Genomic DNA, 288,358 nt, shown 5'->3' with positions numbered 1-288,358 from the left:
AAGGCTTGATTTTTTTTATCCTTTACCTGTTTCTTCACACCAAATTTTCCCCATAAAATATACATTTTTTCAAATACCAGCTGAACTTCAGAGTCAATCAGCAAACCATCAGGCTAATGAAGTATGTTCAATTAATCAGCATAATCATACAAAGTAACTAACTAATCACTGCCATTTGCTTTCCAGCCAACTGCATCATGTACGAACTGTGACAAGGTCTGCATTACTGTCATATTTCTAATATGGTCTGCCTATGAAAAGCAAAAAATCTGCAAAGGTGACATCCAGTAAAAATTATCAAACAACAAAAAATTCTTTTAATTTTCCTCATTTTAAAAAGTGAAAATGTATCAGCTTTATTATCCTCCAAACAATCCGGTAAGGTAAATTTGTAGAACACCTTCCCTGTTAAACTTTTCTTTTCTTTTCATTGTTTGATATTTTTCCCTGGGGTATCCCCCTTACAGATGTTTAGCAGAAACATTTTTTGCTCCTTCAGGCATGACATGTGATGATTCTACAACTTTGTTCCTTTATTTTGGGCCAGGTTTATAGACTACTCTAGTCTATCTGGTGTGGGCAGAAACAGGGAGAAAGCTGTTATCACTGCGGCTCCAGACACAGAAAAAAACTTAAACTCAGCGCCTGTTTGAAATTATGCTGCCTCCTTATTTTATTACCTACCATTAAGGACACAGCACCAGGTGTTTAACTGGTTTCATCCCACCCTACTAGCATCTCAGCAGTCTGCATGTTTTCTCCACTGCTCATATTTGTTACGATCTATTTTTCTGCTGCCATTTTTTTTATCATGCTGGTTTTATTGATTGGCATGGGGAGGAGATTGTTGCTGCTGCTGTTGTATTTCATAGTTTTAGGCCCTTTCTGCACAGGCAATATACAGCGGCCCAGGGATGGCAAAAACGTTGTCCCTGGGCTGCTGTTCGCACAGGAGGCACTGCTGCATTGCATCCTGGCCACCTGAAAGTGGCGTGAAGCCGCCGCTTTTAACCTCGCTAAACAAGTGAGGTTTTTGCAAAGCAGAGTCTTCCCATCGGCGTGGTGCGAACTGCATCACTGGGAAGACACTGCTTCCCCCATTGCCTTCACTCACTGTCATGTCCAGCATCGCCCTGGAGGGCTGCAGGGACCCGCCCACGCTGCCCTCCGACGTCTGGAGGTCGAAGGGCAGCGTGGCTGGGTCCCTGCAGCCCTCCAGGGTGACGCTGGACATGACGGTGAGTGGAGGGGGCTGACCGAGAGGCGGCTCTGTGCAGAGCCGCCTCTCCGGCTGGGGGGGAAATGGGGGGCACTTGCATGCTAGCGTGTGAATGGTCCCCGAGCCTCCAGCGGCATAAATTAACTAACAGTAGCTTGACAAGCCAATTTGAAGGTGAAAACTGTGTCAGACAGTTAAGGGTTAAGATACCTGTGCGGCCCCCCCCTCCCATGCCCATTAAAGATTTTAGCTTGGGCGGCTACTTTACATACAAAAATAAAATGTCAGGGGAAAACACCATGCGGTTAATGTCATGTGTAGTTTGAGCCTGAGGTGGGCAGAAAATTCCAGCGATCTAAGTCATACATCTGACTATAGGCAAAAAGCATTCAAAGTGACTCACACACTGAATATGCCCAGACAGGAAACTGGCATAGATCATTTGTCTAATATGATAGGCACTGCTGGTTCTCATCCATAAAGAACTGTGCCCTCTCTTCGAGCATGCCCTTGGATAATGCAGCCTCTAGGCCCAGCTCATAGAAATTCACTGAAGCAAAAATGTCCACAGAAGGGCCATTTGCAGAAATAAAGAAATGCAAGTGATAATTTAGAAACTGTTCTTTGAGTAATGAAATGGAAGCATAAGCAGCCCACGTAATCCAACTGTTTAAAAACCTTTCAATCATAAATATTGCCCCCCGTTCGCTTACACTAGTGTGGTTTTTCCACACTCCTGCAAATGTGGACATTTAAAATTTGCCTCTGGCCATCTTAATGTTTGCTCTTCAAAAAAGAATCAGGGAAGAGCTGTGGCTCAGTAGTAGAACATTTGTTTTGCCTGCAAAAAAACGCAATTCCTGGCATCTCCAGGGTAAGAGATCAGATCAAGAGTAACACATATGCAGTGGTGTACGGCTCTAGGGACATGGGGTACCCATGTCCCCGGGAGCATGCCTTTTGGTCACATGGGGGGAGCCGGATGGCCCCCCCCCACATGACCAAACTGAGCCACTGACGGAGCTCCCAGTCCTGCCTTTCCCAGCTGCGGAGGGAAGGACTAGGAGCTTCAGCAGTCAGCTCATCTTCTTGCCTTCGGCCAGAGCATAAAGCTGAGCAGGCCACCAGGTCTCCCAGTTCTGCCTTCCCTCCCCTGCTGGGGAGGGCAGGACTGGGAGCCCCTGCCACAGCTTCTCCTCCCTGCCCAGAAACCAGGGCACAAGGGAAACTTGCACCCCGGCTTCTAGGCAGAGAAGAGGGGCTGGAGTCCCACTCGTGAGTAAGCGTAGCTCACTTGCGAGTAAGTGGGGTTTACTTGCAAGCAAGCCATGCTTACTCATGAGTAAGCAGGGACCCGCATGGGGGGGGGGTGCCTGGAGGGGTTTTTGCCTCTGGGCATCATTTGGCTGTGCATATGACCTAGACTTGTCTTGCAGCCCGACAGAGCCACTGCCAATTAGAGTAGACAGTAATGGTTCTGATAGACCAAAGGTCTGACTCAGTATAAGGCAGTTTCATAATGTGAACTGAACTGCAAGAAGAAAAAGCAAGGCAAGTGAAAGATGCTGATTAGGGCATTCGAGATGTGCTGTTGATCAGCGGAACAACTTCATTATTATCCACACACTGAAACTCTATCCATCCATCCATAGGCCTTTACTGGCATAAGAAATATATGACATAAAACATAGTGAAAATTTAAGATGTAAATTAACAAGCAAAGCAAAAATGGCCCATTTTTACAGAAACAAATTTTAAAATACCACAATTTATCTCCTAAGCATGATGCAACTTGATGGGCTTCTTGCAAAAATCTGGCTATTCTCTCGCTTGGTAATTCAAGATTTGAGTTATTAAAAAGAAAATATCAGCTTAATAGAATTGGGAAGTCCTGTCCTGTGTACTAGAATAGGGCTTATATACTTCACTTGAACTCAATAGACTGAACTTGAATGGACTGTCAGTGTCCTTTGGAAACTTTCCAGTTTAAGCAAATACAGAAACAGTCATGGTTTGCCTTAACCATTTCTAAAAATGTTTGCAAGATCAACGTAGAGGTTTACATGTTGTAAAGATCCTTTGATTTCACTGGGGGAAAGCATAAGCATGTTTAAGAGTTACAGTGCCCCTATTGGCATTGGTGGGATTTTAAATTATTTGATACTGGTTAAGTTATAGAATTGTATTATTATTTTTTACCTTTTTTGTCACAGGACTGCAGACTACCCCTGTACTATTCACAAGGCTTCTAGAATGTACTAGGGGCAATAAAAGAAATCACTTCACGTATTCAGTGTTTCTTGAACAAGTTCAGACAGCAATATTTTAGAGGCTGGCTTGAAAAGGAAAAACAGTCCAAGATGTAATATAATTACAGGATAATAAAACTATAAACACTGTTAATACTGTAATTTTTAAATTTGGCTTTCCCCATATTTGGCACAGCTGTTTGCAAATCCAGTATTGTCATTATTTGCGACTGAATTTTTCTTTCTTTTTGAACAGTATAACTGTTGACGTACAACCTTCTGCAGAAGTCTACAAGTCTAGCTTTCTTACCAGGAAGTCTATTTATTTCAAACGGGACTCTGGAGCATTCTTTTGTGTAACCCCTTTAAAACAAATGGATCTTAAATCCCTATTTTTTAAGTGTTTTACTGCAATGGAACTTGCATATGAGAAAGGTTTTTTAGAACTGGCTGACAGTGAAAGTGATTAGTAAAATCAAGTAGTGAAGAGCATATCCACAGCCAGAACATCTATCAAATTACACCAGAGTTCATCATCAGTAAAATACAGAAGGAGACAGTTCCTGTTGCTTGATTTAAATGACAGTTTTATTTGGGGTAGCAATAGTAGAAAAAAGAGCACTAGGTATAAATCTTGTCAGTTCACATTTCCAACACAAGGGTACTTAGCAAGGACATTATAAGGGTACAGTGTTTCTTGTCCTTTCTCAACATCTACATGAAACTTGGAATGATTGTTTGGTGATTGGGAGTGAAATGTCATCAACATGCCAATGGCACTCACTTTGCTCTTCCTTTCATCTACATCAGGAATGTCAATTGGGGCCAGTTCTCTGGCCATGCATCCAAGCAGCAGCCAATGAATTTACCCACAGGAGTTAAGAACATAAGAACATAAGAACATAAGAACAAGCCAGCTGGATCAGACCAAAGTCCATCTAGTCCAGCTCTCTGCTACTCGCAGTGGCCCACCAGGTGCCTTTGGGAGCTCACATGTAGGATGTGAACGCAATGGCCTTCTGCGGCTGTTGCTCCCGATCACCTGGTCTGTTAAGGCATTTGCAATCTCAGATCAAGGAGGATCAAGATTGGTAGCCATAAATCAACTTCTCCTCCATAAATCTGTCCAAGCCCCTTTTAAAGCTATCCAGGTTAGTGGCCATCACCACCTCCTGTGGCAGCATATTCCAAACACCAATCACACGTTGCGTGAAGAAGTGTTTCCTTTTATTAGTCCTAATTCTTCCCCCCAGCATTTTCAATGAATGCCCCCTGGTTCTAGTATTGTGAGAAAGAGAGAAAAATTTCTCTCTGTCAACATTTTCTACCCCATGCATAATTTTGTAGACTTCAATCATATCCCCCCTCAGCCGCCTCCTCTCCAAACTAAAGAGTCCCAAACGCTGCAGCCTCTCCTCATAGGGAAGGTGCTCCAGTCCCTCAATCATCCTTGTTGCCCTTCTCTGCACTTTTTCTATCTCCTCAATATCCTTTTTTTGAGATGTGGCGACCAGAACTGAACACCGTCCTCCAAGTCGAGGCGCACCACTGCTTTATATAAGGGCATGACAATCTTTGCAGTTTTATTATCACTTCCTTTCCTAATTATCCCCAGCATAGAGTTTGCCTTTTTTACAGCTGCCATGCATTGAGTTGACATTCCCATGGAACTATCAACTAAGACGCCTAAATCCCTTTCCTGGTCTGTGACTGATAGCACTGACCCCTGTAGCGTGTATGTGAAGTTTGGATTTTTTGCCCCTATGTGCATCACTTTACATTTTGCTACATTGAACTGCATTTGCCATTTCTGAGCCCACTCACCTAATTTATCAAGGTCCGCTTGGAGCTCTTCGCAATCCTTTGTGGTTCTCACCACCCTACATAATTTGGTATCATCTGCAAACTTGGCCACCACGCTACCCACCCCTACTTCCAGGTCATTTATGAATAGGTTAAAGAGCACTGGTCCCAAAACGGATCCTTGGGGGACACCACTCCCGATATCTCTCCATTGTGAGAACTTCCCATTTACACCCACTCTTTGTTTCCTGTTTCTCAACCAGTTTTTAATCCATAGGAGGACTTCCCCTCTTATTCCTTCATTCCCAGCTGTAAACAAGATGGGAGGTGACTGGCATATCCTTCTGGCCTGGGCCACAACTGGACAGTCCTGGGGAAATGCACAGCATCTTGAATTAGATGTGGCCATTAGTGGTTCAGGCCCAAGAGAGGATGGCATAGCCTGCTTGGGGTAATCAAAGCCCCAACAGAATGCGGGTGAATGGACTGAAGCTTAGTCTGGAAAGAATTGTGGTGTTTATTGGTCATCAATATAGTTAACTAGACAACTGAGCTACTGGGGGGCAGCCATTTGGCCTCAAGCTCAAAGTGGGCCTCACTGATACATTTTGAAGCAATATTTTTATGAACATCTGACAGGGTTGGCAACCCACAAGGGCAACATGGAAATGGAGACTTCAAAAACTAGCATCAAGCAGCAGCAATATATCAATTCAGGTTTGGAATCCTCAAACTATAGGAAACTGGGGGATTCCTAGGCCCCTTCCGCGCATGCAGAATAATGCACTTTCAATGCACTCTGCAGCTGGATTTTACTGTGCGAAATAGCAAAATCCACTTGCAAACAATTGTGAAAGTGGACTGAAAGTGCATTATTCTGCATGTGTGGAAGAGGTCCTAGAATGCCACTCTACACTTCCAGGCCTGAAACCAGAACTGAACCCACATTGCACAATACTGATTCTTCCCACCGTTTGCTTCTACTGGTCCACAAATCAGCAGGAGGAACATAGACCTAAAGAACAGGAAGTTGTCTGCCATAGTAGGAAATCTGTCAGTCCTGCTATCTGACCAAAGTGTTCAGATTGTATATATTCTTTTATCTTGCCTTACTTTGTTTTCATGTGCTTTTTTTAGTTTTTAAAATGTATACATTATAGTGTACATTCACTACTATATGATAGGACACTGATTGTCCTATCATATCTAAAAAGAGCTTACCCATCAAACTGTCAGCAGCCTGGGACCAGGATATTCAGACGACTGCCTTCTCCATGGGCGTTTTCGCACACACTTTTTATTCTAGAATAAAAGCAAACCGCATTGATTCCTGACCTTTTTGATGCAGTTTCGTTGCTCGATGGCATTCACACATGGCCAGGTAGTCACACATCTTCTGCCTGCTTCGCAACTCCCGGGTTTCTGCAACGCCCAGGAATGCGGTGCAAACAACCGCTCTGATTGGCTGTCGCACCATCATGGGGCCGTCCGGGGGCGGGCTTCCAAATTGCTTCCCATCCCGTTTCCGTGGACGGGCTGTTGAGCTACCATGTTAACAGAGGCGAAACGACTGAATGAGTCACCATGCTGCAAATGTATCAAAGCAACTGTGCCATGGGGACTTGGTAGCTCGAGCTATCAGGCGCACACAACCGAACGTGAGGAGGGGAGGGAGTCGAGTGAGGCTCAAGCGGAACAATGGGATGTGCGCGCGCAACCGGCAAGCCCAATCGCGTTCCCATTGGCTGGATCAAATTGCGTCACACTGTGGGCGTCACCCCTGACTGTCGCTTACTCCAGATTTGTTTCGCACCTAGCCACCAGATTGTGGGGGGAAACCGGTTTTTCCAAGAAAGTTGCAGAAGTATCGAGCGACAGGAAAAATGTGGAACAACGGCTGGAATGTGGCACAGAAGGGGGGTCGGGACACATTTCGGCTTAAGTGTGTGCAAACAAATGTGGGAAACAGCAACAAACTCACATGCTGGATCTGCAACAAACAGTGTGTGCGAAAACACCCTAAGTTGCCTTAGATTTGTTGTGCATTTTTGAAGTTGCTGAAATGAGCCAGCTGAGCAGAGTGAAAGAGATCTGCTCTGTGATGGCCTCTCAAGTTTGAAACTCATCAGCTATCTGGTATTGAGCTTACTGTGTTCTTGACACCAAGCAAACATTTTCCCCTACCCACCCCAGGCCTTTATTAGTCCTGATTGTTTTCCTCTTTCTTTCCTTTTGCTTTTTGCTAAGTATTAGCAAAAAACTAAAGAAAAGAATGCTTACTTGAAAGTCACAACAAAGTAAGGACTCCCAAATCTTCAGTGTGCATACAACTTCAAGTTGTCTTTCTCTGGAGCATGTGAGGTCTTTAAGATGGAAACATCTACTTTAACACCCCCATCATACACCCTTGCACTGACTCCATTATGACAAAAAGGCTGATGCCTCTCACAGCTCATATCCCAATAAATCATCCCAATAAATCACTTTGATTTTTTTTATTTTTCATTTTTCTCCACCGCTACCACCCTTGATTTAAAATATTATTATCCCTAAGCCAAAAGGTTCCCGAGGCAACTCCAGGAACATTAAAATATAATAAAATCTAATTGAAAGAAATGTTTGAATTCTGTCCAGCCTTCAAGAAGAGTTGAGCAGCATACACGAAGTTCCTGAGCAGCCTCCTAGAAGGCCACTAGCCAAACCTTGTACTGGTGAGTGCCTTGGAGACTCTTCAGATTACCTAAAGGGCCTCAGTCCTTATAGTACAAGCTAATGCATATTTACTTGGAAGTAAGACCCACTGAGTCCCATGCAGCTTATTCCCAAGTGTGTGTAGAAGTGCAGTCTTTTAAAAAGTCCAAGAAGACTCTTCTACATTTGTCTCTGCCTTAAATATACCTCCAGCAAAACTCATAACTCTGCATATTGAACTAGAGAGCAGAAGACAAAGGAAACTATCTCACAACTGAAAAAACAACGCTCATTTGCACAAGATGAAAAAAAGCCCACAACAATTCCACATGAGATTACCTGAATTTCTCACAAAAGGGTCTCTTATTTGCTTGTTGTAACAAAAAAGCAAGAAATCCAAACTACCCTATTATTATTGAATTCCATTGACTCCAGAATAAGACAAATGTCTAAACAGTAAAACAGTCATGCCACCTACAAAAGGCTATATTTCCAAGTCAGTTTTGAGATCAGCATTCAGCTACAGCAAAATCCTACAATTAAGTCATTGCTAAATTAAATGCTGCACAGAGAAAATGTGTTTTGAGCTGAAAGAGAACAGCATTTCCTTGCCCGTGCTCTGGTTCGTTTCACTAAATCAGAGATTAACAAGAAAAAGAATAAATTCAATTAATTTTAAAAAGATTTTTGTAATAAGGTAATAAGGTGAAAAGTAGCTTTAATGAGTGACAGTGAGAGTCAATACTGGGTCATGAGACACAGAACAGAGAAACCGAGTTCCAGCATTTCAACAGGATAAAATTGGGGCATTCCTGGGTCTGCAGCCCTTCTATTCCACACCATCTGAGCCCCAACCCACATTCCTATGATTGCTGAAGGCTCTTTCTCTGAATGCTTGATAGTTAATTACTTTCCTTTTTTATTAACCTGATTAACCTGATCTTTAACCAGTCTGGTTAAAGATATTCTTTTTTAAAAAAAATCTAATAACTGGTCTATAGTGTATTATAATTAACAGTTCAGTTCAGATTTCTCCAGGGGCAACAGACTCCAGGGGCAACAGAAAAGCAATGTGCTATCAAATACCTTAGTGATCATTTCATGGGCATTTTACATATTGTCATGCTAAAATCAAGATGTATCCACTGCCAGCCTTCAGAAGTTTAACTTCCAGAATCTCTAGGAGAGGGCAACACCATGAAGAATGGCAAGTATTCAGATCACCCTTCTAAAAGTCCTGTTATAAATTCTCTATTTCTAAGAGAAATCCTAAACAGAAGTATACACAATCCCACTCAAGTATATTCAAGGTGGCTTATTTTCAGGACTGCACTGCAATGAAACAGCTACATTGTCATGGTGAAGGTTGTCATATCCTTCCTTGGTCCTCAGTGTGACTTATCCCCAAGTAAACATGCACAGACAGGGCTACAAGTCCCACAGGAAGCAACAGGACTTAATTTAATGTCCCTTTGGGTTTCAGTTGTAACTAATGTAACTGAGGACACTGTGCCAGACACACACCCACAGCAAAAGAACAGATGGTGAAAAGTCCAGACCTAGAGAGTAACCTTTCCAATGCTTCACCATGGCAGGAGCATGCCAGTTACAAGAGAATAAAATGCAGCAGATCTATTTTGTTCAGTAATACACTGAAAAATGTTTCCTTCCTTGTTTTAAAAGCAGATATATTACACAAGGACACTGCAAGTACCTCAGACTTTTCTGCTATTGTTTTTTTTAAAAAAAACTAACCTGCTTACTTATTCTCCAGATTAAGAAAATAACCTTTAGTTTTTCCAGAGACCAAACATAGGCAAGCAATTAAGCTAGCTTCTCAATTTAAAGAGCAAATAGGAGGAAGTTCTCAAAATCGTAAAACATTAACTGTCAAAGAAAGCTCAGTCTTACCGCCAGTGAAAAATCCTGGAGCCGTGGAAAGACGAGATGAACTGTGAGAGCCAAAAGAGACCACACTCATTTCAAGAATTCTGCTTAAAAGAAAATGTAGACATAGCCCAGGAACCGGTTCTAAATTGTGTGTGTGCACGGGGATGGGGGTGAGGTGGAAGGAATAACTGATAAAGAGTTAGGAAGTTGGTAGCTGATCTTATGAGTATGATTCAGCCTGATTTGCAAAGATAATTAGGAACCAGGATATTAACACATTTGGAAGCGTTTCTAGATATAAAAAAAAGAATGTGATCCACCCAGTGGGTTTTATTTTAAAAAGCATTTTGTCAAACACAGTAAATACTGAATGGTATCAGACTTCAGGATCGCAGGATGGTGTGCAGGATCGCAGCGGTGGTGAAAAAAGACCTGTAGTTTGTTATAGGGAACAAAATGTGTCCCACACAAGCTGTACGTCAATGTCTGATGACAAGAAAATAAAGGAAAATGAAAAACAGCTGCGTTGTTCATCAAGTTAGGAAATGTCAATTCAGGGACTGAAATTTCTTTTCATGTTTTCTCAAAAAAACCCGCCCTAAAAATATTTCACGTAAACTATACACCTGCCTTCTGTATGGGAAGTGCTAGCAGCACAAATCAGTATCATTCAGTATTACATTTTTTGCAAACAGATCAAAGTCAAATAAATTCTTTCTAACACATATTTCTTTTCTTGTATGTTTACCAATACCTGTATATATAATTCAAGCCAAATAGCTGCTTGCTATAACTATATGAATGCCACCTAACTCACTGACATAGAATTAGACTGATGCATTTCAAACAGGAATTCATTTGCAATTTAAAATCTTTAGCTTCCTGAAATAACATATTACTACAGCAACAGTATAATGAATAGGGAGGTTATGGAAACCTCACAAAAGAAAGCCAGTGTGATGCAATGCTCATTAGGAACTAGAGTCCCCATATGGCCATAAAGGCTATTGTGGGAATGACTTGAGGAAGGGAAATCTATGTATGCCATATTAAGTTCCTTGGAGGAACTAGAAAGCGAGTGTCCATCTGGTATACCTATGAAGTAGACACATAGGTGTCAAACTTGTGGCCCTCCAGGTGTTATGGACTATAGTTCCCATCATGCCCTGCCAGTATCATGTTGGCAGGGGATGATGGGAACTGTAGTCCATAACATCTGGAGGGCCACCAGTTTGACACCTGTGAAGTAGAAGCACTTACAAGACTCTGGCCCTTTGCTGCCAGAGGAGAGGAGAATGAACTTAAGGGTGCAGAAAGACAACACAGACAACCGTGTGTGGAATAAAATTTGGCCACAGCCAAATGGTTTGCTTTTGGTATGCTTTTGCAGAGTAAAAGACAAACTGATGCCCATAAAAAGTTCACAGTCTAAAATCAAGAATGTGTCAGGCTATGAGGTTAGAAAGAGGAGGGGGAATGTTTTGGAGAGCTTTGAAGGAAAGGACCAAAAGTCTGTGCTGTAGCCAAGGACGGGGCATGATGTGGTGACTGTGATGAGTGAAGCAAATGGGTTGGGCTGCAGAGTACTGGGCAAAGGTGAAGGGTGGCAGTGGAAGACCTGAAAGACAAGGATGAATTTTCAATGAAGAGATGGATTTTTGGAATGGTTTGCAACCAGTAGTCCTAACTTGGCCTCTGATGCACTTACAAGCATAATAGGCATACTCTAATCCACAGAAAGTCATGTTACATTCCTGTTAAAATGGAGTAATTTAGTTGCAATTAATTTAGTGGCGTTTATGCAAGACAGCCATTTTGTACGCTTGGGCAGCAGGATGGACACAAAATAATGAAAATAGTCATAGAATAGTTTCCACTGCTACCTAAATCTGAAAGAGGCTTCCAAAATATTTTAATTGAAAACTGAGATTTCTGAAAGTGACCTGCAGCAGGGACATCCTGTACTTTGCTAATGATAGCAGAAAAGATTGTGCTACAATAGAAGTTCACCTGCAGAGAGGGCATGCAGAGAACTTGATGGTATTCAGGTTTGCCAGGCAGACCTCGAATGAACTTCTTCAGTTACAGATGAGATGAGGCCTTGATTCAATCACCTTGATGTTCCTTGGCAAAGTTCATGATGAACACAGTCCTGTGCCCATCTGCTCTATGCTGCATGTCGATGTTGGAGCCAGGGGTTGTTTTTGTCCAGTGTAAGAGCCAAATCATTTCATGTACCAGAGAAGAGCCAGCATCCACCCAAGGTCTTTCACTTTTTGTAAGCCAAATGCCATTCTCCCCGCCCTTCCCCCCCCAACTTTATATCCACACAAATGATTGATTGCCTTTTTGTGCCTGCTCAGTCAGTGGCATCCATCTGAGCACAAGATTAGCTGAGTTCATGAGCAGCCGGGGACATACTTAGGAGTAAATCACCAATCAAAACTCTCAAACTGATTCCCCACCACCCCATTTAATTATATATCTTTTTTAAAGTCGGAGGTGGTAGCAAGCAGCAGCAGATGGGTGGCAAGGTGGAGGCAACAGCAAGGAAGTCTATTTGTGTGAGAAAAAGAGCATTATCATGCAAATGGAGCATCCATATGCATTCAAATTCATCCCAAAGCTTCCTGACTGCTTGTGACCTGCAAAGAGGGCATGAGCCAAACTGGCATGCCTACTGTAGAAACATCAGATGCGCAAAAGGCCTGGACCATTAATAGTTTGGTATAAAAAGGCACTGGAGGGGTGCCATGCTTTGTGTTTTCGTGCTCCCACCATGCCACATTGGGTGATGTCTCCTCTTTTATGCAATGTTTAAAACTATGAGAGCCCTGGCTTGTATCCTATCTGGATCTCTCTAACTAGGCATGCACAAAGATTTGAGTCACAACAGCATTTGAGCAGATGTATATTCCAGTCATGCAGGACTGCAAGCACATAGGTGGTCCTCTGCAGCTGCCCTAAAACCCACACAGATAAACCATCGCTTTTATCAAGAACAAGAAATGTATTAGCAATCCTAAAGGAATATCTTTACTGTCTCAATTCGAGTGACCTGTCACCTAGAAATTCCTGTCGAGTGACCTGTCACCTAAAAAAGTTTCAAAATATCCTTTCAGCCAGAACTTAAATCTCTCCAGTGAATCACAAATCCCACTCCCATATTTTTAGGTGCGCTAGTGCCAGACGAGGAATTCAAGCTGTCCTCTCCTCAAAAGTCTCCTACAAAAAGGTCTGGAATCTACCAACTCATTTGGCTGAGAGGGATGTGCCAGGCTTTAGAGCACAGGTGTCAATCTCGTAGCCCTCCAGATGTTATGGACTACAGTTCCCATCATCCCCTGCCAGCATGATAACATCTGGAGGGCCACATGTTTGACACCTATGCTCTAGAGAAAGAAAGAAAACACTAGGCAATTATTGAACACAGTATCAAATAGGTTAGATTTTTTTTCAGAAAAAAACCCTCCAAATAAAGTTAAAGTCTCTGCGCAAAAATTTAAAGTCCTGCAATATTAAGAAGGTTTATTTATTGGATTTTTACACTGCCCTTCTCTCCCAGGCTCAGGGCTATTTCCCATATCCCAAAAACAATATATAAAACATTATAGAGTAGACAATCTAAAACTTACACATTTAAATGCAATTTAAAATCAGAGATATAGTGACATGGAACTACCGGAGGCTAACAGTCAATCTACACACAGTCCCTCTTTGCAATGTACATTTAATATTTAGATTGGGTGATACTCCAACAGAGAGGTTGTAAAAGGGATAGGAAAAGGAAGGGAAAAGAGAAGAGGAATAAGGGAGGAAAGCTGGGGAAAGGGGTGAAAGAAGGGGAGATGGAATGTAGCTGAAGGGGTGGTTCTATAGATAGGTGGGACCCAGCCCATTTAGGACTTTAAAAGTTAGCAGTTAGCACCAAAATCTTAAATCTGACCTGGAATCAGTGGAGTTGACATGGCACTGGTTGGATATGTGTGCACCAGGGGCTCCCCATAAGGATCTACGCTGCTGTGTTTTGCACCAGCTGGAGCCTCCAGATCAGGTCTAAGGGTAGTCCTGTGTAGAGCAAATTGCAGTAATCTAACTGAGAGGTGATCACTGCATGGATCACGATGGATAGATCAGCCCAAGTCAGGCGTCAACTGCTTTGCATGGCATAGATAGTAAAAGGCCTTGCAAGCAGCATGCATTACCTGAGGCCGTTTCCGCACGAAGGCGGAAACGGCCGGGTCGGCGTTTCTGATGCCGAGCCGACAACGCTGGGACCGTCCACACGGACGGTCCTGGAAACAGCCGGGCAGCCGGCGCCGCGGAGCGCCGGCGCCCGGCCGACCCGGCATGTCCCCAGGCCTCCGGCGCGTCGCCGAGGCCTGGGGACATGCCCCCCTGGCCCTGCGCGCCTGCTCCAGTGGCTTCACGGCGGCGTGGCTTCACGGCGGCGTTTCCCCAAAAAGAGCGCTTCCAAGCGCTCTGGGGAAACGCCGGCTTCGTGGTGGTCGGGCGGCACGAGGGCAGCTGCGCCCCCTGTGCGAATGGCGGCCTGGAGACGGCGTTTTTGCCGTCTCCGGGCCGCCATTAATTGCCCGTGCAGAAACGGCCTGAGTCTCCATTGATAAGGAGGCATCAAGGTACACAACCAGGCTCTTCATGGTTTGTGCAATGTTAAGTCGTGCACTGTCCAGAGCTGGCAGCCAACATCCCTGCCCTGGCCCCTGCTGACCAAGCCACAGGACTTCTGTCTTGAGCAGCACCCTAAAATGTGATCCATTTAATACAGAATTTGATCAGTTCAATGACAAATTTGAGTCTCACGCCCTTTCTTTGCTTGAAGAGTTCAGGATACAAACGAAAATTGGTCATAAGTTTATCAGCAGATTTTTATAGCTAAAGTGTAAACAACAGAAGTTGTTATTTGTTTTTGTGCTTGTGTACTTTGTGAAAAGGAAATACATCTTTAGTAAAGCAATGCAGGTTTTGCAAAATAGTTTAGAGATGAGGGTCTCAAAAACATGCTGCAGAGAGTTGTTTAAACTTTGTTTGACATAATTTTTATTCCCTTGACAGACTAAAATTTCTTCATAATATGCCATGGAAATGTAATTTTATCTATCCTTGTAATTTAAACGCATATCTGTATTTTATAATTATCCATTTACTTCTAAATTAATTCTGTGACTCATCCCATTTAAATTTCATGCCTGGGATTTCCCCTATTTAGTCCCATTTCAAAAGTTCATTCATTGTTTGGGGGGGGGGGTGTTTTTTGTTTGTGTTTTTTGGAAAGCTGTAAAGGAAGTTTAATGCATTTGAATGTAATACTCAAAAGCAAAAATAATCAGGTGAGTACTTGCATGTCTTGGGCATGAAGAATATGTGTGCTTGTGTTAAGAAATCTACAAAAAATTCTTTAAACTGTTACAGTTCCTTTCAGAGTTCGTAAATATCGCAGAGCTGAATGTTGTCCAATAAAGGATAATAACCTAAGCATTATAGCACTACTCGGTATAGTGGATAGGTTTTAGATCAGTGGTTCTCAACCTGTGGGTCATGGGCCCTTTGGGGGTCGAACGACCCTTTCGCAGAGGTCGCCTAAGACAATAGGAAAACACATATTTCTGATAGTCTTAGGAACCAAGACACAAATAATTTTATGTTTGGGGGTCACCACAACATGAGGAACTGTATTAAAGGGTCGCGGCATTAGGAAGGTTGAGAACCACTGTTTTAGATCATTGTTCCTAATGTGGTAGCTGTGGGCACTGTAGCGCCTGCTGATGTGTTTACTTGCACTCCTTGCTTCTTCCTCAAAGCATAGAATCAACATGGCTTTATTCTATTTCTTTAGAGTAGGAGACACTTCAGGAAAACCTAGAAGGTATAATCTTTGTATTGGCAGGGAATCAGCAGACACATGTTAGACCTCCCAATGTTTTATGATTGGACCCAGCCCTCATGGCAGCCATTTTATTGTGATGCCTGCTGAGGAAAAGTGCTGTCAAGTCACAGACAACTTTTGGTGACCCCGTAGGGTTTTCAAGGCAAGAGAAGAACAGAGGTGGTTTGCCATTGCCTGCCTCTGAAAATCAACTCAGAGAAAGAAAGGAAACTTTTTTCTTACAGATTGGATTTACAAATTGTGAAGACGCACAGGGGATTCTCAGCACATCAAGCATAAGTGTTAAGATCAGGAAGCTAAAGTTTGTGTCTAAGTTTATATGATTTTGTCTAAGTGGAAGTTTTTCTTCAGTATGTTGATTATTGCAGATCCATGTAATTTTTCCTTTTTCTTTCTTTTTAAAAACCTTTTTTTCTTATCATTGTATTTGTGGAAAAATAAAATTAAAATTAAAAAAACACCTGGTGGTCTCCCATCCAAGTACTAACCAGAGCAACCTTGGTTATCTTCCAAAATCTGGTGAGATAGGGCCAGTTTCAGCCATCCCACTACTTATTCTCAAAATTCCCAAAGTGCCTACAGGTTCAACAGTGTTCAGCCCCCTATTTTAGAGATATTCCCACCTTGTATTGGCTGGGATCAATTTTCTATCTTTTCACTTAGCTGTGGTAGTTAGTATAGATGTTGTGGGAAACCAAAAGGCCAAGAATACCATCACTTACCTATGAGCTTCCAGAAGCATCCACTGTTGTATAGATCCCGGTTCATTGCTACAAAGGGATATGCAACTCTGTACTATACAACCACACAAACACTAAGTGGAATAGTAATTTTAGAAGATACGCTAGGTACTGTCTCAATAGAAATCAGATTTGTTAGCATTATCTATTTGTTGAAGGACATGTAACTCCTACAAACAGAGTTCCTTTATGTTGGAACATCTTCTTCCTATGGTTGTAGAATTCCTAAATTACCTGTTTCCCAAAACAAATAACACAGGTAGCTTAGCTGTTTTATTCCATGGAAACAAAATCAGTAAACGGTAGTGTAATACAGTAAAAGCTTTGTTAACAGGCATCTGTGGGGAATTGGGACTGCTGGTCAAACCAAATATACTGGTTAACAAAGCTTTACAAGAAGGGCTAAAAGTGAAGAAAATGCTGATACTAACCATAAGCACAAAGCTAGATTTGCATTCAGATCCATAATGAAGTAGCTGGAAGTCACCAGATATGTATGTAGGGATGTCTATGAAATGCATTTTTTATTATTATAGTGGGGGGGGGGGGATTAGATTTTGGATGTTTTTCTATTTTTTCCTTTATGTCATGTTTATATGTGCAAAATAAATTTAAAAAACTTGATTGAACAAAGCTTTTTTTCAGCATATGGCTGAGTAAATCAGGCAGCATCAATTTAAATCATTTGCACAACTCTCACTCAAGTTATTCAACTGCCATGAATTGAGTCACTTGGATGATATCCAAAAAAGTTACTCAGCCATCATGCCAGTTAACCAAGCTGTCCAGTTAACCTGGTGCCAGTTAACAAAGCTTTACTATACTTTTTTTTTTTAAGGAGTAGCCATCAAATCCCAAAACAATGAGCAGAAGCTATCATGTTCTGCAGAATTCTTTATCAGGCTGGATGCGAAGTAGGGGGGAAAAGTGGAGAGAGAGAAGTAGCAATGCTGGTTTGAGAAAATATGTTCATAAAATATTAACAGACATAGAAGTTTTTCTTATCTCTTACTTTTTTTCATCTCTGCATGGCTGACTGCCAGCATTATAAGAGACCAGAATGTGGAGCAATGAGAAGTTAATTATTGAATGCAAACCTAATTTTCCATTGTGACTCATTTGCTCTGGGTGAGATATTCCTCAAGTCTTCCTAACAACTGCTCAAGACGTGCAGTGCTCAAAATAAATGACAACACCCATCCACATTTTATTTCAAATGCTGATATATCTTGATTGATTATATAGCAGCTATAGGAGAAAAGGGAGAATAGTCAGAGATTCCCTCTGACGTGTTAATCAAATCTGCCTGTGGGGACAAAATATGTGGAGAAGCCTTGCCAGGACTGTACTACCTCAAACTGTGGAGGAGGGCATATTTTGAATATTTCTTTTTTTAAAAAAAATCTTCCCACAGATGGAAAATATTGATACGTACTTCCCGGTTCCCTGAGAAAAATGGGGATCCAAAAAAACTAGTGGGTAGATTGGCACATCATTATAGAATTAGAACAATTAGTGATTTTTTTTTTAAAAGAGCCCTTATTAAGGTCTCCTGTGGCATGGGGTAAGGGAGGGAAGTTAAAGCCTTCGGGCAAATAAAATGGAAAAAGTTATGTTGTGATCAGAACTTGCAAAAAAAAATATGCATCCTTCCGGCTACACAGCATGAAAAGGTATTCTGAATGTGTTCTTTCTAGGCATGTACATTTTGGGAAGTCCAACCGAAACAATAGCTGAAAAATACCTTATTGTATTTTCCAGCTATTTCTTTGACTGGGGAAAAAAGCCAAAGCAGTTTTATGCTGTAGCCAGAAATCCCAATCCCAAATAAGCCAGAGAGAAAAAGGGGATGGGGTTTTTTGGGGATAATTTCAAGGTTGCTGGCTACAACAGTGGAAAGGGAAGAGAACCCTTTAAACAAGAAAAAAAACCCTGCTATGGCACATTTGCACTGGGTTTCACAGGGCCTTAAAGTTTCATCACAACTCTCTTTTCCTCCATTACAGTCTATGGGGAATCTTTCTGTGGCTATGGCGGGGGTGGGACTGTTTTTAAGGACTGTACGAAATTTGCATCATGGCTTCAGGTGACTCTCCTTAGAAGAACCCCCAAGTTAACTACAATGTTATCAGAGGGCTCCCATTTTTCCTCCATTGGAAATAACGGAAGATGGGGGGCATCAAGAATTGGACCCCCTGACCCAATCTTTACCAAACTTTTGAGAGATATGTGTATGCATGTGTAAAAATGTATAATGCTGCATACCACCAGGTATCCATGAAAAAATATTTACTGACAACTGTAGTTCTGTCTCGTTAATCGTGTAAGTTATATTTTTCTCCAAAGACGTCTGGAGGCATTGAACTGGAGGAAACATGGGGGATTTAAATACCAAACACTAAAATGAGACATGTCAACATTCTACCTGCCTGCAGCCCTTCAGTCTAGAAATTCATAGGTGTGTGTGTTGCATCTTTAGACAGGAAGGTTAACTAATTTAGTACTGGAGTTGTCTCCAAAGATGAATCGCAGTACCTCTCACCAACATGGTAGAGCAAGCTGTCTGCCCTTTTCTGCACTTATAAAGGCAGATGCTTAAAAATGACTCTGGAAATTTAGACAGAAGCAATGACATATTGCCATTTTTAAAATGTATGCGCTTGAGGTATGAGAATCTATTTGTTTTGGTAAGCCAGTGAGTTACCGTATATACTCGCATATATGTCGAATTTTTCAGCACATTGTTTGTGCTGAAAAAGCCCCCCTTGACTTATATGTGAGTGAGGTGTATTTTAAAAAATATTTTAGGGTTTTTATTTTGTTGGCTGCCAGGGGGCACAGCTTTTAGGATAGTGGCACCAAAATTTCAGGGATTTTTCAAGAGACTCTCCTGATGATACCAGCCATGTTTGGTAAAGTTTGGTTCGGTAGGTCCAAAGTTATGGACCCCCAAAGGGGGTGCCCCCATCCCCATTGTTTCCAATAGAAGCTAATTGTAGATGGGGCTACATTTTGAGAATCCATAACTTTGGACCCCTTGAACCAAACTTCACTAAACCTGGGTGGTATCACCAGGATAATCTCTTGCTGATACTAGCCATGTTTGGTGATGTTTGGTTTAGGGGGTCCAAAGTTATGCATCCCCAAAGTGAGTGCTCCCATCTCCCATTGTTTCTAATGGAAGCTAATAGTAGATGGGGCTACCCTTTTGAGGGTCCATAACTTTGGACCCCCTGAACCAAACTTCACCAAACCTGGGTGGTATCATCAGGAGGGTCTCCTAAAGATACTCTGAAATGTCGGTACTGCTAACATAAACATTCCTCCCCTGACCAAAAACCCAGTTTTGAAGGATTTTAACTCTTGTGTTTTAGCTTGGTTGTTGATTGAGCTAAGGTTTTTGTACTTTTAAAGTTATTGTTGAGACCATATTGTTTTTGTTGACGCTCTTTTCCACTTACAGAGCTAGTTTACTGTTTTTCTTTGAAATAAATATTCAAAAACATTTAACCTACTGATGCCTCAATTAATGTAATTTTATTGCTATCTATTTTTATTTTTGAAATTTACCAAAAATTTATTTTTGAAATTTACTGCATTTCCCACCCTCGACTTACATGCGAGTCAATAAGTTTTCCCAGCTTTTTGTGGTAAAATTAGGTGCCTCGACTTATATGCGGGTCAACTTATACACGAGTATATACGGGTAATTGCTTAATGTGATATAACAGCACAGCTAGTGGACAAAATACTTATCTGGTACGTTGTGTGCATGCGATATACCTTTTCTTCAGAGTAGGGCACTGGTTTACTTGAGAAGATTTTCATTGCTGTTTTGCTTGCCCAACCTGTAAGAAACATTTTTAGAGGAGCAGACATTTCCAAAAAAACAAGAAACAGATATGAAATGAGCTGAACATGACATGCCTTTCTTGTTTATGTAAGATAAGGTGATCATCAGGGGTGGAGCGAGGGAGAACTGCACCTGAGGCATGCATGCGCCATGTGCCCACACTATGCCCCTGTCCACCCCACCCCAGAACGCCCCCACCATGCCCATGCAGAGGCACATGCCCCACCCCCATCCCCTTGACGCTACGCTACTGGTGACCATCACATTATGTTACTAACTATAACATTAAATCCCACAGTCTTAAACTATCAGATAGTATAACTTAACCAAAATTGCCATCTAGAAACTATTTTCTATCCAAAGAAGGGGTAAAGGGAGTGATTACCAGCTGAGATCTTATACTTATGCAATCTTCTTCAACTACAGATAGTTTTGGCAGTCTAGACCAAAGCTTGTACAGATTGCGCCTACACCATCTTTTTAGAGTAAGAATGAACTGAATAGCTACAGCTGAAAACAGCAGCATAGAAATAATGGTTGAACTTATGCAGAAACTCCTATACTTGGCTGGCATTCGACAGAAATCACCAGTTGTTTGCACTGCTCTTTATTCTTTGGGATAGACTGTAAGAGATTGCAATCCTGTCGAGAGATGCACCCTTTTAAATCCAGTCATTTCACTGGAGTAAGATAGGTGTTCCTTGGCTTTGAATGGCATTGTAGCTGCGTTGCCCTCATTTCTGTTGCCTTCTGTCACCACACCATTTTGCTTTTCCCACATCCTATTCTCCATGCCTTTGAACGGATCATACAGGCCATCTAGTCCAACTTCCTGCTCAGTGAAGGATCAGCCTAGAGTATCTCTGAAAGTGTTTGTCCAACCCCTGCTTAAATACTGCCAGTGAGGGGGAGTTTGCCACCTCCCTGGGGCACTGATTCTACCATTGAACAACTCTTACAGTGCAATCCATTGGTGGCAGGAGTGAAAGTGCTTTGGAGCCAGTGTGACCCTGCTAGCAGCATCATTGCCAGTCCAAACAGCATCAGTGGCACTTATGCCACCGAGAGGGGCATTAATACTGCTGGGGGGGCACCCCATTGTTCCATGTCACCTAGGCACAAATGCCCAGCACTCCTCTGTTGCAGGAGCCCACACCAGCACTGATGGGGCATTCCACAGGCATTCCTGGGGTACAGCTGACTTGTAGTCTGCTTCCTGAGGACTTTCGGCCCAGGAATGCCTTCTTTTGCTGCCAGCAACTTATGCCTGTGAAAATGCAGGCATTGCCCATTGACATACAACAGCGAGTTTCAGTCATGATTAAGACCCCCCCCCCCCCCCCCGGCCCATTTCCATGCCTTACCATTCCTCTTTGGAGGCAGTGTGGCTATGCCATCCCTGGCTGACACAAAACTAAAAAAAATCCTAATATCCAACTGGAACCTTTCCCCCTATAATTTAAGCCCATTATTGCAAGCCCTCTGCTGCCAACAGGAACACTTGCCTGTTCTCTTCTAAGTGAGTTCCCTTCAAATGCTTGAAGAGAGTAACTATGACCCCCACCTCCTTTTCTCCTGACTAAACATTTCTAAGTCCCTCAGCCTTTCCTCATAGGGCTTGATCTCCACGTCTCTTGAACACTTGCTTTCACTTTACCTGTCAAGCCATCTTCTTGTCTTATGTAAAAGAAGTCTTTATGAAGATCAGGCATCTGATTTTTTTTAAGCATACAATTTTTTCTCAAGAAAAAAATTGGGGGAAGAACTTCTTCTATGTAATTTGAAAAAGAAAGTCAATCAGGTGAAAATGTCTGAGTATTTTCCAGAAAAGGTGACCTGTATACACATTGCCTTCATTTTCCTCCCAAATCTAAAGCACTTGGAACCTGTCTGAGGATTTGACATTGTTAATGAGGACATGTTTAGTTGTGGGTGTAAAGAATACAAAAGTGAGGTGTGCCCGGCAAACCCAGGTTATGACTCATTTTAGGCGATATTTTGCATTGTTTCTTCCTACATAGTAATTTATAATGAAAGTTGGGGAGAAAAAGGGGGAAAGTAAATGGATTCCCGTAAGCTTAGGGTTTCCCCCTGCCCTTTATGTACTCCACATCAATTAGTTTAGAATAGCTATAAAATGGGATTAGTAAGAAATAAGGTCCTAAATCAACTTCAGATCGTGAGAGTAATGACAATGACTCTGGCTGAGTAAGAACTGCCTGGCTTCCAGGGAAAAACATTTTTGGGGGAGGATCCAGTTTCTTAAATGTTAAATTCATTCAAGTCACCTGGCATTTTGTTTGTTTGTTTCATAGCTAGGAAATAAGCATGGTATGCACAGTTGGGTATTAAGAAAACGCACTTTCAGTAAAGAGATGAGAAAGATAAGTATCCTAGGGAGCAAGAAGGTAAGGTCATAGTTTCCAATGCTTTTTAATACTCATTTTTGTGTGCTTTGTTTGGTGTATATTTTAGTGGATGTGTGTGTTTGGAAAAAACTCAGAGCAATTATTCAGAGGTAATATAGATATTAATGCAGGTTATATTTTGTTGTGGTTCTGTCTCTGTCTGGCAGATATTTTATTGCCAGCAGACATCTGCTGTCCTGTATAACTACCGTAGGATGTTTAACATAGCAAAACCTGTTACATGAGCAGGTACCTTTTTTGCACCTTAGTTGCCACACTGAAGGGAAACTGTTGCATTCCTATTATTTCTATCTAATGAAAGTAACATACTAAAGTTACAATCCTAGGCTGATTTACTAGAGTGAAAGTTCCATTGAACGGAGTGCAATTTAATTCTGAGGAAGCATACAGTAGGCTTTGACCCTATTTATTTAATTTTATAGGTTTAGCCGTTTGGGTACCTATCCCTGATAATCTTACTTTGTCTTTGGGGATTTCTTAGTAAAACATTGCGGTGTGCACTCACATGCATGAGTAGTGAGAGAATTCAAGCTATAATTATATCATTATATAATAATATCATTGAAAATTGTACACCAGTAAAGGTATCTGTATGTATAATATACTATACTATATATCAAATACTATTCTAAACTAGACTATAAATATTTGTTATTGGAAAATGCATATTGGATTGTGCTTTCCTAAAGATAATGAACAATATTAATGTTAATTTTTACCAATAAATATATGTTTAATTTTATTTACCAGTTATTTTTTATTCCTGTGAGTGGTTGTGTAGGTAGGGGTCCCAATGCATGCTTTTCCTGGGGATCTTAATAGCAGTTAAGGCGGCCCTAATGTATGTTCTTGACTCTAGTGCTTGTGCATGCTCCAACACACAGTCTAATGCAAAGGCTGCTATATTATATTATATATAGCTAATTACATTCATTTTGAATTGTGTCTGCATAAAGACATATTCCTAATTTTATAGTATATATTTAATCCATGGGCAAGCATGTTTTTTATTTGTCTGCTTCTAAATCACATGAGTGCATATATCCAGATAATAAATAATGCTGCATAAATTTGAATTGCAGATACTCTATGATAAGTACAATTAGATTCACTATAAAATCAAACATTTTCTTTAAAAATAAAAAAAAAGAATGCTCTTCTTGTCAGTTTGCTATATTAGCAGAAAACACTACAGAAAGGTTTTCCATAATATGTATCAATGTGCTTTGTGAAGGGATTTTCCCTGGCAGCGAGTGATCCTTGATCTGAGAACACTGCATGTGTGAAATGATGTGTTCAAACACATGTTCTTTAATCAATTTTCTGAGAGACTGTGTTTCTATATGTGAGAGTTGCACAGTTCTTCTACCTTTCCTGCTCTTCCAATATAAATATGACACCTACTTGTACTGGTTTGATGTACATTCAATTTCAGGTTTCTATTTTGCTTTAACAACATTCAGCAATAGTGACAGAGCAGCTTGGAATGATATAAAATCATGTGTTTGAACAGCTAGTTGAAGTATAACATTGAAGTATAACATTGCCATTATTAAATTTGCAGTACAATTTAATAGCTATTTACCAGAAAGGAAGAGTTGTTGTTTCCAAGAAAAATAAAACGCTGTCTTAAATTTGTACACAGGTTACAGGTATTTGCTGTAATTAAAAAAATGAGTTCAGCTGGGTGGAAAGGGATCATCTAACTTTCAAGATAATCTTCCTTTGGGGTAACAATGGGTTTTTTAAAATTAATTTCATTAAACCAGCAAAACAATTATATTTCAAAATGCTGATATTAAAGTTCCGTTTCAGCATTAGAATCTCAACTTTGTTAATTAAATTTGCAGCAAAATATGAATTGTGAAAATCCAATATCCATCAGATGATGGTAAGTCCAACTCTGTCCTTACATAACAAGGATAAGTCAGAATGGGGACAATTTTTCTCACTGTTTTGATTGTGCATACTTGCTTTGACCTCACTGAATGCAGTGGGATTTACTGCCAAGTAACTTTGCATAAGGCTGGTCTGCACAACCCATTCATTTCTTTTAAAAAGTGACTAGTATCTGTATTTAGTCCATATCTGGAGTAAGTCCATCTAAAACTTTTTTCAGCTTTCATGGAAAAAAAATTACATTTTGTGTGCTGTAGTGCAATCAATGTTACTTGGGTCTAACTGCTTGCAGTCAGAGTAGATCTTTCAAATAAGAAATCACTCATATCAAACTAATTCAATGAAGAACAGGATTGCAGGGGTAGGAAAGGCCCCAAATTCCAGAAGTCATAGTCATACAGCTTGGATTTGGGTGGCAGGAGAGGACACAGATAAAACCTTACTTTGTGGGTCCATGGGGGTTCTTTGCTAAGGCAAAAACATGCTTGGGGAACTTTGTATACTGTCAGGTGCTCAGAGAATCTGCCCACAACATGCTGGGTGGCCTGCACAGAGTGACAGGCGGGTGGGTTCTCTCTGACAGTGGACAGCACAAAACCAGGACTCATTCTAGAGTGTAGAAACAGATCCTGATGTTTAAAAGAAATTAGGACATGCACAAACACTTAAGCATATCTGAATGAATATTCAGACCTGGCCCTGAGTTATTTTATAGCCCCTATCTCTCTGGAAGTTCTCACCCTTGATTATGCTGCTTTCTTTTGTTGCTGGCATTTTATAGAAGCCATTGCATATATGTCCTCTGCTATGTGTTATCTCCATTTAAACTAGATTGAAGCACTACAACAAACTGCATCGTTTCTTTGATCAATGGCACTGCTCAGATAGAAAGAAATGAGCATGCACACCAGGGGGAACAATGGTTCTTTTACACCTTGTTCAAGTCTCTGTGGGGAAGGGGATATCATTCTCTGACTCCAACAGAGTGCACATTTTAACACAGTTGGAAACAAGTTTGAATCTGTAGGGCAAGCATGGCCTGAATTATGATTCACTTACCTATCCCTACTTAGGAACCATAAATATCTCCCAAAATACCAGTTAGAGATTGCTCAGTGGCCATCTTACTCACCTCTTGAGCTGAAGCTCATTTAATTATGATGCTGAGCTACAGTAGCACTGTGTTTTTCGTTGAATTTCAGGGCACTATCAAGTTTCTCTCTCAAAACTAAGCTTGTACAATTGCTCACACAGAGTTTGCACAAAAGGCTTCACTACATAAAAAAGCTCGTCTGTATTTTTTTTTGTCATGGAGCTGTAAAAGAGAGACACCTGATCTTTTCCCCTCAGGATTTAATGTGGATGTAATGGCTGAACAGCCCTGCCTCTTTCTTTTCTAGCTAGAGCTAATGAGCGATATCATGCTGATCCAGTCTTTCCCCAGAATAAAGATGGTTAGTTCTCCAAAGCCCTTTATATCCTAAAGACTACGAGATAGCTATTTGCAAAGTCCTTTTAAGATCTGGGCATTTGGGGCAATGTTTTAGGGCACTTACTGTGGTTTCAGAGAAATGAATGAGGTACCAAATTAAATTATCTTCTCATCAGACCAAGACAAGCCCTTATGGTATGTATTCTTGCCTGGGAACCTGAAAAACCCATGTTCCTGATCAAGCTGGAGGTCCTGGTCACATACTAACTGAACATAGGCAGAACAAGAGAGCCAGTGTGGCCCACTGGTTACAGAACTAGACTAGGAGTTAGGATACCCATGTTTGAATCCCTGCTATGCTGTGGAAGCCTGCTGGGTGATCTTGAGCTAGTTGCATTCTCTCTCTCAGCCTAACAAATTAGTTGTAAGGAATTCCAGATCGCCTTCAAGGTGTTGGTGTTGACTTTTAAGGGTTAGGCCTGGGACCCTCATACCTTCGAGACTGCCTTACTCCATATGTCCTGGTTTGACCCCTGCGTTCAACAGAGGTGGCTTTGGTGGTTCCCCGGCCCTCCATGATGCGGCTAGCCTCTACCCGAGCCAGGGCATTTACAGCCCTGGCCCCTGCCTGTTGGAACGCTCTTTCTCCAACTGTTAGGGCCCTCCAGAACCTTGATGAGTTCCACAGGGCCTGCTAAACTGAGCTGTTCCACAGGGCCTTTGGGGAGGCTGGCCGTGGATTGTCCACACCCTCTTGATTCCCCCCGTCTGATTATGCCATCTTTGACAACTTGTTGGTTCCCTCCCAGGAATAGGACCAGACGCGGTCACATAAATATATATGGGGTATTGTTGCTACTGGGTTTTTATTGAATTTTAATGGATTTTAATGTATTATTTGATTATGTTACTTGTTTTATGCTTGCTCAGAGCACTTTGGGGGTAGAGTGGTATACCAAATCAATCAAACAAACAAACAAACTAATAATGATGATAATAATGATGATAATAATGATGACAACAACAACAACAACAATAACAACAATAACAACAACAACAACAACAACAACAACAACAACCAGCTGAGGTCATCCCAGTGGTAATCGGCATGCTGGGTGCCATCCCGAACACACTAGGGCAGCACTTGAAACATCTTCGAATTGACAAAATTAACATCTGTCAAATTCAGAAGGCAGCCCTGCCGGGATCCACATGAATACTATGCCAATACATTACAACTTCCTAGGCCTCTGGGTGAGGCTTGAATTGTAATGCAGGCCAACAACCAGCTAAAGATCTGGCAGCTGTGAAATCTACAACAACAGCAGCAGCAGCAGCAACAACAACAACAACAATAATAAATGATAATAATATTAAACAACCAGCTGAGGTCATCCCAGTGGTAATCGGCATGCTGGCCGCCATCCCCAAAACACTAGGGCAGCACTTGAAACATCTTCGAATTGACAAAATTAACATCTGTCAAATGCAGAAGGCAGCCCTGCTGGGATCCGCACGAATACTACGCCGATACATTACAACTTCCTAGGCTTCTGGGTGAGGCTCGAATTGTAATGAAGGTCAACAACCAGCTAAAGATCTGGCAGCTGTGAAATCTACAATAATAATAATAATAATAATAATAATAATAATAATAATAATAATAATAATAATAATAATAATAATAATAATAATAATGGAGGACATTTCATGTTCCTGTTTGTGAGAAAGGCTGGCTATAAAAGAAGTAAATAAATAAGGATGGATCCTCACATAAATTTGTTGGCGAAGAAGATTTTAAATGATCAGCTTATGGAAAGGTTTGTTTACAATATCTAACCCTAAAGACATTGTTGCCTGAATAGTTAGATATTGATGATGATAGCCTTTATTGGCATTCCAAAATACAATAAATACAATAAATACAATAAAACAATAAAACCATAAAACAATTGTCCATGAAAGACAAATAGTTACAGCAGCCATTCAGAGTCTCATCAAAAGTTTAGTCCAAATGGACTCATCAAAAGTGCCATTCCTATACACCTCTCCACAGACCTGACTAAAAACCCACCAACAGAGCCCAGGCATCACAACAGCATACAGTGTCAACACTCCACTATAAAACACAGAGTTTGTTAGAGTGGCACCTAATCCTAACACAGAACAAGGGATAGGGGGCGAGGAAATGGGCAAACAATTGATTTGGCTCCCATAGGTTGCCACAGCCTTCAGTTGTCACTCACTCCATCTAGCAATCAATAACAAAACTACGACATCCCTCAATGAATCAATAGTTAGATATTGAATTGCCAATACTTGGTCAGCTAATTCCTGGAGATTTGGTGGAAGAACCTGGGGAGATGGGATTTGGGAGAGGAGGGACCACCTCAGCAGGTGATAATGTCATTAAGCTCCCTTGCAAAGCAGTCACTTTCTCCATGGGAAGTGTTGTCTGTCATCAGGAGATGAACTTATGGGAGATCTGCAGGACCCTGCCTGAAGGTTGAAAACCTGAAGCAGCTCTCTTACCTAACTGGCCAATCAGAGGAGTTCCATACAGGTAGGAGTTCCATACAACCTTAAGCATGGAGATCAAAAATAATTAGAAAATATGTGTGTGTGTGCAAGCTCACACTTTATTTTGGTTTTATGTTGTAATTTTTAAAAAATATTATTCTGAGGGCTGGGGTCTCAAAGCCTGGACTGACCTGGGCCTTTCTGGATCTCTGAGATGGTGTGCACACAGATACTGCTATGTGTGGTACAAATCTCTATTCATTATTTTGAAAAGTTTAAGCTTCAGTGCAGCAGAGGACTGCAGTAGTTCTGATAACGAGAAATTTTTTGTAATGGACATTTGAGGGGTGGAGCCTGGGGAGGGGGGGGGTTGAGAAGGAGTGGGACCTCAAGGGTTTATAATGTCCTTGACTCCACCCTCCAAAGAACCTTGAATTGCAAGAGTCGTTCCTTTTATTCTTCTGTGGGCTTTACAACAAGAAACATTTTCAAGGACCTTGTGCATTTTCATGCGATTAAAGCTAGTATTTATATCAAAGCTTTTGCCCGAGCACACAAAGAAACTATTCTTGATTAGTATCACTTCAGTTCCCAGTAACACTGGGTAGATATTAAAACAAGTCTGGGCAGCTCAACCTCAATTAAAATTACAGCCCCTTTCTAACTGTATCAAATCCAAGCATTCATTTACTACGCAACAGTTTACCCAAAATATTTCAGAAGAAGTTTGTAAGACACGAAATTTGCTCCGCTTAATCAGAAATCCTTGCCTGGGCTTTTGCTATATAAATGTATAACAAAATGTAGAAACTTTTAAGAGGATTCAAAAATCAAGGCAGTTTAGTGTATAAGGTCCCTTATAAGCTTCCAAGAATTTTATGAAAAGCTAGGTGAGCCTTCCAGGACTGCAGGAGAATTATCACCATTTCATTTATCAAATTTTGACCAGTCAGCAAGTCACGTGTCAATGGGGCCATAGAAATAGGACATCAAGATGTTTATTGCAACCACAATGCAACCATGCTCATCATTTTAATTAATTAATTAATCAATCAATCAATTGAAAACAACTCATTGACATTTTGTGTGCATTAGAATGCATTTTCATGTAGAAGCCTGTCTGTGAGGGACAGTGGAGCCGAATTCTGTTTTCAAATCTGCTAATGCCCTTTGGACCCTGATTGTCTGGGGGGAAAGCCAGCAACTGTCAATCAAGGCCTTCAGAACCTTGGGAGAGGAGTGGAAGAAAAAAAGAAACGTTTAAATAATGTTTGAGTCAGATAGGGTTTACAATTACAATCTAGAGCTCCAGAGTACAGAGATCAGTTCCCCTGGAGTAAATAATAGTTTTAGAGAATGGATTTTCTGATGTCTTCCCTTTTACCCCATATACTACCTAGCTCAGGCTTCACCCCAAATCTTTAGGTATTCCCCAATCCAAAGTTTGCAACCCTGAGTGATACACGTGTAGCCTTTCAGACTATTCAGTTATTTTGAAAGTAGAGCATGGGCTTGTTACCGCTGCTGCTCGGGTAACAATAAGTGATTTCAGCTCAGCAACGTAATGAGGCGCAGGAAGCCAGCGTTCTTCAAAGCAAAGGATTTTATTTGGAAGTGATGGTCACAGCTCAGGCAGGAGAATCGCGCCCTTGCAACCCAGTGCAAGAACCTTTATTCCCAAATTTCAAAGGGGCAAAGGGGCAGGGAAAAGGGGAGGTGAGGGGGCAAGTCCCTCACCAAACACCAATAAGAAAACAAACAACGCAAAAGCAAGATACAGTTACAACTTCTGAATGGTATTACAAAATCCCGCTGTCAAACGTCTTCTTGCGGGATCTCGCAATGGTGCTGAAGGGAGAGCACATAAGGTCCATTCAGAAAATCCAGGTGGGCTCGCTACCGCACCCAGTTATCTCCTTTATCAGATGGCTGTTTCCTTTAGTAATACCCTGAGGCTCCTGCCTCACATTGTTGCAACAAAGAAAAGTTCAAACTGTCCAATGGTGCTGCACGTCTTCCAACGGCTGAAGACCTCTGGGTGCTGGCAACAGATTTGATTTGCAAGTCCAAAGAAGGTCTTTGTCTTTGTTAAGGAGTCGGCTGGGTGTTGGTCTAAGCTGCATTCCAGAGCCAACTTTCCTGTCCTTTAATATCAGATTTTACAGGTTAATGTTTTTGCTATCAGACACAAATTTCAAAAATAACATTTCTAAGTTTAAACATTATTTATTTATTTATTTATTTATTTATTTATTTATTTATTTATTTATTTATTTATTTATTTATTTATTTATTTATTGTTTCGATTTCTATACCGCCCGATCCCCGAAGGGCTCCTTCGGGAGCCCTTAGGGAAACCTTGAGGGATAAACACATATACTTATAGGCAAGACTTTCCTAAACCTAACAATAACAGAACCTTAAACTAACTGGAGAACCTAGTCAAACTAAAATCCTAAACAGCGGGCACATCATAAATTCAACTCTGAAGGGGCTTTTATTACATCCTAGAATGGCATAAACAAGAGGGAAACCATATATCATTGGCACAATTCATATGTTTGCAACCTTTGCAAGTCTTATGAAGGCTTCTGAGACACACAAGTCTCTGCGTCCTGGCATGGAGCCAGTGTAGCCAGGCAACCTGACTCAGGAAAATATTTTGTTTATTTTCCTGGCGGTAATAGGCAGAGGTCTGTGGAATAAAGGGAAACCTCTGGAAGAAATAACAGCTTTTTTTCACTGTCAGGAAATGCATAAATGATCATAATGTCCAACCTTCACTGAGGATTTTCTCTGCACCAATGACCACCGTGTCCCTATATATTGTGTAAAGAAACTGTATCTCCATATCTCTGTCTCTCAATATGCTGACAAGTCACATCTGAGTTATTGTAACCCCAGATGGGGTTTTCAAGGCAAGAGGTGGTTTGCCATTGCCTTCCTTAGCATAGCAACCCCTATATTCCTTGAAAGTCTCCCATCCAAATACTTTCCAGGACTAATCAAGATTAGCTTCTGAGATCTGATGGGATCAGGCTAGCCAGGTCAGGATTACATTTGTATAAGTTGCTGCTAAACACCCCCAATTTACTGATCCCTCATATTAAAATAAACTTTTTTCTTGTTATGTTAAATCTCTGTTTCACCCTTTGATATCAAAAGTAGACAAAGTTATAACTGGATTTTACCAAAGCAGGGGAGAGGTACCTTAGAAGCTCCATCACAGATTATCTCAGGGTGCTTAGTGGCAAAGCACTGACAGGATTTGGTCATTTTCACCAGTAGGTAGACCTTTTTGTTTCATCTGGCTCATTGATCTTCCCTTCCTGACTTGTTTTTAATTATGTTTTATGCATGTATGCTGTCTCATATTTATTTTATTTTGTATGTATATTTTAGAGTGATTTTAATCATTTGAGTGATGTGTTTTTATTATGCATGTTTTAACCCATTAGCTGACTTGGTGGCCCTGATGAGTGCAGAAAGGTGGGGTATAAAGTTTGTAAATACATAAAAGAAGTTAAAAATTTATAATATTAAAAGGAAAAGTCATGAGAAAAGCTAAAGAAACATGATGATATACCAATAAAGCTTTGCAAACTAAACTATATTGTATTTATTGATTAAAATATTTAAATCCCGTCTTTTAAAAGCATCACAATTTAAAAACAACAAAATGAAATCCCAAACATACTCCTCCCTCAATAGACTGTGCTATTTAGTGTGTAATTCAAGTTTTTTTTCCTTTTCTTTTTTAAAAAAGCAAGTGTCCAGCCATTATGGTTATGAGAAAGATTTGAAGCTTGATGATGTATGCAATTCCTGCTGAACATTTCAAGACCAGAGGAGAGGCTAAACCAGATTTCTAGCACCTGTGGAAAGGACTTCAGTACCTTGCATGCCTCCTTACCCCTTGTCCTGATAGCAAAACCATTCTTCTGCAAAATGAGATAACTGGGGAACATACTGAAGAACTTTCCTCCAGTTTCAGTGGTCCTCCACTGGAGGCTACCTTCAAACTTTGCTTAGCAGAGGTTGGACACACACCACAAAATACATTTTCATAATTTGCATAATTTGTTCAAGTTGCATATTTTAGAGATAGATTATCTTTTTTTAAAGTGCAGAATGGATACAACTCTGATGACAATTTATTTGAAGGTAACTTGGTTGGTATACCAGTGACTGAGACACCTAGTTTTGCTGTAGGCAGATGTCTGTACTGCTTTTCCCCCTAATTATTTTAAACAACCTGATTTTAGTACAGGTTAACAACTGCTACTATCTCCAGATAAGGGAGTGGCTACGATCATGAAGACATAATCGCTGTGTTTGACAATATGAGCCCCAAGAGTGTTTATTTTGGCTTTTATCTGTGGAAACTTCAGTAATTGTGGTAACATGAAACTTGTTTATATGGCTGGGTGGGGACAATTTGCAATCAATAGTCTCCATATCTATTGAATGATTGCACGCCAGGATAAAGGTTTTAGAGCAAAACATTGTTTTCATTAGGAATCTAATAAAAATCATGGATTTGTGAAAAACTATATACAAAAGGATCTTTTAAATCATTAGAAACTAAATGTTTCTAATGCTACTTAGCATTTATTGTGTGCCGTAGAACACATTCATCATCTCATTGATCCTTATTATAAAAGTCTATTAGCGAGATCAGTTTTATCCCTGTATTGCATGGGATAAGTCAATAGTAAGAGAACAGTGCCTTTTCTCAGACAACCTACTGAGTTGACAGTTGAGGAAACCAAGGTTTTCTGTGGTCACTATGCTACTACAACTAGTTTTGCATATAATTATTTCCCCTTGCCAATATGAACTGATTCTAATATTTAAGTGAATCTGTGGCCTACATCTCGGGCAGAGTTAATGTTGGTTTAATTTTGTCTGGCTCACTAAGGCCCCTTCTGCACAGCAAATGTATAATAGGTTGTAGTCCGGATAAAGGAGCCCATTTTTGTATTCACATGCATCTGTACAGGTGATTGGAGCCCACAGAAACAATCTGAGTTGCTGTCCTGTCTTCGCCCTCAAAGAATCTGGCCACAACCTGCTGGGTGACCTGAATGGAATGACAGACAGGAAGATTCTCCCTGGCGGTAGACAGTGTGGTGGAAGGGAGGGAAATAAAGTGCCTGGCCGTTAGCTCACCTCTAACCCAGGATTTTGCAAAAGCATTGCTGGTTTAGCAATTTCCAAAAATCCCAGGATGAAGGAAATAAAATGAGGCAAACTCGTTTTTAGAAATAAAATGAGGCAAACTAGTTTTTGGAATAGGGCCCGTGCAAAACTGTTTGTATCGTGCCCTATACCCATTATATTTGCCCTGTGCAGAATCAGCCTATACTGCAGTCATAGTAACATAATAGAAACACAACAATCTGCTTTTATAGTAAAGCCATCCAAATGAAGGCACCTGCTCACAAATCAAGGTTTTTGCTGCTCAAACCTTCACCCTAGTGACTGATAAAAGCAGATGCCCAGCAGGCTAACAGAAGGCAAACATGTTTAAAAATGCTTTAAATCATTGAGTTATATTTCACCAACTGATATTGATGCTGTTCATTCAAAATATTTCAATTTTCTTGCTTTATGTTTTATAATCAGTCACTTCATTTCTCACAACCTTTTTTGCCTGGTGGAATCAATGTCTGGATTCTAGTGCAAATGTTCTATTTGCCTGCATAAAAACAGCATTCAACGAATGTGTTTTTAAAATGTATGTATTATATGCAGCCTCAAACCAGAGAGCTGTGATTGGCCACAGAGCTTTGCTGAATCTGAGAATAGTAGCAACTAGGAATTAGCTGTTAATGGCTCTCATCCATGAAACTTGCATGGGCAACCATGGGAAAACTGCTGCTTTTCACCCTAATTTGTCATACGTAGCTGTTGTGATGTGAATTTTAAATAAAGAAGAAGAGTTGGATTTATATCCCCCTTTTCTCTCCTGTAGGAGATTCAAAGGGGCTTACAAACTCCTTTTTCTTCCCCCCTCACAACAAACACCCTGTGAGGTAGGTGGGGCTGAGAGAGCTCAGAAGAACTGTGACTAGCCCAAGGCCACCCAGCTGGCGTGTGTGGGAGTGTACAGGCTAATCTGAATTCCCCAGATGAGCCTCTGCAGCTCAAGCAGTATTATACAGAAACAATGGAGAGCAATGTTCACATATATAAATAACAATAAACAAAATACACAATAAACAAAATAAACAACAAAAACAGTACATAACAACATTTAACATGACTACCACACTTATGTCTAGAGATATCAGGTGGTTAAAAAAAAATCCATGGCTTCATCCTGACTCCTCTCAGAAGCGGATTCAGCATGGGCCCAAAACAGTGGTGTGAAAATGGTGTGAAAACGGTGTAAATCCTTTTACACCATTTTAAACCCTTTTACACTGTTATCACACTGCTTTTATGCCACTGTTTTTGGCCCGTGCGGAATCTGTCATGGAGTCTGAAAAAGACTTGAATGATGCTTCATTTTAGGAATAACTAGTACAAGATAGCATAAAGGGCTACTTTAAAAATAGGAAACAAATGATGTTCTAACACGAATGAACTTGCTTACAATAAGCACATGTAGTCTTTACCATAGAGATCTTGTGTAATCCTGAGGGATTTCAGAGATAACTAATAAATCTCATTATTTGAAAGATACCAACTTCACTTTGGACAGGGTTTGACAGACACTGAAATTACAAGCAACACGCACATGTGGGAAACATATTATTCCTTGAGGCTGGATTTTGCCTGCCTTGCCTTTCTCTTCCCATAATCTAGCTAGTGTTGTGTCAAATAATTTTTCTTAGTTCACAGAAGATGACGGTATGGAATAACTTTTTATAATCATGAAATGTGACCAGGTGTTTAGATATGTATGACACACTCTGGAAAGGAAAGGAGTACAGGTGTAGTTACTGTGGGGGGCATGAAAATAAAGAGTAAAAGTTTCTGCAATATAGTTGAGGCTCACGTCTCCATCTAAAACAGAACAATCTTATTTCTGATATAAAGGCAAAAAAGAAACCACAAAACATCTTTTCGCACAATTTTCTTTAAAAGATAAACAGCTAAATGAGCCTCTGATCTGAGAACTGTAGCAACAAGGTATAGCAAGGAACACACATGAAACATGGGTTGTAGAAACCTTATTCTTTAAAAGGAATTTTTGGCTGGGAAAATGTTTTCAGTTGTCTCAAATGAAAGTAGTGTTGTGTATTTAGCAACCAGGTGACTCTTCCCCCCCCCCCCGCCCACTTCCGCTTTTAAAGTATATCTGTGCCTTACTTCTTCTTCGTACCCAGACTTCAAAGAGTTACCCCATAATTAAAATGTCTGATCATAGGAATCATAATGTTTTCATTGTTATAGATGTCAGAAAACAAAAACAGAAGGATGTTTCCTTCTGTCACTATGATCGTCAGTTTCCTAGAGCTAATCCTAGAGGTGCTGTCTGGTCTTTCATTTCCCTTTCTTTTTTAAACTGCAATTTCTGTGAAGGTTTATGCCTTCAGAAACTGAACTTTGCAAGTTCAGTTACATTCTACTTCTGCATTTAAAAGATCAAGCATAGTGCAGGCAAAAGAGATTAAAAAACAAAGAAGAGGGAAAGGAAGGAAGGGAAATAAGCCATCCCATAGCACAGATTTTTCTACTTTATAGAGTAAATGCTGAGTGGAAGTTGCTAGATTAAGATGTTCCTCCAGAGAGCTCAGGGGAAGAATATGCAGAGCTCCCCCACACTGCGGCTGATTTTTCACGGTAAAAATGCCCCATTGTTAGCATGGAGAATAGTCTAGTGCAGCTGGGAGTTCTTCACGGCTCGTGGTGCTACAGCATGTCTGCCACATTGTTGCCCCAGTGCCGCCCCACAGCATTGCCTTTGCTCCATGAATTTCAAAAACCGCCAATTTTGAGGTTCTTTTGAAATGCCCCTTTGTTGCTCCAATGGATTCTGCTGCCTTGAAAAACTCCACGGCAGCAGAACCGGGGCCATTTTTCCTGCCTCACCTCAGCACTCTGGCCCGCCCCACCAATGAACAAGCACTGAGAATCGCCCCCCCCCCCTTGCAGTGGAAAAAAACACGGAGGGAGAAAACTTGGTTTTTAGACAGAAATGTTGCGTGTGCAGGCGCCACAATCGGGAGCGTGGCAATTCTCACATATGCAAGGGCGCAGATTCTCAGCCCCTGTTTTGTGTTCAGAGTCATTTAAAACTAAAATAGTGAAAGTGAGTGGGGGGAACAAGGGGAGATTCAGCCAATCAGAACACAGGAATGGGGGTTATCCACGCATGCGTGGAAGACATTGCGGAGGAGCTTGCGGTGCAAATGGAGAAGCTTGCGGTGCAAATGGAGGAGCTTGTGGTGCAAATGGAGAAGCACCAGGCTCATGAAGAAACAGTTGGAGCATAAAGTGCCAGCACTGCCACGAATCCCAGAAAGAACCAGGGAGCAGTGAAGAGTCAAAAAGCAGGGCAAAAAGGACTGTGGCAGGTACGCTTCCAGATCTACTACGAGGCATTTTGACCATGAAAAATCAGCCTGGGTTGCTCATTCCCCTTTAACATCAACTTGATCTGCAGCAATTATTAGCTGATGTTTTCCATGCCATGAAAAGATTCAACTGCAAAATTTTGCATATTAAACCAGTAAACCACACTTTTTTCCTGAGCAGTTTTTAACTTTACCCCCATACCATTTTACACTCACAACAATCCTATGAGGTACAATGCCTATAAACTTCCTGAGTGTGATCATGATCTTAGACTTCCTTAGTCAAAAGTCCAACACTCTGGTATCTTTATCACATTTAACTCCAGATCAGATGGTTAGTATAAGGTTAGCATTGTGCAAAAGGCAGACTACAAATAGCATAAATAATGAAATAAAATATTATGAATCAGCAAGTTCTCTAATAGTGCAACCCCCACTAAAGCAGAGATTCATCCTTCTAGTACACTGCAGTCAATGGACTCAAAGGGTGTAGCCTGCTAAGGACTGAACTGTACATCAAAGTCTGAGAAAATTAGAAGGCCAGGATAACCAAGGCAGAGAAATCCACTTACAATCCAGCCTTGTACAGAAGAAAAATGCTGTATTTCCTTCTCAGTTTGTTTGGGGTATTAGTGAAAAATGTGTTACGTCACAGAAAGAAATTAGAAAGCTTTGAATCTCTCTTGTTCAGTTATAGAACCTTTACAAGGTTTTACTCATACATGTGCACTTTTATCCCTTTGGGGGAGGGCAGCCAATAAGTCGCAAATATAAATAAATAAATAAATAAATAAATAATGATTTAAGTGAATATATAACTTAAAAGAACCGCCTCTGCTTATTTTGAACAAGAACACTTCTTTCATGTTCAATTCAATATATTTGTGAACTAGGACAAAAAAAGATAGTGCTAATAAAGTGGTCATTAAGACATTGTTGAAATGCTTTTATGATGTAGTCCTAAGTCTTCTATAATAGTGGAACATCTACTGGTGGGACATAGAAGTAATCCAGGTGGGATACAGGGATTTCATATCAATTAGAATTTGTTCTCCCTCAAGTGTGATATGCTGTTTCTTGCTGATGCTGCCTGCCAACCATGTGACCTTTCAGCATATTAGTAGTAACTTTGGATACTCAGTGTTTCTCCCAAATCCCCAAGCCCACATGCAAGGGTATTTTATTATTACCATTATGATTATATAAATACAATAACAGAATGCCTGTAAAAATATAAACATCTCTCTCAGAAAAAGAGGTATTTTTGTTTCTGTCATGGTGAGAATCTGAAATGTGAAGAGCCACTGTTCCAGACAATGCATCAGCTACTCTGCAGCAGCCTGCAAATTACCAGCCATTTATGAGCGATCTGTTGGGGACTCTTTTTCTAAACCTAAAACATCCTGAATACAGATTAATGTTTGAGGTTTAATTAAATGTGTGTGGCATTAGATACTGCAGTTGACTGAAGGATTCATGGAGAACCCAACAAAAACATGGAAGTTCTAAAACACAAATACTAACATTTGACTATAGACATCCTAATTTGCAGGATTCCTTTGTCTTCTGTTACCAAGCACTCCCCCCACCCCCCATCTCTGCTCACTCCAGCTTAGATAGATGAGCAGTTATTCCAAGGAGGAAGTCTGGTCCTTTTATGTTCTGCCTTCTTTTGGCATTCTATGTGTTTATTAACCAACAGACAAAGGCACAATATCATCCCACTCTTGGTCCATAATTCTATCACCAGTTTCATTCTAGGGCTGGATTGAAATGTTACATAAAGTTAACCTATTATGAAGATTCAGATTTGCTTTTCTGATTTTCCAGCATTTAAAGATTTAGCTTTAGATATTCCACATAGAAGGATACTATGCTTTAAAAATCCTAGTCCTGAATTCTATCTTAATCTGCATTCTTGCCAACAGCTTCTAAGATGGCAGTGCCAGAGATCAACTTGCCAAAATACATACTTAAAATAAAAAATATGCATTGCTTTTAGTGGTCACTCTGGAATACTGAGCATTGTGTTTTCTAAAGCTGTGTGCAGAATCACCCAAGCGAAATCAGGACAGCAAGTTACACTGTGTATTATAAATATGAGTTTGCTCCAATTCCTGGAGTGCAGTCCAGTACACAAGAGATGGATCCTCAATCGACAGATATCCATAGTAAGTAAGTATGTACATGTACCAGAGTGTGTGCCACAATGCCAGTGAAGGATCCATCTTATGCCCCAGACGAAGCACACTTTATTCAGTCTACAAAAGTTGATGGCAGAATAAAAAGTCGTCTTTCAAGTGTCACAAGGCTCCTGATCGTTTTCAGCAGAGTAACACGGCAACCCTTGAAGACTTTCCCGGTTGTTCTTCGTGGTGGCCAGTTCTTTGACTGATTCCCCCAAAACCCGCCCAGGTTCGCAATCCGAATTCAATTCCCTGCAAGATCGATCCTAGACTGGGCGGGCAGGTAACTGCACAGAGCAATCGTAAATCGGAATCCCGGGAATCCTACGCAGAACTACCGAATGGGGCTTTCACCCAGGAAAGCCTGCCTAGAATTGCACAGGCAGCCAACTTTCAGGGCTGCTCTCTCTCAGCTGGCGGGGGGTCCCCTCTTTGCTGGGGGCGCTCCCCGCTTCTGAGTCAGAACGGTGGACGCGCTTAGATCCATCATCACCCACCCACCCCACCCCACCCCCGGTCGAAGATTATCCGCAGGAGGTCTCACAGCCACACCTCAGCCCTACCCTGCTGATGTTGTAAAAAAGCAGCGCGGGCCCAGAGATGTCTGTATGGGGGGGCGGGGGGAGGAAGCATTGGGAATCCTCCCGCCCACGCCTGGACGGAGTTTCTGGCTTTCCCGGGACACAAAAAAAGCGTCTCCCTCCCCGCTCCTGGCACGTTCCGTCGGCCGCAGGGCTGATTGCTGCGTGCGTCGCGCCCTCCCGTCTGCCTGGCGCGGGGCGTGGCCGCTGCGGGGGGCGGGCGGGCAGAGCAGGAGCCGATGCCCGGGGATTGGTCGGCTTCTTCTTAACAGCCACCCCCTCCGCCGGCCTGCTGCAGTAGCAGCAGGTGTTGGAGGGCGGCGCGGCTGGAGGAGTCCCGGCGCTGCCAGGTCTGTCTTGCAGGGCAGCTGCCGGGTACTCAGACTGGCGGGCGGATTCTGGCTCCGGCGGCTGCCGCAGTTACTGTCTGGGTGTAGCCGCGGCTCAGGCAGGACGGGCGGGCAGAAGTCGGGAGCTCGGGGTGGGGTGGGTGGGGGGCAACGCTCTTCTCTCCTTTAAGAGGCGATTTCGTCGAAGGGCTGCAGCAGGTAAGGGAGACCAGCTGACTCCAGGGCGCCCCCCCTTCAGGTAGACCAGCCTCTGCACCGCTTATGTAAAAGCGTCGGGTGCCCCAGATCTGTTCGGCCAGGGGGAGTCGAACTGGGGGACTTTTCGGAGGGGGGCTGTTTAGGAGCCGGACCCATTTGCAACCTGGGGGCTGGTGCTCGGCTCGTGCTGGAACAGCAACTGTTGTGACTCGCGTCTCGTGCGAACCCGAGTCTCACGGTCAGATATTACGCGCCGCCGCCCCCGGACCGCTCTTGCAACTTGGTTGGGGGTGGTCGGGCCGGCAGCTGCTTTGCTTTTTTCCCACCTGGCCGGGTTGGAAGCGTCCAACTTGGCTTATCTCGTGCGCGGGTCAGCCGGAGGGAGGGGGGTCTTGCGGATTTGATCGGCTCTGGCCAACTTTCCTCCGGAGCAGAGGGCGGGCGGGGCGTCTGCAGGTGTTCCCCCAACCCGTCCTCATTTTTGCGCATACTGCCGGCACCCCCTCGGGGGTCCATGAAAAGTTGGGGAACTGGAGGAGGAAAGGGCCGCCGCTTTGGGAAAGGCAAGGCTGGAGGGTCCGACTGAGATGAGGAAACCCGCTGGGCCTGGCAGGGATTCCGGACGTTGCGCACCTTTGCTGGCTTCCCTTAACTTTTCAAAAAAGGACCCATTTCAGTCCGCGGCCTTTTCGGCAGGAGGGCTTCCCATCCTTTCATGGTGTCATGCCTCCTGTTTTTTTTTTTTAATTGTTAATTATGATTAATCTTTCCTCCGTGTTTTCCTGTTTGGTTTCAAAGCATTTTCTCTTCTTGTTCTCTCTCCGTGTTTTCTCCGTTTCACAGCAGGTTGTCAGTACGGGAGCGTTGTTGGGTTTTTTTTTTGTTTTTTTTTTGCTCCACCTCACCAAATGGTCGCCAACTTTTTTATGCCACCATTTTGGTTTTGCTCTGTGAGGTAGCAAGAATGATTCAGGCAGGTTTCCCCCTTTTCCCTCTCCTCTCTCTTTTCCCTCCCTTTTATCCCTTTTCCATCCTGGTAGCATCTCACCAACCCCAAGCAGAGGCTGTGACTCCAGAGAAGGAACAAGTACTCATTTGCTGCCCCACTGTTCAGTTCCTCCTCTCCCTCATTTGCTTTGCTGATTCTCTTTCCTCCATCCCCTCCTTAGTCTGTCAGTGGTCTGGTGGGGTGGATTAAGAGAGTGGCAATGGCAAGGCAAAAAGAAGGGGAAGCAAACTTGAGGGATTTGCATTGGCAGCTCATTCCAAACACACACACACACACACACTCTTGCTATACTGAGGAGATAGAAGTTAAGCCAGCCCAGAATATTGTTGTTGCCCTGCCACCTTCCACCCATTTACCATGCCATTTTTTAATTTTTTTAATGATAGAATTAGTGAAAAAACAATGGAATAAGTTAGCACTAGGACACATAAGTCATCCAGCGTGTATTGCCTGGGCTAGTGTTATTGAGCACTGGAAAATGAGAGAAGTACTTGTGTTTTTTTATGGGTAATGAAGCAAACATCTGCTTAAAACTTCGAATCAATACATTTATCCAAAGAAAAACAACACTGTCACAAGTTCTGTAAACACAGATGAACACATTATGGTTTATTGCAGGACATCAATCTGGGCAGGCTGAATACGGGATGCTCAGTTAGCCAGTTTTGCCAACCCCCTCAACGCATCCACTCACATTCCCCCGGAAATCAAAATGTTACTTGAAAAAAATGAGAACATTGGACTGTATTGGCAAAGGTTCCATAGTTCACTGTTGATATCTCTCGCTGCTTTTAAAGTGTTAAGGCAAGGGAAAGCAGATTTGGAATGACAATGTGAATCAAATTTTTACGTTGAATATGCGTTGGCAGCTGGTGCTTTGGATCTGAGCATCCATTTTCAGTTGCAAGTTTAAGAGCACCTGTACAAAAATAAATGAAAGGGGTCTGTCCTCCACTGTCAGGACACCAGCACGTCGCAGGTGATATCTGATTCCCATTAGAAATGCTCCCCCCCCCAGTACCATGCATGATAAATTCAACTGAAATGACAAAGGGGGGGGGGACACCTAAATTATGGGAGGATAGGAGAATTATTTCCAAGGAAGTATTGCAGCCCTGTGATTCGACCACTGGGAACATCTGTGGTAAACTGTGTGTGTGGAAAGGCCAGCAACTGGGGATTTTTAGTTGCCATACTTGACCATTGTTCTTCTCAGTAAACTTACAACCTAAAAAAAAACTGCTAAAAGTTTTTAAGTATGTTTTCAGGGGGGCCCAACATCTTTGGGAAGTCTTGAATTGGGGAATGCTGCACAGACCTGCCCCTACAATAAAAACACGGAATTTTTATGCCCATTTGAAAGTTTTTTTTAAGTGCCGTGAGGTTTTCCTTCCTTTGAAGCAGCTCTGACTAATTTCTGCTCTGAAAGAAAATTGAGGGTTATTTATTAATGATATTATGCCATAGAAAGGGAGGAGGAAAACCAAAGTTCCTGTCTAGGCTTCTTCATTCATAAATATATTATAAACTGAAAGCAACCACAGTGATCCACTTGGAATGAGAGTGCAGTGAACTGGAGAATTAAATTGAGTTTTCACAGCAATAAAATAGTGAACCAGCAGTGTTAAGTTTCAGGATGAAAATGTGTCACAGAGGCATTCTGAAATTCTGGCTTTATGCATGTTGATCTAAGTCTTTTTGGTTTGTTCAGGACCAAACTAATTTAATTCACCTCCAGATAGACCCCATTATTCAGCTTCAAGTAAAGAAACTACCAGGCACTTTAAAAATGCAAGAGAAGGGGTGTGTGGCATTTTTTTTCCTGTGCAGAAATAAAACCAACCATTTACTTTCTGGAGTATGCTCTGGGTTGTAGCCTGCTAACAAAACTTTTATTGCTGTCCTTCAGAATTAGTTATGAAGGCGCTTGTTCTCATTTTCTGCGCTGATAACGTTATGAGTTCATTGCGGTAGATTTCTGCTGACACAGACAGATTACAAATCACTTTAGATACAAAGTTCAGACAAATTACTATTTCCAAGTGGAATAGTAGGCTTATCAAAGCTCCACAGCCACCTTAAATCTTCATTTAATTACTTCCTCTGTGATCCACAAAAGGTCAACTTAAACTTCGAACTTGCTAATATTATTTTTAAACTTTTAATGCCACCATTGGGGTTTTAGTGTTGGGGTTTTTGTTGAGACCTTAGCAACTTCAGATACTGGTTGCAGAGGCATACATAGAATTGGTTTAGTTGACGTAAGTGAACTCCAAAATTCAGTTGAAAATGAGAAATTGTGGTATGCAAATCTGGTAAAAGTTTAAGTTGTTTCTCCAGAACATATCTGAGCAAACGTTTTGTTTGCCTCTTGAGTTCTGTAGGACTCAAGCCAAACGAACCTCACTTTCCTGTTAAAGATTTGAAGTTTTCGGTGGGGCATATTCTATGTGGTATTTCGGAGAAACTGATGGTAAATACAATCTTAAGAGAGTAATACAAGAATATTTTTGGCTTTTAAGTCTAAACATGATTTTTAAAAAGCTAGTGGATCTGCTCAGTTTTTTAAAAAAGGTATTTCTGGAGCAGATTCAAGTGGTAAAAAAGCTGAGAATTTCAATATTTGAAAATATAACTAATAGTATTTTTTAACATTCTTTTCTATAGAGCCTTCTAATAAGACTTCACAGGGAAAGTTACATCTTATCTCAACTGTAGTGTTTATTACAAAGTAATGCAGTATTTTGAAACAATGTAGGCAAACACAGCTACCTTTCTGCAACTTAGTGGTATCTGGCACAACAAAGATTCTTGTGTTACATTAAAGGCTACCAAATGGAGGTAGAAGCTTTTCTGAACTGGAGCCCATTTTTGTCTGAGCTGATATCACAGCAAATGTGTCAGCCTTTAAGGCTGATACAGTTCACTGTACAAATACACAAGGAATTATGAGGTGATTTTACTATAAAGCTTCATTTGTCCATTTGATATAATGATTACAATAAAATTGGCAATTAAGCTCCAGAAGTTACATTTTGGTTGTAATATTTGGTCAGTTTTCAGCATCTTTTTTTAACGTTAAATGCCTCTTGTCCTTAAACTTAGGGGGCTAAGGATATCTAACACTAACAACCTTTTGTGAAATGAGCATTTGAATCCTGAAATACGGACTGAATATATAACTGGCTTTTTTTCTGAGAGGTTCTTTAGTTATCAGTCTTGAAAATACTTGTAGATTTAATGTGTGTGGGTTGTTGTGATAACAGGAAATACCTTGATTGCATTAATCGGAGATAAAAACTTAGTATAATAGTATAATAAAGGGGTATGGTATAATAAAGGTTTTTTTGGTAAAGTGTGTACATGCTTTATGTGTTTAGTGTGTGTGTGTGTATACACACACATATTTATCTTGTTTCAATTGCTTAGGGAGATAACTTATTGAAAGGCTGTTTACCTCTAAAGATTGAATGTCTGTCAGTATGACAGATGAGGCAGAGAGTTATGTATACTCCCCAGGTATGCAAAAAGCTATAAAGTTAAAAATAACTTTTCCGCAGCCAGATGAGGATATTCCATGAACTGCAGAATGAAGAGGGAAATATTAAAACAACTAATTTAAAATATGTATATGCCTTCAAATCTCCTGAACATCTCAGGTGAACAGCAATAAAAAAAACCCCCATTTTATTAAAAAAAACCCTTTAGAACCCAATCTAAAAACAGTTTATGCTTCAATCAGTAGGCTCTGGCTATGTCAGATCTCTTTGGAATGTTATATTACAATTGAAAAATTATTCTGCCTGGGAGTGGGTGCACAGTAATTTATTATTCCTTCCAAGTGTTGCTGTTCACTACTTGTAAATGTTATAACAGTGGTGGCAAACCTATGGCACGGGTGCCAGAGCCCTCTCTGTGGGCACGCACAAACAGAGTCCCCCCCCCCCCTCACATCTAGGCTGGCCTGGGCCACTGGGTTCGATTATTAGCATTAAACCTAAGACCTAGTTTTGGGGGAGCAGTGAAGGTAACCCTGTTAAGTGCTGTTAAACCCCACTGATTTTCATGCAAAGAACTAAAGTGTGATCCTTTACCTGGGAGTAAGCTTGGTTGCTGGCAATGGGGCTTGCTTCTGAGTAAACCCTCCTAGGATCGTGATTCACCCGTTGGAAGAGTTGCACAGTTGCTTCAAAGCAAAGCCACTGACTACCACCAAGCTTACTCCTGAGTAACGCACACCTCGGAGCCAACCGGTTTTTCTAAACTAAAACCTCAGTATTCAGGTTAAATTGCCGTGTTGGCACTTTGTGATAAATAAGTGGGTTTTGGGTTGCAATTTGGGCACTCGGTCTCAAAAAGGTTCGCTATCACTGTGTTATAATGATGATTATGTTGTACACTGCCCAAAGCCCTTTGGGGATGGGGTGGTATACCAACATTGAATAAATAATAATAATAAAAAAAATAAAATGTAAATGTAAAATTGACTAAATCATAGACTTTTGCCACTATTTTTAGGGCTCATTTTAGATAAGTATGCAGAATTTGATTTCTAATTTCTGATTAAAATCCACACACACAGACACACACACACACCGGGCCTCTGCCTGTATCATAATTCTCCATGAAAGAGTTCAGAGTGATGTTTTGGCTTTTCAGTTGTTTAAGATAGTTAGGTTGTGAGGGAATGATTTACCTAAAGTAGCTGAGTTCAGCTGAATCCAAACTGTCCATATCCAAATAACATTACAGTGTGTCTACTACACTGGCTCTTCATAAAATAAAATAAAAACTTAAAATAAGCTGGTGACAATTAAAGTGTTCCAGAGGAGAATCAAAAGTTATTGATATTTGGCAAAGATGAAAAGTTGCAAACTGCCTACAAAAGTTAAATGGAGTCTGACATTACAATATTTACCCAAATTTCTTTTTATTTTGTTATAAAGTGTTGTAAGCTAGCCCATGCTGGGTGCATGGCTATAAGTGATCACATATGGATGGAGTTATGGAGAAAAACTTACTTTACTCATGGCCCCATCCAGGGGAAGGGGGCGAATCTGCCCAAGGGAGTGGCGTGCAGTTGCTTCAGCAGATTTGCCGTCCCTGTGCCTCTGCCACCACAGCGGGGTGGCCCAAGGGCATGGCTGGGAGACTAGCTGAATTTAGTCTGCTCTATCCTGCCTGTTCATCACCTTATGCTGGCAAAGATTTGTTTAGACTTAAGCCTCTTAAAAGGCAGCATAAGTCTATACAGCCCCATAGAGGCTTTTTGGCAAAAGGGCAGCTTTTTATCTTTGCAAGACTCCCCATGTCACCAGGAAGCCTCTCTGAGAATGGTGGTGTGGCTGAGGCACTGTAGCTGATCGCCTGGCCACTAGAATTGGGCTGCCCATCTTATATTACATACATCTTCTGAGAGAAGCCCTACAACTGGTGCAGTTAATTCTGCCAATTCCTTTTGGGAAATTCCTAGAATTGGCGGGGGGTGGGGAATACCTCGAAAGGGCAGAGTTTGGGGAGGAGCTCAGTTGGGATGTGAAGCTGTAGAGTCTGGCCTTCAAAACTGCCATTCCCTCCAGGAGAAATAATTTTCTGACTTCTGGAGGTCAGTTGTAATCCCAGGAGAACTTCAGGCCCCATCATAGTGGTCTCCGGTCCACAAAATCTTATGTTAGAATAATGTTTGAAGATGACACTGCTACTTTTTATGTTTTGCTGTAATGAATTAATATAGTTGTCCTTACTGTTATGTATTGGGGCCTGTGAACATAAACCTCTAGCACATACATGGTAGTGCTTTAATCAAGTTCACATAATCCACTTCACAGTGGATTATGTGAAGCATAGCTGGGACCAGCCTTTGTGATCTGCAAGGGGGACGTTAGTACCCACAGGACAGTTTGATGTTCATTAAGACCATAGTCATGGGACACTTCCAATTTCTCTTCTAAGTTAGGTTTAACTTATTTCAATATGATTGATCAGCAAGAAGGGAGTCCACTAGTTAGCAGCACTACCATCAGTCAAAGCCAGTCAATCAGTAAAACCCACAGTTGAAATAATGCCACTGCAGACTAAAAGCAGTGATAGTTTTAAAAGGCAGTTGAACATATAAAATATCCAGCTTAGCAGCGGAATCCAAAGGTAGCTGATTAACTGCCAGCCAACACGGCAAGAAAAAAATATACTTGCGAATGCAACTCTTTTATATGCTTATGTACAAAAAAAAATTCTCCCAGCCTAGCATTAATGTCAGTTATTTTCAAAGTAACAGTTGCTTAACTGTTGCTAACATAGAATAAAAAAAATATAGTCCACTGTCAGGTTAAAAACTTAATATTTATTTCAGTCACAGCTCACTTATTTGGATATAAGGGAAAATCACGCTGGGAAATCTTCTTTTGGGGAAGATTATAAGGGAGGGAGGAAGAGCTGAGGCAGAGAGGTTTGGTGTGAATTCTGTCTTGAATCTTTTAAGCGTTATATCTGTTATTGGATAAATTCTCTTGTCCCCTGTGATAATATTTATGGAAATCATTCATTTTTCAGAGCTGACTAAGTGCATTAGATTTGGGACAAAAAATAGAAGGCTAGCAAAAATGAGAGTAAGTACTTTGCACTGCTAAATTCTTCCAGTCTCTCAGCTATGTGAAATCCTTTTCAGCCTGTCAAAAAAAGTAGTGTGAACCTAGTTATATCTGCGGCAGACTGCCTAGCAAATTCCTAATCATAACCATTTACACTAGTGGCAGCTAGTACATTGTGTGTTTACAGTCCTCCCATCTCTGTTAGATACCTGCTTATTCAATTGCATGGAGCCCTTAACTACTGCTAATAATAACTAAGCTAACTATTTAGGCACTGTAGAAGCTCTGTGGCAACCCTAATGCGCTGTTATACAGACTGAAGGGCTTTAATGGTGAAGTGGATGCAGAAAGACATGGCAATGCAGTGTGGTCTTCTTTGCTTCCCTGTCTGAGAATAAGTAAGAGATTGGCATTATTTCACACAATGAGCCCTTACAGTATACTGGCCCTCATACTTTACAGTTGGAACAGCCAATGGATATATCTATAAAAGCCTGCAAGGTTACCATAATGGTGTTATTTTTATGATACAAAGGCGGATTCCGCATGGGCCAAAAACAGCGGTGTGAAAACGGTGTGAAAACAGTGTAAAATGGTTTAAAACATGTAAAAGGGTTTACACCGTTTTCACACCGCTGTTTTTGATCCATGTGGAATTCGCTTAAGACAAGCAACCTAGCACCTCTTTTTCAAAAGTAAGCGGTGTGCTTTATTCATTCAGTTCAGCAATCTGTGTGTGTGGTGGTGGTGGGTGTTAAGTGACAAATTCTAGTCTCCCCTTGCATGTTGCTGTAAAAAAAAAAGTGGGGAATTCAGTCCACTGACCCATTTGAATATGATGCCTCCATTAGAGCTTGTGCTTATATGGTTATTAGAAAAGGAATATCCAGTAGCTTCATGTTGAGAAGGTTTATGATAAGAGAAAGCATTGTGCTGGGTGCCACAGTTGTTATTCTGAAATAAGTTTTTGTAGGGACTTACTTCCAAATAAATATGCTTACTGTTACAACTGTTACATTTTAATGAAGTGATAAAATTAGTGGTAAAATGATAAATATTTTAGTAGGTAGTTAAACAGTAAGCTTTTCAAAAACTCAGGGGGTTACAAAATGTGGTGGACACTCTTCTTTTAAGTATATTATCAATAGGAAAGATTTTAGATGAGCACAATTCAGTTTCTTATTACAGCTTTCATTGTGTTTAATCAGCCCATTGGTTTTCATCAAATATTTTAAGCCTATCTACCTGACTTCGAAACAAATGGCAAAAGGTCATTCAGTTGTTAATTGATGGCTTTCAGTTTTAGCACAGTGAGTTCCATTCTGTGTGTCTTTGTAGAAAAATAAATCTCATTTTCAGCAGGACAAAGAGCTGGTACCAGGTGTGCTCTCGTATCATTAGAGGTTTTGAACTCCTGTAGACTTCCTTACAACTCTTGCCCTTTGGTCGTGAAGTATGTGACTTCACAAAGTAGAGATCATAGGAAATCATTGTTAAGAACTGGTTTGAAATAACTCATATGAGCTGACTGTCAGGGAAGTCAAAGTAATTTGATTTCAAGCCTTATTTAACGGTTGAAATCCAGCATGATACTACAGTTTACCTGCAATATACAAGAGGCTGTTTCATGCAGTTCAGTCTTTAACCCTGTAATTGTTAACAGATTTTTTTCTTTAGAGAAGTATTTATTTCTATCAAAAGGATAGCATTTAATAATATTCTGGCCTGAAATCATACTTTGTTTTTTAACGAGGGAATTGCTCAGATGCAGGTTGATTCCTGAGTATTCTTCTATGAGCAGGGCAGTTGAAGGAATTGTTTTTTAATGGAAAAGCATTTTCATTTATGGGGGGGGGAGGGTTGCCCATCTCTGTAGTCCCCTACCTCTCACCCCCTCCTCATTCCAGTGATGAGAAATTAAATAAACAAATAAATAAATAATATCTCAGAGACTTGAGAGATCCTCAAATGGAAGGATTAGATAGACTGGACTGCAATCAGTCTGTGGTGTGCAACTCTGTATGTTCTATTTCCTGTTCCGCATGCTTCCATTAAACTAAGCCACATATTTTATTTGGGGAGCTCTTTCATGTATTTTTCATACTAGGTGTTGGGTATACTTATATGTCAATTATATTCACTGCATCATTTTACCAATTGCTTGGCTGATAGTAGCATATCTGGTGAACCAGGTGTGTTTCTGCACTCCTACATTTCTTAACCTTGGACACTCCTATATCCCTTGACCTTGGGCTAGTCACAGTTCTTTGGAACTCTCTCAGTCCCACCTACCTCACTAGGTGTCTGCTGTGGGAGAGAGGAAGGGAAAGGAGCTTGTAAGCAACCTTGAGTCTCCCATCAGGAGAGAAAGACTGAGTACTCCTCTCCCTCCTCCTCCTCCTACACTACTACTACTTCTTCATATTGATGTTCATAAATACTTTGGTAATGAAGATGCTGTTATTGGACCTGCCTTTGTACAGAGGCACATCCTTTGAGCACAGCTCCGTTTATGCATACCTATGGAACCCTGACTTGTCTTAAAGAGAGGGGAAGATGGTACAGCAGGGATGTAGTTGCCTGTGGTGTATATAGTCACATATCTTATCCCATAGTTGTCTCTGGTCAATGAGTTGTGGAGATTTACAAGTGAGCAAAGACCATAGGATAAGTGTGTGCATCAATGTCTGCTGTGCCATTTTCAACTTTCTGAGAACAAAAGTGTCTCTTCCTTCTGGTTGTCACACCAAAGTCCCAGTTTATCCATGATCTAACTTGCATGCCACGCAGACTTTCTAATTATGCAGGCACAGTAAAATTGTCATGCTAGCTGCCAATTGCTTTACATCTCTTCCTATTATCTAACACAAAACAGGTTTAGGAAGGATCATGGAAAACATATTTTCACCTGATCCTATGCTCATGCCAGGATTTGCTCCGTCTCTGCTCTGAGACTACAGCTAAGATTGTCCAGGTCAGAGAAAAGGCAGTGCATGACAGTGTGCCCAGTGGTCCCCGATTATGAATCTCCAGCAGTACGCAGCTCAGCTTTTGTACAATTCAGGTGCAAGCATAAGTTCCTGTGGAAGAAATTTTTATTTTTCTCCTGGCTCTTGAACTTTTGACAGTTAAATGCTGAAGCAGCAACTTTGATGAGTAGCATCTGGTCTTGCTAAGTAGATACAGAGGCCCTTAAGGACAGCCAAAATAAGATTTGGGTTGCTGTTCAATGACATCTTCATATTAACGTTAGTGGGGAGTTCATTGGTTTCCATGAGTCTTGCTCCCAATGAAGGCTGAATAGGCTGTGACCTTAAAGCCTAATGAATTCTTACACAAAAGTAGATCTTACCCATTTAAACAGGAGCTGCTTTCAAACAAGTATTGCAGCCGTAACTTGTAACAACATGCAGAAGTATTGAGTCAGACACTCTCTGCACAGTTTCCCTTAAGAAACTCACCATAAAAGTCAGCATTAATATTGGCCCATAACTTCTGCTAATTAACTGGACCCCAGCAAGTGCTGTCGCTCACTCCTTGCTAGCAGCAGGCTTGTAATGCTTTTTTGTTCCTCCCCCAAGTTTGCAGGCTCTAAGAAGCTTTTGTTGGCATACCTAACTGAACCATATGCTGAAGATGAGTTTATGGAAAGTTATCTAGTAGTAGGAATAGCACTCTAAAGTAGTGATCCCCAACATGATGCCTGCCAGTGTGTCCTCTGGTGCCCGCTTCCTTTCTTCAAAGGAAAGAGACAGCCCTTCATTTCACAACAGCAGGAGGTGCTTCAGGAGAGCCAAGGAGGCATCACTTTTGGGTCTGCAGGGAGCACCTATCTGGAAACAACTGCCTCCATCATTGTAAAATGGTTGGATCACAACTTTCCAACACTTTGAGTCTGGGCCCTGGCCCATGTTGCAACCCCTCCCGCCCCTATAGGGTCACATTGTGAAGAAACCCACTGTATGGTTTCAAATTTCAGGTTCAATAAAGGAATTCTACTTTAGAGATAGGCCTTTTCCGTACACCACACTTAATCCCATTTCGGTGATGTTTTTGATCCTATTGTTCATGTCGAAGTCTGTTCTTGCTCCCCAAATTGGAGTGTTGTTTCCTGGCTGGCATTTTCTTCTTCTTCTTTTTTTGCATTGCTTTGTAGTTTAGCTGATTCAACAATTCCCCACCACCACCAAAAACACCCAGCTAAAAAGAAAAATTGTTTAAAAAGGGCAGAGAAAACACTGAAGGGGAGGTAGGGTGGCATGAAAGAAAAATAGGGAGCATGGAAACAAAACTGGACTGTTCGGAGGGGAAGCATTTCAAATCTGTTCGCACTGTGAGGTAAGACAGCTCAGAAATGCTCCAGCAAAGCACAAAAAGGTAAAAGTGTTTTCAGAAACAACAAGGCAAAATGTGCTTGGAAAAGTTTTTTGAACCAAATGGGTGGGGATGGAACTCCACAGAGGAAACTTTTCATTAGTGCGATGGAAATGACATAAACAACTTGTGCAGAAAAGGCGAGAGTATTTAATATATTGTTAGAATGAAGAGTTTTACTGGTACAGAAAGGTTAGCATGGATCTCAAGGTTTTTGTGAGCATTCACAAAACAGTTATTGTATCCTGGCCAATAACAGCAACAAGTTTGAAACTAGGCTGTATAAAAAGAAAATAATTACAAACTAGTCTCACTTACTTAGGTTTATGGGCAAGCCATATCCTCTCCAAAGACAAAACCACCTGAAAGACTGGATTAATTACATGTCTCTCATCCACTAGGTAATGCTATACAGTTTGGGTTCTCTTGACTGGGTAACACCATCCAAATTATTTTTAAAACTCTTTTTTTCTATTATTCTTAACCTTAGTGTTGGAAGAGATCCCAAGGGCCATCAAGTCCAACCCCCTGCAGTTCAGGAATACACAATCAAAGCACCTTAGAAAAATGGGGAAAGTGCTGAGCCCTTTATATTTTTAAAGGGAGAAACTCAGTCTTATAGGAAGTTCACAAGGCAGCACAAGATTGATTCAAGACAGTGGAAGCCAAACCAAGTTTCCAGGCTTTCTAGATCTGGAGCGGGCCTACAGCAAAGTCTTGTTTTCTGTGTTTTGCTGTAGGCCCTCAACAAGCTCAGAAGCAGCAAAACATTCCCTCCGGCTTCCCATGCTTGTCAATCATTGGCTAAAGCAAAGGTGCATTGTTGATGCAGTCTGTGGGACAGTGATTCAAATCCTAGTACTTCAGGTTAAATTGTGAACCTGCCACACATTTGTTAAAGGGAGTGTACATTGCTGTTGGTTTTCCCATGCCAACTTTCACAACATTATGTGCTAGGAAAGCATCCACAGTTGCCTGCAGGTTGTACGTGAACAGATTAGTTCTTCACTGTTGAAAATATGCCTTATTTTGCATGGTAATAAAAAATAATTGTGGGCTGTCAAGTTGTAATTAACTCATGGTGACCACATGACCACAGGATTTTCAACACAATAGATGAGCAGACGTGGTTTGTCATGATGTTCCTCTACATAGCAACCCCAGTCTTCCTTGGTCTCTCTTCGTATAATAACTTTGGCCCACTCTGCTAAGCCTCCAAGAAGTGGTGGGATTCAAAAATTTTAGTAACAGGTTCTGATGGTGGTGGCATTCAAACAGTGGTGTAGCGCCAATGGGGCTGGTCGGGGCATGACGGGGACGGGGCATTCCTGGGCGGGGCTGTGGCAAGGACGCAGGGCGTGCACGCCCCAGGTGCAGTTCCCTTCGCCCTGCCTCTAGATTCAAATAATGACTGCTTAAAGTATTAAAAAGCAATATACCGAAAGGTAGTGTATTATTTCTTTTTTATATCATTATATTGATTGATTTTAAATAATAACGTAAGTAAGGAGAGAAACCAAAAACTGTTTACAATTGTTAACATATTACAAACATATCTAATTGTCTATCTCTCTCAAAAAAAACCCCACTAAAACATCCCATATTGCCTCCCTCCTTCCCATATTTCCCTCCCTCCCTACTTTCTACTTCCCCTTCAGATTCCTATAACTACTTTATCTATTCCACTTGAAAGAAAACTAGCAGAGGGAGAGATCCAAAATCCTTAATCTAAAAGAATAGTTTAAACTCCTCTTTTTCCAATATAAAATTCAAGGGGAAAAAAGAAAATGAAAAATCTTTACCTATAATTCCCAATGTTTATACCAATGAACAAAAAAATAGAATTACTATATATTGTATTATTTCATACACATGTGGGGGGTGCCATGGGGGGCAGGGGGGCTGCAGGGGGCCCTGGGAGGCTATTTTGCATCCCCCACTTGACGAGATTTGTTGTACCCAGGGACAGAGATTACCCCCTTGTTCCTAGTGGAGTTAGTCATTAATAACCGGTTATCTGAACTGAGAAAATTTTAGCAACCAGTTCTACCGAATAGGTGCGAATAGGCTGCATCCCACCTCTGCCTCCAAGCACTGATAAGATGAGCTTAGGCTGAACCACCATAGTGCTTTGCAAAGTAATATCTCTTTAGCATTAAATGCAGAAATATTCAAGGTAGAAAGAGAAAATGGCCTCTAGATTTCAGAAAGATCCGCTGGGCTAACCTAACACACTATACTCTTGCACGAGAAGCGGACATTCTGGAAATCCATTGATGCACATTAAAACGTAAATTATTAAACAAGGGTGACCCAACATGATTGACTAGTATAAAGGAAGTCACAGCCCTCAGTTTGCAAGACCTGAGCAAAGTTGTTAACAATGGGCCCCTCCGCACAGCAGAGGCAACTAGGGTTTGACTCGTGTCTTCGGAAATCGTTACCTGAGCTCGACTCCGCTGTTACTCCGCACAGCAGCTGGCTCGTGTCTCCGGAGCCGAGTTCAGAGAGGGAATACCTCCTTGTGTCATCCGCTCCTCATTCCCGATTGGCTGCCATTCTATGGTGGAAAATGTGCCCATCCTTTTTTTTCGTTTACTGACATAGGAGCTACGTAGGAGGATTTTTTTAAAGGCGCACTTCTTGCTGCCGCCACGAGTCTCCCGTTCTGCACATGGCCGAAATACTGCATTGTGATTGACTAGCTGGCAGAGTCGAGGCGAGGGAGATTCCGCATTCCTCTGGCTTCGGCTTGAATGCAACCTGATTTCGCCAGGAAGTTGTACCTCCCAGTCGAACTCGAAAATTTGATGGTGGGGGGGAGCAGAGACAGACACGAGTCGAATACTACGGCTGTGCGAAGTATCCGGGTCGGACCTATGTCGAACTAAGGTTGAATCCTACAGTGCGGAGGGGCCCAATAAGATATTGGGGGGGACATTGATTCACAGGGTCTCCATAAGTGGGAAGCAGTTTGATGGCACATAACACACACACATTAATTTAGAGCAGGGGTCTGCAACCTGCGGCTTTCCAGATGTTCATGGACTACAATTCTCATCAGCCCCTGCCAGCATGGTCAGTTGGCCATGCTGGCAGGGGCTGATGGGAATTGTAGTCCACAAACATCTGGAGTGCTGCAGGTTGCAGACACCTGATTTAGAATAGATTTACAGCCGTTATTATTACTGTCTCCTGTGACCATGTGAAGTATGTGAGTATAGCAAAATAGTCATGCTAAAAGAAATTTTGGTCTGTTCTGGAAATGGAATTTGGACTAGGAACAGCACCAAAAGCAAAGCTAAGAAGCATATATAAAATCTATTTAAATAAAAGCATATTTTTTCACAATCTTTTCCTAGGTCTTTTAGGGGATGCAGAAGCTACTCTGTAGCTGCCAAATAGCTGGCAATAGTCCATTAACTACCTATGCTATGTAATGGTGCTGTATCACACAATGTATGTGTACACTGGAATAGTATGCGCAAGAGGGACAGATCAAAATAAGGCTGACTGGTTCTAAAAGTGGTTTTTGAAGAACTGAAACAAGCAACGACACCCAAAGATAGTTTTTAAATAATTGTTTTGAAAATAATTAGGGCCCTCATGGTTACAAAAATAATTTTAAAACCAACTTTTAAAATAGTAGAGGAGTTCCAGATGAAACTGAAGAATCTTCTGCAGCTGACAGAAGGCAATGATTAAGGGGAGCAGGAGACATTTTAGCTACTTTCTAATATTAGGATACAGATGCTTGAATTTTGTCTGTGCTATAAATGAACATCTGTTGCTGCTTGTGAAGCAAGTCAATTACTGAAGCAACTGAGTGTTTGACTTGAGTGTAAAGAGAAGGTGAGGCTGAGAAGTTTTTGTTCCTTCTTTCTACCAGAACGTTGTGTCAACCTGCTCTAAGCAAGTTTTAACAGCCATATATGGCCAAGGTTTGAGAACGACTGAATGGATAACATAATCATCATCATATACATGTTGCCAGTGGCTATGCTCATACTCCCACCGCTGCCACCATTTTGGGATTTGCAACAGTGGGAAATTTCTTGAGGAGAGCAAGGATGGGTGTAGACACAGCCTCTGGGAGCTGGTTCACCACAATAATTATACAAGCTTTGCTAGGAGGTCTAAATACTGGAACTTTGCTTGCACAGTCTTGGGACACTCCCAGAAGGATTTTCACATTTAAGAAAAGAGGGGGAGGGTTTTGGCAGATGTTATCCATCTCCACACATTTCCATCAAGCTGGGGTGGACTCATACTTCGTTTTGTCAGAGCTACGCTAAACATTTAGGCAAGCCATAGTGCATTTTTCGTTTATTTACATTTTGTGTTGAATAGCATACGTATCTTCATGGAGTAATGCCTTTCCCATGATGCCTGTATTGAATTAGTATGTTGCTTGGAAAGTAGGCAGTTGGGAGACAGACAGGTAAAGGGAATTGGAAATTATTAGAATACTGAGTCCTTAAGTTCCTGTTGAAATTAGCACTTTTTTTCTTAGATGGCCAGTTCTAATAAAAATTAATAGTAAAATATAGTAAATTTTCCTTTTTGTGGGGAAAATTATAGACCTTTCTTCCCCATTTCTTGGGAAAAATAAGCCTCATAGTTTCAATGACCATGAACACATTGGTAACCTGTACGGTTTTTCGTGATTACAATGTATTTATGTAGCTGCTGTGTGTTCATGGGTGTGCTCCTCACCTGTCAGCCCTTCAGGTTTATTTCTAAAATTAGTTTCAGATGCATATTGACAAAGAAAACGGCTACGCAAGTCAAATGATCAAATATGGCATCTGTTTTTCCTTCAAGATAAGGAAACTACCCTAAACCCGCTTACTCGTTCAGGATGTGAATTTTCATCATGATGGCTTCCATAAGCAAAATTTCTGAAAGTCCAGAAGCCTGTAAAATATTGCTTAAACCATTTTCTTGATTAGGATATGAGGCACTGTTCTATTATAGCTGTTAATTAAAACTATGTTAAATGTTGATCAGTTTGAGGTTTTGAATCATAAGTGCTTTTAGCAAGGGATGGGGGAACAGCAGTGCTTTTTCAACCCCTTGGAAGTATGCCTTTAAAAAAAACCTGTTTTCCTTTTATCAGTTGCTGCTCTGGTCTCATTCTCTCCCTTCATAGAGAACTTCTTTTCTGTTTTCTAGCCTGGTCGCTTAAAGAATGTGAGGAACTGCCGAGCTGTATTCTGACATCACTGTGGGTAAACCAATCTCATTCAAAACGAGGACAATGATTCCTGGATCAGGTAGCAAATGTGATAATTTTGGTGAGTAGTCATGTTTGGCTATGAGCCAGTGAAGCTTATCCAATGACAGGGGAATGTTTCCTGAAAAAGCAAAGAAATAATTTATTATTATTTTTTAACATCACCTGAAGGGATGCTTTTTATGATTCTGATGGATAATGAAACTTCCTCCCCCCCTTTTTTACTTGGGTGTCGTATTAATAGAAATAAATACGCGTTGAGAATAGAAGTAAGGCAACCAGAAAGACTAGCATTATGTGCTGGTCTTGAAAACAACTTCAAACTGAATACTACTAGGCAGAAGAAATATATTTTTCAAAAGCACTTCACATTTGATCATCTCTACTAGTTATTATATCATGGAGACGTTTAGAAGCAAGCACAGTCTATAAGATGTTCACTGTTTTATTTCTATCCTCTAGTCAGACTTGCTCCTACAGCCCGATTGTAATTAAGAAATCCTGTAATTGGGTAATAATGATCTAGACTGTTGAAGAATGTTAAAAGATTGTTGGAATAGGATACCACCACCACATCCTCACATATCTCTTTTCCAATGTGGGATTATCCAGTGTTACTGTGTCAGGATTGAATCAGAAATTCATATTATGAAATCTGATGACAATCTGTGGGACAATGTTGTGAAATTGTGGGATTTGCATTCCATCCTGGAGGCAGCTGATACAGTTGGACTGTCTGATTGAAGGCAGGGTTCAGAAGTCATTTGCTGTATGTTGGGTTGCTAGGGAGAGGCCAACGTTTTTCAGCTGCAGTCAGAGGTGGGTTTGTTTGAACTGGCCTCAAGCCCAGCATCCCGGGATGGGCTGTCTTGAAACTGATGGGTGTAAAACAGCTGCCAGTCAGATGCCTCTTTGAATTTTGCCCAGTCGTGGTGACTGATTCAGTGCAGTTTGCGCTCCACAGTTCACCATGTGGATTTCCCCCCTGCTCCAGCCTCTGCAGTCTTCTGTTCCCACTTCCTAATTCAAAATTCTACAAATCCAGAGCACCATGGATGGATGTTGTGCATTAGTGTTCACTGTTGTAAAGAGCCACCTAAACAGCTTGATAGAGGAGACTAGTGATAACCAGCATGTTTGGCAACTGTCAAGGGCAAAGTATGAGAGAATACTACTACATCAGATAGGTGCCTTTGATATGCTTTTTTTCTTGGGTCTAGTAAGTCAGTAAATATGGAACAGTTAATAACAATAATAGTGCAATATTAAAGTCAAGTATGAACATACAGTCAAAGACTGTGGCTAGTTAGGATTGCTAATTCCAGGTTGGGAAATTCCTGGTGTTTGGAGAGGGGCTGCATCCTGGGTAGGTGGGGTTTAAGAAGGGGAAGGAGTTGAGGTAGTGTGAAAGAAAGGTAGCTAATTCCCACTCTGGATAGAGCAAATATGATATAGAATAGAAACATTTGAGCAGCAGAACATTATGCTTCAAGTGCACTAGATCCCGGTGTCAGGCTCTGGTTTCTCTGGTTTAAAAGATCATAGCAGCAGATATTAAAAGAGTTTGTGACTCCTTGAGAGCTGTTTACATTCAGGATAGACAACATCAGGCTGGATAGACTAGCTCCAGTGGGGCAAGGTAGCTGCAACAGAATTCCATCTAGACTGACTTTTTTTGCTCTCCTTTTCCTGCAAGTATTTCAGGCCTTTTTTGCATATGCAGCTTACCGCAGATTTTCCCAGTAATCAAACCTTGGAAACATTTTCTGTGAAATTATTCCGTACACCCCCCTTCCCCCCCCCCCCCCCCGCTTTGTCTCTTCAGTTTATTCTACATGATATTACTGAAAATCTGTTATTCCTAATGGTGATGCGATGTCATCCATGATGCAGAACAACCCTCCCTTTCAGCCATTTTCTCCTTCCTCTTGTCTTTTGTTTTCAAAAGGAAATTTTAAAAAAGTTCTCTACTGCAATGTAACATAATGATGTAACATAAAGGCGCAGACACAAACCAGATTGATTGTGTTAGCTTTGCCAATTTGCTTTTGAAAATGGAGGATGAGGGGGAGGGGAAAATGGCTGAAGGGGAGGTTGGGTAACTACATGCGGGCATGAATAAGGTCCAAGTGTTTGATGAGGTGGAGACCATTTATGTGTGATTGCATGCTCAAGGGAAGCTGGCTCGGAAACAGATAGAAAAATCATCATGGTAAAAGTGCCCAGGAAAGCAACAGTGGAAAAATTAAGGAAAAACCATTTCTGGAACCAAATGGATGAAAAATTGTATCTTTTTTTTTTGTAAGCCACTTTGCATCTCTCTGGGTAAAACCAAAACTAGCTTTAAACTCTGCATAGTTTCATATAATCATTCATTATATGAATATCACCCAAATAGTCACAACTATTTCAGCAATTTAAGCACAGATGATGTAATGACTGCATCAGTACCAGGTAGTTTGCTGATTTAAGTGGCCCAGTCTAGCAAAGGTACTATTCATAAGAATCTCAAAAACAAAACAGTACTTTGCTCCATTAATGGCTTAAAGACATTCAAGGACTGGGATTTCCTTTATTTTAAAATCTTTCCTTGGTTTTTTTGTTTGTCTTGGCTCACATAAATTCTTTTTTGGGGAATGGAGGGGGAGGTGCCTTTCAAAGGGAGAGGAAGGGGGATTTATTTCCCAAAGAAAGATAATAGCATGTGTATGCCACACTGTATATTCTTAACTACAGGGTTTGCTACCATAGTGTATTTACACAGTGGAATGTGTTTGCTTTTTAGTCTGACCTTAACGTTGTCATGTTTGTTTTTAGAAAAGAAATACAGCCTAATGGGGTTTTTTAAAGTCTCATACATTTGGAACGATAACTTATTATTTAACTGCAGAAGTTAGCTTTTGATACAGGCAAGAAGTTATTGTAGAACAAAATGGGCTTCCTGAAGTGCAACTGAAAAGAGCTTGTGTACAGTTGGCCCCGTTAACAGGGTTGCCATATTCAAGGTGGGGCCTGGAGGTCTTCTGCAATTATAACGGATATTGTGATAAGCTTCCCTGGTCAAAACGGCAGCTTTGGAGACAGGCTGTACATTAACTAGGAGAAACAAGTTTTGGAGTGATGTCACGTCTCCTCTGATCTCCCTCTCCAAACGGTGCCTTCCCTGGCACTGCCTCCAAATCTCTAGCAATTTACTAATCCAGAGCTCTGCCCATTAGACCCATTTTAATATGAATTCAACTTGTATTTTTAGAAATAGCATATAGTAACATTTCTCTTTCTTTCTGTCTTTTTTTTTCCAGGCCCAGCAACTCTTCAGGATAGAACTGTGCATTCAGTCTGTCAAAGTCTTGAAGATTCTTTTTAGTGAGAGTTGGTGGGGAGGCAAGATGTTGGCATAGCTGATGAACTAAGAACCTGCTATGCCAACATATTGCCCTCTTTCCTGTCTGTCTGCTGCAAACACCTCGTCATGTTGGATGCTCCTCAAACAAGCTTTCCTTTGTATTAACTAACATATGTTTCAGTATAGTGTAGCACTCTGGAACCATACAAGCAAAAGACAAGCAAGATTGTTGATATGATTTGAGTACAGGGGTGTTTGTTAATGGGGTCTCAATTGTGTTGGAAACTGTGTCAAACTCTCAAAGAGGTGGGATGAAATGTTTTTAAACAAATGCATCAACATAAATCATTTCTGGAATTACCTGCTTTGTTTCTATAACGAGAGATGCCCTTGGAGGTATAATGCACTTAATGCTCTTCTGTGGTGGTCTAAACTTTTGCCCCCCCCCCCAAAAAAAAACAACCCTGTGTGGGATTGTCAACTATCCAGAAAACAGAATATTTTTTTGAAAAGGGGTGGTGATTACAGGAGTTTTGCTTTCAGGCGATCACAAGTGAAACAAGGAGCAATGTATGTTTACATATTTGTGTTTTGTAAGTTGTACCCCTCTCTATTATAAAAATCGCTTAGTTACCACATACTTTCTGCCTCCTTTCCCAGATCTATTCTGTGCCCCACCTGTGCACCAACATGATACCAGAATGGTTGTTTTTAAGAGCTAGCTTTATTTCTAAACGTTTTCTTCGATGAATGCCTAAAGCCTTTTAAAAACACTTGATTAAAAGATTGACTGTTATTCAATATGCTTTAAGCCCGCTTGTCATGTAATAAGATTTCAGAATTGCCTGCAGCTAGAACTGTAGAAAGAGTGTAGGCGCCTTAAAACTTTAAAAAGAATAAAATTCTGAGATGCTTATAGAATATCACTATGGCGGATTCCACACGGGCCCAAAACAACAGTGTGAAAATGGTGTAAAATGGTTTTAAATGATGTAAAAGGATATACACCAATTTCACACCGCTGTTTTTGGTCCATGCAGAATCTGCCTGAGTGAAGAGAATCCAGAGATATGGAACTCCTGTGTTAAAGATCCACCAAGGTTCAGCATTCATCTTGATTGCTTTTTACTTATACCTAGCAAGTTTAAGGTTGCTTGGAGGCATTATTATGACTGACACATAACCAAGAATTCACCAGTTCTTTGTTTAAAAATGTGTTGAACTAGTATTGCTCCTAAGAATCCATTTTCTCCAGAGGAATCGATCTCTGTAGTCTGAAGATAAGCTGTAATTCTAGGGCAGGGGTCTGCAACCTGTGGCTCTCCAGATATTCATGGACTACAATTCCCTTCATCCCCTGCCAGCATGGCCAATTGGCCATGCTGGCAGGGGCTGATGGGAATTGTAGTCCATGAACATCTGGAGAGCCACAGGTTGCAAACCCCTGTTCTAGGGCATGCCAGATCCCACCTAGAGGCTGGCATCTCTGTACTGAATTAAACTGATGTTCAGAAGGTTCATACTTCACAGTAACTTGCAAGAGGAGCTGTTGCCAAGTTAGCTGTCTCATGGCACTTCAGATGGCCATGTGCAGTATATCAACAAACAGTCCCTTCCCATAGATCATTACATAAGTATTTTATTTATCTATTCATAGTATTACATAGTGTGATATTCATAACCTACTTTTTGATTAAAGCAGGAAAATTCCATATAATGGTCAGAATACATGGCTGACATCTGAATGGATTCAATCATTTTGCTGGCATATCTTTTGACTGCAACACTAGTTAACATTGGGGACAACACAGAGCAGATTTGTGCCTTGTTAGCAATATAACCACTTCTTAATCATTGTGCATGTGGGCACATGATGCCCGAGAAGGGCTTGTAAAATAAGAAACATAAAAATTTGAACACTTATTTAAAATTCCAGCACTCATGGAGACCACAACTTCAAAAATTTCTTATATCAGTAAGTTTTTCATGAAAACTTACTTGACCATCCAAAATGGGATATTTATATTAAGCTTGGTAGGCACTAAAAGGGGTTTCACAATCAATTTTCAGAAATACAACTGTCATCTGGTGAATTAGCGCTGGCAATATTACATTCTTTTAATGAAACTATGGAAAATCATAATTGTGGATATGAATTCAGCTTAACTCTGTTTTTTGCAGCTGTCATTGTTGAGGGGTTTCAAGAGAGGGCAACAGGGTTATCAGGCCCAGATGCTCCAGATGCTTAGCATGTCTTTATTGATATTTGTATTTTAAGCATTGTTTGCTGTTTCCCAGTGATTGGGAAGGGGGAGGAGTTGAAAGTGAGCTAAAGATGCAATAAATAAATATAATGGAAGAATTACAAGGATGATTTCCTTTATGTTATGCAATATTTGATATCCTGTCCTTCATCCAAGAAGCTGTGTCTATCTTTTCTTCACTTTATGCTTGCAGTGATGAGCTAAGAGATGAGGGAATCACCAAATGTAATGTTCACAGCAGAGTGGGGATCATTAGCTATCCTGAATAAAGATGGTTTGCTTATATATTATATTTATCTGCACAATAACTGAGGCCATGCATTGCAGAAAAAAGTGATGGCACTGAAGAGAGATGAAATTCTCTTCTACCCTTCGCTGGGAGTTATTTTGCCAGTTTCTTCGGATGTTCCCATTTCCTGTTTACCTGAATTGTGCTTTAGGTGCAATAAGGTGCTCTTGGGCATAAGAAATGAAGCTGTTTGGAACTGATAGACAAGAAATTATTCTAATCTGATGCTGGACACAAAAATAACTAGTCTCCTACTCTTGGATTGCATCTGACCTATACCAGATCTTTCCCCCCGTTTTTCCATGGGCAAGGAACTTTCTGTCTTTCACCTGGATAATAAAGTGATTCCTCCACCTACATCTAAAGTGGTACACTCTATTCTACTAACTCATTCTGCTGCATGTGTAGAGTGGCCTGTATTGCATCCATTATTCTTTGTTCTGAATTTGGTCACACATGTGAGCTATCTTATTTTACTTATTGAAAAGCACCCAGTATTGATTTGACTCAACTTTGCTTGTTAGCAGCTTCCAGGACAGGAACAAAATGTTAAGCTATTTAAAAGGAGCAAAGGTCTTGCTGATTTAATATTTAATAGTTATGGCAGCCAAAAAATAGCTTAAGGATTGTTACTGAGAGCTTCAAAAATGTCATGTCAATATATTCTGGGAAGAGAGGCCTCCTGGAAGGGGCCCAGGATCTTGCTTAAGGTGTGTGCTTAGATTTGGACTGAGTGTCTGGCCATTGCCACTTGTCTGTGTTATTTGGTCCTGGGCTTTAGTAAAGTGGGACTGTAAAGTTACAGTTCCCATTCACAGGAAGACAGAGTAAAGAACAAAATTGTTTGGCACAACAAAAAAGCAAAGAATATCTTATAAATGGTTTACCTACAGCTGCAAGAATTGTGTAAATGCAGAATTGAACATTCATCAAAACATTACATTTGGGTTGTGTAAAGGTTGATTTATTATGATATTGGAGAAAATCAGCAGTCTAATGTTTGTGGGAAAGAAAGTTTTGTTCCCCCTCTCCAAAGAAGTTGGAATGGCAAGCCAGCGTGGTATAGTGGTTAAGAGCAGGTGCACTCTAATCTGGAGAACCGGGTTTGAATCCCCTCTCTGCCACTTGAGCTGTGGAGGCTTATCTGGGGAACTAGATTAGCTTGTGCACTCCAACACACGCCAGCTGGGTGACCTTGGGCTAGTCACAGTTCTGAGCTCTCTCAGCCCCACCTACCTCACAGGGTGTTTGTTGTGAGAGGGGGAAGGGTAAGGAGTGTCTCCTATAGGAGAGAAAGGGGGGGATATAAATCCAACTCTTCTTCTTCTTCATTAGAATTTTAGTTCTCCCACCCAACATAACAGGAGAGTTGTCATTTTGCATGAAGATAGCAATGTTTGTATTTTCAAGCTTCAGTATGTATGAACACATACCTGCAACAAATCTGGGTCTGGACTGTGCATCCCAAAGCTGTAAGGTATGGGCCCCACGTACCCCACAGGGTGTTTGTTGTGAGTGGAGAAGGGAAAGGAGTTTGTTAGCCCCTTTGACTCTCCTTACAGGAGAGAAAGTGGGGATATAAATCCAACTCTTTATTCTGTAATGGAACAAGATTAACCAAGAGACTTCTGTACAGCAATAACATTGCTGTGTGCATAACATTCGTATTATGTATAAGTTGAACGGATTTATGTTACCTTGAATTTGTTAAATTGTTGTTAATGCTTATACTTTAATATAGATTTATTTATAGTAAAAAAAAAAGAATCAAGGAAGCATTACACTTTAGGTAATATCTTTCCAGATTCAAAAGCATTCTCAAAGTTACAGTAAAGAGACTTCTGCTTTTTAAATCATACATTGCCAAAAGTCCTGTTCAATTTACTGCCACAACTTTGGCAACTTTGGGGACTAAATTGCTGTAAGCCTCTCCACAAAAAGAGATGCTTTAGAGAAACAGCCATATTAGTATGTTGCATAATAATTAATCAGAGAAGTCCAGTAGTACTTTAAAGATTAAGAAAATGTATTCCAGCATAAAATTTCAGGTGACAGTCTCACTGTGTCAGAGCCATCTGGAAATGTGAATTCTAACTCATGAAATTTTATGAGGGAATAAATTTTGTTGGAAGTCCACTGTCATTTTAAAGACTATTTAAAATACATAATAGAGGGGCAACGTTTGAGAATATATAGTTTTGCTCCAACAAGCCATTGTGTACCTCCATAAAGTTTTTGATAGCAGGATTTGGCCATGTCACGTGAAGTTTTACATTGCTGAGGTTTAATATTGATGGCTAAACTATCCATTTTAATGCAGTTCTGTAAAATCTTGTCACAAAGAGTCTTGTCACAAAGAGTAGAGAAAGCCAAGTGACTCAGCCTAGCCCATTATTTTAGAACCTAATAGCTACAGGTGGCTTGAACAATAACTGTTAGATTGGACACTGTATAGATTATATCTTTCTAAGCGTATTTAACAATAAACTTCAGAAGCATGTGGGTTGGACGCAAGGTAGGGCTGCACAAGGAAGGGAATGAAATTTCAATTCTTCTTTGGCTGCATGATTCCTGATTGTAACCATTTTTTCTGGGAGGGGGACAGACACATCTTTGTCTCTTTCTATGCACTTTATTAAAATCTACACATTATTCTTTAATGCCAATAGCATTGGTGTAGTAGGTCTTTTCTAGTTTATGCTTGGTTCCACTACACCTTATATTTATTATTTGTAGTGACAAAAATGAATGATGGCCTGTACACTCCCTTCAGCCAAGAGAAAAAGTAAGGAATGTATATTTAAACTGCTTTCACTTAAAACATATTCTTAAGTCTTGGGAATGAAAATGTCTCAATTTTGGATTGTACTATTGTTACACGTTGTGAAGGGTGCTGAAAACTACTGATTTAGACATGAATAATGTAAGTGTGTGCTGGGGATAAAATTAGATAAAACTTCCCAAGACGGAAACAAGCTTGATCGAAGCAAAGTCAGAGGCTCTAACAACATTCCAAAGTAAAAGGAAGATATCTGAGGCCTAATAATCAATGCAGAAAGTGACCTATTAACTAATGATAAAGGAAGTAAAGAGGCTGCCTGACTGCTTGGGTTCAGTTTCCTCAAGGAAGGTAAATAATGTCCAGGTGATTAGCAGAATAAGCATATACAATTAAGGAAGGGCTATGTTCATCTGAAATGAGTTCAAAAAATATTTCATCTAAACTGAACTGAAGCCTACAGGTCTTGATTTACAACTGCTAATTCTGGGAAGGCTCAAAGCTGCTCCAGCCCCTTCTGTTGCAGAGGTATTGCCTTTATATTGTTACAACAAAAGGGTCCAGATACTTGTTTCTTCTTAAAAATATATATATTGATGGGAATTCAGAGAACCTGTCGCACAGGTGGTTATGTTACACTGATGTTGAATTATCAATTTTTAAAAAACAAAAGCCACCTTGTGGATGCCACAGGATCAGAAAAAATGGCTAGTGGGTTGGATGAACTGAGAAAACCTGAACTGCCTACCAACCTAGCAGCCATCCAAGATTTGGTGCAGTCTTTCCAAAAGATTTGCAGCAAAGCAGGCTCAGTTAAGATCAGAGGTTTTGTTTAGTAGTTCTTCTCCATGGCTCCAAATGGTGAATGTGTCATCCACATAACGGAACCATATGGTGAGCTTTTTTTGTGCTGTTTCCAGGGCTTGTTCCTCAAAGTGTTCCATATAAAAATGTGCTATTACAGGGCTAAGAGGGCTACCCATGGCTACCCCATCTTTCTGTTCATAGAATACAATATCCCACTGGAAGTAGCTAGTAGTGAGGCAATGTTGAAACAGGGCTGTGATGTCTTTTGGGAATTTCTGGTTGACGAGTGCCATGGTGTCCGCTATGGGGACCTTGGTGAATAGGGAAACCACATCAAAGCTGATCAATGTAATTTTGTTATCTACAGTGGAGGGTTTCTTTTTGAGCTTAAAAATTCTATTTAATCTGTCTTGCACATTTATACATAGGTGATACTATCATGTGTTTTCCCACTTGGGAAAATGCATGATATAGTGCAGTCACAACAGGAGTTAAATTAATGTGCGAGAGAAGCAAGAACTTGAAACTGGTGTGCTACAGTGAGTAGCACCTCTGTGTCCAATGTAAAGTGTGTTTTCATCCTGTAATAATCATACAGTGCAATCCTGAGGGATGTAGATGCGCTGCGGCCAGTGATGGCACAGCCGTGTCACAGCAGTGCTATTTCCTAAGAGGCTTGCTGTGTCCCAGCCTCAACCCAACAGCAATATTCTTCCTACCTTCGTGAAAGAGCCATATACAGAACATTAGACTGTGCCACCATTTTTGCTGGCCATCCCCAGCCACCTCCAATGTCTGGATCGGGCTGTTAATCAGGTCTACTACATTGTAATCCTGTTCTTTTTCTGAAGAGTTCCAGATGGCACAAGTAGTTCCCCTTCCTCAATTTTACCCTCACAGCAACCCTGAGATTAAGATCAAGTCAACAGCATGCCTGGTCCAAGACTACCCAATGTACTTCATAGCTGTGTAGCAATTTAACCTTCATTCCCCCACATCTGATGTTTTAACTTTTTTTTACAGGTAGAGTCAAACCTGGCACAGTCACACAGCCTAGGTGTTCCTGTATACAGTAATCTGAGATCAAGCTGATTTCTGAATCCACTTACTGGCATCTTATTCCTCTTCTTTTCCCCTGTTTGCTTTTCTGTATTCCTCAGAGCTGAGCCGTTTAGTCCTTCTGCGCCTGATGTATAAGTATTAACTATGAGGAAGTCGGCAGGTTTCATCAGACTCAGCAGAGCTCAGTAAAACAGTTACGGAGGAAGTATACAGAGAAAGGGACACAAGCAAAAGAGACGTTGGCCAAAGAGAAAGGGAGGTTTCAACATTTTTTCACATAGCAGAATCACAAGTAAACATCTGAAACAACATTTTGTCAACAACTGGCAACTTCTGTCTCGGAATGCAGAGGACAGGAAAGAAAGAAAAAATTGCCCAGCACTGTTTTAAAGTGGGGGAAGTGCTTTCCTCCAGGACAAAGGCATATATTTACTAGTTAAAATTGGACGTTCTTAGCCCAAGATTTAGATTGAATCCAGACCCAGATTTAGATTTCTAAAAGTCCAAGTTAGCAGATGCAGGCTGAATCAAAACAGGCCAGATCAAAATCATGTAACCCTGGCAGGTTATCAGAAAAAAAGGTGTACAGGCAGAGGTGGGATTCAAATAATTTAACAGCCGGTTGTTTACAAGCACCATTTTAACAACCGGTTCTGCCAAAGTGGTGCAAACCTGCTAAATCTCATCACTGTGTACAGGGCTTTTTAAGTCCCGGGATGGGAGGAGGAATGAGTATGCCCTAGCTTGCACATGCTTAATAACAACTCTGGATTTCACTCACGTCTTCTAGACTGACAAAATAGTATTAGAAAGAGTCTTCTAAAAGAATTGCTGCTTTAAGAGAGTATCAAAATCTGCAAGGGGTGGCAGACAGAGTCAGTAATTTTTTGGGGGGGACCCCCCCCACTCACACATACAGTCAGGTAGCATGTATTAATTTTGAGATTAATCAAGGACTACTGTCCACATCACACATCCCTGTCACACCACCAAGCACACTTGAGAAAGATGCTAAAGTATTTATCACACACACACCCCAATCCACACAAACACAGAAACTGCAGTTGGGAGTGGAGGGAGCAGGTGGAGAGTTGAGTGACTGCAGTGAGATATGATGGACTGGTGCCTCTGAATAAGCAAAGGAAACCCCTCTTCCTTCTCCTTTTTCTCCAACACCAGCAATGCTGGGTTGAACCAACAAGAAGTCAACCAAGCCCAAAGAAGACATGATGCAGCAGCCTGTGAGGGCTTTTTCTGACTCTCTCCCCTTCTCACCTCTTCTTCTCTGATCTTAAGTTGAACAAAACTTAGCAGCTTCTCAGGAGCATCCCAGGGAGGACTGGCATCCACCCATGCCTTCATTCCTCCAACCCTCAATCCCTCCCCTCCTGGCCATCTCTCCCTGGGAATCTGTGAAAGGTGCCTCCTGAGACTGAAGAGGTGGAGAAAGGGAGGGAGAAGCACTTTTGCCTTGGCCCGGGTTCTTTCACAGCATCTTCCAGAGAGAGATGGGGCACACCTCCCCCTCCCCCTCCAGCTCAGGACTGGAGAAACTGTCAAGTACACACAGCACACGCTATGAGACAGCCAGGTCCCAAACAAGGTGCCAATAGCTGCCACGTTACCCACCACTTCCAATACCCCACCCCCACCATGCTCACCAGAAGGCCTCCTCATGCTATCACCTCAGATTGCCATTCACCTCAGACAGCACCTGTGAGGAAACCAGTGGATGGGGCAATATTGAGGTTAGCAGGGTTGATGAGCCAGTGGATGGTTCTGTTCTGGTGAGAGGCAGAGTCAGGACCATTTCTTCATTCCCTCAGCAAAATGAGGGAAGCTGGCTCTGGCTGGGGAAGGGATGGGGCCACACATACCCCAATACACACACCCGTGCAATGGGAAATTCCTGAAGATTTGGGAAGGGGGGATTGAGGAGGGGAGCACCCTGAGCAAAGCATATCCAGCTGTTTTCCCTTGGGGAGCTGTCTGGAGAACAATTGAGATCTCCAGGCCATACCTGGAGGTTGACAGCCTTACAGAATCTCTGGGACACAACGATCAGCTTTTTCTGCCAGCGTCTATGATGTCACATCCCTGCTGAACTCAGTCCCCCAGGCACAGTCCCCAAATCTCCAGGAATTTCCCAATCTGACATAGGCAATCCAGCCTCAACCATACTGGTCTTCTGGAATGTTGGTTCTATGATGTCATAACAGTTTTCTGGAGCACATTGTATTGTTCAGCACATTGGGCTTTACTGCTAGTTTAAGAATATACAGCAATAGGCTTCACACCTTCTGCATTCCAAAAACTTTTGCAAAATCAGTTTGATTTACCAAAGAACTCTTTTGCTCCTAACACAAAACTGAACATGAGGTTTCCATGTACTAGACATAGGCTCAACACCTGGCCCTCTCCATATCTGCTAACCTTACCCTTCTTGTGTGTAAATGAAACACATACCCTGTATTTTCTTGAACATGAACACTGTAGGGCAGATGAACAGCAGTCCAGATTTCAGGGCAGCTGATCCACTGGTACTGATCTTCTTGCTGAAGATATACAGATAATCTACCCAAGCAACAAGAAGGTTCCCTGTACTACTCCCAGGTGGTGGGATTACATTGGCTTTTTAAAAAAACCATATCCCTGTCATGCTCTGTGCTTGGAGTTCCCTCTGCTAGCTCACTTCCTGGACAGTGGAGGTCTTGCCCGCTCCTTTACAGCAGCAGTTCTGCACAGGGGAGTAAAGTTGGGGTTCACTTCATCCTTGTTTTTCCTTAGTTTGTTCTTCCTCTATTTAGAATGAAGACCAATCTGTCCAACTTGGTTCCCTTCTTGCATTAAAAGGGCAGACTTTAGCAGAGGAACTGTCCTTCCATAGCTTCCCAGTTCTTTTAGGAATAGTGGATTTTCTCTCAAGAATTGATGGACCATCCTTTGCTGTTTTTATCCTATTACTTGCCCTTCAAGGTATATTAATCAGTCAGACAGCATTTGTGGCGATGGTGTTCAGCTGAATGGAGAGCAAGGTTTCTGTTATGTCCAGAATGCAGACACTTAGCTGGTCAACCAGCTGGCCCTCTATGAGATTTGGGAGTACTCCCACCCCATCAGCCCATCCATACTGTCTATTACAACATGTCAGTGGCACATCTCTTTTGTTCCATTGTTCAATAAGATTACACTAGAATTCAGGGATCTGCAACCTGCGGCTCTCCAGATGTTCATGGACTACAATTCCCATCAGTCCCTGCCACCATGGCCAATTGTAGTTCATGAACATCTGGAGAGCCGCAGGTTGCAGACCCCTGCACTAGATGATGTGTAAAAGGTCCTATGTCTGTAGATCCTAAACTTCATGTTGGCATCAGAACAAGGTCAATCCATTCAATACAATTTAGGAGAAGTTGCCAGAGGCAAACATACTGGATATTCTCTGCTTGATGATTTCTTTTTCTATATATTTTTTTTTGCCATTTCTCTTCCATGCAGAGCTACATTGTGGCATAACAGATTCCAAAATTACATTGGCCTCTATTTTTATCCTAATGAAATCACTGAGTAACTGCTGAAGAATGCCAGATGCAGCGTATTTTATGCTTACTAGAAATATGTTGCTGGAAGAATAAAAAATGCAAAATGACTAATTTGGTTGTTCGGAGCCAGTTGCAGTTTCTTTCAGCTGTTTTCATTGCATCACTAACAGAAGAATGAGCTGAAAAGGGGAAATCCCATGTTTTGAAGTGTTTTTCCTCTCCAGTTAAATGTAGAAGATTTTGCCTCACCAAGTCCTGTTTTTTTATAAGCTACTCAAAATAATCAGAAAATGAACTGTATTGATCTACAGAGTTTTGTGATTACATAAATGAATTTATTATAAGTTATTGACATAAGAAAATATATGATATGTTATATTATGAAATTTAAATGTTAAAAAAATCATTAATTAACATGGCACCATTTGTGGATACTTAGACCTAGAGATTAAAGCCAGGAACAGACAAGGCAGTTCTTTCAACAAACCTGAGTTTATAGCCCAAGTTTACCAGAAATATCTGAAATCTAAAACAAACTGAAACAAAAATATGGGGTTAAAGCACCCCAAAACGGTAGAAGCAACATCTGTACTTTAAGAAACTAGGAGAGTTGAAGATCTTCTGCTTAGTCTCAAGAGTACAATTCCTGAGCAAGGTGATAGAATGTGTGGTAACAACCCAACTCCAGAGATTCCTGAATGAAGTGTATTGTGTGATCCATTCCAATCTGGTTTCAAGCCTGGTTATGGAGTGAAACAGCCTTGGTGGATAACATACATCAGAATATGGACAGGGGAGTGTGACCTTGCTAAATTCTCCTGGATGTTGCTGGGTTTCAATACCGTTGAACCACTTTTCAGAACTGGGGGCCATTGTTCTTTGGTGATTGTGGTCCTGTTTGAAGGGCAGGTTTCAGAGGGTGGTTCTGCATAACTGTTAATCTGCCTGATGGCCTCTGGTCTATGGGTTGCCTCAAGGTTCCATCTTGACCCTGTGCTTTTCAATATCTATGTAAAGCTGCTGGGAGAGGTCCTGCAGAGATTTGGGATGGGCAGCCACCAATATGCAAATAATGTTCAGCTTTATCTTGTGTTACCAGCAGATTCCAGGGAGCCTGTGAATAGGGGCCTAGAGGCAGTTTTGGAATAGATGAGGGCTAACAGACTGAAATTTAATCTCCACAAAATGAAAGTACTACTGCTGGGGTGGAGAAGGGTCTGACTCAGAAAATTGGTTATTTTTCTGTTCTGGACGAGGTTGCCCTCCCCCTAAAGCAGGAAGTCCATAGCTTGGGGGTGCTCCTGGAGCCAGGCCTCCTGCTGGATAAAGAGGGAGAAACTGGGACCACGGGTGTCTTTTTTGTTTTTTGTCCTTTCCGAAGCTACATACACACCATTATTTAAAATTGTATTTAAAATTGTAGTAAAAGGGTACACTATAAATACTAATGAGCCAATTTTGCATACCTTATGAATATTTTGCACTGCTCATGAATATTAGTGAGATGAAACCCTTAGTGCAGTGGTTGCAAACCTATGGCACTCCAGGTGTTCATGGACTACAATTCTCATCAGCCCCTGCCAGCATGGCCAATTGGGGTTGATGGGAATTGTAGTCCATGAACATCTGGAGTGCCATAGGTTCGCCACCATGGCCTTAGTATCACTGGAAATGACATCAGTTGTTAGATCTCAGGGCCTCACCAAGGTCAGAGTACGAGGGACAGCCTTGTGCTGGATGAACCCATTTCTCTGAGACAGGGGACAGTGGGGTGATGTCGGGGGGAGAGAGTTCCAGGCAGTACCCCATTGAATGTGGGGTGCCGCAGGGGGCAATCCTTTCCCCAATGCTTTTTAACATCTTTATGCACCCCCTAGTCAAGCTGGTCCGGAGTTTTGGGCTGCGGCATCATCAATACACACACAGGGGATCCCAAAGATAATACTAAGGGATGAAGCCTCTGTAATGAAGGTATCAGTTTCAAAGAGATCCACCAATGGTATAGGTGCAAAGGGTACCAAGTATCTGATGCCAATAAGTACTCAACTTCAGTGGATGGGCTTCGTGTAGTCATAGGTAGAAGCACAAAGCATCAGGATAATGATAAAATAATTCTTGAATGGTGGTCAATTGAAGGTGAAAGTATTGACCCAGGAGAAAACCAACACTTTCAACTATAACGTCTTCCTCAGCCACTTTAGTCACAAAATCATTCAGTCATCATCATCATCAACAATGAAATTAACAACAAGATAAACCAACAACATAAACACAATAATTATAATAATCTAACATGAGTGTATATTACATACTTACAATTATAAGAAACCAAAAAGAGTCTAGCTCATACAAAAAAAAACAGAATTTTTCCTCTTTTGAAAGGGAAGTAGCTTCAGCCAGACATAATGTCACAGAGTCCACCATCCACAGAAGCCATTATCTCCAGGGGAAATGATCTTTGTTGTCTAGAGGTCAAGGTAATAGCAGGAGATCTCCAGGTGCAACCTAGAAGTTGGCAGCCCGACTTATGTATGTATGTATGTATGTATGTATGTATGTATGTATGTATGTATGTATGTATGTATGTATGTATGTATGTATATTCAGGTCTTGAGAGGCATTGGCAAAAAGGTTGGTGGTATGCTTTTTATACCTTATTTAAAATTTTTAAAAAACACTGAAATTAATTCTTTTGAGAAGGAGCTTGAAAGTCTATCTTATATAGATTCCAGAAGCCAATCTACCCAGAACAAATTCACCCAGAACAAATAAGACACCAAAGACTTACCCCCCACACACACACACAAAAGCCCAATAGCCCTTTTAATCTGTGACAACAGGTACCATTTAAATGATGATAATTTTGTTTTTAGATAGGGCGACTTTTGGTTTAAGGGGAGAGCTGCCAGGTCTCCCCTGGCCATAATGGGGGGAGGAGGGGTAAGATTGCCAGGTCCAGATTGGGGAACTACTGGAGATTTGGGGATGGATCTTTAAGAGGATAGGAACCTCAATAGGATTCAGTGAAATAGAGTCCACCCTCCAAAACATCCATTTTCTCTGGGGGACTAATCCCGTTCACCTGGAATCCTTCACTGAAATAAGGCAAATAAACATAAAACCTGCCCTTCCAATACTGAACACTACCTCAGAATGGAATTTTTATTCTACATGAATCTAAAATTTGAATGACAAGGGGAAAACTGAAAGTACACTATTTTAAAAAGGGGAAATATTGATAAATGGAAAGGGGCAAAAAGAAAACTTCATCCCTAGATCTTTAAAAGCAAAGACATGGTTCAAAGATGCATCAGACTCTGGAAGGAATTGCTCAAGACACACATTCTGTACTCAAGAGCAGAAACAAGCATGAACACCCTACTTGCAAAAGGATGGTCACATATATGCTTGGTGATGCTTCTCCTCAGGGAAGCCTCATCTCAGAACTGTTCCAGTCTTCGCGTACAGCTAAGCACCACCAACAAGAACAACCTGGAACTTCTGAAGAGCAAAATGAGAACCAACCTTCCTCCACAGTGCCTAAGTGATGTGAGAGACTTCAGTGTCACTCAAGATATTCTCAAGGAGATCCAAACGTCCCTAAAAGAGAATCCCAAGGTGGCCATGCATGAAGTCTTCCAACAGATCGTGCACATTTTCAACCAAAACCTGACAGAAACAGCTTGGGATGAGAATTCCATGGCAGCATTCCAGAGTGGACTTCACCAGCAAATTCAACATCTGGGAACATGCTTGAGTGCAGAGATGGAGAATGATATCCCATCTCCAAGAGCTCAGAATATCCAGCTCACCAGGCTGAGAGTGAAAAGATACTTCCAAAGGATTGATAGCTTTCTGAAAGAGAAGCAGCACAGCCTGTGTGCATGGGAAGTTATCCAGATGCGAGTCAAGCAATGTCTCCTGCTAGTGGACCAACTCATAAACAGGCTCCCAAACTGAAGGTACTTACTTAAAAATGTTTTTTGCTTTGAACTGAACAAGAAAAATTAGCTAACACTATAGATACATTTAGGAACTATTAACCCCCACAAAACTTTTCATGAAAAATCAATGCTCATTTTAGTTCTCTCAGACTTAATGAGATCTCTCTCTTTGGACCCAAAAAGAGGAGATCCGATCCCACTTAATGCTAAATCAGTCTCAACTATGATTAATTTTGTCTACTCCAGTAATAGTTTCTTCCCCAACCCCAAAGTCACATTTTAACCGCCCGTGCTTTAGGCGCACAGGGGCTGGCCAAATATCTATTTCAATACAATACAGTCTTTTATATAAATCACTGATACATTTTTTACTCAACTTGTAATTCCAATATTAAAAGAGCCTCAATTAATATATACTGTAATTTTCTTATTTCTATGGAGAGTTTAACAAAACCTTTAGCATTTTTGTCATTCAATGGGTTGGATTCACTCAACTGCCAATTTCTCTCAATTCCCCCTTCCATCTTCGCTGTTAAATTCAGATGTTGTATATTTTGTAATCAGTTTGCTGATTGAACAGTTGGCTTACTGTCCAACAAAAGAAAGCCTTTGTCTCTTGAAAACTTATACACTGAAAATCTCTTTGGTCTCCAAGGAGTTACTAAACAAAAAAATCTAGCTGTTCTATGGGAGTCCAACACAGCTAATGTCTGAAACTTTGTTTTATCATTAGGAATATGATCAAGCTACTGATTGCTTGAATAGTTCTATCAAATTTGGAATCCACCTTGAGTCCCAGTGAGAAAGATGGACTATTAATGATTGAATTAATGACTGAAAAGAAAAACCCGTTCAAAGTGAATAAGGGCTGTCAACCACTTCTCTTTTTCCTTCCAGTCAAGTTTACAGTCAGTCGAACTCTTTTGCCTGAAAACACAATTGGATGGAGTACCCAAGCTGTTCATCTTTCAGTTACTTCTGTTACCCATCTCTAGAAAGCAAAATTTTTCCTGCTGTTTTTGTATTGGTTTCCAGATTGCTTCACTGAACTACAGATTCTAAGATGCAGTGTTTTTAACTATGTATGGTGACAATGAAGTCTTCTGTACAAGATCCAAAACTGAAAGGAGAGAAGGAAACATAGTTTAAAAACCCCAAGGCAGCATCAAGCCAGAAGATTCTCCAAAACATTTTCGTCCACCTTCTGCTATTCTTCTCAGGTGACATAGAATGGATATTCCTTGCACTGATTCCAGCAAGAACTTGTTCTGCCACTGTGCACCTAAGGATGTAGTAGTGAAAGGACTAAGCCTCATAACACTTTGAATTTGTTAAAAACACTTACAAATGGTAACCAAATTAAGAATAATAGTTGGCATTCCTTGGAAGGGGGAGTTGGCGTTCCTTCTTGTCTTTTAAATCCAGTAATGGAGGGCCAGCTGTCCTGAAAAAACAGCTAGTCTACCACATAGGATTAAATGTGCAAATGCATGAAATTATTGGATGCATTCTAGTTAGCCCTATTGCTTCACATAGGATGATGCAGAGACCTATCATATGTGCTTTACATGTCTTGGAATCCTCTGCCTCTTGTTTTGTGAGAGAGGTACAGCTCATCCATGGAAGAAAATGGGTCTCTCAAAATATAGAAGGGCTCTAGCATTATTGCTTTTTTCTCTCTTGTATGTACTGTTTCATATGAAATGTTTGATAAAAATACATGTTTCCAAGATTTGGTAGGAAATATATTATAGCCCCAAAACTGCAGTAGCACAAAGTCCAATGTTATGTCAGTCAATACTCCAAACTTCATCAAGTAAGGGGAAGCAATAGGTCAGGATAAATTATTTTTATATGCTTTTTGTATTTAAATATTCAGTACTGTTCATTTTTTATATTTTCTCTATGTAATCCCTGTATTTATTTATTTATATTTAGCAATTGTATTTATATGACTGAAGGGCATTTTATTTTATTTATTGTCTTCATGATTTATTGTATTCTTATTTGTGTAAAATTAAAAATGTGTTCATATTTTCACCTGTCCTAAGCTTCCCTTAGCTTCATCACACACACATGTGTGCGCGCACGCACGCACGCACACACACACACACAGAGGGAGTTTAAAGTTCCTTGCAGTTTCAAAAAGTGGGACAAGCTTGTTCCAAATTTCCAGTGTAGGCTGTGGTCATCATTCAATTAAAAAAAAATCAGTTAGGAACTTGAATAAGGTGACCAGATTTTAACATTGGTAAAGTGGGACGCCATTGACCGTGTTGGCGAAAGAGCACAGGGCAGGAAACAGGGGAGTGCCCCAGAAGGAGGCTGCCGCACTGCCAGAGGCGTAGCTGGGGAAAATTGAGCCTGGGGCAAAATATAAGTGTTCCGCCCCCGGCAACCGCCCTCCTCCACCATGACAAAAAAAGTTTTTTTGCAGCAGGTCATCTCAAAGTGGCCATCACATTATAGAACATGCCCAAACTCACAAATCTGGGTAAAAACCAGATGCAGATGATTTTAAACAGATCATCATGAATGCATATGATTTTTACACTGGAATGAAATGAAATCACCATAAAATTATAGAACATGTCTTATTCTGCAGGAAGCACCAAAACAATCACGCATCCCATGCTCTGTGGTGCTGCAGTGGCACAAAAACCTCATGATTTTTGCACTAAATCATCCCAAAATCACCAGAACATCACAACTCCAGTCATTAGCCACATGTATAAACACAACAATCACACAGTCCACGCTTCATGGTGCCGTAGTGGTGCAAAAACCTACTTGAAAAAACATGGATCCTCATGATTCTTCCACTTGGTCACCCCAAAATCACCAGAACATCACAGCTCATACCCTAGACACATGTCTGAACATAATAATCCTGCATGCCATGCTCCATGGCACCATGGTAGGTTCAAAGTCAGATCCTCATGGACTCTCAGGATTTTTTGCACTGGGTAACCCCAAATTCACCTTCACATCACACATTATGTTCATATGCACAGACTACCCCCACCCCCCACCCCAAATATGGATCCTATGCTTTTTGGTGCCACTACAGTACAAAAATGGAGTTCCAAATTACAGATCCTCACTATTTTTCTGCCAGATTATAGCAAAATCTCCCCTCCCCATGGCACCAGGATAGAAAGTTTTGGCAATAGAACCCAGGCACTGGCCAAACTCTGCCCTCCCATCCCCATGGCACCAGGGCAGAAAGTTTTGCCAGCAGAAACCAGGCACTGGCCAAACTCTGCCCTCCCATCCCCATGGCACCAGGGCAGAAAGTTTTGCCAGCAGAAACCGGGCATGGGCAAACTGTGCCCTCTCCGTCCCCATGCCACCAGGGCAGAAAGTTTTGCCAGCAGAAACCAGGCACTGGCCAAACTCTGCCCTCCCATCCCCATGGCACCAGGGCAGAAGGTTTTACCAGCAGAAACCAGGCATGGGCAAACTGTGCCCTCTCCATCCCCATGCCATCAGGGCAGAACGTTTAACAAAACTCAAGTCACTTACTTTAATAGCCAGGAGGAACAAGCTCAATAATCTCCTGGTGTTTATATTTATTTATTTATTTATTTATTTATTTATTTATTTATTTAGTAAACTTTTATACCGCCCCATCCCCTGGGGGCTCTGGGCGGTGTACAACATAAAACATAATAAATAAGTTATTAAAATCTTTAAAACAGCGGTTACACAATACTAATAATAATAATAATGGGAAGGCGTCCGACCAACCCCATTTTTCGTTAAAATTCTCCCAGAGAAAAGAAGGGGGGGGAGGGTGGCGAGCCACATTAGATGGTATCTGAGGTGACAGGCCGGCTGGGGCACCATTTCAGCGGCTGGTCCCTCCAAAGGCCCGGCGGAACAGCTCCGTTTTACAGGCCCTGCGGAACTCGTTAAGGTCCCGCAGGGCCCGAACAGCCGGAGGGAGAGTGTTCCACCAGGCCGGGGCCAGAGCCGTAAAGGCCCTGGCCCGCGTGGAGGCCAGCCGCATCATTGAGGGGCCAGGGACCACTAATAGATTAGCCTCCATTGAGCGTAGAGGCCGTGCAGGGACATACGGGGTGATGCGGTCTCGAAGATACGAGGGTCCCAGGCCGCGTAAGGCCTTGAAGGTCAATACCAACACCTTGAAGATGATCCGGAACTCCACCGGAAGCCAGTGCAGCTGGCGCAGTACAGGCTGGATGTGATCATAGATGGCGCTGCCCGTAAGTAAACGCGCCGCTGCATGCTGAACCAGCTTTAGTCTCCGGATCAAACGCAAGGGAAGACCCGCGTAGAGCGAGTTACAATAGTCCAATCTGGAGGTGACCGTTGCATGGATCACAGTGGCTAGGTCTGCTTGGGAGAGGAAAGGAGCCAGCCTCCGGGCCTGGCGAAGGTGGAAGAAGGCAGCCCGGGTTGTATGGGCCACCTGGGTCTCCATTGAAAGAGACAAATCCAGGTGGACCCCCAGGCTGCGCACGGAGGGGGTCGGCGCCAATGTGACCCCCTCCCACACCGGTGGCTGGAAAATCCTGTCCCCTCCCTCGCGGCCAAGCCAGAGGATCTCCGTCTTCGATGGGTTCAGTTTTAACCTGCTCTGCCGCAACCAACCAGCAACCGCCTCCAAACAGTGCTGGAGAGCCGCAGGGGCGGTGACTGCTCCCCCCTCCATCAACAGAATGAGCTGCGTGTCATCAGCGTACTGGTGACAGGTCAGCCCAAAGCTCCGTACCAGTCGAGCAAGGGGTCGCATATAGATATTAAATAGCAGCTGGGATAATAAAGCCCCCTGGGGTACACCGCAATCAAGCGGGCACTTCCGGGAGGCCTGATCCCCGCACCTCACTTGCTGACTTCGACCCCGGAGAAACGAGGCAATCCATTGAAGGACAGTGCCCCGCACCCCGGAGGCAGCCAGGCGGTGGGTCAAAAGGTCGTGGTCGACCACATCAAACGCTGCGGTAAGATCTAACAATACCAGCAGCGCCGATCCGCCTCGGTCGAGCTGAATACGGAGCGTGTCTGTGACGGCGATGAGAACAGTCTCCGTCCCATGCCCAGCACGGAAGCCGGACTGGAAGGGGTCGAAAGCCGATGTGTCATCCAGAAAACCTTGAAGCTGCTCCAACACCATCTCTCAATTACCTTCCCCAGAAACGAAAGATTCAAAGGGGCGGTAATTGGCCAGATCCCTCGGATCTAACGGTGGTCTTTTAAGAGTGGGCGGACCACTGCCTCCTTCAACCCATCCGGGAAGACTCCTTGCTCGAGGGAGCCATTGATGATACTCAACAGATGGGGTCGTAGCTCCACCCTGCAAGTTTTTACAAGCCAGGATGGGCACGGATCCAGAGGACAAGTAGTAGGTCTAACAGCAGCTAAGGATCTGTCAACAGCGGCTTCAGAGAGCAAGGAAAACTGGGCCAAACAAGGGCCTGAAGACGGCAAGGGAGCCTCCAGTTCACTGATTGTATCCAACGTGGGGGGAAGATCCTGGTGGAGCGATGTGACCTTATCCGCAAAAAAGCTCATAAAAGCCTCACAGCTCATGCTCAATTGTGAATTTGAAGACCTCTCCGATAGGGTGGTCAAAGACCGAATTATACAAAATAATTGTGCCGGGCGAGAGCTAGCGGATGCGAGAGAGGAGTAGAAGAAAGCCCTCTTCGCCTCCTTCGTCGCCACCTCATAGGCTTTCATAAACGTCCTATAAGATGTTCGCGTGGCCTCGTCACGAGATTTCCTCCACACTCGCTCTAGACGTCTAAGCACCCGCTTCATGTGGCGCAACTCCTCAGTATACCAGGGAGCGCGCTGGGAAGCGTAGAAGGACGCCGGGGCAACAACCTCGATGGCATCGGAGAGCCGTGAGTGCCAGTCCTCCACCTGCTCACCGCGTCTGCCGGCGCTTTCATGGTCCCGCAGAGCATTCATGAAACCAAGTGGATCCATAAGTCTCCGCTGGCGGCATAAATTAGCTCCGTCGCCTAGACAGGGGTGTTGCGGCGAGTCCACCCGGACTTTCAGGGCATAATGGTTGGACCATGGCACTCTGCTAACAGAGGATACGACCAGGTTTACCCCCGACCCGAAGACCAGATCCAGCGTATGCCCGGCCTCATGAGTGGGGCCAGAATTTATTAAGGAGAGGCCTAGCGTCGCCATGGATGACACTAGCTCCGCAGCCACCGCACATGAGGCGGTGTCAACATGGACGTTGAAGTCCCCCCAAGACAATAAGCCTGGGGAACCGCAGCGCCCAGTCCGACACCACCTCCAGCAGCCGCGGCAGGCCGTCTCCCGGTGCGCTTAGGCGACGGTACACCAGGAGGACGGCCAGCCTCTCCACGGCCAACCACTCGAGGCCGACGCATTCCATGCCGGGCGATCTCCGGGACGGGACTGCCCTAAAAGGGATAGATTCACGGGCTTAACAAAGCACCCCACTCGCCCTGTGTTCGTGATTGATGGAGACACGCGAAACCTGGTGGCGACTGACCTCGCGCAAGGCGACGGTCTCACCTTCAAGGCACTCCAGGTTTCGTGACACACGCCAGGTCCACCTGCTGGGCTCCAAGAAAATCCTGGAGCACTGCGGTCTTATTGTTAATGGACCTGGCGTTGATCAACACCAAGGACGAAGCAGAGTGTCCCTGATCCCAGCCACCATCGTACTTCGGGATAGGTCGGAGGTCAGAAGGCGAACGAGCATAACAATATCTTGTGCGCCTTCTATCATATGGCCACCGCCTACCGCAATATCTTCCCCGTCCCATCAGCACTGGGATCCCTAGCCCCATAGTTGGTGCCCCCATGACTCTGGCAACCTCCCCTCACCCAGAGCCTAATAAACTAGACTTCCCCACTAAAGGTGGGTCCAGCTCTGCTGATAGATAAATAGAATAAACCCAATAAATAGGGTAGACCTAAACTAAACCTAAACTACAGTAGAGCTGGATAACTAGCTATGACCTACCCACTGACTCAACACTAATACAGGTTAATACAATCTATGATAAATCAGACTACTACACTACTACAGACTACTACCCTCATACTCCTCTAGATTGTAAACCACAATTTACCACAATCAGAGTTTAAGGAAGAATTAGGTCAGGGGCCAGGAAGGAGGGCATAAGATGGCACGAGGAGTTGCTGCCACCAATCTCCACACCCTCCACACCCTCCACACCCACACCATGTTTCTGCCATGACCCTCTCCTTTCCTACTAAGGTGGGCGCTTTCCTGGCGGCCGGCCAGGCCGAGCCCGTCTTCGCCCGCCCTGCTGCTTGCCGCGCCGCGGGCTTTGCCTCCTGCCCGCCTCGCTGGTTGAGAGGCGGGCGCTTTCCCGGCGGCCGGCCAGGCCGAGCCGCTGTCCCCATCTTCGTCCGGCCTGCAAGCAGCAGGGCGGGTGCATCCCTTGCCCGCGGCCGGCCAGGCCATGCCGCGGGCCCAGCCTCCTGCCCGCCTTGCTGGTTGCGAGGCGGGCGGCCGAATCGAGAGCTGCCGCCATTACCTGCCATCTTCGCCCGCCCTGCAAACAGCAGGGCGGGCGCATCCCTTGCCCGTGGCCGGCCTGGCCGTGCCGCGGGCCCAGCCTCCTGCCTGCCTCGCTGGTTGCGAGGCGGGCGGTTTCCCGGCGGCCGGCCAGGCCGAGCCGCCGAACCCATCTTCGTCCGCCCTGCAAGCAGCAGGGCGGGCGCATCCCTTGCCCGCGGCCGGCCGTGCCGTGCCGCGTGCTTTGCCTCCTGCCCGCCTCGCTGGTTGCCAGGCGGGCGCTTTCCCGGTGGCCGGCCAGGCCGAGCCGCCGGACCCGTCTTCGTCCGCCCTGCAAGTAGCAGGGCGGGCGCATCCTGCCAGCGGCGGCCTGGCGTGCGCGCAGGCCCAGCCTCCTGCCCGCCTGCGCTGGTTGCGGCGGATCCCGGCGGGTGCGAGGCGGGTGGTTTCCTGGCGGTTGGTTTCCCGGCGGCCGGCCAGTCCGAGCCGCCGGGCCCATCTTCGTCCGCCCTGCAAGCAGCAGGGCGGGCGTATCCCTTGCCCGCGGCTGGCCTGGCCGTGCCGCGGGCTTTGCCTCCCTGCCCGCCTCGCTGGTTGCGGCGGGCGCTTCTGTGGAAGCCAGCCAGGCCGAGCCGCCGGACCCATCTTCGCCCGCCCTGCAAGCAGCAGGGCGGGCGTATCCGTTGCCCGCGGCACGGCCCAGCCTCCTGCCCGCCTCGCTGGTTGCGGCGGCGCTCAGCGGCCGGCCAGGTCGAGCCGCCGGACCCATTTTAGTCCGCCCTGCAAACAGCAGGCGGGCGCATCCCTTGCCCGCGGCCGGCCTGGCCGTGCCGCAGGCCCAGCCTCCTGCCCGCCTCGCTGGTTGCGAGGCGGGCGGTTTCCCGGCGGGTGCGAGGCAGGTGGTTTCCTGGCGGTTGGTTTCCCGGCGGCCGGCCAGTCCGAGCCGCCGGGCCCATCTTGGTCCGCCCTGCAAGCAGCAGGGCGGGCGTATCCCTTGCCCGCGGCTGGCCTGGCGTGCAGCCTTTGGTTTCCTGCGCCTTCGCTGGTTGCGAGGCGGGCGCTTTCCCTGTGGCCGGCCAGGCCGAGCCGCCGGACCCATCTTCGCCCGCCTTGCAAGCAGCAGGGCGGGCGCCTCCCCTGCCCGCGACCAGCCAGGCCGAGCCGCCGGAGCCATCTTCATCCACCCTGCAAGCAGCAGGGCGGGCGTATCCGTTACGCGCATGCACGGCCTGCCGCCTCGCTGGTTGCGAGGCGGGCGCTTTCCCGGCGGCCGGCCAGGCCGAGCCGCCGGACCCATTTTCATCCGCCCTGCAAACAGCAGGGCGGGCGCATCCCTTGCCCGCAGCCGGCCTGGCCGTGCCGCGGGCCCAGCCTCCTGCCCGCCTCGCTGGTTGCGAGGCGGGCGCTTTCCCGGCGGCCGGCCAGGCCGAGCTGCTGGACCCATTGTCGTCCGCCCTGCAGAAAAAGCAGGGCCGGGCATATCCATGTTACCAGCGTGCCGGCCTGCGAACCCGCTGCCTTTTGCTTTACCTGCCCGCCTTCGCTGGTGGTGGCGGCACTTTCCCTGTGGCCGGCCAGGCCGAGCCGCCGGATCCATCTTCGCCCGCCCTGCAAGCGGCAGGGTGGGCGCATCCCTTGCCCGCGGCCGGCCTGGCCGTGCCGCGGGCCCAGCCTCCTGCCCGCCTCGCTGGTTGCGAGGCGGGTGCTTTCCCGGCGGCCAGCCAGGCCGAGCCGCCAGACCCATCTTCATCCGCCCTGCAAGCAGCAGGGCGGGCGTATACCTTGCCCGCGGCCGGCCTGGCCGTGCCGCGGGCTTTGCCTCCTGCCCGCCTCGCTGGTTGCCAGGCGGGCGCTTTCCCGGTGGCCGGCCAGGCCAAGCCGCCGGATCCGTCTTCGTCCGCCCTGCAAGTAGCAGGGCGGGCGCATCCCTTGCCTGCGGCCGGCCTGGCCGTGCCGTGGGCCCAGCCTCCTGCCCGCCTCGCTGGTTGCGAGGCGGGCGCTTTCCCGGTGGCCGGCCAGGCGGAGCCGCCGGACCCATCTTCGCCCGCCCTGTAAGCAGCAGGGTGGGCGCATCTCTCGCCCGGGGCCCGCCAGGCCGTGCCGCGGGCTTTGCCTCCTGCCCGCCTCGCTGGTTGCGAGGTGGGCGCTCTTCCGGCGGCTACTTCCTTGGATACTTTTAAAAACAGAGCCTCTCAACACTACCTCCCATGGTGGGGGAGGGGGATTAATCATTAACAGACATGCTGGGTCAGTTGAAGGTGAAGTTAATCATTAACCGGCAGTTTGCAGAACTAAGGGAGAGTCATCAAAGGTGTTGAAGTTAATCTTTAACAACCGGTTCCCCTAACTGAAGAAAATGTACCCCTCGGGACGAGGGACTAATTGTTAAAAAGCGTGAACATCCCGCCGAAAACGGGACTAATGGTCACACTAAACTTGAATCAACAGCAAGTGTATGACCAGCCTGAGCCACATAATCAAAATACCTAAAAAAACAGACTGACTTTCAAAACTCTTTAAAATGTCCATTAGAATTCCATTTCATCCCTCTCTTGCAGAGTTGCTGAGGATCAGGAGAAAAAGCACAATGAATTCAAAACACATTGGACACCTTTGTCTTTTTGGGGAGCAGCATCACACATATTTTTGATCAGGGCAGAATTCTTCATGGATTGAATTCTTTTCAAAATTAACAATTGCATACTTCTCTTAATCTGTGCACAAGTCAAAAGATGAAATTAAAAACCACACACAGAGACACAAGCTGACTGTTTCCACACCAGGCATTTACCGCGAGTCTTTTAAAGGGGGCATCTACCACTGGTAATGACAGAGCACGCCCATGTGACCTGACCAATAACAAAGAGCCCTGAGCAGGTGGTTTTAGGAAAGAATTAATTTCTGCTATCAGACACACTCTCAGGGCCTTGAGGAGAATATGGAAACACCTATCAGACTGCTGGTATTTCCACTTCCGGTGATGTCAGGGAGCACTATTCCTGGTGACGCCTGGGGTGTGGGGCTTCACCACATTAATATTCATAATATTACATAATATTACACTTACAAGGCAGAATGTAAGTGTACAAATGGCCTCATTCAGATTCCAAACCTGAAGCTTCTTTCTCTGATAATACTGCTTAGGTTTGGAATCTGAAGCTTTCAGCTAAGTAGGAGGCAACTCAAGTAAACACCAACTTCTTTTCCTTTTTTGCTTTCTCAATCTATGCCTTACAGAAGAAATATGTGGGATGGAAGAGCTGGGATCCTGGCCATGTATGTCCAGGTGAAGAACTGGTCACTGCTTCAGCCTATCTGCTTCTCTGTGCTTTCTCTGAAGTAAATCTCATTTAATTCAACAGGGGCTACTTACAAGGCAATCCTATGCCCACTTACCTGGGAGTAATCCCTGTTGAGTACAATATCTTTCTTCTGAGTAAACAAACGTAGGATTGTGCATTCTGATAGGAATGCATTGATTCTCAGAACTTTCTCTTTTTTAAAATCATTACTAATGATTTTTAAATTGTGTATTTTACATGCAAAATTTTTAACATTTTTTAAATTTACCCAAATTTTAAACATTTTTAAATTGTGTATTTTACATGCAAAATTTCTCCAGAAGAAACAACTCTGTCAGAATTTGTTCAGATTCAGAAGATGACAAAGATTTGGCTCCTAAGCTAGCCAAAAAGAAGATGCACACAACCATCAGTGGTCCACACAGATGTGATGTATCTTATCTAAGGTTTTGTTTTATTAGCACTGGTCCAGAAGATAATAAACCATAATGAGTACTTCGTTCATAGGTGCTGGTTAATGTGAGTGTGAAACCATGGAAGCTGATACCACACCAAATAAGCGCAATCAATATGACAACAAATTCCACATCATTAGATGTGTTCAGTAAAGTTTTGCTTGTGTAACTCAAGTAACAGTCATAAAATAGGCAACCTTGCAGTTGAAATGCATGAAAACGAGGACTGCAAAAAACCTACAGTCTAAAATTCATGTGAGAATAAATCAATGGGTGACAATACCAAGTAAATCTAAACTTTATAAAAAAGATGGGGAACCAATATCCTAGATCAGTGGTGGTGAACCTTTTCGAGACCGAGTGCCCAAATTGCAACCCAAAGCCCACTTATTTATCGCAAAGTGCCGACACGGCAATTTAACCTGAATGCCGAGGTTTTAGTTTAGAAAAAACGATTGGCTCCGAGGCGTGCGTTTCTCAGGAGTAAGCTTGGTGGTAGTCGGTGGCTTTGCTTTGAAGCAACCGTGCAACTCTTCCAATGGGTGAATCACAACCCTAAGAGGGCTTACTCAGAAGCAAGCCCCATTGCTAGCAACCGAGCTTACTCCCAGGTAAAGGATTGCGCTTTAGTTCTTCGCATGAAAATCAGTGGGGTTTAACAGCGCTTAACAGGGTTACCTACACTGCTTCCCCAAAACTAGGTCTTGGGTGTAATGCCCAGGCCAGCCTAGATGTGTGTGGGGCACTCTGCACGTGCCCACAGAGAGGGCTCTGAGTGCCACCTCTGGCACCCGTGCCATAGGTTCGCCACCACTGTCCTAGATGATGCTGTTAATCAATTTGCCACCATCCCTATACAAGCCCCACAATTTCAATGTATGCCCCTACACATGCTCAGTTGAAAATGGACCGTTTAGTCACCAAGTCAATAACAGACTATTTCACTCACTGGACATCCGATCTGGCACTTTGTACCACTTTACACACATAGACTCTGAATACATTCACTGTTTCACCCTTGAGTTTATTTCACTTCCAAGTCTTACATGGTGAAGGAAGAATTATGTTGTTTGAGTTCCTTGCCAACACCTCAGCTGTGTTGCTTGAGTTCCTTGCTAACACCAACACCCCGAGGCCATCTCTTTGCTGCTACAACATGGAACACTGGCTACTTCCAATCTTCTGCAATGACTGCAACGTTAGATTAGATTAGATATTAAATGTATATACCGCCCTCCCCCGGAGGGCTCAGAGCGGTGCACATCATGATAAATGAACAATACATGGTAATACAACAGGGATTCTAAAACTGAGGGAGGGGCTTCTCTTGTTTGACTGAGATAGAGTTTTATGGAAGCATCTCGCCTGTTCTTTGGTTCAAGGCTTCAAGCAGCCCTAAGCCAATGCCATCCAATGCCAATTCAATGGAATATTTCTCAGGAAATCCAGATAACCTGTGGCAGAGATCTCACTGGCCATCCACTGACTGAAACTCCCTCATGTGCCATTATTGGTTGATAAGGGGGAAAGGTGTGCCTATGCTCCTCCTTATGGCTTCTGTTTGCAGCTGTGCTAATACAAAATCAAATCCAAAAATAAAGCAAAAATCCATGGAATACCTTTTGTTAGTACAGAGCAATGGTATAAAATAGTGGGCAAGCTTTCAAGTTCACTGGATCTCTTTATTAGGCTGGATTTTAAGATCATTCATCACCTTTGTTATTGCTGTCACTATTGACCTTTGTAATTTCATTAAAGAGATGCCATATGCTTTTTTTTCTTGCTTACAGTAACTGGGAGGCAACCTGACATCAAAAGCACCACTTTATATCATCTTGATCACCAGTATTAAGCACAAGAATGCGAGTGTGTGTTAAGTGATCTCTTCTGATTCATGGAGATCCTATCAATTAATGTCCTCCAAAATGTCCTATCTTAACAGTCTTGCAAACTGAGAACCATTGCTTCCTAGATTGAGTCAATCCATCTCATGTTGGGTCGTCTTCTTTTCCTGCAGACCAGGGGCATATCTACTAAAGTTAGTTCCCAGGGCAACCACTGCCCAGTGATGAGCTGCAACCCCTCCCAACTCCAAGTAGAGTTTGGGGGGGTGCACTTCAGGGGGGTGCAGTTCAAGGCTGGGCATGGCCAGCTTCAGTTTTAAACTGTGAGCTTCATCTTCAAAGCCTGCAGTTTAAAGCTGGCCACAGCTAGGCTAAGCCCAGCCTAGAACTGTTGGCTTTGCTCTGGCCAGGTGTAGTTTTATTTGCTTGCTCTGACTCCAAAACTCTGTCTCTGAAGTAATGTGGACTTTGGAGGGCTAGATATAGCCAGGCTAAGCTGGAGCATGCAGTTGGAAGCTAGATCCAGTCAAGCCCAACCTTGAACTGAGTGCCCCCCAACTGCAGTGGAGTTTGGGGGTGGTGCAGTTCAATGGTACGGAGTAGGGCTCCTAGGGTGGGGTGGGGGTCTAGGCTGCATGGCACCCACTCAAGCTGCGCTTGGGACACAATCTTTGGCTTGGCCCACTCTAGATATGCCTTTGCTGCTGCCTTCAACTTTTTGAAGCATTATTGCCTTTTCTAGTGATTCTTGTATTCTCATATGGTGACCAAAGTATGATAGCTCAGTTCAGTCATTTCAGCTTCTAGGGACAGTTCATGCTTGATTTGATCTAGAATCCATGCTGGCAAGAAAAGGTCTTAAAATCATGGCCTAAAATATTTTTCACACACACACCTTTTTAAATTGTGTAATATCCAACCTGATGAACAGTTAGGTGAACTCAAAAACTTGCACACTGCTTTATGTCATTTTGACTGGTCCAAATAAAAATATGTCACTTGTGCTTTGTTTTTGGATACTAGAGTCTACGTTTTTTTTCATCCCCTTCCCTTTCAACAATCAGGTTTCTCACCCACCTCCTTTTCCTTGTGTTGAAGTTTCCACCTCTCATTAGTGGAGAAAGACTGGGGGAGAGAAATTGGTATTCACAGTTAAGAGAATATACTTCTGTCAGGTTCCAACTTCAAGGCAGTTCACATGCAAATTAAAAACTATTCACTAGAAGAAGAAAATACAGATAAACAAGTTTGGGCTGATAGCCTTCAGTGACAGAGTTGGGTCGACTCCCTACTGTCTTTCATGTTTTTACTCAGAGATAGCACACAGAGAAGAGGCAGCTGCACTTGACTGTTACTTGAATTGAGTCTCCTCACCTCACAAAAGACAACTTTGGGAAAACACTGGATACCACAGCTCAGAACTCTTTCCTTGCTGAACAAAAGGCCTCTTTATCAAAATGTGCATGTTCAGAACTGTAGAACTTTTGGAGCAAATATAGTCAATCACGGATCAACTTCCAAATTCACATCACCTAAACCAGAATGCTTTGAGATGAAGCTAGGGCAAACCTGAAACTGACAATCATGAAGGTGGATAATTGATACCTGTGCCTGCACAAACCCACTAGGTGTATGCTTTAGAGGGATGGACTGGGATCCAGCAATAATCATACTCACATATTTACATATTACTTACATAATAATGTAAATAATACATATTATTATATGATTATAATAACTTTGTCTATGATATCTGCTTTTAACACATATTTAATTTAATAATACTTATAAATAATTACAATGGATATTTATAAAATTTTAAAATATTTAAAATATTTATTTATTTATAGACTAGTAATTTATGTTTTAGTTTAATATAAACTAATAAAAATCCCCTAATTCCTTAATCATTTTGGTTGCCTGATTCTAATGTAAGGGCAACCTGGTTACAATATCTGCCACTCTGTTGATTACCAGGGTTGACATGGCTGATCTGGCTTTCAAGGAATATGTCTACTGTCTCCCTCACTGTGAATCCCTCTTAAGCCTCACACTCAATGGAAGAGAATCACTATCCCAAACAGAGAAATAATATCCTCCTCTGCACTTCCCCAGTTTTGCCATATCCATTCAGAGATATGGCAACCAAAACTGTGCACAATATTCCAAATGGGACCATACTGCAGAACAGTATGGGGACATTACAATATTGACCACGATTTTGTTTTCAGTTCCTTTCTCAATAATTTGCTTTGAAATTTGCTTTGAAATTTGCTTTGTTCACTGCCACCTCACACTAAGCTGACATTTTTATTAAGCTATCCACTGCACAATTGGCCTTGGTTTCCACCATCCCAACTAATTGGACATCATTTGCAAAAATAGCTGCTATACTGGTTGCCACTACTTCCAGATCATACATGATCATACATGAATAAACAAAATACTATTGTTTCTGATTCTTGTGGGACCCCACTACTTACTTTCTTCCATTGAGAGAACTGTCTATTTGCTCCAGCTCCCTGCTTTCTGTTTCTTGACCAATTTGTAATCCATCAGAGGGTCCATTCTTTTGGCTGGTAAGGTTACTCAGCAGTCTGATGAGGTTCCTAATGAAAAACCTCTTTGGAAATCCAAGCATATCATATTTTATACCAGTTCACCTCATGCATATACCTGTTATACTTCTCATGAAACTCCACAAATGTTGGTGAGCAGGACTTCTTGGGAAGCTTCAGAATGTGCATGAAATGAAAAAACTTATTTAAGCAACAGAGTTTTTGCACCAATGTGGAACCACAATATGGTAGATCTCTGATGTCTGTGGTCAAATCTGGGCCTGCAGACATATATGAGATTTGATAGTGAGTTTGGGATCAGAACTAGGCTTGAAGTAGGGCAGCCAAGTGCAGAGGAAGATGAAAGGTGGACAACAGCTGGGCTGAGCTATCAAGCAGGATTGGGTGTCACAGCATCTCCTAACTCAGTTGCAGCTTGGCAGTTGGAGGCAAGAGGAAGTTGGAGTCATCTGGCATGTGCAAGTCAGTTCAACAGTTAGAGCCACCAGCAGGCACAAGGTGGGGATGGGGGTTTGGGGGGGGGGTGTACACTTTGTGTGCATGGCAATTAGCTGGGAGTGATGATGATGATGATGTGTGAAGAAATAGCAGTTTAGATTCAGGAAGAGGCAGAAACAGAGAATCAGACCGACCCTGCTGTGTGGTTGACTGAAGTACCTTCCAGTGGGACAGGGGTGAAAACTGGAACAGTCCAAAACAACCCAAAACGGGCATTAAACAAATAATAGTACTACAAAAAACAGCAGCATGTGTTGAAGACACTACATTTTAGAAATCAAACGGCAAAGAGCACGTGCCTTTATTAACCCTTTCCAGGCCAAAATGCCTCAGAAACACCATGAAAGGGCCCAGAATGAGTATTAAACAAATAATGAGACTACAAAAAAGCAACAACACTGGTATGCACTCCAGAACTATATTTTAGAAGTCAAATTGCAGAGAGAACATGCTTTTATTAACCCTTTCCAGACCAACATGCCTCCAGTACATCACAAATTGATCCCAAACGGCCCAGAACAGGCATTAAACAAAATAACAGTACCAAAAAACCCCAAACCCTGGCACACCTTAAAGATACCCCGGAACTATAGGCCCCTAAGTCCTTTGCTTTTCCTCAGAGTCCCACTGCGCTCTCTTCCTTCTGCTCATTCTGTCCCTGGGCCAAATCCTGTTTAATTATTTCAAGGATGTTAGGTACTTCAATCTACCATGCCCGGGTTGGTGTTTTTCCCCCTCTAACCTAGAGATGGATATGAAAGCTTTTGAAAAACATAATGGAACTGTATTAAACTTTTCCTAACTCTCCTGCAAAACAGCCACACTCCTTTTCTTTTTTAGAGAATTTAGCAGCTCCCTTCTGTAAGATGGAAGTAAATGACAGCCTAAAGCACTTTTTTCCTAAAAGTGCCTGGCTTCAATTGTTTTGAAGCCCCGAGCATGCAGTAAAAAAAGGGTTTTTTAACAGTTAATCTAGCTAATTAATGTTTAACGTACAACCGTAATTTTTCTTAATTGCTTAGTAGTAGCCTAATTAGGGAGGGACTAGCCCTACGACGAAATTTAATTTGTGCTTTTAAAATAATTACTAACATCCCTTTATTAAAAAATAACCTCTTTTTAAAACCTTACAAGAATTTCTTCCTCAACGATTAAATGGCTCAAGCCAACAGTAGCACACCACAGCAAATCCACAGTAGCACACCACAGCAAATCCACTTGTCAAAAAGACAAAAATACTTGCTGAGGAAAACTCTAGCAGCACAAGCCTTTTAACAAATAATAAAACCAATATTTTTTTTATTTTTTTTATTTATATATTAGATTTTAAACCGCCCATCCCCGAAGGGCTCTGGGCGGTGTACAGCAGGCCTGCAACAACAATACATAATAACATTAAACACAGCAGGCTAAAAACAACAATTTTAAAACAAATTTAAAACAATTTACAAATCTATAACCATAAAAAACAGCAGCAGCAATAATGTATGGCGCCCGATCCCAAGGCCGGGAGGGGACAGTACTGATTAGATAGTATATCAGGCGTACCAATGATGGCACGCAACACATATAAAGTAAAGCCAAAGGAAAAATATTTATAAAAGAACCAGAAACTGAACTAAGCAAGCAATAATGATCACAACCCTTGATCTAAAAAAGAAAAGGGAAAAACTTGCACAGAACAGGAATGCCAAGCCGGGGGGAGGGGGGGGGGCGGGACCCAAAATTACATAGCATTTTTTTTAGTCACTCTTTAGAAACAGGGCCAAAAAACAAAAAATAATAGCCATAGCAGAATGTCTCACAAACACAAAAGCAAAGAAGCCACACAAGAGGAAACAAAGCCTTTTAGGTCTTCGGCCCTCAGGCCTCCCACCTCCCCACAAGACCCAAAGAACAAATGTAAGAGACCCAGAAACCATTAAATAATTTTTAAACTAGGTGCTATCTTCTCCAGGCAGACAGGCTGAGGCAAGCAGATGTATCTTCAAAATTCCAATCCAGATCCAGTTGCAGGTGGCAGCAGCAGACCTCCAGGGCAGGAGCAGGAGCACACTCCAGAAATCTCTGGCTGTACTGGACTCCAGCAGCTTTCATGCTCTTTGCCCAAGCTCAGAAGAATTTGAAAGAAAACTAACAAACGAAACTACTGCAGTGTACTTCCGTGGGCAAATAGTACAGCTCCCCCACCATGCAATCCTATTTGCCCATGACAACGGCCTCTTTTTCCACCTTCCTCCTGTTTCTTGGGGAACCTGCAAATGGGAAGGGAGGAACAAGGTTGAGGGGCTCAGGATCTGAAGCCCAACTACCCTGTAAAACAACCACTGCAATTGAGGGGTAGCTCCCCAAACATCCAGTTCTATTTGCCTGTGAGAACGGCCTCATCTCGCCTGCCTCCTGCTGGGTGGGAAACCTTCAAAGATGTGAAAAAGGCAACCTTGGAGATCTTTAACTGCTGCTATCTGGCAATGCCAAATAGCACAAATGTTCTGGGGTTTATTCAGGCTCAGGATAACTGGCTTTTCAGGGAGATTCTCTAATGTATATGCAGCTAAAAATACCCCCAAATACCAGTAAGGTATGTTTTCGTGGAATTGGGGAAGAGGTGGCAGTGGTGGTCCAGCTATCCCTGAGCACACATTCAATCACCCTGGAACTGTATTGGAGTGACACAAGAGCATTTGTAGGGAAATGTGCGAGTTTCCCCTTCTAATCATCAATCTGCAAAAAAATAACCTTCTGTCCCACCCACACAGTTACAAAATTTTCAGGTACCTTACTAGGATCTTTAATGGAAAACAGTTTTGAGGTGACTTGTAAAAGGCACCTTAATGGCACTAAATGAAACTAACAATAACAACCCCAAAACGAGAAATAATACAGACATTTCATAGTGCAGAATACAATATTTTTCATATCCATCAGTGATGGACTCTAAATAAATTAGTTATTTGAGTCCAAATCGGTTAATTTGATTTTTTTTAAAAAAATGGTTAAAAGGGGAAACTGATTCCGAATTAATATGGAATGTTAACTTCTTCTCGGTTTTTTTCCAGCTACGTCTCCAGTTTGTGATGCAATGAAAACAGCTGAAAGAAAGTGCAACTTGGACAGAGCAGCCCAAATCATTCGTCTTTCTTTTGTTTCCTCCACAGACATGTTTCAGGGAAATAAAATTTGTCCAAGTCTACTTCATCTATTAACAAAGTGTTCCACTAAATCATGATTTTCAGTTATGCAGTGCCATAACCAAGTCTGAAAAATCATGAAGGTAAAGGAACAAATTAAAAAAAGAAAACGTATTTGAGAGACTGAAAAGATTACCTGTGATTCTCCAGTATATTTTTTTCTTCACTTTCAGATCCTTTGCATGTATGTTGCTTGCATGGATTCAAGCATGAGTATGTACCTCAAAACATAGGCTACAATTTTAAGAATGCTTCTGAGTAAACATGTGTTGGATTGCACTCATAAAATATGTTGCTGGGCTATTAAAAACTGTTGAATTTTATCAATAACAATGGTTCCAGACTAGTCTAAAGATCTCCTTACTTTTGTTTAAAGGACTACATGATGTTTGTGTATTTATTTATTTATTGTTTCCTTTCTCACTAAAATTCAAGGCAGATTACACAATACAAGTCAATGTGGTCAAAAGGATGAGACATCTAACAAACAATGTAATAGGACTGGGATTGCGGAAATTTGAAAAAGCAGAAATCTGAACAAGAATGCATAAAATATTAAACATGACATGTTACACAAGCAGTAGAACTACAGTGCACTGAGAAGAGGATGCTGCATACAGCAGCAGATTGCACATACCATACATACTAGTAAAGTCCACAGACCTGTTGCCTTCCATGAAACATCTCCTGAGCTACTCCAATATAATATAGAACTATTGCCTTTATAAAAATGTCCTCCTGCACAATTCTTTTTGACATAGTTTGAGGAATGCCAGAAGCATTGTTGTGACAAATGAGAACAAATGAGAATTCAGAGAACTGTGGCATAATTTGGAAAGTTGACTCTGGTTCCTCAGTGAAAAAGTCAGTATGATAGACAAGCTTCCTTTAACTCAGTTGAGTCCCACCATACAGCTCCTGAGCCATAGCTGCTGAACAGCTATTGGTCTTCCATTGTACATATGCAGGACAATAGTAGTTATGTTCTAGATCAGCGGTTCTCAGCTTTCCTTACCTTATATCCCACTGACTACTCTCTCAAAGAACCTGGATCTCACCATGATAGAAACAAATCCATTTTTCCTCAGGAGGACAGTTATATATAATTACAGGTATTTTGTTATTACAACAGCCATAGCCCTAGATGGACAATCTGTTGCAAGCAGGGTCAGTAAAAGACAGCAACTGACACCTGTAAATGGACATGGGAATCGAGGAATTTCAAATTCTTAGTAGTTGTTATGAAAACCCTATGTCACACCTGGACTATTTCTAGCTCTCAGAGATTTCTTGACCTCTGTTTCAGCCACTTAAGGGAACTGCCATATAGCATAGTGAGCACCTGGACAAATGGAGCTCACCTGCTGGCTGCAACCACCACCTGATACTCCTGCAAGACTCCCAGGCCCTTCTGATTCGGGACAGAGAAGTGTTTGCTCTCCAAACTAGAGCACAGTGGGGAGGGCAGCTAAGGGCCAAACTAAATGTGATGGCATCTTTCTGGCCACCACCATCTTAAAGACCTTTGAAAAACCATTAGGACCTGATACAGAACAGGCCTATAGTGTGGTGCACTTGTTTTCTCTCATTCAATGCCTCTTCAATGCCAAAATAGCCACGGGCTGGGAGGCATCAATGGAACAAGCTGTATTGCCCCCCTTAAAACCTGCCCCTTTCACTCAGCAGCCCTGCATTCCCAAATAGTTGTAGTTTCTGAATCTTTTTCAGAGAAATGTACAGGTTGTTGTTACACTACATTGCTACGGTGCCATGAATGATGGTGGCCACATTTCCTGATCAAAAGATGGTACAAAAAGTACAGCAACCTAATATGTTATTCCCTCCCTCTTCAATGTTCTTTCTGTTACATCTACACATACAGCTGCCAATCAGCAAGTATTTGGATACTGTTGCAACCCAAAATGGAGTTACACCTTTCTGAATTTAGTGAAGTCAATAAACTAAAATGGGTGTAACTCTGGTTAGGATTGCACTGCGACGCGCATGAAGGCATGCATGAACGAGAATGTGTGGCTGCATCACTGGGAAGAAATATTCTTGGGGAAATGGCCAAATATTTATCAGTAGGACTAATGTTCCTGCTAAATTTGTTATGCAGTGCATTTCAGGAATGCATTTTACTTTGGGGATTTGAAAATGATAAAACCTCCACCCTGAGTTTTAAAGGGCTTTCTCTTTCCTAGCTGAAGTCAGCCAAGAAGTGAGAAATATGTGGCTACCATGCCTTGCCAGATATCAGAGCTTTGGAAATGCTAATTGACTGCCCAACTAGACACAATGAAATGCTTGGCTCACACCTTGAATGGGAATCTGATACCTAGAAGGGATCACAGAGACTTGGAGTTGGTCAGGGGCTAGATTGTATCTTCTTTGAGATTTCAGAAAAAGAATCTTTGACCCAAAAGGTGTGGGTCACCAGAGATAACAAAATGCCTTGGCTCAGAGGGAGATGGTTACGTCTGGAGCAAGAAGCGGTTACACCTGAATGCCATCTGATGGCCAACATTGCCATGTGGAGCAGACAAAAGGGATGGCAGCCTAGACAAAGATTACAAGGTAAGGGAAGTGTTCGAACTCTGCACCTTTCAAGGTTAAAGATCCTGCCTTAGAATAAGGCATGTACAGAGTGAGGGACAGAGAAAATGCATGTTTATACCTTTATTTTGTGTTCTCTGCTTAATCTTTTGCTGTACTGAGAGCATGTGCACGGACATCTTACTTCTAATAATTATTCTGCATTTTGAATGCTAATAATTGTTCTCCATAACACAAAGACTTCCCACATTTGAACACACTGTTTAAAGCAGGTGCCAGGGAAAGGAGATGGTTAGACACTAAATCGCCAGTTCCCTGGGAGGATGTATGTGCTGCAAGCTATCCTCATGGTAACCAATCACTGAGCAATGGGAGACAAAAGGTCCCACACTTGATCTTAGCCAAAAGGCTGAGAAATGATGGAGACAAAAGATCCCAAAGAGCCTTAGAACAGCAATATGGGAAGCAAAGCACTGGTGTCAGCAAGTAATTTCTAAAATGATGTCAGTGGAACCCAGAGAGGGAGAGAAAACCCCTCCAAGGGTTAGGTAGACCATTGTTATTTATGAATTTTTATCCCACCTTATATACAGGTCTCTAGGTGACTCACAATAAAATCAAAATAATAAACATACAAATAAATACAAAAATAAAGCATAATAAAAACCGTAAAATTAAACCTAGCACCCACTCTCCCACTATGTTGCCCTACCCTTTTCACCCCGCTTTATTGGACAACGGATTCAAAGCAGTGTTTGTGCAGTATGTATTGGCAGGTGCCAGCAGCCGTGTGTCTACAGTAGTGTGTCCAGACCAAAGACAGGCCAGGCGAGCAGAAAGGCCTGCCAGCAAGGTCAAACCTCTGAAAGGGTTAATCCAGTCAGCAGGACATCTGGAAGCCTCATGGACATGTCCTTGAACACCACACCCTGCCAAAGGTGGTGCAGCACAAAGGATCTGGGAAACACCCTGCCACAGCTCTGCATTTCCTTTTCTTTACTATAAATTTATCACCTCCTTTGAGACAACTGTTCTTTCCTTGAACCCCCACACCTCAGCCAAATCTGCATACCACACCCGGACAGAGACTCTTAAAAGAAACTCTGCCCAAGCCAGGCTACCCCTGATTTAATCATAGACAATTGGTTCTAATGTCCTGGTACTTAGAAATCAATAGATAAACTGTTAATCAGTCCAACCCAGCTATTCCAGCATGGAAATCCAAGAAATTGAGGAAGGGAGCTCTCTGCTCCCGCCCTACACTATGCTCCTTGGGGTATAAAAGTACAGTTCACCCTAAGCTCAGGGCTCTTTTTTTACTAGTCTGAACCTCCCTTGTGTCCAGATAGTTTTGAGCCACGATATATCATCCTTCTTTTGGATTCACATGCTGGCTGTCTGAATCCTTGCCTCCTTTGAGAACCTCTCATCTGAACCTAGGTAACGTATAAGTCCCCACTACTCCTCTCCTAAGTTTCATCCAAACCTATTATCTCTCCTGCTTATATCTCTTAGAAACTGCTGTATAAGCCTCTTCACATCTTGCTGTATGAATGTTTCTACCAAACCTATAAAACATTTAATTATATTGTCGAAGGCTTTCACGGCTGGAATCACTGGGGTGCTGTGTGGTTTCCGGGCTGTATGGCCGTGTTCTAGCAGCCTTCTCTCCTGACGTTTCGCCTGCATCTATGGCTGGCATCTTCAGAGGAGATCCTCTGAAGATGCCAGCCACAGATGCAGGCGAAACGTCAGGAGAGAATGCTGCTAGAACACGGCCATAAAGCCCGGAAACCACACAGCACCCCATTTAATTATACTTTGGTTTCCTTGTATTCCCCATAGAACATTTCAAAGCCACTTTCTGGAAAAGTTTTTGTTAAAGATCCCCTTGCTAGCCTACCTCTCGCTGCCAGCAGTGTAGCCACCAGGGGGCGGGGGGAGAGCGTGTTGCACCGGGCGCACGCCTGCAGAGGGTGCCAAAAGTCAAAAATGTATTTTAAAAAATATTTTAGTCTTTTTACTTTGTCGGCCAGCAGGGGGCACAGTTTTTAGACTAGCAGCACCAAAATTTCAAGTTATCATCAGGTGACACTCCTGATGATATCAGCCAGGTCTGGTGAAGTTTGGTTCAGGGGGTTCAAAGTTATGGACCCCCAAAATGGGTGCCCCATCCCTCATTGTTTCCAATGGGAGCTCATAGTAGATGAGGCTTCCCTTTGAGGGTCCATAACTATGGACCCCCTGAACCAAAGTTCACTAAACTTCGGTGGTGTCATAAGGATAGTCTCTTTCTGATACCAGACAGGTTTGGTGAAGTTTGGTTCAGGGGGTCCAAAGTTATGGATTCCCAAAGGGGGTGCCCCCATTCCCCATTGTTTCTAATGGGAGCTAATAGTAGATGGGGCTACATTTTGAGGTCCATAACTTTGGACCCCTTGAACCAAACTTCACTAAACCTGGCTGGTATCATCAGGATAATCTCTTGCTGATACCAGCCAGGTTTGGTGATGTTTGGTTCAAGGGGTCCAAAGTTATGGACCCCCAAAGGGGGCGCCCCCATCCCCCATTGTTTCTAATGGGAACTAATAGTAGATGGGGCTACATTTTGAGGGTCCATAACTTTGAACCCTTTGAACCAAACTTCACTAAACCTGGGTGGTATCATCAGGATGGTCTCCTGAAAGTAGCCTGAAATTTTGGGACTGGTAACTTAAACATTGCTCCTTTAACAGGCACCCTCAAATTGTCCCCAGATTCTGGTTCCTTCTGGTTCCTTCTGAGTGGATTTAAAGGGAGAATCTGGGCTCCCTAGATTAAAAAACATTGAAAGTATTATTGAAGGCTTTCACAGATGGATTCAACTGGTTGTTGTGGGTTTTCTGGCCATGTGCCGTGGTCTAGTAGATTTTGTTCCTAATGTTTCGCCTGCATCTGAGCCTGGCATCTTCAGAGGTGTATCACAGAGAGAAGTCTGTAATAAGAGATGTCTGGACACAGTGTATAACATACTTCTCTCTGTGATACGCCTCTGAAGATGCCAGCCACAAATGCTGGTGAAACATTAGGAACAAGATTTACCAGACCATGGTCACTCAGCCTGGAAAACACACAACAACCAACATTGAAAGTGATGCTGCTTTGGGGGCGGGGGGGGGGGGCTACCCTGAAACAGCATCATTTTCAATTAGGGAGCCCAGATTCTCCCTTTAAGGAGGATTTAAAAAGAGAATTTGGGCACCCTTGTCTAAACAGTATTGAAAGTGATGCTGTTTGGGGGTGGGGGGGGGCAGACAGAGGTGGGATCCAACCAGTTCTCACCACTTCTCTAGAAGTGGTTACTAATTTTTTCTGAGTGTCGAGAAGGGGTTACTAAAGCAACCTCCCTGCCCAATAAAGACTGGAGGTGCGTGTGTGCGGCGGCACCACTGATTGAATCCCACCACCATCGGAACCTGTTATTAAAATTTTTGGATCCGAACACTGGCGGCGGGGGGGGGGGGGGATCCTTCCTGAAACAGCATCACTTTCAATGTTGTTTAAACTAGAGAGGCCAGATTCTCCCTTTAAGGTGGATTTAAAAGAAGAATCTGGGCTCTCTATAGTCTAAACAACATTAAAAGTGATGCTGTTTCAGGGCAGATCCCCCCCCCCCAAAGCATCATTTTCAATGTTGTTTCAACTAGGGAGCCCAGATTTGTGAGTTGGGGCATGTGTTCAGATTTGTGAGCTGGAGCATGTTCTATAATGTGATTTTGAGATGACATAGTGCAAAACATTGTTCTTTGGTCATAGTGAGGGAGGGCGGCCTTTGGTCATGGGGAGGCCATCCATGGGGGGGTGCAAAACTCAGGTTTTGCACTGGGCTTCATTTTCCCTAGCTATGCCTCTGCTCACTGCCAAGCTGAGTAATTCCCCACCGCTATTTTAGAATGTTCTTACTGTTGAGCTAGCATAACAGATCTAGCGTAACAACTAGGAGAGTGGTGTGTTAACTGGACAGGGACTTGGGTAGCCACTAATGTCCAGATACTTCAGTGGAGTGGAGTAGTGAGCAGCAGTGGCGTAGGAGGTTAAGAGCTCGTGTATCTAATCTGGAGGAACCGGGTTTGATACCCAGCTCTGCCGCCTGAGCTGTGGAGGCTTATCTGGGGAATTCAGATTAGCCTGTACACTCCCACACACACCAGCTGGGTGACCTTGGGCTAGTCACAGCTTCTAGGAGCTCTCTCAGCCCCACCTATCTCACAGGGTGTTTGTTGTGAGGGGGGAAGGGCAAGGAGACTGTAAGCCCCTTTGAGTCTCCTGCAGGAGAGAAAGGGGGGATATAAATCCAAAGTCTTCTTCTTCTTCTAGTGCTTATAGGTCAGGGGGTCCATTCTTATACACAACCACAAAAACTTCAGCAGTTTTGTTATGTGATAAGAAGTTTGAGAAGTCCAGATTTGATAGGGCAAAAGACACCAGTTTTCAGTGTTAACAAAAATAAATTTATTGTCAAAGGTTTTCATGGCCAGAATCACTGGGGTGCTGTGTGGTTTCCGGGCTGTATGGCGTGTTCTAGCAGCCTTCTCTCCTGACGTTTCGCCTGCATCTGTGGCTGGCATCTTCAGAGGATCCACAGATGCAGGTGAAACATCAGGAGAGAATGCTGCTAGAACTACCCTAAACTCCCACACAACACCTGGGTAATAAATTTCATTTTAATTAAATTTTGTATTAAAAAAAGAAAACCTGTTTCTCATCACAGAGAGCATTTTTCTTTTTCTATATTCTCAAATTTGTGTGGAAGGAGAAAAGTGAAATCATGGTTTTTTAAGAAAGGGGAAATTTGAATGAATTGAAAACAGCAAAGGAAAACTTTAACCCATGGATATTTAAATACAGGTGAAAGATTCAAAGAGGCACCAGAACTCGAGGACCTTGGGCAACAAGCAATTTCAAAGGCCTTGCACTCTAGCAAACAGCACACCGCACCACCATGACTGCAAAGATCTGTCGACATATTTGCGTATTGATACTTCTCTTCAGTGAAGTTTCATCTCAGAGCTGCGACAATCTTCGAATACTGCTAAGCTCCACCAACAAGAACAACCTGGGACTTTTGAACAGCAAAATGAGAACCAACCTTCCTCCACAGTGCCTAAGTGACTTCATCGCCATCCAAGGAATTCTCAAGGAGATCCAAATATCTTTAAGAAAGAATTCAGTGGTGGCCATGCATGAAATCTTCCAACAGATCATGTACATTTTCAACCAAAACCTGAGAGAAACAGCTTGGGATGAGAATTCCATGGCAGAATTCCAGACTGGACTTCACCAGCTAATTCAGCGCCTGGGAACATGCTTGAGTGCAGAGATGGAGAATGATTTCCCATCTCCAAGAGCTCAGAATATCCAGCTCACCAGGCTGAGAGTGAAAAGATATTTCCAAAGGATTGATAACTTTCTGAAAGAGAAGCAGCACAGCCTGTGTGCCTGGGAAGTTGTCCAAATGCATGTCAACCAATGTCTCCTGCTAGTGGACCAACTCATAAACAGGATCCCAAACTAAGAGGTATTGTGAGTTTTTTTAATTAATTGTGTTTTGAACTGAACAACCTGTGTTAGCAAATCTTAAGGCCACAATTATAAATTTCCATCTCTTCTCCTCCTCCCAAGACATTTCCCTGTCTCTTTTGATCCAGATTTCCAGATTTGCCTGGAAATTTTATAGCAAGCAAAACTCTAGACCAGGAGTCTGCAACCTGTGGCTCTCCAGATGTTCTTGGACTACAAATCCCATCAGCCCCTGCCAGCATGGCCATGCTGGCAGGGGCTGATGGGATTTGTAGTCCATGAACATCTGGAGAGCCGCAGGTTGCAGACCCCTGCTCTAGACTAAGATCTTACTCACTTTTTCAACATTGGTGAGGGTTGTTTTACTAATACTAAACTTACTGGAAGAATAAAATAAAAAATATATATAGAATATATAGAAAATCTTCACATCTTTGTTTTTGTTTTTTGTTTGTTTGTTTTGCCCTTGAAAGGTTCACCTTGGCTGGAATCCCTACTCTGGTCTCAAATTTCACTTCAGGTGAAATTACACTTGTCATTCTCATTTAGCCACAAGCGTATAATGGCTTTGGTTTTTCAAACCACACAGGGTAAGGGCTATTGTGAAAGGAATGGCATGCACCATCTGCTTCAGCCATGTGTTTATATCATTCCTACACTGGACCCAACCACATGAGGTCCCATCACACAATACTAGCCTTCATCATGCTGCTTGTGAGGAGCACCTCAGTGGTAACTCTCAAGCCAAAATACATACTTGATTTTCATAGACTTAGCATTTGTTTCTATATGAATCCCCTATCAACTGAGTTCTAGTCAATCAAGTCAGTTCTGATGAAGCCAACTGAAAGATTGTTTTAAAAAGAATAAGAAGAGTTTGGTTTTATAACCTGCTTTTCTCAACTGTAAGGAGTCTCAAAGCAACTTACAAACTCCTTTCTCTCCCCACAACAGACACCTTGTTAGACTGGTAGAGAACAGAGGCCCCTTCCGCACATGCAGAATAATGCACTTTCAATCCACTTTCAATGCACTTTGCAGCTGTGCAGAATAGCAAAATCCACTTGCAAACAATTGTGAAAATGGATTGAAAGTGCATTACTCTGGATGTGCAGAAGGGGCCTGTGTGAGAACTGTGGCTAGTCCAAGCTATCCCAGCAGGCTTCATGTGGAGGAGTGGGGAATAAAACCTGGTTCACCAGATTAGAGTCCACTGATCCTAACCACTATAGTTCAGTTTTCTGATTTTTACCCTGGCTTCCATGACAAACTCCTCAGTGAACGAAAGTTTAAATATGTTCCACAGTTGAAGTAATGAGTGAAAAGGAAAACCAATTTCAAATTAGTCTAGAGTTTGAACCACTTCTCTTTTTTCCCCCAGCTGAGTTTATTCCTGGCGATGCAACAAAAACAGTTGAATGATACTGCAGCTTTGGACTTTCATCATTCACTACCTTCAGTATCACATTTCCTGAAAGTAAAACATCTCCTGTTTCTTGCGGGACTTCATCTGATTCTACACTGTTTCATGATGTTAGCAAAACAATTCTAAAGCTCTTCACAGAAGATAAAGGATCAAAAGAAAACACACTTCAGCATCCCAAGAAACTATCAAAGCAAAAAGATTCTCCTGTAATTTATCTCCTCTTTCTACAACGCTTCTGATTTTCATGGGATGAATATACTTGGTTCTGCATCTCATGATGTAAAATGTGATGTTTAATCCAGTCACGCCTGTTACATTTGGTCCTGTTTAATTATGCTGGAAACAGAAAGACAAAATGATGTTAAGAGCCACTTGTATTTGGAGCTGAGTGAGCAAAGACAAGTTTTACCCAACCAAAGAATGATCGTTGGGGGGTGCGGGGTGTGTGTCTAGGATCATTCTGATGGGTTCCTGAATGAAAAATTGGTGGATCAGGTCCCATTAAGTACATCTCTGCTGATTTTTCCTTGCAGTGTAAAGATGCTAGAGAACATGGAAAGTATTCTTGGTTCCACTTTCTATTCATATGGGCCAATGATGGGACTAAATAAGAGACACAATCTATTTAAACCAAAACAGTGACCTAGAACATGCCACAGGTTTCTTTGAATCTTTTATGGCAGAAGTACAGGTGCTACTTGGCAATTAAATTGATATTGAATGAGAACTGTAAAGGTAGAAACGTTAGAAAATATTGCTTTGCTTTCTTAAATGTATATTTTAACTTTCTTCAATGGATAATTTAATTTACATTTATCAGGGAGGAAAGGTGGCATGGTATAGCTCGATTCCATCAGATCTCGGAAACCACGTCAGGTTGGAGCTTAGAGGGGAGATCACCAAGGAAGACTCCTCAGAGGAAGACAGTGGCAAACCCCTTCAGCTTCTCACTTGCCTTGCAAGCCCTTTAAGGGGTCACCATAAGTTGGCAGCAACCTGATGGCACTTTATATACGCACACAAATTTATCAGAAGTTCTTAATCCGTGTTTAGGAAAGTCTTCATGCAGAAATTTTGCCAGATCTGGTCAAAACTAACTAAAATGTCTACAGAGGTCTGGAACACAAAAACCTCAGCGGAATAGCTGTCGTTTCCAAGGCAGTCCAATAACACAACTGAAGTGCAAGCCATTTATCAAGGCAAGTTGTTATTTTATTAGATGTGCATATTGAAGCGCACTGTCATTGCATACCTTTTAAAACATTGCTCTCATGTGCATGTGTTAAGTGTTATCAAGTCACTCTCAACTAACGGTGAACCTATGAAATAATGACTTCCAAAATGTCCTATAATGTAGCTGGTTAAGTGCCATCCAACCTGGGGGTTTCATCTTTCAGCACCACACAAGTATCTTTTTTTCTTTTTGGATTGTCTCACCATAAGATTTTTGAGTAAGAGATGATAAGAAGTTGTTTATGATTGCTTTCTTCTGCCCAGTGCTAACCAGGGATAGCTGAAGTGGCACAGCTGTTGCCTATGACAGATCTTCTGCCAGTATCGCCCTCAGTTCTGCTGCTGCCCAGTAGCTACTAGCTACCCTTCAAGGATTCTTCCCCGATCCCATCACCAATGGAACTCTCAGGTGGCTTCGGCTGATGTGGCAGGGCTGTTATTCCCTGAAAGGGGTGGATGCATCTTAGTCTGGTCTCTCAGCTGTGACCATTTTGTCTGGAGTGATTCTGCTAGGAGTTTAGCCTCTTGACATTGTCATCACCATCACTGTTTACTGGATATGTAATGCTGCTATGTTCTACAGAGTTTTAAGTTAGGAATTTTAATTAATTATTTATTGTGTATTATTGGTTTGGTTGTTTGTTGTACACCGCCCAGAGCCCTTCGGGGGTGGGCGGTTCATTTATTATTATTATTATTATTATTATTATTATTATTATTATTATTATTATTATTATTATTATTATTATTATTATTATTATTATTATTATTATTATTAGGATTATTAGGATTATTAGGATTAATTATTAGGATTATTATTAGGATTATTAGGATTATTAGGATTATTATTAGGATTATTATTAGGATTATTAGGATGATGATGATGATGATGATGATGATGATGATGATGATGATGATGATGATGATGATGATGATGATGATTAACCACAACAACAACAACAACAACAACTCCCAACTCTTGGTTTTGCTGAAACACATCGCCACATTAATGTGCGTGTCCAACAGGAAATTGCTCTCATTACAACATATTTCAAGACAAGTCAAGAAACGTTTATTAGGAATGAATACCAGAAAAATTACATCAGGGAAAAATGAACAAATCAGGACAAAATAAGTTAAACATCTCTTACCCTCAGGGCCTGCAATAAAAACTGGCCTTCTTTTCCCCAGGACCATAAGACCGTTTGTTACTATTCAATAATTTTACAATACTCGCTTTTGGAGAACAGTTACATATAGTCCCTAATGACAAAGTATCCCTAAAAAGCTTGTACTTTGGGCAGCTGAACAGAATATACAACATATTTAAAATCTGGAAATGCCTGTTATCTATATCGCTGGTCAGTTTGAGTACATGTATTTATTTTATTTATTGTTTATTGTGTTTATTTATTATCTTTTGTTGACTGAGTCTTTTAAAATGTTATTTGTATTAAAGAAGTACCACTCCAGGCAATATGGGCATCATGAATTTTATCTAAATAACTTGAACACCAGAACACTATACCTAAACTCAACAATATACAAGGTTAACATCGATCCAAGCAATGAGTGTGTAGCCAGTGTAGAGTTCACTGCAGCTGCCTAAATCACAACAATAAATCTCCGTGCAAATAGCCTATGGCTTTATCTACCAAAGGGTATGGCAGGGAACAAAAATTCCTAATGTAAAATACATAACACTTAACACAACACATCACCAACACAATAAAAAATAACCTGAGCATACTTTAACCTATCACCATAATCAAATTCCCCAGAAGAGCTACAGTTTCTGCATATAGGGGACAGGTAGACAGACAATGAGGGAAACTCTCCATTACTTCCCCATGAAAGGAAAAAAATATAATTTGTTTTGGAGTCGTGACCACTTGTCTTTTGCGTATCAAAGTCCACTAAAATGGGTGCTCTTCTTTTCTGAACAGTCTTGCCCAGCAATTTTTCTATACTTTGAGTTTTAGGCAAGGTTTCCAGGCAGATTGTGATAAATAAGAATCAACTGTAGGCAACCAGGACAGGAGGCCTAGGCACCCAGCAGGAAAATGTTGTGGACTTTCATGTAAGACTGCACTGTTGGAGCAGCAGTGGCGTAGGAGGTTAAGAGCTCATGTATCTAATCTGGAGGAACCGGGTTTGATACCCAGCTCTGCCGCCTGAGCTGTGGAGGCTTATCTGGGGAATTCGGATTAGCCTGTACATTCCCACACACGCCAGCTGGGTGACCTTGGGCTAGTCACAGCTTCTCGGAGCTCTCTCAGCCCCACCGACCTCACAGGGTGTTTGTTGTGAGGGGGGAAGGGCAAGGAGATTGTAAGCCCCTTTGAGTCTCCTGCAGGAGAGAAAGGGGAATATAAATCCAAACTCTTCGTCTTCTTTACTATTGTCTCATTGAGTGCATTCCAGTTTTCAGAGTAGAAGAAAGCAAGTGATTGCAGCAAGGAGATTACAGACTAAAATGTGATATAAGAGAGAATGGGAAAGGAGTTCAGAACAAAGAGAATAATGAGCATTCGTTTAAACTACATATCACCTGCTTCCACAAGGGAATTAAAGAAGAACTTCACATTAAATTCATTTCAAGCATGACTCATTACATTCCTGAAGCTTTCCCTTTTAATCCAGATAAACATGAAAACGTTTTTGATAATTTAAAGGGAGAAATTGTGGGTGGAGCATCCATTTTGGAAGACTGTGGCAAGGTGGGGACTTACATTTTTGATATTACACTGATACCATGACATCAGCACAACCAAGAAATGAAATTATTGCACCGGGGGCCATTCTGCCATTTGCTCAAAACCATTTGAGGCAATGGTTTAACCCAGAGGCGTAGCAAGGGGGGAAAGAACCTGGTGCACTGGTGCATTCTCCACCCCTGGAATGCCCCAGAATGCCCCTGCCCCGCCCTCGCCACAGCCCCAAGGGGCATGCGCCTGGTGCGTCGTGCACCCCCCTGCCCCCTTGGGGCTAAGCCTCTGGTTTAACCATAGAATTTTGGGTGACTGCTGGAGCATTGCTCAATAAAGTGATCTCCCATATAGAAGTGATACCAAGGTGTTGTTGCAAATCTGATTGTTCCCTATTTCACTTGGCACTTTCTCCTCACTGGCAGACAGAGCTTGTTGGGGGCAGGAGGTCTACTACCAAAGCAACAGATTTGGCCTCCCTAATCTATAGCTACCAAGGGGAGGGGGCCGGGCCAGTGCAAACGTCTACTTTCAGAATGGTGCAGGCCAGCTTGCACTATTCCACACTGGTTCACATTTCATCTGAAATGTCACAATACCTTACTTTCCTTTTAATTATTTTTTTAAATTAAATCACAAATTCAAATCCCCTCCACCAGGGGAAATTCCTTAGTGCCAGTCAGAAGTCATGGGGGCATGACAATAAGAAAGTGAAATTTGACTAAAATGAAGCACAGTAACCATCTCACACTGTACAAATTAAGTAAGTGATGAGAGCTGAAAAGACAAAAACAACCCAAAGAAAACACAGACACTGAAATGTGACTCAGACTGCCCTGTTGCAGGGGGATTTTGTGTGCAAGCACACGTCTAAGAGATTACTGAAGTATTTATTCATACAAAATGCTTTACCTGACGGAAAAAATCTTTGACTCTAAAAAGCTTACAGCCTGAAAATCTGGTTGGTCTCTAAAATGCTACTGGATTTAAATCTAGGCTTTAGCTTGTAAAATATGACAACACAAAGCTTGGAAACCACAGCTCCAAACCATATGAATGTGTACTGTGTCACTCTTCCGATCAGTCCACAAATTATTATTTTCCTCAGTAGCTCACATCTGCTTCCCCTGTCATCAGCTGTAACCAGGCCAGATCTTATATCATTCAGTAGCTTGCTTAAGTTGCTTAGTCTCTTAACAGAACAGCTTTTGCAACTGTCTTTCTTGTTGCTGCTTCTGAGTTCCACACCAAACTGGTACATCTTTCATCACCCAAATGATTTTTAATGGGGCAGAACTTCTACATCATATGAAAACATAAGGGCTGACCACCTGGATCAGATCAAAACTCTGTCTAATCTAGTATCCTGTTTTTCATTATGGTCAACTCGATGCTACTTCAAGCACATGAGGTACGCTCTCTGTAAATATGGAGGTTTCACTATCAGACTATAAAGCCATTTGTTCAAGAGGAGACACTGGCACAAAAAGACATTCAGGCATAACATTGGAGCAGAATCATCACAGAGGCAAATGCAAGGCCAGAGAAGAATGGCAAGAGGGGAAAAGCAAATGAGAGTGAACTTTGAACAATGTCCTGGTGGATGATGTTAGCAGGCAAGGTATAAAAAGGTGACTGTGACATGGAGAAGAACTGGGGAAGTTCATTGGTAAACAGTGAGATAAGACCCACCTGGAAAAGACATCACCATTTAATAGGTACATTCTAAATTCTGGGGGTGAGAGAAGCTGGGAGGAAGGCCAAAAAGAGCTAGCCAAGATCTCAAGAAATGTAAGGAGGAAACCAGAGTGTCAATTAGGAAAAAGTTAAGAGACAGAAGCATTTTTAATAGAGTGCTCACTAAAAGTACACCGACAAATTCATCAGATGGAGGCCAGAAAGGGAGTGAATCTGAGAAGAAAGCAGATACCGCACTATCAGCCAGAGAAAGATTAGCAACAACTCTGGCCCAATTCTCAATTTAAGAGGAAGGCTTTAGAAAAGTATTATAACCCTCTTCCCTTTTCCACCTAGTAAGATACTATGTTAGGGTTAGGACACTCTCTAGCCTTAAATACAGAGAAATGTTTAAGGAAGCTTTTTGCCACACTCGTAATTCAATCACAAATAATCAGTTCCTGATAAGGTTGCTATCCACCATCTGATGGCTGGAGATCTCCTGGGATTACAACTGATCTCCAGGCAACAGAGATCAGTTTACCTGGAGAAATTGGCTGCATTGGAAAGTGGTATTGCACCACAATGAAGTCTTTCCCCTTCCCAAACCCACCTTCCTAAGTTTCCACCTACAAAATCTCCAGGTATTTCCCAACCCAGAGCTGGGAACCCTAGTTCCTGAATCTGAATTGTCGTGCTGGTCTTTTGGGTTCTTGGAATGCACTAGGGTAGATTATAGTCCCATTTTTGGCCTTTTAAAGACCCCTAGCCTTGTGGAACAGTGTTCAAAGGACTGTCAAAGCACCTTAGCGTCCACACACTGGCACAATGAAGCATGAGATTTGCAGCATGAAAGAAAAATTGAAATTCCAAGAACGTTCTTCCCTCTAGTGGTGTAGCACCCAGGGGGTGGGGTGGGCATCTTGCACTAGGCACATGCTAGAGCAAGGGTGTGATGGGGACGATGTTCCGGGGGCATTCCAGGGGGTGGGGGTGGCAGGGGTGCAAGGCACACACATGCCCAGGAGCAGTTCCCCCTCACTATGGCTCTGCTCCCCACTGATGCATGGGGGGGGGGAGAGATATTTTTTATGTTGTTCCAAAGCAAACTGCTGAAGTTGTTATAAATAGTTGTTATAGCTAGTTGCTACTAGATCAGGGGTCTGCAACCTGCGGCTCTCCAGATGTTCATGGACTACAATTCCCATCAGCCCTTGCCACCATGGCCAATTGGCCATGCTGGCAGGGACTGGTGGGATTTGTAGTCCATGAACATCTGGAGAGCCGCAGGTTGCAGACCCCTGTACTAGATGAACCTGGGTCAGAAGAAGGGAATAACCCAGCATCTTGGGTTATTCCATTGCCCATTGAATTGTTTTAAAAATTTCTGAGAGTCCCAGTCATGACCCGCTTCAATTTTACATTTACTATAAAAATGTCTGTCCATCATATCCAATGAAAATTCTTCAGGCAGCTTGCAGATCACCCTCCTCACTCCAAAGAAAAACTACTGGATTTCTCAAAAGAACAAATACTTTGGATTTCATTGTATTATTCTGAAATCATTTTGGAAGTACTCTGATGGGGATTTTACCACAATTAATCCACTGAGACATTTTTTTCTGTTCTACTTAATTGTTTTTCCCAGTTCCATTTCAATTTAAACTGTTTCTGGTTTACTTTTCAGATTAGAAAAAGAACTCCTTTTAAACTGATGGGGATTCCAATACGTGTAACAGCATGAGGATAAGAAACTGAAAGTAATGATAGGAAATGAAATTTCCTGTCCGAAACAAAACGAATGAATGAACTACAAACAATCCGATTGACACCAATATGAGCAAAGCAGTAATGCGTGGAAAACCAGCTGGAAACAGTGATCACGTAAGCAGCAGTTTTCAAACTACAGACATTCTATTTTCATTTCTTCAACAAGACATACTTTTATCATTAGTGGAGGAAAAAATCTGACCCTCCTTCTGATTCAAAGGCTGAGGAAGGGATTCCTGCCATTGCCCAGCAGCAAACTGTTACTAGCGTGGTGTAATGGTTAAGAGCAGGAGAATCTGGAGAACCGGGTTTCTTTCCCCATTCTGCTACTTGAGCTGTGGAGACTTTTCTGGTGAACCAGATTAGCTTGTGCACTCCAACACATGCCAGCTGTGTGACCTTGGGCTAGTCAGGGTTCTTCGGAGCTCTCTCAGCCCCACCCACCTCACAGGGTGTTTGTCGTGGAGAGGGAAGGAAAGGAGATTATAAATCCCTTTGAGTCTCCTTGCAGGAGAGGAAGGGGGGAGGATATAAATCCAAACTTTTCTTTTTCTAACTTTGCCTTCATCATGGAAGAGAGCTGGAAGTTCATCAGGTACTACTTTTCCAGGCACCTCAAGCAACTGTTACCAGCAGGCCAGGGTAGTCTTCCAGGTCAACTGGAAACTCCAGTCTGCATTTTTTGGTAGAGTAGAATGTGTTTCCAATGGGGAAGTATTTTGTTTTAACTGAAAACTGTCTGTGTACTTGATATTTCCCAATGGTTTGTTTAGCTGTTTGAAATTGCAGAATATGTTTTGTGCCCCACATCAAATTACGGATGCAAAACAGGGACTCCTCCTTGTGTGGATGGTAATCAAGCCACCATTCTTTAAATCCTGAACACCATGCTGAGCAAGCAGTTGCCATGTGGTGCTGTAAAATGCAGTTCAGTGTTTATACCACTACTCTAAACTTAAAGACTATCTTATTCTCTCCTAGCATGCAAGTCACAGTGTTCTTAGCCACACATCTCAGTCCTCTAGCAACCACCCTCTTCTCTCTTCCCTGACTTGGATGGCTCAGACTAGCCAGTCTTGCTATATCTTGGAAGCTAACCAGGATCAGTTCTTGTCAGTCCTTGGATGGGAGACTGCCAAAGAAATCCAACATCACAATTTAAGGTAGGCAATGGCAAACCACCTTTGAATATCTCTTGCCCTGAAAACCTGCAACTTGACAGCACTTTCCTCCCCATCACCACCTTCCCTGCCCTGCTCAAATGCACAAGCATCAACTGCATAAAGACATTGGAGCTCCCACAGGGGCATTTTCAGACTTCTGCCCCAGGAGGGATTGTTACTATCCCAGAGAATTAGCAACACTGTTGAAGTGAAGGCAGCTGCATCTTCTTCTTTTTTTTCCCCCACTGAATTTCATTGCTCCTATCAGCTGAGATGTGCCAGACAGCAGGCTGGGAATGAGAAAGATGAAAGGACTGGCAAGAGAAGCTACTTTCCCACTGTCCTGGATTAATGTAGGGATAGATAGCAAATCTCTGGGTCACAACCCAGAAACTTCTAACCTCAGGATGTCCTCACACACTACACTTATTACCACACCCCCCCCAAGCTTACAGAGTTGCCTCCCTGTGCAACAAGGCAATGGTATTTTCTTTTTTCTTTTTGTCAAAAAAAGACTTAAACATTCCTTAGCAGAGGGAAGAATTTTTAAGTACTTGTTATGTGCAACTACATGACAAATAGAAAGCAAATCAAACCACAGGAAGTGAAACCGTTTTTTGTTTGTTTTCTTTAAATGATTTTTAACGTTTTTAAGCAGCTGGCTTTCTGGATAACTCAAAAGCAGAATAAAAATCTGTAAGCATTAGAGTAGAGGAATTAAAGAGTTAAAATCAAAGACTGACAGCAGTCAAGGAATTATAACTGATCCAAATATTTCCCCTTTGGAATTCTTTAAAATAAGGAAAAATAGTAGTACCTCAGCTGTGAGTGCTGTGACTGACAGACCAAGTTAACTGAGGCACACTTACCTGTCTCTGCAGATACTTCCTGTACTCTACTGCTAGACAGTGAAAATAAGGTACTGTGGCTCAATGGTAGAGCATCTGCTTTGTAATCAGAAAGTCTGGTGTTCAATCTCCAGCACTGTTACTTTAAAGTATCAGGTAATGATGTGAAAGACCACCTCTGACTGAGTCCCTGGAGAGTCTCAGCCAGTCAAAGTAGAAAACACTAACCTTGACAGACCACTGTTCTGACTTAGTGTAAGGCAGTAGTCTCCAACCTTTTTGAGTATGCAGGCATGTTTCGCAAAGTTGGCACAGCCCTAAAATGGCTGCCACAAAATGGCTGCTACAGGAGGTGGAGACAGTCACAAAATGGCTGCTGTAGCTTACCTTACACACAGTGAAGATCCTTGTGCTGTGGTAGCAGCTGCTGGCAAAACAATATTTCTTAAAAATCTCTACAGCCAATCAAATCTCTAACAATTGTTCAGAAGCCTTGCTAAACAAAGCCTCACCTGGCCGCACACACTTCCTAAAACCCTTGGCAGGAATCAGGAAACGTGTCAGCAGGTGCCACACCTATTGGCAACATGTTGGAGATCCGCAATCTATATAGTATGTGTTGCTGAGAATGTCCCATTTTACACATTACACAATTTATCAAATAATTGACAGCTATGTTGTAACTAATTTAATTTTCACCAGCAAGAAAGACTTTTGAAATTGGTTTTAAAGTCCGAAACTGCCATCCTGAGCAGAGTTATTCCAGTCTAAATCCATTTAGACTCAATCCAGCTTTGCACAGGAGAGGATGGAACATTGCTCTGAAGAGATGAAAATCCCATAAACACCTCTTCAGTGGCATCTTTGAGTGTTGCTCCAGTTTCATAGTCTGATGTTGCCACTCCCTGCTCTTACTGGGGCACATGGGATCTGTGTCCTGCTTAGACTGGGCCTTAGTGATCAAAGGCCAAGTATATCACCCATGACAATAGTTGGGTCCTAAAGGCTTTTATCTCTGCAGTACATGCCCCCCATTTGCTCTTAATTGGCACATAGATTGCTCATCAAAGCTTAGAAGAGGTGACCCTCCCACATTACTGCCAGTTCAGCGGCAGGGTGATTTATGTGAAAAGAAAGCAGGCACTGTGTTCAGGCATCATCAGGATAACGTTGAGTTGCAGACGGGCTCTGGGGCAGATTTGGCAAGTGGCAGACTGAGAAGGCAGCCACCTTTGGGTTGTGAGCTGAAGCACTCAGCAGGTCCAGGATCTCTTCCTGTCTCTTGGGATCTGTTGAGAGTAATGCTCTTGGGGCATGTCTTATTTCCTTCTGTGAGGTCTGCAGGAAGAAGCAAAGGTTCAGCTATTTCAGACTGCTTTTTTAGACCTGCAGGCACTGATGGGAAGTAATCCCCATTCCAATAAACTTTCTTACACCAGTGCTCTCCCATCCCCACAATGCATACTGGACCCCTCACAGTGTTGTGACCCAGTCCAGCGTGTCTGGGAACTCCTCAGATAAGGACTCAGATGGAGGAGAGTGCACAGATTTGGTCACAGAATCCCAAGCAGTGCCTACAGATTCACAGCCTGAACTCCCAGTAGTATCTGCAGGACCAGAACCCGAGGCTCAGACAGATCTTGCAGGCTGGGAGTCACAGTCAGGTCTCAGCTCTGAGACTCCCCAGTCTCCTGACACCAAATCAGGGGAGGTCCTGCCAGCTCACTCACCCCCTTTCTTTCCAGAGTCTTGGGAGCAAGGTCAGAGGAAGCTGAAAACCAGTTGGCAGGAAAGGAGATGCAGCAGCAGATTAGAAGCTCTGGGGCAAGCTGGTTTCAATTAGAAGTCTTTGCAGGAAACTGAAGCAACACAACTGGATGAGGTTTTGCACTGGTGGGTGGGATACTCAGTATATAAGGAGCTGAAAACCAAGTTGTGTTGTGGCAGCAACATTGTATTATGACTTGAAAGGCACTGCTGGTGGCACTTGAATCTGGTGTTAACCTTGTTTTGGACTTTGAACTTGGCTTTGCTACTCTTCTGGACTTGGCGCTTCACTTACATTCAACTGCTTAATCTGCTCTGAACTGCCTCTAAGGCTCATTCCGCACATGCAGAATAATGCACTTTCAAACTGCTTTCAATGCTCTTTGAAGCTGTGCGGAATGGCAAAATCCACTTGCAAACAGTTGTGAAAGTGGTTTGAAAACGCACTATTTTGCGTGTGCGGAAGGGGCCCTAGTCAGTTTAGTGAGGGTCTGTTTGCAACATATAGCTGCTTTCCCACTCACCGGGCTTATACTTTGGACCCAAGTATCTTCAGATCTGGAATGAGCCATCAGCAGATTAACAGCATAGGCAACAGAACAGGCAAATCCACTATACACTTTCCTCATTGCAGCTTTCACATTTGCAGTACAGCCACAGAGTACACAAAGATCACTTAGATTTCATTTGTAAAATGACCAGACTCTACTTAAGTAATGCTTTTCTCAAGATGAATTAATTGGCATTAAGTCATAATATGGAAACTTTTTGCCCACCTTACAACATTATCTAGTCTAGGCTGTACCAGGTTATCTCGTGCTGTTTTAGATCTGACAAGGAACCTTATCAGATTCATGATGGCAGATATAGGTCCCTCAGTTACATTCTGTGTTGCCTCTTTTATGATCATATCAACTATGTTAAGGAAGACATACATGTATTCCAAGCTCCCAAAATAGGTATGACAATTTTATTTGTTTTAAGGAGTTGTCACTCTATGTTTAAATTATTTTTCCTTTTTAATTGCATACTACTGCACTTTATTTTATTGTACTTCATCTAATGATATGCTACTAAATAGGAAACTTGGGTGTTATTGCTTTACAAGAGCATTTAGTTCTTCTCACAGTCTTCCATTCTCAGGTTTCCTGGACGGGGGTGGGGGGGAAGGCATAAGGAACACTGAAGTGTATGTGGCTCATTTTAAATCCATTTAAGGCTGCAGTTCTATGCTCACTTACTTACTAGTAAGTCCCCTTTAAATGTACCTCTGAGTGGGGCTTACATCTGAGTAAACTTACTTAGAGTAGGTTGTGACAAACCTTCCTCGGAGGAGGCATGAGAACTGAAGTCATTTGAGAGATGCTGTGACATTTCTGGAACAGCTACATCGGGGTGTCGCAATCATTTGTTACGAGGACAGAATATGACATATTTGGCTGGGCAGAGGTGGGAGGGGGTGGCTGTCTCAGCTGGTGAGCTCCCAGAAGGCTTGTTAACCCAGATCAGCACTGTGGGATGTGGTTGGCACTGGGGTGAGGGGTTAGTCTTCAGCAGGTTTACCAGCCCAGATTGGCATGGAGGGGAGTGGCTCACCAGGGCAGATCAGAAATAGGTTGGGGTAGGTGCCAGAAGTGGCCAGTCCACAATAACCTCACCAGGTCAGACTAGGAGAGAGGGGGGTTGGATGCTTGGACTGGAGGAAGGAAGAAACTATTTCTTAGTGCAGGGAAAGCTTTGGGTGCTTAAATTAACCCAGCGCTCAGACCTAAAGCTTTGTACACATGGCATTGTTTTAGACCAGGCATCCCTAATGTGGTATCCCTGGGCACGAGGGCCCCCACTGACATCTTTCCTAGCACCCACTAAGTGTTTTTAGAAAGTGGGTGGAACCACATGTAGCTCCTGGCCATTGGAGATCTGATGGCCTGTGCAGATTAAAATAACACTGCTTACAGTGGTGGCTGATGCTACAAAGTTGTTTTTGTTTTTTCTCACAGTCCTCTGTCCTTTTTTGAAATTACTCTGCTTGTCCCCAGGACTTGGGCTCCCAGGGGGTGAGTGCTCTGTCTCCCGTGGTGGCCATTTTCAGGTTCTGCCACCACCCTGGGTCAGAATTCCAAAGACTCAAAGGTCGAATCCCCACTACCATCTTAGCCAGGTTTCAGAACACAAACTAACCAGGTTTGAGGTCATTTGTGTTCTGAAACCTGGCTAAGATGGTAGTGGGGATTCGACCGGGGAGGTTGTCCCTCAAGCCTGGTTAGTTTGTGTTCTGAAACCTGGCTAAGACGGTAGTGGGGATTCGACCTCAGAGAGTGGCAAAATGCCCCAATGGATTCTGATATTATTAGACCTTTTCCACAAGCAGGAGTTACTCCAGACTTTCTTGGGAGCCAATTCTTGAGGACTTTAGTCAGCTTGGGCAGGGTTATTCTGCACATCTTTCTCTCCTGTGCATTTTTACAGTTGTGGTGTCAGCTTGTTTTCTTCCACACATGGCTTAAATAATGATGATTTTAGAGGGAGAAGGCTGTCATCTCCACTATTATTATTTGTAGTGTCACAGTACCACCACCACTTATTTTTGAAAAAAAAAATGGCCCTGCAATATTGACATAATGTTGTAGTGTTATAATGATAGTTTAAGCAGGTTCTCCAAATTTCCAGGTTTTTTTTTATAAAGAGAGTAAGCTCTGGCCCCTTTCCATTCAGAAAGGGAAAGATGTAAGAGAAGAAGGCTAGAGATTTTTTTTTCTTAAATGAAAGCTGGGAATTCAGAGGACCTACTTAAGCTATCATTACAACACTGGAGTATTTTATTGATATTTTAGCTCCATTGAAAAAACACAATTTAAATCACTGTCTGATGGGAGGGGTAATTTAATGACAGTCCAAACCAAAGCACTGTGGGACTAGAAGTGGAAAAGCCCAGAAAGTGAAAATAAAAATAGCAAGTGAGAGATGCAGAAGTCATGTACAGACTGGAAAATTTCTCACAGCTGTATATAAATTCGGAAGACATGGCTCCAAACTACCAAGAACGTCTTTTGGAGACCTCAAAGGAGGTCCATTCTGTCACCTGTTTGGCTCAGTTCAAAAAAGAAAACCCACCATGCCCACTCTTGGCCTCCATCAACTTTGTCTTCTTCTTCTGCTTGCCTCTGCACTCTTAGCTCTAGACTGTGACAAAACTGCAGAGAATCAATTGCAGGTGAAAAACCCAGAGGTCCGAAAGCTTATAGAAGCCATAGGAGGATCACAGCTTCCTCAAAGGTGCCAATACAAAAGTTCGACCTTCGGCTTTCCTGGAGTTAAAATCCTCAAGGCTAGCAAAGAGGATAGAAGTGTGGCAGTGAAGATGATCCTTGAAAATATCCTGAAGTTCTTTGAGCACAACATCACTCAAGAGGGATGGGATGCAAGAACCATAGAACTTTTGCAAAATACTCTTTACCAGCAAATTAATGATTGGAAGAACTGCTCTCTTACAGAGACTGGGGAAGTGGCGATATTGAAAGATCAAGGTTTAAACCTGACTCTGAGAAGATACTTCAGACAAATCCAAATGTTCCTGGAAGGTCAGCAGTACAGCATTTGTGCCTGGAGTGTGGTGCGGATGGAAATCCTGAGGCTCTTTTTGGTCTATCTTGATCAACTTTTGAACAGGTTTTAAAACTTAAGGTAAGGCAGTGGGCTATCTTCTGAACTGCTGTCGGGGGCGATCTTTGTAATTTCAGATATAGACCTCCCAAGATATGAATTCCATATAGCGTGCTGTTGAACAATATTCTTTTTAACCACTCAACAGTCTTGATATTAAAGAATAAATTGTACAAATTAGTAATGGTGTTCAAAATTGTCATGAAATTCCTAAAACCATGCCTTGTTTTAAAACAAGGTATCAGATTCTCATTCTGCTTTGCAAGAAGGAGAAGGAACTTCTTGAATGAGTAGCTCAAATAAAAATATTTCATGTGACATTTCTAATTGCATCATGTGGGAGGAACAATTGAATCCCCAATATTCCTTATAAGGTATGAAAGCACAGGACAGCCTACATTTGACTGATGTGATTTAACCCTACCCTTTTTACTGTTTCCATGAGAAAAATTCTGCCCAAAGCCAAAGGTTAATGGCAAAGGAAGACAAGATGGGCTATTCAATAGTCCTGTCTTTCCCTGTCTGTGAATAAAAGCAGCTTTGGATAGGAGGAAGAAGTGTCTATGGGGGAAACACTGTCTAGTGCAGGGGTAGGGAACCTGCGGCTCTCCAGATGTTCAGGAACTACAATTCCCATCAGCCTCTGTCAGCATGGCCATTGGCCATGCTAGTAGGGGCTGATGGGAATTGTAGTTCCTGAACATCTGGAGAGCCGCAGGTTCCCTACCCCTGGTCTAGTGAAAGGATATACTCCCCTGCCTCACATCTGCAAAAGTCTTTCCACTGGAGATCCAGTTACCAATGACCTGTATCCAGAGGTGCAGCTCCAAGGGGGGGTGATGCACCAGGTGTGCACCCCTGTGGGGGTGTGGCAAGAGCGTTCCAGGGCATGGTGGGGGCATTCCGGGGTGTGGCATGGCGTTCCGGGGGCTTTCTGGGGCGGGACGGGACGGAGGGCGCACCGGCCACTTTCCCCCCTTGCTATGCCTCTGCCTGTATCACAGGTCATGGTGAAAGTGCCATCAAGTCTCAGCCAACTTACAGCGACTCCATAGGATTTTCAAGGCAAGAGACCATCAGAGGTGGTTTGCCATTGCTGCTTTTGCATAGTGACCTTAGATTTCCTTGGTGGTTTCCTATCTAAGTACTACCCACGGCTGACCCTGTTTAGCTTTCAAGATCTGACAAGATGGAGCTAAGCTTGTATCACTGTATATAATTTGCCCTAAGTACTGGGTTGTTGGTGTTCCTTTGCCTCCATAAATTGTTTGACCTGTGTTTAATCTCAAGGGCTGGATTTTGCTAAATTCAACTCTTTTGTGGGAGGCCTTCCACCCATCAGCCAATGATTTCATTTTGCCCCCTGGTTGATTGCAATGGACATGAAATGTGTCTCAAGCTTTGCCTGGTGTGATCTTTGGATTTTCAATGTCATGCTGTTTCCTTTTATCCTCATTGTCAAGGAGATCACCCATCAAGTGCAATTCTGGCTTTCTTGAATCTCTACCAGCTTAACTTGCTCAAGGGACTGTAGATAGGAACCTAGAGAGCTGATGTTTTCTATGGTGTTTGTAGGATACAGTGGAACAGCTAGGCTTGTAATCTGGCATTATTTACCTGGGCCTTATGCTCTCGTTCTCCCTTAGCCTGCTTGAAACAACTTTAAAGTCTCTTCAGTTGCAACAGTTTTGGGGACAGAGTGAAAAGGAGAAAAGTGAGACATCTGCTGCATGGATTTCTTCTGCACCATTTCTGTTAAAACTTGCTCATCTTGGCAACATGTCCAGAAGCCTTGGAGATAAAGACTGCCAATGCTACAGCTGAAAGGTGTTCTTATGCAGGGGAAGCAAACCACAGCTTTCCCTTAAGAATTTAAGGATCCCCTTGCTGGATGAGGTTAAAGTCCACATATTTCGGCACAGAATTAGAGACAATAGTGGCCAGCCATGTAGTTTTGGGAATCTCCCATGCAAAGAACAAAGGAAACTGCCTCTTCCTTGTTGCTGGATCCCAGGAGCTTGCGTTTGGCTAATCCTGCCTCCTGACATGCAGGTTCCATTCTGAGAGCTACCGATGGTTGCTAGTCATTCAAACAATCTCTGTTTTCCCTCTGATACCCTTTCCTGTTTTTCACTGATAGCAGCCAGAACAACATTCTTAGTGCTAAATTCCCCAATCCAGTTACACAGTTTGTGGCTAAGATGTTGCAATTGCCATAGCATAGATTTTTTTAAAAAAAGATTTATACAATGAGTATGTTATAGTGGATTTTTTTTTCTCATGGCTCTGAGGACAAAAGTGACACACCAAATGCTTCGAAGAGAACTGGAAGGAGATACATGAAGCTAGGCAGGAATTTGCTAGGTCATTAGAGCTGAGGAGAAAGTCAAGGTGAATGACCTGTGGCCTCCTCTCACACTGCTACCAGCCACATCCAACGCGAGTGGCTCTGGCTAGCAGTGGTGTGTGGAGTAGTGATTGTGGCAGTGATTCTTTCCATGCAGATGGTCCTATGTTCAATCCCCAGCATCTCCACTGAAAAGGACCAGGCAGGAGATGATGTAAAAGACCTGTAATTGAAACCCCAGACAGCTGCTGCTGGTCTGCGTAAATAATACCGACTGTGATGGACCATATTGTCTGATTCAGTGTAAGGCAACTTCAAGGTGATAGGCAATAGGCACATGTACTACCACTGAATCACACAGTCCACCTTCATTTTATTTCATTTTCCAATCTAGAGAAAACTGAGAACTTTCTAAATTCTTATTGATTGCAAGAAAATAATTTTCCTATGGGACTGAGATCCCTGTTTAATTCAAAGAGACTTACAAGTTTGCTAGATGTAACCTCCGTACACAACATTGGGTCTTTTATAAAACCATGACTGAAGAGAGATTTCATTTTGAAAATGGGGAGTCATCATAGGAAAAAAAATTTCATTGTATTATGCCAGTGGATAGCATTGTGATCTTTTTTCCCTTTTGTGTTCACTTCCAGCCCACGCTGCCTGTTGCTGTTTCATATGTATACAGAATTTTATCACTCTGGCTACTCCTGCTCACCCTTTGCTGTTTGTGGCAAAAACTTCTGAAGAAAAACACATTTTTAAACGTGCACTGCCAACCAATCTGTAACACTCCTGTCATCTGTATATATTCTACTGCAACGGTTTCCTATTCAAATGCCAGTAAGTTGGAAGGTTGACTTGGAGCTGACTGATCACAGCAAGGCACAGAAAAGGAACCGATGGAGAGCCACTGAAACCTGTATGTTTGTAGAACTAACAGAACTAAAAATGAAGAACAAAACATTAAGTGATGCTGGCCTGAAAGAAGAATCTCCGGAAAACTTTCTGAACTCTGAGGCAGGTGCACTCCAGGAATAAGTTCAATCCATCTCGCTGGCTAGAGGGATGAAGAAAGGACCTTTATAACCTAAAGTTTGGCAGGCACTCTTGCTGGAACAGGATCCACACCATCCAAAAAAACATTTTGAAAAGAATAGTCAGGCAGCCCAATTTCATGGGCCAGGCGGCTGGCCATGGTGCTGCAGCCAAGCCGCCCCGCAGCCCCCAAGGAGGCTTCCTGCAGGCTTAAAATGCAAAGAAGCCTCATCGCTGCCAGGAAGCCCCCATTGGGCTTAATGAACTGATATCGTTGGCACAACAGGGGCAATAGTCAGGAGGAAGCCAACTAATATCAGCTCCTCCCCTGGCTATGCCCCTGACTAACCTTCACTTCACTGGCAGGGGCACAGGGCTGCTGGTGCTGCATTTAGCGCCGCGTCCCACCACAAGGGAGGACAGTGGTGGCTACTGGCCACTACTGATGGATTCACCTCTCCTCCAGGGCAAGAGCCCAGGGAAGGGCAAATCCACCAGAATAGCCCCACACCACTCCCGTTGGCAGATTCTGTCCCTCCCCCCCTTTGGATGGGACTGAAAGTCTCTCTGTAAGAGATGCTGAACTTGAACCCATGCCAGTCAATTGATCATCACCGCCCAGAGCCCTTTGGGGATTGGGAGGTATAGAAATCCCATAAAATAAACGAACAAACAAACAAGCAAGCAAGCAAGCAAGCAAGCAAGCAAGCAAGCAAGCAAGCAAGCAAGCAAGCAAGCAAGCAAGCAAGCAAGCAGAAAGTCAGTCAGTTATATTGGAAATATTGTATTTGGATATAAATTATCTGCATATTCAATTTTAGTCAGTGTTAAATCGGACACTTGAAATGTTACTATTTATTTTGTTGCGGTGATACAAAAATGTCACTGCCTATAACATTATTTATAGTTTGTTAAAATATTTATTTCTACATATATAATTTCATATGTGGTATTTATATAATTTTATATGTGGTATTTATATATAGCTTCTTAAATGACTTCATAACCTTATATCTTATATTTCTATAAATAAACATGGATTCATAAAACAGAATCACCAATGGAATTTTTCTCTAAACTGAATTTCAGATGGATGAATATAAAAAATTGTGTGTCCATAGCTGGAGCCCCACCTCAATTTTCTTGGCTAGTGAAGGAACCCAGGAACAATCTCAGCAGAAGGCCATTGCTTTTACATCCTGCATGTGAGCTGCCAAAGGCACCTGGTGGGCCATTGCGAGTGGTGGAATGCTGGACTAGATGGACTCTGGTCTGATCCAGCAGGCTAGTTCTTATGTTCTTATGTTCTTATGTACCCTTGCCAGTAACTAGCATGAAGCCAGCTCAGTATAATTTATAACCAGGAAAGCCAAACACCTACTTAATCTTTAAAGGACTGAAGGTCTTGAAAATGCTTATTCACTATAACCTGACTAGTAATGAAGGTCCAGGCTTACCTGTGAGACTGCCAGGACCCTGTTCTGGAGTAGAACTCTCCTTTCTGAGGCCCTGTAGACCCAGCAAGTGTCCATAGCAAAGTGGAGATTTGAACCTGGGTCTTCCAAATCTTTGTCCAACACTCTAAGCAGTTCACTCACTGTTTTTCAGAGATCACTGTGGAACCAGCCACTCCCAAAGATGTTCAATTTAGCAGGAACACTACTTTTGTCTGTCAGTGTAAGCATTTGTGTTCTTGATCCCCTGGAAAACATTCTGTGATCTGCACCCAGATATATCTTGCAGTACTTTCCTCCATTTCAGCAGCAATTTAAAGGATGCTGTTATAAACAGAGAGTTTGGTGCTTAATTTAGTCTATCCTTGTACCCCTGGTACAAGGCAAGAGGCATTCAGAGGTGATTTGTCTGCCTCTTTAATATAACCACACATGGTATCCCTAAACTGGCCAGTAGAGGGCAAACGGAGACTATAATTAAATTCATGCAACGTTACCCCTGCTGCTGAAAGAAGTCAAAAGTTGCAACATGATATTAACATATTTAGAGGGAGGGGGAGGTTGTACATCAAACCACTGATTTCATAGGGACATACAATTCTCTTAGTTGCTTTCGAAGATTTTTCTCCTGAACCGATGAGGTTACAGTTGAGGAAACTAAGCTTGATCTCTACTCTTAACCATAAATGGTCTGAGGAGGAATAGTCCACATGTGTAGTTCCCCTTTTGAAAGAAGAGTGATGGTCATGTGCATCTGAAGAACTATTGCCCAATTAGCTTAGCTGCTGTGGCTGTGAAACGCTGTACAATGCATCCCTTGTACAAATGGAAACCTTATGTTGCTAAGTGTCACATCTAGATAGAAGCAGGTAGAAATTCAACAGTTCTGCAGTCAACCACAACTACTTCCTTAATTGTCTGCTCCATAAACTTACTGGATGAAAGAAGCAAGACCTGCTTGCAATTTCCGTCTCATAGAGATAACTGCTGTGGGGCAACACAGAAGAAAGTCCAACCCGCTCATGCCACCTTGGAGCTAAATCACAGTTACAAAAGTGTTTGTGGGGAGCACCGGGTGCACACATTTCCATTACCAGTTTGGTACCCAAAGCAGTTTCTCGGCTTTACTTTGGCAGGAAACAGTGACGTAGGGATAGTTTTTTTATGGGGTGGGTTTGGTGACTGAGGGCTTTCCAGCTGTTCCATTCCATGCATTGTTTCAAGCAAGCCAGACATGTAATTGGGGGGGGGGGTTTGAACCCAAGAAACCCTCCCCCCCTTTACCTACGTCCCTGGCAGGAAAGCAATCCTAACGACCAACACATTTTACTGGTCTTATTTATTGAGAGTCTTTGTTTTAATTAAGCTTCTGCATTATTTGTTTTGTTTTTTAAAAAACTATATGCCACCGAGTAAAACACTAATTAGAATAACCCACTCCAACAAAATAAAATCAGTTTAGATGCCCAAAGAAATAAACTGCTTGAAAATGCTTCTTAGAACAGATGTGTCTTTGGACTGTTTCAGAAAGCCTTGATGATTTTGCCAAACATTGCTGAGGGTGGGAGGATGATCCATAACTTATGAGTGGCTGCTCATAGAGGGGGAGGTGGTCCTCTGACAAGCCATTTAGGATGCTGAAAGTCAAAACTAGGATTTTGAACTGAGCCCACAAACAAACTAGGAGCCCGTTTATGTGATGCATGACTCCCATTGCATGTTCATTTCAGTTGGCCCCAGTTAACCTGCATTTTGAAGTTTCTGGGCCTACCTAAGCTACTAAAAAGCCACCACATTACTTTTTATCGAGAGCCAAACTTGCATCCCAAAAGACCAACATGCTGCAAATTGTTGTTTTAGGGGAAGTGCAACTACATCTACAACAGGTGGAACACCTGTGTCCGTCTCAGCTTTACTCACAACACTGGATTAAATTTCACTTTGTTCAGCTCTTGCAGCTTCCACCACTGTTTCAAGCACCTTCAGTGCATTGTTGGAATTAATTGGAAAGGAGAGATACAGAGGAAGGCGTCCAAGGTGTTTACAAGCAGAGTGGGGTTCTGAATCCCAGTCTCCCCATTCTCTGTCTTAACACTATAATCACACAACCCTCTCCTCACATAAGAGTGTGTATTGGTATTAGTGTGAGGAGACTGTCCTCTGGATGAGGCCTGAGTGGCAGTTGCGCATCTGTAACACTATAAAATCTTCACAAGAAAGAGTCTGCTTTTAAACTGCAGCTTCTGTGTGAAATTGGACCCCCTTTTAGGCTGGCTGCTTCACAAGACCTCTGCATCTAAAGCTGTATCAGCTCCTGCCAGGCAATACTGCAGTACAGCTTGGAACCTAGAAACTGTTGTTGCTTCAGCGGCTGGAGGAAAAGGTAAGCATTTGCAGCTGAGTTCTTTGCTATTTAGGAAAGCCAAACTGTTTTTTTAAACTTTTTTTGCAATACCAGGCTGTTTTCTGTGACGTGGTAGAGAGGAAGGAAAAGAGGAGGGGGAACCTCCCAGCTCTCAGCCAGGCTCTTGCAGGAGTGAGGAAGAAACACAGGCATAACCTGAAGGCTCCAATCCCCTTCTGCAGATAAAGCAGGAATCTCTGAGCAAAGGTAAGGGCAGAATCTCTGAAAGGCTGGGAACAAGCTGCTCTTTGGGCCAGAATCTTTCCTGTCTCTTGTTGCTAGGTGTAGCGGGGACGTCTGCCCAGTGTCCCAGAGGGAGATTTTAAGGCACTTTCCACAGAGAAAGGAAACATCCTTGTTCTGGTTTCAGTTCATAATTGTTTTATCTCTTCTCTGAGATAAGGAAAACTTACTGACGTGGCTAATTTCAGAACAACTGGATGACATGACACAGTTTGTGGCGGTGGTCAGATTCTTCTTTGTAGACTGAGTGATGAAACCTTTGTCCAGCCCAGCTTCTCCAAGGAACAGCTGAGAGCTTCAGAGTAGTTAATTTTGTCACTAAAGCCATATGGGGCTGGAAAGGCCAATCAGTGTTCGCTTTGCCATCCCTGATTGGCTTTCCAGGTGGCTGTACAGTGTAGTGGCTGTACAGTGTAGTGGCTGACAATTGCCCGAAAGCATCTATGTCTTTCAAAAGGGTAGGCGGAGGGAACTAAATGACCTGAGCTTCTCCAAAGCATTCATTTTTTCTAGGGGAACTGGTCTCTGTAGTCTAAAGATGTAATTCCAGGGGATCTCCAGGCCCCACCTGGAGTCTGGCATCCCAAGCCTTCAGGCTCAGTTTTTTTAGTGTGCTGTTTCTGACTCTACTATCCCAAATGCAATGCAATGCAATGAGGGGCAAATGCAAAAGCAAAGATAACGCAGCTATTCTTAGCCATGTGTTTCCTTGTAACATATCGACTGAAAAAACCACAAACCTCACAGCTGTTTTGAACCGGATGAATAAAAGAGAAGGATATTTGTAAAAATAACCAAAGTGCCCCATGTCACTCATCTGCCTTCCATCATGGTGGGAAGCAGCGGCAGGATTCTTCTGCATACATGGTGCTTTGGATCAAAAGTATCAGGTGAATCAAGAGATGAACATAAGTGTGCTCTAGTATCACTAGTGCCATGTGCCCTTTAATCAGTGATATCTCCACATAAACAAAAACATTTCTTATCTGTTCTTTTAGTAGCATGCTCACTTTTCTGCCAATCATAGCAAGAGAGTTATCATCTCTCATGCACTCAGTTTGTGGGTTAAGGAATATCTGCGCAGAGTGCTCTTGTGACTATGGTTTTGGTTGTGAGTCCTTCGTTCTTGTTTCTACAGCTGTTGCAATGGACATGTACTACATTTTCAGCTATTACTTGATCCAGTTCTGTGGACATTCCTGGATGTTTACCAATATGATCATCAGGTTCTTGTCTTTTGGAGAAGGTAGGCTTATGTCAAGCAGGGATGGATCTAAGGGGGGTGAGGAGGGTTGGTGGTGCCCCAGGCAGCAGGCAGAGAGAGGGCAGTAGCAGAAGGTGGGGGGAAGGTGAATTATCCAAAAGAGATGGCTCCTTCTGCACTGCGCACACCACCTTTCTCTGATTAGGCTTCTGTTAGGAGGTTGGGGAAGCTCAATTGCCTGGCTCATTATGCATCTCATGTGCCCCATCCCCTACCCCACCCCACGCACAATTAGGCTGTTGCTGGAAAGGGCAGGAAAGGGAGATGGAGACCCAGATCTCAGAGTAGAGTCACAGTCCCCGGTAAGGCACAAACTGCAGCTGTTAGTGGGCAAAACTATGGTGAGCAAAGGAAGGGGAAGTTAAAGGTTTCCAAGATGCCAAGTTGTATGCCACAGGAGAAATAGACCTCCAAATAACCTTCCTTGGCCTCACTAATCTCCCTCGTTCAGCTGAGGCATTCTCTGCTCTTTCACTGGCAGGACCTTCCAATTCCTTTTGTTCCTGCCCCCCTTCTAGATCCACTTTTTGACAGTGGCCATGGTAGGCTTTGGGCATGCAGGTCCTCTGGCGGTGGGGTGTGTGTGAAGGCACATTTTAAAACACTCACAGGATAAGAGTTTTAGGGGCTAGTGACTATTAACAATTTAGAATGTCTGATGTGCCCCTGCCCCCCCCCCCTTTGTGATCTGCTGAGGTACAGGCACCAAAGAGGTCCCGACCCACAGGTTGAGAACCACTGTACTAGGAGAATTGGTCCCATAAATATGCAGACCCCAGACCATTAACTGAGTTAACCCATCTCTTGGTGGATCTTCCTCTTCTTTTACTATCTTCAACTTTCCTAGCATTATTTCCTTTTTCAATGAGTCTTTTCTAGTGATGGCCCAGCATGGTTGGGGGGTGGAGGGGCAGGGATAGCATTTTCCAGGCCTTCTGCAGCTTGATGTCATTTGGGGAGGCAGGGGGTGGGAGGGGCTGGGACCGTAGAGACCGTTGTATAGCTAACAATGCAGTCATATGCAGAGTTGCACCCTTCTGAGCCCACTAACTTTAACAGACTTAAAAGGGTGTAACGCTTAGGATTACACTGTAAAATATGAATAGAACATGCTCAGATTATTCTTGTGGGTTTTCTGGGCTGTGTGGCCAAGGTTTGATAGTTTTTGCTCCTAATGTTTTACCCACGTCTATGGTTGGCATCTTCAGAGTGAGATGTATTTCTCTCCATGGCACAGTGTGGAGTGACATGTTCAGAGTTTAATCTTTGCCTTCTAGCCAAATTTATAACACCACAGGAAATCCTTTAAAAAATAGCCTGCAGAAAACTGGAACAGTAGTAATTTCCTGTGGGGGAAGCATGAAAGATGAACTGCAAAGAGAAGATGACAATGCTAAAAACTTTTGTCTCCCACACATTTCTTGGTGTTTAAAGATTCTGTGGCCGATACTTTCTACTCTATTGGACTCGTCATGCGTATTTGCCAGTCATTGTCTATACTGGAGCTCTTGCATATTTTTCTTGGCATTGAAAAAGATCGGTTTTATCCAAGGCTTTTACAGGTATGTAGCATCAAAAGGTTGACATTTGGAACTTCAGTCAGATTTACTGGTTTTTAAATAACACAACAGGTTTTTTTAAAAAATGACTGAATCAAATAATTGGCTCCTTTGTGAAACAATTTTTGGAGTTGGTTCAGACATGTATGACCAGCCTTTGGGAGTTCACAGCTCAACATGTGAATGATGACTTTTTCACAAAGGGAAGTCATAGGTACTGATCAGTGAGATGGCTGAGCACTGCAAAACCAGACTTTTCCACCTTCCCTATCATCTATGAGAGGAAATTGTACCTAAACAAACATCTGTCATGATTTCTCAACATAAGTAACTTTGGGAGAGATTACCTAGACTGACTTCAGATGCCATGTGCAAGTGGCAAGAACGTAGGCACAAGCTATGTTCACATTTGCTTCTTTCCTTCTGTGGTGACATTCCTGTCTTCCCCAACACATATAAACCCCACATGTCTATGGGGCTCACAAGTCATCCTTGTTCCAACCGCTCACACTCAGAAGTTATGTTGAAAGGCATGTGGACAACAAATCAACTTCAGAGTTTAAAAGCAGCCACTCACAATGTAACACAGGCCATATTTAATAGGACTCACTGGCTTTTCTCAGTGCTTCACAATGCTAAAAGCACAGTGCTTTAAAAGTGCTTCACAGGGCTTGCCCAACCACAAGGTTGTATGAAGGCTGAGGACTAGAGTGACTATTAGCTGGAGGAAAAAAATGTCCTGTTCCTTTAATAGAACTATAATAGCATGTTGTGTACCTCCAGTTGGAAACCTTCAGCTGCCCATTTCTACACGTTAAGTCTCGATGAAAGGGGCAAGACATTTTTCTCTAGGCTGGTTAGCAGTCATACTGGGGGCACTAATAAATAGTATCACAGTGTCAGTCACTTAATTGTATTTGTTGTGGAAGGGGGTTTGGATTTTTCTTCTTCAGACATTACATATGTCCTGATACTTGAAGGAAGGGGTACCCCTTCAGTTCTGTTGCAGTTTCTGAGTTTTAAAAATGTAGTCTGTGTGGATTTCACACTGTCTCAATATACCTCAAGAGTCAGAGAGGGAGGGAAAATAATCAATATACCTCAAGAGTCAGAGAGGGAGGGCAAAGTCTGGTGATGTCACATTGAATAGTAGTAATAATGGTGGCAGTACCATACATCACTAGAAATTATATCACATGGTGTCTGCAAGAGTCTGCATTCACAGTCATGCATATTTGATGACATGGACTATTTAGCACATTTTTTTTTAAATGGCATGGAAATTAATTGTGCACTAGCAACAAAATGTAGTTAATTTACATTATGCTTTTCATCTGCAATTTACATGTGCAGCAGTTAACACAAACAAGCATGTATGCAAGTGTTAGAAGAAGCCATCAGGTGTGCTGGGCAAGCTAACAACTTGCCATCCTGAGAATGAACTCTAAAATTTAAGGTTTGAAGCCTGACATACTTACTACTGTATTGAACTGAACTGGTATCCATGTGTTCATGTATATTCTAGGTGGCTCTTACCAAAAGACCTGATCAGGTACAGGCACTCAATACCCACAATACCCTGTGTGTGCGGAAACCTACCATCACTCTTCTTTCTTTGCAGATTACAGAAAGAATCATTATCCTATTTGTTGTAATTGCCAGTCAAGAAGAAGTTCAAGGAAAATCTGTGGTGTGCCTTTTATTTTTCCTCTGGAGCTTCCTTGATGTGATCAGGTAAAAAACTTACTCACACTGATTGTATCCTCTCCTCTTATGTAAATAAAAAAGATTTGTTTCTCTCTCTGTTTTAAAAGAATATATCATAAATTGAATAATTCTACCATTCAAATGTTCTCTAAGTGGTAGGTTGTGATGGCAGTAGGGATACACTAACACAAACTGCGTGTGGAATCAGCACTTAATATAGTAACAGCTTCTTAGAGCAGATTAGGAGTTTGCACCATGGGGGGAAGGGCGTTTACTGGATGCAACTTTTTTTGAGGGGAAAGCCAAAAAAAGTCAAATATATGTACCAACAAACGGGGGGGGGGGGGTTCCAGCTTTTTTCTGGAAATAAAAAAACTTCATTAAAATAATGGCATTTTTTGCTCCTGGGTGGGGAGCTGTATTTTAAGGTAGAAGCACCAGATGAGCAGAAAAGCTGCCAGTGACTTTTCTTAGAAGCCCCCCCCCCCCAAGTTTGGTGAAGTTTAATTCAGGGGGTCTAAATTTATAGGGCCTCAAAGGGTTGTCTCCATCTTCCACTGGAAACATTTGAAAACTCAAATAAAGCTTTTCAGTTTTATCCAGATAGCTAGGTGTTTTTTTCTGGCTAAAAAGTAAAAAAGTTGAAAAAAGCCAAAACAGTTTTTCCCCCAGCTTTATTTTCAGTTCATCTTTATCTGGATGTGCAATCCTAGAGCAGACTTTGTTATGGAGATTGTAGTATAGTGGGTAGAGTATCACTCTAGGATTATGGAGACTTAGGGTTCAAATTCCTAGTCACAGGATAAATGTAGGCCTCTCTCTCTTTCTAACTTATTTTACACAAGCCATAATTACATTTCATTTTCCCTGCAACCTCCCCAGGTCCACATGAACAAACATGGATTTCATTTATTTACCTCATTCATATCCTGCCATTCCCCCCAGTGGGGAACCAAAGACGCATTGCAAGGTTCTTGCTGAGAACCTTTGCTCATTGCATTGCTCCTATAACACAAAAATTGTTTAATATCCTTTTCCTAGCCAATTACCAAGAAAACTTTCTCTTACAAAGATCAAGAACTGAGAAAGCAGAAAAGGCAAGGAATTGTGGTTACCTCTTACCTACTAACATTCACTACCTTTTTGCCTAGTGTGATCTGTGGTCTAGTATGGCTCTTTTATAAAATACTATGAATGACAACAAGAGAGTCTGGAAAGAATCTGGTGCTGAAAAATGATGCTGACTAATCTGTTTGCTTTAGGCTCTGTGGATACCAAGATATGCCCAGAGAGAGTGGTCAGCCAAAAAGAATGTGAGCAAACGGGTATCCCCAGTTTCCCGCAGTTTGCTTGTGTCAACTGAGTTAAACAAACAGGGTCCAAGCCTGACTATCTTGAGAATTTAAACAACCTTGTACTCTGGACTCTTGGGAAAAAATAAAATGAATGCTCTGGCTTGTCAGCACAAGCCAATATGCATAGCATATAGATTCTACAAAAACTTTTCATGTATGCAAACAAAGCTCAGCTTGTCTGGATTTCAAAGCAACATCTCACAGCTCCGTCTCCTTTATATTCTAGATATACTTACTGCATGTTAGCGGTGATAGGAATACATTTCCAAGGGCTGGCATGGCTCAATTATGTGCTGTGGATTCTTTTATATCCGTTATCAGTGTTGGCTGAAGGTAAAGAGTTCTACAGCTCCATTATTCAATTATTACTGTTTTAAAATGGTGTACAAGTCTTCACACTTCAACTATTTTACAACTTTGATTACAGGGCTCTCTGGTGTTTTTAAAAATTCCCAGTTCTACATGTCACCAAGGAAGTGTTACAGTCCATCCCCATGCCTGTTTACAAACAGTAGGGCTGTCAATCTCCAGGTGGGCCCTAGAGTTCTCCCAGAAATACAGCTGCTCCACAATTTCCCTAGAAAATGACGGCTTCAGAGGGTGAACTCTACGGCATCACACCCCAACGGAGCACCCTCCTCAGATCTCCAGGAATTTCCTACCCCAGAGCCAGCAACCCTATTTCAGAAGCATGGCTCATCAAATTGAGTGGGTTTTACTTCCAAGCAAATGTACACAGAATTGTGGCATTGACTTTTTGAGCCTATAATGCCTGCAGATTAAAGGCTAAACGGTGGGCAATCACAAAATGGAGTCCAAGGGCCAGATATAAAATGTTGGGAAGTTGCAAGTTGAACGCCTTCCTAAAATGAAGGCAAGCCATTTCTGAATAGGTTTTCCCTGGGCTCTTTGCGAGCAATTTTAATGATGGAAGAAAGGTGGTACTGGCTCTTTCCTTAGGGGAGTCACCTAGTCGCCTCCCTCCTTTCTGTGCCCTCAGTGGAGTTTTAGAAGGGTTCCTTCAGTGGAATATTAACAGGGTTAGGGTAGGGTTATTTATTGTAATTCATATTAGTGCCATCTTGGATTACTGGTTTCCATTTGTGGTTGGGTATAAACGGTAAAAATTGATGATTTTAAATTGTGGTTTTAGATGTTGTAAGCCACCCTAAGCCTACAAGGGGACGGTCGACCTAGAAATGGAATAAAATAAACAAACTGTTGAAGAGCTGACAGGAAACCCACTGGTGGGAAACCCCTTGGAAGCCACACTGGGAATCATTGCTACACATTGCGATGTTTCATCATGAATAGAAGTCTAAGATTCTGACAGTTTTAGAAGTGTTTCATTTACTGCTCCTTTATATTTTCCCTCAGCATTTGCCATATATGAATCACTGCCTCACTTTGAAACTTCTGGCACTTACTCCATCAAACTGCCCTTGCCATTTGCTGTGCCCATCTACTTTCCTTATATACTAAAAATGTACATGGTAACATTGTTTGGAGGTAAGTATGGAATAGAGGCGATTATAACGGAGACTAACAAACCTAGACGTCACAGCCTAGTTTCTCAACTAGGGATTATTCTGGCATAATAGTTTGTTTAAATCTTGACTGCCCTCATTCCTTCTGCCTAGTAGGGATGTGTGTTTGGGTATAACCAAGCCAAAAATATACCCCTGAAATTCCTTATTGGTATCTTGTGGGTATATTTGGCTCTCCAAAATATATCTAGGATTTTTAGAGCTACCAAAAAAATGGGTCCTGAAAAATGCTGGAAATATTTGGAATTAACTGGGAATATCAGCTGCAAGTATTTGCATACTCCGGGTTCTTTGTATTTTTCCTCCCCTCTCCTTTTAACCTGTGTTTCTGTGTCTCCCGGGGATTGAAATTAGCCTACAAGGCGGCTTTCAGTAAGGTTCTGCCACTTTCAAGTGTTTTTACTGTTTTAAGAAAGTATGTGCTTTGGTGCAGGTGGTTTGTGCCTGGAGCGGGGTTGGGGGGGGGGGGGGTAGATTCTTGCATTTTTGAAGCTTCATTTCACATTGGTGAGAGTCCTGCATTTTACATAGTTTTACATTCTTGAGTTTTACGTTGGTTGAGCTCAGCATACCAGAAGGTTCAATAATGTTCCCATGGACTCTTGGATTTTATATTTTTCACTGCTTCTTTTTCTCCATAGGAAACAATGGAGGATTGCCGGGGGCACTTTTTTCAGGGCCTATAGAATCAGACCCCTTGGTCCAATTCACTGGAAGTTTGGGGGTTAAAGAACAAACAACTGCATCTCCCTTGCAATTTTGGCCCAGAACCTTTAAATACATCCTCCAATCCCCCAGAGTGATTTCCCATAGTAAGTGGAACCAAAAAAATCAGACACCTTCCCCCAAAAACTCATATCCAAATACCCTACCAGTATTTGGAAATTGGTAATACTGATATACTTTGGCACCAGTACCTCCAGTTCTAAAAATATCATTTTTGTTTTTGATACATACCGCTTCTGTCTAGGCCCCAGTGTTCAGGGATCTGCCATGGATGACTGGAGCCAGTCACTTCTGCTAGTCTTCATTCTAATACAAACCCAAATAACTCTGGGATGTGTGTAGAAGAGGCCCGGAAGACCAGCTTTAGCCTGCTTTGAAAATGTTAAAGCAGTCTTGATGTTTGGATAAGTTTAGTGTACTATGTGGGGAAAGTATATTAAGTAGATTTCATAGAAGTAAGCTCCCAGTCCACCCACTCTCTTTGTTAAAACATGTATATTCCACCTCTCTCAGCAGACTTAAGGAGATTAACACGCGAGCAAGCAAGATGCAATAAATCAACATACAAGCAATCATATAACTTGTTTCAAATTCATGGCCCATTGGAAACGGTGGAGTGTCCCCAAAATTGTATAATTGATCTTTAAAAATACCATCTGACAGTCCTAGTACTGAAAGTTGGTAAAGATGGTTCCTTCCTGATCACTCTCATGGGCAGTCCATAAAATTGACCCAGTCATCCAGAGGACCTAGAACTGGAGAGAGAAGTAGCATACCAGTGTATAACAGGGCACTATAAGCTCAATTTGACTGGAAGAGCTCAATTGGCAAGCTCTGTGTTGTGATGCTCAGCACCTAAAACATGTGTTTTGAATTTAGGTATGTGCTTCATTGTCCGACACCTTGATACAGAATGGAGCGCTCATCTAAGATGCTACAATGACAAAGCAAAAATTAGCTAACATACTTTGTTATCAGGCAATGAGGAAAATGGCTTCAGACAACCTGCTGGTAAACACACTTGGAAAGAAACATTGCTCTGTGTTTCAGACAATAGAGACAATTAATTACAACCAACTTAAAGAAGCAAAGAATGCCACACACTCACTGGAGCAGTCACTTTGAATCATGGCTTCCTGCACGTGCACACAACAGAAATGAACTTGGAACAGAGCTTAACAGGTTTTTAGTTTTAATCGCTGTTAGAAAATGTAAATGCAAGTACCTAGATCCCAGAGGCTCTTTTTTGGCCAAGGAGTCCTTATAGCAACACCCATTCACTTCAAAGGAGTACATAATCTGCTGTCTCTATCAAATCCAATGGGGAAATGCCACGTGTATGGGATCTCAGTTCTTACATGAAGGCTCCTTCTTTGAGTGCACATTTCTCTTATACCCACTCAAGAAAGTTTTAAAAGCTGCCCTCTGAAATGTTCTCTGTGGCTAGTTCTACCATGAAGTGAACTAAAAAACTTCAGGACTGGAAGATCCTATTGGAACTTACTGGCAACTTATTGGCAACAAATAGAATTAAAAAGCTGAAGAAAAAGTGGGGTCTAGTGGTCAGAGTGAATTTAGTTCAGATCCTGACTTTGACATGGAAGTTTACTGACCTTGGACTAGCTGCATATTCTTAGCCTTGTCTAACTCACATGGTTGTTGTAAGGAAAAATAGAGAGGGGGCAGGGGGATAAATGAAGTAAATAGATAAACTAGCCCAGAAAACTAGTGTGAGATGTGCAGCAAAGACAAGGAAAAGATGAATGGAAAGCGCAAAGTTCACACATCTGCGTGAAAAAAAACACCCTCACAGACATCTAAAACTTGCCAAGTTTCTTGATAGATAAAATCTGCATCATATATATTGTTGTAGTATTTAGGTCCTACTTTACAGATGGCAACATAGATCAATAAATGGCCTAGAAATGGAGAGCAACATATCATAAAGCATCACAGAAAAGATGTGGAAAAGCTGAATTACTAGGAATGTTATTACCTTACAAGTGCAGCTACTGAGTAACAGGGCCTGCTGTAGTGGAACGGAGAAGAGGTGATTTATAGAACACATTTAAAATTACAATATGTTTGTGTGATCATAAAAATAAAAAGTTATATATACACAGACAACTTTTCATGCAAGCGCTGTGATTTTTTAAAAATTAGTCTTGCTATTATGTTTGCCAAAACCCTTGAAAAATTAGTGCAAAGAGTAAAGGAATAGTTGTTTTGAAACTTACTATTTGAAACATACTAGTAAAGCAATAGTTGTTTTGAAACATACTATTCTGTTCAGTTCATCTCTCTCTCAATTCCCCACTATCTACCTTGAGGAAAAGTGCACAGACCATGCTACTGAGTTCTTATTTCCCAGAACCAGTTGGATCCAGAGTTTAAATGTTGGATCTCCTGCATGTTGAAGAGCAGGAAATAGGTGAGTATGAAGTGTGCAGAGGTGTAGCTACAATGGGGACATCTGGGGAAAAATGTCCCGGGCACCCACCATTGGGTCACAGAAAAATTTGGGCTCATTTGTAATTTTTTGGGTATTTTTGGTGTTTTTAATTTGTCAGTCAGCAGGGGGTGAAGTTTTTAAGCTAGTGGCACCAAAATTTCAGGCTATTGTCAGGTGAAACTTCTGATGATACCTGCCAGGTTTGGTGAAGTTTGGTTCAGGGGGTTAAAAGTTATGTAAACCAAAAAGGGGTGCCTCATCCCCCATTGTTTGCAAAGGGAGCTAATGGTAGATGGGGCTACCCTTTTGAGGATCCATAACTGTGGACCTCCTGAACCAAACTTCACTAAACCTGGGTGGTATCATTGGGAGAGTCTCCTCCTCACACCACCCAGTTTGGTGAAGGTTGGTTCAGGGGGTCAGAACTTATGGACCCCAAAAGCGGTGTTCCCATCCCCCACTGTTTCCAATGGGAGCTAATAATAGATGTGGCTACCCTTTTGAGGGTCCATAACTGTGGACCCCTTGAACAAAACTTCATTAAACCTGAGTTGTTTCATAAGGAGAGTCTACTGCCCTATTATTTTTATTTAATTTATTTTTTGTTACAATTTTGGGAACAATTTCTGACTGAACAAATTACATAAAAATCATAAATTAGGGTTAGGATTAAGGAAAGGGAAGGGGCTCGGGCTTCCTTTAGTGTTAAGCTGAGTTCTAGGGCGCAGTCCGAGAAACGTGCTGTGGTCTGTTTAAGGTTTCGGTTTTTTATTACAATTTTGAGAATAATTTGTGACTGAATAAATTAAATTAAAATAATAAGTTAGGGTTAGGGTTCAGGCAAGAGCAGGGGCTCGGGTTTCCTTTAGTGTTACGTTGAGTTCTAGGGCGCAGTCCGAGATTACGGCAATGGTCAGTTTCAGGTTTTCGGTTTGTCCTTAACCCTTTCCCTTGTCTGAACCCTAAACCTAATTTATTATTTTTATTTAATTTTTTCAGTCAAAAATTGTTCCCAAAATTGTAACAAAAACCTGAAACCTAAAACTGACCATAGCCTTATTCTCGGACTGTGCCCTAGAACACAATATAACACTAAGGCAAACCTGAGTCCCAGCCCTTGCCATAACCGTAACCGTAATTTATTATTTATATTTAATTTATTCAGTCAAAAATTGTTCCCAAAATTGTAACAAAAACCCGAAACCTAAAACTGACCATAGCCTGATTCTTGTACTACGCCCCAGAACTCAACATAATAACTTACTAATAGGCAAGCCATGAGCTTCTTGCTCTTACTTAACTCAGTCTCTAATCCTCTATTATTTTTATTTAATTTATTTTTTGTTACAATTTTGGGAATATTTTGTGACTGAAAAAATTAAATAAAAATCATAAGGTAGAGTTAGGGTTAAGGAAAGGGCAGGGGCTCGGGCTTCTTTTAGTGTTACGCTGAGTTCTAGGGCGCAGTCCGAGAAAAGTGCTGTGGTCTGTTTCGGGTTTCGGGTTTCTATTACAATTTTGGGAACAATTTGTGACTGAATAAATTAAATTAAAATCATGAGTTAGAGTAAGGTTCAGGCAAGAGCAGAGGCTCAGGCTTCCCTTAGTGTTACATTGAATTCTAGGGCGCAGCCCGAGAACAAGGCAATGGTCAGTATCAGGTGTTGGGTTTTTCCTTAACCCTTGCCCATGTCTGCGACCTATCCCTAATTTATTATTTTTATTTAATATATTCAGTAAACAAATTGTTCCCAAAATTGTAACAAAACCCCAAAACCTAAAAATGACCATAGCCTTATTCTCGTACTGCGCCCTAGAACTCAATGTAACACAAAGGCAAACCTGAGCCCCTGCCCCTGCCTTAACCCTAACCCTAATCTATTATTTTTATTTAATTTATTTTTGTTACAATTTTGGAAACAATTTATTTCTGAAAAAATTAAATAAAAATCATAAGTTAGGGTTAGGGTTAAGGAAAGGGCAGGGGCTCGGGTTTCTTTTAGTGTTACGCTGAGTTCTAGAAACGCTTAGGTCAGAGAAAAGTAATTTATTCAGTCAAAAATTGTTCCCAAAATTGTAACAAAACCCCGAAACTTAAAAATGACCACAGCCTTATTTTCGTACTGTGCATCAGAACTCAACATAACACTAAGGCAAGCCTGAGCCCCTGCCCTTGCCTTAACCCTAAGCCTGACCTATTATTTTTCTTTTAATTTGTTTTTTGTTACAATTTTGGGGACAATTTATGACTGAAAAATTAAATAAAAATCATAAGTTAGGGTTAGGGTTAAGGTTAAGGTTAAGGCAAAGAGAGGGGCTCAGGCTTGCCTTAGTTTTACAAAGAGTTCTAGGGCGCAGTTGGAGAATAGGGCTATGGTCAGTATTTGGTTTCTGATTTTTGTTACAAAATAAAAAATTAGGGTTGGGGTTCAAGCAAGGGCAAATGTTAAGGCTCTGCCTTTGAACCTGCAGCTGGTCACTATTTGAATTTCCAATTACAGATAGGACCAAGATGCATGGACCATTTTACTCCAGCTTTGATGGCTTTCAGTTGGTTTCTAGGTCCAATTTAAAGTATCTTTTTCATGTGGCTGAGCTGTTTTTACTGATGCCACTTTAGGTATTCCTGCAGAGGAGAGTTCACATGATTGACTACTCCTCCATACAAAATATTCTCTCCAAAACAGAATGCCAGTTGCTGGGTTTCATAGTCTACCCTCCCCTTGACATGTTATTTTTCTAATTGTCCGCATGTAAAAATTTTACCCCATAAGTTTTATCCCAAATTGTTTTCCCCATAAGGGAGCAATCCATCACATGAGCCCCAATCAACTGCTAAAGTGATGCAGTCCAGACTTTACTGGAAACTAGGACAAAATTATACTGTAAACAGTGCAAATGTTTAAGATTGGAATGTTTATCTAAACTCTTGGCACCGGAACTGGAATGTTACAACTCAATACACTATTTTTTAGCCAATGGAAACTGTGGCATGGATCCGGTATAATTTCCAGTGACAGAAGGGATTCCTGTCAGCAGAACTGGCCTTTCTCACCTCCCTGTCCTGCTACAGCTGAAAATGATGTTCCTGTGGGATCCTAATGACCAGAGAAGGACAATCTATAGGTTAGCAATAAAAGGGGGAACTGGCAAAAAATCACCCACCCCTTGCATTTGGACCATACCCAATTCATAAGAAATGCTTATAAAAATAAACCTTGAAAAGGGACTGATTGGGAGAGAGGGGCACATGCTGATTTTATGTCTCAATAAGAATATTTTTTAAAACTAGGTTTTAAAATTTAGTATGTTTAAATATGGAAAAATATAAAACAAAGCAGTGTGCAATCTGATGCAAAAGTAGATGCAATCTACTTGATACTAAAGATTACTATTTAGAAATCTGGATCATTGTTGGTCCAAAAATCAAAACTGTAATGTCTGGAAAACCAGAACAAAGCAAATATAATTAAAGTTGATCAATTGAAGGACATCAAATGAGCTGCTGACAAAATTAGATCAGGACAAAATCTATGATCTCTCATATTTTTATCTTGCTCTTCCTCCAGAGAAAGTAGGATGGAATCTATGGTTCTATCCTCCTCCATGTTATCCTCATAATGACTTGTGGTATTTTATGTATGTATGTATGTACATACTGAATTAATTAATTATCTGTTGTTAGATGCCCTGAGCCCTGTGGTGGTAAGACTTGTGGTAGAGATTAGGCTAAAAGAGAATGACTGTACCAAGGTCACTTAGAGAGCTTCACAGCTAAGCACAGACTTGAACTCAAATGGTCCTTGCCTCACACTCCAACTGCTTTGCCCCACTGCCTTCCCGTGAAGATCTTTGATGACCAGTTAACAATCAAGCAAAAGGCATCTCTTGAAGATGTATAGAGCTTGAAACAAAGCATTTATTTGGGCTGAATTAGGGGATCCATGACTTACTTTTCTTAAATCTAGATCCAAATCAGATATTTAATGTCAACTTAATGCCGAAAAAGCTGACGGGCTCCTTAAAAAAGAAATAAGGCTCCCATAAATATGAGACAGCAACTAGGGAATCAAATTTTTTAATAAGCAACACATATGTAACAGTCAAGATTTCAAGGCAATGTTTTCTTTCAATTTTGCCATCAGATCACAGAAAGTTTTCTTCCATGATATTATAGAACCATTGTTGCATTGTCTGTGAACTCTTACTCCATCAGCATATTTCTCAACATGTAGTTCAGACCCAAGTTTTCTTCAAGGGAAATCCAGTCATTCTTTTCACCACTGCACATACATGAACATAGTCAGAGTGTTTTTAAGCATCTTCCTCAGCAAACACAAATCCCATAACACTCTGTGGACTCAGATGAATACTGGGACATCAGCAAATAGTGTAGCTACCAGCCATAGGCCCTTGTCCATACTGCTTTCTTCTGAAACTCAGGGAGGGACCTCAAGGCCAACAATGTACCTGAGAGAACACAACCCAGAAAAATTATAACATCAGTCAATGTTTCAAAACAAACATTTTTGTTTGTTTACATGGTTGTGGAGAAAATATTTGGGGCTGTTTCATGCATACTCCCCAAAATAACATGCAATTAAAAAGCAAATCATTGGCATGGATGCAGTGGAGCATTTCTGTGGATGGAAGAATTTCTATCCAGATAGCATGATGTTTTCACTTCCCAATGAGAAAGCCCCAACAGGAATTTGGGATTACAGTGGGAAAAGGGAGGTGTGAGAAACTCATGGTCCACAGACAGAAGTCCTTTCATCCACATAAATGCTTTGTGGGAACTAACTGTAAGACGGAGCTGTTCCGCTGGGCCTTTGGAGGGACCGGCCGCTGATGGTGCCCCCCCCTTGGCTCTTACATCCGAGCCTGATACCATCTGATGGGACTCGCCGACCCTCCCTTTGGGAAAGAATTTAATAATGGGTTGCTGGGCGCCACCTATATTTATAATTATTAGCATCACAGTTAGTCTTTTGCTGCTTTTATAGATTTTAATTAAATTATGATGGTTTTATGATTGTATTTATTATATGTTGTACACTGCCCAGAGCCCTTCGGGGGTAGGGCAGTATAAAAGTCTAAAATATAAATAAATAAATATAAATAACACAACATATGGAAGCACCAAGAGGACAAATACAGAAATGTATGTTGCAAAACCAGAGATCCACTCATAATCCATTGGCCAGTACTCAAGACTTAAGAACTGCTTTGGATTTCACAACTGAAGGTCCAAACAGGTGGATTTCAAGGCTTGGCTACTCTGCAGCTGAAAAAGAAGGTAACATACTTCTATCAATATGGTGGGAAAGTTTTATATCTCCAGGATGTTAAGGGATTCATAGCATACCCATCAGCCCCTGCCAGCATGGCCAATTGGCAGGGGCTGATGGGAATTGTAGTCCTTAACATCTGGAGTGCCAAAGGTTCGCCACCACTGCTCTATAAAGTTGGGTGTCTATTTGACCTACGCTGTTGGGTGTCAACTATCTGCGCACAGTAAAAAATTGCTTCCAAACATGTGAACTGCCATTTGTAAAGATCGTGTCAGCCCATTTAAATACTTATCACAGAAGTAGTGGATAAGGTCCCAATTTGTTGAAGGCTTTCACGGCCAGATTCAACTAGTTGTGGTGGGTTTTCTGGGCTGTGTGGCAGTGGTCTGGTAGTGGTCTGGTAGTGTGAAACAGACTTTTCTCTGTGATACACCTCTGAAGATGCCAACCACAGATGCAGGTGAAACGTTAGGAACAAGATCTACCAGAACACGGCCACACAGCCCAGAAAACCCACCACAACCAGTTTCTAAATGTTGTTGGTGCTCTCTAAAGACTCCTTGATTGGCTCTATGTAGCTTCTCCCATGTCCCACCTCCCTGAGCCACTGCATCTAGAATTCTCTCTGCATTCACTAACGAAAAATTAACAAAATTAAATTAAGACAGAATCTTTCAGCAACCATTTAACTAGGGAGCAAATTAATGACTTCTGAAAATATCTTAGAAGTGTGAAGATGTGAACTCCCATCCACTTGGAACACCTGGCCAGAAATACATTCCAATAAGCCATTTACTTTTAATTCTGAAGCAAGAGGGTGAAGAACTAGCTTGTGTAAAATTCCAGGCCTTAATAACTGGCATAATGCCAACTAAAACACTGATTCATAATTGAAGATGTAGATATGGCCAGAAATGTAAAATATCAACATAGGAAAAAGATTTCTTTGCTGAGGGGAATCTTCATAGCAAAATTGTATTTCTTGTATAAACCTAAGGTAATATGTGTGTGTTTTAAAGTGATGTGACATGTTCTGAAATATTTTGTTGATGTTCTTTTCATGTGAGCAAACAGAATAACAACTCAACTCCCCAATTACCTTTCATAAGATTTCTAGAAGATTGGGACAATACTTCTTTTGGGCTTTCCATTATACCAAGCAGCCAGTCAACAAACTAGGAATAAATTAAAAAAAATTAAAACATCAGAATAATGCTCCAGTTAGAATACCTTAGTCTTGTTTGGCCAGCCAGTTCAGAAAAAAAATCCTTATCAATGTTTTGTCGAAGGCTTTCATGGCTGGATTCAACTGGTTGCGGTGGGTTTTCCAGGCTGCGTGACCGTGGTCTGGTAGACCTTGTTCCTAATGTTTCGCCTGCATCTGGTCTGGTAGACGTTGTTCCTAATGTTTCCCTTCTCATTAGACACAGTGTGTAACAGACTTCTCTCTGTGATACACCTCTGAAGATGCCAGCCACAGATGCAGGTGAAACATTAGGAACAAGATCTATCAGACCATGGCCACGCAGCCCGGAAAACCCACCACAACCACTTATCAATGTTGTTTAGTTCACAAAGATGTCTGAGGCACAAACTCTGTATTACACGCAGAAAGATGTAATGATAGTCCAATGGACCATTTTGCAACAAAATCTGCTTCTGACACTGGGCATCAGGAGCAGAGAATCTGTGGCTTCCCCATAGCAACTTTTCTACTCTTAGGGTGGGTTTTAGAGGTTGGAAATGGCAAATGAGGGAAACCTTTCAGTGTCTCATTAGTCTCACCAGAATCAGCTTTTTCATTACTGTGTATTTGCATGTAATATGTAATTTGGGCCAAAATCACTTCTCAAAACATACTCAATTTGCTTAAAATACGATAGTTCCCTCCAAGAAAGTTATTAAATTATTTTTCAGTGGCGAGGGGAAACTGCCATGGTTCTCAATGCAATTACAAGACAGGGTCCTGTGTGAACAGTCAATAACCTGGCAAAGCAAGCATAACTTTGGTTTGCAAAACCTAGTTCAAAGCATGATTTCTTATCCTGGCTTAAGCCAACTTTTAACCTGGGTTTCAGAATTCAGATCTAACATTAGCTATGGTGAACAAAACATGGTTAAGCCAAGAAAATCTGTGTGGTGAAAGTGTCCTATTGAAAAAATCAGTACCAGTTCAGCAGTGTAAACTCTGCCAAGTCTTCACTGTGATATGCCATTCTGGCTTTAATTGATATATATTTGGGAAGTGATTTACTTTGACACCAATTGGTATTAAGATAATTTTTAAAGTCTCTTTTCATTAGTGGTTTTGTAACGGACTAGTACAGAAAAACCAAACAGCAAGCACAGTGGTGTTATTTAGAGCTTATACACCATCTAGATATTATTTGTATAATTGACACATCAGTAATGAAACCTCATTTTAGATTCTCCCATGTTAGGATTTGGTGCTGTGATTTTCAGTTGTAAGGAAGGACACCTCTTTGACCTCTTTGGTCTATGTAAACTTCTAAATCATGGAATGTTTCAGGGATACTGAACCTCCATCTGAGCAAATTAACTAGCCCAGTTATGCTACTGGCTGAAGTCAGTTATGGACTGATACTGAAGAAAATGGGGAAAATGTTTCCCAGTGCATGCAGACTTACTCAGCTGCAATAATGTGCCATGATAACCTGCAGTAAACTCTATCTGATGTCCACATGAATAGAAACTGTATAGCTTGAGTAAGTGATATGTAAAGCAAATAAATGGTCAGCTATCTCTATATGTTTCCTTTTTAAGCTCCACTTCTGTGATTGTCCTTTTGATTTAAATCAGCCCAGCAGCAAATTAAGTTTTCCTAACTTCAAAGGTTCAACTGGTGAGGAATCTAATACAAGGACTTTTCAGTAATGGCCTTGAAACTTTTGAATTCATTACAAAAGGAAATCTTTTTCAAGCCCCTTCTTACAGATGTTTAGTAAAAAAACAAGCTGGAGCTCACAGTGGGAGGTTTTTTTAATCACCCTGCCCATGCATTGTCTTTAGACTGTTGGGTCTTTTTGCAAACATGGGGCATTTTTCAGATTTGTAGAAAGATCTGTCATGTCCCCAGATTTAAGTATCCACTAATTTGGCAGAGTTGAAAATGACATACACTGTTATAAGTGATTTTTCTTTAAATTCTCCCACGTTCTTGATATTTAAATAGCCGTCTCATTAATCCTTTTATATTATATTTGACGACGTTTTACCTTGTATTTGCAAGTTGTTTTTAATGATATCAGGCTTTATGAGAAGGTTTTATGTGTACACACACACACACACACACACACACACACACACACACACACACACACACTATGGTCTGAACTCTAAATATCACCCAACCATAGTAAAGATTTCAGGTTCAGTTTGAAAATAGGAAAGCTCAGCATATAACACAAACTGTTAACAGGACACGCATTATATACCTTTTGTGTTTGTTCTTTCCAAGGCTCTTTAGCCAACAGATTTTTTAAGCTGCTTGGAAGGAGAATGAGAGTTTCTTGGACAGCCAGAGTATCTACTGGACGTTTGCCCAAATAGTTTGCAGAGATTCCTGAAGATGTTTCACTTTCCCTGGGCAACCATTCAGCACAGAGTCCAAGCAGCATTGGTGCAGTATGATCTGCCCAGGCAACCACAGCAGCAGCAAAGATCCACAACAGGAAGTTGACAGCCTAAACAGGAAACAGGTGCACATTTTGCTAGTAAGCATGACAAAGTCTGGGTATTACCATCATAACAATTTGCAAGTTACTGAGTTCAAAAGGAGAACATTACTTCCAGGCCTCAGGTCTGAGGACCTTTAGTTTGCACAACAGTGCTATGAATGTGAGTGTATGAATGCACAAGGAAATTTTGAGAGCCAGGAATAAGAAAAAGGAGAAACTATTATCTTTAGTTCATACAAACATCAATAATTGGGTTACCTGTTCAAGTACCTGTTACCTGTTGGGTTATCTGTTCAAGTAGCAAATGATACATTATAGTTTCCTGTTGAACTAGTTTACTCAGCGTTGAAAGAACAAACCAACTTTAGTTACCCACTTGTAAAGCAGGTGCAGGAGTGGTCTTAGCCTTTCCCCAAAACCTGGAAAGCATTTTGTACACAAAGGCTGCACCTGAAGCACTGTAGGTAAGGAACCTCAGCCATGAATGAGAAATTTTGCAGCCAGATCAGTAACAGACCTCAGCTGCATTCAGATTACCATTTAGCCCCCTAACCCTCCCACATATCATTTCTGTTTCCTGAGAATCTTCAGTTTGTCCCAACAATGATTTATTGTCTCCCTTACAAATCACGCTATGGTTTAATCCAGAAACAAATTTTGCTGTTGTGTGTAATTCAGACATGAAGATAAACATCAGACTCCCAAGAACCTGGAAGTCTTCAAATTCTATATCATGTACAAGCAGAGGAGGGAAGCAGCACAGAAGCCTTGAACTCAGACTAAATGAAGAGATGGGCTTCGATCTACCAGAGTTTCTGTGAATGGAGTGCAACTTTCTCACCCCTTATAGCCACAAATGCCCTGAAAGAGAGAGAAGGAAGACAAGAAAGACATTGTCCACAGGTGGGAGTTCTTTTATCCAAAGAAGGCAGCAAGTGGTTTCAAACTGTGGTTTGTTCTCACATCTCATTGTAGCATAGCTTTCCAGAAGCGGAGCAAGGGGGAACTGCGCCCGGGGCGTATGCACGCCCAGAGCCCCTGCTGCGGCGGCGCCCATCCCGGAATGCCCCCTCCATGTCCTGGCCATGGCTTCACCACAGCCGTTGCCCCCCCCCCCCACCCCGTCCCGTTGGCACTACGCTACTGTAGCTTTCAGACTCTCACCCCATTTATAAGGATTTCTGAGGGAATCAGTTTGAAGTATTTGGAACACTTTAAAGGGCAAATGTTAGCCATCATTCTGGAGTAACCCTGAATTCTGTTGGACTTCAATGATATGTTTAGATCCAGTCTACGAAGATTATATATACTGCTATCATCACCACTAAGGGTGATCCCACCTTCTGTAACTCTAGTCGCAAATAAATGATGCATAGTTCGTTTATTTTTTAGGATGCAAAAATAGTATTAACGAAAAGCATGCAATCCTGTCCTTTTATCAATCCAGCTGAGGTATTAAAACAGGCAGATTAAAAACACTCAGAGGACTCTGCTTTTTAAATTCACTACATGTATATCTAAAGTGATATTTTTGCTTCATATTCCATTTACTGCTCTTACATTCAGGCAGCACAGATGGTCAAATTCAAGACTTTAAACGTGTGTTCTGAAGATCATTTTGATATATTTTGTCAGCAATCTGACATTTTCATTGTGTAAGTAATAAGATGACAATTTTACAAGGGAAGAAACCCACATGTTCCTCAGAAAGAACATAAATCATAAACCACAATGTTCTCCTGTTCCAAAACCCACAAATTATTGTTTCAGAATCTACCTCTTTGGGAGCCATGTTTTGTACATCTGCCATCTTTAAGGAAACATTCTTAATATATCCCATCAGTTCCAACAGCCACTCCATTCTCTTCAAGACTCCTATAAGAATAAAAACAAAGTCTTAAAAAGAAATCACACATACATTTTCGGGGAACTTTAAAACTTCCCTGAACAAAAGCTATGCTTTATTTGCCCAATGGGAGTGGGGTAGTCAAACAGGCTACAAAGTATGCCAGAGAAACCTTGGAGGTTTCATGAAGCAAGTAACTGGCTTGGAAAAGAAAAACACAACATTATTTCTTTTTGCCAGTGTACTAATACAGTAGCAGCTGAGGGATCACATCAGAAAACTATAATTCTCTTCAGTTTCACTAAATACACTCATTCCACTTTTTCCCTCCTTGAAGCACCTCTCTAGACAAGTCATTCCAATGGCTGTGGTGCTGCCACCAAGAAAGTGTTAATCTATTCAAGCCTGAATATGACTCCTGGAGGGAAGGCTCCTGAAAGGGAAAGCTCCTGAAAAGGAAACTGAGGTGACAAACTGGTGGGAGGGCCTATATAGGGAGAATCAATCCTTCAAATATATCAGTGTTGTCAATTTTTCAGCATCTTCGTTGTTGTTGTTTTTTAAATCTAAATAAGTCATCAGAACCACTTTTTGAAAGCCCAACATACCAGGAAAACTGAAAATGGCTTTCCACGCCACTTGTCAATTTCAGCAGAGAGAGAATGGGTAGGAACTAGTCATGTCCCAAATGGTCATGGGCACAGAAAAGGAGAAGTGACTGAGAAAGGATGGGAAGGCTAGTTAATAGTGGTCAAAGAGGTATTTCTGAGTAGGAAGATGAGAGATGAAAATGGAGATGAAGCCACTCCCAAATATGCGAAAGACTAGTCAAATGATGAAGAAACATATGTTAGTTCATAAAGGTAGTTGATAAAGGTCTTTTAAGATGACAAGAACTAGAATGAAGTCTGTCCAAACTATTCTAAACTCTTCTGTACTCTATCAATGTGATTTATGGAAATCAGTTCCCCAGTCACAAGGAATAAATTAATCTCTCTCAAAATATTTGCACAACATTATATATTACTGTAGTTTAGTTTCGAAATCTTGGGTCAGGAAGCGACTGCTAAAACATGAGAAACACACAAACTCTGACAAAGTCGCTTTTTAAGAACCAGTAGGACCCAGAAGCGGAACTGCTGCTGGCATTGTGAGTGACAACTGACACTTTCGTTCAAAATTCTCTTCACCTCAGTTTGGGAGGGTGAGAGACTGCTCAATATCTCGGCCCATGAAATATAGCCCACAGTGAAAATCTAGTTTTAGCGAAAGACCATCATCTGGGACTGGATAATAACTTAATTCTCCTTAGGAGTCATCCTGGATCACAGGGTCAAATCAGACCCCATCCGTCTCTATCTTATTCTTCCTATAAGGAGTTCAGGGTGGGACATCCAGGGTTCTCCCCTCCTCAGATTTATCATGGCAATACTGTCAGGATCTATCTTATGTCCCACCAATTGCTCTACCAAAGAACGTGATTGCCACCATGAAAGAAACACAAACACATTTTTTTGAAAAGGATATTTATATGTTTACAGGCATTCTGCTATTAACCTCATGTTGCTGTTCTTGACTTACCAGTGTTTTCATGGCTCACAATTCGTGCCTGGTAGAAGCTGTGCAGTAGCATCCATACAATTGTTTCTTTCTGTTGACACCCAGCAGCAACACTAATCACTTCATTCCATCTCAGCAAAGGAAATCGGCCTTGAGAAACTAAATAAACTTTGACAAAAGTGACTTTTTCCAAATTGTGCTGCAAAACAAACCATAAAGAAGATTTTAAAAATGAGAGGGGCGATTCAGAGCATGCTATGAAACTTGTCTCTTGAAGATATCCTATGAAACAGAGAGTGCTATGTCTAGAACAGAGACCATTGTAGTTCTTACGTTACACTTTAATTCAGTTTATCTCATGCTGTCCATGAGCTTCACACATGAGCTCTGAACAATTGTAAAGCTGGGTCTGTATAGCCCTGGTTTGAAAACCAGGAGTCAACATCATGAATGCACATAGCCTCTTGTGACCTCTATGTGGGCGGTTGAAGTTTCTTGAAGACACTGAAACTCAATGAAAATAACAGTACATTTTGTTGGCAATATAATTTAATACTTGCTCAAAAAGATCACTTAACATTCCTTTAATATTTTACCTATGGCATCTTAGGACACCACAAACAGTAAACAGCGTGGTGTTACTTGTTTCAGAGGTGATATTTACTCATTTACTCAGTACAAGTAGTCTAAGATTATCCTAGCTTTGGGTAACTGTTAAAAACTAATGTCTGATTTGGAGATGTTCACCAAGATAGAAATCATCAAGAATGTCATTAGAAAACCCCTATCCCATTGAAACACTAGGGATGTGCCTTCCATCATGAAATAATTCAGACCCAAATTGAACCTCCCATAATTTCTAATGTGACCAATCTGATTCCTAAAAATAAAGTTTGGTATACTCTGGAAATCTTCAGAAACATTCATTATCCAGGTGTCCTGCTTTATGCTTTTCACAGCTGATAAAGTGAACCAGGGGAACTGAGAGCAATGGCAAGGGGACAATGTCACTCAAAACATAGCTTAACTGACAGGAGCATCTTCTGATCAGCTGTGCTGGCTGATTTTCCTTCCAGGAAGATTATCCTCACAATCATTTCTACGCACAACATTACATTATTCCGTACATCACAGTATTGCCCCACTGACTTGGAACAAGTTTTCTTGATTCTATGTAAACAGTAGACCCTGTTATTGTTATTAGTTCTCTGGACTGTTTCAATTTGGGAGGGTGAGAGACTGCTCAATATCTCGGCCCATGAAATATAGCCCACAGTGAAAATCTAGTTTTAGCAAAAGACCATCATCTGGGACTGGATAATAACTTAATTCTCCTTAGGAGTCATCCTGGATCACAGGGTCAAATGTTTCAATGCTTATTTACTCAGAGATAAACACTTTCCTGAAGGCAACTGCTGTGAAGTGTGTGTGTGTGTGGGGGGGGGGGGGGGCAGCCAATAGCTACATTTGTCTCAACCACAATGCAGTGCTTCTACACGGCAAAACTTCTTGCTGTCTTTGGAAACATAGGCCCTTTACCGGCAGAAATTATGCTGGTGGAGGGGAGGGGGCCGTTTGCACAGGAGTGTGTGAGCGGCCCCTGCAGAGGCCAGCACAGAAGAGCCATGCGGAGCTGCCTCTTCTGCGTCCCCCCCCACTCACTTCGTCATCCAGTGTCGGTCTGGAGGACTGCAGGGACCCACCCATGCTGGCCTCCGACCTCCAGGGGTCAGAGGGCAGCGTGGGCGGGTCTCAGCAGCCCTCCAGACTGACGTTGGAGGATGAGGTGAATGGGGGGGTGGGACAGGAAAGCAAGGCCTTTGGCGCAGTGCAATTTGCACCGCGCAGATGGGAAGGCAGCGCTTTCCAAAAACCTCCCTCGGGAAGGGAGTTGGAAAGCGGCTCCTTCACGCCATTCGGGGCCGCACAGGACAGCGCTGCTGCGTTGCAGCAGCGCTGCCTTTGAGAACAGCTCCCCAGGGACCAGTGTTTTTCCATCCGCGGGCTGCTGTTTTTGTCCCCGTGTGGAAAGTGCCATAGTGATAGGGCAGAGCATGTACTATACTACATACGTGGCCATTTGTAACAGATAGCAGACCAGCAAGGAAGAGAGGCAAACATGTTGCTTGTGCCCTCTGGAAGGCAGGAAATGCAGGCAGTTGCAAAAGAGACTAGTCCAGGGAATATACAGGGCAATGTCCTCCCACCCCAAGGAAAGGAACAGCCTAAACTAAGCACAAGTGTTCTATAATGCAAAATGACCCAAGCTTTTTACACAAGAAGCCAATGAGGACCACATCTTTTTGGACATCTTGGCTTCACTTGACTAGCCTCTTCTGTAACTAAACACTTGTCTGTTTATGTTTCATATTGTTGGGATTTTGCTGTTCAGCTGTTCTCATGCTCTCTTTAGTTATTTTATATTGGTTACAGTGGGTAGCTTTTGATGTGGCTTGTTCAAGTAGGGTGACATCTCCTGATGACATTGTTTGAGCTACTATTTTCTTATTATAGCCCAGCATTGCATTAAGATGCCTTTGGGCTCAGGAGACAAGAGGAATCCAAATGTTTTAAATAAATAAAATAAATAAAATATTATTGCTTGTCCAGGTTGGTTTCATCATTATATTGTTGGTACTTATTTTAATTGTTGATCAATGGCTTAAGCCACCTTAGAATGCTCTCTCTGGAGAAACAGGAAATCAATGCACTATAGTAAATAATGAAAGCAGCCACACCATTTGTTCAATACAAATTGCCTCCCACGCAGCTGTTATTGCTCCCAGTAGGAAAACCATACAGGCAACTTCCTATTCATGTCCACAGAAAGCAGAGACTGTGGTGTGTGTGTGGGGGGGGGGGGGGGGGGGGGGGGGGGTTTTTATCTTGTAGATCTAGCAGACAGAATGTAATTACCTTTGAGACTGGGGAAATTCGGTCAATCTCCATGTCTGCCATTTCCGACAGGCATTTTGCCGCCTCTGTGTACATCTTTACTTCACTTGACTGAACAGAAAAAAAGGATTATGTGCTTTAAACCAAGCAAATCTCACGGTGTTGCTAAATCAAGAAAATAATATCTGTTCTTTCAAAACTGGTAAGTTTAACTTTGACAAGTTAATGTGCCCCAGCAACTACATCACAGGCAATCTATGTCCAACTCGAGGGTAACTGAAATAATGGTCAGCTTTCTTTTGGACAGATATATTACAGGAAGAATGGAAAGGCCAGACAAAATGTGACAAGAGCAGATCCATGTATTCATTATATAAAGCAGGAGTATTTATTTTATGTATTAATTTATTAAAATATTTTACCCCACCTTTCTTCTAGGCTCAAGCCAGGTTTGTGTGTCTCTTTTTGCTGCATGAAAAGGAGCATGCAGGTGAAGGGAGCTTGAGCTGAGGTAAGAAGGAAATGACTTAAAGTAATGCAGCATAGCAAAGGTGTATACAGTGTTTCCCCGAAACTAAGACAGGGTCTTATATTAATTTTTGCACCAAAAGATACATTAGGGATTATTTTCGGGGCAGGGCTTATTTTAGGGGAAATACGGTACCTTCACAATTCATTAAGGCGGGCTCTCGGCAGCCCCGTTGCTTCCCCGTCTCGTGTGATGCAAGCTGCATCCTCATTGGCAGGGAGCACCCTGCTGGATCACACCATCCTGATCTGTAACTACCGGTAGGGCTTATTTTTGGAGTAGGGCTTATATTTTAAGTTTATATTTTGGAGTAGGGCTTATATTTTGGAGTAGGGCTTATATTTTGGAGTAGAGCTTATATTTTAAGCCTCCTCCAAAAATCCTGAAAAATCATGATAGGGCTTATTTTCGGGGTAGGTCTTATTTTCGGGGAAACACGGTATATCCTTTCCCTCATCCTCTCTTTGAGTAAAAAAATATAAACCTCCAAATATGTTGAGTCAACAAGGAAGGCATGTACATGTGATCGCTGCGTCAAATCTAGTCTGGGCCTTTCCATTAATGTTGTCAGGCATGAAAGTTAACATGGGACAAGGCCTGGAGATAAGCAAAGAAAAGAAAAATCTGGTAAATTTGTTATAACATCTGGACCAAGACTGCAGAGAAGATGAAATAGTAGTCAATTTTTTCCTTATACTATTATATAGTTAAATGATAGACTACTGATGTAGATTCCCAAACTGCATGTCAGAGTGGCCCTTGTGCTATGAGATGCGCTCAAGTGTGACTTGAACATTTTCCCACTACATTGAAGGCAGAAGTTCTGCTTCCTTGCTAATACAAAGGCAGAAACATCATCATGATGGAAGAATTCCAGGAAGCAGACTTTGGCAACTATAGTGGAATCCCAGAAAGCTTTGGCCAAAGGAGTGGGTGAGACACAGGACCAACACCATCAAATGGGTTGCTGTGTAGATGCAAAGAAGATATTTGGCTGTTTTGCTGACTGATTTGTACTCTCTTAAATGTCATGTGAATGTCCCATTTTAACTCAGTGGACCAAGCATCAAACACTAAGGGCCCACACAGTCAGACTCCTTAGCCTTTGACCAATAAGTTTGCTGTTGCACTGTTGCTAAACTGTTTTTCAAAAATAAAATTAAAACCCCAATTATTTCCTGCCAATCTGCATCGGAAAGGTATTCAGATGCACTCAATTAGCTAAACATATTTTGACAATGGCCCAATCACCCTCTTTCTCTGCATCATTTAGTACCGTGGTGGCGAACCTATGGCACTCCAGATGTTCATGGACTACAATTCCCATCAGCCCCAGTTGGCCATGCTGGCAGGGGGTGTTGGGAATTGTAGTCCACGAACATCTGAAGTGACATAGGTTTGCCATCATTATGTTCTACTAGAAATGCAAGTCCCTAGAGTGGATTTGGTGGGGGAAAAGGTTGGTTGAATTCTTCAACAAAATCTATTTTATTTTGTTTATCTGTTACTTTTTGCAGCTGGGGTTGCAGTAATAAATCTGTACTCACTTCATTCCTGCTGCTGTATGACACCTTGAACACTTCCCACAGGTTCAAAAATAGTAAATACTAGGTAATTAGAACACAATTTCTAAATTTCTTTGCCTTGGAGGACTTCTCACATGGGGTCCCAAAGGGCATTTAAAGAAAGAAAAAGCAAAGCTTTTTCTCCCTATTTAATCTGGATCGGATCTATTGCAAATGCAGTCTTTTGGTCCAAAGCACATTCCACCAGCATTAGGCACTTCCACTCATGCCAGACTAGTATCCTTCAAAGAACCAAAAAGTGCCCGGCACTGGGTATGCAGCAGAGGACCAGCTCTGCAAGGGACAAACAGGAGTGTAGCAGAAAGTAGGCTTTGGCTCCAAGCCTCTTCATGCTTCAGTTTCCACAGTGACCTCACCTAAGTGTATGTTTGCTTTACTGTCAGCCAATGACAAGGGTTCCTTGTTAATGCAACAGAAACAAGGGTTTCTTGTTTCTTTCAACTGTGTAATCATCTAAGAAGCAGATTCCCTCCCTTGAGTTGATTGAAAATTAAGTCATACATATTTCAAAAAGAATAAGAAGTTGGGAGAGAACTCAGTTAAGGAAATGTCATCTGGAAAGGAAGCCCCATTGTAAATTTGGCAATCAATGGTTTAGCTGTGTATTTCCAGCACAATACTATACCCTCTACCCCTCCTTAGATCCCAACCTCTCTTATCCTCCCCAAAGGAGCCCTTTTCCAATGCTGTGCTAGTTCTCTAAATATTTACTTTCCTTACCCGAATCTCATTAGGCAAAAGCTCAAATATTCTCTCAGCGGCATTGCAGAGAAAGCTCCAGCTGCTCTGGGCAGGGCTGGGAAGTTTCATGGCTTGGCTCAGTCCCTGCAAAATGCTGTGGCAGTGCTCCAGGTTTTCCAGGTAGCTCTTTGCTTCAAAATGCTGCACCATAAACACTTCCGTGAAAGCTTGCAGCTTGTCTTCCGCAACATATTTCATCCACCGTGGCAACAAAGTAAAAAGGTATATTCTGGTTTGCATCTGAGGATGAAACAGAGGCTGTTAGCAGCCCTGAGGAATAATGTGCTTGAACACATACCACACACACACACACACACCGCCACACACAGAAACACACACACCTTCTTTGAAAGGATGTTTGGCACTTTTTGAGGATGACATCCCTTATCTGGTGAACCAAATTTGTTTCCCCGCTTCTACACATGAAGCCCACATGGACTAATCACAGTTCTTCAGAACACTCTCAGTCCCACCGACCTCACAAGGTGTCTGTTGCGAGGAGATGAAGGGAAAGGAGTTTGTAGGCTGCCTTGAGACTCCTTACAGGAGAAAAAAGGGGGATGTAATCCAAACACTTCTTCTTGTGTAAAATTGTTAAAGAGTTGGATCAGGATCTGGGAGACCCAAGCTGAATCTCCCCATGCTGCCAAAGAAACTTGCAGGGGTACCCTAGGCCAGTAACTTTCTCAGCCTATCCTATATCGTAGGGATCTTGTGCAAATAAAATGGAGGAAAAGGAGAATAGTGTTGTAAGCACTTTTGAATCTCCTTTGGGAATAAATTATGGTACAAATATCTGAATACATATGTATCCACTGAAGAAGAAAGCATACAGTAATTTGAAAGAGGTGAGGAGGAGGGATACCTCTGATATCTAAATATTCTGCAGTTTCAAATTTTTCCTTTTGCAGTCTGTAGACAAATGACAGATGAAACAAAGAGACAGACATCAAGTTCTAGCTTCTGTAAGCTTTTATAAGCCCCAGAGAGGTGGTACGTACATTTAGACTGTATACCAGAGGTGGCGCTACCCACATCCCCAAAAACATTGCAGCGTTCTGAGATGACTGGGACTGGGTCACGGCTATTTGAATGCACAGCTGCTGGATCTCTTCCCCTAAAAAGAGTTAACAAAACAAAGATTTAAGTCATTTATGGTGACAAAGAGAACAGTAATACATGCCTGAACATCTGATGTTAAACTGAAAGTAGGCAGCAATCTTAGTATTATCATGAAAACAGGAAGGAAGGGGGGAAATAAGGTATGAGCCCCCTCAAATGCATGAATATCCCCCTCCTCTTGCATAGTCATAGGCAAGGAGAGTGGGTTGCAATGGGACTGAACCACTACAGTCCCAACAGCCAAAGCAATTAAGACCCCCCCAGTAATAATAGCATTCTACTGCTGTTCAACATTGATTTTATTTTTCTCTCCTTTTCCTATGGCTCAAGGAGGCTTACATCTCAGTGGACTACAACTACCAGAAAATCCAAATTATAACTACAAACCACCAGGATCAACCCACAATCTAAACCAATATCCAGCAGAATGAGGAATTAGAAGGTAACTCTAGGCCAGCTGCGAGAAGCAGTATCAGTTTCTAAATACCTTCTCCAAAATTGTAGGTTGGATGGGGAGCATCCTGGTGAGCGGCAGATGGGGTAACAGTGAAAAAGGCCCTGGCACCACCCAAACTTTGAGGGCAAAACCAGATCTCTGTATAGCCAATACCTCATACAGCATTATAGTCTGTACTATGCCTTGTGTTTCCCCACTGTGTAAGAAAAATGGCGAATAGAAATCTAATGACAATGGAATGGCAGTAGTGCAGCAGATGTTTTATATGGTTTATATATTACTAGCGGGGCCCGGCCACACGTTGCTGTGGCAATTGTCCTTCTCATCACCGTCCGCAACCCACACAGATGTCCATGCAGGTCCAATGATCCCCAGCATAGCCTTTTGGGAGCAGCAGTGACATAGTGGCTAAGAGCAGGTGCACTCTGATTTGGAGGAACTGGGTTTGATTCCCAGCTCTGCAGTTTGAGTTGTGGAGGCTTATCAGGGGAATTCAGATTAGCCTGTGCACTCCCACACACACCAGCTGGGTGACCTTGGGATAGCCACAGATTTTCGGAGCTCTCTCAGCCCCACCCACCTCTCAGGGTGTTTGTTGTGAGGGGTGAAGGGCAAGGAGGTTATAAGCCCCTTTGAGTCTCCTACAGGAGAGAAAAGGGGGATATAAATCCAAACTCCTCCTCCTCTTCCTCTTCTTCCTCTTCCTCTTCGGTACGATTACCTGCCTGCAACAGGGAGGGATGTCATGTGAAAATTTGGGGGCGATCTGTCCAGCCGTTTCAGCGTTAAAGAGTCACCAAAAAACGGATGGTTAGCTTTTTATATATATAGATATATTTATAGATATATATTTTATATATTGAGCAGCAGATATTTGATATATGAAAAAATCAATCATATCACATAAAGAGGAGACTATATGTTACCGAAATACTGAAACTTAAGTTGGGATAGAAATGCTTCAGGTCAGAATATGGTTTACCCACTGGCTTGATGAAAGGACTCATTTTTTTCAGGGAACGTACTGAGAGAGGAGCACTGCAGAAGACACTGAGTAATACTTCTGAAATACACAGCATTAGTTATTTTCAGTAGTGTTTCCTAACTCGAAGCTCCCGATATAAAAATGGGTTGTGAAGCATTTAAAGTGAGTCTCTAGCTTTTGAGGGTTTTATTTATTGTTCTACTTCTTTCTTTTTTTATGTGGGTCACCACACTAAGTAAATTTGGACATGTAGGTCACCACTCCAAAAAGGTTAGGAACCACTGGTGTAAAGGACTTCTGGTGGAAGTATACAAATGGGTGCCAAATGAGGGCCTGCTCTGCTATAACGTTTCGGAGAAAGGGAGCAAGTTAGAGCAACAAATTCTTCCTTTGATGGGAAATTAAATTTGCCTGGGGATAGCCTAGTGAAAGCTTGTTTTAAGGAAGCAGAAAATTTCATACGGAGAAGGCAGAAGATCTAGCTCACTTCTAAACTCTATGAAACACAGTAGAAAACATTATCCAAATAACATGTGCATATGGCCTTCTCTACAGATCTACTCTCCCCACCCATGTGGGCTCAAGGTGGCGAAGCAGCAGACTCCCAGACCTACGTGTCACTGTCATGGACTTCTACCTCAAGACAGTCAACTGGAATGCTGATCTCCTTCCGTAATTTCATCCCCCTGCCTTATTAAATGTATGATTCAAATGCAAGTTTTGTAGTGGTGGGGGAATGGAATACCTAACTCAGGGGTCTCCAACCTATGGCCCTCCAGATGTTCATGGACTATGATTCCCATCAGCTATGCCAATTGGCCTTGTTGGCAGGGGATGATGGTAATTGTTGTCCATGGACATCTGGAGGCCCACAGGTTGGAGACCCCTGACCTAACTAATCTTGATGATTGAGAAGAGTTCACATTGACATTTGCAGACCATCGCCACTCAACCAGGAATTTTCTACGAGGCATAGGAATACATATTTCACAAATTAACTCATCAGATCAAATCACCATTATTTGTTAATTTTATTTTAATAGATTTATACCTGCCCCTCCCTGACCAAGGCTGGGTTTGGGGTAGCTAACCATACAAAATGAATAAACAACAATTATTACATTAAAATTCGAATAAACAACAATGGGGCTAAAATTATTACATTAAAATTTTAGTTCCCAGAGTGATCACCCCAGGGGGAGGAACAAAGTAAAACCAGAAATCAAACCATAATCAAGAACAGAATGAAATAATGCCATACATAATATGAAAGATAAAAGTAGGGGAGGCCAGCCATGATGTAACCATAGGTCTGGTTGAGGCTTAAAACCATCTAATGAGCCCTGAAGAACTGACCCATATCCCACAGGGTCCAGGTCTCATTTGACAGAGCTGAAAAGGCTCAGGCCCTGGTTGAGGCCAGCCAGATGTTTCTAATGCCTGGAATCTCTAGTAGATTGTTCCCAGCAGAATGTAACACCCTCTGTGGGTTATATTGGGAAAGATGCAGAGGCATAGCTCCAAGGGGGCCGGGTGTGTGTGATGCACTGGGCGCGCACCCCTGTGGGGGTGTGGCGAGGGCATTCCATGGGCGTGGTGGGGGTGTTCCAGGGTGAACGGGGGCATCCCGGGGTGGGACAGGGGCAGACGACGCACCAGTGCACCAGGCGCTTTTCCCCCTTGCTACACCTCTGGAGAAGTGGGTCTGTAGATATTACGGTCTTAGACCATTTAACACCAAAACCTTGAATCTGATTCGGTATTTAACTAGAAGCCAGTGCAGTTGGTGAAGCACAGGTTGCATATGGTCTCTTAAAGGTGTTCCTGTGAAGGCCCTCACTCTGAGGTTTCTGGAGCAGCTTCAAGGGCAGCCAGAACTTAGATTTTAGAGACATTTGTTAGCCATATACAACATAGGGACAAAGAACAGAGGTAAATCCAGTATAGAACAGTGTGAGTCATATGAACAGAAATGAAGGGAACCTAATCTAAAATGTGCAGTAGAAATTTGGCTACAGTTTCAGTTATTTCAGCTGAATCATTTTTGCATTGGTAGAAAGGTCTGAGAACCCGATCGGGGTTATGAAGTTGGGCCTAAAGCTGTTGTACTTAGGGCAGAAGAGTAAGATGTGTTCAAGGGAGTCAATGTAAAAAGGGAAGAAAGAACACTGTTGATCATGCCGAGGGATGTTTGAGAACCGGCCTTGAAGGAGTGACGATGGAAAAGAATTGCAGCTTGTTCTTGAAAATGCCATCTGAGTTTGTGATTAAAAAATTGGTCCTGATAATGGGCAACACAGAGTATCTGGGGAATAACCCCAAAGTACAAGGGTGAGCAGGAACTCTGAGCCTTTCTCGAAAGGTACAGGACGGTATTCCTGCTCAAATAGTTTATCTTTTAACTGATGAAAAATCTTGTTGGCAGTAAGAATGAGCAAGGAATCCCATGAAAGGCCCAAGCAGGAAATCTTAGCCTCGATTAATAGCCACCAGTCAGAGGTCTGGAGACCAGGCTGTGAGAGTCAGAAAGAAAACAGAGGCGCACCCCAAAATTTGAAAGTTGTGGCCCACACCCTGGTTTCCAGAAGATGATGTCCTGCCTCAAGGCAGAGGACAGCATAGGGGACACAGTGAGGAACTCTAAAGACCTTATATAAGAAGCTAGACTGCAACCGTTAAGTTTGGATTTCCATGTGTGGATCCATATAGGCAGCAGCAGAAGCACATTTGCTACCCTTCAGGGGCTTGTCTCTATGTTTAGCCCAGCCAGGTTTATTTATTTATTTATTTATTTATTTATTAGATTTTTATACCGCCCTATCCCCGAGGGGCTCCGGAAGACAACACCTAAATATCTCCCCCCTCAGGCTAGTTCTCAAATGTGATACAAGTGTAATACTTCCATCAGTCCCAGAGATGGCTGAAGGGCTATTTCCAGGGCAGAGGAGATTGAAATGGTCAGACCATTTGCAAAACAAGGTAGCTCAAATTTTGTCAACTGATGAATTGACAAACTGTCACGTGGCTATACTGAAATGTGGAAATGACATTTTAGAGCAATATGAGGAGATAACAAACCAACTTAAACCTATATTAAGCAATAACAAAGGTCCATTTCCAGTGATTCATTCAAATCATGCCTGGTATGATCGAGAATGCAAATCCTTTAAAAAAAAATCTGCTAAAACAAATGAGGCAAGCAAGATATAGCAAAGAGGAAACTAAGCTAACTCAAGTAAAACAACTCAAAATACAATATAGGGATTTGGCAATAGAAAGAAAGAACTTATGCCGACAACTTTGGGAGAAATTAGATGAGGCGTTAAAGGAAAAATGAGTCCCAATTTTGGGCATTAGTTTCCTTAGGAACAAATAGAACAACCAATCAGTTTGAAGGCCCAAATATCAGAATTACATGGTATGCACATTACTCAGAATTTTTGGTATAACTTACAATCAACATTCCAGTTCTTCAGAAGACATAGTCCATTATGTAATGTAAAATTTAAACTTTACCAGACTGGCCTCCAGTCTCAGAGAAAACAATTAAGAACTTAATTTCATCTTTGGCATCTGGCAAATCACCAGGTGAGATTTAATTCCACCCGGCTTATTTAAATTTTTTTTCCAGTTGATGGTCTCCAGTTTTAGGCAAGGTATTTACTCATATTAACAAATTTGGTATCTTCCCCAAAGGCTGGAAATTAAGTATAGTGATTCCAATCCACAAAAAAGGTGACAAAACCGATCCAAAGAACTATTGACCAGTAAACACTAAAATCTGACCTCGAAATCTGTGGAAATTTTATAGCCAAAAAAATTTAGAAGATTGGGTTATAGACAACCATCTAATATATATCCCATCAAGCAGGTTTTAAAGAGGACAATCTACCATTGACCACTGTCAAAGCCCCCACAATCTAGCATTTTCAGGAATAGAAAGCCTACTAGAGCCTTATATGTGGCTTTTGTTGATCTATTACAGCTTTCGATTCAATTGACAGAAACAGACTCTGGTCAAAACTAGAAATTAAAATCGATCAAGTTTGTTATTCCTTCTTAAATTGAACTACATACAGACACCCAGGCTAGGATTAGAGTTGGTATGATGGGCTCCCTAACAAACAAAATATCAATTAATGGTGTAAAAAACAGGCTGTGTCTAGCTCCACTACTTTTTAAATCTCTATATAAACGATATAATTACAAGGTTATCAGGACAGAATACATAGCCCCTCTATTAACCAACAGAAAATTTCCATCCTGTTAATGCATGAGCGACATGGTCTAATTTTCAAACCCGATTGGGATTAAAGACTGCTCAATAGTTTGGGTGAGAATATTGCAAGGAGGAAGCACTCTCCATCAATTATATCAAAACAAAGGCTATGGTATTTAGGAAAAACCGAAAAAAACCTCCTGGGCCCGATACAAGGAATTCCTATGAGAGCAATGCAGCTCATTAAATATCGAGATTAACTTTAGTGAGACCTTAAATTGGAAAGTACAGCAGGAACTTTAAAGAATCTCAGCTATAAAATAATAGGGGCAATCATGAGATTCTACTACTCAAAAGGTGGTTGTCTTGTAGATCCAGCTGTAAAGAGCTGTTTGAGAAAATGAAGTCATCTCACATATACTATATGGAATAGAAGTTTGGAGGGCTGGAATGACCTTATACTCAAGACACTGGAATCCATTCAGAACTTTTTTTAAGGCCAGTTCACAATTCTGCAAAGGGCACCGGCTGCACTAATATGAAAGGGGCAGAGTTAGGTTTACCATCGAATTGAATCAAGGGCCCCTCTTGCAATCTTGAAGGCCTGGAGAAAAACAGCTCAGATAATAAGGAAACCTTTGGTCATCAGTCTGTTACGCTCCTGATGACCAAAAATAAAAACCCGCTCTACCTTTTTTTTGAAAAATTAGATCTTCGGTACACTATTCCAGATGATCTATTAAGAGTTTCAACATCCAATGAACTCCGAGGAGACTGGGTGTGCAGAGAAGATGCCAGAATAAACAGGCAATTAATAGTTCAGACAAAAACATCCATGGTACAAACTATTTAAAAGAGATCATATTAGAGCTACATATCTGACCACTACACTAACAAGAAATCTAAGAATGGCTTATGCTTCTATTAGATTTCAAGCAGTATAACTTCAGCAGTGCTTGAGTGGCTTGAGCTACTGCCGGAATACCATTTTCCCAAGCGGCTTTTGTATCTGCCAGCGGCACTAAGGAGCCTGAGTTCTCTTCATATACTCTCCTGTCCTTTATATTCTGAAATAAGGAAAAGGTTTTGGAACCAATACTACCCTAGGACAACTTTTTGTCCGATGTTGAAACTGATTTTTCTTATTATGGGATATTGATTCCTATGTTTCTTATAAAGATGGCTCTCTTTGCCCTGGCGTGAAACTACTTGAGCAAAGTATTTAAAGCTGTTTGAACTAATGTTGTAAAGTACTGGAGACCTTAGTTAGCTGAAGAAGCTGCAAAAAACATCCTGACGTGTGGATGGGGCATTTTAATTTAGAGATTGCGAACACTAATAATTTATATTTTAATGTAAAACTAAATTATTGTTTTAATTTAAATTATTGTTTTAACTAAGTTACTGTTTTAACTGCATGTATTTTTGTATTGTTATAGCCAATGGCTCAAACAATAAATACTTGACTTGACTTGACCTAAATATCTGAAGGACCTGACTTGCTCAGTATCTGAGCCCTAAATAGACCAGGACATAGGGCTACAAGTGTTTGAGAAAACCAGGACCTTGGATTTTGTTGGACTGATTGAAAGCTGATTAGAAGTGCAGTAGTTGTTACATTTGAGGAGTAAATTCTTGAGGCTGACCCTTCATGGGCAGCCCTGGGTAGAGAGAGTTACAGTAGTATAGTCTGGAGTCAACCATCATATGGATCACAGTGGCTAGATCAGGGCACGACAGGCACCACCTGCCGAACCTGGTGAAGATTAAAAATTGCTACTCTAGGCAGTATGTGACCTTTAAGAAGAAGAAGAAGAAAAGTTTGGATTTATATCCCCCCTTTCTTTCCTATAGGAGACTCAAAGGAGCTTACAATCTCCTTGCCCTTCACCCCTCACAACAAACACCCTGTGAGGTAGGTGGGGTTGAGAGAGCTCTGGAAAGCTGTGACTAGCCCAAGGTCACCCAGCTGGCGTGTGTGGGAGTGCATAGGCTAATCTGAATTCCCCAGATAAGCCTCCACAACTCAAGCGGCAGAGCTGGGAATCAAACCCAGTTCCTCCAGATCAGAGTGCACCTGCTCTTAGCCCCTATGCCACTGCTGCTACATTAAGATTATGTAAAAGAATCATTACCACACAGAATTCTACAAAAAGACCTGGTCTAACAAAGTAGCATTGATATAGTGCAATAGATTTTTTAAAAAATAAAAACTTACCAAAATTCAGTCGCATTAGAGGGGACAGAACTGAGGCCCAGTTGACTGGTGGATACTGATAGCTTTCTCCAGTTAATGCAATAGGTGCCAAGACTACCTTTACCAAATGGGGACGAACTAATTCAGGGCCTAAAACAAAATAAAGAATTGCAACTTCAGTGTCATTACTAGAAGCCTCAAAAGAACTGCAAGCAGTTCTTGGTGGCATTTTTCTCAGTACTAACATTTCAAAATAATGCATTGGTCATAGAAGCAATAGAAGGTTTGCAAGAACACCTTTTTTTAAAAATCTTTTCCTAGTAAATAAATCATATCTCCCATGACCTTCTCACTTCCTAACGTAAATAATGTTAAAGCAAAGCAAATGTTTAGAATAGGATAAGTGAATTAACACATATTCATTCCATAGAGGTTGCCTTGTTAAGTCTGTTGCAGCAAAAATACAGCAGAGTACAGTTGGAAATGTTATCCTAACAGACAGTAAAACAGAACACTGGCGGCCCAATCCAGAGCCCAGGGGTGGCCAGTGATAGCATGGCTACAGTGCCACCTTGCCACCTCCAGTGGACTTTTCAGCAGTACAGGGAGGCAAAAAACAAAAAAAGCCATCAAAACCCCTCCACTGGGCTCAATGGGCTTAAGCCACCCAAAAGGATAGCTTAAACCCATGATCTGGGCACCAGCATCCCAAGAGGCAATGCCAGTGTGGAAGCTGACTATGTTGGCTCCACCCCTGGCCTTGCCTCTGGAATATCCCCACTACACTGGTCGAGACAGGGAGGCACAGAAGTACTGATGTGCTACACTGCGTCCCATCAGGGCATCCTGGGAGGTTACAGTGGCCACCTGCTAGCAGATTTGCCTTTCCACCACAGGGAGGGCAAATCCACTGGCATAGGGCTCTGCCACCTCCACAACTGCCTTCAGCCCCCCTCCCCTCCACTCTAGACTGAGTTGATAATCAAAGTGATTTTTTTTGTAATTTTTTACAGTAATCCAAAGAACACTCGTCCCCCAAGGGAAAAAACATTACTGAATAATCACCCAAGAAAAAAGTAACACTAGTAGCAAAGTCAAAAAGTACTGATTTGATGTATATGCAAAAAAAAAATTGAAGATCAATTTTTCATTTACTGCTAAAAGTGGCTGATTATGCACAAGGAATCCGCTGCCCGATGGGGACAAAGGTCTGTCACAGCAAGATTTCTTGTATGGATGTATTTCCACAAGGCCTGCTTTCACTTTCCAGTCTCACTGTGGCAAGTGAGGCCACTTGAAGCACAAATTTAATTTTGCTTCGCCATCAGAGCAGGGAGATTTTCCAGTAAGCAGAGGTTTGCTAAAATAATATATACAGTATTTGCTAAGATAATATATAATTCTACCCATAAAAGAATATAAAATGCTAAATAAATATAGTTTATGGTGGGGGTGGCCATGGCTTGCAAATGCATTTATGTAACTTTACATTACCAGCACATTATTGGCAAGTTACTGGCAGAAGCATTAAAGAATGACAAACAAAACTGCTATGGTTTCAGTGATGGCATGACCTGACCATGAATCTCACCATTAATTCTCGAAAAAAATAATTAAAAAATTGTCATAGTTATTGTTTTACCTTTCTTTCCACCATCAACAACAAAGTCAATAGCTGCCCTAAGAAAGCTCTTCTCAGGCAAGTAGCTAAAATCTGGAGGAACTGTGAAGATAAAAAGATATTGAACATCAGGAAAATAATCTGTCTCATGCCATTTGGGAAATTTTGGGAAAAATGTCTCATGCCATTGGTGATGGCCTCACTGGACAGCAGCTCGTTTTTCATGTATGTACAATGTCTTATCCCTGCCATTACAAGTTTCCACAATTTAACCAAGACTGTCTGCTTACGAAAGCTTTTGAGCTGCATTATCAAACTCTCACCCCAGTTTTTAAAGCCTTGCTGGCTGCTTTTAATAATCCTGTTCTTCTGTGACTGTAACATTTTAATTCATTCAGTTAAATATGTTTATTGTTTACTTTTGAATGCTAATAGCGTGTAAGGTCCTGAATGAACCTTTTTTTGTAGGGATCCAGTGAGTTAGCAGACTAAGAAATTACATTTATATATAGTTTTGAATCACAGAAGAGCAGTCACAGTCAGGTTAATCTACAGAGACTTGAAATACACAGTGAAAGCTGGCTCACCAGAGGCTCGGCTGTGAGTTGCAGACACACTGGAGAGATGCAGGTGACCCAAAAGCCATGCTGCATTTGTCTGAAGGCCGATCACTCCAGAAAAGCTGATAATCTGCAGAGACAACCATCAGAGACAAACATCAGTCTGTGCCAGCATCATTGAACACAGTATCAGAAAGAAGAGTGCTACACAATTCAGTTGCATCGTCTAAAACAGGGGTAGGGAACCTGCGGCTCTCCAGATGTTCAGGAACTACAATTCCCATCAGCCCTTACCAGCATGGCCAATTGGCCATGCTGACAAAGGCTGATGGGAATTGTAGTTCCTGAACATCTGGAGAGCAGCAGGTTCCCTACCCCTGGTCTAAAACCAATCAGGGCATCCAAAACAGAGACATCTACATTGCCTATTGGATGATGAAACTTCTGCATTCTGAGCACACAAAGGATTTGCTTGGTCATGGCACCGAATGTTGGAACTTCCTGCCAGGGAAATTCATCTTCCTCCTTCCATCAGTGTCTTCCACCAGTGGGTGAAGACTTTTTTGTTTCACTTAGCATGCCCCTTGTAATGGTTACTGGCCCTCTTCCCTGATTCTGGTGTTGTCTGTTTATGTTTTTTTTTTAATTATAATGTTAAACTTTGTTTTTAATGGTTCACATGTTTTAATGGAAAAATGTCGCCCCCCCCCCCCCTCCCCTTGTCTCCATCCATGTTTGTGGCTGTTAGGCAGTTACTTCTTTCAGCAGAATGAGATGGATTGCTGTCTGGTCACAGCAAGCAGCCCTCAGGAGGCTAAGGAAGGAATTGAAGCAGCAAGCAGCCTCTCTTGAGGCTGCTCTCTTAGCTTGTTTTGGAGAAGAAGAGATTGAGGTGGGGACACAACTGCTCTCTTGAATTATTTTAAAGCCTGTCACTTGATGGAATGCAGGAAGCTATTCCTGTTGGCAGCAGAGGATAGGACTCATAATAATGGGGGGAAATTACAGGTGGAAAGGTTCTGGCTGGACATTAGAAAAAAATTCTTATAGTAAAGAGCAGTTCAGAAGTGAGATCAGCTGCTTAGGAAGGTGGTGAGCACACCCTCACTGGTAGCCTTTCAGCAGTGGCTGTACAAACCCTTGTCAGGGATACTGTAGGCTGACCCTGCATTGAGCAGGAGGTTGGACTAAATTGCCTGTATGCAGAGGTGTAGCTGGGCCAGAGTGCGCCCGGTGCACACTCTGTGTTTTCCGCCGCCCTCCCTCCGCGGCGCCCTCCCCCCCCACCTGCCACCCCCACTTACCTTAGTGCAGGCTGGAGAAGCGGCCTGTTCCCTTCAGGCTGAAAATGGCTTGGTGGGAACTACACTTTCCATGAGACCCTGGGGCTTGCAAGGTCTCCTGAGAAGTGTCGTTCCCACCAGGCCATTTTCACCCAGAAGGGAACAGGCCGCTTCTCCAGCCTGCACTGTTTCACAAAGGTAAGTGTGTGGGGGGGGGAGGCCCCATGGGGGGATTTTCCGCTCCTCCAGGCACGCACCCGATGCAACGCGCACCCCCTGGCCCCCTGGTAGCTCTGTCTCTGCCTGTATGGTCCTTTCCAACTCTATGATTGTTTTCCTTCATTGCATTAGAATAGCCCCTATTATGTCACCATGGGATTTCACAGCAGTATGAAAAAGTAAACTGAAGCTTCTAACCTGACTCAGGGTTCTAATGACTTCGTTAAGTTTGCTTTGAAACTGTGAAGACTGGATAGCCTCAGATTTCAGCTGTCAAAGAAAGGGAGAAAAATAACCAAATGATGAGCAACTGAAGGCAAAGCTAAAAAGTGAAGAGCTCAAGTAGTCCAAAAGACAGGCAGCCAGAGCTGCAGAATTCATTTGGAGATTTATCATACTCACATGAAGGTAAGAATTACCGTTTTATATTCTTGGAAACATGACAGAAATAGCATTTTAGTATCATGGTGTGTTATAAGCTGTTGATTTTTCCATAATAAAAACACGACTCCTGCTTGGAAAATTCTCCAAGCAGTGATTTTTAGTACTACTTTACAAGAAAAGTTATCCCTAAGTCATGTCTCTGCCCAATAAAATGGCAAGTCTGCAGACTCATTCATTTTCCTTTGTGGAAGCTCAGCCAACCCTTGCAAGCCAGTTTTTGACTCCTGGCGCAGGAACCCAAACAGCCCAAGTAAACTACTTCATGATCTGTATGATCATGATCTACTTCAGTTCTGTATATCCCCTCCTCTTTTCCCTTTCTACTATATAAGCTACCCAGTAAAATCCTACTATCTGGTATTTATTTAGACCATGGACATCGATGATCCTGCTGTTACTAAATGAGCAACATATGTATACTTCCTCATCCACTTCAATAGGACTCAGGTCTAAGCTCACAGTGGAATGAATACTGTGTGCTCAGAGGTCTGGGATCAAAATGAAAAGTGATGGAGCTCCACAGCATACTTAGAAATCAGAGGCTACTGTGGACCAAGGTTACAGGCAACCAGACAGAGCAAAGCATTAGTACATTTCAGCACAAAATACCACATTTGCCCATCAAGATCAGGACCAGAGTCTGGCATTGGTCTAGTACAGTGGCTCCCAACCTGGGATACATGTACCCCAAGCAGTATGCACCAGACCATTTAGGAATATGTGAAAAAAATTATGTAATGGGTTTGCTAATGTGGGGGTATAATTTTAGGAAAATGAGTTGCCAAGTAGTACACAAGCGGGAAAAAAGTTTGGGAACCACTAGTCTAGTAGGTTAACCCCCTACTGAGCAACATTGACCTCGGATAATAATGGAAAGTGTGGGGATAAGCAGATGAGACAAAGAAGGGGGAATTATCCTTTTCTGCATGGAGAATTGTCTGGGGAGGTCTAGTTCGGTTGGCACCCCATCTTTGACTTGTCGGCATATCATCTTTGGCTTGTTGGCACACCATTGTTGGCATGTGGGGAGGGGGTGTCTAAGGAAAGATGCTTGGCCAAGGGGCCAGTTAAGTAATCCAGCAGGAATTTCAGGCAATAATGCCCAAGATGAAGCAAGGCTGGGCTTAATCGGATCCCAGGGCACACAGATAGGAGGCAAGACAGTAAGCAAGGACACAGGCATCTTCTGAGTGGCATGTGCAAGTTGGCAGTATTCAGGATGGCATGTGCTGATCATGTGCAAAGTGATTTTGTACATTGGCAGTGGGTAATTTGGCATCAGAAAGGGGTCTCAGTTATAGGAGTGAAGCACAATAGTAGAGGAAGAAGAAAGTCTGAATGAGTTAGAATCATTACCTCTGATGGTTGGAATACAGACTGTAAGATGGATTACCTGTATCATGGCTCCTTCAGAACCCACCACAGACACCAGACCATTGACTGCTGCAAGCCGTTGCATTGTCGGGGATCCCTGAAACCGAAGCAAAGCTTGCATGTCACAGGTCATCATGTCAGGTAAAATAGTGAACAGCAGACAACAAGGGAGAGATAGGTCAGAAGAATCTTCACCCAACCAAATTTATGATAGATGTCCTTAGACTGGAAGTACACTTTCTACCGAAGCACCTATGCGTACTTTAGTTTTCCTCTATGAACCGTTAACCTCAGAAATGAATATTCTGAATAAAATCCAGAACTTTTACTTGCTGAAATTAAAATAGTCCCTGACGGCAGCTAAAAGGAATCTGCGTAGGCTGAACTAGGTAGATCAGGTGAATGGTATTTGTAGCACTACTGCTTTGGAGGGACGGCCCCAACCACGACTGAATGAGGGAAAAAACTCCCAGAATTTTCTTGCTGTAAAACAAGGTCACATTCTTCAAATAGAAACTATTGTGCTGTCAAATCACAACTGACTTGTGGCAACCTCATAGGGTATTCAAGGCAAGAGACATTCAGAAATGGTTTGCCATTGCCTGCCTCTGTGTTACAAATCTGATGTTCCTTGGAGGTTTCCCATCCAAATATTAGTCAGGGTTAGGGTCTAGAGCAGGGGTAGGGAACCTGCGGCTCTCCAGATGTTCAGGAACTACAATTCCCATCAGCCTCTGTCAGCATGGCCAATTGGCCATGCTGGTAGGGGCTGATGGGAACTGTAGTTCCTGAACATCTGGAGAGCCGCAGGTTCCCTACCCCTGGTCTAGAGTGTGTGAGCGGCCCAAGGTCACCTACAAGCTTCCATGGCATGAGTGGGGATTCATACCTGGCCTTCCCAGGTCCTTGTCTGGCACCTTAACCACTCTATCATGCTGGCTCTCTCACTTGATTTAAAGACTGGTTTAAAAACACACAAGGATTATTTCTAAAGTATTTGTTTCTTAGAGATTACTATCACTCCACCAGTGCCAGACTAGGCTAGAGTTTCTGACTAGCACCTGGAACACCCAGGGTCAAACCCCCACTCTGCCATGGAAGCTTGCTGGGTGACCTAGGCCAGACACATTCTTATCCTAACCTGCCTCACAGGGTTGCTGTGAGGATAAAACGGAGGCAAGGAGAGTAATGTGGCTCCTCCACTAGGGAGAAATATGGGGTATAAATGTAGACTAAAATACAATAAATGTCATGTGGTTATAAAAAACCCAAAAGCCCATCCACACATACCATTTGTGGATTTACCTCAGCAAGTACATTTACCTCAGCAAGTACAATTTTCATCCAGGCAGGAAGGAGATGGTTGCTGAGGTCTTCTGCTTTTCCATGCCCACAAACAGACAGTCCATGAACAATGCTGCCTAATGCTAGAGCAAATCCTGAAGTCTGACAGGAAAACAAAAAGTAGCTATTTTAAAAAGCAATTTGTAATAAAATGCACAGATTTACATGTATTTGCATTCTGAACTTTTCAGATGTTGTACTTCTTCTTTAAGTTCTTTTTTAAAGACCTAAAAGTTGCCCTGTTCTTTTAGCCATGTGAAAAAAGCCCACTTTCATTGACTACTAATACACTGCTGAGCTGCTGCTACAAAAACAAAGGACTGTTTTGGTTTAAATGCCACAGGAAAGAACTATGGCGCTGCTGCAGAAAACTGTAGTCATGATGAGATCTCTCTAATCTACTGCCACATTATCTGCTGCCCTCGTAGATATGTGCTGACTGGTCTCTGTGAGCTGCTTAAAGAATACTTCTTGGCTGCTATGGAAGACAAGATATTGAATGAGACAGACCAGGAAAGGAAAGGTCAATGTGGAAATGCCACTTCTGGCGTTCTTAATAAGGTCTCATTCTACTCCAAGGCCACCTTCTCTATAGAGAATGGAGGAAGCCATGTTCTACAATTGTAAGGGAGCTACAATGAAATGCTTACCCTTTATGCCTATTAAAGGTTAATAAAGATAAAGATAAAGAAATGCTTACCCAGGAAGAAGAGGCATCCATGTATTTTAGAATGATATGAACAGCCCCTCAGACATTAAATTAGACTGTATATTTTGTCCCTTTCTGGACCGGTTGATTTCCTGGGATGTGCCTCAGGACATTGTAAAAACAGCTCCTTCAGGAACTGTTAAAAACAAGTAGAGCTCCCAACCAGTTCTTTCATTAGTTTGATTCTAGGTCAGTTCTATAAACCTTATCAAAATTTCCTTGCGGCGTAAGGAACACTGTTCTCTTTAAGTTTGTTCATTTGGGATGCTCCACTGAAGCTCCTACCTTGAAATGACAGAATTGCAAGAAGAGGTAATTGCCCTTCCAGGTAAGGATCTTCACAGGAATGCTTGTTCACCTGCCTCTGTTTCCCCACTCTAACCCTCTGCAGTTCTTTACTTGCATGCACCACCAGTGCATAACAATGCACAGGAAGCAATGACTTACAAGCATGCTAAGGTGAGATTAAATGAAATGAAGGCAGTCTGTTATGCTGCAACTAAGTTTTATTCAATATTTCCTATTCCCTTAAATGAGTCTGCCCTTCCTCCCTTGCTGTTCCCTTGCACAGCCCTTTCAGAATACCTATAGAGTCATCCATATCAATATTCTTCCAAACTCCTTCTCAAAACATTCACTTTTGTTGAAGCCCTTCACTTATGCAGTCACTCCTCACCCCACCTGAAGGTATATGCAACTGCATTTGTACCTGTTTAATCTCATGACATCTTTCTTTCCTCCCCACACCACTGTCACCCCCAGAACTGAAACTCAACTGAAAGCCCCTCAGACCAGGGGAGTGCTGGGAAGAGCTCCTTTTTTGATACACTGTTAAGCCCTAGGTACGTTAGATGCACTATGGTAATTATTTAAGAGACTAACTGCGCACTATAAGGCAGAGTCCTACCATTCTAAGCTCACTGGCTTCCATGGCTTTGGATGGGTGTAACTCTGCTTGAGACTGTTCTGTAAGTAGCTTAACCAGGACTGTTGAAATGCGATGTGGAAAAGGTAATCACAGCATTAAGATGCAAAATATTAGGATAAGCCAGTACAGCACATTCCTTTTTAGGAATTGTCTGCAGGTAGATATAAAAGAGATCACAAGCTTTCAATACAACCTGCTGGTTAGTTTCTGCTAATTTCTGCAACTTGTTCATGATTTCCTCAGCTTCTGCACCTTCAATGATCCCAACGCTGAAAGCAGAGACGCAAACGCAGGCAACCGAATAAGCAAGAATCTGTACAAAGGAAAGAGTGACATAGAAATAAATAAAGCATCAGTGAGATTTTTAAAATGTGTTTCACATGCGTGTGTTTGTGAGTGCATGCACTCATGTACCTTTGGAAGCCAAAATCTATATTAGAGAAAAGAATGGAAAATCATGTGTAGGAGAACTATAAAGAATATTATTTTACCTCCTGGAATGTCCTGCTTTGATATTCTGCATCATCCAAATACTGACAAAGTTTACGCAGTGAAACAGAGACACGATCTCGAGCATCAGTTTGACTGTTGTGACTCATGAGTGACAGAACGAGACCTACGCCCAAGATGCATCCAGTGCTTAAAAGGTAAGAAAACAGAGGAACTGAGTGAGACAGGAGAACATCTGAGCCATATTTTGGTCACAAGCACAGCAAACCCAATGCAGGCACATTCTGCCACATAACACTTGTTTCTTCACCCATTAGGTGAAGAGTTAATGTTGCTGCATCTAAGGGTCAGTTAACTTGTATGTGCCTTATTTGATTGCTCCTTAAGGGATCTGAACCTGAATGGACGAACTGGCTTAACTGAAAAATATTATGTTTGAGCCAAATTTGAGTAATGGGAAAGTTTTCTACGACCACCGACAACACCACAGTCTAACATGCCAGTCACCACACAGCAGCAACCAGGGAGTGGCCTTTCATGTGGAAAACAGCCCTGAGTTTTGATTCTTTACATTACTGCTGCAGTGGGAGCTACCGTCAAGTGGCCCTTGCAAACTGCAATGCTAGTACAGTCACTCAACAGGATGCCACATAGGACAGGAAAATTATGTGGTTACTTCCCATGCAATATGGCTGGCCTACATGAAATGATAAAACTGTGCCTTGGTAGGCAGGACTTTTGTGTCATGGATAGGGTTGGCAGCTCTGGGCTGGGCAATATTTGAAGATTTTGGGGGTGGAGCATGGGGAATGAGAGGTCTGGGAAGGGACCCCTTTGGCTAAAAAACAAAGATGTAAACATAGCTATATGCTGCCTAGGGACAGCCCACAATCTTTATTCAAAGATCTTGAAGACTGTATAAGCGCTGTATATGGACAAAACACATACAACCTTTTGGCAGTTTGTACTTTGTATAAGCAAAATATATAGACAAACACACACAACCTTTTAACAGGTATGAGAATTTCCTGCTTATTAATAAATTCCATTTATTTTCAATTTGTCTATGTCACAGTATTAACAACCAAGTGGAACTCCAGAAAAAATGAGAACCCACATAACCATTCATATACACCGGCAAAAGCATTAAGAGTTCTTTCCCACTAGATGGCAGCGGTATGTCAAACATGATTCTTGACAATGGCCATCACAGCCTACACAGTAAGATTACGACACACCTTCCTAAGCTATATAGGTGGCACAAAAAATCGGACACTGATGATATAGACATCCCCCCCGCCGTTAAAAAAAACTTTTTCCAAGGATTATGACAGTCATTCTTTTAAAGAAAGTGTTTAGTCTGTTTCTCATCCCTGGTTTTAAAATTAAACTATTCATTTTCTGGCACTTGAAGACTGTTCTTTCCAAATGGTGCATTCAGGTTGCCAGAAGATCAGGCAATCCATACTTGGAACTCAATAGCTGACATCAATGCATATGTTACAGTAATTATCTGAAATCTGGTATTTGGTGAATATTCAAGAGGTAAGAGATACATCACCTAAACGTGATTATCAGTGCTCACCGTTCGAAGTCAAAAAAGGAGGGGAATATATGAGCATTTTCACAAATTCATTAAATTCATCTGAAATTTGAGGACCAACAATTATGTCACTGAGTATGAATGAGAGTTGTTATACAGCTCAGACGTGAGAGTGCTGATCTTACCGCAAAAATATTGGAAGACAGTTAATGAAATATCAATATTTACAGAGAAATAGCGGGACAACCAGGAAATCAATGGCCGATTACAATGCCACCTTTCACCCTTCAATCATTATTCAAGCTGGAATGATTAAGGATATAGAAGAAAAAGCTTTGCCAAGGAAGGATTGTGTGCCTTCTGCAAAAGAAATTCCTGTCCGACCATCCCATCAGAATATGAGAGTGTCAGCAATCATGCAGATAGGGGTGGAAACAGTCAGCTTTTCAAAGTCCCTCAGCAAAGCTGATAAGCAGATTTAGCAGCCATTCCTTCAGAGAAGAATGGTCCTTTAACAGATCTGTAATTCATTAAATGACATGAGGAAGGCTGCAGGAGAACACTTTTCTCTAAGTAGGGAAGTAAGCAGTTGGGGTCATAGATTCGAACTGGGATAAGTGCTATCTTACTTGTTCATAAATTACTGGGAGTCAGACATTAACAGAGGAGAGCCAAGTCTGCAGATGACATCCAATTACTCAAGACAGTGAAAGCCCAACTAGACTGCAAAGAACTCTGAAAGGATAGCTCCAAACTAGAAGAACAGGCAGTAAAATGGAAAATGAGATTCAGTATATGGGCATAGTGATGATTTGGAGCCAGAAAATGAAAAGCTCCATTTCACATATTCATTGATAGGAACTGAACTAACCAGGACCAAGATCTTGGACAGTTCAATGAAAACTTTGATTTATTAGATACCAGTGATTTAAAAAGACAAATTTCATTCTAGTGATTATGATGAACGGGACTGAAAATGAAATGGCAATTATCATAATGCCATTGTATTTCAATTATACTCCTGTGAACAGATCTGGTCAGCCCATTGCAACAGATATACTGTCAAAACAGAAATGGAACAGACCAGGGCAAGAAAATGCCTGGTGAAGTCATTCTCAGATTTACCTGGATGCCCGAGGAGGCATGTGTGCGTGATGTGTTACCACCAAAGCTGCCTCTGATACAGTCTTGGCCTATCGTGGTTGAGGCCAGAGGCGTTTTGGGGGGAAATGGTGCCCCGGAACAACACTTCCTCCGGGCCTGGGGAGGGCAGAAGCCGGGCTATAGGGAGCCCAGGAGGGTGGTGCGCCACCACCTGCTGTACAGCTCCTCCCCCCGTGTCCCTGGGGGCTGGCTCCTGTTCCTGCTCTCCCCAGGGAGGCCGGGAGGGGCGGGACCCGGAGACATGGGTGTCTTCATGTCCCTAGGGCAGTACGCCCCTGGTTGAGGTCAACTAGGCAAAACTAGTCCCAGCAGACCAGCATGATAGGCTATATCCCAGGGAGGTGGAGACATGTGTTTTCTGGCAAACCAGGGAAGGTCCAATAGGAAAGACGGCAGGAGCTATGAAATAGAGAATGTGTCATGGAGAGAAGTTGAGGACCACTGAGGAAACAGGAATGGCCAGTCCTTGGTAGGGCCCTTCCACTTGGTCAAGAGACACCCAGATTGCCCAGCAGAGCTTGGATTGGCTCTCAGTACAAGCAGACTTACCTAAAATGAAAGCATGTGATATTTTTTACGTGGGGAAAAATGCACAAGCAAAGTTTGAAGTGACAGTGGTTTGTATACCATGAGGAGAGAAATAAGGAACCCCCCCCCCCCAATTCTACAAACTGGGGTCCAGTCAACAAAATTGATAAGCAGTAGATTTGGAATACACTTCTTCAAGCCATGAATCATTACAAATGCTGCTGGGTTATGCTGGAATGGCATTCTGCTTTAGAACTGGAATGGCATTTAGAACTGGAATGGCATTCTGCTTTAGAACTGGAATGGCATTCTGCTTTAGAACTGGAATGGCATTCTGCTTTAGAACTTTCAAACGAGATTAGACAAATTCATGGAGGGTAAGAGCCATAATAATAGTAAGCCAGATACCTAACTAAAATCATTGCCTTCACTGAAGTATATGACTTGCCAAAGCTGAAAATAAGACAGTGGACTAGATAGAACTTCGGTATGATCCAACAACGCTGCTCTTAGGAGAGTTTCAGGAAATTTTGGATTCTCACTGTAATATAACATGGACCCACAAAAATCCTAAGAACAGTTCCCATACTTGATCAGTATTGAAGGGTTTAGAGGCCAATGGTGACTTCTAAACCAAAGAATGAGTATTTGAAGAAGAGTTTGGATTTATATCCCCACTTTCTCTCCTGCAGGAGACTCAAAGGGGCTTACAATCTCCTTGCCCTTCCCCTCTCACAACAAACACCCTGTGAGGTGGGTGGGGCTGAGGAGCATTTGCTATCTGCCAAAGCAATGAATGGATTTTGCTATACAAGTCAACTACTTTCTGGTCTGCTACAAGGAGAAGTGAGTCACCTGCCCCCGATCCCTTGCTCCAAACACTGACCAGGCACTTGCATAGCAGACTACCTTTACCTTAAAAAAAAAAGACAGACGGTGTCAGAAGCTTGTATCTGCTGGGGAATATATGAAATGAAAGTACTATATGAACTATATGAAACTATATGAAATGCACACAGGCAGCCACAAAGTCTGGGCAACAACACTGATTTTGTGCTACACTTTCGACACATTAAGAAAGTGACCTTGAAATGGGGAATGAAAATCCACCAAATAGTTACAAATACTACAGCTTTTCCCTCTAGAAGGAAATCCCATATACAGCGTAACAGGCTTTTATTTACTTCCCTAGCCCACACCCTCCACACACTCACACACACACGGATGCATACTTAAGAGAGAAAAGATTCTTAATCATTCATCTCCTTTCCACTATTGTCTCTATGCTTCCATCTGCTCTTGGCTGGCAAGGGAAGCTAATTTGGCAAGGGCTGCAAAGCTTTTATCTCAGGCTACATGGGCACTCAAACATGAAGCAGTGGGTACTGCAAAGCGATGTGGCTGATAGAGCTCCCCTTTTTGCCATATGTGCCTCACACTATGCCAGGGAAGGGCAGAACAATGCCAATCTGATTCTAAACTGAGCTCGTCTCAGATTATAATGAAGGCTGCATCTATTGGCTGCCAAAGAAAAGTCTAAGTTCCACGCCAAGGAAACACGGAATCTGCACATGCATCCATCTCTCTATCTACATGTTTGGATAGGACCTTCTGCTTCCAAGATTCAGATTGTTCAGAGCAACTGCAGGCCAAGAGAGCAGCCAGGCAGATTAGCAGCTTCCTGATCCAGCTGTAGTTAGTACAAAAAGGAAGGAGAAAGTTCAGAAGAAAGAACATGGGAAAGTATTGATTTATTAAGCTTTATGCACCATCCTAGTACGAGGTGAGGGGGCATGGGACAGCCTGATCTCACCAGATCTCAGAAGCTAAGTAGGAGCGGCCCCAGTCAGACTTTGTTTGAGAGGCCACGAGGGAAGACTGAGATTGCTTCACAGAGGCACCCCACCTCTGCTTCACACTTGCACAGCACAGCAGTGGTGTAGTGGTTAAGAGCAGGTGTACTCTAATCTGGAGGAACCAGGTTTGATTTCCAGCTCTGCTGCTTGAGCTGTGGAGGCTTATTTGGGAATTCAGATTAGCCTGTACACTCCAACACAAGCCAGCTAGGTGACCTTGGGCTAGTCACAGTTCTTCTGAGCTCTCTCAGCCCCACCTTCCTCACAGGGTGTTTGTTGTGAGAGGGGAAGGGGAAGGAGTTTGTAAGCCCCTTTGAGTCTCCTACAGGAGAGAAAAGGGGGATATAAATCCAACTTCTTTCTTGCTGCAATCACAACTTGATGACACTTACATACATAAATGCACCATTCTAATATGCAGGTTGGGCAGAGGTGGGATCCAGCAGGTTCTCACAGGTTCCCGAGAGTAGGTTACTAATTATTTGTGTGTGCCGAGAGGAGGTTACTAATTGGTGATTTTGCCACGTGATGTTTGCCTTAGTTACGCCCCTCCTCTCAGCAGTAGCGCGCAGAACTTGAAGCAGTCTAGCAGGAGGTGCATCAGCGTGCGTGGCAGCCTGCACCTGCATGCATTCAGCAGCTGCGTCCTTGCCACAGCCCCGCCCAGGAATGCCCCGCCCCACCACGCCCCCATCGTGCCCCACCCAGCCCCATTGGCGCTATGCCACAGTTTGAATCCCACCACCATGGGAACCTGTTACTACATTTTTTGGATCCCACCACTGAGGTTGGGGGTAGATAACAGTGACTTCTACACCGCAACGTGGGTAACAACTGTGACTTTCTTCACTGATGCTACAGCTGCAGTGCAGCAGCAACAGGGCTTCCACGTGCTGGCTGCCCCACACTTGCCTGCCTTGGTTCTCCGGAACAACCATCCCACCCCTCAAATTTATTTTTGGATGTTAAAAAGTGCTCTTAGACAATGATGTTGGAAAGGTGACACTCAAAGCATCATTTGCCGATACACGCTTCCCGCTTGAAAGTCCACTAATGTAGCCTCAGAACAGTCAAGACTCATTTGTTTCTAAATGGGATTCGGCAGCTGATGGCTCAGCGTGATCTTCAACAACTTCCCAACCTTCCTGTTCTTTCCTTTAACACCTGAAACATAAGCCTGCTGCTCAGCAGCGCTAAATGAGTTTCCCTTCATTTTTATTTCATATTCCATCTCCAGCTGTTAATTTAACATAGTAATACTTCCAGAGACAGGAGTTCTGAGGGCCAGCTGCTCCTGCGACTCGGTCAGTATTGTGAATACACGCACATTTCGGCAACAGGCTCTGGAGCAGCTAGAACATCACACCATTACCAAGGAGCGCTTTCAAAAGGGCTGTTCATTAATGAACATGTGAAAGAACGGTGTCCCCCTTAAGACAGGCTGATTTTCCCCAAGCCTTTCTGGCCTGCTGGTCTCTCTTCAAGGAACACGATGTTTTACGCTTAACATCTACCTTCACACAACAGTTTATCCCACTTGTTTATGCAGGGTGGCTAACCTCCACGTGGCGACTGCAGCTCTCCTGCTATTACAACTGATCTCCAGGCAACAGCGATCAGCTCACCTGGAGAAAATAGCCACTTTGGAAGGTGGACTCTCTTTTTGTCACAACTGGTTAGCAGCAGCAACATCTCTGTTGTGCAAGGCTGCTGTGAAAATAAAATGGGTTAGGGACTGGGGAAGAATGTCACACGTAGCTCCTTAGAAGGAGGGGGATAAAAATGTAACAGATAGCTCCATGAGTGTCTGAAGAAAGCAAAAACCTCAAGTCCTACAAGAGATGGCAAAAAGGATCTGCTATTTTCAAGAGATTTCTTTTTTTCCATGGTGCCTTTTAAGTAGAATGGTCTGAAGCCATGGGTCACCTTGAGCCAGTTACATTCCCTCAGCCCAGCCTACCTTATAGAGTTGTTGTGAGGACAGAGTGGAAGAAAGGAGAAGGATGTAAGCAGTTTTGAGATCACATTGGGGCAAAAGTGGAGGATACCTGGGCAAATTAAATAAATAAATAAAAGGCGCTTTAAAAGTAATAAGATAAAATGGAAAGTGTGCATTTTTAATACTGGAAAATCTAGCCTTAAATAAAGGGTACGGTTTATTTGTTTTCTCCTATTTATGTGCTTTTCTCCTTATGCTGAGATGAGCATGTATTACATAAGATTATCCCATTTTATCATAGCATCCTTATGGGTAAATTCGGCTAAGATTTATATGGCTGATTCAAGGTCACTGTGAAGCTTTATGGCTGTGCTGGGATTCAAACCTAAGCCATACTTTCACCACCATAATGGTGTGTCCAATGCAAAATACAGATAATTATAAAACATACTTACTTGTATTCTAGGCTTGTGTCAAAACAGCACTCCTGTAACGTATCCAGGGACTTCATCAAAAGCAGATTCATTTGCTTGCCGGATACCTCACTGAAAGAAAATAACCCATAAAATGATTTTCTGCTCTTAATTTTCTCCTCTTGGAGTCAGTGGTAGCTGTGAGTCAGTAGTATTCAGTAGTACATGCTTGGTATGCAGTTGGTGCCACATCCAACTCTTGGCACCTCTTAGTATAGGATATCAGGTTAACGGTGTATGGAAAGACACCTGGAGAATCAGTCACAGTGGAAATTACTAAACTGTCCAGGGACATGGCTGCCTCCCTGTACTCAGCAGCCTGTTCCATCCCCCTCCTTGTCACAAATGCCCACCCAGGGACCGTGGAGCACCCCCAAACAGACAGCCCCACTCCTGAATTTACCACAAAAAGTAGGGGCCTCCAGGAAGCCAGCACAAAGAAGGAACAGCAGAGAAATGACAGCAGAGCCTGATCAGCAAGCCCCAACCATTCCGGGGAACAGGGTGGAGGTAGCACATCCCTAGCCAAGCTGCTATCAGCAATCTTCAGCACTCTTAGAAAGTGGGATGGGACCCACCAGCCTCAGCCAGGCTGCAATCAAGGAAGAGGGTCATAAAGGCTAAAGAGCCAGTCTCAGGCTGGCAGGGCAATACTGACAGCTCACCAGCCACCAGGAGGCTGGAGCAGGGAGCTCTCAGCAGAGAGGGAAACTCCTGAGAGGGATAAAAGGGAGACAGAGCAAGAGGGAAGAGGCAGGGTGTGGTGCAGGGGCTCAAGCTTGCAGGAGTGCTGTCAACTACCTGATGTAAATAAAGAGCTAATGAACGAAAGCAGTTCCCGATATATCATGAAAGACAGCTCCCCAACCACTGAATTTTGACCATGATCAAAATACCAGAGCAAATATCCAATGAGTTACAGCAAAATGTTGCAGAGAGATGCAGGAGATGGGAGTGCAAGGGCTATAATACATGAGAGATCATGAAATAATCTTTCAGAATGCTCTGGGAACTGTTAGGCATAGAAATCTAAACATGTTGCTCTGCATCATTTAAATGTCTCACATGGGAAGGCAGAAGAAGTTATTTACACACCTGATGTACAAGGTAATCCATACCTGAATTTTTCTTCACATAGCCGTGAGATAAACATCCCCAAGGCAAGGCCCATGTGAATTTGAACAGCCTGAGACTCATCAGCATTTGGTTTCCCAGGAAGCATAGCAACCAGCAGACTCAGGACTTCCTCTATCTTCTCCTTGTAGGATACAGTAAAAACGGGCACCAAGAGAGACAAAGCTGTTGCTGCACAGGAACGTGCAATGGCACTAGCAGTATTTTCACCAGAGAAGGATTTCTAGAAGACACAAGTATTTTTAATGTTTTGTTGCATCTTATTCTGCTCCCAATAGGAAGAACATTCATCCCACTTAACAGAAGACTAGGAAATCTCAGAATGATACAACTTTAAATTTTATGGAAGCCTACTATGTACTTGTGATCCGCCCCGCACAGAGTGTACATTCCCTTTAGGGTAGATTTTTGGTTGTGCACATCCCCCCCCCCCTCCAAAACTCTCCACAAGGCAGATCAGAGAAGCCCCATAGCTTCCAAAACCTTTTAAAGTGTGATTTTCCATTATCTTCGCTGAAAAAGTAAAGATCTGTTGTGTGTGGCAGCTTGATGCAGCTTTGCTTGTCCCTTTCACCTTCTCCCACCCCCCAATTGCTATTCCTCACACAGCCAGCAAAGTGCCTAAAGAGTGTTCTTTAAAAAAAAACACTGTGAAAAAGTGGCAGGCAGCAAGACAAGCTGCAGGTAAGGGTAATAGTGGGTGGCTCAGCTGGGGAGGCTTTGCAGCCAGAAAATCCCCAGTTAGCACTGAAAACTGTGGGGGAAACCCACTGCAAAGCTGCCGGGTAAGCTCTGCATGCATAATAGGCATTATAAAGCACCAGTGCCTGTAGCTTTGCTTGCTAGCAACTTGTTTTCAGATCCTGAAATAAGCAATTAATATACTTTCAACAGACAAAATATAAGTTTTTAAAAAACCTCACTTTTAAAAGAAAGCAGATGGGACTGAATGATGCTGTTCCTATTTTTGTAAATAAAAATGTCACTGTGAATGTTAATTAATTCCATAATTATAGCTTTACTGGAATTTATTGAGAGTCCACTGGGGAGACGAATGGGGAAGGCCATGTACACAAAGGGTACACACATACAAAGGGATGTGTCAAGCTTAGGAATATTTGCAGCTCCTGTAGAAATGGAAAAGATTGAATGCAAAGATAGCAGCGTACCTTAATTTTAAAGATTTGCTACTCGTTTGGGAACATTTATTTAAAACATTTTGATCACCCCCTTCCCCATCTGTATACTCTAGAGACCGCTCACAACATGCATATGAATTGAGACCCCTCTAAAATGTACAACTAAAGCATTGGAATGCCAAAACCCTCAGCAGCACAAAATGATACCTCCCCAACACAAAAAAGCAAAACAAAAAAAACCAACCATGTAATCAGAAGAAAAAAGCAGACAATACCTTGCAAAGCAATACAATAAAAACACAACTGAAACAATAAGAAATATGAAATAAATTTATTTTTTGTGCAAGAAAGAGACCTCCATCTTTTTAAAAAAGTAGAAAATTACAATTTACAGTGAATTAATAAACACATGACAATTCAGACTGCAGTAGTTCTGCTAGGTGTCTCAAGACATTTGTGAGTCACCCTTTAGAGAGCTGATTTGAAGCACTGAGATCTCACACAATTAATATCCAGATTGACTCACAGATTGGCTGCGTCTCAGAACTTTTATCTTCAGGAGAGCTGACAAGAGAATGCTGCTGTTGTTTTGGGACCTACACCTAGCAGGAAACAATGTCACAGGAACCTTTTGTTGCAGCAGTGTTTCCAGTACCTAACTGCTTTCATTTTGTGGCCAGCAAGGACATTCAGAGCATTTCAGCGAACTCTTGCAATTAGCTGGGTCACCTGTGGCAAGTAACAATCACCTCCAGGCAACATCAAATCCTCTCTCTTTGTAAAACTGCAGGGGACAAGAACAATGCAGCTCCCCCATTCTTCCTTGGCGCTTGAAAAGAGCTGGTTAGAAGAAAAACAAGAGCTCAGTACGAAGCCTCAGTAGTACAGAACTGCCCCTCTTGTTTAACTGGGGTAAACTGTACATTTAGCACTCTCACTTTTTTGGGGGGGAGGGGGTTGAGATTCAGAGATCTGTCCCAGGCTCAGTTTTCACAAGCCAAGGCGAGTGAAAGTCATATGTGTATGTGATTTTCACCTCACTGTGAATCCATACACAGAAAGATCTGGCTCAGAATGCAGTGAGATCTTCGCAACGAAGCAGCAGAACACTTAATTTCAGGACGAGCAGTGAAAAAGAGGAGCTATTCGGCGAACAGAAAGCTTTTCCCAATACAGCATCCAAGACCATGTGAAAAACCTTCTCACATCACAGCCGGCAAGAAATTAGGAAGCGCAGAAACGAAACAGCTTTATTATATTGATCACAAAAATACCCCCCCCCCCAAAAAAAGCCACAGTCTTTCTCCCTTCCAGTTAAGTCTAAAGGGCTTTGTGCTGCCCCAAGGGTTCCCTTGGGTGTCATTTTTCCTGGGTGAAGCCTATCAGAGGCTAATTATTTCCAGCCTTAGGAAAATATCAAAACAGGGCTACTGACCTTGCCCTGAACCTAATATTAGGTCTTGCACTCCATTAAACTGACTGAAGATTAATCTAAAAGCTTCCAGCTCTCTCAGACTAGAGCTAAACATCATGTATAACACAGGGATGCTAACTCCTGGCTCTAGAAAGGCTACTGCTGCTTAGTCAGTCTTTCATGTCTCACTCCCAGACATCGGCTTATCTACGGCTGCTCACTTATTCACTACTGGTCCTTGCTCACCTGGTGCGCTCTTCTTTTACCTGTCATCTGCTTTTTTCTTATCTCCCCAAAGTGGGGTGCCCAACCTTGTTAGCACTTGCAGGGACTTTGGGAATTTTGAGAAAGAAGAATGGTACCACCACAAAACAGCTGGTAGGGGCAGCCCTGACCCTCCCCAACCCATGCATCTTTGCAAAAATGAAAGTTTCAATTAAATAAAACATTCAGGAGGTGAAATGGAAAAATTCAGTTTTTGAAGGGGCTAAACAAACTTTCAGAAAATAGCGTGATTGTATTTAAGGCCACCCACTCTGGTTACTTTCAACTGGATAACAATCTGGATACCAATTGACAATCTGCACACCTTTAGGAACTGGAGATGGGAAATGAATAAGAATGAGAATGAAAAAGAATTTTGTATGTGGCAGGAGTCAGAGATCTTTTCCAGTTCCTCAAATAGGTAACTTTTGTTTCTCTTTGGACACTTCCTTTCTGCAGATGGCAGAACTTTAGTTATGGTGAAGGAGTGTCAAGCAAATTGATGCCCCTGTTGAAGTCAAACAGATCCATTACTCTTTGAGACTGTGGCTACAACCTGGATTTCATGATTCATAGATGGAACTCGGCTCTCCATCCACACCCAATCCCAGTTTCTAAAGAAATAATGAAGTGTGGAAAGGATCAGGGAATAGATACTAGGAAATAACGACAGAAGGTGCCATTTTACCCATGGATGCCACATTGAAGACTGTCTGTCTTCTTCTACCACAAAAATACTCCTGGGCTGCAGGTGTTTGTGTCCTCTATAGAGGTAATGAGTAAGCAAATTCCTCCCTTCAGCAGCTGGCCCACGACTCTGGGATTTTAATTTCCTCAGTTGTTATTTGCCAACTGTACACCTTAGCGAAAGCATAGACACACTACAAAAGTGTTATTTATGACCTTTCTGCAAATCTGAACATAACGAAAGAGCCATAGCAAGCTATGCCTTTTTGGAATTAAAGAAGGATTCCACAGTTCCTGTTTTGAGAATGTACTTTGAGAATAGCTGCCACCTGAAATTCCAAAATACCAATTCCTCCAAAAGTCCATGAGTTGGATTCTATGAGATCTCTGCTTGCACAAGAGAGGTAAGTTATTGCACCCAACTACAGTGCCTGAAAGTACAGATCTACAGTATCAACTTTTTGAGGAAGGGGGAATCGCAGTAGAAAGCGGGTGGGAGGTGCTTAGAAGAAGCTGATTATCCATTTCCGTTTCAATCTGAATTCAGGCCCAGTCACGGAACTGAAACTGCCTTGGTTGCCCTGAATGTTCACATTTTCTGGGAGAGACATAGAGCCAATGTGACCCTGTTTCTCCCCCCAAATCTCTTGGGGGCTTTTGATACTATTGACCACAGTATCCTCCTGAAAAGGCTACGGAGCTTGGGAGCTGGGGGCAACACTTTGTGATGGTTCCACTTCTACCTCCAAGGCTGGAACCAGAGAATAGTCAAAGGAGACTCTTGCTTGACATCAAGAATATTCTCTTGTGGGGTCCCTCAGGGGTTGATTTTGTCTCCCATGCATTTTAACATCGATATGAAGTCACTGAAGGAGGTTATCAGGAGATTTGGATAAGGTTCCATCAATATGCTGACACACAGCTCTATCTCTCCATGCCATCTGAATCAGGAGAGGTGGTCGACATTCTTGACAGGTGCTTGGAGGCAGTAATCTATATCCTAAGATCAGTAGATGAAGTCCTTCTAGTGGTACCACCAGCTTCAGTGGTAAGAAAGGTGGAGACCTAAGATGGAGCTTTTTCAGTGGTAGCCTTGAGAGTGTGGAATGGTGTCCCCCTGAGGTGCATCAAGCATTTTTAATGCATTTAGAAAATTAGTAAAGATACACCTATTTTCCCTGGTCTTTAGCTAAAGAAACAGTTTTTCCCTTCTGGTAATACAAATTTTTAAATAGGTTTTATGAATTTTTAAATGCGTCTTTGTAAATTTTAATAGATATTATGAATTTTGAGAAGTTTTATGGATTTTAAATAAGTTTTATTTTTATATTGTTATATATTGTAGGGTTTTTTAAAAAGATTATCAATATTTTATTACTTTTATCTTGTACCTGCTCTGGAGACCTTTGGGTATAGAATGGGCTAAACATACATATACACATACAAATAAATAAATAAACTACAAGATCTCCACAAGTAGAATCCAACCCCATCTTCTCATATGACAATTAAATAAATCCCATTCTGTTCTCTAGATATAACCTACAGTAATTATCATCTCAACTTTTCTTGTAGATCTACATAAACTCACATACTGACCTGATGAAACCATGGAAAAATTCGACCTTTAGGGTGATAGTGACAGTCTACAATGCTAAGGAGGGTATCTATGATCATGGAGATCCAGTGCTTGGTCAGAAGAAAGTCTGGCTCAATCTGAAAGCAACAGCAGACATATCATAAGCATCTAGTAGGACAGATCCTACCACACCACCATGCAAATTTATGTATATAGTCCCCACCATCCTTTCTAACTCATTTGTGAAGACTTCTTCCAATCTAAGGAAAATTCCTCCAAATTAAGTTGATCTTCCACTGGAGGAAGAGCCACTTAAGTTGGAAGGAGTCTCTTTAGGCTGGAGGGAGCCTATTTAAAGGATGTTTGGATCCACCCTAGTTATTCAAACTCACCTAAATATTTGCCCAAATCTGTATTTTGTTTCAGGACATATCTCAGTCAGTGACAGAAATTCAGCTTCTAGTTCTGACAATCTATTTTCTGTATGAATTGCCTAACTTTATAACAATGTTCTATACTACTGAATTCTACTACTGTGTGCCCTGAGAACATATGAGCTAAAATTGATTGCACTTTGAACAAAAGAATTGTATGTTTAAAGAGATCTACAGCATAGTTCTCCTCTTTAACCACTGATATCAATTGGGACTTGCTATCATGTAACTGTGCTTAGCTTGTAGCCTCAACTGGACGAAATATGTAGGTCTTGCTAGTTAACGTGACAGATTTTGTTCCCAATAACACCAACAGCCATTTTCCATTGAGATTTCAGACAAGTATTTCAAACCAGAACCTCAACTGATGAAAGTGACATTTCACATTCAGTTACACTTCCATGCTAAGCATGGAAAACTAAAGACCGGCAACCAAAAGCTTTAACTCACATCAAGTCCTTCTTCTGTGTCCGAAGAAAGTCCCTTCTCATGCTTTGCTACAGCCACTGCAAGGCCTGTTAATGCTAGAAGACAATTCCCTTTCACCACAGGGCTGTCCCTGTGGAAGAAGTTAAGCCATTTGTGAATGAAACAAGAGAATCAAAAGAACACACACACAAAGGAATAGTCAGATATTAAACAGGTCATTCCAGAAGAGGAAGAGAAAGAAGAGTTTGGATTTTTACCCAGCCTTTATCTCCTGTAAGGAGACTCAAGGCAGCCTACAAACTCATTTCCCTGTAACAAACTTCTTTCTCCCTGCAACAGTAACTTCATTTATCACAATGTAGCTGGAGGGCGAAAAAAAATAAATCTCAGAATACCGTCCAAAGGAGAAAATAGTATAAAGCAGAGGATGGTTTAGATTCCACACCTGTATATCCCTTGCTATCTCAAATTACACTCTCACCCAGCACTTTAAACAGGTTAAGACTGAGTCACACAAAATAGCATGGACATTCCGTTTTCCTGTGACATTTGGGTCTTACATTAGGAAGGAAAGCAGAACAAACTGGGGCTACACTGACTTTTTTACCCATTTAAAAATTCACAGCAAAATGCAATGGGATAGAAAATTTCATGAAACTCTCCCCCACATTTTGTCTGCTTGTTACTAATCACACATATTCCTGCTTCTTTCTCCAGTCTCAACGCAGTTTAAACATCAGCAACAGCAGCTTATTCCTAAATCTATTCCAGATAATTAGGGGTTGACTAGGCATTGCCATCACATGGTCAGTCATATTTGGCTACATGGCAACTCAGTGGACCCAAACCAGAATGAGGGCTGGAAGAGAATCATTCTGAATGGGCGAACATTTTTCCCCTGCTCTGCTGTCTTCAGGGAGGGAGAAATTATTTTACAGGACAAAGGTGTTGTGTGTCCGTGTTTGTGAAATACCCTACCTCTGCTTCCCCTGCTTTCTCTCAGCTCTAGAAAAACAAAAATGGACCCCTCTCCATCAGGCTCTATATGATCCCTCCTACCTTAAACAAAGCAGAATTAAACCAGGCCAAAAAGTTCTAACCCTTCCAGGAAGCCCTCTATATCAAGGTAAAAGGACCACCTCAAAACAAACTTTGTCACTACACTCTGATGAGAATAGTTTGAAGCAATAGTGTTACCCTCTTAAGAGAAAACCATCTTACTTTGAAGCACCCTTGATGACATCAGTCAGCATATCTCTGACCCTGGGAAAAGAGAAACATAAGCAGAATGAAGTTTCAATGAAAATAATTTAGAAGTCCCACTTGACAAACACAAGCCCTTAAGCATTCCTAATGTCATTTTCTGAATTGCACTCTGTTTATTATGCTGAAGATCTGGAAGTACTGCATATATTTTACTGAAATCCTAATATGCCATTTACTCTAAAAGGAGGTTCATTGGTATAATAATAATATGCAATATTTATAAAGCACTTTAAAATGCTCCATGCTTAATGCTCTAGCCATAACAAAAATAAAGATGGTCATTACTTGCAAAAGCTTGTACTATATGAGAGACAGCAGACTCTTGCAAAGAGTGTGTGCATAGGGAAGAGACATACACACAGAGAGAGGGAGAGAGATACTGCATATATGCTTGCATAAAGTAAACTGAGCTTGTATCCTAGAGTACAGATAGGCATTCCCAAGCAACTATTAGAAACTAGTGTTCCTGTAATCCAAGTCTGATTCATGTGTATGGTATATAAAGGGACAATGGAATTCCCATAGCACAACATTATGGCTTGGCTTGTTATGAGTTGTAAAGTACTAAAGTTTCAACCAGAACATTTTTGGCTATATATGTCAACTTTTTAGATGATATACAGAAATTTATAATCACTTGGGGAGTTCACTCCTATCCCCTCTTCTAAAAAAAACCCCAGAGTTCCTATTAGTCATAATGCTATAGAGTATACATGTATCCTAATTTCAAGTTTCTTGGAAGCCTGGAAGCAGGTAAACAATGATTGGTTTGGTTCTGGTAGGTTTTCTGGGCTGTGTGGCCGTGGTCTGGTGGATTTTGTTCCTAACGTTTCGCCTGCATCTGTGGCTGCCATCTTCAGAGGTGTATCTCTTTCCTCTGTGATACACCTCTGAAGATGCCAGCCACAGATGCAGGCGAAACATTAGGAACAAGATCCACCAGACCACAGCCACACAGCCCGGAAAACCCACCAGAACCAGTTGAATCTGGCCGTGAAAGCCTTCGACAATACAATGATTGGTTTCCTTGTCAAACAGTCTAAAGCTTCTTTACGCAACTAATGCAAACATACTTTTAGATTGTACATACACATACCCATATACTAGATATGATTTCTGCTGATATGATGGGCACTTCCTTACACAACATTTAAGCCTGAAAATCATATAATGTTGACGTTGAAAGAGACACATACCTTTTCTGTCTGGATTTGGAAACAGATCTTTATACCAAAGAAAAGCAAACAAACTTGATTTTCCACTACTGTTACCAGAATTGTTACCTAATAAAGGAGAGTTCTGGCAAATAAAGTTAGCCTTACCTACACTACCTTGTCCTTCCTGTTCGTTTCCCTTTCATATCTGTTTTTCATCATTAACACTGATACAGTCAGTCAAACTTGCAACTTTAAGTCCTTTGAAGTGTCTTCCTTGCTCTTTTCCACACTTACACGCCACCATTTCAACTGATGAGGAGCAGACAGATGTTCCCTTACCAGAGCCAGGCTGTAAATTGTTTGTATTGCACTTCTTCAAGTCCTTCTCTTCCATGCTTTAACTGCATCTCCAGCTCTGCTTGCCTTCCCTGCGCAATCACAACATAAATTAGCAGGAGACCTTACATGGGTAGTAATACAGAGATTTCTATGGGGAACACTTGCTTAACAGATGTAACCTTTCCCCTGAGGTCTACTCCATGATCAAATCAAATTGCTCTTTATGAGCTCTTCCAACACAATAAACTATGTGTGAGGTGACAGAATTCTAGTTTTGACGAATGAGGATGCATCGATGTTAATTTCACAGATAACACCATTAGCCCCATGAATTACTTAAAACTCCTAATCACTAAAATGTGTTGGTATGTAAGTAGGTTTTTGTAAAACAACTATTCATGGCAGAACCAGCTAACCAAAATCTGCCGAGATTATTATTCTACATCAGTATTTCCCATTTCATTACCATGGTTCACCTTTTTAAAAAAGATTTTGTTGAAATTCATCATAGACCTTTTTTAGGAACTGCCTCTGGAACTTAAAGTAGTTTCCAAATTAAAGATGGCAGGATAACAGGAAGAGAACAATTCATGGGATGTATTTCAAATGGATGTCTATAATTAAAAAAAATGACTTTTTATATGAATTATGACATTTTTGTGAGATTGCATAAGAAAACAAGCATTTTTTTTCTTTTTTTCAGCCATTCAATCAGTTATGAATACATTTTGATATAACACTGGACTAAGGGCAAATGCATTTTCTAGAGGTGAGCTATAGCTTTTGAAACTTCTGGTGATTTATTTTATTTTAATTTTTGTCCACAACCAAAACAGTTGCACACGTGCTGATTCAAGCAACTGGCCGAACATTTGTGCAGTTTATGATGTGAGGCGACCATTTTTTAAAAGACTAGTGAAAGTGAATTCCTCTGTAATTCAGCACATGTTCCAACATCTAGAAAAACAGACTAGGTGGTTTCGGCCCATTCTTCCTTCCCCCAGTCTACTGAACAGGTAAATTTGGATTTATTTTTTTTTAAAAAGGAGAATTTTTAAAAAGCCATTAATTAATCAAAAGTCAACAAAAGTGAAAACTGGATATCTACATGCTTAGTCTTTTCCCTTTGCTTCCTTGTTTGTGGATACACTAAAATGCTACTCTTGGGGGGTGGGGGGGATGTCCTTGCTTGAAAAGACTTAGACGTTTTTAAAAAATAGTTTTCTACTGGATTAGTTCCAGCTATTTTCTTTTTGATTTGCCATTGTTGCATATGTTCACACAGTTGTGAACAATGTACTTCTACAAAGGTGTGAAGAACTTTGCAGCTATGAAATGCTTACATCTTTGTTCCTATATGAAGTTGTGACAGACTGCAAAGGTAAATAAGATTTAAAAGTGCAGGTAGCAACAACAAAGAGCAACCAACTGAGAAGGAGAGGGAGGAGTTTTCTCTCTGAGAATAGGAAATGAAGGAAATTTGATTTGGATTCCTGCAAGTGAACATCAAGTCCCTTAGCTGTGTATGGGGAAAATCTACTCTGAGGAAATTTTAGTCAGAAAGTGAATCTGCCCTGAAATATAGGTGTGCCACCATATGCTGTGAGCAGAGATTGACAGACAAGAACTGGAAGCTTATTTTGATCAAGGTTGAGGTGGAATAGAAGAGAGGGATGTTCCACAGTGACCATAAATAAAGGGTAAGGAGAATACATCTTCTGGGATATAGAAGAATTCCTTTTTATACTTAAAAGAGGATTCCCTGCCTGGTGTCTTAGTGTCTTGCTTAAGTTACCTCACAAGGGAGATTTATCAAAATGGGTGTCTGATACCAGCCTTCAAGAACCCAGAAACTTTGTGAGACACCTCACTAATTCAATACAAGTTTGTACTATCATAGAAAAAGAACTTCTCTTATAACGTCTAAGAAAGTGAGACCAAAAGGTTTTCAAAATCTCTAAGCTGGTAACAGAATTGTATACAGTTTTGTATACAATACAGAATTGTATAACAGATTGTATACAGTTTACTCCTGTCTGATTTCTATCTACTGAATATCTTCTAGTTCCATCTTTGCATTTAATAAATCTTTGTTTTTATATGTTGAACCTGCCTCAGTTCCCTAGTGCCTTAGAATGTGTGTGTGTGTGGTTTAAATAAAAAACTCTTCACATTTCAGGAATTCCTTGGACTAAGAAGATTAGCCACTGAAATACCTGCTACAGTATAGGACAATATCAGAACTTAAGAACCATTACACACTACCTGAAAGGCTGCTCAGTCTCAATAAAGGTGGAAAACCTGAAAGAGCAGCCTGGCGGGGCCGGGCCGAGGGGTGACCGGTGGGCTGGAGCAGCTGGGCTGGGAGCCTGCCGTGGGCTGCCCCTCAGCCCAGCCCTGCCAGGCTGCTCTTTCAGTGGCGGAGTCTCTGCCCCCACCCCAAGAGCTGTTTGCCAATGAGTCTCAGCCTCAACTCACAGCTCAGGTGGGCACCTGAGGCTGGCTCCTGCCTCCCCAGCCTCAGGTAGAAGCCAGCCAATGGCCGCGGTTGACCAAAAGGCGGCTCAGGCGCCTCAGGCGCAGCTGGCCTCCCTGTCAACAGGGCGGCTGGAGAGTGCAGGAACTGGCCTGCAGTGCCCACCTGACCAGCCCCCCATGTGATCAAATGGTGTGCACCCGGGGGCACAAGATACCCCATGTACCCATTATTGGTACACCACTGCTGAAAGGTATTAAACTCTCATGAAAGCTATATGTTGAAAAAAATGAAGCTCTTCTCTCACTTTGCCTTATATAAAGCAAATAAATAACACATTTATTTATTTATTTTTACATTTAAAGTCCACCCCACCCAGTGGTGGGATTCAGTAGGTTCGCACCACTTCGGCAGAACCGGTTGTTAAAATGGTGCTTGTAAACAACCAGTTGTTAAATTATTTGAATCCCCCTACTGGAATCGGTTGTTAAATTTAATGTATTGTTGAAGGCTTTCACAGCCGGATTCAACTGGTTCTGGTGGGTTTTCTGGGCTTTGTGGCCATGGTCTGGTGGATTTTGTTCCTAACATTTCGCCTGCATCTGTGGCTGGCATCTTCAGAGGTGTATCACAGAGAAAAGTCTGTGATACATCTCTGAAGATTCCAGCCACAGATGCAGGCGAAACGTTAGGAACAAAATCCACCAGACCACGGCCACACAACCCGGAAAACCCACCAGAACCGGTTGTTAAATTATTTGAATCCCACCACTGACCCCACCCCTGTCCTGAATTACTCAGAAATATACATACTCTACCCTCAAACAAGCCTGCCTTACTTGCAAAGCTGCATGAAATGTTCTTTCCATAAATCCTGCCCAAGATTGAGGAAGCAGCAGAGAGCGGTGCCACTCCGAAGGCTGAATGTTTACCTGTAAGACAAGACATAACATAAAGGGACTCAAAGAACAGAATAGAAAGAACTTGATGCAGCAGGTACTGGGGTGGATCCTCTTTCTGCTAAGTGAGAAGCCTTCTTCCAATAGGAGGAATGCACTGGATCTAACCCAGAGGCTCAAATTAATTATCATCGAATACCAGTTAGGACACTGCTGCCTGTCCCAACTAGCTGTCATACAAAATAGAATATCGTGCCTTAACAGCTCTCAGTGCTACAGAGTGCTGTAAGAGTGGAGGAAAAAGACACAAAGAGCCAGAAAAGGGGCAAACTGGGCTGGCAAAATTAATGCGGGAGGGAAGTTGAAAGTCCTTCTCCGCACCTTCCCAGTGCTCAAGAGCTCAATGGATTAACAGAGCACTATTAAGGCAAGATACCTGATTCTGCTGTGTGACAGCAGTTCAGGACAGGCACCTATGATCTGCGTGAGCACCTAATTTAAGCTTGAGTCAGTCATATATACACACATACACACATCCATTTACACTGAAACCAGAACACTGCATTTTGTACTTCTTGCACCTTTTAAAAAAAGTCTACTAGTAAAGTTGTATCAGGTTCACAACATTTTCAATAATGAGCCATGTGCCGTCTGGAATCTGACCACTGGAACTCGTTTTGGCCAAACAGTAGCCTCCCATACTAAAGAATGGATGAAAACTGAAGAGGCAAGTTGTAATACAGCATGAGGATAGAGTTAAAAAAAAACACCTCCCTGGGTGTGCCCAAAACCCTTGAGGGCATCAACAGTAGTTTTTTAAACTTCAGTCTATTCACACTGTAAAATCAATTCATTTAGTCTAATTAACTACACCTGCTAAGAATTTTTGGAGCAATACAGTAAAATGACCTCATATACAACAATCATCCAAAATTGCAAAACTGATCTTGGCAGAGAAATTCAAAGCTTCTTTTGACCAACTATAACTTTGCCAAAAATTCTCTTGCTAGGTTCCTTGGATGGTGAAAGAAGTACATGCACCTTTAAAAAAGAATCTAAACTGCACAACTTCTGCCTTCCCAGTTCATAAATTGTCATTATTGCAGCAGCTTAAAAGATATCTACTGCTCAGGATCTTCTTTGTTTGATAGTGGCACTTCAAAGTCTACAGCTTTTTCTTTTAAGAATACTGTAATTAAAGTGAAGGCTGTGCATTGTTATGCCTCATAATATTCTATGGCAGGCATAAGAATTAGTTTTTTGTTTCCAATGTCCAATTATTTCTACTGCTGGCCTCAACCAAAAATACTGAAAGTTGTCACGACAGCCATTAGAAGCCTATTAAAAACAAGTTATTAAATTGCACTGGTTTCCAGGTCTCTATGACTGGAATGTAATAAACAAACCAAAGATCTCAGTGTAGGCAGAGATGGACTCTCAGTATTTCTTCTAGTTCTTCTAGGACTGGTGATTTATTTGCAAAATTATATCTAATATCTAATTTCCATTTCCAAATTTTTAAAATATTTATACTTTGCATTCATTCAACATTCAAAAATAGCTCACAGCATAATTAAAATACTATGAAACATACGATCATATCCAAATGCCCATAACACACATAGCCCTGGTCCAATTTAAATCTCAAACTAGCACATCATTGAATAATAAAGCCCATTTAACCTGAAAATACCATTTGAAACGGTATTGTTTTACATAGCTCCCCGAACCAAGACAGTGGAAGGATTCTTTGGTCCTCAGGAAAAGCACCTCAGTCGACTCTCAAGGGAGAAAATGGGTAAGATAAGAAAAAGAAGAGGCTTTAGGATTCATACCTGTGTTGAGACCATAAAAGGAAGCTCTTCTAGGCAAGGCTGGGCCTCTTGTCTATTAGTTTCCTATTCCCTATCTAGGACTGTCTGTATCAATCTAGCAATATTTATAGCATTTTAAAGGTTACTTTTGAACTTCTTAAGATTCATTTCACAAGTTTCTAGAATCCCTCAACCATTTACCATGTATACCATTCAGAGCAAGGTGGAATTATTCTCTTGCTAGCTCTGTACTATGCTTTGATCTTGAGAAGGATATTACTGAATTCACCTAAACTACTTAGATACAATCTTTAAACCAGGATGTCCGGCTCAAAGAACTTTTGAGGACATTTGAGATATACAGGATATTTTTCAGTTGAGATGCAGATATCCTTTAATCATCCTAATGGTGACAAATCTTTCCGAACTGAATACATCTTTTTGTATTTTTTTAAGGCATAGTGTCAGGTCTTTTTTTATCACACAATATAACAGCAGGCAAACACTTGGGAGAGAGTAAAAAGATGAACTATTCAATAGCTTACAATTGCAAAAACCTGAACACACATTGTTTATTGAGACCACTGTTTATTGAAACCATATTCTTTTCTCTCTCACGGGGAATAAGTTAAAAACCTACAGAAGAAGTTTAACATCTTACTCTATTCTTGTATATACTATAAACTGCTACTAGAATTTTGTTGAAGGGGTGTATTCTAGAGGGGCATGACTGTTGGTATGGAGACCTAAATACAATAGGATATAATATACAACATGTCTTCATCCACATTGATCCAGTTCAGTCACTTATCTGAGCTGAATATTCAGAGCAGATGTGTGGACCCCATCTATTGTGCCCATACCATGTACTCAAAGGGGGCACGAACGGCACAACAATCTCTACACAGTTCTAATGTCCATAAGAAATGGACATGACGCTTATGATCACAATGGAGTTAAACACACCTACAATGGAGTTAAGCACACTCATTCACTACCGAACTACAATCTTCTCTCATGTCTCTGCCCAAATGGAGAACTTAATATTTAAAAATAGAGAAAACAAATGTGCTCCTGGTTTTACACACAGTGAGGGAATCAGGAGAAAAGCAGGCAAAAGGGAGCAGAGAGGAGAAGACACGTAATTCCGAAGCCCGCGCTGGTACAGGGGGTGGGACAGTAATATTTATTTTATTTATTTACAAAAAAATTATCTTGCATTTCTGCCCAATCAAGAACTCCAATTAACAACAGAGCATTATAAAATTCATCATAAAGACCTATCAAAACAAAAGTATATACATATATATGCTGGGCAGGAAGAAGAAGCCTTTGAGGGAATGCCAGATGAAATGTAAAAAGTCAGGCTGAAGGCACTGATAGAAGGAGATAAGCAAATAGTCCCAGGAAGAGAGCGCCACAATTCTGATGCTACAACCCAGGCTCTCGTTTTCATTTATTGATTTATTGTTGATTTATTGTTTATTTATTTACATTATTTGTAGTCCACGTTTCTCACAAGAACTGAAGGCATTGTTAGCGAGAACAATAACAAAAATGTGTCAGGAGAGGGGGAGCTTTTCTGATGTCCTTGAGCAGGCCATTCCACAAGGTGGGAACCGCAGGAGCAAAAGAAGCCACAACAGGCAGTTGTTGATTTTGCCCATTTGCAAGTTGGTCCCTACAGAACCCCCAGCTGACTTGGGCAAAGATGTCATGGTAGAGTGTAGGGAGAGAAGCAGTCCTGCAAATAAGAGGGGCTGAGACCATGAAGAGACTTTGTGATAGCTAATACCTTGAACCCAGTAACAGATGGCAGCCAATAGACTGTCTGCAGAATGGGAGTAATGCACATGTTCTATCTAACCCTTGAGTTGTGACATCAGTCCTTACGAGGAATCACTGAAAACTCTATTGTTTTTCTCATCCCAGTATGAATTCAGTATATGCATACCCACAATATATTTAAATTTATTTATTTAGAAAGCATTCCTGAAATGTTATTCTGTGAAGGAAAGCAGATGGCAGGGCTTGGGAGCAGTAACAGAATATTCTCAAATCTTATAGAACTCTTGGGAATCTTTCAGGGAGCCATAACAGCTAAACTGATGTAATAAAGGTGACCCAACTTTTTCCTGTAGATCTGCTCAATGACCTGGTTCACATTCAATCATTTCATTGGCTTAAGATCACTGTAAGACAGCTAATACAGTAACAGGTTGCTTCTTCCTGGGAAGAGGAAGAAAAGGACCAGATCTTCTCTGGATGACCTAGTGGGACAGAAGGGGCCATTTGTGATGATGCCTCCACTTTATCTTTCACCACTGAACCATCATAGAAAGTGTGGCCTGGAGGTGCAGGTTAAATATTTTGACTGTCACTATTCATGAAGGTTGTAGGAACTGTTGTAGGAACAGTGGGTTCTTATGATGTTTTAAAATATGTTAACGTACAAATCATGATAACTTTTCAACATTTTTTCAATATTAAAATTTAAAAATTGAAACATTCCATCTCATTTTTTCAAGGAATATTACATTTAAAAATTGAAACATTGCATCATGTTCTAATGAGGCATTTCTGCGTCTCCACATGTTTGGATTTTTTTTTATAATCCCTTGGGTCTCTTCAAGGTATTTACTTCAGTCTAACAGCTAAGAAAAGTTTTCTAGGAATGTTTCACATTCTACAGACATCTGATGCCGAGCACTGGGAAATAATATTTCAAACACATGTTAAGCATTTTTAGCATTAAACACATCAGATTGATGTCCATACCAATGCAATATTATATTTACATCTCAAAGAACTTTAAGCACTAAAGATTTTAAAGCAGAATGGTTGTAAAAAAATTTTTTTTAATTAACAAAAAGAGTAGGACTAGAATTCAAACAAAATATCCTACTTCAAAACACCAATTCAACTAAAACAAGCAGAGTCTGAATAATTAATTCACATGGGCAGGAGAAGGTATAAAAACCAATCTTGTTTCCAACATATGCTTGATTTGTTTTTGTGAAAACATATATTTTTCAATTGTTTATGATTCTAATAATAGCTTTGCTTTATTTCAGGAAGCTATTGTGTAGCAAAGAAAAAAAAGCAAGCCAAAACAATGAAAGAAAGACATCATGAAATATCAGGGAGGGGAAGATGTACTTTGTGCCCCATTAAACATGCAGTAGAGTCCAAAAAGATGGACCTCACTTCATTATGAAGTGACTATATTCAGGGGTGTAACTGTCAAAAATTACACCCACAATTACAAGCACAATGGCTCACCCTAGCCATTATTTAGCCAGGTCACATGGGGGAACACGTTGCTGATCCCCCCACCACTGCCCCTCCCACCTAAACTGCACATGGAGTTCGGGAGCAGGGGCATAGTTGAATGCTGAGCTGGCCAGCACAAGCTTACCTGGAACTCCACATGGAGTTTAGATTAGGGAGGGCTGTTCGATGCTGAACTCAACTTGGTCGAGTCCAAGTTCAAACTACAGGCTTTGAGCCAGCAGTTTAAAGCTCGATCCAGGAATGGTAAGCCCAGCATTAAATTAAGCAGTCAGGCTGATTCTTTCCGACTTTATACTGCTGCCTCTGCCCTTCTCCCCAAGCTCCACTTGACCAGAGGTGGAGTTTGGAAGTGAAGCCAACAGTATAAAGCTGGAGCCAACCAGCCTGACTGCTTAGTTCAATGCTGGGCTCACCATTCCTAGGTCAAACTTGAAGCCTGCAGTTTAAATCTGGAGCTGGCCAGGCTGCAGTGACGAAGGGAGGGAAAACTGTGCCCAGGACGTGAACTGCACGCGCACCCCCTCCCGTCCCTCAAACGCCCCAACACGCCCTGCCCCATTCCCCAGCCCCACCCCGACACATGACTGCATAGCAGCGGCTGAGGCGAGCCACCCCAGATGTCTTCATTGCAGCTCTGCCTCTGGAGTCCAGCATCAAACAGGCCTGCCCCACTCCACATGGAGTTCAAGGCAAGCCCAGATAATTGCTCGCCAGTTCAACTGTGTGCCTGCCTCTGAATTCCACATGGGGTCTAGGGGCAGAGCATAGTTGTGACAGAGGCAGGTGAGCCACCCACAGTGCCCCTCTAAGTGACCGACTCAAGTGGCACCTGCGGCAAGCCAGCTGTTGTGCTTGTCCTGGGTGCTGTTTTGGGCAGCTATGCCCCTGTATGCAGCAACATTAAGGGCAGTAATTTCATGAACTATTACAAATTATATCACATGGTATTTGCAAATGTGCACTGTCAGGATCATGTAGTTTTAAACAAACACTACCAAAAAATTAAGAAAATTTTAAAAAATTAACTGTTTGCTAACCATACAGTATAGTCAGATTATGGAAGATTATTGCCCCCTATCTCCAGTTTACATAAGCAACAATAATCATGAGCAAATATAAAGTTCTGAGGAAAAAACAATGTGTGCTGGGCAGCAGATTTTAACAAAGGCCCCCAAATTTTAACAAAGGTCCCCAAACCTAAATCTGCAGGCCAAGTTTGGGAAAGAAGTCACGGTCCCATTTGTACGCCATTCTCATTTTGCATCGAGCACTCAGAAAGGTCAAAGGTAAAGTCAATTCCCAGCTGGCATAATGCCTTGCCTTTTACAGATAAGGTCTACCACCATTTTTCTGGTCCTAGTATAAACTAGTTACAAGCTCCATTTAATCCTTTATATAAAATCTCATAAATCATGAATGAAACATTTTCAAAACATGAACAGACTAGGTTGCAGCCTCCACGATGTCCCTTTCAACACCGGGGTCTAGTAAACCTCCGTGTCTCAAAAAAAAAAAAAAATGCTTGGGCCCTGTTTTTGGGTGAAGAAGTCCTCCCAGAAGTGCCTTGTTCTAGGGCTTGCAAAATCCTAGCATCAATACACATTGTTTCATGCCATTTTCTTTTCCTTTCAAAAAAATTAGCCAATAACTGCCTCATCCCTCTTTGCTTCTATATGTACACTTTGCTTGTGCCTTTGCTTTCTCATTCTTTACACATTAGAAAGCAGTGATCTTTTATAACACACCTCAGAGAATGGCTACGTTGAAACCTTTTGCGAGGAGGATATGGGAAGCTTCAAATGGAACAAAGCAGCTAGTAAGCCTGCACACAAATTTTATGCCTGCAGTTACCAGATGTTGCCTTCCCCATCCTTGCCAAAGAAACGTTACAAAACAGACTAAGGGTAAAATTGCATTCCAAGCCACCTTTTACTGAGCTGTGTCTCATAGGAAGCAAGGAAATTATGGTTTCTGTTAACTCCTCCCACCCTACAAAAATTACTGCGAACAATATAGTAAATGAACTGTACTTTCAGAGTTTTCAGGACATATGCAAGACATAGTTCTCTCATTAATTTTCCATTTTTTTGTTCAGTCTCAAAGTTAACACAAAAATGTACACAGATTTTCTGTCTGCCTACCAAGCCAAAATCAAATAGGGAAAAACACAGTACCTGACAAAACACAAATTTGAAAGGTTATAAAGTTATGAAGTGGAATAAAAATACAGATGAGCATCTTTTAGAGGAGTGTTACGTATATCTATTCTGGCTTTTGCTTGAGGAGATCACAGAAATAAAGACTAAATTCAAACTCAAATGTTTTCTGAAGAAAAGGAAGACTGTAAAGAGTATGCAGATTCTAAGTGTGCTGGCCGAGGGTTTTAACTGGGAGACAGACCTATGACATTGATAAGGTTTGGTTTGATGTAATAGCCTTGGATCTGCACTGTTTTGGTCTGAAATGCTTTTTGACAAATGAGTTGAAGATAGTGGACCAACCCTCATAATCTACTCTATCTTAAACTATGTAAGTTCTAACATGGGCAACACTTATCTGTGTCTCTCTCTCTTTCATCTAGAATTATTTAATAAAATTGCACTATCAACACTTCAGTGTGTGGTTTAAAATGTGTGGTTTAAAAGCTTTAGTGCGGGAGTTAGCAGTCAGGAGTACAGTGGAGTCATCATGATATCACAATGTCATGTCATATCAGTAACATGCAACATTGCATGGACATAAAGGAAAGACCAGGTCTTCTGTTTTCAGCAACAATCTGCCACACCCAATTCCAACCTAAGAGGTGCACACAAAAGATGAAAAACCTTCTCGACCTATTAGGATCACTCTTGTCTCTTCTGGAAGCTTTAGCCCTCTCCAATAGCTCCATTATCCCCAAACAAACTTCTGAGTAACTCTGAGTAAGTCTGTCTACAAGGTACCTGCTACTTGAATCAGGAGAGTAATGAAGTGCACCATCACTTCACCAGTCCTGGCTCCTTAGCTTCATGAATATAGTAGGACCTTAAAAGTGCTTTCAGTACAACTCCTCCCAGAAACATTCAGAGATGCTCTTTTCACCAACATGGATAAAATATTCCTATTTTACTGTTATAGTTGACAAGCAAAAGCCAGAATAGATATACCTAACACTATCATTTATATCTATGGTGTGTGACCAGGGCCTTCTTGTGGAGATACATGCCATCTTCCATAATGCTGCATGATCCTGGAAGTTGAGATGCCAACATATCTACACTCACATGCCCCACTCTGACCTGCACTCCAGCTGCCAGCAACTTCCAAAGATCAGTTGCTGCAATGCCCTATTTAATGAAAATATTCTCTAACAAGGTCTCAGTTATAATGATTAATTAGCTGTTCACTGCTCATTCGCCATCCCCAACTACATTTCATATAGTACATTAAAGTTGCAGAGTTACAAAACCTTGGTACAATAAGCTACATACATCAGTGTAATTAGTTGTTCCCAGCAGTTTGGTCTAAGAGATATGCTCAGTTATTATTATAGTAATGAGGAGGTAAGGGTCACTCCCCAGGTTGCTATATTCTAATTGTTTTCCAGACAAGCCCAATTTGACAGCACTGTAACCAGATCAGGCGGAACTGGAAAAAGAATTCAAAGGGAGGCGGAGGAAGCATCAGCTTCAATTTATAGCAATGATCTTTGAGGTAAAGCACATCACAGCAAAGAGAGAGTGATTTTATTAGATGGCATTTTATATGTCCCATCATTTCCTTTAATTGTTCCTTCAAGCAGCAAGTTTTACTTTTAATCATCGCTAAGAGTAAAATTTATAACATCTTCACACAGCTTGCAGTGGAAGCTTTAATTTCCTAATTAGTAGACGCAAACTCAGGATGGGAAACATAACAGCACAGAATGAGTGCACAAGAAGAAGGAAAACCGGCAGTGTTTTACCTCATGGATGAGAGCAATTAACATCTGCTGGAAATTGCGCCCCCTACTGGCTAGAAATCGGCTGATAGGTTTGCCATCTTTGCCCATATGGATTGGAAGATCATAACACAGCAACATGCCAGCTAAAAAATAATAATAAACATGTTAGATGACTGACAATAAACAGCCTGAAGGTTATGTTTTAATCTTACTGTAACGGTAACCAAAAGCAGAAAAAATTGATATTCAAGAACAGAATTTTGATTTATAGGAATTTGAACCAACTTGGTAACTTATTTGCATAATATAAGAATTGCTGGCAGGCACAATACTAAAGAAAGGAAGCAAGCAAAAGGCCGAAAAGCCGCTGCAAAAAAAGTGGGGGCAACAATTTAATGGAACATATATTCTGTATGGTCTCAGAAGTCTCTCACTCTCGCAAGTTTTCTGGTTCTCACCACTGGCAGAAGAGCAATACAGAAGCCATCGAAATGCAGCCATCTTGATGTTTGGGTTTTCCCACTGCTTCCCCTTCAGACCCCCTTGGGGTAGCATCAAATGGCACAGGTAAATCTCCTCATTAATATACTCACAATTAACAATTCAGTTCAAAGCATCACTTGAGGTAGTTTTTCTAAGTTAAGGGGAATGGTACCTCCATCCTCTAGGCTTCTCAAGCAGCTGCTGGACCAGAAGATGACACTGAGTGAGCTTCTGCAGTGAGCTGCTGCATTTTTCTGGCTATCCCCTCTCCCGGTAGTTCCTGATTTTTGTTGACTAACTTGCCTTTTAAACAAGCAAGTCCTCATCAATCTAGATACTTTCATCGTACCCTTTTTCAGATGGCATATGTTATTTTGCTTTCCGCACAGCCTCTCTTGAAATTAGACTGGAGGAGAGTGACTGGCCTGAGATTATAACCCCCATGCTCAGAATGGGTTGACCCAGAAAGGAGTGGAGACTCAAAGCAGAAGGAGGCTGCAGAGCTCATGTAGTTTGGAGAAGACAAGGCTACCAGACTCGGACCTTGATTGGTATAAGCCCTTAACACCTTGTTAAGGTAACTGCAATGTTGTTGGGAACTACTGGGAAGGTGGTAGTTTATTTTTGCTATGTTGTAAATGTTGGAGTTTATTGTTTCAGGGTTCTTTTTGTGTTTGTAATGGGTGAGAGTTCTCCTTCATCATGTTGAATCCTGTCCACCAAGCCCTTGGAGTCTTCAGGAGCCAACCCACTTGCAAAGAAGAATTGGACTTGGCAGTATCAGTAGACTGTAAATATAAGGACTTGAAAATGCAACCTGAACAGGACCTTGAAGTGTGATGTTAAATGTTGATGTTTGATGTTATATGTTAAGTAAACCATATTGTTTTTAAAATTTGTTGTTGCAAACTCATTCCAAGTTCTGCCCCACAGAACCCACAGATAGAGGTTACAAGATCACCCAGCAACCTTTCCCCAGAATGGAAAACTGAGGTAGGTTGATTGATCAACCTTTCCCCATCTCTCAAATTTATTGAGGAACTGGAGTATACACCATTTAGCCATTCCCAAGATTCTCTACCATATGAAGGGCTTTGGCTATTGCAAAGAGAATCTCACCTGCAAGACCAGGCTTCAGCCCTGGCTGCTTGTTCCTTTCATAAATTTTTAGCATAAAGCTTGGGACTCCTGATACAGTTTTCCTTTGATCTGACTGAACAGCACTTCCTCTCACTGCAGAATGGTATATTCCACGAGGCATGCTGGCCATCTCCTGTTTCACCAAGGATGCTGCAAACTCTTCAAATGCTTGAGGGGAAGGGCAATGGAAGAAAACAAGAAGGTGATTGACTGAGGAAACCAGAACCACTCAACTGATGTGCAACCACAGCTATTATCGGGGAATGTTATGCTGAAATAAGTGGTAACTCCATATGCAGCTGACAGCTTGAAGGTCATGGTTTTTATAACTCCCAAGCAAGTTCCACGTTCACCTCCCACTCAAAACATCACCTCAGGAAACCTTCAATAAATGGTGTCAGATGTTCAAGCTCAGAAGAAAAAATAAGCAGTCAGAGCTGTTTTATACGTTGATCAATGCACCCTTTGTTTGATCCTTGGGCCTAGGTCACCAGTATGGAATGACAGGAGTAGAAGTGACCTTTACCTTAGCCAATGCAATACCCAGAAGAAACCCCACCTAAGCCACAGGAGACTTCTTGCCACTAAAAATACAGCAACCTAAACAAATATTTAAGAAAATTCAGTAGGTAAAGTTGGATCAAGAACTCCAGAGTTGGGGCTTTTAAACTCTGGCTGAGTTCACCTTTATAGTTGTAAAGTATTCATGAAATACTTATAAAAATAGATGAGGGAGCTTAGACAAAGTAGCCTTGTAGGACATGGTCCCCAGCAGGGTTACTTTGCCTACCTATGAATTGCTAGAGCCCAGCAACATTTGTTAGGTTTAAGAGCCTGTTAGTGCTTTTAGTACATCAAGAAAAAGTTTTTAAATGGTAAAGGAGGGGTTAATAACAACTATTTCTCATTAGGCCCCTGTCTTTGATGCACACTCTCCTGTACTAGGCACAATTGCTGGTTTTCCTATGAATTGCAGCAAGTCTAGGGATGAAAGATCACATGCCCGCTCACTCTTGTAAACCAGACATACACAAAGTGTCACAGAATCAGTTAACAGAACCCAGGATGACTCTGGGATGCCTTTGTATTTTCACCTCGTTTCCTTCAGCATTTTTTTTTTTTGGGGGGGGGGGAACTACTTTCTTTTAACAACAGCTGGGGTGGGATGGGAGAAAACATTGAGAAAGCGAGTTTAATATTTATGGAAACCAGGAGAGTTTTTACACAAATATGACGCCAATTCTGCTTGACAGGCTGACAAAAATTAATGTGACCACAAAACCAAGACTGTGTTAGCACGATGGGAATATCCCAGCTATATATCTGGGAGATTTGGGCCCGTGTTATTCACAGAGCATTTACTTCACATCATCTGCTTCTTGCACACTGGACAATTGGAAGAACTTAAGCCGTGACCACCAACCTTTTCTAGCCTCTGCTGTGTTCCTCCTCTTCCAAACAGCATTAACGCATTAGAGCTACAGTACAAGGAAAACTTTGTGGGAAGTTAGTTCTTCTGACTAAAATGGGACCTTCCAAATACACCTGCTTCAACTTCCTGCCCATAGTAAACACCTTTTTTTTTTTGCATTCTCTGACAGGGTTGGATCCAAACCACCACATCTGCTAAGTGAAGAGCACTTGCACAAGAATGGTGATTCCTCTTACCCACTGCAGACCCCTTACACCACCTCACCCATTCCTGAGGGTCCCTCAATCTTCAGGAGCAGATTTTGGTAACACAGGGGGCTGCTGCATGAAAAGGGGTTAAAGAAAAATCTGTTCCACAAGAGGAGTTCCACTTTCTGCTCTCTGGTTCGCACTATTATGTTTATATTATGTTTCTGCCATATTTCTTAACATTTGTGAAACTTTCCTTATCAAAAGTTAATGAGAGCCAGCATGGTGTTGTGGTTAAGAGCGGTGGACTCTAATTTGGGGAACCGTGTTTAGATTCCACACTGCTCCACATGAAGCCAGCTGGATGACCTTGAACTAGTCAAAGTTCCTTGAATCTCTCAGCTCCACCTACTTCACAAGGTGCCTGTTGTGGGGGAAAAGGGAAGGCAATTGTAAGCTGCTTTGAGACTTGCAGAGAAAAGTGTGGTATAAAAACCAACTCTTCTAAATCATTTCATACAACTGGGCTGTTTTATAAACTGTATTAATTAATTAATTGCTTTCTAATCTGGTTACTTAACAGTAATTAAAAAAAAACTACTTGCAGGCAAAATGATATTAGAACATCTACTGAGAAACTACTTTCTGATTCCAAATACCTGGTAAAACAGAAAGAGGCGTGAGTAACAATAATTTGATATATGAGGAACCAGGAACAGATAGGTCAACCTCTTTCTCTTCCCCCTCCTCCTCTTCATTTACAGCCATGTCTTTTTGTTGGTCCAGTTCGGGTCTGGTCTGTATGGGGGAGAAAGACAGCAATGAAAAAGGGAATTAAAAAGGCATACTATATAATAGAAAACTGAGAGATACGTTTGTATCAGTTAAATCCAAAATATGGCAAGAAATCCTTTCAAATAAGAACTATAATTTTTGGAGAGTCAAACGATGGCTTTTTCTTTGTTGATGTTATCAATACATGAATCATCCTCATTCTTGATGGCAGCATCTATAGGGCCATTTCCAATACAAAATCAGACATGAGTTCATACCTTTCAATACAAGACTCTGGTGCAACTAAATGATTAAAACATTGTCTAAGGGTACAACAGGACAGTCTAGATCAGTGTACCATTTACAGAGATTAGGGGCATCTTCTCTCCTGTCTTCCTTGTGTTGCTACACTTGCCTTTCAAGACACCCGTTAATATTTTGTTAGGAAGTTAACAAAAGTAACAACAAACAATGCTATTAAAATACTGTGGTGTGCATCCAACTATCCGTGAACGACTTTGGGCTTTGCCCACTTTCTCCATCTGCTGTAGCCCACCATTGTGACCAAAAGTGTCCACACATGAAATTCTTTTTAAAAAAAACTTGGACCTCCATTAAGTCTGAAAAGGTGCTCCTCAGTTCTGCCATATGGCTACCACACTAGCATGCTCAGAATATGAAAGCAATGAAGGACTTCAAATGTGAAGCTCATTCAACTTTCAAAAATAGCTTGAAAATTATTTGGGCCTAGAAAAGCAGTAAGTGGAATTTGCTATTTGAGAGGCATTTTTTTAACATTTTGAATCTAAGCCCTGAAGCCCAGGCAGAGTTGCTATCAAAACTGATATAATTTTCTTTCTATTTGTCTGGATGCTGCTCCCTCCTCATGCTAGCCTGTTTCAAAAATACTCCTAGGTGTCAAGCTTGCGGTCCTCCAGATGTTATGGACTACAGTTCCCACAATCCCCTGCCAGCATCATGCTGCAGAGGATGATGGGAACCATAGTCCATAACATCTGGGCCACAAGTTTGACACCTGTGCTACGAAATCTTTCTTCAGGATAATATTATAGTTTGCTTCTGTCACACAAACACTTAGCAGAATTTCCATTTAATAATTAGGTGATCCAGAAGCAAATCAGGAGTGCTTTCTTCCAGCATCTGCTCCCACAGATTTTTCATCTTTCTTTTTTTTTCTTTTTGCTTTCCCAACAAGTTATTATTCAACATCAATATTTAAAGAAAAGAATGTCTACCTCTTCGGGAAGATGAAGAATGGTGTGTTCTTCAGAATCAAATTCCGAGAGAGATTTGTACGCAGAAATGGCCACAAGAGGATCCTAAACAAGAAAAATATGGCTAGCTAGCACATGCCACTTTATATAAGAAAGCACCTCTGTCTGCTCAGTAATACTTGAGAAAAAGTGCAATAATTTCAGATTTCCTACGTGCATAATTTGGTACAATTCAACATAGCAGTAATGCTGCAAGTTTCCCCACCCTCACTAGATAATTCCAGCAATCTGGACTATTGGTGGGGATGAAGAAGAAGAGTTTGGATTTATACCCTACTTTTCTCTCTTGTAAGGAGACTCAAGGCCGCTTACAAACTCCTTTCTCTTCCTCTCCGTACAACAGAAACCTTGTGAGATAGATGGGGTTGAGAAAGTTCCAAAGAACTGTGACTAGTCCAAGGTCACCCAGTAAATGACATGGTGGCTCAGAGTCTCACGAAATGAGACTCTGGAAAGTAGAAAATTCATCACAGGGATGGTGCGTTACATAAGTCTTCAAAGAATTCTGTTGGCTGGGGTTAAGGAGGAAAAGAGCACAGGACATACACAAAAGCCAGTGCTATGTAGTGGTTAGAATATCAGACTAGGATCTGGGAGTCCCTGATTCAAATGTATGTTCTGCCATGGAAGTGACCTTGAGTTAATCACTCACTCTCAGCCTAACCAACCTCACAATGTTGTGAGGTTAAATGGAGATGAGGAGAACGATGTAAGCTGTTTGCGTCTCTAATGGAAAGAAAAGGGAGATGAAAAGTATCTAAATTACAACTATTCTCCATGGTAAATGGCATACCCAACTTAGAACTTTTGTTAACAAATCAGAATAAAGAAGTCTTGATAAAGTCATAAAAACATGGGAAAATTACATTAAATTAGAAAACATATTTGGAATAGAGCACTATGGTGAAAAGAAGTCTCCGTGGCTTTCTTTTCTGAAGCACAATTGTTCCAAAAATGGGGCCATGCTTTAAGCCAGTATCTTTATAAACACTAAGTGGAATATATAAGAACTAAACATGCCATAGGAAAAAAATATTGCAAGAAAGAAGGCATTTCCTTAAATCCAATTTAGGGATTACACTGCAATTGTGATGCCAGTCAAAATACATAATCCTCATAGTACAGAAGCAATCCCCCCTGCCCCTTGGCTAAGTATAAATCACAACACTAATGCACAAATGCAGGTAGTCATACTGAGCATGCATCTCCCCCACTGACAAGGATCAGATTTGGGGGAAGCAGCACAGGCAAGAGAAGGGGAAAAATCATGATCTGACTGACTGACAATCACAGATTAACATGTTACCAAAATCACGTTCAACTGAACAGAAAGTGGTCTTTGGCAGCAATGGTGACATCTCAGTACGGCCCAATTCAGACATGACAGAGAAAACATAGCTGGTCAAACTGCACCATAAGACCTGCCGTGTCTGACCTTGCTTTGTGCGTGGCTCCACAGGAAGTTGAGAACTTGAGCTTTAAATTTCTATAAAATTAGGAAAAGATAACACTCAAAGAAGGGCAACACAGGGATATGCAATGTCTACTTCAGCAAAAGCTTAAGAAACTCAGGCGAATCCTCTTGGGATCCTACAATAATAAGCCACAATGGACTAGCATTGTCCAAAACTACCAGCGAGTTTCATAACTAAGTGTGTACTGACTTGAATGGTTTAAGCAATTTAGCCCGGTTCTGAACACAGACCAATGGCCTTATGATGCTAATGGCATTTCAAAGTTTAAAAGTACTCTTTCGAGTCAATATTCAATGATGTGTGATAAAAATGCACACAAGTGTAATTTTTGTTCTGGGAAAATAACTGACATTTAAGTGATCCCATAGGGGCTATTCACACCCCATTTATATTGTTGTGTTCTCAATGACATTAACAGGATGAAAGCAGTGGAAGTCTATTAAACTCATGTAAGTCAGCTATGAAAACATTAACCTCAGATTTTCACTGAAATGAGAAGGCAGAATAATTGTGCTAAGTACTTCACAGTTGCATGGTACTATTGTCACTAAATGGCCAGGTGGTATTGAAAAAGGACGTCAAATACAGCTAATTTTTGACCTGTGAGCAGATGCAGCAGGTTAAACAGTCGAACCACATAACAGTAAAAACAAAAACAAAAACCAGGAACATAACCATCGCATTTGCTTTAAATTAGTGGAAGACATTGTGGCCTTAGTAAATTAACACCAAAAGGGCTACCAGCCATATACTCATAGAAGAGTGTACTCATTAGCCAAGCTTGTGGCTTCTCATGCAACCAATTTTAAACAGCCTTTCATCTTCATTTTTTTTCTTGAAGCATAGAATCCTCTAATGATTGAGTGAACAACTTCCTGTCAGATAAATATACTCTTTCTTTATTTCTCTCAGCTGCCCATAGCTACAACTTTGGGAAGAATTTATCAGTGCATAGTCCCCAATTTGCATACTCTAGGGATTAAATTCCTAATTTGGGTTCAATCTGGGGGTCACACCCAGAACTGAGACAGGGACTAGTATCAGGGGTAGGAACCTGCGGCTCTCAGAGGCTGGGTTCAGGAACTACAATTCCCATCAGCCCCTACCAGCATGGCCAATTGGCCATGCTGACAGAGGCTGATGGGAATTGTAGTTCCTGAACATCTGGAGAGCCGCAGGTTCCCTACCCCTGCACTATATCAAGCAAAGTGCTTGAATATGTAAAATACTGAAGTAGATTCAACCATCTTCCAAGTAGCCTTCTTCCAGCTTAAGAGGCTTTTCTTCTTTTCTAACTATTAAAGACTGACACAAGAAGCATATGATACATAGTACAATGCATGTCATAGAGTACTGACACGAGAACGAAAGCCACCATCTTGTGGCAGTTACAGTAATGAACCAGGACTGGGGAAAGTGTGGGTGGGAATATCCACTCAGCCATGAAAGCTCACAGGATGACCTTGGCCCAGTCTCTCTCTGTCATCCTTACCTACATCAGGATAAAATGGAGGAGGAGACCTCCTTGGGAGGAAGAGTGGAATATAAATGTGACAAACTAGAAATGAATGAAATTTAATTTAAAGGCTCTGGCTTTGTATTGAAATATTCAGCTATGTAGCTGAACACTCTTCACATTTGAAGCACAAATTTTAAAAGCATATTTGAATTGGGTAAGTACTTGCTATATGCTTTAAGTGGCCTGACTAAGACATTAATAATAACAATAGCATTTGCTGATATGTTGTGTAAGTAGAGTGCCATTCAATATTAACCAAGATGATAGGAACACTTATAAAATGCCAGACAGTATCTAATGCTCACATGAAGAAGTGATGCTCCTTGAGGCTAAAACACATACCTCATATTCATTTGAATTCACCGTTAACGAAGGCACCAGGGAGAACAGCTCACTCAGTGTTTTTATAATGAGTGGTCGAGTGTCACAGCTCAGCTTTGGAGAAAGAGCATTCCACGTAGAGCGAATGCAAACAACCTAGAAGAGAAATAAAATGTGCAATTAGCACCAAGTTGCTCAAAATGTTTGAAGAACAGTGTTTGATGAATGTGCTTCTCTGTATCTTGATGAGGGGCAGGGGACCAGACATTTTTATACAGATTTAAAATGGTGAGGAAATCAAGTGAGTTCCTTGTCATGTGAGCATGTCACTAAGTAAAATTAACTACAAATCGAGTTGGTCCTCATGTCAGACCAGGTGTCCTAGAGCGAAGTTTTTAGGAAAAAAAGGGACAAAGAGGGTATTTCTGTTGCCAGACTAACTAGCGATGGGTAGATTTTATGTGGTGTCTTGCAACATTCTAAAATGCAAACAGCATGGTAAATAGGAAATAGTCCTTTTTAAATTGGCAAATATTATATTTGGCAAATCGACAGAGTTTGATATTGGTTTAGGATAGGCTGGTCATAATGGCACGATCTAAGACCAATCAGATTGTGCAGGAAAGAGAACAAAATACATAACTGATGCATGCCAGAGCAGAATCTGGGGTAATGAAGAATGAAGGTTCAGACGTGAAGTCCCATTTCTCAAAATCTGAACAAGACGAAACAGGTGCTTGCAGACTTCAGAAAAAAATTCTCGCCAGGAAGAACTATCTATGAGAACTGTACCTAACAATTACATTTCATGACCATTCTCAAATTTAGTCACGTGACAATAGTTAGGTATGCATGGAAGCTATGGAAAAGGCAGAACAACTGTCTTTGAAAACAGTCTATTATTGCATAGTAATATCAAGTATTTATATAATCAATCCATTCCCTCACCTGGTTCACTTCAAGTGTGCTTGAATATACAAAAGATTCATATTTATGAAATGCCCCAAAGAGCTGTTTAGATAGAAAAATCAAAGCTTTGACTTCCCCCTCTCTTAGCCATGCAAGTATGAAAACCAATAGTTTCAATTTTTATATGTGGAGGCATTTAAATCTGTACAAGAATTACAACTGAGACCAATTTTCCCCAGAAAAAATGGCAGCTTCAGACGGTAGGCTATATGGACTTACATTCCTGCTGAGCCCCTTCCCCTCCAAATGCCACAATTCCCAGCCACTGCCCCCAAATCTCCATAAATTTGCTAAGCTAGCATAGTCAATCATACTTCAAACAGAGTTTAAAACAATATTTAAACAAAATAGGGGGACATATGCAGGATTACATGAAAAATAGCTTGGCACAGAGAGAAAAGATTGAATGTTGCCTCTGTCTCCCAAAATACTAGAATTTGGGAGAACTCGATTAAGATTCTAGGCAGTAGTTGCTTCACAGAATGACTAACTAATGAAACTTGTTACCACAGGTTGACAGCTAGCTTAGAGAGCAGACTAGACCAATGCAAAATGGGCCCAATTATGACTATTAGTTACGAGGGCTAGATGGAACCTCCATTTTCAGAGGCAGTGTTTTTCTTCATGCTAATTGATGGGAGGCAAGAATAAGGGTGACCTTTGGCTTCCATGTCATGCTTGCAGGACTTCCAAAGCATCCGAATGTGAGAAAATTGGGCTAGGCCAGTGGTACTAACTCTGCAATATACAGCCAGCCACATCACAATTACTATCAACCTAATGAGTTACATTTCCTTCCATCCCTGGTATGATGTCTGCACTTTAGGAAGGCTCTCAGCTTATTCATTTGATGGAGCTGTTTCAGGTTGGAAACCTCCTGCCAACCATAAAACCCATGGTGCAACGGTTTTGCCCACTTTCTTGAAACATGGGACAAATGACATATTAGGGAACAGAAGACAGAAGTTCATGTCAAAGAGCCAGATATGGCTTCAAAGCCACACTGCATCACCAATGTAGACCATTAATTTGAGAAACTCAAGAGGCGTTCCTCCCATTGGGCAAAGTGGGCAGCTGCCCAAGGCGCCCCCTTGTTGGGGGGGGCGCAAAAACTACAGGTTCGTTAGTGGGATTTTTTTGTATTTTCAGTGTTATCCATTTTTGGCCTGCAGAGGGCGCAGTTTTCAGGCTAGCACAGGGGTAGGGAACCTGCGGCTCTCCAGATGTTCAGGAACTACAATTCCCATCAGCCCCTACCAGCATGGCCAATTGGCCATGCTGACTGAGGCTGATGGGAATTGTAGTTCCTGAACATCTGGAGAGCCGCAGGTTCCCTACCCCTGGGCTAGCAGCACAAAATTTCAGGGATTTTTTAGGAGACTCTCCTGATAGAGAAGTATCACCCAGGTTTGGTGAGGTTTGGTTTAGGAGTCCAAAAGTTATGGACTCCCTCTGTAATGCGAGTGCTCTCATCCCCCCATTGTTTCCAAATGGGAGCTAATAGGAGATGGGCTTAAACCTTTGAGGGGTCCACATAACCCTTTGGGACCCCTTGAAACCAAATCTTCACCTCAAATCTGGTTGATATCATCAGTAGAGGTCTTCTTCATGGAGGTAAGATACTCTGGAAGGGCGCATTCTTTTGGTGCTGCTATCTTAATAATTGCACCCCTGACAGCAGGCAACCCCTAAATTTCCCCAGACTTTCCTTTTAAATCCACCCCTTCCTGCCAATGCTTGTTTTCTTTCTTTCTTTTATTCTCTCAATGCCTTATAAAGGTTGTTGTTGTTGTTGTTGTTGTTGTTGTTGTTGTTAAATCCATCCCCTTCGGCATGGATTTAAAGGGAGAATCTGAAGTCCCCAGTTTAAACATTGAAACATTGGGGGATGATCCACCCAAAACAGCATCACTTTCAATGTTGTTTAAACTGGGGACCCCAGATTCTCCCTTTAAGGTGGATTTAAAAGGAGAATCTAGGCTCCCTAGTTTAAACACCACTGATAATAATGCTGTTTGGGGGTGGATTCCAGTTTAAATAACATTGAAAGTGATGCTGTTTCCCCCAATTGGGGGGACTGGATACAACACCATAAAATGTTTTCATAGCAGTAATAAAACATTTTGAAAGCATTTTGAAAATGTTTTCAAAAATATTTCTGCTATGTGGCATGGCCCATTGCTGTGTTCAGATTTGTGAGTTGAGGCATGTTCTATAATGTTATGGTGACTTTGAAATGACCTGGTGGAAAAAAATCATTGTTTGGTCACGGTGGGAGAGGGTGGCCACCCATGGGGGGGGGGGGCCATCAAACTCAGGTTTTGCCCAGGGCTCCAGTTTGCCTAGGTACTCCACTGGAGAAACTAGATTCCCAAAGACAATATTGATCCCATTTAAGCTTTGCTTCAAGTCTCAAATACCTGCATATTTCAGAATTTACTACAAATATACAAGATGTCAGACCAATTCACTATTGTGGACCTCTGATCAGGGACTGTTCCAGGGGCCACAGGCAAAGAGTTCCAGGGCCCCCTCCCATCCTCTGCCTACCACCAAGCCCCTTGTTCACATCCTCCTTCCCTCCCACCTGCTTGTCTGTCCATTGCTGACTCACAAGGACTCCCACTGCCTGGGTTCACAGCTGCTTGCAGTGCTTTCCTCAGTGCGTGAAGCAGGGAGCATGGAGTGGTAGCAAATGAATGTGCAATGGTAGCAGGGAACAGTGTCAGAAAGCCTTGGCTTCAGCAGTTGCTCCACCTCAGAGTATGCTGGTGGTAGTACTGCATCTGACTGTAACACACATAATCATAGTATGAATGACTGTACCTCACAGTCAAATACTTTGCTTGGTAGGCACTGGTGGTGGAAAGTGCTATCAAGTCACAGCTGAGTTATGGCAACCCTGTAGGGTTTTCAAAGTAAGAGACATTCAGAGGTGGTTTGCCATGGTCCGCTTCTGCATGGACTGAGAGTTCTCAGAGAACCATGATTGGCCCAAGGCAGAGGCGGAGCTACCAGAGGGCGGGGGCATGTTGCACCAGGCGTGCATCTGGGGGGTGGAAAATCACCCCCACCCCCCTGCAGGGCCCCCCTCCTGCCCCCCTTACTTTAGTGAAACAGTGCAGACTGGAGAGGCGATCTGTTCTCTTCAGGCTGAAAAAAGTCTGGTGGGAACTACACTTCCCAGGAGGCCTTGCGAGCTCCAGGGTCTCATGAGAAGTGTAGTTCCCACCAGGCCATTTTCAGCCTGAAGAGAACAGGCCACTTTTCCAAGCTGAACTAAGGTGGGTATGCTTAAGGGGCAGGGCATGCCATGTGGGGGGACACTTGAGTGAAACACTCGGGTAAGACTCTGGCTCTCCACCAGCTACGCCTGGCCCAAGGTTGGGTCGCAATCCCTGCAGGCTTCTGGAGAGTGGGATATTGGACCCAGTTCTCCAGATTAACCACTACACCATTCTGGCTCTCGTTGGAAGGTATTAATTACCACATTTTCCCCTCCACACCCAGTTTTCCAAGATCTCCATCTGTGCATGGAGTAAGGAATTGTAATAAAGACTTCAATGGATTTCCCTGCAGTTCTTCCTCGACTGAACTGCACAAAACTCCCTAACGAAATTTCAACTTGACTCATTTCACTGCGAGATCTATAGGATTCTGCCTGTATTAGTTATCTACTATGGCTGATCATCATTCAGGTCTGTATTACAGAGAGAGGACGAATGAAATTGCCTGGAAAATATATGTATTTCATTCTTCAGAAATTGGAATAAAGGGTCAAGCTAAAGAGAGGAAGACTACATTAGAATTATACATCTGCTTTGTATTCAGACTCAATGAAGTAGATGTCAACAAGAGTTCCACAATGTACAAAAGCAAATAGATTGATGCCTCTGCCAAGAGGGAGAATCAAGTATCTGAACTGATAGCACCCTTAGAAGTTCATTCCATACGGATCCTGGCAATGAAAACCACTGCAGCAAGGTTGTTGCTATTTTTTAATTGGGAAAAAATTAATCCGTATACTGGGCATCAAAAAGTAATTTCCAAATTAAGCAGCCACTACAGAGGCTGTAAAAACACTTTAGGGGACAGTTTTTTAAAAACTTTTAAAAAAACGAATGCTTTCAAGAATGCCAATTGAGTTAAGTCCTTTTAATGAACAGGCAGATCCATGAATTCAATTTTAGTGTAACTAACGTTGACAGCTACTGAAACTTAATCTGATTATACACTGAGTGAAAATGACATTCTCCACCCCCCACTTTCTAAAACACTATTCTCAAGAATTAGAGAGTAACTCATTTGCAGAATACAGAGAAAGAAATCTTCTAGGACTCAGACTGGTCATCATAATCATATTAGGAACTACAGATCAACTTATTCTGCAATTTTAATAATGCAAATTCTTTAGGATTTATTCAGTTTCAGATCAAGGAATGTTGCTCTTTTGGAAGGTTTATTGGCAGAGGTCTTAAAATCAAGCTGCAATACAGTTCCAGGCACTGTTGCAAACTGATCTACCTTTCCGTAGAAAGCAGGTTTCTAGTGGTCTGGTGAGAAAGCTAGAAAACAAAGATCTAGAATGAACTAACTGGCAATAATGGATGGTGAAGATTGGTCTTTGGTACTATTAAATCAACTACACCACATCCAGCACATTTGTTCTGGAACCTAGCAATACATACATCCAACTCCCTGTGATGAATTTGCTCAGTTTCTGCAAGAATAAAGTTCTCATCAAATCTATCTTGGACACCAGTTCAGGTGTACGTCATTCACCAAGGCTGTTGAAAACACCATCTTGTCAGTTTTTAGATATGTGTCATTGATTAAAGTTAGACAGTGTTTTGAGTGTTGTAAAGGCCAATGTCTGTGGTTTGAACCCCCTCCCTAACAGCTGGTAAAATCATGCGGCAAGAAATTGGGAGTGCAATAACTATAAGCGTCTTCCCCTCTATCACCACCACCCCCTCCCCCCAAAAAGCTAAAGGAAATAAATTACAGTTCCATCTCTGACTTTCTGTTGTTGGGTAAAGTGATTGAACAAGTGGGTAAACAAGGCAAGTCCAGATGTTCCTGGATGAAGCATCTGTCCCAGAGGTATAGCTGGGCCACACTTACCTTAGTTCCTTTTCTTTTTCTAGTAATTTTTCAGGCTGAAAAAAGCAGTCTCTTTGCAGTTCAGGCTAAAAGCTGCCTGAGGAACTATACTTCCCAGGAGACCTTGTGAGCCCCAAGGTCTCTTGGGATCTGTAGTTCCTCAGGTCGTTTTTGAGCCTCAACTGTAAATAGGCTGCTTTTTTCAACCTGAAAGAATACTAGAAAAAGAAAAGGAACTAAGGTAAATGTGGAAGGGGGCGGGGGCGCTGCACACGGGGGCTGCATGGGGGAGTGCAAGGGGGAGGGGCTGGTGCGCTACGCATGTGTCTGGTGTGCAGCACACACCCCGCCCCCTTGCCGTTCCGCCACTGATCTGCCCTAAACCCATTTCAATCTGGCTTCAGATCTGGTTTTTCAGAAACGGTCTCTCTGAAAGATCTGGTTTTTCAGGATATAAATAATTTAAATAAGCAAATAACTTCTGTTCCATATTCTATGAGCTCTTTTTCCTGACAGATGTCTATCACATTCTCCCTAGGCATTCTCTCCTCTTTCAGTTAGCACTTTTTTTTTCTTGGATGATCTGGCCTGGATCTCAATGATATCCAGTAACAGAAGACATTCCCATTCATGCAATGGAATTTCTCTGCATCTCTTTCTAATTAAATTTCACTGATCCCCCAAAATGCAGCAGGGGATCCCCGCCCCCCCAAGGACAACATGAAAATCAAATCCCAAGTCTGTAATGGGAGGGGAAATCAGTAAAAATTGCCATTACTTTTGTTTGCAAACATTATTTTTTAGAAGCAGCCCAATGACTTGTTTCCCAAGACATACAAGCAGCCCTGTGCTCATGCAGTAGGGCTTTCCTGGCTCGTATCTTTGAGCCCCACAAAAGCTGTACCTAGGAACTGTGATACCCAGGATATTGCACAGATGGCTTCAGGTAGAGAGGGATCAGCAGAAATTGGCAACTCCCTCCTTGAGCAACTGGCAGAGCTTTACAGTTGTACAAAAACCCCTCGCAATCTCAGGCATTTTCCAGTACACAGAGCAATCATAACTGTTCCCATGTACACTATCTGTATGGAAGGTTAATGCATGATATATCCAGAAAAGGGGTTACTGTAATATGGAGCATCTGGAATGATGCTGCTGTGATTCACTGCCAACATATGATTCACTGCCAACATATCGATGATCACTTGTTCATACCGTGGCATCTGTCACATACAAGTGCATGGCTGGCATCAAGAACAAAACCCACAGCAAACATGCTTCATGTGAACTAACTCTATCACCTTTAGCTGCTGATTAAAAACATATTACTAATGAATGTGGATTCATTTTTACAATCTGCATTATTTCTAATGAGATAGTTGTGAATTATATCTGCTACTCAGAACAATGCACTGAAATTAAAAATATCTGATAACTACCTATTTGATAATGAGTTGATATAACTGACCTACCTTTGAAAACAAGACCAAACTAATTTGTACAGAAGTTGCTAAATTGAAAAACAACACTAGTGGCTGTGTTAAACTCAGACAAATTAACCATTGCCTGAATGAACTTAAACTAATGCATGTGAAGATTTCTCAGATCTTGTTTAGATACACATTAGTTAGTTGTTCATATTAGACAAACACTGATTGTTGCTCCAATTGGAAAGGCTTGGGAGAGTCGGGAAAAGTGTTTTTTTTTTCAATTGATGTTTGCCAAAATAACAAAAAGTAGCAATTCAGGCTTTGTGATTTTCATCAACCAAACAATGACACTCTCAAAGAAAACCAAAAGATGGAAAAATTGTGCAGATTGAGAACAATTCATGGTCAAATACTACAGCCAAAATATTTGATAAATTTGAATAATATAAATAGGAGGTTAGTCAAGGGAAAATATTTAACTAGTAAGATACACACTGTGGAACCAACAAAGCACATTTCAGAGATTAAAATGTTATATAAGATGCATTTGATTTGTTGCACCGCTGTCATATCTGATTGAAGAAGTGTTAGATTTATATCCCCCCTTTCTCTCCTGTAAGGAGACTCAAAGGAGCTGACAATCTCCTTTCCCCCCCCCCCCCCCCCCCGCATGACAACAAACACCTTGTGAGGTAGGCGGGGCTGAGAGAGCTCTGAAGAATTGTGACTAGATCAAGGTCACCCAGCTGGTGTGTGTTGGGGTGCACAGGCTAATCTGAATTCCCCAGACAAGCCTCCACAGCTCAAGCAGCAGAGCGGGGTATCCCTGATTAGAATATACCTGCTCTTAGCCACCACACCACTGCTGCTCCTTTTTGTGGGTTAATACTGCTTGTTCTCCTGTCCCTTGTGGATATTGTTAACAACTGTTTCCATTCTTCTGTGTGAGATCCTTTCATTTTTAAAAAAACGATCACTGAATTTCCCTTAATCTATTTTTCCTCATGGCTAAGTATAACCAGTTCCTTCTATCTATCCTCCTAGGATTTGCCTTCCAGACATTTAAATATCTTAAGCTGTTCTCTGAATCCTCTCCAACTTGGCAACTTCCCTGAAATACACAGTCCAAAACTGAACTCCATGGTAATTCTAACTGAACTCCAAAAGGAACCAAAAATGCTCACAATTCATATTTCCCCCTCTACCAATCAACCTGTACTGTCCAGATCTCCCAACCATCCTGTACTGTCCAGATCACTGTGGGTGACAAGCAAACCACAGATAAGGCACAGTAGTAACTGCCCTACTATTAAACAGGGCAAAACAGACTGGAAGAAGATGAAGGTTTTGAAATGGTGTAAAAGGGCAGTCACATGTCAGTCATTTGGCTAATTTTGTAGTACAAGGAAAGGCACCTTTGGGTTGTCCATTTAAAAAAACAACATAGCTCAGAACATGCTGCTTGGAAAAATTTAGAAATTTAATAAAATAAAAAACAAGAATATAAATTTAAATAAAATTTAAATGTAAGGGTAAAGATAACTATGCGCAGCTGTTCCTTTACCTTAAACCGATGATTTTCAAGTTGATCTGAAGGTGAAACAAAAGAGGAAATGGGATATCCCTGGCCACACAAGTTCTTCCATGATCTGTCTATTCACACGGGCCTGCCCTGTAGGCCGCATGAACTGGGAGAACTATCTTAGTGTATTACTCAGAATTAAAATGTTCATTTGTATTAGTATACCTCAGAAAGATTACTGCAGACAGGCTTCCTAAAATAAGAAGTATAACTGTGCAGTCAGTGGTGGGATTCAAATAATTTAACAACCGGTTCCAGTGGTAGGATTCAAATAATTTAACAACTGGTTGTTTACAAGCACCATTTTAACAACCGGTTCTGCTGAAGTGGTGCAAATCTGCTGAATCCCACCACTGTGTGCAGTCCCTGAAGCACAGATACAGCCTAACTTCATCGACTTTAATAGACATAGATGAGTGTAATTCTGCCCAAGATTACACCATCAGATACTGTTTTTCACACAAGTAGGAGAGAAAACAATTCACTTGAACATCCTTTGAGTGATAGTTGTGCAGATACTTTCAGTTGCCATAGGGCCGTGGTGGCGAACCTTTGTCACTCCAGGTGTTGTGGACTACAATTCCCATCAGCCCCTGCCAGCAGGGCTACAGCATTCAAACTGCTGAAGGGGAATTAGCTTGGAACCAGCTACAGTGCTAACTAATGCTGTTTGTCTGCCTAACCCTAAGCACAAGCAATTCAGATGAATATATCTGTCAAACAGGTGCTTTGATTCTTGTTTGGGTTCCTCTAGGTCCACAAGGAATGTAGACCATTCAACAGGGCAGAAGAGAGAAGTGAAGCTAGAACTGGCAAAGAATGTCTCTCTCCATCAATGGAGAACAGGACACAAAAAGGAAGAGGGACACAATTATTAATGCCCAGAGAAGCTACCAAGACAGCTAAGAAATCTGCCCTTGTCTGGGGAAAATCACAAGAAAAGACAAGGACACTAAGACCGTGTAACTTGAAAGGGGGGAAGGGAATAAGGAGCTGAGGAATACACACTGAGTAATCTCCTGATTTCTGAGGAGACAGGGCAAGGAGTGAAAGAATAGGTGGCGCTAAACAACCCCTCTTCCAGCAATGATGTTACAGGAAGCCAATGGGCTAATCTGGGACCAGACTTGAAAGGAACAAACTGGAAAGACAAAGAGCATGAAACCATGAAAGACAAAATTAAAACTATGACATTCATTTGCTGTGGCAGTATTGACTTTTCAGGAGGTATAAGTCACAGAATTTGACACTTTGGGAAGCAAACATATTGCAAGGGACTAAAATGTTATTGTTCCCAGCTCTAGGCATAAAGGAAATGTAAGTAAAATTGATAACAAAAACACTTTCTAAACTTTCAGGCCAATTTCCACTTTGGGTGTAATATCAACTAATATTATGTGACAAGAATACGTAACTACATATTAGCTCATACCTGCCCTCGGCTAAAAAAGAAATTGAAGACAACTCGTAGACATAAGAAGATCTATAGAGATACATAGGCCACCCTCCAAGGCTTTGCTCAAGAGTAGTGGCACCAAAGTCAACTATGGAGACTTCTCTACAAAGAAAAATAACTAGAGAACTGCAGTCATAGTAGCTGCATGTCAGGGAATAAAAGTATGAAGCATCACAAACAGCATCACCTCCATAACAGAAAAAGGCCTAGAAAGCATTTTTTCAAAATTACATTCTCCATACTATCATTTCTTGTTTCTTCATAAATAATTCATTTGAAACAAAATGTACAGAAGTGCCAATGCAAAAAAAAAAAATAAAGTAATATTTTAATCCTTTTACATTTTGGAAGCATTTTTTTAAAAAATATATAAACAATACATAGCTCACATTAGTGAGAACAATCAAGACATATCTACAGGTAAGATTTAGACATCGTCTGCAAATGTGCTAGATGCTGTAAAAACATGAATTCCATTCATCCACACAACACTATTTTCTATGGGAACTAACCTCCAGGGCTACCCTCCTGGTATCTAAAATCCAGGCCATAATTCTGAAGACTCCTGTTGCTTACACAGGATATCATTCTATTTCAACAGCACATTTCATTTCACAATGAATCTGAAGAAAATAACTTTTGTTGCAGTATTCTTAAGCTGGCCATCAATTCAGCACTATCATGGCATCTGACAGGATCAGAGGGTCTCACCTAATATTCAGAGGAAATGGAGGCCTTACCTTCACTCAGCCCACCTTTTTCACAGCTCTGTTGTGAAGGGGACAGGACTGAGTGCAGTGCTGTTCTGCAAGAACTGCCCTTCCACCTTTTATTGTTGTGCAGAACCAAAATGCCATGAATGCAAGTTGTTCTCAGTACCCCTTGACCACCAGGATCCCATCCGAGTTGGCATTAAGTTATTTCAAAGGGCCATAATTGGTCCTTCCATTGCTCCAGCTTCACAATGTGGAGTAGCCAGTGATATCTACAATACAGTTATCATCTGACTGTCAAGATAACATAATTAGATGCTGGCCTGTCTTCTATACTAATTATATTCAAATGAATTGCTTTTTGGTTACATTTCAATAACAAGACAAAACAGAACCTACAGGTTAGAAGTATAGGAATGCCACTCCCTCTTCCCCAGTATTTTTAGAAGACTATTGCCCTGCTTAAATATATTTTGATATGTTTAAGTGAAGCAGCCCATGTTTGCCACATCAAAACTAATCGGAACAATAACCTCCTGCTATCACCACTGCAAAAAGATCTTTGGGCTGCAATGTGAAAGATGTCCACAGTTCATTAAAACAATTACTGTATACAGCTGGCTATTTAACTAGCTTCTCAGGGCCTCTCAACTGTACTGTAGCATTTCCATAATAAATTATTTTTACACCCTTAAGAGGAGAAAAAATCTAGACCCTGGATTGGCTGCTGAGGCAAGGAATGAATTCTCTGGAATAATGAAGCGCAGCGGCAACCCCATCGAGAGTCAGCTACCCTGTAGTGCTGTAAAGAAATTGCAGGGAGACAAAATTATGCTTTCTTCGCAGTGCAAGTTTTTTTTTTTAAGTAAACAAATACAAAGGTAATAACAGCACTAATGATCTTGGCATGGTGCATTTCCGGGGAACAGCCGACTCTGTCTTTTGATAAACGGCCTGCAGTGAACTCTTTCCCTCGGTCATGAATCCCCAGGAAATGCCCTGTGTCTTGATAGTTATTGCTCAATTGTACATTGCTGTTATTTGAGAGTACAACACCCTCTAGGAGCCACAGAAGATGAAAGGGATTTTGCTGAACGATCTGGAGACACCTATTAGCTCTGACACAACAGAGCAGTTGCTGATCAGAAAGCATCTTTGTAACGCCAGACAGCATTCAAAGGCTTGGAGTGCAGGCCCCTTTGTAAGTTTGTTTTAAACTTTCGTGGCTCATTGTTCCTTCCTTTGTTGTTGTTTTAGGATGGAGAGATCATTTCCATCTCTATGGATTAACAAGGTCTTAACTTCATAGATCTCAGGACTGTGGCCAGCACCATTTTTTTCTTAAATGCTTCCATGCAATAGGATATGCTGATTTGGGATACATTTGCTAGAAGAAAGTGCTTTAGTGATTCTGACTACAGATACTATGAAGCAATTATGCAAGTGTATTTATTTTAAACTCTTTGCTTCATCTCGAGCAAAGTGTAACATAGGATATGCTCCTTATCAAACTTTTCAGAAGAGGAGGAGGAGGAGGAGGAGTTTGGATTTATACCCCCTTTCTCTTCTGAAATTTATACCCCCCTTTCTTTCTCAAAGGGGCTGAAAATCTCCTTTCCCTTCCCCACCCCACAGCAAACACCCTGTGAGGTGGGTGGGGCTGAGAGGGCTCTGTAGAGCTGTGACTAGCCCAAGGTCACCCAGCTGGCATGTGTTGGAGTGCACAGGCTAATCTAGTTCCCCAGATAAGCCTCCACAGTTCAAGTGGAAGAGCAAGGAATCAACCCCAGTTCTCCAGATTAGAATGCACCTGGTCTTAATCACACCACTGCTGCTCTCCTTGAGGCCTGGCTTGATCATAGGAACCAAGCCATTTTTGTCTGTACTGTATACATTGCTGCCACACTTTTTTATATATACTCTCTTTTTTCCTAGAGCTTATTCACAAAATGGTGGTTCTCTACAATGTTGCTGGGAGAAACAGTATGGAGGATATTGTGTTGGGAAATGTGACACCTTCTCACAAATGGAACCATTGCATTTGTCTTACTAAGGTGTTATATTAAAAACTAGCGGGCCCTGCCACGCTTTGCTGTGGCTTACCTTGGGGGGGGGGTTAGAAACGGAAGTGAGGAGGAAGGGGAGAGGTGTACCGGCTTTCCCCTGTGGCCTTGGTTGCAGCGCTCCTCTGTCCTCTTCCTGTTTCTGGCTGCAGGCGGTTGTGCACGGCATGAATGCGCACGCTGCGGTGAAGGCGGGCAAGCCATGCCCCCTGGTATGGCAGCCCCTCATTGGGCCGCTGCAGGTTGGGGGAAATGTCCGATTTCCCGGCCTCTGGTTTGTCCCGGGAGCCCGGCGAAGGTGCAAAAACATGCCCGGCATGGGAAGGGATGTCGTGGGAAAATTTCGAAGGATTCGGTCCAGGCGTTTCGACATTAGGGCATGAGTAACAAACTCACGGTTCCCTATATATATATATAGATATATAGATAGATATAGATATAGATATAGATAGATAGCCCTCAGCATGAAGATTGTCAGACAGGAATTCAGCCTGTGTGTCACTACCAAGCTATAGGCAAAAGAAAGAATCAGCTACTGCAGCAAAAAAGCCGCTTGCCACTAATAGACCACTGTGGGTAGTATTACAACTTTTATCAAAGCAGCTAGGGCTGCTCATTGGCCTGAGATCAGGGAGACACTACTACTCCCCCTACAGAACGGCATTTCCATCTCCATCACCCTGCCTTTTATCTCACTTAACAGAATTTCAGAATGAACTGTATCATCCTTTTAATGTCCACTTGTGTGAAACTGCTGTTAACTGTTAGTGGCTCTTTCCATTTGTATTTAGCACAGAAGTAGGAATGCATGGATGCAAAGCCTCCAAGTCAAGGAGGCTTCCGATACTATTAATAACGAAGCAATGTAATACTATGGATAATAGGTGCCATACAGAAGAGGAGACAGTGTACCCTTACGAAGCTCATTATCAAAAATAATTCTAACACAAAACAGTAAGCACACATGCACATTAGGGATGTTCAACGCGTTTATTCTCAAAGGGGGCTCTCTTTTTTCAGACTGGACAGGGAGCCAGAGGGTTCCCACAAGCCAGCCTCTTCACAGACAGTAAACCTCCACACCTCTTAGCAGAAACCCGAGGAGAAAGAGATTGTAAGAAGCTATTCACAGCACAGCAACAAAGAACAAGTGAAAACATGAATGATCTGTCAGAGTACGCAATATTTGATGGGTCTCTCTGTCAATGTGATGTCTACCAAAAATGAATTTGAGATCAGGCAACACAGAAGTTCTATGACAAGGGCTCATTATAAAGCCAAGGAAGCACCTGACACTACAGACAAGGAGTGTACATAGTGTGGACTGCCCAAAGCCACCACCTGAGGCAAGTCATTGCCTCAGAAGCATAGTCTTTGCTTTTAACATAGAGATTATAGAGATACCATAGATACCACATCTCATTCTCACTCCCTTTCAACTCAATCATTACAAGAACACTGTGCAAGGAGCATGGGACAGCTGGGGAAAAAATCACTATGCACATCTTGACTTCACACAAATGCGTTTTGGCTCACTAATTACACACCTTCTGTGGTGCATCTGTATCTTCCAACTATATACCTTCTTGATCACACTGGATGACATTACTGCCGAGTCATTTAGCTTTTTCCTCATCAGGGCTGTAAAATATTTATAGATCTTCACAGGCACCACAACTACGCAACCAGATCCTGCCAGCTATGGCTGATGATTTACATCCAGTTTATCACAAGCTATTAGCTTCTTCTTCTGTTCCAATAAACATTTAAGCTTATTAGGATGTGTTATGACTTATAGGTGCTCATTCCACCAGTACTAAACTTATGATGAGGTACAAGGGCATTACAAGCACAAAGGGTTTGTTACACCAATCCTGAACAAGGAGCCCTAAAATAGGGCACATCAGGCACTTTGTAAGTACATAACTCTGAGCACTAGTATCTGTCACAGCATCTCAGTATTAAATAACGCTATTAAATATTAGACACAAACCTCAACAACTATATCCTAACAAGAGGCCAGGTTCTTTTGCCCATAACAGACTCTCATAGAACGAGAAGCAGGGTTAGCCTCGAACAGCTTGTACCAATCTCCAAATAACATGAAAAATTTAATTGATACTTTGTTCTGGTGCCTAAAATCTTTTGCTTTACCAGGAGAGAGACCTCATGGCTTGGGAGAAAGTGCAGCAAATAAAAGGGAGAAAAATTGGTAAGTATTTCAAACATTTACAATAGAGTATAGCCAAGATCAAATAAAAATGTAAGAGTATTTGCTGTGGTAAGTTTTATGTTTCTTAAGAAACCAAGATGCAGATGATCCTAATATATACATTAGCCCCCATGTTCCTTAAATGGGGCCCCAGTACCTTACTTTGCCTAATTTTAAGGGCAATCCTGCTGAAAGTACAAGGAATAAATTCTTACAAGACTGTGGAGATTTTTTTCCCTGCAGGGAAAAAAAGGGACTCTTCAACCAAAGAAAGCTTAGTTTTTGCTTTCATAAGTGCAAAAATACATCACTTCAGCTTTAATAGCCAAGTTATTTTAAGAATGCCCAAGGTACAATTTTCTTCTAGTTGTCAAATTCACTAACCAACGTAATTTGTCATCATCGTAATTTTCATTGTGCTATTCTGTTCCGTCTGTTCTCTTTTCTGGTCAAGGCCTGATAAATGTGGAATTAGAGAGTAAACAGCGAGGAATTGCTTCCAGAAAAAAAGACTGGCGAGGTAGGGGGAGGGGGCTATGCTTAGCCTTTTCATCTCTGAATCTTACTTGGCCTGCCTTAATAAATTTCACACATGAAATCTATTATAAACCAGGATACACAGACTTTCAGAAAGTATGCTGGCTTCTGTTGAATTATGCTGGCAAAAAAACAAAAGATTTGCCAAGAATTAGTAAATGTGGTCTGGCAAGAACTACGTTGTATAATTTCCAGGCCTGACATGCAAGCCAGTGAATGCTGTAAGTCTCATTAAAGGGCTCCATTATATAAAAGCACAAAAAGATTTAGCCGTCTTCATAAATCACCCCAAAGCAATATGAGTAATTCATGTGCAGTGTTTCCTACTTTGTGTAATCCATTATATTCTAAAACAAGACAACCATTACAACTAACTCATGCTAAAAGTTATTGTGTGAGTTTGTTGCTAGATTCTCTCTTCCGAGGATACCTATACAATCCTTCCACCTAGAGATTTCTTAAAGCATTTTACAAGTATGTTAAATGTCACTGCATCTGTGTATTATGTCAAATTTAGCATCTTATCTACATTCAATACAGCAAAACAATAAATACAAGACAGTAATGTCCAAGTTCTTATAAACCTGTGGAGGTTTAATCAGCCATCACCTTTCTTTCTAATTGGCTTCTCAGCCATGATTAGAGGCACTCATCCTTGAAATGAGTATCTCCATCATGGATAGGACAGTGGCTCAGTAGTCTTCACTCAATAAAAGGCAGTTTCATGTGTTCATGAAGAAGTAGCAGATGCTGACCTCTTGCAAGTCACTTCCTTCTTTCTCCAGGTAAGCACATATCCCTTTCAAAATGCTGTACCATCTGTTAGTAGTGATAACTGTGGAGGTCTGTAAAGTAGCTGGACCCACATAGTCCAATGTCCTTGAGGTACAGATGAGCCACTCGGTCTTGTTTGACAGCCTTTTTATCCCCATCATAACTTACCTCCAGCCTTTCTCAGCTCTGGTCATTGTTCAGTGACCACAGCCCGGTACCTAAGATACTTCACCTGATTACCAATGAGCTAAAATTCCTGTCAGGGCAATTTGGATTCAGATGTCTCAGTCCTGGTTGCCGTGTGCATATTTCACAATAATATATGCACACTGTGATGCTCAAAGCACAGGCATCTCCCGTCATACCAACAACAGCATCATGAAGATAGTCATTCCTATCCAAAAGTACTTGGCCTTGGAAATAATTCTGGGTTTGATAAATGAAAAAAGTGCACCCTGGAACTACAAATAAGCTTGGTGTAGATCATAAGCACTATAACCACACTTTGAAACTACTACTCTACAAAATCTCCTCACTGTTTCTAGCCACCAGTGGTTGATAATCCACATGTTCTATGTTTTCGCACAAAACCCACAAAAGAATGTGGGGAAAATTGAAGCGGTAGATGAAACTGGGAAGATAACTACTGCTATCCAAAAAATGTTGGGCTTAAAAAGAAGACATTCCAGGTAGATAAGAACACCACAAAAAAGTAGCCTGAAATTACAGGGTGGGAAACATATCATGAGAATTAGCACACATTTTAGAACCAGTCATTCTTAATAGACTGTTGTATTTAACTCAGACAGTATACAGAAGCATATAAAGCTTTTGAGGGAACTGTATTTCTGGTTGGGCCAATGAATTAGACATAAAATTACAATTTCATTGTTACTGGATCTCAGCATATTATTTGGATAAGTTAAGTGGACATACTGCATTTCTCAGTGGATGACTATGCACTTACATTACCAGAACAGGAAATGGTATTGGATTCCAACTCAAGATGCTAGGAAGTAAAAATGAAGAAGACACACAATGTGAAAAAGGAAAACAGGCATTTGAGCTCAGTGAATTTTACCTCAGCTTGACAAAGTGCATGAAGACCTTGTAACACTAAGACAGCAGGTGTGGCCTGGTCAGGTTTTGTGCATTCATTCAACACTTGAGAAATTGCAGCCAACATATCTGCTCCATGCTGATATGGCCTGATAAAAATCACAAATGTTACTTGTAGTCATAGAATATGCATGAAAAATTCAACTCGGCTCAGTTCCATACTTTAAAATCTGGATAGGCCGAGATGTCCTCCCTGGCCAATAAAGTACAAAATTCTGCTGCCTGGATATTCAAATGTTCTTTAGTAAATGTTGTTGCAATTGCTTGGATCAGTTAATTTCATATTGCAATGCATGCAAACACACCAGCCGGGAACATAATTAATTCTGGTATGAGACAGGGAAGCCTCCTTCCCTTAAAGAAGTTATATGATCTATAAAAACATATTTAGATAAAAGATCTGAAAATTGATGATAATTGATAGAGAAAGAAATTGATTTGGGGCAGTTCAGATGGCACAAACTTTTAAAACCTCTCGCTTCCAGCCTGCATTGGGCACCAAAGTCGCTTTAGAGGTATTGGTAGATAATCTCTTCTGGACATCAGAACACGTCTGGCTCTTCCCTGTCCTCATGTTCCTGTAATGCTAATAAAACTCACCATGGGATGAAATATCATCCTGTAGTGAGCTTCCCCATTCTTTTATATACCTTTGGCTGCTCCTGATTGGGATGCGGAACCTTACAGCTTGATATTGTTATGTATCCCGCAGTGAGTTCCACCAGAAATTACAGAAAGAAAAAGGTCAACTGAACACAACTGCTGTTTCAAGCAGCAGCCTCGTGACACCTTTAACATCTAGATCCAGCAGCAGGTATGGTTGTCAGTCCCTCACCCCAGCCAGTGGAGGGGAGGTAGAGTTGCCAGCTGCTGATTTGGGGATGGAGCCTGGGGAGATCTCAGAGGGATACAGTATCAGACAGTCCACCCTCCAAAGTATCCATTTTCTCCAGGGAGACTAATTTCCTTGTCTGGAGATGAGCTGCAATTCTGAGTGCTGGCATCTTTAGCAACAGGTGAAACACTTTGATCTTAGAGCTCAGCCGTCTCCAGCTCTGTAGGTGAGGAGATACTAATTTCTATGGAATTGGATGTAGCAATATGGAAAAAAACAGCTTATGCTGTAGTTCCTGGGAGGAGCAAGGAACAGGCAAGTGTAACACCAACTTTTTGTCTCTTTTCAGCTTTTTTGTTTCTTGGCGGGGGGGCGGGTCTAGCTGGGGGCCTGAGCAGAATGAGAGTTCTGTAAATTAGTTATTAATATTAAGTTTTAATATAAAGCGAGAAATAATGCACTTAAAAAACTCGGCAGGGAAAAGTGGTGTCTCCCTGTATTGGTTTCAGTTTTATTTTAGTGCGTGTTCACATAGAACAGAGCTGGGTAAGATTTCTGTAAGAAATGTAAGATTTTTGGGATGTGAATTGATAATATTGGGATCTGAGGTTGAGGCCTGAAGAGCTATTTGTAGAATATACTTGGGCACTGAGGATAATGGCTTTTTTTAAAAGCAGAGGAGAAAAGTGATTTGGGTGTAGCACATGGGGCTCCAACAGGGGGCCCATGGATGCTACAGTGCCCACTGACACCTTACCTGGTGCTGGCCAAGTTTTTTTAAAGAGTAGATGGGTCAGGAGCAGCTTTTGCCTGAGTGGCCTCTCGAGATTTGATAGTCTGTGCAGATTTTTTTAAGTGTTGCTTTGGCAGCAGCTGCCATCAGGGAACAAGAATTTTCATTGTGTGACTGAAGGTAAGCAGCTGTAGCCATTTTGTGACTGGCTTTGCCTCCTGTAGCAGGAGCTGCGCCCAACACACTGTGTCAGAATTCAAAAGGTACCTGAAGGAGGAGGAGGAAAAAAGAAGATGAAGAAGAGGAGGAGGAGAAGGATGAGTTTGGATGTATACCCTGCCTTTCCCATAAGGAGATGCAAGGTGGCTTACAACCTCCTTTTCCTTCCTCTCCCCACAACAGGCACCATTTGTGAAGCAAATGGGGCAGACAGAGTTCTGAAGAACTGTGACTAACACAAGGTCACCCAGCAGGTTTCATGTGCAGGATGTAGAGAAACAAACTCAATTCACCAGGTAAGAGTCCTCCATTCATGTGAAGGATCGGGGAATCAAACCTGGTTCTCCAGATTAGAGACCACCTGCTCTTAACTACTATACCATGCTGGCTCTCCAGGTTGGGAGAGCCTGTACTAGAGTATATGATAGCCCTGGCCAAACTGGAGGCTTCATACTCTATTCCATCTGCAGGCCCAGTTTTACAATTTGCTGTTCCCTACAGTGCCTGAAGGTACTTCAGAGCAGACTATCCAGGGTGTTCAGCCGAGGTCCCAATCTTAGGTCAGGAGGTTTCACAGCCATAGTATCTGTCACCATGGATCAAGTCCTTGCTAAATCCAATTCAAAAAGTGATTTGACAGGGGGACTCGCAGGGAAGTAGAAAACTGGTGGCCAGAATACCTACCTTTGCTTGCATATATCTCTGATAGAAGCAGCTTTAGCTATCATTTTTTCCCATTGAGTAGACTTGCTCACAGATAAAGAAGCCATATCACACAAAGACATGAATCTCTGCAATTCTGGATAAACTCGATCCTAAAAATCAATTTGATTTTGGAGAAGAAGAAAAAAGAGTTTAGGAGCTTATATATTTAGTTTTCCAGGAACAGAGCTGGACTTTTACACAATGCCCCAGAGTACGGTTTGCATTGCTAATTATGATCTGTGCTCATTTATCTTTCCTGCCATGAAGAACAGTAGAGTGCAATTTAATTATATTTATAGCTTATACAAGTGCACAAGGTTGTTCAGAGGCGGTACGTACGCTATGTTAGTAACCCATACATTGTTGAAAGAGCCAATATTCCCCTGATTTCAGATCAAAACGCCTAGGCTAAGAGATACTGGGCAGCATCTTACTGGAACAAATTCCTGCAGCATAAATGGATCTTCTGTGGGAAGAACAGCTAAAATGAAGGAAGGCTTCAAACTTGGCTTAGTGGAGTGGTAGGATATAGATCAGCAGCTTGCTTATGACCACCTACTTGATTGATACCTGGGCAATATTTGTACAGGCAGTATCTGTCTTAATAATACATTTCCGCAAATCAGAAGCATAGACCAGTATACGTGCAGAACAATGCATGAGTTACCTTTTATCAAAACAGATATGGACTTTTCTAACCACTGAAGAACATAACATAACCAATCTATTAAGAGCTCCATATATGGATTAGAGTTCTAAAGAACAATAAGTTACAACATATTAAAACAAATGAAAAACTAACACCCAATGAAAAAGTCATGATCTAATTATTTTCAGAATTCAGTGCGTTGACAACACAGCAGGGCTGGAGCGAGGGGGAACTTGTGCCTGGGGCACGTGTGCACCCTGCGCTCCTGCTATGCCCCTGCCCACTCCGGATGCATTGCGTGCATCCCTGCCCCCTTGAAATTATGCCACTGCAATACAGTATATAAGTACTGTACCACTTTTAGGAATACATTCTTTCCCTCCACTAGCTGAATCTTTCTGAAAGATTAGCTGTGATATTTTCTGCAGACATCACAGCAGTTACTGTTATCACATCAGCTGATATGCTATGGTTAATAAGCAAGTATAGGCATGGTCATGTCAGTGCAATTGTTCAAACCCGAGATTAATGGTTTTCAATGTTTTTGTAAACCTGTTTCTCCCATAAGGATGTCATCAGTCGTAAAGTAATGGCCTGAAGCTTCGGAGTGCTTCCCAACACCTGTAGTGCACGCAGAATCTGAGCCACACAGACCTGGAAGAGAAGATTGCTTTTCTGCATTAATTGATGGAATGCACATTAATTGATGGAATGCATTAATTGATGGAATGCACATTTTTCAGACTGACCTTATGCACACCCAAAGCAGGCAAAGTATACAAGATATCTCGATAGAGTATTGGCTCCAGTGGCATCCCCAGTTTAAACATCAGCACTGGAATCAGATTTGGCACCTAAAATAAATCAAAGCATTTCCTGTGTTAATGATGTAATCATATGTATGGAAAGTAACAATAGAGCAGAAGAAAAATATCATTGTTTTTGTCATGTCCTTCAAGCCTTCCCAACAGAATGAACTATACAATCTCAAGCAGAAACTAACTCAGTCACATCCAACATTTTTTGGCATGTTTGAACACTCAGTGCTGAGCAAGTTGCAGCAATGATTATCTCCAAAGCTCTTATATTTTCAACAATCCCATTCGTTAATTTGCCAGTGGAGTATTATCAAGTTCTCTATTTCAGTTTTATTATTTGCTTCTAGAATGAAATGTAGCTCTTTGTTTCGTTTCAGACTTCCCCCTCCCTCCTCCCATGTTACCTCCAATTACTGTAACTTTAGAACATCTTCAGTGGTGCCTTGCTTGGACATTAATGCTGGCTAGAAACCAGGAAAAAACCCCAAATCATTTCCTTCTCTGACAGTGAACTCACACAGGCAAAGATAATATCACAGGGTTACAGTCAGTGTTTTCAAGGACTATGAAATTCCTGAACATTTTTTGTTCATTTTGATCATCTCTGGAATTTAAAACTCTGCTTTGTGTGACTGCAAGCCATTTTCTTCCTCAGGGGCCACTAAAGCCATCTCCATCCCATGACCAGGTCTGAAGACACACTGAAAATTGTCAAAGAAAGAAGAAGCATCATCCAAAAACACCTGGAATTCATTTCCCACAACAAACTCGGTTCAACTTGCACAAAACATGGAGGTTGCATATGGGTTGAAAACTGGCCAGATAATGCTTTACTGAAGACATCTGTGTGGAACTTCCTTGGAATAGCATTAATGCTCTGGCTAAAAGTCCTTTAGTACTTCATATGTTTTTAAGCAGCCATGATGGGCAAAGTAGCTGCCTTCACAAAACCAAGCACCTGCCCCTATCTGCAAGGCAAGAGGACGACTGATAGAGAGGCAAGTGGTTGTTTCCCAACGGTACCAGAATAGGCTCTGCCTTCATGGCAGCGTTTGAGCCAGATTTGATTTCCTTGGAAATTTGTGTCCATCATATGTGCTCACATTTGATATTATCACAAAAGTGAGCTGCGGGTAGTTAACAATTTGTAGATTCCAGTGTAGCAGCAACACTGTCAACTATGGCTTTTTCCACACAGCACAAATAGACCGTTTTTAGGATGGGGGGAAAAAACCAATTTGGGGCGGAATTCCACATAGTTTTTCCCCAAGACATTTTGAAAACATTTTATGTAAGCTCAAAACAGTTTTTTTGAAAACTCGAAACTAGCGATGTTTTTTCCATAGATGTTTTGAAAACGTTTCCTGTTTCATGTGCCGATAGCAGGAAACTTTTTTTCTTACCAAAAGCTTCCACTTTCCTTTCCTCTGCAGCTCACGCCCACCATTTTCTGCCACTTCAGGAATCCTGTGCTGCCCGCCATTTCCTGAGTGTTTCCCTCAGATGTTTCCTCAGCTGGCATTGGGGCCGCCCATTATTTCAATGTTTAAAGTACATGAATAAACTCAGTTTTCCCTGGCAATTACGTAAATGTGTCATTTTTCCTTTTTGTTGTTTTTGTTTTCAATTAGGAGACACCTCATGTAAAAACAAAAATAAATGGGAAAATGACATATTCACGTAATCGCCAAGCAGAACTAAGTTTATTCGTGTACTTTAAACAGTAAAATAGCAGGCAGCTGCAATGCCAGCTGAGGAAATAAACTCAGTTTTGCCTGGCGATTACGTGAATGTGTCGTTTTTCCTTTTTTTTGTTTTTGCTTTCAATGAGAAGACACCTCATAAAAACAAAAATAAATGGGGAAATGATATATTCACGTAATTGCCAAGCAGAACTAAGTTTATTCAAGTACTTTAAACACTAAAATAGTGTGCAGCTACAATGCCAGCTGAGGAAACATCCATGGGAAACACTCAGCAAATAGCAGATGGCACAGAGCATCCTTGAAAGGGCAGAAAATGGTGGGGAAAAGAACCATTTTTGCTGGGCACACATAGGCCCTTTCCGCACGGGCGTTTTATGGCGCCCTGGGGACGGCAAAAACGCCGTCCCCAGGAAGCCATTCGCACAGGGGGCACAGCTGCTTCGCAGCCGCTACGCTTCAATCAGTCATGCCTGGGGCACGAAGCCGGCATTTCCCAGCCTCACTCGGGGAGCAAGGTTGTTGGGAAATGCCGGCTTGGAGCCACTGCCGTGCAAACGGCAGCGGCTCCAAGGCGCCCCCCCCCCACTCCCACCCGTCACTTACCTGGTCCCTGGCCCTCCAGCGCGTCGCTGAGGCCTGGGGACACGCTCCCCTGCCCTGCGACGCTCAAGCAGGCTCAAGTGAGGCTGCGGTATGTTCTCCCAGGCCTTCGGGCGCATGTGCCCGAAAAGGGAACCGGGACAAGCCGGGTCGGCCGGGTGACGGTGCTCCGCAGCGCCGTCGTCCCAGCCGGTTCTGGGACCGTCCATGCGAACGGTCCCAGTGTCGTCGGGTAGGCATGGATTACGCCGACCGAACCCCTTCCACCTCCGTGCGGAAGGGGCCATACTTTTTCCTATGATACACACTATATGGACCAAAAAAAGCAAAAGCGGTTCTTTTTAAAATGTTTGCAAAACGTTTTAAATGGTCTGCGCAGAAAAAGCCTATAACGCATCAAGCTCTTCTTCCGCACCTCAATAATTGTATCCATGGTCTTGGCTCTGCTCTCCCAGAGCACTCTGAAAACAAAAAGGATTCATAAGTCTATGGGGCAAACCCTCCTAATTAATTTTCTGCCTTGAGGAGTGGGGCTAATAAATTCCAATATAATTTATTTATTTATTTATTTATTTATTTATTTATTTATTAAACTTAATATACCGCCCTATCCCCGAAGGGCTTTACCAAATATACTTTACCGTAATTTATTTTATATTTACATCCCTCTTATCTCCCCAATGGAGACAACAGTTTAGAATATCATTCTAACCTCCGAGGTAGATCAGATTGAGAGAATGTGACGGACCCCAGGTTACTCAGTGATTATGCAGAGATTCAAACCCACAGTCCTAATCCAGCACTATCTGCTATCCCATGCCAACTCTTGACATGACTTAGACTCAACTATATCAAGCATCAGACCCCTGTACATCACTCAGAAGTATGGCACGTACCTTTGCACCTGTGTTGGGCCCAAAATAACCAATGACAGGACCACAGTTGACAGATCAGACCTAAACATCATGCCTCTCTGTTACTGTGGATTTTCGAAAAAACAAAAACCTTTCTATTGTTTTTGCTACATAGGAAACATAAGGATGTTAATTTTTACATCCCTTTTGGCAGTTTCCTCACACTCATAAGATACAGAATTCTGTACCACTCAACCTATTAGCCTTGTCTCTAGAGTAGCAGCACATATGCAGCAGAAAAAAATATTTGACAAACCCTATTTCTCTGGAAAGAACAGAACTGAAAAGGCATCCTGAGTTCTGAAATGTCAGAGCATATTCATTTCTACTGAATGAAGAGAAGGGGTTACGGGGAAGAGACACAGCTCAGTGATAGAGCACATGTTTTCCATGAGGAAGATTCCAAGCTTAATCCCCTGGCATCACTCCTAATAACAAACTTGATGGTTGAGTGACTAATAGCTGGGCAACGAAAGGGGGTCACCGACAGACAGTGTACAGTTATGGCTTACTTAGTGGATGTACAATTATGCAGAGAAAATTTTATTTCGTAAATTTAAAAACAGCTTGATGAACAATCGAGTTTATTTCCTCTGTAACAAGCACCGAATGCTGAGGTCATTGGAGTATCCTTTGAAGAGGACAGAGGAAGGGAACTGACTTGCTCATGCTGCTGCCTCTATTTAGCACCCAGGAGAGAGAGATTTGAATGAGGCGGCAAAAGGGAACTTCACCTTTCTCTCCCACACTCCTGCAATTCCAAGCAGACCTGCCCAGCTGTTTATTTTAAAAGCAGACTCTTCAACTATGCCTATTAGAGGAGCAGCAAACAGGAACCACTGCCAGACAAGTGTTTTCATACTAGGAGGATTCCTTAGGTATGTAGAAAGGCACTGGTTTTGTTAAAAGAAAAACAGCCTCAAAAAGTTTAACAATGTTCCATGAGCTATATTACGCTGAAGGGAGAAGAACATCAGTGAAGAAAGATGGGGTTGTTATAATATCCTAGAAAGGATAGGAGACTGGTTTTTGGAGAGAATTTCCCAACCATTTATCAGCACCAGCAGCTGTAATTCCTCACAGGGCCCCAACTTGTCTGCCATAATAATGCCTAAGAATAGGACAACAAAACAGGGCTGCAGACAAGATAAAGCTTTTTCCATATTTGGGGGACTCCCAAGTGGCCACTTGTATCAGCTGGGCAAAGCACCAAGTTTGTGCTTAGTATCAGGGACAGATGTGCTCTTCCTTTTCGGCTGGCTCAGATCCACAGCAGTTTAGTGCAATAGGCACTGGTGCTACAGCTGCAGGCTCTTCAATTTTCGCCATAGGTAAGCAAAAAGCATTTAATCTGGTCTCACGAGTCCAGCAGTCTCACACTATTGCACTACAGGAGAATTACTTGTCTCTTGTATTTCTGCAAACTAGATAGGAAATCTCATGTAAACTGACCTCAGTTCCACAATGAGAAAACGCAAGATAATATAAGACACAAATGTCCAGCCATCCTTAAAGGTGGGAAGATTTCTACAAATTGTCTTGTCTTCATCGTATCTGGCACAGACAGGGAAGTTCAGGCCCAAGATCAATTGCTGACCAAGTTTTCCCAACAATTTCATAAGTTCAAGCATAATTGGTATACGGGCCTGTCACTCACACAGATCTCAATCCCCATTACGGAAGTGCATTCTGTTCGATTTCACTCTTGAAAGTACATTGACTACGTTTACACCCATAAAGGTAATTACACCATGACCTACATTATTTTAAACTGTGCCTCAGTGCACAGTAAATTTCTTAAAATGTTATTTTTGTTCCTGCTAGAAATCCTACAAATCTCGCTATTATATAACATTTTGTCATATGGTGTTATTCTGTAGATTCCCCCCTCTATACTATGAAGACATTATACATAGAACAATATACTTTAGAGATTTATTTTGTTCTAGCCTTTTACGGCAAAAACATGAATAACTACCCCAAAGTCAATTCCTCTTCACATCCACATTCAAAAAAAGGTACATGGCTTCACCATCCTTACCTCCAGAGTAAAACGTTTGCATTTTCTGAGAAATGCCAGCTTACTAGAACTTCTTTTCATTTCTGCCACAGTCACTGGTAGTGTGTACAAAAAAGCCCTATAGAGCTATAAACACTTAATTTGAAAATTAGCTGTTTTTTAAAAAAAAAGTAAATCTCATTTAGTAAGGTAAGCGGGATAGTTTATAGTACTCTTTTCCAGAGGGAGACTTAGCAAGTTGTTTTAGCCAAACTGCAAGATGCTTGAAAAACTGGACAATTAACCAGTGTACTTTGGCCTCTTTTACTTTCCCTTGTCTAATTAATTGCCTCATGTTTCTGATGGCTGGTATGGTTTTATACTCAGACATGGCATTATGATTGAGATGTTTGTGAGGAGGTGGGTAGAGTAGCAGCATTACATACATGAAATATATATCAGGCATATATAGCTTACCAGACGCCAGCACTGGCTCCCATTTTCCCTGGGATCACTCTGGTTATTAGTGTGTTTTGCCCTGCCCTCCTGCTTCTGTATAAGAAACGCTGAGGCAGGTACTTCTTGAGAAAGCATGTGACAGGGAAGCACAAATCTCTGCCTCTTTAAACTACACCCCTGGTGTACAAGTCCCTCAGTTCTAGAGGGATGTGCTCTTCCTTCTCACCTGGCTCAGGTCTACAGCAACTTCAAGAACAGAACCTGGGAAACTTTAGAGCTTATTTTGGAAATCATGGAAATGCAGTTGCAGCTTAGGTCAGTTGTTTCTTTCAGGGCTCAAAAAACGTTCTACTTTCTCCCCTGGCTGCACTTGAGCCATTGCTACCATTGGAGTCAATGGGAGGCTATATGAACTTAAGAACAAACAATCAGGGATTCTTTAGTCTGAGTGAAACCCAGCCCAGTTCAAAGGATTAAACATAACTGAAAAGTAAATCTTGTTTTTAAAAGTACTGTGCTCTCACAGATCCATTTTGGTTTTCATTTTATAAAAAGAGGGAAATTCTGCTGGAACTTTTTTGGGGGGAGCGCTTTTTAAAATCACATTAAAAACTTGATAACTAGTTATTCTTTTTAAAATCTTATAAGGTTTTCAGATGATTATTCAAATAAAACATTTAGTATAACACCAATCAGAAACCAAGTACTTAGAAGCCAGGAAGTTCCAAATAGGCTTTTCCCACAAAATCTACCTTGGAGAGAACAGAAACCATTTCTTCTAACATAAAAACAAATTAAAGCTACATTGAGCCAGGAAACCTTGAAATTATATGTACTGGTCCCATTGCTGATTCCATCCTAGCTGCAATTAGAATTTGGATTCAAGAACACTGTATTGCATTATGACTAGACATTTTCAAAAACTACATTTCCTGCTTTGTTTTTAAAGGGATGGGAATCTAAATTCCTTTGATCACAAACGATCAAATTCAACTTTCACAGTACAAATTCAATCTTCACAAAAATTCCATGCTTAGGAGAAGCCATCGGTCTTGCACTATCTTCCAAATGATATATTTTTACTCAGAAAGTGAAGTGACTGACTAGCAAGATTAAATATTCCGTAGTATGAACGTATGTACATATTTGTACATACATGCGTGTAATCTACATGAGATGACAGACACATAGGGAAACCCACTCAGAGTTAATCAGATGTTCTCATCAGCTGATGTTTTAGTCTTCTACACAACACCACCCCAATCCCAAGAAATACAAAAAGCCCACACCCTATTTTCCTTACAAGCATAAGGCAAGATGATCATGTTCAGTAGGGGGTTGGAAGCCATTCAGCTTGGGCTACTTCTAACTAGTGACTGCCCACATAGCTCTCACTGCCACTGAGAAAGTAGAGACATTTACAATGGAGCATCCACATGGCAGTTTCTTGTTCCCAATGACACCCAAGCTACTGGCTGTAAAAATGCCAACCTACAATACAAGTTACTAAGTGCTAAATGTAATGGGGACTAATAATATAAGTGCAATCATATACAGCCAGTGGTGGGATTCAACAGGTTCACACCACTTCTGTAGAACCGGTTGTTAAAATGGTGCTTGTATACAACCAGTTGTTAAATTATTTGAATCCCACCACTGGAACTGGTTGTTAAATTATTTGAATCCCACCACTGTAATACGGCTGGTAGCTTGGGTGTAGTTGATCTTTTTTGTTTTCTGCAGTTGGCTCCACTACACCCCTCTCTTTTTTTGGTGTGTTAATTCCTTGCCCTCCCCCCATCTTTCATTGCTTCAGCCCCCCCCCCCATCAATGACCACCATTTCCTCCTATGCCACCAGAGCTCTTTTTAAAGCTTCATTTTGTAGTGAAAAGGGAAAAAGACTTAATTTTTTTAATGAAATCATAACATTATTGCACTATAAGGGGACTCCCACCTTCCTGGGCTGTAGTTTAAATGCCTACCAGAGCAAAACATCCACATGGAATCAACCTGAACATTTCTCTGGATAGGGATTATCAGTTGTGTCTTATCATGTAAATTTTATTGGTTGTTTCAACTGCATAGATTAATTTGCTTTTAGTGTGTTGATTGTCAGCTGACAGGATATACATTTTAACTTATAAATTAAACACATATGCAGGAATATTGGTAAAGTCTGGACAAAAAATGCTACATATACTGCATATGGACATATAGATATTTAGATCTCCTCACACTATATATGTAACGTTTTCTGGAAGGCTGGATGTCTTTACCAATATTCCTACATATACAGATCTATATATCTATCTGAAAGAGAACACAAACTGGCTAAGCACTTTCCTTTACCTTCATTTCTGCTATGAAATCTATGGTTTCTGAAGCTTTGTTGCTCAAAATAAAGCAACAAAAGCTACCCCATAATTTAATGTGTGAATAAGGCAGAGTTAGGTTCCTGCCAATGCTAACTGAGCATTTTGTCTTCATCAGGTTTTTTTAAACTGTTTTTGAACAGCCACCCTTCAGATTCATTAACTCTCAGAGCACAGGAACACACTCAGAAAAGCTGCTGAATGTGTTGCTTAGCAACCCAGCATTTTCAATCCCTCATCATCCCCAAAGATTCAGTAGTTAGGTCAACCCTCTCCATTAGGTGCCTGGCAAAGGGTTTACCAATTCATCTTTTTAAAAAGGAGAATCTGCATTTCAAAACAACAATCCAGAATCTCTCAATGCAGCCACTTTTAAAAACAGATTTACAGCTGCTCTTCAGATTACTGGCCTGTATCACAATCTGATACTTCATAAAACACAACTTTTAGCTTCTGCCTGCAGTTTGGCATTCATTCAGCAACAAAACCATAAGCCAGTTTAAAAAATAGCTAGGGAAAAACCCTCATCTTTTCCCTCTATTTTCCTCGATTAACTTTGGATATTTAACTTTAATAGCTGAGCTGCAAAATCAATTTTTAAATCCTGTTTCTTAGATGGAACGGTTAAAAGTGAAATTTTTGATACATCAGAAAATTTCTGGTTGATTTTGAGACAGCAAAATAAAAAATTACATCGATAATTAAATCTTGTGGAAAACATGTTTGTTATATGAGGGAGTTTCAGCTTAAAACAGCAGTATTTAATAAAGGTAGCACGATGTAGTGCATTTTAACAAGCAGAAAGTGCTAGCCTGTAGTGAGAATCCAGATCATAGGCTGGATTCCACTTTTATCCTATTACTCCACTGAGCAAACTATATTCATTTTTAAATTGTATTTATTATTAAAATACTTATATCCCACCTATGCTTTCAGTTGAAGTTTGAAGTCTTTCTACAATCTAAGGAGACATCTTCCAAGTCCAAAGGTAAATGTAAGACTATTAAAAGATGCCCCAATTTGACAAGTCTTTGGGGCCAGGGAAATCCACAGTGCATTGTAATAATGATGCATCCTCCAAAGTGTCTTGGCTTAAGAGCCATTGAAGTTGAAGGAAGGCTGAAGTTGGAGGAAGAGCTACGGAAGTTGGAGGATGGTTGGACCCATCCCATTTTCTTCCAAAGCATTCTGATGCTGGCACAGCAATATCCTGATTATTCAATCTTGAGCATTTTACTGAATTCAAGATCTCTTTCCTAGCAAGCACATTAATTGCTCTTGCAGTTGTCACATGGAATATGGCTGCCTACATCTCAGAGGTACAACTGAACGGCATTTTTGGAGATACCACAAACCTGCAATATTCTTCCTTCCCACAGTCAACATGGTGTAGTGGTTAAGAACGTAGTGTAGTAGTGTAGTGGTGTAGTGTAGTGGTGTAGTGGTTAAGAACCCATGAAACCAACTGCGTGATCCTAGGCTGTACGCAGTTTTCACAAAACTCTTCCAGCCCCACCTACCTCACAAGAGGCTGTTGTGGGGAGAGGAAGGGAAAGAGTTTGTAAGTTGCTCTGAGACTCTCCTACTCTTCTTCTACCATTTTCTTTAAGGGCCTTCAAGGTAGAGGCATTCCCTCATGTTACACAAAAGCACTCTTTGGGGACTTCAAAAAAAAACTTGGCAAATTTCAGCAAGGCTATCCCTACTCCCGCAGCAACAAATTACCATTTTGTGGAGGTCAATGCTTATTTTAAAAGCTGATCCCAAAATGCTGCCAGGAACTCCAGCCCATCTAACAACAGTGAAGTCAGCCTGACATGTTGTGGTGAAGCTACTAAAAGATGCCCAGACTGAGCAAGTCTTTGGCACCAACAGAATACCCTTGCAATCTTATGTTCCAAGGACTTCATCACCATCAGCTCTACAATAAGGTGAGCCAATGGCCTCAAGTGGTAGATTTAGGATAATGGCAGCCTCTGCTGCTATTTCATCACCACCAACTGCCCTGCTGCCCGCCCATTCCATCCTGCAACAGCAATTGCTCTTTCCCTTCTCATTTCCCAGGATATTTAAGGACTACATCGGCCATTTCCACACAACACAAATAAAATGCTTTCAGGATGGGGGGGGGGGGGGATTAATATTTTGGGGTGGAATTCCCAAAACATTTTATTTCCAGCCTCAGAACTTTTTAAATAAACCCTTTTTCTAGCAATTCTTTCAGATGAAACATTTTTTTAAAGGCTTCATTTGTCTGCTGTCCCTTTTAGACGCCATTTTGTGAGATCACTCTTTTGCCTGCAGAAGCTCCTTGCCCTGCTTTTGGACCACTTAATGCAAGGGGGGGGGGGGGCTTAATCTTCACAGCATCAACTACAGACGACTTATGGAACTTCAGCATGAGGCTATAAAGAATGAAGCACTGGTTTTTCACACACTGGGGAAAATAGGGAAAAACAGAAAGTGGCAGCCAGGAATTGTTTCAAGAGGGTGAGTGCCATCAAAAGGGAGGCACTGAAAATGTTTTATAAACATTTTAGGAGATTTATGTGGGAGGGGCCAAGGGTTGCCATGATACCTTTAAAGACAATTGAGAACAAGGAGGAAAGAGTTGGTAGCTGCTCCCATTTGTGAAAAGAAGGAGACATGCAACATACATTAAAGACCACTGGGACTTCATAGTGCAGTTTCTTAATAGATCTAATAGAATACAGGAGAGGACTTGCTTACATTCCCAAGGCACAAGACATAAAAAGAATCCGTCATAAGAACCAAATTCCTGGCTGGTACCTGAAAATGACTGGGACATAATGCAGGTCTTGGAATATTTGCAAAGCTGCTAGCAACTGCTGCCAAGATATATATAACTGCTCACCATGGTATATACCAGGGGTAGGGAACCTGCGGCTCTCCAGATGTTCAGGAACTACAATTCCCATCAGCCCCTACCAGCATGGCCAATTGGCCATGCTGATAGAGGCTGATGGGAATTGTAGTTCCTGAACATCTGGAGAGCCGCAGGTTCCCTACCCCTGGTATATACCAATTGCAACTTTCCAATAGCCTACTGCCTTCAAGAACTACCCAGAGAATATGCAATTGGCTCCATTATTCATCTTGCTTGGTAGTACTTTCATTGCTATAGTGGTTGATTTTCTAAGGACACACACTATTAAGTCTTAACTAGCCAGGCATACCCTTATGTTCATATCTGTCCTGTCAAGGATGGTGTGGTGAATATTAGCACACTATTTAAAACAAACATGTTTCCATAACTAGTTGTGACCCTCTGCAGATCTTATATGCAACTTCACAAACAGCTTAAAATAAGCTTCAACCAAACACTACAGTTGTGCCTTGAAAGCTTTTACAGATGAAAGGTATTTCAGGGCTTATGTATGTCTAGCAATCACAAATTGTTACTCTGGTCTGTGAAGAATTGCACTTCTAGCAATTAAACCACCAAAAATTTCACAACAGTTCTCAATATCAGAGGATTTTGAATACTGTCATCAGGCATAGAACAATGCACCTTTCAACCAATAAACCCAATATTTGTCATTTTAAATTCTCACATTTTTACTTTAACAAGAGTACATTTTGTTCATCCTTATTCCCTTTTTTCCACCAAATAAAAGGTAATTCTTCTTCAAATGAATTTCTCAGAAGGGTGTCATTTACCAGCCAAATATTTTATTCCTGAATTTAAGGTACCTATAAAAGGGTGAATATCCTCCAGAAACTCATAATCCTCTCATAACGGTAATAGATCTTGCGTTACAGTGTACAAATGACCTCTCTGTCAAACAATTTAAGTTTTTTTTTCTTGTGGCACAGTTGGATTCACACACAGCATAACAGGGGCTTTTTTGCACAATTCATCCAATTAGGAAGATTTCGTGGCTACATCTCATGAAAAAAAGACCCTCAGCCAGCGTGGCCTGCAGCCATTTCACTGCAGTGGGGTCAAAAGTTGTTCATAAACAGGTGTCTGCAAATAGAAATAGAGGAGAGCCAGCATGGTGTAGTGATTAAGAGTGGTGAACTTTAATCTGGAGAACCAGGTTTGATTCCCAACTCCTCCAGATGAAGCCTGCTGGATGACCTTGGGCCAGTCATAGTTCTCTCAGCATTTTCTCAGCCCCACCTACCTCACAAGGGGAGAGGAAGGGAATGTAATTGTAAGCCACTTTGAGGCTCCGCAAAGGAAGAGAAAAGCAAGATATAAAAATCTACTCTTCTTTTTTAAAAATGATAACTGTGCTTTGGGTATATTGGACCTGAAAAAAAGACAGTATTGCCAGCATTCCTGAATATCAGATACCAGCATGGTATTTGGATCTGGGGCTTTTTTGGAAACCATTATTCCTGATTGGGGGCAGGGCGGTTGAAGGTATAGGTACCAGAATTGACATGGAGCTGCTGGTGCCTGTCCTTATATAACCCCCAAATTTCAAGTAGACCATATGTCCCTGCTATATGTCCCTGAACAGGGTGGCCCCCCCATAGCTGTCTATTATTTCCTATGGGGGGGGGGGAATTCCAAGCTGCTCCCAGGGCAAAAGTCATGCCTATAAACTGCAATCATTGGTCAAATGTCTCCCATGGAAGAAGAAAAAGAAGAAGAAGAAGAGTTTGGATTTATATCCCCCCTTTCTCTCCTATAGGAGACTCAAAGGGGCTTACAATCTCCTTGCCCTTCCCCTCTCACAACAAACACCCTGTGAGGTCGGTGGGGCTGAGAGAGCTCCGAGAAGCTGTGACTAGCCCAAGGTCACCCAGCTGGCGTGTGTGGGAGTGTACAGGCTAATCTGAATTCCCCAGATAAGCCTCCACAGGTCAGGCGGCAGAGCTGGGAATCAAACCCGGTTCCTCCAGATTAGATACACGAGCTCTTAACCTCCTATGCCACTGTGCTCTGTATACATACCAACAAGAAGTCCAAAAGAAATATTGCACAATCTAGTAATCCCATTAGAATCATGTCAAATAGAACCAAAATCAAACTAGAGAATTTCTGCAGTAGAAACTGAAGGTGGGAAGCAATTTTGTAAGCTCAGCAAAACCAACTGTAATATGCAGAAGCCCAGCAGAATTGTGCCTCTGTGATAGGGCAAACTCAACAGGTCTAATGTACAACCAGAGAATCATAGAAGAACAAATGGGGGGGGGGGTGTTACAAATATAATAGAACAAAAGTCTATGTACAAAACCCCTAGCAAAACCTAGTGCCATCAGAAAAACCAAAGTGAAACCACAGCAGAATAAAGCCCGAGAGGTAGGTATTTGGCAAGTGATACACAACACTGTAAAAGCTGCGGAGACATCAAGCAACTCTTACACAGAGAGAAAAATCTTCTTGAAAATGACAAACACACTTGAAATTGGCACAAGCAATTTGGAAAGCCCAACAAAACTCCCTGACTCATTCATTCATTCATTCATTCATTCATTCATTCATTCATTCATTCATTCATTCATGGATGGGTGGATGGGTGGATGGATGGATGGATGGATGGATGGATGGATGGATGGATGGATGGATGGATGGATGGATGGATGGATGGATGGATGGATGGATGGATGGATGGATGGATGGATGGATGGATGGATGGATTTTCAAAAATGGCGTATTTCAAGGTATGCCATTTGCGCATGCGTGAACGCCGTTTGTATACCTCGGCAGCCACTGAAAATCGAGGCGGCTGACGATTTTAGATGGCGGAAATCGGCGCTTGGCAATCGTCAATTTCTGAAATCAACTATTGTCGAAGGCACCGATTTCGAGGTTCTACTGTATAGAAAGAGTAAGGCTTAACAGAAAAGCACAGGCTCACTTTCTGCCTCTAATACGTACTGGCTTGGATCCAAAGATGCATCAGCAAAAATAAAAACAGACTTATTGCAATTGCATTTGAGCAAGATCTTCTGCTAGCACCAACTGCTTTCCTCAGTATTTCTTACAGCACCCATTTGGTACAAGTAGAAAAGTGGTTCAGGAATTAGGCTAGGATTTGTTTAATTTAGTGCAAGGGGACTGCATGAGGGATTTTTTTTCACACTTCTACTCGTGCAAAGTCCCCTAGCAGCATATGCAAAACATCCTCTGGTGGATGCGAGCCATTGTCTCAACAAGTCACTTACAGCATCTCATCTGTTGACTGGGAACCATGGCAATCTGGTCAAAAACACATAACAAGAGCAAAAATAAGTAAAATTACACCTTTATAAGTCTTCAATGGACTTATAAAGGTATAACTTCCCTTACTACTGCGCTGTGAATAATGTGATGAATTTTTCAAAACAGAAATGCTTTATAAAAAAAGTAGCATGCTAAAGAAGAGAACCAAACAGTTAACACTTGTTAATAAACATGAACAATAGGGACAGGGGTGGGGGCCAGGTCTAATGTAATACAAATAATGAATTTGTTCAGTTTGTTTTCCATCAACCACATTCTTTTTGCTTAAACTTAGTCCCTATTTAGTCATCCTCCTACATTGGTTTCACTGGAATTCACACCCTAGGCTTGCCAACCAACAACTATGGTTGCAGACATACACTTCTGAATCCAAAGATGCTGTGCTAGACATGGCAGCCAATGTTCTCCTGGTCCTGTCTGCAAAGGCAAGCAATATCTCTGGTGTGCCACATATACAGTGAGAGTCAGCAGAAGAAGCTACCCAAGACTCATGCCACTTTGCTTGCTCCACAATTACCTCATTATATTGGCTGGTAAGAAGACACCAAGAATTGGATGCTTCACATTCTTTGCAGGAAAAAAAGGACTTCAAGATTTAAACAAAAAGGTAATTGTCTGTACCTCCCATTAGCAGTCTGAACATGACTCTTTCAAATGGCGTAAAAATTACATGGTTTGGGTTTCAGGATACAGAAAGACAATCCCAGTCCAAAAGGACTGAATTTGCTGAAGTTCTGAAAATAAGTTCTACTTGAAATTTACCACAACTGTAGTGGTTATATTAAAGTAACCCCAGTATTCAATATGCCTTTAGTATCTCAACACCATCACTGTAGGGCAGTGATGGCGAACCTTTTTAAGACCGAGTGCCCAAATTGCAACCCAAACCCCAGTTATTTATCGCAAAGTGCCAACCTGGCAATTTAACCTGAATGCTGAGGTTTTAGTTTAGAAAAAATGGTTGGCTCCCTCTTCCTCCACCCCACTCGCTCGAGCAGGGGCCAGCCTGGCTCGAAGCCGCCAGTGTCCCAAGCGCACTGGCCAGTGCCTCCCTAGCATCTCTGCCTCCTCTGCTGTCTCCCCCCGGACAGAAGCAATTCGGAAGCACAGGCAATTCGGTGGCCCGCCAGCTGAGTCTCCTCCCTCTCTTGCTCACCACAATGCCAAGATGTCATGCCTCCCAGTGGCCCAGGCCACTGTATGTGTGTGTGTGTGGGGGTGATTTTCCGCCCCCACATGACTAACTGTGTGTGTGTGCCCACAGAGAGGGCTCCGAGTGCCACCTCTGGCACCCGTGCCATAGGTTCGCCATCACTGCTGTAGGGTCATGATTCTCATATCTTCCACAGAATGCCTGCTATTCAATAAATTATTCAACTATGAAACAGACCCACCCTAAACTATATGTTCATTCTCACTTGGTCCAGTGAGCTTCAGGAGTCCACAGTTCTCCTCCCTGCAAGCTGTCCGTGCAAAATCTCATCAGTTTAGGCTAAAAAGAGGATGACCAAGTTTGCCCAATGAACTTTATGGCTAAGGAGAATTTGAATCTGAGGCACCAGTGCCTATTCCCAGTTCAATACTCCAATCATAATACCACCACTAGATGTCAAAATTCCACATAAAAGTTTTTCACTAGAGAGGTCCACGGACTTCAGATCCAAATATGCTGAGTACTTCAGCACATCTTTCCTTAACACATCCTTACAAAGAACCACATTCTTAACATTATGTCATAGTTTAATTTACATTTCTGGTTATAACTGCTGCTGTCTATTTTTCCAATCAACAGTATTTGCTACCTTCAGAAATTACTAAACTGCTTAAGACTTCTTAGAATTTAGCAGGCCAGTAGTGAGATAACCTGGGTTTAAAATCAGTCATAATTTTTACAATCTAAAAATCAGTTTAATTTTCTTAGCTGTACACACCCTACCTCAGAGGTGTACCAGGGGAAAATGGCACCCCGGAGACATCTCTGGGGGGGCCCCGCTATGCCTGGGGAGGGGCCCACCCCCTGGCCCACCCCTAAGCCCCGCCCCCTCCCTGCCAGCCGGCAGTCCCTTCTGCTGACTCAGAGCCAGCAGCCGGAAGGGGGCGGGGCTTGGGGGGTCCTCTGGCTTCCTTGGTTCTGCCCATGTCAATGATGACATGAGTGGGGCCGAGGGTGCCAGAAGACGACAAGGCAGCAGGACTTCCTGTTGCCTTGCCATCTTCCTTGTCATGTGGATGGGCCAATTTTGTGCCCCCCATGTGACCAGGTCGGTGGCACCTGCGGGACATAGGATACCCTCTGTCCCTAGGCAAATACTCCACTACCCTGCCTGTACACCCTTCCTTCAACAACTGCAGTCCTAGCCACAGACACCAACCGGACCCATTTAGAATGCTGCCAGGCACCACTCAGATGCCAAGAAAGTGCACATGTGGGCAAGTGGCAGCAGAGGGCCCATAGTGAGCCATAGGCCCCAGCAGTCACCCAAGCTTGCTGCCACCAGCCTGAATTTCAGACACCTTTGCGCGAATCATACAGTGATCTTTGCAAAATGTTGGTTATGAGTCGGTTTTCTCTGCATGCATTTTACTCTTTGGAAGCTTTACAGCATTCTAATAGCTTCAGGTGTGTGTGTGTGTGTGTGTGTGTGTGTGTGTGTGTGTCTGTGTCTGTGTCTGTGTGTCTGTGTTATCAAGTCACAGTTGATTTATGGTGACCTTAGAGTTTTCAAGGCAAGAGATGTTCAGAGGTGGTTTGTCATTGCCTGTCTTCGCATCACAACCAGGTATTCCTTGAAGGTCTCCCATCCAAAGACTAGCCAGGGCAGACCCTGCTAAGGTTCTTAGATCTGATGAGATCAGGCTAGCCTGGACTATCCAATATACAGGTCAAAATAGCCAAGACTGTGTTCCAAGGCCATTGAGAGAAAAGAAAGGTAGGAGTGGGTGAAACTCTTGAGGAAGCCAAGAAAGATGCAAATGAGGTGTGGCCAGAAATCTCATTCGTCCCTTACAAGGGGAAGAGAAGGGCTGCATAAACTTTTTAAGAGGCTAAAACTGGAAGGAGGAGCATGTATGCTGCCTCATTCTCCATACAGGAAGGCTAAGATTTAAAACAATGAAGACTGGGCACAGAGCTGTATGGTATGCATGAAACCACCACCAATTATTATCCCATCCATCCTAATCTCCCAATGCTAGAAAAGGACACTAGGCATTACAAAAAGGAGGGGGGGGGACAAAATTAGCTTCTACCCATTCCTGGTAAGTTCATCACCTACAACAATCTAAGCAGTTCTCCAAAGGGAAAAAGGCATGAAAGGGATGAAAGATGTACATTTTCTCTGAAGCCTAACCACAGGATAGCTTGAGAACTATGAGACAAGATAACTTCAGGCCTTCAAAGCCTAGAAGTCAAAGCAGTAGCAAAACCTTTTATCTGTATCCTAGTTTAAAAACCATCCAGTATCACTGCTGATTAGAAAAGTTTTCTTCCCGCCCACCCACTGCAATTATAGGAGAAGTACACAGATTGGCTAGCAAAGGAATGAAAAGCAAATAGCAGCTCAGATTAGTACGTTTACCTTAGACTGCACCCCACAAATTGGTGGCTATTTCTCTGCCATTGACTGTCTACACATGACAATCCAACTGTCAATAATTGCTAATGGACAATTTCCAGCAGTCTTTTTGACTAAAGATCTTCATTTGCACTGACTTGGCTATTTGAAGTCCACAGCCTTGCTTCTGCTCCCCGTTTCTCTTTCCTGCAGTCACACACAACCTCTTGTGTTGGGTCTTGAAGAGAAAATGTGATGAGTCCTTGGGGAGTATTAAATTTACACAGGATGATGCTAGTAGTCCGGTAATGTTACAATGTACATCTGTGCAGAGTTACTTCAGTCTACGCCCTCGGATTTCAATAAACTTCAACTCAATTGGCTCTTCATAGAGTCACACTGTTAGTGTGAGAATGTGTGCAGTGGTTTGAATCTACAAAAAAATTGCTGAAAACAGGGTTGCCAACTCTGGCTTGGAAAATTCCTGAAGATTTGGGGAGCAGTGCTGGGGGAGAATAATTATCTCAAAACAGACATAACAGCATAAAGTAATCTCTCCAAAATTGTCATTTTCTCCAGGAGAACTGAACTTTGTGGCTTGAAGATCAGCTGTAATTCTGACAAACCTCCAGGCCCTACTTGGAAGCTGACCATCGTAGCTGGAAGAGGTGATACAAGGGAAGGAAAAGTAGGCCGGAAGAAGATGAGTAAAAGGAAACATAAGACAGAGAGTGGATGGAAAGAAGGAATGAGAAGGAGCTGCAGATATTAGGTTTTACACATACTGATTTTAAATACAGCCAGTCAAATCTTGGCTATAAGCCTCATTCTTACCTGAGATGAATCTGCTTTGGCTATTTCTGTGGTGGTTGCTAGTACACTGTGAAGGCCAGGTCCATTTTCTTCAACAAGACAGTAGGCCAGCAGGAGGAAAACTTGGACAGGGACTTGAGTTGCAATAGGCAGCATTGATTTTACAGAGGACAGCCAATCAGTCACAAAAGACTTCTCTTTCATAAGCACAAGGATCTTGCAAGTAGTATACAATAAGCCAAAAGTACTTGTTATGGGAAAGAAGGGAATACAGGAGGCCTGTGGAAAAGGGAAAGACAGTCAATCTTAGCTTCTCAATCACCGAATTTTCAAATTTGGGCCTCTTGTTTCAAATTAAACATGGATATTAAATAGTTTCTCAGTAATTTAGCTAAAAAAGCACAAGAACAACTTGACACCATCATATTACAATGAAAGCTTTCTTCTTCAAATAAATTACTGACATGGATAATTATAGCTTCGTTTTCCGAAGAGAAGGATACAATTATAGTTTTATTACAATCCACTTTATGCTGAACACTGTAATAAGACCTAGAGTTCTGCTTGCAAAATTATTACTGGATTCAGAACCTTAGGCAGTGTGGAGTCTCTGCTATGCTAAAATCATCTGAAGTGCTTGAATGCAAAAATGACCTTATCCTGCTCATGTAAATAAGATATTGGGGGGGGGGGGGGGGGGAAGGCACCAGTAGTCCTAACAATGTACACTTATGACTTACAAACCACTGTTAGCTCTCCCACCCACCACCCCTGGTATACACAAGCAACTCCAAAATTGGGAAGGTGACTCTCCTCCGGCCATTTCAGCTCAGGATAACTGTTCAGGAGAGAAGGCAAGAGCCTTTCTTCCCTCCATGGTATGATCCTAAGTTGAAAGGGGATCCTGCAGACCTTTACTCCCTATAGCTTCTGTGCAGCTGCCAAAAAGTCCAGGTACCTGAGACGTAACTTGTTAAAAAAAAATAACACACGTAGATTGATCCTACATCCTAACTCGGGGATCACCAACCTTTTTGAGCTTGCGGGAATTCTGAGAGAGAGTGCCACTCCAAAATGGCTGCCACAAATTGTGCAGCTAAACCCCAAATGGCTGCCACAGAAGGCAGAGCCAAACACAATACCTCTTTCCTTACTTTGCAAAAGAATCACAGAATGGGGAAAAAGTTGGGAAGAAAAGGCTAAGGGGAGGGAGGGAAAAAGAAGGAATTTTAAAAAGAACCTTATGGGGAAACTGAACCACACACTGACTATGGAAAGTGTAGACACTTACCTGTCCTGCTTATAGTATAGTGGCTGTGGCTGCTATTGTGGCAACACAAATCTCTCTCATTTTAATGGAAGCTGCAAATAACAAGCCTTGCCTTACTTACCTTCTGAAATGCTCAGTGGCTACCAAGGGAAATGCAGACTAATGCCATGGTGCCCACAGAGGCCACACTGGGCCTAAGGATGCCTTTTCTAACAAATACAAACCAAAAAGGGAAGGTGCAACACGAAAGCACAGACTGGGATGCAGCATGGGAAGGGAGCTGACCAGCCACCAGCCTCCTCCTGGTTCCTTTTTCAGGGGCTGCTTGAAGACTGAAAACTAGATTCACAGGCCCAAGAATCCTAAAGCAGGCCACAACGACATCACTGAGACTGATTTGGCCATAACATGAGCAGACAATCTTGTTCCCAAGTCTCAAGTCTGCCAAGAGATCTTTGAATAAGCAACCAGAGAAGTTCTATGGACTGGCATGCAACCCATTTTAATTACATTGCTCAGTGTAATGTAAATTCATTCTGGATAATGGGAAGTATAATGCTCCTGTACTTTAAATGACCTTTTAAAAAGCCATTTCATGTAGAAGAATATTTTAAGCTGTTACCCCCCCTGTTTATCGCTTCCAATTATTGCACACAGAAAATTAAGATCCAGCCACCTGCGAAGTTGCCACTTTGACGGATGGTATTGCTTAGAGGTAAATGCTCCCCTTCACAGCTCCCAGAGGGCTGCTGTCGCCTTCTACTGTTTTCATTTTAGTATCCATTGTGTGAATGCAGAAGTGTATAAAGGTTTTAAAGACCTATTTTGCAGGAATCCAGCACTACACAACCAATAAGAGTCTTTCCATGCTACTGAACATATTTGAATAAACTTAGGTCTTAAACATTTGTAAAGTAATAACTTTTGCTAATCAGCTTTCAAAAATCATGATTCTGTTTGTACTGTCTTTCAAGTTGCTATGCATTACAGTAATAAACTTCCACTATATTTTAAGGCAGGATCTATATAATTGTTAGATATTGTATTGTCACTGGGCTACGGCAATCATTCCCAACTGTTTTTTCATGGGTAGATAAGTAATCTCAGTTCTGAATTATTGCTACAGTGTGCCAATAGCATAAATATCCACAGATGTGCGAATGCAACCTGGTACAGGTGACCAGAAGGCAGACTGTGATACATTAGCCTGTTTTCGATGCTAACAGCAGCTGTTGAAGAAATGCCTTCAAAGAATTCTGGACTAGGTAGATTTTGGTCTAATTCAGCAAGGACCTTCTTATGCTCTTAAAACAAAGAATACAGGGTCATACTACACAGGCCTTAACTAATTAAAAAAAACTAGATTATCCATTTTTTATAAACATCAGCAGATGACATGGATTTTATTTAAAAAATAGGCCATCCAAGTGTGAATTCTACCCATCTGTATTCTAATAGACAAAGATGGGGCAACCTTAAAAAGTAACTGATACATTTTTACCAGCACCCTGTACTTATTGTTGTAAGTTTAAAAGAGAGGAGAGGATAGATCCATGCATCAGAATCCTGTCTTTAAAAAAAACTAATCATAGTTGCAGGGCTAAATCCATAAGATGTAAACTGACCCCCAGTAAGAACTCCAAAAGATGAAATCCACATGGTAGTGGGACTTATTTTTGGCTTCCCAAGAGTTGTCTAAAGATAAGGTGACCAAATGGTCACCTTGTGAACCCGGGACGGGGGCAGGCGGCTACGCGCACGCACATGCAGGAGCGCACTGCCTTCTGGGGCGCTGCCATTTCCCACCCCGTGACAGGGCGGGAAACAGCAGTGCTGTTCCAGAGAGGCCGATGCTCCATATGCCTGCCAAGCACAAGACATTGGAGGTTGTCCGCACTGCCCTCGCGCTCCCATGAAAGGCAGTGCGGCAGCCTCCCAAAAATGGGACAATGGAAGGAACCCACGGGACGCGGGACAAATTGTGCAAAGGCGGGACTGTCCCGCCAAAAGCGGGATGGCTGATCAGCCTATCTAAATATCACTTTCTGGTTTCAAGCACATGCACTTTGTAGAAAAGTCTCATTGGGCGAATTCCCACTGCCTCCTTAGCACAGTTTCGGGCCACTTACTAACACGGTTTCATCGATGTCCTCCCCATGACTTCTGTGGCAGCAACCGTTTCTGACGCTCGTTCACCCTGTTAATCCGCATTCTGGCAGAACCTGGATGCAAGTGGTTCGGGCCCCGTTATCACAGTTTACGGCTGTTCCGAGGGGAGGAACAAGGTTTGGAACCTGGAGTTGTTCCCCGCCCCAGAGCGTGACACGCATTTCGCGCAGCCAATCAGATTGATTTGACCATTGCGCAGTTTACTTCCGGGTTGATGGAACGATCACGTTTCTGAGCATGTGCAATTCAAGTAAACGGTCGCCTGGTAACCGATTTAATGGTAAAACTTTCAGAAAATAGTTGCTTTACTGTAAATGACAAGTATTCATAGTGGTTGCACTTCAGCGTTCGCACAGGTTTTTTAATGGGTAAAAATGGGTAGTGTTTCTGAAGTGGCTAACAGGTCCCGCCCAACTGAACACCGACCAATCAGATTAGGGCAATGAAGCGCGATCACATGGCTGTGGGGATTGCAACGATGCCTGCACCTGGGAGCGTCTACTGTGTGCTCGCTGTGGTGGGGAGGGAGAAACTGCGATGAGGAGAACACGGATTCACAAGGAACAGGTTTGGATCCGCTTGCAATTTCAAGTGGGGATTCGCCCATTGACTTCAGTAGGTTATTGATTCCAAATAAGGAAGGAGGCAGCCCAATTGGGGGGGGGGGGATAGGCTCCTGTGTGATATAAGCAATCATTTGAAAACACCCATCCCATTCCCATTTTAACATCAGAAATACAAGGTTTTTTTTAAAAAAATGTCTCAGCTGCACAGCTAAAATGTATTGAATGAAGTAGCCCATAAAAACAGAGGCTTACTTACCAAATGTAAGAAATGATAACCACAATTATCAGTGCAATTTTAAACAGATTTGATTTCAATGCACTTAGAAGTGCACAAACTTTGCTTACTCAGTTTCATGGTCACTGTTTGGCACTGTGAAGCATTCGGTGGGGGCTGAAGTATTTTAGTAAAAGCAGCTAGTACACACCCTGTCGTCCTAGTATCTTAGTTTGCCATCCTATCCCATAAACTGCTTGTACTCTACTCAGATGGCATGCCCATTCTTATTTTTCACAGTGTTACATCTCAAATGGGAGGGGGAAAATCTTCATGTTCATCTGACGTGAACTGAAGTTGCTGCCGTGAACTTTGCCCCAATTAATAGAAAAAAATTATTAGAAAAATTACCGATTTCTTTTTTCCTTTCAATCCTCCATGCTGTACAATTTCTAGAAGATTTAGGGCCAACTGCTTCCTCGTGATGCCACCATCTTCCTCAGGCATGGAATCATCTGCTGCTGCAGAAGATAAGATCTGCAGGGCAGGCATTACTAAAGCGAGCGATGCAGCAAGAGTCATTTCAGTTTCAGAACAGGAGAGGAGCTTGATGGCTAGTCAAACAAGAAGAAAACTGTCACTGGAATTTACCCACTCTTTATGGTCCAATTATCCCTGCATTGTGTCAAAAAACAACTGTCCAAAATCAATTGCAAATCAGAACTGAGGAGACTGAATTCAGATATATCAAGATCAGCACAGAAGCAATTCATCTAAAATTGATGCCATGAGAAATCAAAACTAAAGTTTAAGGTGTTCAGTCAGAGCTACAGAAACAAGCCTGAGGTATCTGCAGCCCCACATGGTCCTTCCTCTATCTTCAAATGCCACCAGTTACTGATAAACTTCCTGATTCATACTAACACACAGAATGTCATTACATCCAAAGCAAGTACTTGGTTTTCAGGAAAAAGCACAGAGCACAGATTGCAGTCAAACTGTGGTTTGGAATCTTGGCTTAGAGATCAGAATGCATTCTATAGTTTATGATTCTGACATAACATCAAATGATAATTTGTCAAGAATCTAGAAATTTTTCATCAGACAGACATGAGGGGGTATATGGGTAAGCTCAATAATTTTCCAGGCTTATAGCCAATCCAGAGGGGGGTGGACAGACCATGCTCTGGAGCCAGTGCAGTTGTGCACTGGTCTGAGTGCCCACCCTGCCAGTACAAGGGGCAAATGCGCTGGTGGGAGAATGACCTACCCCAGCAGACGGGCACCACACAGCTCCACAGCACCCAACCCAGAAGCCACCCCCCTCACCTATGCCTGCTGGTGCAAAAAACTACACCAGCATGGCTGGGGATGTTCCAGGGCATTCTGAGTGTAGAGTCAACCTTAGTCGGTCTCCACTGCCTGCTCAGCCACCATGTGCCAGCAGACTCAGCATCAGAGATAAGTCATGGGTTGTTGTTTTTTTGTGGCATATCTCTGTTATCCTCTATAGGGGATGCTTGGAAGGGTCTTTTTTCTTTTGGGGGGCTTCCTGTGCTTCAGGAAAGCCCTTTGGAGAGGGCAAGTTGGTGCCAGATCAGTGCCATCCCTGCCCACCAGCCTGCTCCAGATGGGGCTGTTAGTCACTACATATTTATGTATTATAGTCTAAGGTAAGGCTCTACTCAAACCTCATCTGATCAGGCTTGCACAAACCTTCCCTCCTCCCTTCATTCAAAAGTTTGAATTCAGTTCCAAGGTCATATGTCCTTCCCAACCTCACGTGGGACACTTCTCAGCAAAAAATGAGAAGACCCTCTGCAACAAGCTCATGCAGTTCTTTCAATGGTCAAACCACTATGACCAAACCACAGCTTTGCCCTTGCATAGAAAAAGGTTTCTCTTATCATCTTGAGCAACTTTTTGTCTTTACATCAAAATCAGGCCTCTGGAAGCAAACAGTCTCTGACAACCATACCAAGCAAACCATTAGATACAGGTTAACATAACCCAAAATCAAACAATAGTTCTTTATGTCACAAAGAAAGTATTGAAAAAAAATTGAATTTCAAGACCCAAAACGGGCCATTTTCAAAAACTACAAACCATAACTACACCCACAATTCTGTAGCCAATGAACACTTTCACTCCTATCACTATTCTGTGGAGAAAATAAACGCTTCAACCTCAAACCCATGTTAAAGTATCTCCCGATACCCATTCTGATAGTGCACCTTTTCAGACACTAAAATGACATGTACCAGGAGCATGAACAGTCACCCTGCTGTGTGATCAGGGGCCAAAAACAAATTAACCATGCACATTCATACAAAGTGATCATTGAATTTTTAAGGGTTTGCATTCACACATTTTCCTGTAAGTACAGAGGAAATACATGTGTTGCCCTGTTCACACAACTTGCTGACTGCGCATATTTATTGTTTTAACTTACGTATTTATTGTTTTAACTGAGTTTATTCGATGTATTGTGTTTTATTGTTCTGTAAACTGCCCTGAGCCCTTCGGGGGTAGGGCGGTCTACCAAATCAAATAATAGCAGATAGTGTACTCCCATTACACAAGGCTGGAGCGCTCTCAATATGCGTGATTATAATATCTGAAAAGGGCTTACTGCTTCTAAGATTAAACAGACCACAGTATTAATAATATTTTGCCTTCATCCAGACATTTCAGTTAAAAGCATGCAAACATTTTACAATGGGGATTTCTACAAGGAGACCTTACCTAAATTTAAGATAGGCTTCTGCTGACTAGCTGGAGCCTGCAGAAGAAGCAGGCCCAATCCAATTAGCATCATCTCATAAGGAAAGTCCTAAAAACAAACCAAGCAACCAACACACACAAGAGATCCAAGTTAAAACGCTGTTAACCAAACAACCTGTGGAGATAAATGCAGTATATCCCACCATTATTTTCCAAAACACGGTATGTTTAATATAAAATGTATGTCCAAACCTGTTCCCTAAAATAACATGGAGCTCCTCCCAATAATATTTTATGGCATGACAGCTGCTGTGGCTACCTCTATCCTGTACTGCTGAGAAACACTGCACATCCAAGGTCACATGGGGGAAACTGTCAATCTTCCCATGCCAATACAAACTGCCCTCAATACTAGGATAACAGCGTAGTAGGAAGGAACTGTATCTTGAACTTCTGTCATTGAAAGCCAAGGTGGACCATGCCAGTGCGTAACTTATGTCCAGATAAGCTACTGTAGCTTATCTGGACATAAGTTCGCTACTTTTACTGGAATAATGAGCCAGGCAGATTCTGCTTTTCCTAATTTTCAACTGCAGCAGCTTGTTCCAATGCTTATTAAAGCAATGGAACAATACCCTGGGCACAAGAGCCATTCTAGCCCATTTGGAAATGGAGCTGTGCAGAGGAACAACTGGATATTCTGTCACATTTATAAAGCACTTCCCTGTATAGACAAGCACTTCACACTTCCCTGTATAGACAAAGCTAGCATGTCAAGGAGGATACTACAGGAGCAGCAGTGGCGTAGGAGGTTAAGAGCTCGTGTATCTAATCTGGAGGAACCGGGTTTGATTCCCAGCTCTGCCGCCTGACCTGTGGAGGCTTATCTGGGGAATTCAGATTAGCCTGTACACTCCCACACATGCCAGTTGGGTGACCTTGGGCTAGTCACAGCTTTTCGGAGCTCTCTCAGCCCCACCTACCGCACAGGATGTTTGTTGTGAGAGGGGAAGGGCAAGGAGATTGTAAGCCCCTTTGAGTCTCCTACAGGAGAGAAAGGGGGGATATAAATCCAAACTCTTCTTCTTCTACACCTTCTGGTGCCAGCTTTCCCCGAGCAGAAGTCTTGGATATAAGAGTATTCCACCATGCAGTTCTCTGCCAGCATTGTGAAGTTGAGAAGTAGTAAGTACTTCCCAAGCAGCAGTGGTCTTAGTCATTTTTCAGTCCTGGGATCCATAAATGGGGCCCAGAATCATTGCACCCCAGGGCTAGTTGCTGAGGGGGTAGATACATGCAGCTGCCTCTGCACCAGCAGCCTAAACCCCAGAGGGAGTGGGATGTATGTGGTCAATTGGGACCCAGCACTCCTCTGTCAGGAAAGGAATAGCCATGGTCAATTGGAACCCTGCACAGGCCAAAATAGCTGCCCCAGAGGCCCCATTGCTAAGACTATGCACTACCTACTGAATAAGAACCTGTAATTAGTCTCTTCTTTTAAAGGACCTTTGTAATTTTCATCAACCCAGGAAGCTGAGCATAACATGCCACAGTAACCAAATTAAACAACCAGACGTAGAAAACTCCTGGTGTTCCGCAAGGCCAGTGTCCCCTCAGATGTACTCTAAATGTAGTCTGACATATTCTGGTGTTTTCCAGACCATGAATGCCTTCAGATAAAGTGAGTTGTGGAACCTGCTGTTGCAACTGTTTGATAATCTTAAAAAAAAAAGTTGTGCTTCAGACTTGCCTCTTTCAGGAGCTCAATGTTTTCTTCCATTAAGCAAATTAAAGATGAACATTCCCCTGTGACACGCAGGCAAATCTCAGAGAAGTCCAAAAGCTGCAAGCATAGCTGGTGTAATTGGACAGTCCAAAAAAGAGGGTAGCGCAGGAGACTCCGGAACAACTCCTCCAGAAAAAGCAGAGTTTCTGTGATTTGTGGCAGGTCCTTGAACTGGAGAAGGGAAAGCAGCAAAACAGAGCTAGTATATGCAGAGATATTCATCACCTGAGGAAGGCAACATCATCTGCCATGTGTGAATGAGCCACCACTGGTTGAACAACTTCGAAACTGAATAATACTCCGTTCCCATATTCAGCTGCAAATCATCAAGTTATTTGCCATATGTGCAAAACAGCCCTTAGATTCAAACCTACTCATTAATTATTCAGTATCATTACCCTCACACAAGACAATAATGTGAAATAATGATTACAGAAATTTGACAATCTTAAAATAAAAAGGATGCCTTGACAGAAACACCAAACTCACCTCCCAATTTAAGTAACTGTCATTGCAAACATAGTTATGATAACATGGTCCTTTTCAGTTATTTGTAAATAAACTTTTTACAAAGAAAGAAAGTTGGCCAAGCTTTTTACAAAGAACTTTTTACAAAAATAGTTGGTCAAGCTCCTACAGATAGGAGAAGCCAAAACATCAGACAAAGGACCATGGCTGAGTGGTGGAGTGCAGGTTTTGCACCAGGATTAATTCCCATCACATCCATTTTAAAGGTCAAGGAACTGGGCAAAGAAACACCTTTTTTCTAACAAGACCTCAGAGAGCCATTGCCAATATCAGCAGACAATATTGAGCAAGACAGACCAATGTTTTGAGTCTGTTCCTTATCTTAATGTGCAGGGGCAGACCAACCATATGTTTGTCTCAGCAGGTCAGGCTGGGAGCTGAAAGCCCCCCCTTAAGATCAAAGGACCAGTTCCAGCTTCATGAGGGGGCATTTGAGCAGAGGATGGGCAGCCAGACAACAGAAATGGTGACAGAAGCAGCATTCAGACAGCAGCGACTAGCTGTCAAACAAACAGTGGAGCTTATAGGGATACTCTGGGGGAGAAATGGGAGGGACTCTGAGGCAATTATCCACTGGACTGAAGAATGTCCAGTCCCCCACTCTGTGTTCTCCTACAGATTTGTTAAACCCTTACTGCCCACAATCAAACAAAGGGGGGGGGGGTGTCCCACAGGCTTTGAATTAAAGGACTGGTAGAATATAACCTATGTATGCTCTCTTAGGCTGATTCCGCATGAGCCAAAAAACAGCAGCGTGAAAACGTTGTGAAAACAGTATAAACCCTTTTACACCGTTTTAAACCCTTTTACACCATTTTCACACTATTTTCACACTGCTGTTTTTGGCCCATGCGGAATCAGCCTTAGTCTTTTCTTTGGGAACATGCTAACCAAAGCTGTAATTATTTGTGAGGTAACAGTAAATCACTTTCCTAAATATTTGACTAGACAACGAAGAAGAACAACAACAAAAGTTTATTTAACCAAAAAAAGTGTAGGGTAAATGTTATGTGCAGATGACTTCAATATATAAAGTAAAACTGGCTCTAAACTTCTCTTCCAAAGATTACAAACTTTTCCCTAATGAGAGTAACTACTTTGTAGTTAAGCCTCAACTGAAGCGGAAAAAAAACTCTAAAGGAAGATTTGATTCCCCTTTCTCCAGACAGGTTACATCAACTTACAAAGTTTCACTAGAACCAATTTCCATAACAGACAGGACCCTTGCCAGGTTCAAGGTTACTTTTTATACATAGTAGAGTTCCTGTCCTCAGAACCTGTATACAAGTTAAGGACATCAGGCCCTTAACAGGACACTTATTTATTTCACTCAAATAATCTTTCTTCCTAAACCAGTGCCAAACTCTAACAAAAATCCAAATTAAAGCTGAAAGAAAAATTAAAAACCTAGCTAAACTGAGGTCCAGGACCACCAAACTCCCTGTCCAAGAAAAAAAAAATCTTTACCCTTCTTAAACTGAGGCTGGCTCACCCCCTGTCAAGAGAATGACTGCTTTGTCATACCCAGAGAGAATCCATTTTGAATGCTGAAAGGCCTAACAAAAAGCCCTTTTCCTTCTCACCATTCCACACAGCTCAGAAAGCGGGTGATGGTATTTGGATGTCCGTGTCTAACTGAATGAGTTTTGGTTTAGGAAGGAGGAGGGAAGAGTGAGCCTGTTTTTGAGAAATTTCGGACCAATGTGTAATCTGATTGATGCATTGATGGACATTTGATGTGGCTAGCTAGGGGCACAAATTTGTTACTCAGTGTTACCAGTTACCTTTCCTTATCTTTGTTGATCCTCTGCCTCTACTTTATTTGAAGACCTTTGCACTTGTACTGAGGACGTCTATTGTAGTTTCTTTGGAAGTGTTCTTTCTAGTAAGCAAGCTATATTCTTTGCTGTTTTATTGTGCACTTGAAATTCACCTTATGATTTTGTGTTCACTGTATGTTTTTTAATCATCTGTTTTACAACCATTCTCTTTTTTAAATTAAAAAAATCAAAAATTCTGTTTTGATTTTGGAGTACTGGTTCAAGGCCCAGGGCTTGGCATTGCTATCCCCCAAGGGCCAGGTCAGTCTTTGACACCTGCCCCCATCCAATAGAGTTCTATGGGCTCTGATTGGCTGACAATCATTTAGCTTTGCACAAAGCCACAATCACAAGGATTGCTTCAGAGCCCTGGAGGAGAGGCAAGACTTTGGGGGTAACTGTCAAATCATGTAACAGATTAAACATTCCTTCTCTGATGGTGCTTGCCCCAAGAAAACAGTAGTGGCCAAAAAAAATCTAGATTTCTCCTCCCACACAGGGTGGTCATCGCAGAACTCTTTTTCAGAGCATTGTAGAATAAGACTTGGCACATGTGACTCAGTATATCGTGGTGCTATGAGCATTATAACAAATGACATCTACAAAACTTCCTCTTTCCCAGAAGCCTCCTCTTACTTTGCTTTGGACCAACTACTTTCAGTTTACTTTGCATTTTTGCAAGTGGTAGTGATTTTCAGCTTGTGACTAGAAAAGGTCAAACGATCAAATGTGCTCTGTAGGGCTTGGAATATAGACTCTCTAAGACGGGATTTATATATGGATAAAAATGAGGTGGTAAAATGGACAGCATCAATTCAGACAAATAGGGAAAGATCACATTTCAAAATGTTTACCGCTGTTAAAAACTTCCAGGTCACTAGGCAAAGAATGAAGCATGTTCTATGCTGTGCTGGTCCTTGATTTGCATAGATCCGTGGTGGCGAACCTATGGTACTCCAGATGTTCATGGACTACAATTCCCATCAGCCCCTGCCAGCATGGCCAATTGGCCATACTGTCAGGGGCTGATGGGAATTGGAGTCCATGAACATCTGGAGTGTCATAGGTTTGCCACTGGCATAGATAGTTGTTTGTTTTCTACATGTACTTAAAGAGGCATTCTACCACATGCAGATCTATTGCACTGAATATAATCCATTCTACTCTCTTCAGCCTTCAGCATGTATAAACCAAGCTATCTGTTCAGACTGAAGAAACCATCTCAGAAGACACCTTCCTTCTCTTTCCATGTGTGACTATTCTAGCAAAAGCACCTTTAGTGAACATAATGGCAGAAAAGCCAATAAGTCTCACCTGATAATATGGAACCAAGTCACAAAAGAGTTCAAGGAGATGGCATTCAAGGACAGAAGGTTTTTCCTTATTCCGAAGTCCATTCGGCTGAAGTAAGACTCGAAGCAGGCCCATCCGTAATTCAGCATGTTCCTGCACTTGGCAGGGCTCACCATACAAGTATCTTAAAAAGGGTCTCATTATAAGGACACGTGAACTTTCTGTGCTGTGGTTGAAGAAAAGAAGTTGAGGAGATCATATAGAAGTGAAACCAGAGTGAAACAGCAGCGCCTTTCATGGCTCCAAGAGCAGCAAACAGGAAGAATCTGCCATGGCTTCCTTAGTTTTCAATGTATTAATAAGTTCAGAAAATGAAGAAAAAGTATTATGAGGGGAGGGACTACACACATGTCATATTAAATACATATATTTTTGATAATTTCATGAAGGCTGGGTATAAAACATATTTGTGGTGGTCTGCCTTATTATTAGCCAGAGTACTTTTGCCTAAAACATGGCTGTGTGTTAAATTTTATTTTTGCATCTCCCTATGATGTGTTTTTGATAAGTGGTATGATATTGTTTTTAAAGGTTAAAAAATAATTAAGTAGGTAAATAGCCCGTGGACAGCAGGAATCAAGGATGCCAGGATTGGACTTTGAGGAAACTCCCTGTATATTGAAAAGTTAACAGGAGAGGATTTCTCCAGGTGTGCTTTTACTCACCACAGGGCTGGAATGACAAGAGAAGTCAAATCTTGCAATAACCCTCCCTCTTTGCAACATTTCCAACTACAGAAGTCCTCTTAGCGTTTCCTCATGACTATCATAGGAACAGAGGACTGCTTGGCACAGAACTGAGGGCCATGTCAAAACTGCAGCATAGTATAGAGATCTATAATTAAGGTCATGTGATAATTATCATTACCAAAGGGAAGGCAGTTTTAAGAGCTGGCTGACAGGTTACAATCACCTTATTATATGCCTATTTTTTAAAAAAAACCCAAAATATGACAGCACCTAAAAACAAAATTTAACATAGAAATTGAGAGGTAATTCTAGCATCTGTGCACAGTTCATGTACCTGTACCACTTACTGGAGAGAGAAAAGAATCACTGGTTTAAAAGTTCTCAAAATCAAACTCTCCCTCAGCATCAACGTTCTGTAAAAAATAAGGTTGGACCACAAGCCTTCTCCCTTGTGGAAAGCTAGCATATTATTGAAAGAATATCTAGCCAGACTCCTTTAATTGTTTAAACTTTTCCAAAGAGAGTATGCTATGGGCTGTTTTTCAACAAGCCACAGCTCTTTACATAAGAGGAAATATTTGCCTTACTATGCTACTTTCTACTTCATAGTTCCAATTTTTTTTGCATTGTTTGTGGCATATGTCCAATATGATTCTCTAATTTTGTTTCTAATTTCTGAGCTAGATTTGAGAACAGAAGCACCTTAGAAAGAAAATTTCTGAGGTATAAGCATTTGAGAGTAAAAGTCCCCTTTGTTGGTTTCTTTGAGTTTTAACTTTCACAAACACACTCTAAAAATCTCGTTTGATCTAAGGTGCTACTGGACTTGACTCAAGATCTTCCACTGCAGAACAAGTGTACACTCCCAAAACCTTCTAATTTTCATAATCCTAGTACTATTGCATTGTTTCTTGGAAGTCCTATGCTGTTTGGCTGATCTGTTTTATACAGTGTAATCCACCTTGAATTTAAACACAGGATTGAAACTAGAGGTTCAAACACTGAAATCAAAGACTGCGCCCTTCTTTAGTCCTGCTCAAGAATTCCTGTCTCCTGTAACTTTTTGATATATTGGAAAACAAAATTCATCTCCACAATTACAAAGATGGAAATATGCTCTCCCACCAAATCAAGCAAGGATGTACAAACAGAATTAAGGCAGCTCAGATCATTCAAGGTACCCCATACATGAGCTATACATTGCTAGATAATGAGCAGACAGACTAGGAAGTATTCATTTTTCTACCTTTCTGAGGACTGCTGAAAACATGCCGTCATCTGCTGGAGGAGAACTGGCCAACAGTCAGGTCTGTTTTCAAGCACGGTGATCAGGGGGTGAGGGGAGCTCCTGGCACCAGTAAATGAAAGCATTAATAAAAGTAACAATTTGCCTGGAAATGTACAAATTTGATCATCCCGCCAATACATGCGACTGAACAGAATGGACTAGCACTAAGGCCCATGTAGTACTGCATGACTTCCACTTCTTCAAAGAAGCCTTTTTGCTTTAAGGTGTAACTCTGCTGGCGTCCACTTCGATTGGCTCCAGTTTTTCCTAATTTGTGATTTATTTTATCCAAGCTCCGTTCATCACGATTTTATAACAGCATCCAAACATCTTTGAGAACTTCACTGTTTGTGACACTTTGGAGAAAAGCCTAACAGTAGCTGATTAAGTTCATTAGCTGAAGATCAATGTGACTCAGTTGCGACCATTGATCTGAATGTTACATTCCAATGATCCTTTGAAATCATTTGCACCTGATGATTGCATGCTGGGAGAAATTTTCAGAGAGTGAACATTCTACCTGCAGCAGTTAAGAAGCTGAACTAAGACCTCACAATATATGGGTTGACTAGAAGCTCTCTCAATGTGTGCATGTATTTATGTCAGTAGAGATTGTTTACTGTTCTGCTTGAACTTGGAATCTGAAACTGATAAACTGTAATGACATATAAAAGAGTTACTTTGTTTAGTTTGTAAGGTAACATACCTGGGCTTCAGATAAATGTATTTGCTGTTGCTTGCTTCTTAAGAAACAAAGCTAATGCTACCATCGGTAACCATTTTAAGGCTATTAAGTTATGGTCAGTCTTGATTTTTGATGGTATTGATTATATATCAGCTGACTATATGTTCTGTTTGCAAATGCTGTTTTAATCACTGAGGAATGTGTACCTCTCAATAAAATTCAAGAATTTTTTTTTAAAAAATATTGGTGAGTGCTTTGTGTCAACCAAATCAGAATCCACACAGTGGCAGGGGGTTCCTCTTACTCTATAGACACGTTTTAATTAATCCTTTTTATTTGTGACGTTTCCTTGTTGAAAAGCAAATGAAACCATACTGGATTCTCTAGGCAACATTTTAGTTATGTATATACCAGAACTGATGGCACTGTGAGCCCTGTTCCCAATCAATTCATCCTGTACCTGCTCCTAAACAGGACTCAGAGTTCCCTGCCTGCTCATCAGTTCCATAACTTATTTGTTCCAAGACACATTTATTCATTTATGTTCCGCCATGACAACTTTGCTCCTCTTAGAAAGGTCTTCTGCAGGTAATATCCTGCAAATGTGCAAAATCATTAACAGCCCAAACTCATGCATTCTCTGCTGTGGTCCCACCTTATGGAATGGCCTGCCTCATGAAGTTAAGAAGGCTCCCATTCCACCAGCTTTCCACAAACTATATAAAACAGAATATTTAAGAGGGGTTTCTTTGAACAGGTAAATAAGGCTGTATTGTAATGAAATTTGCATTGGCAAAGTGATGGGAACCGTGGTCTATACTACTGCATTGCTGTCCACCACTGTAAGTATGCTCCAAATAGGTAGTCATGTTGTTTAAACATTTATCCTTTTTATCAGCAGTGTCTAGATTTGCTTGTTTTCAAATTTCTACAGTCCAAACACTACTGCACTGTCCATTGGACGTCATATCCTGTTAACTGTATTTGACTTACATTATGTAATCTACCTCAGCAAGAAAAAACAGACTATAACATAAAAATGAATAAAAATAAATCCAAGGTGGCTGAAGTTACCTATCATTGCCAGACGTTCTCCTTTGGCAGCCTCCCCAGTTTTTCTCCCTTTTCTCTATATCACTTCAAAGTTTTCATCAGGAATGCAGCAGTATGCTCCCCAAAAGTGCTGTTTTTCAGGTATAGTCTTTCTTCCCATGGTGATACCATGGAGTTTATTCATCTCATTTTTTCTAGTTCACTGGACTTTACTAACATACACAGTCACAATCCAGATATATTCTTTGCTGTCCTTCCTTTAGAAATTATACTCAGGGGCTACCAAACCCCATTTATTCTCTCTGTGCCACAGGTCGGCCAAATGCTGATGAGTGTTCTTGCTTTGCCTCAAGCACTCCAGTTTCCCAGCCATGGCTCAGAGTCCTCTAACATTTACCATATCCATACTTCTATTTACAGCCAGTGCAGTAATTGGTGTTGGACTAGAATTTGGGAGAGCGGGATTCAAAACCCCACTCAGCCATGGAAACTCACAAGGTGACCTTGAACCAGTCACAGACTCTAATCCTAACCTATTTTACAGAGTATTTGTAAGGAAAAAATGGTGAGGGAAACAGTATGGGGGAAATGCTGAGATTGGCTCCTGTTCCTCAAGCATTCTTGCTGGCTTCCTGCAGCTTCTCTTGGTTTCTGGCTTCCAGGAGACCCCTGTGTTTGCTGGTAAATCTGGGGGTGAGGTTGCCAGTTGCAGGGTGTCCTCAGTCCCTGGGCAAGGGACTGCAAAGGGGAGGGGTGTGGGGAGGGCTGCTGGGCGTTAGAAGGTAGCCCCATCCCCAGACATTCCTTCCAAATAAAATAACACCAAATGGAAAGCCAATTTAATATCACCCATAATAGTACTTTAATATCCCCTGTGACCTTATTAAGATGCTGCGTAACTGAGCACATTTCATTTTACTTAAGGAGGCATAAATGTCACCATTACCCAAATGAAAAAAGCTGATGGGTTAGCCAAATTGATTGCAGAGTGATTTTTCCCCCATATATATACAACCCACTCTCTCACCTAAATGTCCTTCATTTTCTTCAGCAGACAGTCAGAAGAGACCAAACAGGCAAGGAAATTGCAAATATTAACCAGCCCAATGGGGGAAGGGAAATGCACTATAGCTAAGCGCGACCTAGTGAACTCAAAGGACACCGCTGTTCAGCTGACACCACATAGCTGCAGGGCTTTTCAAGATTTTTAATATCCTCCTCTGCAAATACTCTGTAGCCTCAAAAGCCAGAATCACATCCCCCCCATACGACTTGTTCCCAAAGGTGTTTAATTTCAGTACAGCTGAGAACGGGGATCTTGAATTCACCGCTGAGGCAAGCATTCTATAACAGAGTAGGGTGCCAGTCAAACAGGGCCCGCTGCGGTAATTATTATTATTAGTTTCATACCCCATTCAGCCATACCAAAATGCTTTACAGTAATTATCACTTCACAGTAATCAACACAGCATTACAATTATGTCAACAGGTACCTCGACAGAGAAGGTTGCCTCAGGTGCCAAATTTGGAAAGAAAAACTCTTTGCAGCCATTTGAGTGGGCAGCTGCTTTCTGATTCCTACCCATGGTGAAACACTGCCTTATTTTATGTGCAGGTCAGAATCTGGAGGTGTCTTTGTCACCCCTACGTTCAGAATGGAATGACCCAGAAAGGGGTGGAGACTGAAAGCAGCAGAAGGCTGCAAAGCTCACGAAGTTTGGAGGAAGCAAGGCTACCAGGCTGGGACCTTGATTGATTTTTATAAGCCCTCAACACCTTAATGTATCGTTGAAGGCTTTCACGGCCAGAATCGCTGGGGTGCTGTGTGGTTTCTGGGCTGTATGGCCGTGTTCTAGCAGCATTCTCTCCTGACGTTTTGCCTGCATCTGTGGCTGGCATCTTCAGAGGATCTGATAGTAGAGGCCAACGCCTTCCCTTGATGTTGCCTCCTGGCACTGGTATTCGGAGATTTACTGTCTCTGAATGTAGAAGTTTCCTTTATTTCTTTATTTAGCCACAGATAGACCTACCCTTCATGAATATGTTCAATTCCCTTTTAAATTCCCTGTCTGGGCCTGTGGTCATACATCCTCTGGCAGTAGATTCCATATGTTAATCACTAATTGTATAAAGAGTATTTTCTTTTGTCCACCCTGAATCTACTATCCATCAACTTCATGTCAAATATCATTGCAATCTGGCTGATCAGATCAACAATCATGCTGCTGGATTCAGCACCACTTTTTCAAAGTACTCTTCAAGGGCAACCCCATGTAAAGCCCATTGGAGGCATCTAACACTAAGGTTACTGATGTACATCAGTCTGGCCAGGCAGACTGTGATCAGCATGTACATTCTTCTAGTTCTAGGCTTCCAGATCTTGCAGAGGAGCATGAAATATATATCTGATATAATATCTGAAGGGTTAAACCTGTTATTACAAACTAAAATACAGCTTGTTTGGACACCACCACGTGGTATTGCACATACATATAGCAGCTGTAGTTAGCCATAGCTTACAGGTCCATGATTACATTCATTTTCAGACATTAAAATGAATAGTAAACTTTAAGAAACCATCAGCCAACAGTGGAAATGCAAAAATTCAGCACTGATGGGTTGGTTTAGAATACCTTCTCAGCAGCACTATGACACATACAAAGATGTAGTCCACGAGAAGCCTGTGTAAGATAATTTTAGGTCATGAACCCATTAGAAAGCCTGTGTAAATAAGTGTTTGCAGGGCCAATCTTCAGTATGTCAGAGTCAGTGCTGCAGTAGTCTCTCACAAAGAACATTCAGACAGAGGACTAGAACAAAAGTGAATTATCTGCAACCTTTAAGTCACCCCAACCCCTGGTATGTCTACAGGAGAACTAGAATTTGATTTACATCAAAAATTCAGTAACACAGCCAGATTGATTTTCCTGTATGAACAAACAATGTCATGCGGCTGCCAGGCATTTCCATGTATACAGCTGTGACTCCAGTTCTCTCAATGACACGGCACAGCATTTTACTACTTCATATAAGCATTTTTCTTCCTGTCTTGAATTTTAATTCCACAATTTAGAGATAATGCAAGGGAAAATGAAGATAAGTAGGTGGGGTAAGAGAGACAAGCTTTCAGAAATTACCAGTAAATCCTACGCATACTGGAGTCTATGTCTACAAACATTATGCAGTTCATGTGGAACAGAGTAGCCAGCTTCACGTGGAGCCTGGAGATCTCCTGGAATTATGCCTACTACAGAGATCAGCAATCCTGGAGAAAATGGCTGCTTTGGAAATTAGGCCCTAAGGCATTATACGCCAATGAGGTCCCTCCCCTCCACAAACCCCATCCAATAGAGGCTCCAACCACAAGCCTCCAGGAATTACCCAATCCAGAAGTTACACCTCTACTGGGAACATTCAGCGGGTACCTAAAGGTGGGATGGGTCAGCCACTTGGCAGGGCAATGAGATCGCTCTCCATGAAGTACAGCATCTATATGAGGAGAAGATATAACTGTCTATCTACCAAGTTCCTATGAATAGGCAAGTTACACATATTGATCCCCAAAATGCCAATAAGGTAGATCCAGTAGACTGGCTGCCCAAATGCAGAACTGTACGTTACATTGAAATCATATCAAGAACTTTGAAATGCTGGCAAACGTGGTAAAGCTACACCAAATTGCCTTTGAATGGTACCCAGCAGCCAAGATTCTTTTTGAAAAATTTCCAGGAGAAAATGAGACAAAACCAACAAATCAAATGCATCAGAACATTAATCGGATTGGTTATCATACTGAATAGGGAGTCCATTCATGGAGATTTTATGGCTGAATAATTATGGAAATGACTCTACCGATCTTACAGCACTTTACCGAAGCCACATCACAATTCAATAGTTGTTTTAAAAGCCCAACACATATTTAGTAAAGCTGTAATGTATCAGTAGCTAACCTACTCTGCCCCTATGAATACTCAAATAGAAGAGTTTCAAAGGGTTTCTTGGGTTAAATTCATACAGGTTACTTTTGGCACTATTAATAGATTTTAACCAAAAATCCAGACTGGTGCTTTCACATCTGCCAAAAAATCACCTTGCAAACAATTACTAATATGCATTGAAAGTAGATTGAAAGTGTGTATTCAGCATGTGTGAATACACCCTTTACGACAAAGGAGATTATCTTTTGGGAAATGATATTCCCATAGGCCCCAAAAAAACAATCCACAAAGGACAGGGTAGTTTTTCATTGGCATTGCATTAAGTCCAGAAACAAAACTCCTCATTTATTGAATTTAATACACTTAGAACCAGGAGTGGAGCACCCACAAGGACATATGGGGTCACATGTCCCGGGTGCACGCAATCCTGTCATGTGGAGGGGCCACAAAATCAACTCCCACATCCTACCCCGTGCCGACTCAGCTACCAGGTCAGCATGGGGGAAGAGAGGTGTGCCGTGTGGGAGGTGCTTTTGCACCCCCACACCTCCCCCGCGCTGACTCGGCTCATCCGAGTCGGCGCGGGGAGGAGTGGATGGCGCCCTTGGGAGGGTACAAAATTGCCCCCTCAGCCCTCCTCCCCCATGCCAAATCAGCTCGTCCAAGTCATCTTGGGAGGAGGAAATGACGCCTGCAGGGGAGGGGGGCAGTTTTGCACACACCTCCCCCTTCCCCTCTTAGCTGGGCCCTCCCCCGCCCCACCAGGCTGACTGGAACTACTGCTGGCTCAGGTAAGTGGGGTGCGGGGGGAGGCGTAGCTATCACAGGGCACAGGGAGCTCCATTTTGCCCTGGGCACCATTTCCCCCCACTACACTTTTGCTTAAAAGCCATCTCTGTACCCATGCCTGAGCCCACGAAAACCACTAGCAACCATAAAAAATAGCAATTACTTTTAAAAAAACCTCTCACAATAAGGAAGAAAACTCAAATTTCATTCCCAAAGACTTGATGAAACAATGTGATTTTCATCTTTAAAAATCTTCTTGAGAGCAACATGGATGACAGTTACCAGAATCCTAAAGATGTGTTGTCATATTTTGTCATTTATATCCTATTTTTTCTCCCCAATTTGGATCCCAAGTGGCTTTCAGCATTTTTCCCTACAATTTATCCTACGAAGGGGGTTAGACTGAAAGTGTGTGACTAGCCCAAGGTCACCAAGGCTTTGCACTAAGGCTGCCCCTTCTTACCTGTAATTCCTAAGAGACTGGCTTATATCACCCTCAATTAATTGCAGTTATAAGATAAAGCGAAATAAAAAAGCAACTTCGTGCTTTCCTGACTTAAAAAAAATCATAATTTGTCCTTCATGAAAAACCAAACCAACACCCCTCACAGTCACTAAGCATCTTTGCCTCAGGTGAAAACCCTTTTTAGCCAACAGAATATGGTGATCATTTCAGATAAGTAACCTGGAACTTCCCTGGAAACTGAGATCATTAATTTTGTGTGGTCACTGAGTGTGTCTGACTGCGGTTTCTTCCAAGTCTCTAGGATATGTGAGTGACAACCCTCCTCCATCCCCCACACCATTAAAAACCAGTAAATAGAAGATTTTGCAGCATTTCTGGAAAACATTCATTGTTCAAGCTCAGTCTTTGGCAGACCTCCAAGAAAAAGGGAGCCACAGAGTTTGGGGAAGTCAACTAAGAACACTTGTATGCTCCTATGGGAGAAACAGGACTAGTGATTGTGCCATGTTGACAGTACAGACAATGACTGCAACAGACCATAACAGAAGAGAGGCCTTTTCCACATGCACAGCTTACCACAGATTTTTCCCAGTAGTTAAACTGTGTGTCTTGAAAACGTTTTCTATGAAATCATTCTGCACATCTCTTGTTGTTTTGGGTGTAAATTCCTCTTTATCTCCTCAGCTGCATTTATTCTACATACTATGCTGAAAATGTATTATTCCTGAAGGTTGCGGAATGTCATATTTGAAGCAGGTGAGCAATCCTCCCCCAGTTTTTTCTTTTGAGCAGGTCCTCTGGCATTACTGCAGAGTTACATTTTGAAGTGCCAATTCAAAAATGTCTCAGCCTCTATTTCTACTATTGAGAACTACCAACTCAAAATGGAAGCCAAAGCAGGCGCCATTACCTGAAAGAACAGAAACACATCCCTCCCACCCCCCAGTGCACACTCACAAAGAATCACTTTTTTGGCCAAATGTGATCTGCAGTAACACACGATCATTACTGCAGCAGTCCCTGATTACATGCAGCAATTATTCCTAGCATTCTTTTCAATTGCCGCAGTATCTCAGTATTTTATCACTGAAGCAATCACCCCCACCTTCAAAATTGCTCGGTGCTCTAACATTTACATTGCAAGTTCGATATGAAAGTGACAAAGCTGATCCAATCAACCACGTTAGTTTGCATCTCTGCCTGAACAATAGCATCATAAGTTTTATTTGAAATTGACAAAGCTGACCCAATTGACTCTGCTACTTTGTATCTCTGCCCCAATGTCACGTTGCTAGTTTGATATGACAAAAAGAAAAACATTAAAATTCCCTTTGAAAACAGAGAAGGATGGGATGGAAAACAAAGGAAAAACACGATTGCATGCAACTGTATCTAACAAAACAACATAGTGCAGGCAAAATAGTAAGTAACTTCCTGAGCAGAACCATTGCACCACAGCTTTGCTCCCTCTTCGAGAATGTCTTTCTGAACAATTTTGTATAGCAACAGAAGTTCCAAAGTGTGATCACCACTGCCCAGAGGATTATTGGCTGCCCTCTTCCCTCTTTGGAAGAACTTTATAATTCCCACTGCCTAAAGAAAGTTCAGAATATCCTGAAGGATCCATCTCATCCGGCATACACTTTTTGAAATGTTACCATATGGCAGACGATATAGGATTATAAAAACTAGGACAAATAGGCTCAGAGACAGCTTCTATTCTAGAGCTGTGGCTATGCTGAACTCCATGGTTTCGTGTTGATGTGTTTGGGGCTGTGCAGGGATGAATGGAGGAAGGGGAATGTGAGGATGGGTTGTGAGGTCTGAAATAGTGTGCATCGGGGAATGCTTGTAAATTTCATTGTGCGTACACAATGACAATAAATGCTGCTGCTGCTGCTTCGTCTAGATCACAGGTGTCAAACTTGTGGCCCTCCAGATGTTATGGACTACAGTTCCCATCTACCCCTGCCAGCAGCATGCTGGCAGGGGATGATGGGAACTGTAGTCCATACCATCTGGAGTGCTGCGAATTTGACACCTGTGTTCTAGATGGCTTCCCAATAGCCTCAGGCAGACTGTTCCATAATGTAGGAATCACCACAGCATTTGTAAATGCTGCTTTCATCTGTTTGCAAGGTGGGACTATCTGAAGGCTTTTCTCTGATGAGCTGTCACAATGGAACATAGCAGGGAATGCAATCCTACACATCTATGTGTCTGATGCCTTTAAGGTAGGCAACAGCTGACAACATCAGGCTGGATTCCCTCCTATTGAGGAAGAAGTCAGAAACAGGAGGAGCAACTGGGTAAGAGAGAACTGTCCCACCTCCCCTATCCATCCTAGGTCTTAAGAGAGGGAGAAAGGGCCATAGCAGCTGAGACATGCCCATCTCAGCCTTCCCAAAAGCTTCCAATATTAATCTCAAAGGAAATACTGGTTACAAGTTTAGTTTTTAAAAAACTAAAACAGTTGATTTTTTTTAATTTATGGGGCTTTCATGAGGGAATCTAGAGCAGTAGCTAGGGCAGATACAAGAAACTTCACAGTCCTGAGTTGTTTCAGGGATATTCCTCCATCTTCCCTAGCAGATGTCTCTACTCAAATACAGCAATCCACTAATTAAGTTTCCAAAAACAGATAAATAACATTTAAATATTCCAAGAATACATAAAAGACTTTGAATATCATTCAAGTATCAATTGTTGAAAGAGATATACAATCCCACAAGTTAAACTGAATTCAACTACACACATGGAGTTTGATCCCAGCAATACCCTTCTGTTTTTGGCACTAACCCAAAATGAATGGAAGGACACCTTGGCATTCAACTCATTTTGTCTTACTAATCTCAATTCAAAGCATATTGGCCGTCCTAACAGAAAAAGGACTAGTGATCTGCAAAACTCTCATTTTAGAATAGCTCTCCAGAGCAACTGCTTTGGGGCAAAACAAGACTTCAGGCACAAGATACCCCAGAGACGCTCAGCTAATCTTATTGTCAACTATGCAGGAAACATTATAGTGAGTTTATAAAAAAATGTAGGAATCATTAGCCAAGAGGCTGTAGATGAACCAAAAGTTCTTGCCTAGTCTCCACAGGTGTTTGTAATATAATATTACTTTATTTCTCTGGGATGTATATATCACTCTCTCTAGAACTACTTCCATGGAGTTCCAAAACACAAAGCCACATACAAACAACCTTAAACTATTCAAATCAGCATACCTGATTGCATATAATTCTCCAAGTTGTTCCTCCCCATTTTTGGTCAACAGTCGTATTTGCATATCTAGGAGCTTTACAATAGTTTTTATCAAGCCATGGACGTTCCTGAGAAAACACAATGAACCCATAATATTACAATCAAAGTTATTTCACTGAAGAAATCCTTTACAACTTCTAGTCTGGAACATTGTTAATTCAGAATGCAAAAGGGAATTATTAAAATTGAACATGCTACTCAGCCTGTGTTATTTTTTTTAATTACTTGCAATTAAATCTAACATATGTAACAGTAATTGGGGGTGGGGGATTATTCAGCCTACCCACATCAAGTCCAGATAGTTGTATTGTCTTTCTAGCAGTGGCAGCCTGTGGGTGGTTCATTTGCCCAAAGTCTGCACTCCAAAATTCCAAAGCAGGCAGGATCAATCCACGCAGTCGACAGAGGGTTTGAGACCAGCCCACATGCCTCAAGATCCCTGGAGAATTTTTGGACTAAGTGAAGGCATGAGAAAATTCAATCTAACACATACTTTTCTGAAAGGCAGGGGGAAATATGTTTTGAATGGTACAAGTCCTCAAAATGTCAGCTCTGGGGTCACTACCATGACCCCATAATACAGCACAGGTGGAAAACCAAATTACTGGCCTTGAGCAAGAAAACAACTTGGCGTTCTTTAAGCAAAAAGCAGGAAACCTGTTGCCTATTAAGCTTTGGTTTCGCCATAGCTGGTCTTCCTTTTATCTTTTACCTGTTTACTTTAATTGAGCCCCCCACTCACATGCCCCTGTCAATTAACAATAAAAGTATGTGGGGTATAAAGTTGTCCATTTATCTCTAGCAACCTTGCCTCAAAGTAGACCAAGAAATATATTACAGTTAATAAATGCATGACATATCACATACTCTTAAATCACCGAAAATTCTGTTGATTGTTAGGATTTTTAATACAAATGTAATCAAGACAAAAAGGGCTTTATAAGTGTTCATACAGCAGCAAAGTTATAGGTTAAACCTAGGAGCCGGTTTGGTGCTAATTTTCCCTTCAAATTTATCCATCACGTTATTTTCTTGTTTTGCATTCTGTCCTCACTATCACTGTGTGAGAGAAATGAGGCAGCAAGAGAGAGTAATCCCCCTAAAGTAATTCACTGAATTCAACAGCCAAGTGGAATTGTGGACTCATGCCCTCCTGGCCCATCACCCAGCCACTACACCACCCTGGATCTCTAACAAGTTCTTTGGAACACAGCGAAGCTGTCTGTGAAAAACAGAATATATTATTTTTTTACCTGAACAATATACAGACTTCAGTGAGAATCTTGGGGGAAAAAGTTCCCTTCAATTAACAAAAAGGGTGCAATTTGAAGAACACTTTCCAGGAAGTAAGTCCCAATGAATAAAACTGCGGTCACTTCCACACATGCAGAATAATGCACTTTCACAATAGTTTGCAAGTGGATTTTGCTATTCCGCACAGTAAAATCCAGCTGCAAAGCGCATTGAAAGTGGTTTGAAAGTGCATTATTCTGCATGTGCGAAAGGAGCCTGAATGAGGATTGCTTTCTAGATATCCTAGTTATCACGCTTGCACAGAAAACCTGAAAACAGCACTGGCTCAGATACAAAAGGTTTCAGAACCATGTAGGCATTTCAAAAATCGTGATTTCTAAGCCTCATATATCAGAAGAATTATATTTATTCCAACTGTTCTGAATCATTCCTCTAGAGCCAAGAGCCATTCAACATACGTATCAGGATGCCACTGCCAGGGGGGAGGGAAGCTATGGGGAAGAGTTTTGCCTTTTGCTTCTGAAGGTGCTCATCAGCCTTCTGTTGTTGGAGTTCTGTGGTAAAGCTACACTCTCAAGCTGGGTTCTGTCTACTGCTTTGGTTCACATGGAAGGGGGGATTGTTGCATTGTATTATCAACAGTTTTGGCGCCTTCTGGCCAGAACGGTCTTTTGCTGTTACTCTGCTGTCATGAATAAAATCCTTAAACCCATCAAGTGAGTTGTTCTGTGAACTGAGAGTTTGACACTATGCCCAAGTCTTCACTTGAGACAAAAGGAAGCCTGGACTATTCCAAACCTCCAAATATGGCAGACAGCAAAATGGAGAGTCTGGGTGTTGTATGCCAGGGATTACAGGGCTAAAGGTAGATATGCAAGATCTGTGTCAAGTCCAGCCTCTAGAGATTCATATGCCCAATTTATAGTGAGGAGAGTGGAACTCTCAAAAGGTACCATTATTCAAGGTTATTGGTCTTGCAACGATATAGTTTTCACCACAATGTTTTCCATGCTGCAGCATATACCCCTAGGGAATCAATGGAATATCATCCCAGATATAGCACTCTGGTTGCCAGAATAAATATGCCACAACATGAAAATAGTCAAACAGGATATAATATGGACAACACAAGCAGCCATTACCTGGCAGAAGGAATCAGGTTGAGAGATCCATTAAGAACATAACTGAACTCTGCATGACCCTGGGCAGTAAGTGTGATCAGTGCCTCACAACACGCTGTCCGAAGGACCACATTATCACTGCAGCATGTTTCCCAAAGCAAGTTTAATGCAGTGGTCTGAAATCAAAATGAGAAGACATGACACTCAGTAATGCTGCTTCATCACTCGATCGACACATTGCTCCCATGTCTTTAAACTGAACATTAAGGATCTAATGTACTGTGAGGAAGTCCTAGCTTTAAAAAAAAAAAAAAAAAAGCTTGTTGGCTCCAAGGTAGTGGAATAGCTTCCATACTTCTCTTTTAGCCTTCAGAAAGTTATACATGGCCCATTTATTTTCACAGAAAATGTGTATGTTGCCACTTCAGAGACCAGCTTGAATGGGCTGGACAAAATATCATTCACAAGATGTAGTCTGGAAAAATCTGTTAAGAATGTTTTTGATGTAATGGATGTTAGACAGCTAACATCTATCTCAAACTACATTTGTGCCATTTTTTGTCCTTTATAAGGATTTGTTATTTGATTTTGAGCTCACCATGATTTTAACAGGGGCAATTATAAGTCATCGTAAACTCCAGCAAGGTGGGATAGAATATTTCAGAACAACTCTTGGAGATGATTCATTATTTTAAGTCAATGAGATTTGAGTCCAACAGAGGAAGTATGTTAGGGTTGCCAGTTCCAGGTTGAGAAATTTGGGGGGCGGGAGGTTGAGGAGGACAGGGTTTGAGGAAGAGAAGGACTTCAGTGGGATTTGGGGGAGTTAATGCCATGGAGTCCATCTTTCAAAGTAGCAATTTTCTCCAAGTAAACTAATCTCTGTTGCCTGGAGATCAGTTGTAATTCCAGTAGATCTCCACCTACCACCTAGAGATGAGAAATCTTAAAGTCTGATAAGAAAAAAATAACATTTTTTTCAGGAAGAACTCTCCCATTCCCATGACCAAATCTCCCGATTCTGCTACCACAAAGTGTTTGCCGTAAGTACAAACTTGGTATATGATCACACTCACTTGTAGCCTCTGTCGTCTTCAAAAAATTACATTACGTTATATTTGGATGTTGATAAAAATCACAGCACAAAAAAGAATCTTGATCTGCAGACAAGACCCCAGAGCAAGACTCCTTTTTGTACTACTATTAAATCGATGTCAAAATGGGCTCGTAGGCAGTAGTTCCTACAAGGGGGAATAAGGGAGACTGTGATGAAAGCAATTCCCCCCCCAAAAAATTTTTAGAAGAAGAACAGTTTGGATGTATACCACCCCTTTTTCTCCTGTAGGAGACTCAAAGGGGCTTACAATCTCCTTTCCCTTACCCCACCCCCACAACAAACACCCTGTGAGGTGGGTGGGACTGAGAGAGCTCCATAGAACTGTGACTAGCCCAAGGTAACTCAGCTGGCATAAGTTGGAGTGCACAAGTTAATCTAGATCCCCAGATAGCCTCCACAGCTCAAGTGGCAAAGTGGGGAATCAAACCCGATTCTCCAGATTAGAGGGCATCCAATGGTGAAGCATCTTGTGGAAGTTTTTTCATAAGTGAATAGTAGTGACATAAGGAACTGCCTGAAAAACTTCTTGGCATTCCCAGAGAGTTGTTGGCATATCCGGATCCAACACTACCATAACGCAGTCCACTACTAGGAAGCATTCTTTTCCTGCAAAGGATTGTTTTGCAACTGGAAAGATTTAGAGTTCCTACGACCACGCATAAAGGCACATTTGTGACTCATCAATCATGCAACCCCAGAAAAGCAGTTTCCAAAAAGGTTGCAGGGAAAAGAAAAGGGTGTGAGCAAAGCAACAAACCTGGTTCGTTGACTGGCTTATCTTTTTGGATGAAGTGTTTTCTTTCAGCACAGCGGCAACAAGGTGGTTCACAGCCTGTGCAGAAAACATAAATCACTGAGAAGGTCACTGAAATTATCCCATTATCATTTCTCATAGGAACGACTCTAGCGATGGCATCTCAAGCTCCACCAGGAGTTCTAGGATTCCTTGCAGTGTCTTAGAGCAGTGATCAAATGGATCATGGAGCCTTTTCCTGCTGAGTTTATAGGCTATTTTTAACTGCCTTCTGCAATAATCTCCTGCATAGAATGAAACAATGCCATAAAATATGCCTCTCTTTAAACACAAGAGTTAGGATTGCAAAGTGAGGTCACTCAGTAGAGGGCAATTTTTTTACATGGCTCTGACCTTTGGCTTGTTCCTCACTGTGGAACACCTCCTGGTCCTTGGTTTCCTTTTCCTTTCTCCAGATTTTTTGGCCTGCTGCCAACAGTCCTGGTCTTGACATCAGTGAAGTCATAATTCTGGCTCCCCCTGTTCCTGCTATGTGACACTGATACCTGATAGCTTACTGTTACAGCTGAACTGTGTCATGTCTCTTTAAACCATTCTCTTGGTTATGCTTTATGAGAGTCATGAAAAACAGCGGCTGTTTCTCATTCCACCACAGGCCAAGTGTCAGAAACACACAAGGAAGGGGGACAACACCCTGCTAACTTCATAGAATAATATTAGCACCTGGCATTTTAAACAAAAAAATAAGTTTTGTCTAGTTACAGTACTTATATCTTGCTGAATCTCCTCAGATTCAAAGCAGCTTCATCGTCATAGTGACTTCACATTCAAAATATGGCTGTGCCAAAATTAACAACATTGCCACAGTCATAATGAAAATACATTATACATCACTTTTGAGTTAGGAATTAATCTTTACATCACTGTGTAATTATTACCACCACCCTTTAAAGAAGGTCATTATTATGGTCCCCATATAACAGATCAAGAACAAAGACCGAGGGACTTGACTAAGGCCCTTGCAGCCATGGTGGAATTCAAAGTGCAAAGGCAAATGTGTAGCAGAACATAAGAGTGTGGCTGGATCAGAACAAAGTTCCATGTAGCCTAACATCCTGTTTCCCAGCGGCAGCCAGCTTGTTACCATTGGAAAACCCAAAACCAGCACAAAAAGATAATAGCCTTTCAATTCCCCTACATAGCAATTGCACTATCTTTGTTATGAAATGCCTGGGTGTTAAAGACTGGGGTGGAAGGGGTGCCACTAATCTTTTTTTCCTATTTCAGGCTGCGGAGGAGGATGGACCAGATGAAGGGAAAGGGAGACGTTAATGAGTAAGAGTGTGTGTGTGCTGTCTCACTGAATTCTATTTCTCCTTTCAACCCAGCGGGATCTGGGTAGCCATGCCCCTGCATCTGTTGCTGAATGCCAGGAAAGCCTATGGAAAAACTAATAATCCTCAATGAAGAATTGACTTGGTGTGTATCACAGAGATTTTGCAAAAGCAAGCAAAGTGCAATGTTTTTCCCTGCCTTTGCAGGGAAAGCATAGTGGCGAGCATCCACCAAGCTTCTTTTAGGTCTTCTGCTCCTCCCTGCACTTTCTTCTCTGCAGGCAGGCTACTGCAGCACAGGTTCAGAGGAAGTATGTTACAGGGTTGCTCCTGGCCAGGACATGGATCAAAATGAGAAGAGAAGGTTGCCCAAAGTGAGCAAGAGAGAAGAGCTGCTCTCTTTCCCACTCTCTCTCTGGCTGTGGAGTAGTTGTTACACATGTAGGAGGAGGGGTTGGGGGGGTTGGAAGGGGAGAGAAACCATCCCACCCCAAGACTGAAACAAGGACATGACAAGCTGTAGTCATTTCCCTGGAGCAATGGACCCTCTAAGCCAGTGATATATTGCTAAATACAGGGGGGAAATATAAGTGCCAAAAAGAGAGTAGCACAGCATTAGAGGGTGAGTAAAATGGCAGCTTGGGATGCTTCAAGTGGGATGATCAGGTAAGAACAGAAGCCACAGGGAAGTCCCACCACAAAGCAAGCAGCCGCAGGGCAAGTAAAGTCAGTATAATAGGCCTAAAAATCCTTCTTACGGGGGAAAGAGGAGTTAAGGAAGAAGGATTAAGTCAGTCCCGAGTCTTTACTATGGGGGAAAAAGACCTGGAGTAAAAACATATGACAAGCAGCAATTTAGCAACAGGGAGAAAAAACTCCATCCTGAAAATACTGTAACCTGGGAGACCAACAACAGAACAAACGAAGAAGGATGCACACAAGATTAGTTGCCAACCACAGGTCCTGCCACACTGAAAATACCTTCCAGCACCAGTCACAGATTTGTGACAAACTCAGTCACAATAAAAAGGATCACAGGTGGGAAAGCATTTACACAACCAGAATCACTTCATGGAAGTAAGCCTATCCAACAAGCACTTGTAACATGTAAAGTGGATCTAAGGTTCCTGGCACAGTGTATTTGTACATCAGAAGGGTGTTACAATACAACAGCCAGGACTGTGATGTTGCCTGAACATCAGACAACAGGATGTTCTCATATAAGCAAATTACTGGAATAACAACTGGAAAAGTTCTAGAGAACAATGAGTTCTTAGATGGGACACAACCTGGGAACTCAACATGCAAGATGCCTGGAGAACTTAGAAAGAGCAAGAAATAAAAAGTAACAATCAAAATGAAGTCACTCTCTGACTTTAAACAGAAAAGGATTCCTTCTAAATTCTGCAGATATCACCTGCAGGAACTTCCCTGGAAAAAAAACAAAGAAACTTTCTATATATGCTTCTCAACTGGTGATACAAACTCTTACATTTATTTCCAAAACTTCACAAAAACTGAATCAGGAGGAACAATAAAATACAAACACCCTTAAAAGTACTGCCATGATCTGTACAGTTTCTTCTCTTCCTGCCTTATGGGTTGGTGTCTTGCTTTTTGTTAATTCTCAAATGTGTGTACATGTACATACACAAACCTTAAGGCTCTTTATAGCTGGGGACTAATTTAGTTTTCTCTGGTCATGTTGAACTAGAATGTTCTGTTGGAAGATCTTGGTCTGCACCCACAGAGTAAAAAAGAAGAAACCAATGACATCTTAGAGGCTAACACAGTGTAAGCTTTTGCAAGGAAGAGTTCATCAGAGTACCTCAGCCTTGTTCTACGTGACTTTAAAAATCACAAGATATTCCAACCAGAAAATTACTTCACCTGTGACTGTATAAGGGTGTTAGGAAAATCAAATCTCTTTCTGATTTCTTCAGCCATTGCTGTACCTGTTACATAAATCCCATTCAGTTTCTGCAACAAAGATGATAAAGTATGATAATACGGAACAGATACCCATTAAGAAGTCAACTATTGTTATAATGTGAAATTCACATGGGGAAGCAGAAATACAATACAAATGAAAAACTATGATCCAGGATTTAAAAGGAAGTTCCCTCTAATAGGATGTAACGTGTAGCAGTACAGCTAATGTTAAACATCAAGAATATGGAAGGAAGAAAACACAATCACTATTGATCCATATACTCAGGGGCATGGCATGGAGCTTTATAGAGAAAGCCTCAGTACAATTGGAATTCAAAGTTGTCTATGACATTAGTAGCCCTGTGCTTGAGTGCTCTTTTATAAATTGTAAAACATTTGTAGCCCTGTGCTTGAGTGCTCTTTTATAAATTAAAGAGTAAAAAACTTGACAGAAATTAGTTAATTAGATGTCGTCTCCCCACACCTCTTCAGTGATTAAAATTTCCCCATCCTACTTGAAAGTCTGCCCCCAAATGTTTTAATGACATGTCACTACCCCACAACCAAAACCAGAAACGTTACTTTCCTGTAAATATAAGAGCAACTCATGCACAATCATCACGCAGGGTCTGATACATTTCAGACAATAGTTGAAAGAGCAAAAAGTTTGACATCAACCCCCTCCCCCCCGCCTTGTAAGTTTCAGGACTTGCTTTCAGTTCTCCCTCCTGCCCAAAGACTCAAACAGCCAAAAACAAGATATTAGAACACAGCAGCTGCCAATATTCTAAACAAGCATTCCACCCCCTACAAACCGCTACAGCGACCCGGCTGCTTCCAACGTGGGTCTGTCAAACTCAGCACCAACATTCCACGCCGACGAGTTCCAGAAGCGCATACTCAGAAGCGGTCGGCTTCCGCCCGCCCCCGCTCTCCCATTAACAAATCAACTACGAGGAAAGGGCTATCGGGCTTCGTAGTTATTACTGAGCATGCCCCGAAGAAAGAGCATGCGCATTATGAAAAATGAAGCCTGGCCAGACTTTACTGGAATTGTTTGTTTACAGGACACATGCAATAATAGGACGGGGGTGTACGGCATGATGTATAGTTAGGTAACTTATTAGGTATAACGTGCTTTGGTTCATGATGCTTCTATTTATAATGTTAAAATAATTTTAAACATTGTAATCTTAATATAATGAATACTAATTATGTTTTATAACAAATCAGTTCTACAGAGTTCAATACGACTTACACGTGTGTGCGTGTTTCCCTCGTCCAAATATTGGAAATCAGCGACTATTCTTAGTATAGGAACCTCCACATTATTTCTGGTAATAAATCGTAAAGTTCAGGGTTGGCGGTGTTAATTTTTTTCCCTTACAAAGTTTCGTTTTCTCACATTGCTTGCTACTTTTTCCGTTTTAAAGATGAAGCATTGCGAGGAAGCTTTCCCAAAACCCACTAGCACCACTTTCTTCCATACCATGGATTAGTTTGTTATTAACCAAAGCCAAATACGCTAGTATTCACATCTGTAATTCTGTAGTCAAATGGGGCTCAACTAGCTTCAACAAGATTTGCCTTGCCTATCCTTATAGTCAGGGGTAGTATGGGTATTCTTGGTGTGAAAAAAGCATGATTTCATTTACACAACTTGAGTAACATAAACTAATACCCTGAGGAGGTATATTTCTTGAGAATGGCATTGAACTCCTAAGAGCTCCTTGGTCATATTTGTAGGCTTGCCATTTGCCTGGGGGCAGCAAGCTAGTTACTGACTTTGTGCTTCAGGCCCTGCTGGAGATTTTCACTCAAGCACAAACAAAAAGCAGGGTCAGGGAATAATGTCACATCTCTAGTGTAAAAACCATAGGTATGTACCAGTCCCTAGTGCACTGTAACATCACTTTCAGGTACCATAAGTGAATGAGAAAAAGTGATCTTCAAAAAATGTTGTCTTATATCTTGGCTAGAGATTAGATTTTTGTATAATTTTATCTTTTATTCCTATTTCCTCCAGTTTTCTCCTAAATCGCCCACAAATGATAAATCTGATGGAGGCTTAAAATGTTCTCCTTCTTTCTAAGGAATGCAACCTAGAAGCGTCTTATTTAACACTGGAGACCCCAAACAAAGAGCCAGGCTCACTTCTGACACTATATTACTCACTCAGGCACTGGCTCTCAAATCCATTCAACAGAAAAGTTGGCCCAAAACAACAGCTTTTTATTTACAAGAGGGGCAAGTTTGCAACAAACAGCTTTAGCAAACATGCAAGAACTGGGAACTGAAACCAAGAGCTCCACCCAATGGAGCCAAACGAAATCACAAATATGATAGGGGAGGAGCAGACTGTCTGTTAAATACATATATACATAGTAAATATACCACAGCCCTATATTTATTTTAGGGGTATCAACTCTGGTTAGGAAATTTGGAGATTTGGGAATGGATCCTGGGGAAGGTGGGGTTTGGTGAGGGGAAGGGCCTCAGTGATATATCATGCCTTGAAGTCCACCTTCCTAGCATGGTAAAGTGGTTAAGAGCCACAGACAAATCTGGAAAACAGGGTTTGATTCCTCCACATGAAGCCTGCTGGGTAACCTTGGGTTAGTCACAGTTCTTTCAGAACTCTCTGAGCCCAAGCAGAGGGAGGCAATGGCAAACCATCTTTGAACATCTGTTGCCTTGAAAACCCTATGGGGTTGCTGTAAGTCAACTGTGATAATAAAAAAACTTGCACACACAACCTTCCTAAGCAGTCATTCCCCAGGGTGTTATGGCTCAGCCTGGTCTGGCTGAGGACCTCTGGAGGAAGACAGATGGAGAGGAGGGGACAGTTTTGGTTCCAGATTCCCAGGCACTGCCTGTAAACGCAGAGCCTGAGCAGTCATCAGAGGCTCAGGCAGAGCATTCAGGTTGGGATCCACAGCCAGATCTGTTCTGAGATTCCCCTGCCAGGGTCTAGCTCTGAGACTCTTCAGCCTCTTGATACTAAGTCAGAGGGGACCACCCACCTGAAAGCCCTCCATAGGGCTAAATGAACTTATACCACCTGAAGGCCCCAAGCACCGTGTTCTTGGCTGCAAAGCCCAGGGGCAAGCCAAGTAATCTCGGTTCCATCCTGGGGATATTTCTGGCATGCCCCCACTGCACTGACTGGGCTAGCTGTCATGGGAGAGCACTGATGGGGTGCCCATCATCCCAGAGGGCCCCCTGGGGGGTTGTGGCATGAGCCTGTTGGCGTTTTTGCCCTCTGGATTGGGCCATAAGTAAACAAAATTTCTAAACTGTTGTCTGCTGCATGGGTAAAGCATACTTGGTAAATTCACAGTGTTGAAAGAACAGTCACTGACGGTATCATAGCCCTGACCATGAGGTGCTGGAGGTCTCTATCAGTTCCATCAGATCTATGGTCCCACTGATTACAAAGCAACTTTAAATTCTTTTCAACAGAGCTCTAGGTAAAGTTATAGTTTGCAAAAAATCAATAAAACATAGAAAGGAGTGACACCGTTTAGAATTTATTATAGGAATCAGTCAAAGTAAACCCTGGCACTAAAGAAAATATTTAGTTTAAAGCTCTTAATCCAGGCAGTAAAATTTAACTTGAGCAAAACAGACTTTATTATTACTATCATTAAGGGTAATTTAAAACATTGTAAACGTTGAAGTAGGACCACTTCTAACAGAAATGGTAGGTGG

The 288,358-nt window shown here is 42.0% G+C and overlaps 4 protein-coding genes and 1 long non-coding RNA gene across 12 annotated transcripts; 4 read left to right on the top strand and 1 right to left on the bottom strand.

Annotated features, from left to right (window-relative positions):
• The first annotated feature begins 40,209 nt into the window (after nucleotides 1–40,209).
• On the top strand, nucleotides 40,210–61,471 carry LOC125436662. 2 transcript variants are annotated; one of them, XR_007245102.1, is made up of 3 exons: nucleotides 40,210–40,278; nucleotides 57,622–57,743; nucleotides 60,985–61,471. It is a non-coding gene; the product is annotated as an uncharacterized LOC125436662 (long non-coding RNA). The 2 variants fall into 2 exon arrangements; XR_007245101.1 differs by lacking the exon at nucleotides 40,210–40,278 and adding an exon at nucleotides 40,333–40,476.
• Nucleotides 61,472–75,140: 13,669 nt separating this feature from the next.
• LOC125437015 (interferon kappa-like) lies at nucleotides 75,141–75,731 on the top strand. The gene has a single exon (XM_048504386.1). It carries the CDS (start codon nucleotides 75,141–75,143, stop codon nucleotides 75,729–75,731), a length of 591 nt encoding a protein of 196 aa, XP_048360343.1.
• Nucleotides 75,732–102,625: 26,894 nt separating this feature from the next.
• Nucleotides 102,626–103,198, top strand: LOC125437014 (interferon epsilon-like). The gene has a single exon (XM_048504385.1). It carries the CDS (start codon nucleotides 102,626–102,628, stop codon nucleotides 103,196–103,198), a length of 573 nt encoding a protein of 190 aa, XP_048360342.1.
• Nucleotides 103,199–126,620: 23,422 nt separating this feature from the next.
• On the top strand, nucleotides 126,621–137,224 carry HACD4 (3-hydroxyacyl-CoA dehydratase 4). 2 transcript variants are annotated; one of them, XM_048502729.1, is made up of 8 exons: nucleotides 126,621–126,680; nucleotides 126,756–126,908; nucleotides 128,083–128,190; nucleotides 129,643–129,770; nucleotides 131,389–131,501; nucleotides 133,056–133,162; nucleotides 134,207–134,338; nucleotides 135,982–137,224. In XM_048502729.1, the coding sequence occupies exons 3-8, from the start codon at nucleotides 128,091–128,093 to the stop codon at nucleotides 136,062–136,064; spliced, it is 663 nt and encodes a 220-aa protein (XP_048358686.1). In that variant the 5' UTR covers nucleotides 126,621–126,680; nucleotides 126,756–126,908; nucleotides 128,083–128,090; the 3' UTR covers nucleotides 136,065–137,224. The 2 variants fall into 2 exon arrangements, with proteins under 2 accessions (XP_048358686.1, XP_048358687.1); XM_048502730.1 differs by lacking the exon at nucleotides 126,756–126,908 and having other exon boundaries at nucleotides 126,627–126,680.
• A 4,218-nt stretch (nucleotides 137,225–141,442) lies between these two features.
• FOCAD (focadhesin) lies at nucleotides 141,443–285,542 on the bottom strand. Of its 6 annotated transcripts, none has more exons than XM_048503710.1 (44): nucleotides 285,463–285,542; nucleotides 284,606–284,695; nucleotides 281,385–281,459; nucleotides 279,532–279,686; nucleotides 277,099–277,203; nucleotides 266,896–266,997; nucleotides 264,922–265,126; nucleotides 261,224–261,430; nucleotides 259,495–259,582; nucleotides 257,161–257,363; nucleotides 252,552–252,809; nucleotides 233,841–233,945; nucleotides 233,644–233,745; nucleotides 232,422–232,552; nucleotides 229,913–230,039; nucleotides 212,014–212,148; nucleotides 210,113–210,163; nucleotides 208,639–208,722; nucleotides 207,268–207,406; nucleotides 204,968–205,156; nucleotides 203,387–203,508; nucleotides 194,276–194,368; nucleotides 190,961–191,049; nucleotides 189,420–189,461; nucleotides 188,220–188,328; nucleotides 187,356–187,472; nucleotides 182,237–182,475; nucleotides 181,101–181,190; nucleotides 173,657–173,804; nucleotides 173,359–173,478; nucleotides 171,508–171,630; nucleotides 170,204–170,281; nucleotides 168,565–168,636; nucleotides 166,892–166,994; nucleotides 166,326–166,406; nucleotides 164,705–164,833; nucleotides 156,705–156,820; nucleotides 155,683–155,943; nucleotides 152,869–152,958; nucleotides 149,974–150,151; nucleotides 148,324–148,421; nucleotides 146,304–146,552; nucleotides 143,948–144,023; nucleotides 141,443–142,024 (listed from the first exon to the last, which is right to left on the bottom strand). In XM_048503710.1, exons 2-44 carry the CDS (start codon nucleotides 284,660–284,662, stop codon nucleotides 141,951–141,953), a joined length of 5,415 nt encoding a protein of 1,804 aa, XP_048359667.1. In that variant the 5' UTR covers nucleotides 284,663–284,695; nucleotides 285,463–285,542; the 3' UTR covers nucleotides 141,443–141,950. The 6 variants fall into 6 exon arrangements, with proteins under 6 accessions (XP_048359667.1, XP_048359668.1, XP_048359669.1 ...); XM_048503711.1 differs by having other exon boundaries at nucleotides 285,452–285,513; XM_048503712.1 differs by having other exon boundaries at nucleotides 285,459–285,500.
• Nucleotides 285,543–288,358: the final 2,816 nt, after the last annotated feature.

Source organism: Sphaerodactylus townsendi, linkage group LG07, assembly GCF_021028975.2.
Source record: "Sphaerodactylus townsendi isolate TG3544 linkage group LG07, MPM_Stown_v2.3, whole genome shotgun sequence".
Classification (NCBI taxonomy): Eukaryota; Metazoa; Chordata; class Lepidosauria; order Squamata; family Sphaerodactylidae; genus Sphaerodactylus; species Sphaerodactylus townsendi.
This window is presented reverse-complemented; position numbering and strand designations above follow the sequence as displayed.

Bases quoted from the DNA above. Each gene is read 5' to 3' on its own strand.
- HACD4 (XM_048502729.1), top strand. From the start codon at position 128,091: ATGGACATGTACTACATTTTCAGCTATTACTTGATCCAGTTCTGTGGA. The intron at 133,163-134,206 runs GTAAAGAGTTCT...ATTTTCCCTCAG, and splicing joins GTTATCAGTGTTGGCTGAAG to CATTTGCCATATATGAATCA. The intron at 134,339-135,981 runs GTAAGTATGGAA...TTTTGAATTTAG, and splicing joins CATGGTAACATTGTTTGGAG to GTATGTGCTTCATTGTCCGA.
- LOC125437014 (XM_048504385.1), top strand. From the start codon at position 102,626: ATGACTGCAAAGATCTGTCGACATATTTGCGTATTGATACTTCTCTTC.
- FOCAD (XM_048503710.1), bottom strand. From the start codon at position 284,662: ATGGCTGAAGAAATCAGAAAGAGATTTGATTTTCCTAACACCCTTATA. The intron at 261,431-264,921 runs GTGAGACTTATT...TCCCTTCTCCAG, and splicing joins ACTTGGTTCCATATTATCAG to TTCAAGGACCTGCCACAAAT. The intron at 252,810-257,160 runs GTAATTTTTCTA...CCTTTTCCACAG, and splicing joins TGAAAGGAAAAAAGAAATCG to GCCTCCTGTATTCCCTTCTT.
- LOC125437015 (XM_048504386.1), top strand. From the start codon at position 75,141: ATGAACACCCTACTTGCAAAAGGATGGTCACATATATGCTTGGTGATG.